Source organism: Monodelphis domestica, chromosome 1 (genome assembly GCF_027887165.1).
Source record: "Monodelphis domestica isolate mMonDom1 chromosome 1, mMonDom1.pri, whole genome shotgun sequence".
Lineage (NCBI taxonomy): Eukaryota > Metazoa > Chordata > Mammalia > Didelphimorphia > Didelphidae > Monodelphis > Monodelphis domestica.
In genome coordinates, this window is record NC_077227.1 from 446,542,296 (window position 1) to 446,829,939 (window position 287,644).

At 41.3% G+C, this 287,644-nt stretch overlaps 1 protein-coding gene across 2 annotated transcripts; it reads left to right on the forward strand.

Annotated features, from left to right (window-relative positions):
* Nucleotides 1-96,471: 96,471 nt before the first annotated feature.
* NKD1 (NKD inhibitor of WNT signaling pathway 1) lies at nt 96,472-221,932 on the forward strand. Of its 2 annotated transcripts, XM_001363477.4 has the most exons (10): nt 96,472-96,697; nt 96,928-96,960; nt 97,654-97,787; nt 182,831-182,888; nt 203,411-203,517; nt 207,692-207,787; nt 214,543-214,690; nt 215,598-215,682; nt 217,109-217,236; nt 218,158-221,932. In XM_001363477.4, the coding sequence occupies exons 1-10, from the start codon at nt 96,673-96,675 to the stop codon at nt 218,730-218,732; spliced, it is 1,389 nt and encodes a 462-aa protein (XP_001363514.1). In that variant the 5' UTR covers nt 96,472-96,672; the 3' UTR covers nt 218,733-221,932. The 2 variants fall into 2 exon arrangements, with proteins under 2 accessions (XP_001363514.1, XP_007474907.1); XM_007474845.3 differs by lacking the exon at nt 96,928-96,960.
* The last annotated feature ends 65,712 nt before the right edge of the window (nt 221,933-287,644 follow it).

Below are 287,644 nucleotides of genomic sequence, written 5' to 3' on the forward strand. Positions count from 1 at the left end.
AAACAAGAGACCTGGGATTCGATCCTTGCTTTTCCATTATTTGACCTCTGGCCCTCCGTTTTTTCCCCTTTAAGAAGTGGAAATGGCTATCTTTCCTTGGATTAGGGGAACGCATGGGGAACTCATGAAGGAAGACTAGCCAAAAGTTTGGAGGTGGCAGTGAGAGGACGGTAAACAGGCAAGTCCCAAACCAGGCTGCTCTCTGCCCAGATGGGAATCCAAGGGCAAGCTAAAATCATAGAATAGTAGATCTGGAAGAGATTTTAGAGATCATCTACTCTACTCTTCCACCCTACCATCTTATAGATGAGGAAACTGAGTCCTAAGAGTGAGTAAGGGACTTGTCCAAGGTCATTCAGCGAGTCGGAGGCAGACCCTTTGCCCCTGGCCCACTGTTCTTTTGACTGTATCATCTGGAAATGGAGAGTCACTTTCTTCAAAGGACAGCATTGTCCCTCCTCCCCCGCTTCCCCCGCCCAGAAAAGATCTCTTTAGGAAGTAGAGATCCATCAAGAATGGCATTTTTCTAGGGCAGGATATCTCTGCTCCTGCTAGTCTGTAAAAATGATCCAAATATCCATGAAAGAGGGGGGGGGACCTGCCCCCCAGGAGAGACATATGAGGCCTGCAAGGGTGTGAATCCCCCTTGGCTCCTAGCAGCTCCAAAGCTGACGTGAGGCTGGAAAGGTTGGAGATTAAGGTCTGTTTTAAAAATACCGTCATTGGCTTAATTTTTTTTAAAAAAACAACAGAAAAAAAAAAGCACTTCAAGGCCATTTCCCCCTCCCCTTGGAAACCTGTGTGTGAAGGGATGAAATGAATAGAGCAGAGAGAAAGGTTTGCCTTCTAATAAAGCATCTGTTGCCTACTTTGAACATGTCGGTCTGCTTTGTGAGCACTGCTATTCAGTTATGGCGACTCCCGACAATGGGGAACAGAGACACAGAGAAAGACAATGGCGGTGAGGTGGCCAATAGTCCTGATTCCAATTCTGCGGCACTTTGAACAGGCTCTTCATTGGACCCCCCGCAGGGGCAAAAAAGGCTGCCTTTGTTGCCCAATCCAAAGATGCCATAAGAGGCTGCTAAAAAGTAAACTGCAGGGATCTATCTGTTAAAAAAAAAATTAAACAGATAAAAAAACAAATCACACCATCCATTCAATGAGCGGCAATTACTTTGAACTCCGGCCTATATTGGCACTGGAGAGGAAATGGGACAGAAACCATGAAGATTTTCCCCTTGGGTGGTGTTGGCTCTCAAGTGGACTGAGGGGTGCGGTGACGGCCCAGGCAGAGCAGAACAGGGAGACAGGGAGGCCAAAATGCCCAGGAAAAAGATGCCAGGATCTGGGAAGGCTCTCGCTCCACCCTGGGAAGGAAGCTGAGGCAGACACCTTCATCCCGATAGGCGAATGGAGATTTTTACTTTTGTAGCTAGGTGATGCTCTTTGGTCCTGTCCCAGTCTTCTTGAATGCATTGCCTTTTTCACTCCTGGCAACCACCTTGGAAAGGAAGGAGGCTATGGATTATTATTCCCATTTTATAGATGGGAAAAATCTCAGATGATCCTCAGAGAGGTGACTAGTAATGGATTGAGCTGAGGTTAGGACCCAGATTGACTCTCTAGAACTCTTTCCACTTGGACACTGACCCAAGGGAAATGAGCCCCTGAGGTCCTGGGTTTGAGTTCTGCCTCAGTGGCTTCCTATGTAAAATAGGGCTAGTGATACCTGCAATCCCTACCTCATAAAATTCTTGTGAAGAAAGCACATAAATGGTATAAGATTAAAATGAAGATTCAATAACTCCAAGTATTATATTTGACAAGATTTAGTAATAATCACTTGAAGTAAAAGACAAAAAGTAAAAGCCTGAGTAAAGAATTTTCCTAGCCATGATTGCATGAAAAGAGAGAAAGGTGGGTTCCCAGAAAATGATGAGAACGAACGTGGGATGCTGGGAATTGGAGCAGATTCTAATTACACAGTGGTTATTTTCTGTTACTGAAATATTGTCATTTCTTCCATCTCTGAGCAAAATTCCACATCCTCACCTGTGCTTGCCAAACTCTTAGAACAGAGAGTCCTGGTCCTACGTCAGTGACACCCTGGATTGTCTTTACTCCTATCGAGGGGTGTCTTCCTCATCATAATCATAATGGCTAATATTGATACAGCACTTGACATGTGCCAGGCTCTTGTGCTAAGCACTTTTTTAAACCCTTACTTTCTGTATTAGAACTGATACTAAGAATGGTTTCTAGGGCAGAAAAGGAATAAGGGCTAGGAAATTGGAGTTAAGTGACTTACCCAGGGTCATGCAGCTAGGACGTATCTAAATCTAGGACCTCTAGTGTCTGTGTTTGGCTCTCTAAGCACTGAACCACCCAGCTGACCCTGACTTTGGGATTCTTTTCTTTTCTTTTCTTTTCTTTTTTTTTAAACCCTTACCTTCCATCTTGGAGTCAATACTGTGTATTGGTTCCAAAGCAGAAGAATGGCCAGGGCTAGGCAATGGGGATCAAGTGACTTGCCCAGGGTCACACAGCTGGGAAGTGTCCAAGACCAGATTTGAACCCAGGACCTCCTGTCTCTAGGTCTGGCTCTCAATCCACTGAGCTACCCAGCTCAGTGGATTATTTTTGACCCTTTCTACTTCTTCAGCTGTCATCTCAAGTCAGGGATGAGCCCCTCTTGGGTCTATCTCCAGGACATCTCAGGAATCCATCCCCTCCTCTCCATTCTTTTGTCCCCCTGTTAGTACAGCTACTTGGCTCTTATAATTTTACCTCCTTGAAGCTCTTCCTACCCTCCCTCTCTCTCCTAATTTCCACAAACAAACATTGTAATGAAAGCTATTAGAATAAAATTTCTGAACTATTAAAAAAAAGAATCTTTATTACACACTGGTAGGGTCATTTCACTTCTGCTTGAAAAATCTTAGTGGCTCCCAAAGCTTAATGAATGACATTCCAAGTCTTTGACAGCATTCAAGGCCCTCAACAATTCCATAGCAGTTTACCTCGATGAATTTATGTCCTATTGTTTTCCCTCCAGGCACGCTTGTACTTCAGCCAAACTGCAACTATTTTCCATCCTGCGTAGTAGTAGTAATAATAATAAGCATTATATGCTGCATTAAGGTTTACAAAGCACTTTGCAAAATATTATATCTTGTTTCATTCTCACATCAGTCTTGGGAGGTAGATGCTCTTATTACCCCTATTTTATGGATTACACAACTGAGGCAGACAGAGGTTAAATGACTTGCCTAAGATCATAAAACTATTAAAGATCTGGGACTGGATTTGAGCTTATGTATTCCTTTACTCCAAGTTCAGTGTCCTGGATGCTGTGCCACCTACCTGTCTTCAGAGTATATGCCTTGAATCCCTCTCTGCCTTTCCTCAGGAGATTCTACCTGGAACTATATGCCTGTCTCTCTTTGCTCATTGAGTTGCTACTAATTGGGGGGCAGCTGGGTGCCTCAGTGGATTGAGAATGCCTGGAGGTCGTAGGTTCAAATCTGGCCCTGGGCAAGTCACTTAACCCCCACTGTCTAGCCCTTATCACTCTTCTGCCTTGGAACCAATATAGAGTATTGATTCCAAGATGGAAGGTAAGAGTTAAAAAAAAAATTGCTACTAATTGCCTAAATTTTGTTGTTGTTGAGTCATGTTAGTTATATCTGACTCTGTGATCTCACTGGGGATTTTCTTGGTAAAGATACTGGAATGGTTTGTCATTTCCTTCTCTAGCTCATTTTATAGATGAGGAAATCGAGGCAAATAGGGTTAAGTGACTTGCCCAGGGTCACATAGCTAGTAATTGTCTGAGGTTAGATTTGATCTCAGGAAGAGGAATCTTCATGGCTCCAGGCCTGGTGCTCTAACCATTGAGATGCCTCCCTGTCCAATTTCCTAAATACTAAATCTAATTCCCCTTCTTTCAGGAAGCTTTCCTTGGCTTTCCTTGTCTACTCCAATTGGTAACAACTTTCCCTCTCAAAATTAACAAAGTATTTTGTTTTCATGGCAGAGGGGAAAGAGTTCTGGAACCAAGATAGGACAATCTGGGTGCAAATCCTAGTTTTGATACTTAATATCTGTATGATCAAGGAGAGGCAAATCAACTCCCCTCTCTGGATCTCAGTTTCATCATCAACAAAATGGGCATAGTCATCTGTATACTACCTATCTCCCAGGGTTTGTGAGGAAAGTGCTTTGTAAATGTTAAAGTTATCTAGACAAATGAGTTATTATTATTGTAATTCTCTAATGCATCCATCTTATAATATTGTGCATGATAGTTATGTATATACATCTATATGTGTATGTATATAACCTACCAATAAGTTCCATGAAGACCAGGATCATGTCATATCTAGATTCTGTATTGCTCCCAGTGCTTAATAAATGTTTGTCCACCTTGTATTGCATCAAAAATTTCTCAAAGCAAAATGATTTTGAATTCTTTTTTATCACAGTACCCTGTAGCACTGTTGAAAGAGAGGTGACTATCACAAAATCTGCAGATCCAGCCTGTCACCAACCAAGACTCCCCCTTCCTCCTAAGGACTAATTTTCCTGAATTGCCTTTTTCTTCCACAGGCCAAGCCCTGTTTGTTCATGAGTTTGTTCATTCATTTTTCCCTCCCTTCCTTCCTCTCTCTCTTTCCTTCTCTCTCTCTTTCCCTTCCTTCCTTCCTTCCTTCCTTCCTTCCTTCCTTCCTTCCTTCCTTCCTTCCTTCCTTCCTTTCTTTCTGAAGTCAGGAAGACCCATCTTCCTGAGTTCAAATCCAACCTCAGAGAAAGGGAGAATCATCATGGGCTACAGGGTGAGGATGATAGGAGACAGCTTGAGTGGTCTGGAGAATAGTTTGTAGGTGAAGTCCACCTTGGCTAGAATAGGGTGCATGGAAGAGGAATCATATAAAAATCAGTCAAAGGGTAAGTTGGAGCCAGCCTGGGGAAGCTCTTTAATTCCAGGCCATTTGAATTTTATCCTAGAGAAAATAGAGAGTCAGTGGGGGTTTGGTTTCTTTTTTTTAACAGAGGAATCACTAGTGCCTTGGGAAGATTCTTTGAACAGTTCTGTGAAGCAGGACCAGAATCAGGGAGAGGCTGGAGATATTGGGACTAATTATGAAGCTATCCCAGTTACTCCAGAAGAATATCTATCAGGAGGGCCTAAACTAGGGTGGGTACCTATGGATGGAGAGAAGGGGACTGGATGCTAGAGATTTGAATCTACAGGATGTATTGACTGATTGAGCACTGGGAGAGGAAAGCATCAAAGATCATTGTTGTTCAGTTGCTTTTCAGTCCTGTCCAACTCTTCGTGACCTCATTTGGGGTTGTCTTGGTAAGGATATTGGAGTGGTTGGCTATTTCCTTCTCCAGCTCATTTGACAAATGGGGAAACCAAGTCAAACAGAGGTTAAGTGAGTGACTTGCCCAGGATCCCAGAGCTAGTAAATGTCTGAGGCCAGATTTAAACTCAGAAAGATGAGTCTTCCTGACTTTAGGCCTGACACTCTATCCACTTCACCATCTAGCTACCCTCAAAAAATAACTGAGAAGTCACACTTCTGAGTGGCCAAGAGGTTGGGATGTCATTAGCAGCTAGGTGGCACAGTGGATAGGGTAGTAAACTTGGAGTTAGGAATAGTTCAATTTAAATCTAGCCTCGGGCTTTTACTAGTTGTGTGGCCCCAGACAGGTCACATAGCTTCTTGTCTGCCTCAGTTTCCTCATATCTCAAACAGGGCCAGTGTTGTAAAGCTCAAAAGAGATAGTATTGTGCTTTGAAAACCTTAAAAGTGCTATATAAATGCTAGCTATTATTATTATGTACAGAAATAGGGGAGTTTAGAGGAAGGAAGAGGATGAGTTGATCATGTTCAGTCTTCTTCCAGTTCTGACATCCTGGCGTTTGATGGGAAGCTGGCTTTTTGTTCTACTTGGATTTATTTTTCCTACTTGTAAAATGAGGAGGTGCTCTAGGTCACTGGGATTATTAACCTCAGGAGGTCTGTGAATAGATTTGGGGGGCCTATGTGCTTAGGTGGGGGGGAATCTTTATTTTAATATATTTGTTTTCCTTTGGGATCCTGTATATTTTATTTTATGAATTTATAAACATGATTCTGACAGCAGGTCCACAGGCTTCCTCAGATTGCCAGAGTCCATGACATTTAAAAAAAAAAAGGCTATGAACCCCTTAGCTAGGTGTTCTCTAAGCCCCTTGTAGCTTCATGGTCCCTGAGAAGACATTGGGATTCGTGACTGCCAGGCTGAGACTTGGGAGCATCAAACTTCTCTCTCTGTGTCCCAGCTTTAAGAAACAGCCCTGCCCCCAATATCCCAAGGACTCCTTCACCTTCCCTGCTGGGCCAGCTGCTGTCCAACAGCCCAAGGATGGGAACCGTCTGGTTTCTCAGTCCCAGTCCCTGTCCAGATGCTGCCCTGTGCCCTCCCCCACCCCAGCCTTGGTCTAGCCCTTCCCCGACGCCGTGGTCTTCCCTGTGGGCTCCTTTTGTGTGCCCGTTCCGGTTCCCTCTCGAAAGTTATCAATACCTTTAACAGAGAGCAGATGGTAGCTCTGCCACTGATTATGGCTCTGGGAAGAGGGACGAGGGAAGCCGTGGCCAACAGGGGTTGGGGTGGGTGAGGGGGAGAGACTCCCCGGATAAAGCATCCCAGTCTGATTAAGGTCTCCAGGTCTCCTCTGAAAGGGAGCTTTGAAGTGAGTCCGATGAAGGTAATTCAGTTATCTGTGTCCTCCGGAGAGTAAGTCCATCCGGGGAGGGAATCCTGTTTATCCAGGTGGTGGGGGGTGGGGGGAGAAGGGAGGCAGATCCTGTTTCCATTATGTCCCATCTGGGACTTCAAAGAGGATTTGAGACTTAATGCTGACACTAAAGGGTCAACGTTTGGAGAGGGGAGGAGGGAGGAGGGAGATAAACTCTTGCTTAAGCTGGCGTTGCCATGTCCATGAGCCCACCCCAGTGGGGAGACGGAGCCAGTTTTTCCGTATTAAAGCACCAGGCTAAAGCTTCCTTGTCACCCACTGAATAAAGGCTAACCTTCTCTGCCTGGCACCCACAGTGCTCCCAGCTCTGGCCTCAGCTTCCCTTTCTAACCAATTCCATCTCCCTCTGCCCCAGCTAGACTTGGCTGCTCGCTCTCGCCCCACATTTGACATCCTCATGCCTGTTTCCAAGCCTTTGTTCAGACGGAAATATGTTCCCTTATTTCTGCTGAGCAAAATCTTCCCCAGCCTTCAAGGCTCAGCTCAAATACTTCTTCCGGAGGCAGCACGGTGTTGCCCAGAGAGCCATCAGTGGAGTCGCAGGATGCGAGTTGGAATCCTCTCTCAGTCACTTAATAGTTTTGGGGTCTTTGGCAAACCACTTAGCAGCTTCTGCTTTCCCACCTGTACAGAGGGGCTAAAGGCACACATCTGACAGGTGCTGTGAGTGAGTTTGAATGAGACAAAATATGTAAAGTGTTTTCCAAACTTTAAAGAGCCATGTAAATGCTAGATAGCATTTTTATTCCAGGATCTGCCCACGTAGAACGGATCCCTCCTTCCTTTGAATTCCTAAGAACTTGGTGTGTCGCTTCATTCTGAACTTGCCACTGCCTGGTATTTTTATGTTATGTCCCAGTTTTTCTCCCCAATTAAGTTATAAGCTTTTGCAGGGACCGTATCTTTCTGAACACACAGCACAAGCCAAGGATTTCCAAGGATTTACTTTAATTTAATTCTAGATGTTTGTTAAGCACCTACTATGTATAAGCTAGAATACAGAGGTAAATAGCAACCCAGGTCCTTGCCTTGTGAAACTTATGACCTAAATCTTAAAAGACCTTAAATCAAAGGGTTTTCCACATTGTAAAGCAATGAAACTGTTTGTAACCTCTGACCCAAAGATCCCACCCCTGGTCATGTGCCACTAAGAGGTCAATGACAGAAAGAAACATCCCATTTGTGTCAAATAGAGCAAAAAACCTGGAAACAAAATGGGGTGCCCATTGACCAGGAATTGGCTGGATGAACTGTGGTGTATGAATGGAATGGAATGTTATTGTATGCTAAGAAATTATGAAAATGGGGAATTCAGAGAAATGTTGATATGAACTGATTCAGAATGAAAAAAGCAGAACCAAGAGAATATTATATGCCTAATAGCCACAATAATGTCAATCATAGGAACACTAAAAGATAGCTGATCACTATTGGGGGAGAAATGATTAAATGCCATGACTAGGTTTGATCCTGGAGGACAGATGATGAAACATATGCTGGTAGAAAAGTGGAGAACCACAGGAAGAGAATGTTGTAGATCCTTTTGGACATGATTACTGTATTGCTTACTTTTGCTCATTTTTTCCTTTATTGCAAGATAGAGTTCCTTATGTATGTTGAGAGGCTTCTTGGGAAACAATTATACATAAAATAAAATAATATATTTTATATATCTAATAACTATATAAATAAATGAAAATAAAGTGCACCAATAGAACTTTGTCAGATATTCTAGAGGATATTCTATGGAAGAGGGATTTGGCTTTTTTTCTTTGGTCTTGAAGGGTAGAAGAGGAGAAATAAGTGAGAGTTTCTTACAAGAGGGCAGATTTTGGATTCATAAAAGGAAAATTTTCCTTCCTACTAGACCTATTCAGAAGTGGAATGGGATGCCTCAGGAGGTAGAGTTCCCCCTCCCTAAAAGTCTTCAAGCAAAGACTAGGTGATCACTTGTCATGTATGTTTACATATGGTGCCCTTATTCAAGTATGAGTTGGACTAAATGATTTCTGAAGTCTCTTCTAGTCCTGAGTTTCTGTATTTTCCTATGCCACTGATTCTATGTCAATTAGAACTAGCATTGTTATTTTTTAAACTTTCTTTTATTTTTTTAATTCCACTAGAAACAATTTTTAACAATTGCTTCCTGACATTTTATGATTCAGATTTTTTCATTCTCTCCCCTTTTCCCACCCTCCCAGAGTAAGTAAATAGTCTGATGTAGGTTATACCAACACTATCATGCCATACATATTTCCATATTCCCCATGCTGCAACTGAAGACACATATCACTCATACATTAAAAAGCTCATGAAGGAAATAGAGTGAAAGATGTCATGCTTTGATCTGCAATCAGATTTTAACAGTTTCTTCTTTGACTATGGATAGCATTTTTTATCATGAGTGCCTTGTGGATATCTTAGACACTTGCTTTACTGATAATAGTTTAGTCCTTCACAGTTGTATAATTAGAAAATTTTGTACCCTTGGACTTCATCTCCCAGCATCCCTTTCCCTTCACCTTCACCTTTACATTTGTTGCTCATGTATATAGTTCAGTAACTTCACCCTAGCTCCCTCCCTTTTCTCTCCCGATCTTGGCTGAGTTAGCTCCCCTTTTACCCTAGCTTTTAATTTTTGTTATTATTAATAAATATTATTAAATATAATACTTGGAGTTATTGTATTTTAATGTTTAAGCTTACACAGTTGATCATCATACAATATTTCTGTTCCTATATACAGTGTTTCCCTGGTTCTGCTCACGTCACTTTGCATTAATTCATATAAGTCTTTCCAGGTTTTTCTGAAAGCATCCTGTTCAGCATTTCTCATGGCCTAACAGTATTCCTTATAAGCATGTCACAACTTGTTCATCCATTCCCCAATTGATGGGCAACCCTCAGTTTCCAGTTCTTTTCCAGGGAACTATTATTATTATTATACCTTATATACAATGGGCACTGCATGTAGTACAGCATTCAACATCAAGAAAATGAATAACTAATCAGCTAATATTATGGGTTCAAGTTGGATGTCTCTTTCATGAGAAAGCCTCAGAACACTCAGGAATGATTGGGATGAGTTGTGTTCTCATTGCATAGATGTGAAAACTGAGTTCCAGATGTGAACTGAAGAGCCACAGCCTCTGGTCTGATGGGGGCAGCCCATTCCTTATCCCTTAATTTGATATAGGACACAAACTATCTCTAATGTTAATGAAACAGATTGCAAGCCCTTCCCTTTGCTTTTTGCCAGTCTAATGGGGAGATATGGACCACAGGACTTAATAATAACACTACTAACATTTACATAGCACTCAGTATGTGCCAGGAACTTGATAAATGATTTACAGGTATTTTCTGTTTCGATCCTCACAACAAACCTGGGAGAGAGGTGCTATAGAATTGGAGCTCACAATTACCTTTCAGGTCATTTAGATGAATCATCTATTTTGTGGACAAGGCTAGATGACTTGACCAAGACCATTCAGTCTCTCCTTAAAACTAACACATTCTCTATTTATTTCCTCCTGGCCCTGAAGGTCAACTCTGTAACCTGTAGTCCATGTCAATATGCTCATGCGAGAAAGCATCTAAATACTAAATACTAAATTGCCATCTTAGTTGAGGTCTTCCTCTGCGTTTTGTTTATCTCCTGACTAGATCATAAGATCCTTGAAGGAAGTGTCCTGGATCTTTTATTTCTTCCTTGTTCCCAGCACATCTATTGTTAGAAAATATAGAAAGAGAAGAAAATACCATTCCATAAAATGCTAGGATTCAAGATTGGGAGGGACATAAAAAAGCCTCTAAACCTTCTTTGATATTTACTATCTGTGTGAGAATCATATTAGACAAATGACTCTCTGGACCTCAGTTTCTGCATCTCTGATATGATTGGATTGGACTAGAGTATTTCTTTCTTTCTTTTTTTTAAACTCTTACCTTCCATCTTGGAGGCAATACTAGCCCCCTTGGACTAGAGTATTTCTAAGGTACATTGCATCTCGAAATCTTCACCCTCCCCAGTAGACTGGGAGTAAGCAACAGGGAGAAACTTGTACTCTCCTCCATTCAGCTGTGAGCTTCTAATCTCTCCCGTCTAACCAAGGGCATGAATCATAGACCTGTAGCTAGAAAGGCCTCAGAGGCCAGCAACTCCAACTCCTTTATTTTACAAATACTACAATGGGGAGATCAAACCTTCACTTTAGGATTATAAATTTTGAGGCCACTGATAACAATCTTAGTCCTTCAACAGCACAGAAATCATAGCACTTATCAAGAATAATTATTAGGGGGCAGCTGGGTGGCTCAGTGGATTGAGAGCCAGGCCTAGAGACGAGAGGTCCTAGGTTCAAATCTGGCCTCAGACACTTCCTAGCTGTGTGACCCTGGGCAAGTCACTTGACCCCCATTGCCTAACCCTTACTGTTCTTCTGCCTTGGAACCAATACACAGTATTGATTCCAAGATGGAAGGTAAGGGTTTTAAAAAAACAAACAAACAAAGAAACTGAGGTCCAGGAAGATACTTGCTCAAGGTCATAAAGGTAAAGAGGATTTGAAACCCAGGTCCTTTGACTCCAGAATAGCTAGGTGGTCCAATGGTGAGAATGCTGAGCCTGGAGACAGAAAAGCCCGAGTTCAAATTTGACCTCAGATACTGACTAGCTGTGTAACCCTAGGGAAATTCCTTAAGTGCTGCATGCCTCAGTTTCCTCATCTATAAAATGGGGATAAAAATATTGCCTCCCAGGGCTGTCATGAGATATTGGTAAAGTACTTAGCATAATCCCTGGCACATAGTAGGCACTTAATAAATACCTGTTTCCTTCTTTCCAGAACCAACGCACTTTTCACTGTATATGTGTTGTTATTGTTAGATCAGGAAATGGTTGAGGGTGACTCTGAGATAAAACCTGAGGTCCTGAGGGATCAGCAAATAAAACTTTGTCTAATTGCTCCCCATCATGTGCTTTTATTTTTCTTCCAGCCCTGGCTTTACCTAGATTTTCCAGGTAATTAAAATGGCTGGAGCCACAATGATAACCGCCACACCTGGCCTCCAGGGGGTTCCCTAATCCTCCTGCTCTTTACCCAGGTGGGGATAGATACTCTTTCCTCTTAGTTCATTAGAGACAAACTTGGGAGTTTCTCCCCAAGAACATGTATTAGGAAACTAAGGGAGAAAGATGGAGAAAACGAAAGTCTAAATGCATAAGTAAGAATTTCTAGAATTCATTTTAAAAATTTCAATTATATTCAACAAACATTTAAGGCTCTTTTATTAGCCCTGAACTGTGTTAGGTACTCTATAAAGACAAAGCAAAAGCCTGTCCTCAGACAACTTCTAGTCTACTGGATGGGGCAGCATCTGGTTCAGCAGGAAGAGTGATGGAATTGTAGTTATGAGACCTAGGTGAGAATCCTAGCTCTGCCTTATCACCCATGTGGCTGGTCAAGTCATTTAACCATTATGGGTTTAAATTTCCTCAGTAGTAAAATGAGAAGGTTGGACTATGTGACCTTTAGGTTCCCTTAGAGCTCTAAATTTATGCTGGTATAGTCTCCATGTAAACTATTGGACAAGTATAAGGTAATTTGAGGAATAGAGAACACTAACAACTTAGTAGAGGGTGGGGACATCTAGATATGAGTTCAAATCTGGATTCAGACACTAGCTGGGTGAACCTGGGCAAATCACTTTACTCTGCCTCAGTTTCCTCATTTGTCTAACGATAAACCTCCATCTGCTACTACATTTACCTCAGGAGCTCAGAAGATGTTGGACCCAGAGAGAGGGGAAGTTGCTATAAGGATCCAGGAGCATCAGCCCCTGGTTTGGAATGCTTTCCTGGTGTCTACCTTGTCATTGGCCTTTCCTGTATATTGGGGACATTAATTCCAACTACCCCAACTGAAGGAAAAAGAAAATTCTCTATGTAAGGATGATTTAGGATTTCCTGATCAACTGTACGCTGCAGAGGTACATGGCATGAATTCTACTTTGCAGATTTTCTAAGGCAAGATGACAGTGAAGAACACTGTGAAAAATCATTATATTCTATTTTATCTCTCTTCCTATTCCACATTGTAAGACTGAGTAAAAGAAGAAAAACTTGTCTTTCTAGGACTGTGGATATTCAGCAACCAGTTCCTAGGAACACCTATTTAGCTAGCAGAATGGTCCCATTCTGACTATCAAAATAATACAGGTGAGAAGTGATGGGCTTAGTGGCAATGTGAGTAGAGAGAAGGAATTGGGGAGATAGATTTTGCAACTATTTTCATCTAGGGGCAAGGGAAAAGTAAAAGTAAAAACTGATATTGAAGTTGTAAGCTAGATAACTGGAAGGGTGGTAGTATCTTCAAAAGAAATGGGGAGTGGGGCAACTAAGTGGCTCAATGGATTGAGAGCCAGACCTAAAGATAGGAGGTCCTGGATTCAAATGTGACCTCAGTCATTTCCTAACTATGTGACCTTGAGCTTAACCCCCATTGCCTAGCTCTTACCATTTTTCTGCCTTGGAATCAACAGCATTGATTCTAAGATGGAAGGTAAGGATTTTTTAAAAAAGAGAAAGAAAAAAAGAAGGAAGAAAAAAGGAAGAAGGAAAGGGAGAAGGAAGGAAAGAAAGAATGAAAGGAAGGAAAGAAAGAATGAAAGGAAGCAAAGAAGGAAGGAAGCAAGGAAGGAAAGAAGGAAGGAAGGAAGGAAGGAAAGAAGGAAGGAAAGAAGGAAGGAAAGAAGGAAGGAAAGAAGGAAGGAAGGAAGGAAGGAAGGAAGGAAGGAAGGAAGGAAGGAAAGAAGGAAGGAAGGAAGGAAGGAAGGAAGGAAGGAAGGAAGGAAGGAAGGAAGGAAGGAAAGAAGGAAGGAAGGAAGGAAGCAGTTTGGAGTTAGGCCAGACCTGGGATGGAGAGCAGAGAAAATCAGATCTCTTTTGTATATTTTGAGTTGGAGACAATCCATTTCTAATAGGCAGATGGACATGTGAGCTTGGGGTCCGGGAGAGAAATTAGTACTAAAAATAAAGATTTTGGGGAGAGAGAGAGAGAGACAGAGAGACAGAGACAGAGACAGAGACAGAGAGACAGAGAGAGACAGAGACAGAGAGAGTATACTTAGGGAGTAGAAGATGCAAGAGGAGCTGACAGAAACTAAGAAGGAACAGTCAGACAGGTAGAAGGAGAACCAGGAGGGGGCAGTGACAGGAAAGGCAAGGAAGATAACCATGTTCAGGAGGACAGAGTGGTTGCCAGTGTCAAACCTGCAACAAGTTCCAAGGATGAAGACTGGGGAAAGGCCATTAGATTTATCAGTTTAAAAGTCATAGGTAATTTTGGAGAGAGCAGTCTCAGGCTGGCAATGGCATCAGTAGCCAGATTGCCGGGTGTATCCCATGGTAATTACAGTCTAGTCATAGGCTAGCCTGGCCAGCTCAGTTTATGAGTCATATAGCTCCAAGTTCTATTCGACTTCTCCATCTTGTCTTAGGGACCATGGCTCCTCCATTAGTCTAGCAGTTCTTCCAGGTCTGGGGCTATAGAGTTTACCTTACAGAGCAGCCCTTCCCAGAAAAAAAAAAAGGACTGTGTCTCCTCTCCTCCACACTGAGAACTCCTCAAAGGTATTTCTTTGAGGAATTTTGAATTGTTAAAATCAGAGAGGGACCTTTGAGATCATCCGGTATAACCAATTCACTTTAAGGCTGGAAGCTTCCCAAGGACAGGAATTTTTTTCTCTTGTCTCATTCCTCATAGGAATTTTCCCACAACTGAGGATCAGTCAATGATGTTGGTCTTCCCAGATTCTAGCTCTGTGGCCCCTGACTACCTCCTTCCATCCCCATCCACATTGTGATAACATGTAGAGTTTGGGACTTGAATCTAGAAGCCAGAGACTCAGTTTATGTAATGTATGCACATATATCCATCCAACCTCCACACACATACATATGTACATACACAAACACATACCTATATGCGTGTGCATTTGTGTATTCACACACATATAGTCAGGAAGCCTATGTGACCAGAAGGTGCCAATCCAGGAAAATCTCTGCCTGTCTTTCATTGATTATAGGGAGTTTTAGTGAGAAAAAGTCTCTCTGCCAGTGCAGATTGACAACTGTTCTGCAATTTATAGTCTTGAAAAACTATCTGGACAGAGAGATTAAAGCAAGGTTGCTTAGTGACCAGGATGACAGAACCAGTATGCGTCTGAGGCAGGACTTGAACCTGTTTCTCTTCTTGACTCTGATTCTGACTCTGCCTACTATGCCACACTTCTTCAAAACACATACAACATACATATAAATTGTTTGCAAAACAATTTTTTGATGAAGATGTCATTTCTCATTGGGGAATCAGGAAAGGCCTCTTATAGAAGGTAGGATTTGAGCTGAGCCTTGAAGGAAGCTGGAAATTTCAAAAGCAGAGTTGAGGAGGGAAGAGCATGCTAGCCATTGGAGACAATCTAAGTGGAAGAGAGAAAAAAAATAAAAGAGAAAAGGTGAAATGGAGAAAAAGTGAAAGAGAGAAGGTAAAAGAGAAAGTGAAAGAGAAAGAAGGTGAAAGAAAGTGAAAGAGAAGGTGAGAGAAAGTGAAAGAGAAAGGGAGAAGGTAAGAGAGAGAAAGGGAGAGATGGGGAGAGACTGAGAGATGAGGAGAAAGGAGAGATGAGGAAAGAGAGGGAGGAGTGGAGAGGAGGGACAGAGAGAGATGGAGAGAAAAAAGAAAGAGAGAGATGGAGAGAGAGGAGAGATTGAGAGAGAGAAATAGATGGAGAGGAGAGAGGGAGAGGAAAAAGAAGAGAGAGAGGGAAAGAGAGAAGGTGAAAGAGAGCGATGGTGATCGAGGGAGGGGAAAAAGAGAGAAAGAAGATAGAATGAGAGAGATATGGAGAGGAGAGGGAGGGAGAGGGAGAGGAAAAGAGAGGGGGAAAGGGAGGGGGGGAGAGGGAGAGATGGGAGGAGTGGATCCTCAATACTGCTATGCATAGAGAGGAAAAACTCTTAGCAATAAGGAAGTCTGACAGTTCATGGGGAAGTTACAACAATGAAGGGTTTGGGAGCATGGCAACCCTGGAACCACAATTGAGACCATTCTTCCAGACCACACCTGGCCTGGATGAGACATGGCATGTAAGGACCCCTGCTTGCTATGGCTGGGTTGAAGGGAGGATTTCAAGAAGGTCTTGGGTGGCTAGGGCAGAAGGGGGTGGGGATGGGTTTTGCAAGAAGGCCGTCCCCCAGATGCTCTCATCTGAATTATGTATGTCTGTCCAACACCAGGCAAACATTTGTCCTTGTCAGTCAACAAGCCAGCTATTCAGCCAGCAGAAACCCTGGTGTGCTCATCACAAAAGTGAGGATGGCGAATGGGGATGTTATTTTTAGTACATTTGACTGACGGCGATTATTAAGCTGTCATTCCTTCTATCCCCCCAACCCTGCTGCACCTTCTGCCCCAGAAAAAAAAAAGTGCATTGTCATTTTATTATTGAGAAGATCCTGGCAGTAAAGTGGTAGAGCCCCTGAGCCCCCTCCTCACTCACTGACATGACAGGTTATTTTTTCCCCTCTATTCCTCATCCAAGGACCCCCTGCCGCTCTTCCCAGCATGCACCACTGCCTGCCCCTTCACATCTGGCAATGATTAATTGTCTCTGTGTCATAACCGATCACCTTGTTTCCTCTGATCCCGGACTCACTTTGTTCTCCCCTTTAAATCCAGTGTTTGGAAGGGGGGGGGGCCTTTTTTCTTCTTCCCCCCCTTTCAAACCAGGGCCCCTGTCTCCTGGATACTTGCGGACCTGCACTCTGATACCGCTTAAAAGTTATTTCGGCACTCAGTTGTCTAGTCCTGGGAGTCTGGTTTGAAATTCACTGCTCATTTGTGGTAGTGGTGCTGGTGATGATTGTGTGTGTGTGTGTGTGTGTGTGTGTGTGTGTGTGTGTTTAGAGAAGCCCCTCTAAGTAGTGTGACACAGATAGCCTTGACCTTCGCCATCCTTGGGGTCAGTGGCTATAGCTGGCAAACTGGAGCCAGACGGGAGTCTGCAATCTCTTGACCAGACAGAGCTGATATTTGATCAGTCATGGAAGGGACCTTCAGAATTGCCTGGCCCAACTTCCCTCATTTTAGAGAGGAGAAAACCGAGGCAAAAGGGGGAATGATGTGTCCCGGGTCCCCAGCTAGTTGATGCCAGAGCCAAAACTTGAACTTAGGTCTTCAGATTCCAAGTTCACTCTTCATTCTATCATACCCCACTTCTTCAAGGCAAGCTGGCAACATAGGTTCTAAAGGCAACAGGGAATGTTAATGGGGTGGGGATTCAGAAAATGTAACCGTATTCTTTTTTTTAAGCCCTTATCTTGTGTCTTAGATTATTAACTACATACACACATAGGTAAGTCATATACATGGAGATTAAACCCATAAAAGCTGAAGTTCCCAAGTTCCCAAGACAGTCTAGAGAGAGAGAAAAGAAGAGGTCCTTGGACATAACTTTGGGGGATACCCAGAGTAGAGCGGGATGATATAGGTAATGAGCCAGAAAAAAAGATACTGAGGAGGGATTGTGGAATTAGAAGGAAAGCCCACCGAGAGCTGTTTTGTGAAAACCCAGAAAGTACAGAGTGCCCCAGAGGAGAGGGTCATTCTCAGCATCAAATGTAGCAGGTAGGTCCAAATGGCTGAGGACTAAGAAAAGACTAGTAGATCTGGTAATTATGAGATCATGGAGTGGCTAGGTGGCTCAGTGTTTCAAGAGCCAGTTCTAGAGATTGAGAGATCCTGGGTTCAATTCTGGGTTCAGATACTTCCTACCTGTGTGGCCCTGGGCAAGTCACTTGATCCCTTATTGTCTAGCCCTTACTGTAAGTTCTTCTGCCTTGGAACCAGTGCACAGTATTGATTCTAAGATGGAAAATGTTTTTTTTTTTAAAGAAATCATGGATAGTTTTGGAGAGAAAGTTTCAGTTCAATGATGAAGTCAGAAGCCAGCTTGCAAAGGGTAGAGAAGCAAGTGAGAAGGAGAGGAAGTTGACACATTGGGCATGGACAATTTTTTCAAGGTGTTTGGCAAAGAAAGGGAGGATTGATAGAGAATGATAATTTGAAGAGTCTAGTGAATGTGTGTGTGTGTTTATGTGTTTTAAAGGATAGGGAAGTCTCTGGCATGTTTGAAGGCTGTTTTTCCTTCTGGGAGTATCCTCTCACTCATCTCTATCTTCCAAATCCATCCATCCTTCAAGGCTCTGGCATGCAAATGTTTCCTGGAGGTAGCATAGAATTCCTGATCCCCTTTTTCCATCTCTGTGTTCCCATAACATTTTATCCCTATTTACTTTCTACCCTATATCATAGGCATTTGGATACATACCTTTCTTACTCCTACTGGTCTCTAAACTTAGGGAGGCAGAGCAGTTGAGCTATGAGGAAAGAAAAATGGAATCTCCTGCGAGGAGCTTCAAGGGGGGCCTTTCTTCCTCTTAGGAGCTGCCAAAGCAGGGAGAGCCAAGCTCTTTAAAGGTATCTCCTAAACTAGTTTTTATATTGTGACCATAAGGCTAATCATATTGGAAAATTCTGGAGAAGGCAAGAGATTTGAATGAGACCTTGCGGCTTCTGGGGCAGAGGAGGAGTCTGGTTACTTGAGTAGCTTTCCCTGAATATCTTTTCTCCTGTCTGGTGTGTGTGTGTGTGTGTGTGTGTGTGTGTGTGTGTGTGTGTGTGTGTGTGTGTGTGTTCTTAGGAAATACCTCATGTACTGGCCTGTGTTGCATGCTGTTTGAGTTTGTAAACACACAATACACCAAAGGGATTGTCAGTTAAGGGTAAGGATAGTGGTAGTAGTGGGAAATGACAGCTATATCCATATCTTTATTTCCATTATCTATCCACATCTATCTATAGATTGATCTATTTAATAATCAGCTGTCTATCTAAACATATGACATAAATAAACTGAGAATGATGAGATCTAAATTCTAGAGTCTGACTCTGTTTCACTGTATGATCTGCAATAACTTATTTAATTTCTCTTGCCTTGCTTTCCTTATCTATACGTGAAGGAGCTATACTATAGATGATCAAGTTCCCTTTCAGATCTTATGTTTTATAATTGCTTTATGATTTTGCAAAATCATCTTCAACACTGGTAAAATTTCCAAAATTATTCTTATTCCTAAAGACCTACCTATTCTTTCAGTATTTCTCTTGAATTGGTTGTAGAAAAGTGATACTTCTGGAAACTACTTCTCTTCTCCCATTCCCCATATCAAAATCTTTAGAATTCTGGAAATTTGCTGTCAACAAGAGAACCTCCCTCTCCCAACCTGGTCACCTCCCTAGTAAGTACCATCTTTGGACCTATAGCTAGCTCAAATCCCAGGCAAATCAAAGAATCAGACTTCTTAGAAATCACTAGCTCCAACCCTCTCATTTTAGAAAGCTTATGAGGGGTTTGTCCTTTTCTGGTTTAAATTCTCCAGACAAAAAGTTTCTGCCGTGTCTTAGTGATGGAGAGGGAAGGAATAACTCCCTGACCAGATTCTTTTCAGGAAGAGTTTCTTTCCCCTTTCATATTTCAGGCACTGACTCAGCTTTCTTGCCAAAAGTAACTTCTAGCATCTTGTATTCCCACTTCTTTTCAATCTTCTCTGTTGCCTATCTGATAGATAATATTATGGATCTCTTTAAGTAGTTCTTCTCACTTTAAAGGGTCATTGGATTTGAGCATCTTCATTCATCCCAGTTCTCAGAGCAGTGCCTCAGATAAGTATCTTATGGATGGGTTTAATGGAACTGAATTCTCTGCTTCACCAACACTTGGTACTTTCAGTTCTTTTAACTAGTCATACATATGGAGAAGGTGAACATGCATCAATGTTCCATCTAAGGAAATCCCTGGTGACATTAAGCTCTCAATCCTTAGTCCTTACTTCAGTACTGCTTTAGGAGAGAACCCAGGTCTCTAGTGGAATGCAGACAAAATGCCAAGGTCATTACTTGATGCTTTCTGAGTCTGGGATCCTGCCACTATTTTCAATATATATATATACACACATACACATATATACCCTGTGGCCAGTGCCCAGAGAATACCTTGAGGTCACACTGCAAGGACCCTCTTGAGTATTTACCTTGAAACTAAAGCTTTAACAAAGCACGAGCCCCCACAACTCCATTCCCAATACCACCCGTAGGTCTGGAAAAAAGGGTAAGGAAAAAGGAGAACTAATCAGTGTTCCTTCCATGCCAAGGCCTCCAATTTTCTGGCCAGAGCAACTCTTAAAAGGCTGGATCATAAAGCCCTGAAAATGGAAGTTTATAATGGAAACGCAGACACACAGTTAATTATAGCGTTACACATGGCGCCACCCTAATTAGGCAGCTCCCCATTCAATGCCAAGATTTAAAGCTCAACTCTTTTATACCACTTGATGTCAAATTTGTTCTCTGTTATTCTCTACTTCCTTCATTACATCTCCTTCGTGCTTTCCTCTCTAGGGACCAGGCAGGTAGAGCAGTTACCTGCTGGGCTGGGTGATGATCAAGGTGGTTGCATTTGGACTGTGTCAGAAGTACCTCCTATTAGGGATGAGTGTGCAAAGCTGGAGAGAAGGGAGAGAAAGGGGGAGGAGGGAAGGTGGGCAGAGAAGGGCAGAGGCAGAAACAGTGACTTTGGCAACTGGGACCCCACCTACTGGGAGATTGTTGGCTGCCCATGTCAGGGCCCAGTCCAGAAAAGTGCACACGGAGAAATGTCAGAAATACTTTGGCTACAGGACTTTCCAGGATATTGGATAAAATTCTGAAGGCAGTCACGGTGGAAAGATAGTACCTTTTAAACTACAGATAATTCTGGATAATCTACTTTTCTATGTGAGTTTTCTGACCTGGCCTCTCCTACTACCCACCACCTTCTTGGCCCACTCTTTAAAGTGTCTTACAGAATGCAAATTTATTTCAACCACCTAAGCCAAATGATGTCAGAATGGCAAATCTGCTGCTCTGATGGATCTCTGGTCTCACTGATAATTGTAGAACCTCCAGTGGTACAGTGACTGCTCATCTGTCTACACCTTATCATGTCAGTGTCCTCCCATGAAGCCCTTCCCGTGAGCTGGGAGGGATCCTGAAGTTTGGCTAGGCCAGTCCCCTCATTTTAACAAAGAGGAAATGAAGCCTCCAGAAGTTAGGTGATTTGCCCAACTTAAGTGATTTTTCTACACAGACAGTAGGTCAAACCCAGATCTTCTGAATCCAAATGCAGTGGTCTTTACCCTGTACATCACTGTCTGCCTCCAGATATCCCCAGATTATTGGAAACCTTGTTCTAGATCTTTTAACAATATGTGGGTAACCCCCACAATCTTCAGACTGTACACATGCTTTTGACTGACGAGGCCCATATCTCAAAGAGATCAAAGAAAAAAGAAATAGACCTTTATGTACAAAAATCTTTGTAGTATCTTTGGTTTTGTTGTTATCATAGTAATGAATTAGAAACTAAAGAGATGCTTATCAATCAGCAATGGCCTGAATAAATTATGGTATGCGAGTGTAATGGAAATATAATTAAGTTATAAAAGTTTGCAAAAAAGGATGGTTTCAGACAGGAGTCCCCAAATTACGGCCCGCAGGCCACTTGCCACCCCCCAAGGCCATTTATCTGGCCCCCACCGCACTTCTGGAAGGGACACCTCTTTCATTGGTGGTCAGTGAGAGGAGCACAGGATGTGGCAGCACTGCAAAGCATGGCGTCGATTACATACAGTACTACTTCTGGTAACATAATCCTTTGCATGGTGCCTTGTTCTGAGAGTAACTGAATGAGAACGAGGCACCGCACAAAGGATTATGTGGCTGCACAATGGAAGACATCAGCATGGTGAGAGGCGGTCTGGGGGAGGGGATTCTGCACTGTATATACTGCTGCCTGGTATAGTGGTGGCAGTGATGGGCCTGTGTAGGGTGTAAAGGCCCATCACAGCCAGCACTGCAGCCTCCCTTACCCCAGACAGCAGTATCCAGTGTCACAGGCCCAGCACCACCTCTAGTACTGTATACAGGCATCAGATAGCGGTGATCTAGCCTGTGACATCAGCAGTGGGTCTCTACTGTGAGAAGCCCACCCACTGGGTGTTTTATAAGACACCCCCTGTTTTTTGGGTCAAATTAATATAAGACAGTGTCTTATTTTCAGGGAAACACAGTAGCACAATGGCCCTCATACTCCTCCAGATGCACAACATAATGCTCCATATTATAGGGGCTGTTATGTTGTCAGTTTGTTGATTTAAATTTACTTTTTCTTTATTTTAAATACTGTATTTGTTCCCATTTTTTTACTTTAAAATAAGATATGTGCAGTGTGCATAGGGATTTGTTCATAGTTCTTGTTTTTTTTTTAATAGTCTGGCTTCCCAACAGTCTGAGGGACAGTGAACTGGCCCCCTGTGTAAAAAGTGTGGGGACCCCTGGTTTCAGAGATACCTGGGAAAAATTGTATGAGTTGACCCAAAGTGAAGTGAGCAGAACCATGGGAACAATTTATACAACAAAGACAACATTGTAAAGAAAAAGGGCTTTGAAAGACTTAAGGATTCTAATCAATAGAATGACCAGCTATGATACCAAAGGACTCTTACCAGAGAAGTGAAATTCAAGGAGCAGGAGACATTTCAGTACAGCCATTGTAGGAACTGGGTTTTGTTTCATTGCATATTTATTATAAGGATTTTTTTTCTTTCTTTCTTTTTTCAATGATAGAAGAAAAAGGGTATGGTGATAGAGTTGTAAAAAAAGAAAGAAAAGAAGGTCATTGGAGTATTTTTTTTTAAATGCATAGAAGAGAACAGGAGAAAGACTACAAAGAGTCATAGAAAAGTAGGAAAGCACTGAAAACTACAGGTTAAATTTATCATATATTTGAAAAGAAGAACAAGCTATACATAAAAGAGACCTACAGTTGTACACACAGGCTTGATTTTATTTTTCATGTATCTTTATAGAAGCACCCATTTTATTTGGTGTTTAAGTTCAGAATAAAAAAATAAAAAATAAATCACAGAAGAGAATAGAAGACCATAAAAAAGATAAGCAGAACAGTTTTGAAAGTTACAAGTTGAATTTATTAATGCTTAAAAAGAAAAATAAGCTTTGATTTGTAGCTTTGTGTATAATCTTTTTTGTTCTGCTTTTTCTATGGAAATGTTCATGATACTTGGTGCTTAAATTTAGAATTAAAAATTTTTTAAACCATTCTGTGGGTATCAGGGCCATCCTTGGGGTATCTATTATCCTTTGCCCTTTCTACATGACCAATTTGTTTCCATTTCTGATCATACAAGGCACTTAACTAGAATCAGAACTGGAGTCAGGAGGATGAGTTCAAATCCATACTCAGACACTTTCTAACGACACGGCCCTGAGCAAGTCACTTAACCTTTGTTTGCCTCAGTTTCCTCATCTGTAAAATAGGGGTAATAATAGCACCTCTCAATGTTGTTGTGAGGATCAAAAGAGATAATTGTAAAGCACATAGCACAGTGTCTGGCACATAGTCAGCACTATATAAATATTAGCTACTATTATCATATATTTATTTCCCTGATGGTGTCATTTATTCAGCTTCTTGCCCGTAAGTCATTATGGATAACATTTTTTTCTTTGATAGGTGGAGATTTTAATTTTTGTCTCTAAATCTGCTGCTATAAAACAAACAAATACAAGGAGGTGGGTTGGTCATTTTTGTCCTCTGACTAAATCTAGTACTCTTTCCATTACGTTAGTCTGGAAGGCTTGGCATCAGGTTGAGAAGCTAAAACTCCACCTGGTTTTGCTAAATGAGTCCCTGGGATCTGAGAAGCTCCTGAAGAAACCCATAGCCAAGTTTCCAAACTAGATTTATGGTGGAGATTGGAAAATGGGAATTTCTGAGGTTTTCATTGAGAGGAAGTTCGTTATAATGCTCAGAGCTGCCATTGGGTCTGCCCCACTCCTCCCCTTCCCCAACAACTATAGCTTCAAAGAAGTCTAAGCCCCACAGGCCCGGTCCCCTCCTGGGAATATAATGGAATTCTTGGGTCTTTGGTGTTAGAAATGATGTTATTGTTGTTCAGTTGTATCCAACTCTTCCTGACCCCATTTGGGGTTTTTCTTAGCAAAGATTCTGGAGTGATTTGCCATTTCCTTTTCTAGCTCATTTGTTAGATGGGGGAAATGAAGCCAACAGGTTTAAGTGACTTGCCCTTGGTAGCATAGCTAGTGTCGGAGGCCTAATTTGAACTTGGGGAGATGAGCCTTCCTGATTCCAGGCCTGACGCTCATCCACTGCACCACCTAGCCACTCAACTTTTGGAAGGAGAGGGAGTGAATTTTCCTCACATCATGAGGCTAGAAGTATGAATTTAGAAAAATGACCAAGATTCAGTGTGATAGAGTGGTACAATTTGGAACAAAATTCTGATTTTGCTACTTATTAGCTGTGTGACCTTGGGCAACTCAATTTCCTTCATCTATAAAATGTGAGTGGGGGAGAGAATAATTGGACTAGATGACTCAAGATCCCTTTCAGCTCTAAATCTATGATTCTGTGGTCCTTTGACAGTTAGGCATCTGCCACTGGGTCAGCCAACCTCAGTTGAGTGGATGGGCACATATATGACTCAAGCTGTCTTTGGATGAGGCCATGGGTGAAAAGACTAAAGTCTCTTGCAGCTATAAATCTTATGATTCATTGAAATTGAATAGTCTATCATCTGTGTTTACTGAGGGACCCAGCATATGTCTAGATGAGTATGCAAGCTGAAAGGGAAAATTTGGAATTTTTGGTGAGGAAGGTGGTCACTTCTTTTTCATTTTTTTGGTTAAATGTTTCATTGATATACTTTTTGGGGGTGAAAGAGAAATAACTTTCCAAAGACATCCTTGTCTTCTACCCCAGTGGTAATATTGTACAGTTAAACAGGACACCTAAGTGGCAAAGTGGATACAAGTGCCAGGTCCCCATCTTTGTGAGTTCAAATCTGATATCAGACACTATATAACTGATATAAAACACTAGCTGTGTGGCTGGGCAAGTCACTTAATCTCTGTTTGCCTCAGTTTCCTTATCTGTCAAATGAGCTGGAAAAGGAAACAGCAAACACTGCAGTATCTTTGCCATTAAAACCCCAAACAGGGTCATGAAGAGGCAGAAACTATTGAAAAATGACTGAACAGCAACAAGATGATTACTTTTTAGGTCCTGGGGAAACCTGATAATATGGGGCACAATTCTACCTGACACTCTTCTTGATCCTATAGAAAAACCTCAGTCATTCCGATGAGAAATGGAGGAGCCATATTGGGAAGGTCAAAGGAAAAGGGAGGAGGGCGAATTGTGCTGCAGTGGCAAGTAATTTACTTTCCTCTCAGCTGGCTTTATTTTCCTTTCTTTGCTAGTCATAGAAGGGGATTTATTGGCTTCTATTTCAGCTCCCACCCCAAGTGAGGTTATTATCCTGGCCCATTTATTGGCAGCATGGATGAGCTGAACTCAGATGTCTATGGGGAAACAGTTGTCTTTCTGCTTCTTTGACTTGCCCTGGAGAAATTTATGGTTTAAGTAAAAAAAAAAAGGTTGCTGCCCATGAAAGGTGGGAGGAAATGAGAGAGAACTGGGCCTACGTGTAGTACAAATGGGAGGAAAGGAAACTTGGGACCCTTTCCTCTGAGGGATCTCTAGGGCAAAGGAGCATGAGATCAAAGAATGAGGATGACAGGGAAGGAAGCAGACAATGAGACTGGTGGGGGATGGGGGAACTGGATGGGTTTGTTATACAGACAGGGCTAAAAATAGGTCAGCATGAGGAGCCCAGGCCCATCCACCCAAAGGACCAGGCAGGCAACCAGCATCATTTCACAGGTCAAATGCTAGTACAAACTTTATAATGCCTTTACCTGATCTTAGCCTCTTCTCATTTCATCTCCCTCTATGCTTTCTTTACTCTTCCTAAACTCATACTTTGTTTACACTGAAATCTCCCATCCTCTCACTCTTCAGTTCTTGACCAGCCTACCCACCCTTGATCTGGCTCTACTCCTCTCCCATCCCAATCTCAACTTCCTAGTGAGCCAACTTAAGTTGATTCCATCCTGGCCTCTCAAATCACTTGCTCCCTTGTCCTATTGCTGCTCACATTTTGCTGAACTCCAGGCCTGGTTGATTCCTGCCATCCACCTCCTCTGCTTCTACTCATCTGCTACTGAATGAGACTGGACAAAATCACCCAAAGATAGTGACAAATCCACTACAAATTTATGTTATCTTATTTCAAATGGACCCTCATTTCTACTCTTCTGCTAACTGACTCTCATTCACACGATTCACATTGCTATTCCAACATCTCTTCAAGTTTCCCATAGCATCCCTTCTTCAGAAGCTGTCAGCTGAAGTCCTTACCTCATTTTTTTCCTTTTAAAACAATTTTCAATTATGTAGAAGCAATTTTTGACAATTGTTTCCTGTTTGCAATTCAGATTCTCTCTCTCCCCTCCCACCCAGGTGGTAAATAGTCTGATATAGGTTATACCAGTGCTTGCATGCAATACTATTTCCTTATTGGTCATACTGTAATAGAAGACACACATCACATATACAATAAAAAAGCTCAAGAAGGAAATAAAATGGAAGATAACATGCTCTGATCTGAAATCAGACTCCAGTAGTTCCTTATTTGGCTGTGAATAACATTTTTTTTATCATGAATCCCTTGTGGATATCTTGGAAAATTTGTTTGCTGATAATAGTTTAGTCCTTCACAGTTGGTTATCATACAATATTTATGTTACAGATACAGTGCTCTGGTTGTGCTCGATTCACTTTGCATCAATTCATATAAGTCTTTCCAGGACTTTCTGAACTCATCCTGCTCTCATTTCTTATGGCACAATAGAATTCCAGTACCACCATATACCATAACCTGTTCAGTCATTCCCCAATGTATGGACACTCCCTCAGTTTCTGCTTCAAAAAGAGCTACTAAAAATATTTTGGTACAGGTAGGTCCTTTTCTTTTATCTTGGATCTTTTTGGGATACAGATCTAGCAGTAGTATTTCTGGGTCAAAATAAATGCATAGTTTTATTGCCCTTTGGGCATGGTTCCAGATTGCTCTCCAGCATGATTGTATTGGTTCCCAGTTCTACCAATGGTTGTATTAGTGTCCCAATTCTCCCACATTTCCTCCAACATTTTCCTTTTTTGTCATATTAGTTAATCTGAAAGATGTGAAGTAGTATCTCAGAGTTATTTTAGTTTTCATTTCTCTGATCAATAGTGATTTGAAGCATTTTTTCATGACCATAGTTTTAATTTCTCCCTCTGAGAAGTGCCTATTCATATACCTCATTCTTTACTGAGAAAATCAAGCTCCCTCTTTTTCTTTTCCCCACAACACTTTGATAGGATTCCTTGTTCTTTTCTTGGCCATCTTTTCTCTCTGTACTCTCTTGGTCAGCAAATATCAACTTAATCTTGTCTCTGATGAAGTGGTAGCCCTTCTAATTGGAAAGGTCAGTTTGTCTGTATCAGGGTTGGCTAAAGTTTTCAAGTACCCATGCCCAAACTGCAATTTCAAGCTGCCTGTGAGTCCCACCCCCCATTACCCCAGAGAATGGAGGGAGGAAATGCTCACTTTGGGCAGTTGTATGGAGAGGTGGGAGAATGCAAAAAATGTTCTCTGGTGCAGGGAAGAGGGGAATGGAGCATCTCCTCTGGACTGGCTGAGCAACTGTGCCAATACTTTGCCAACACTAGTCTATATGTACCTTGGTGTAATCTTTTCATGTCTTCTCTAGCAGATTGCCCCCATTTTCATTTCTTTTATCTTTCCAACTTTCAATTTTTCCTTACCTAGTAGTTCCTTCCTACTAATCTTCAGACACACCTAAGTCTTCTCCATCTTTTAAAAAACCTTTACTAGATCCCACCATTCCTGCTAGCTATCAATTGCTATCTTTCATTCCTTTCTCAGCCAAACTCTTTGAAAAAGCCAGTTAAGTTGTGCCTCCATGTCTTCTCATCTCATTCTCTTCTAAACCCTCTATAACCTTGATTCTTACCTCATTTCCTAACTGAAGCAACTTTTTTCAAAACAAGCAATGATTGCTTCATTGGCAAATCTTAAAGTCCTCACCCTTCTTGTTCTTTCTGGAGTATTTGACATTATCGACCATGCTCTTCTCCTGCATAGTCTCTCCAGTCTGGTCATGACATTGCTCTCTTTCTCAGTTTCATTTATTGATTCATCATTCATGTCATTTTTATTAACTAAGGATATGTCAAAAGGTTTTGTCCTTGGCCCTTTTTTCTCTCTGTACTTTCTTGGTGAGCAAAGATCAACTTCCATAATTTCAATTATCATCTCTATGCAGATGACTCCAAGAACTCTATAGCCAGTCCCGAACTTTGGTCCCATATCACCAACTCTTTTTAACCATTTCCAACAAGATGTCCTAAGTCATTTCCAACTCAACATGTCCCAAATTAAATTAGACATCTCCCGCATAAACCCTCATCACTTCTCACCTGGAATATGGCAAATGTCTACCAATTGGACTTCTGATTTCCAGTGTCTTTATCCTTATTCATTTTTTTACCCAACAAGCAAAATAATATTTTCTGCTCAAAGATCTTGATGGGATCCCTTTTACCTCTAGGTTAAGGTACAGCCTTAGCTTGGCATTTAAAGCCCTTCATAACATACTTCATTTTGTTTCCAGGCTTATTTCATATCATTTCCCTATATTCTGGCCAAAATGGTCCATTTTATATTCTCTGACATTGGCATTCTTCTCACTTTTGAACCTTTGTGCAGGCTGTGTTTCATGTCTAGAATTCATTTCCTTTTCAGTCTACCTCTTCAAATTCTTTATTTCCTTAAGGGCTTAGCTCATGGCCTTTCTTGATCCCCTAAACATTAGTTCTCTTTGAGGACAGGAACTTTTTTTTCTCTGTTTATACAAATTTTGCCATTTCATTACAAGCATCTCTAATAGTGGCTTCTTGGACAAGATTGGATTGGATTGGATCACAATCAGCTATTTGATCAAACACATGTTCCCTGGGCTCAGTTTCTCAAAGTGAGAATGATGATAATAATGAGTAAAATACCCTTGGTGGTATTTGTTGAGCTCTACCTTGGCTTGAACACTAGAAATAATGGATTTCCAATATTTATGGTCCCATTTTTTGTGAGAGCAAAGCATTAGAAAGAAAATAGATACCCAGCGATTAGAAAATAGCTGAAAAAATTAAGGTACATGAATGCAATGGAATATTACTAAATTAAAAGGAATGATGAGTAGGATGAATATAGAAAAGCATGGGAAGACTTATATGAATTGATGCAAAGTAAAATAAGCAGAACCAGGAAACTACATAGTGACTATGATAATGTAAATTGGAAAGAATTCCCCCTCACCCACATATATACATCAAAAGTGAATATTTCAAAATTATAAAAAACAAATATGTCTAAAAAGACACACCCATTCTACTCTTTTGAAAAGGTGGAGGTTCACAAGTATTGTACTTTTATATTTTCATACTTTTCCCATTTTTGATTATTATTTTGACTTTTAACTTTATTTTTGTCTTTAAGAATGCTATTTATTATATTGGATAGCTCTTGGATAGGAAGAAAGATAAGGACACTAGGAGAAACTATAGTGTTGTTAAAAACAAAAGACTCGGGGTCAACTAGGTGGCTCAGTAGATTGAGAGCCAGACCTAGAGATGGGAGATCCTCAATTCAAATCTGGCCTTAGACACTTCCTAGCTGTGTGATCCTTGGGCAAGACACATAACCACCATTGCCTAGCCCTTACCACTTTTCTGGCTTGGAGCCAATACACAGTATTGCTTTTTAAAACAGAAGGTAAGATTTCTTTTTTTTTTTTTAAGACATAAATTAAAACATTAAAAAGAGAGAGAGAAATAATGGACCAAAAATTTGCATGTGTAGGTTTGAGGAAATCCTAGGAGAGAGTTTTCTCATTGGAGGGACTTCAACTGCTACCTAGTCTAACCTGTACTCTAAAAGAATCCTCATTATTACATACTCAATAGTCATCCAATCTATTCTTGAAGACCTCCAATGAAGGGTAACCTACCATCCCCCAAGAATACATTCCCCTTTAGGGTGATTTTCATTGTAAGGACATTTTCCCTAATATTAAGGCTGAATTCCCCTTGCCCCTTCCATTTATTGTTTCTGGTTCCATCATCTGGGAACAAACAGGGTAAGTCCAGTTCTTCTTCCTTATGACTTCATCAAATACTTTGAGGCAGCTAGCATATCTGTACCGTGAGCAGACTTAATGTATTGTTACTCAAAAAGATGAGCATTCTGAGCAACTGACCAGTTTGTCTGAAAAGAAAAATGTTGGTGTTTTAATGGGCTAATCAATGATATGGCAGCCCAAAAGACCCAAGTTGATCTTTAACTCCATTAATATAGGCAGAATACAGAAGGAAGGATGATCTCATTGTACTCTACCTTCCTCAAACCACATTTCTGAAAGAACACCAGGAAATGCTGCAGAGTATCCAAGGAGGGAAGCCAGGATGATGCACCACCTTGAGGTTGTTATATAAGGAGGATTAGCTGAAGGAACTAGAGATGTCTATTCTATAGAAAGGAAGACTCAGCAGGGCCATGATAGCTCTTTGTAAATACCTATAAAGCTGTCATGTGGAAGAAGGATTCAATTTATTCTGCTTAGCCCCAAAGGAAAAACTAGATAGGAACAATGGGTGGAAATTGCAGAGGCAGATTTTATTTCATTATGAGGAAAAACTTAATAGTTTTACTTATTTAAAGTAGAATAAGCTATCTTTGAAGGTAGTGGGTTACTCCTCGTTTGAGGACTTCAACCAAAGTTTGGAAGGCCAGTTGCTGGGATGATGTAGAGGGAATTTTTTCAGATATGGGGTAGACCAGATGGTCTCTGTGGGATCTTCTAACATAAGATTCTTCAATTCTGTGATTAGGGTCAGTCCCCAAGATACCACCATGGGTTGTTGGGTTTTTTTGGTTGCCTTAGCTACAGACTCCAGTCAACTGTTTATTCTTTGGATCTGTGGTTCCAGAGTCAACCACTATGACTAGAAATGACCAGTTCAGCCCCCCACTGTTGAATCACTGTGCTGCAAAGACAGGCTGAGACTGGCTGTCTGCCTTAGACAGCTGGGGCTGAGCAACATCTTTCCAAGGTAGCGATAGCCAACAGTGTCAAGAAAGGAACTCAGGAGTGATTCCAGAAAAGTGTTTCTGAGAAAAATGGGCCAGGATACTGGTAATTCAGGGAGGGTGTTTCTGGGGAAAAGGACAGAACAGGAGGATTTGCAGCAAGAGGGATTTAGAATTGACTTGAAGTATTTCCTGGCTGTCTGAGTTGTTTGCAGCTGAATGAGGTGACTGAAAATAACTATGGAAACTTCAAACCCTGCTATCAATTGAACTGGGCTGGTGTATACATGGAAGGACTATGTGAACAATATAGTTTAGTAGAAAGTGCACTGGATTTGTAGTAAGAGAACTTGGGTTCAGAGAAAGGTTATGTATGCTATGTGAATTATTAGCTATGTAACTTGAAGCAAGTTTCTGCATCTATCTGGACCTCCATTTCCTTATCAGTCAAACAAGAAGTTTGGATTAGAGGGTCTCAAAGGTCTCTTCTAACTCTAGATCCTATTATCCTATGCATAGGCTTCTGTATCAGGCCTAGTCCATGAAGGAATGTACCCACCTAGGGAATTTTATTTATATATATTTAAGGCAAACCCCTATTGAATACTTAGCTATAAAAGATTTTATTTTTATTCATCACATTCAAGAAACTAAAATTTAACTAAACTCAAATCTTGAGGAAATTAACTTAAATTTCACTTTAAAAAGAGACAAAATCTAATTTTTTTTGAGACATTAGTATGTGATTGGGCATACCTGGAACAGCCTATACGCACATCTATGATGCTGTGATTTCCTAGTCTCCTAGAACTATGGGATATAAGGATCAGGTGAAGGAAGGCTCACTAATCATTATGTATTGCATTTTCTAGGTGGATAGTAGCAGGGAGTTCAAGAGGAGTGAACATGATTAGCATGGGCTATAGTCTTCCTACTCAGGAAATATGTCAGTTTTTTTTTTAATTAAAATTTTGAAGTAACAGAAATCCATTTTCTCTCTCCTATCCTACGGCACAGTTAGGGAACAGACAGACACACACAATGAAACAACAAATTTCTTGTTACAAATATACATAGTCAAGCAAAAACAAATTCCCTCATTGGTTATGTTAAAAAATATGTCTCATTCTATACCTGGAATGCTTCATTTTTCTGTGAGAAGGTCGATATGAAGCTTCATCAATAGCCCTCTGGAAGCATGGTTAGTCATCGCATTGATCAAAGTCCTTATCATTTTAAGTTAGCTGTCTTTACAGTGTCCTTATTGTCATGTTTGTTCCCCTACTTCTGATTACTTCATTCTTAATCAGTTAATATGTATCTTCACAATTGTTCATTTTTATAATACTGATGCTATAGCATAAATTATTCTGTTTGCTTCATTCTGCATTAATCCATCTCTCTTTGAAATTGTTTCCTCATTTCTTACAGCACAATTGTATCTCATCACACACATTTACCATAATTTGTTCAGTCCTTTAATGGATTTTGTGATATTGTCATTGTGGGTTCCCATTCCACTCTCTCAGATTGGATCCTATTTTTTATAGTAGCTGTGTGACCCTGAATAAGTCATTTAATCTTTGGCCCTCAGTTTTTTCCTCTGTAAAACTAGGAAGTTAAATCAGATTAACCTCTAAGGTCCTTTTAAATTTCACATCAAGACTCAAGTTAAACACTACCTCTATCATCATTGATTGCCCTATTCTTTCTCTGAACTTCCTTTTCTGAAAATATTTTAAACTCTAGCACATAATCTAGATCCTAATTTAAAAGAAAGTGTTTTGTATTGTCCCCTAATTTTTCCATATGAATTAGTTTAGTTTTCCTAACTAGATTATGATCTCCTTACGGGCAAAGAATGTGTTGGGTAACATGCTAGAAATATATAGTGAGTATTAGAGCTCTGAAACAATGCCCATTGCTAATACTTCTAATGCCACCCTTGACACAGATCTCTTTGCCCCAACCTCAGGCTACTTAGTTAGCCCCAACACCTGCACTGAAGGCTTGAGATCAACTGACTCTTCTACATACTCTTTATCACCACTAGTTGGCCCGATCATGCCTGTCCTCTGATCTATTGGTCAAGTTCTAGAGCTCAGATTGTGGTGGCTACCACTGGAAAGAACTGGGTAAAGTTTTTCCTGCCTCTATTAGACCAATCTTTCATTACACAGTTCTCAGAGTAGATACAAAAAATTGTCATTTTTTGAAATAAGAAATAATAAGATAATATATTATTATAAGATAATAAGATAAAATATATAAAATAAAATAATAAGATCTGCCTTTGGATGAAACTAGACATAAGAGTTATGACTTTTTTCCTCCTTGCAGTTTATGCATTGCAACATTACATTGGGCATCAGTTTGGGCCACTTTAATCTTTCTCTTCCTCTCTCCTCTTGTCTGTCTCTGTCTTTTACTCTGTCTGCCCATCTAATAAACTGTGGATCTGCCGGGCATAACTGGAAAAAACTGGACTTTTTCTGCTTTTTATGTTTGACTCTGCCTTCACCAATTCTTTTAGGCATAGAGGTACTGGAAGTCGGAGGATCAAGGAACCCCCCCCCCCCCACTACCCCACTGAAAGGTTGGTCTGGGAAGGGGCTGTCCTGGCCTTACAGAATTCCTCTGATGTTTTCAAATTCCAGTCAGGACCTTTTTTTCCTTTTCCATTCCAAATAAGGAAATGGGTTCCTCAAGGATCTGGGGAGTGGATTTGAAGCAAGTATAAACACCGCTGTGCCAGCAAGTCCCGTTCTTTGGGAATTCCAACTGATCTGAGAAATCTCACAGTCCTGGACCTATTCCCCCACCCCCATGGGGTTGTTTGGTTCAGCTAAACAGACAGATACTTTTAGCTGGGAACATATTTGTATAGAAGCTGGAAGCCTAGACTTTGAAGATTCCAAGTTATTTGACAAAAGCCTCTACATATAGGACTTGCCCACATTTATGTTGTGGCTCCTTGTGGTAGTCTTTATAAGTGATATTTATTGAACAACTACTGTATAGAGAGCATTGTGCTAGGTACTGAGGGAAGATATCTAGCTTAAAAAGATCCTCGTCCCTGCCATCATGTAATTGACAGTTTAGTATGGGATATAACATATTTATCTCTAACCATACCTATTTCAGTGTTTCACGTACATCATGGGGGGAATGCATAAGGTCAAACAAATTATTATAACTCTTGCACTTCAGGGCCATGATGTTCTTTCCTTTCTTCATCCTTCTCCTCTTACATATAGGTTTCTATTGGGATGGGCTTATTCCTCTCCTTACCTCAAATCAATGAGGCTGGCTTTTTTCTTGACTCACAGATGTGACTCAGTGCCTGTGATTGACTTGGACTGCTCTCTTCATAGTGGATTGTTTCTTGATGAGTAAGTAGCTCTACTACAAGACACCAGCGCCAATAGGGAAGAGGAAGAGAAAGAAATCCCTTCTACTCCCCAAAGAAATGAGGAAATATTTCCTTCCAATGTCTGGATTCTTCTCAGAATTTTCTCCTGCCTTAACTAACTCCTTATACGGTATATCTCTTTTTAAAAGTTTGGCTGGATCTTTAGCTAACCAATACTAGTTACCCACTAATTCCATCTCTTAGTGTGCTTCATTGCATCTTATAAAAAGGTAATAGAATGTAGACTGTCTTTGTGTTTCATCAAATATCTTAACACCTATTTTTGTTACCTTCCCTTTATCATCTGTGATTTTGTCAAGTAGTCAGGGATTGGTGAGAGTTGGGGGTAGGAGTGGTGCAATCAATTGATCACACTCCCTCTTCCAGTCAAACTGGATAAATGTGCTTGCTTTTGTCCTATGTCTGTGATGTATACCATCTTCATCTTTTCACCTATTAGAATTCCTAGCTTCTCAGTACAGCTCAGGTAACATGACCTAACAGAGGCCTTTCTGATCTCCCCACTTATCCAGTGTCTCTCTTCTCTTGAAATCACTTTAGGTTACTTTGTATATACTTGGTATTTATCTATATGTATACATGTTATATCCCCCTACTAAAATAGAAATTTCTTGAAGGTAGGGATTATTTTGGGTTTGGGGGGGCTCTCCAAGAGGTGTGTGTGTGTGTGTGTGTGGTCACTGTATTCCTAGTATCCAGGAGGTACCTTGCTCACAGTGGGTAAAATCTGTATTGAATTGAATTGAATTGAATTAGGAGAATAAAAAGTGGAAGGATTGGCTAGGAGAGGACCAAAATTTTGGTCAAAAGAGGCATGACAAAAGAAGTTGAAGACTGTGCAGCTTAAGAGAAGTTAGATCTTGGGAAATTGATACCTGGAAAGAGAGGGAACAAATATGAAATTTGTCCTTTATCACATATTGCTCGTAATATTAGCAAGGCTCCACTCCTAGAGAGACCATTAGCAGCCAAGCCTGCTCTGAAAAAGGGGGTTAGGCCATGAACATGAACAATTTCTGCCATTCTATAAGTGTGATCTTGAAGAAGTGATTTTCCCTCAGGGGATGGTGGTGGAGAGGAACTGTCTCTTCATGCATATATTGAAAGGTTGGACTTAATAATGTCTAAAGACTCTTCCAGCTCTAACTTTTGTGGTTCTTTGATTCAATGTTGCCCATCCACTAGCTTCATTCTCCTACACTCTGAGAAAATGTTAATCAACTATATAATGCAAACACGAATTTATAAAACACTTCAGCCCTCTGTTAGGCATTACCAGGGAAAGAAGTGAAGCCATTCCGGCCTCCAAAAAACATCACACCAGAACCACAGCGGTGTGAGATCAAGGAAAGGAGACCCAGTGGGTTCCTAGACCTTGGATCTGCTACTAGCAGACTTAGGACCTCAAGTAGATCATCAGATCATCAATTTTCTCAGCTGTCAAGTAGAGATACTAACTAATACTTGCCCAGTAGATGCTCAGAATTTCAGAGCTTAGAGGGACATTAAAAGTTTATTCTTCCTAAACTCATACCTAAGCAAGCCTACCTCCTACGATTTCCATTCAAATCCTCCTGGGTTACTTTATGAAGGTGTGGTGGTGGCCTGGTTTCTCAAAGGCTATGCTAGCCTACCACTAATTCTGGCAAGTTTTATCAACTGGAAAGGTCTTGTCTGAGGAATAGCTCAGTTTGGAGGAGCTCATTTATCAGAAGGTTAACCTCAAAGACATGTGGCTATAGCAATGAATGCATGGGACTAGCTACTAAGTTGTTGAGGGGTCATAGTTATTGTTAATGGAAGGGGGCAGACCCTCACTGATGAAATTATGAATTTATTAATATCATTACTATAATTACCAACCCCGATAGATAGATAGACAGACAGGATAGATAGATAGATGGATGGATGGATGGACAGATGGATAGAACATTTAAGTACTTATATTTCAGGCATTATGGTAAGCAAAGAGAATAAAACTATAACCAAATAAAACAATCATGGCTACCAAATTCTACTGGAGGAAAACAACATTAAGGAGAGCAGGTGAAATGGAAATAGGATTGGTAGCAGGAGGTAAGGCTCACCTTATAGAATCCAAGATGGTTCCACAGACAGAATCAAAGGTTCCAGTGGGGAGGAGGTGTGAATGGTTAGGAAATGGCCAGGAAACTCCTTTGATGTTTTACAGGAGGCCACAGGAAATGTAAGAATGATTAGACAAGGTCTTTTAAGAATGAGTGGGTGAATAACTTTAGGGAGATGGTAAGTTAACTTGGTTGGAATAAGGAGATTAGGGCATTCTTCAAACATGTTAAATGCCTATTGAGGTGCAATGCTAGGATCTGAGCATTTAAATAGTGATAAAACACAGACCCTGCTCTTAGAGAGCATACCTATGAAAGGAAAGGCATAGATAAATAAATAAGAAATGAGGGGAAATATCATAATTGCAAAGGAGAAGTCCAGGTAAAGTATTATGGGAAATTTGAGAAGAATCAATAAATTGGCAGGCATTTAATAAGGCCCTACATTATACCAGACATTGTGCTAGGTCCTGAGACTGTTGTTGTTCCATTTCAAAGAGAACCAATGACATTATAGGATGATGTCTTGACTCCTGAATGAATTAGATTTAAGGAGGCAGGATTTCAAAGTCTTCAGCCTCACTCTCTCTTCTAGAGTCATCAAAGTCCAGTGGTAAGACAAAAGTTAAGATAACTAGTGATGGCCCAGGATGTGGTGGATTACCTTGGTGTCTTCCATGTCTGACCAAGCTTTAGAAGGTCTGTCAGCCACCTTCATGATTCTTGGAACAAATTGTTCTCACTCACCCATTCCACCACAGAAAGTCTTCACATGATTGGGTAAGCATTCCCCTAACTCACTGATGGGTTTATGATCTGCTGGTTATCTTCAAGTTGATTTAGCCCATCCGCCAAGATGGTTTTACTGGGGGAAAGGGGGGGCACTGTGAATGCTACAGCTTCTTGGAGCCACAGGAGAGAGCTGAGTAGCAAGTGGACACCAACAGAGGATGAGAAGCCTTGAAAAAGGTTTGTCATGCCCTCATACCAGAGGTGCCCTGAATTCCCTGTACACCTTGAGACTATACAAACAAAAGCAACACAAAAACAGATACAAGATAGTTGCCAAGGAGAAGATATTACCTTCTGTAGTGGACAGGAATGGTTTCCTTTAAAAGCTGAGTGTTTGAGCTAAGCCTAGAAGGAAGTTAGGTATGCTAGGAGGCAAAAGTAAGAAAAATGCACACCAAGATTGGAGGACAGCCAGTGCAGAGAAAGGAGAAGAGAGATAGAATACATGTATGGAGGTCATTACAGGAAGATTTTGTAGAGGAGGGAATAATTGAGTTGGGCCTTGAAAAAATTAAAACCAACTCAGATAGTCAACAAATGTTTATAAGTGCTTACTATATGCCAGACACTGTACTTAACTCTGAGGTTACAAAGAAAGGCAAATAATAAGAAGCTCAGAGTCTCATTAGGAAGGAAAGATAGATTTATAGGATTTTAGGTGATACATAGAGCACTGGGCCTGGAGTCAGGAAGACCTGTATGGAAATGTAACTTCAGACACTAGCTGTGAGACCCCAGGAAGTCACTTCACGTTGTTTGCCTCAGTTTCTTCATTTGTAAAATAAGTTGGAGAAGGAGATGGCAAGCCACTTCAGTATTGCCAAGAAAACCCCAAAAGGGGTCATGAAGAATCAGATATGACCCCAAATGGCTAAACAATAAGAGCTGGAAAAGACCTTAGAGCTTCCCTAATCCATCCCACTAATTTTACACATAAAGAAACTGAGGACTAACAGTGATTAAGTTTTTGCATAAAGTCATCCAGACAGTTAATGGCAGTGTTAGGATTTCAACCTATGGCAGAGGAAGAAGAAGAAGAGGAAATAGAGGAAGGGGGACAGGTTCCATGGCTCAATTTGGAAAGTTGCTCATAGTAGAGAGTTTAGTTTCATCAGGGGAATCTGGGAGTTAATAGCTAAAGTGTGATTCTTGGTAGTGCAGTAATCTGGTATTCAAGTAACTTTTTCTCTAGGTGTGTCTCCAGCCTTGAGGCATGGAAGACCAGCATTTTCAGACACCAGATGGCTGGCTGGCCATTGGCTGCAACTCATGTATCTTGCTATGGTCTGGAGCTGAGAATAGGATGGGTGATATCTTTTAGACTAAACGAATGCCTTTAAATGATTGATTCCTCCAGCCTGATGTCCATGTCCTCTGGTTGGGGAGGAATTGATCAAGGAAAACATGGCAAGATTCTAAAGGAAAAAAATTCCTTGGTTCTAAATAACAATTTAAAAATTTCCAAGTTGTTTTTTATGCTCCATTATACTTGCAGTGTGACTTAGTGGAAAGGACAATGGAATTAGAGTTAGAAGGTCTGGTTTCATATCACAGCATTTGTATTAGCTGTAAGCAAGTAATTTCACTTCCTATGTATGCCTCGGTTCCCCTGGGGATAGTAAACAATGGAATTGGTCATAATGACCTCCAATTCTGGAAACTAGGGTCCTAAGTTAGTTTTGCATACCACAGTATTCCATGTCTTTCAGATACTGAGAGAGCTTCATATTGGCTTTTGACTAGAAAAGGACCCCGATTAGTGTCTCTGTGTGGGTCATTCTGAAGAGTCTGAGGCCCTCCCATGGTGCTCAAACAATGCCTACCAACAGACTCTTGTCTATTTGTGGAGCACCATAGACAGTCTGTCTCCTTTTTCATTTAAATGTGTCAGTATTTCAGTCGCTGTGGACTTCAGGGCTTCAGTTTTGTTGACAATAATGAGATCATCTGGATAATTTTCATTTGATTTCTCACTTTACCAGAGAGGGAAAGATTAGAGAAAAGGTAAGGAGTCTTGGTTGTTTTCTGTTACCCATTTCTTTGGGGAAAGCAATGGGAGAATGTGAAGGAGAGAGAGAAAACATTTAACTATTCCACTTGTCTAAAATGAGATTTTCAAGCCCCAGGCTAAGTGGTATGATTTTAGTCAGAAATACAAGAACTCATGGAAGTAATCTAGTCCACTGATACATTTTACAGAAAAAGAAACTGAGGACTATTTGCAGCAGGAAAATGGCTTGCCCAAGGTTACTGATAGTTTGTGGTAGAGTTGGCTTTAGAAGTGAACTTCTACTCTAAAATCTTTTCTCCAACCCAAGGCCAAGATAAGCTTTACCTTTTTGCTCTTCTTCCAAGATGACCCAGTGTACTCCCTATTTCTTAAGCAGGGTCAGATAAGGCTCTGCTTTTCTCAGATGATTAGACTGAAACCTACTCTAACAAGCCTAACCCATCCATCCCAAACCCAAGACATCTGATCTGGGGCAGGCCTAAACTTCCTACATTGTCCATTCTTTTGGGTTAAGACATTAAAAGCCTTTGCTAACATGAAAACATTCTCAGGGAAAGGGAATACTTTCATCCACCGTAAGCCATCCATCTTAGTTTTGTTGTCTTTTTCTGACAAGAACCTTGTGAAGGAGGTGGTGGTACAGGTATTGCCATTATATTTTACCCATGAAGAAACTGAATTTCAGAGGGTTAAGTGATTGGCCCAAAGTCATAGAACTCATTAGTTTCAGTGCAGGTTTCAAAAAAAAAAAAAAAACCAATCACCTGGGGGGGGGGGGGGGGAGACAGCTGGGTAGTTCAATGGATTGAGAGCCAGGCCTAGAGATGGGAGGTCCTAGCTTCAAATCTGGCCTTAGACACTTCCCAGTGGTGTGATCCTGGGCAAGTCACTTAACCCCCATTGTCCAGCCCTTACCACTCTTCTGCCTTGGAACACAGTATTGATTCCAAGATGGAAGGTAAGGGTTTAAAAAAAAATCACCTGGGACAAACAGAGGTTCTTGCCATTGTTCTTAAAATCTATTTAAGCATCATCTTGCTGAGGTTAGAGATTTTCGGTGATTCTGACCATAATGATATGAATTCTCCGGGATGGTTGTTCCTATATAAAGTTGGCAGTGTCTAGAGGAAAATCCATAATATATGGAATTATTTGAAGGGTTCTGCTTCTGCCACTAAATTTCCCATTAACCTGAGATAATCTTGAAATTCTCACATTTTTCAATCTTTCAATCTTTTTAGTAGAAAGAGGTCAAGGCCTCTCAAAAATGGAAATGCCATTGGGAAGGGAAAACACATACACCTATTATTAGCCATTAATACTTTGGCTTGTATAACCAGTCTTATAGCAGATTCCTAGAGTAAATTTTAATATAAGTCAAATCAAGGAGCAGTTATTAAACCGAGAAGCGTTTATTAGGTTTCTACTATGTACCAGGCCTTGTACTCAGTGCTAGAGATACAAAGAAAGGCAGGAAATAATCCTTGCTCTCAAAGGATTCACAGTCTAAAGGGGGAGACAACATGGAAACAACTATGTGACAAAAATATATATATGCATATGTATACACACATATATAGTTCTGTTGATAATAATGATATTATCTAGATAATAATTATCATTTGGTTTTTCAAATGATATATCATACACAGTTGTGTATGTACACATATATATGAGAGCAAGATATGTTTTATATATATATATATACACACACATATATGAGAAAATGGTAAAACTGTCTTGGCAGATTGGCTAAACCATTTGGAAAGGAACCAACAGGCCTCAAATCTGTTGGTGATTTAGGGGATATTTATTCCAACCAGGTGTAGATTGCCTCTTGTAGAATGGAAGGATCAGAACAATTTGCTCCAATGGCCATTAAAGTGACTAAAAAAGGCACCAAGGAATGCTTAGAGCTTAATCAAACAACAAATATGCCAAGGTTATCCACTGCATCCTGAGCCATCACGGGTCCTCTTGACTGTCCTCTTGGGACTGGACTTGGATTGACTCTGGAAGAAAGAATGAGGCTAATGACCTTGTGCAACTCTGCCTCACTTAAATTCAATTCACTCTTGAGTCAAGAAATCACCCTGTAATGACACTGGTCCTCTTCAAAAACAAAGGGTGAACAATATGCACATATGCAATCAATAGAAGGAAGGCACTAGCATTTATAGGGAACAGCAAAAAATCTCTTGTAGAAATTAGGATTTTAGCTGGGACCTGAAGGAAGTCAGAGAAGCCAAGATGAGGGAGGAGGGAATTCCAAGCATAGTGAACATACATGGAGTTGGGCAATGACATGTCTTCTATAAGGAATAGTGAGGAGGCAAATGTCACTGGATTAAAAAGTATACAGAAAGGAATAAAGTTTAAAAAGATTAGAAATGGAGGCTAAGGCCATTATAAAGGGCTTTAAAAAGCAAAAGCAAAAGAATTTTATATTTGGAGGTAATGGGGAATCCCTAGAATTTGTTGAATGGGGTGGCATAATGACATGGCCAGACATGTTTTAGGAAGATCGTTTTGAGAGCTTGGAATAGGATAGCTTGGAATAGGAAGGGACTTGAGGTAGGAAGACTAACAAGAAGGTGACTGCAAAAATCTAGGCATGAGATGATGTTGTCGTTTGTCCTTCATTCTTCATTTTCAGAGAGAACCAATGACATCACCTGGGTGGCACAATGAATGGAGTGCTAGGCCTAGAGTCAGGAAGACCTGAATTCAAATCTGGTTTCAGTTCCTTACCAGCTATGTGACCCTCAGCTAGTTGTTTGACCCTATTTGCCTCAGTTTCTTCATCTGTAAAATGAGATGGAGAAGGAAATGGCAAATCACTCCAGTATCGTTGCCAAGGAAATCCTAAATGGAGTCTTGAAGAGTCAGACATAACTGAAGTGACTAAACAGCAAAAAAAAAAAAAAGACTTGATATAGATACTGAGAGCCTGTACTTGGGTGCAGATGGCACAGGCAAGTATGTAGGGAAGAAGCAATAGAACTTTTGATTGAAAGAAGACAATTGATTAAAAACATAAGATGAGAATGTGAGAATCCAAGGATAATACCTAGTTACAAGCAAGGGTGCCTAGGAGGATACAGTGCCATCAAGAGCAATATAAAAGTTGGAGAAAAAAGTTTTGAAAGGAAAGATAATGTATTCTATTTTGGATATATAGTATTTAAGTTGTCTGTGGGAAATCTAGTTTGAGGTGTTTAGTAGACAATTGAAGATGGCAGAGTGGAGGTGAGGAGAGAGGTTAGGGTTGGATAAACATATCTGAGAATTATCTGCATAGAAATGATAATTGAATCTATGGGATCTGATGAGATCTCAAGATAAATACTGTAGGGGAAGAAGAGAAGAGCATCCAGGACAGAGCATTGGGAGATGGGGGGACATCCATAATTAATGGGTGAGACCTGGATGAAAATACAGAAAAGAGGCTGAGTGGTCCTCAGATAGGAGGAGGACTAGAAAGAGTCCAGTGTCATAAAAATACAGAGAAGAGAGTATCAAGTAGAAAATTATGAGGATGAAGACTGAAAAGAGACCATTTGATTGGGCAATTAACAGATCACTGGTAACTTTGGAGAGAAGAACATTTCTAGGCACCCTAGGGAAGTTGGTCCTGGATAAATACTGAAAGGGAAGAGGATTCAGAAAACATGGGGGTAGGATGTAGGAGGATATGTAGGTAGGTAGAGGAAGGAAAGTACCAAGCAATTATAATTCTCATCTGTATAGCACTTTGAGATTATCAAAGTGCTTTCCTTCTAATACTCTTGTGAGGTAAGTAGTATAAATGAGAATTATTAACCCCATTTAACAAGTAAGGAAACTGAGGCTCCAAGAGAAAAGCTACTCCAATACTCCAATGAATCTCTGATCTCATCAATTTGTATATTCCCTTCAACAACGTAGCTTGCAATCCATCCACACTTGACTGTTGTCTAACACTTTTATCCCTGACCTCCCATAAGCTCACCACAAAAGTCTATACAATATTCTGAGTGTCTTTCTTGCTTTCTCTTAAACATCTCAGATACCAATGGTACATATGGGCTGGTGAAGTGGTTAGATCACTCTTTAACCAGTCCATCTTTTGAGATCATATGTTTCCTTGATGACATCTTTTACACCACTTTCCTCAAATAATTCCATGTTTGTAATGTGTTGTGGTCTTCTTAAGACTATCATGACTTCTCCATTGCTCTTTGTATAATCATTGGCTTTATCCTTTAGACACTGTGGTCTTCCATGACTGGAAGACATTCAAAATCAAGAGGAATATTTTTCTTTTAAAAAAATGACCCTCAATTTCAGGAAATTAGTGATCAGAGGGCCATTCAATAAAAGCATTTTTTTCTGATATATATTTCAAAAAATTTGTATAATTTTGACAGATACATGGGAAATACCTTGTTGGAGCAGAGCTCATAAAGCAATATTTTACTCTATTAAATAAAATGCTTTTGTTTTTAAAAACTCTTACATTCCATCTTAGAATCAATACTGTGTATTTGTTCCAAAGGCAGAAGAGCAGTAAGGGCTAGGCAATGGAGGATAAGTGACTAGCCCAGGGTCACACATCTAGGAAGTGTCTGAGGCCAAATTTGAACCCAAAAATCTCTTGTCTCTAGGCCTGACTTTCAACATACTGAGCCACCTAGCTGCCCCTGATCAAATGCTTTTTCATGGTCAATAAGCAATAATCATGGTGCAACCTTTTATTTTCTACATCTTTCAGTCAATTGTGTGATAGCAAACACACAGTCTACCATAGGATATTGTTTGTGAAAGCCTGCCTGTTCCAGTTGATACTTCATCAATGATATCCATGTATAGGTTATTCTCACAAAAATGTGATATAGATCAAAAAGTGGGCATATGGTCCAGTACTTATTGATATAATTATCTCAGTTGCCCCTCTCCCTTGGTAATAATAAAGTTCAAGATTCTTCTCCCATGCCTTTGTCATCTTCCTTTTTTGAAGTTCTCTTTTGAAACTCTTTGAAACTGTCTTACCTCCAGCATGGACTGACTCTGTATTTATTTGATTTAATCCAGCTGTTTTTCCCATCTTTGTTTTCTTCAGTGATATTTCTACCTCCTCAAAAGTAAAAAACTTGTAAGTATTAAATCCAGAATTTGAATCAAAGTCTCATGATACCAAGTGTAATATTTGGTCCTCTCTACCACACACTACAATGTTGTACCAGATACAAATTTGGGATACTTTACAGTTTTGTTAAGGACCTAGTGAATGGATGAAATAAACAGGGAGGAAAACTCAATTAAAAGTTGGATCATACTATTTTAGTGTTGGAAAGGAGCTCAAGGGTCATCTGGTTCCATCTCAGGCAAAGTGGTGTAATGGGGAGAGTGCTAGAATTAGCACTGAAAAGATCTGGGTTTGAATTATGCATACATTCACTAGTCACATAGCTAAGGAATCTAATCTGCAGAATGGGGGTCTTTCAGGGCTTCATTGGAGTCTTGATCTCATCAATGTTGGTACTCCTTCCAGTGGTATAGATCTTAGCCCATCCTATCTGTTTAATTCTTGTCCATAATCTTCTATAAATTCTCCAGAGAAGATCTACCTAGAAGCTTTCTTCCAAGTAAGGGATGCCAAACTCAAATAGAAATGGGGGTCATTAAATCACATGTAGGGATCCCTTTCGGATGCATCTTGACTTAGTTTAAAATGGAATATTTTCTATGTCTTTAACTATTTTCCAATTACATTTTCATCTGGTTTGGGCCACAGTTCTCAGACAACTGAGAATGTATTAATAACTACTGGACCATATGCCCACTTTTTGGTCTATATAACATTTTTGTGAGAATAACCTTTACATGGATATCATTGATAAAGTATCAAGTGGAACAGGCAGGCTTTCACAAACAATATTCTATGGTAGACTGTGTGGGCCTCATGTGACCCTCGGGCTACATGACTGACACTTCTGTTATATGTCAAGGGCTCCTAACCTTTTTGATGTCAGAGACTCCTTTGGCAGTCTGGTTAAAGCCCATGGATCCCTTTTCCAAAAAAATGTCTTTAGATACATAAAATTATGGCCTTGGAAAGTTGGTAGGTCTTCAACCCCAAGGGGCGATATACAAAGGAAAATAATCTTATTGAAATACGGTTATCAAAATATTAAGTCAAAGTTCAGATTCCAGGTTAAGAATTCCTGTTCTAAGTCTTTTCCCTGCAACATGCCATGGATAAAAGTATAGCACTGAGGGGTACATTTTGTATAATAGATGACATTGATATTACACTTAACATTTGTAGAATGACTTACATGCCTTATCTTATTTGAACCTCATAACTTTGTGAAGAAAGTGCTATTATTTGTCACCATTTAACAGAGGAGGAAATTGAGGTCCAGAAAAGCTAAATGACAAAGTTATCCAACCAATAAGCATCTGCGGTGGAACTGAAACTGAGGTCTTCTGACTCTACGAGCATTCTACAAATCACATCACCTCTTGCTCTGCTCTTCTTTGCCCCTATTTTATTATTGAATCATCTTCATTTCTGGTCACACACATACACACACACACACACAGAGCTCTTTTTGTACACAATTGATTGTTGACAATATGTGGCTATATTTCTCTTATGCCTACCATATTTCCTCACTTTCCTTGGGTTATCTACAATTTGGATTCTTTGGAGATTGCAGTGTTCCAAGATTTATATCCAAAGCGCATCAATAGAAGCATCTTTTTTTTTTCTTTTAATATTTTACTTGATCATTTCCAAGCATTATTCATTAAAGACATAGATCATTTTCTTTTCCTCCCCCCACCCCCATAGCTGACGCGTAAATCCACTGGGTATTACATGTTTTCTTGATTTGAACCCACTGCTATGTTGATAATATTTGCATTAGAATGTTCATTTAGAGTCTCTCCTCTGTCATGTGCCCTCAACCGCTGTATTCAGGCAGTTGCTTTTCCTCGGTGTTTCTACTCCCACAGTTTATCCTCTGCTTATGAATGGTGTTTTTTTCTCCTAGATCCCTGCAAATTGTTCAGGGACATTACACCGCCACTAATGGAGAAGTCCATTACATTCGATTATACCACAGTGTATTAATCTCTGTGTACAATGTTCTCCTGGTTCTGCTCCTCTCGCTCTGCATCACTTCCTGGAGGTTGTTCCAGTCTCCATGGAATTCCTCCACTTTATTATTCCTTTTAGCACAATAGTATTCCATTACCAACATATACCACAATTTGCTCAGCCATTCCCCAATTGATGGGCATCCCCTCGTTTTCCAATTTTTGGCCACCACAAAGAGCGCAGCTATGAATATTTTTGTACAAGTCTTTTTGTCCATTATCTCTTTGGGGTACAGACCCAGCAGTGCTATGGCTGGATCAAAGGGTAGATATTCTTTTGTCTCCCTTTGGGCATAGTTCCAAATTGTCCTCCAGAATGGTTGGATCAGTTCACAACTCCACCAGCAATGAATTAATGTCCCTACTTCGCCACATCCCCTCCAGCATTCATTACTTTCCTTTGCGATCATGTTAGCCAATCTGCTTGGTGTGAGGTGATACCTCAGAGTTGTTTTTATTTGCATCTCTCTGATTATAAGAGATTTAGAACACTTCTTCATGTGCTTATTAATAGTTTTGATTTCTTTATCTGAGAACTGCCTATCCATGTCCCCTGCCCATTTATCAATTGGAAAATGGCTTGATTTTTTGTACAGTTGATTTAGCTCTTTATAAATTTGAGTAATTAAACCTTTGTCAGAGGTTTCTATGAAGATTTTTTCCCAGTTTGTTGTTTCCCTTCTGATTTTAGTTACATTGGTTTTGTTTGTGCAAAAGCTTTTTAATTTGATGTATTCCAGATTATTTATTTTACATTTTGTGATTCTTTCTATGTCTTGCTTGGTTTTAAAGCCTTTCCCCTCCCAAAGGTCTGACATGTATACTATTCTGTGTTTACCCAATTTACTTATGGTTTCCTTCTTTATGTTTAAGCCACTCACCCATTTTGAAGTTATCATGGTGTAGGGTGTGAGGTGTTGATCTATTCCTAATCTCTCCCACACTGTCTTCCAATTTTCCCAACAGTTTTTATCGAATAGTGGATTTTTGTCCCAAAAGCTGGGATCTTTGGGTTTATCGTATACTGTCTTGCTGAGGTCACTTTCCCCCAGTCTATTCCAACGATCTTCCTTTCTGTTTCTTAGCCAGTACCAAATTGTTTTTATGACTGCTGCTTTGTAATATAGTTTTAGGTCAGGGACTGCAAGGCCCCCGTCATATGTGTTTTTTTTTTCCATGATTTCCCTGGATATCCTTGATCTTTTGTTCTTCCAAATGAACTTTGTTATGGTTTTTTCTAAATCAGTGAAGAAGTATTTTGGTAGTTCAATGGGTATGGCACTAAATAGATAAATAAGTTTGTGTAGGATGGTCATTTTTATTATATTGGCTCGTCCTATCCATGAGCAGTTAATGTTTTTCCAATTGCTCAAGTCTAGTTTTAGTTGTGTGTAGAGTGTTTTGTAGTTGTGTTCATATAATTCCTGTGTTTGTCTTGGGAGGTAGATTCCTAGGTATTTTATTTTGTCTAAGGTGATTTTGAATGGGATTTCTCTTTCTAGTTTTTGCTGCTGAGCTGTGTTGGAGATATATAGAAAAGCTGATGATTTATGTGGGTTTATTTTGTATCCTGCAACTTTGCTAAAGTTGTTGATTATTTCAATTAGCTTTTTGGTTGAATCTCTAGGATTCTTTAAGTAGACCATCATGTCATCTGCAAAGAGTGATAACTTGGTCTCCTCCTTGCCTATTTTGATGCCTCCAATTTCTTTTTCTTCTCTAATTGCTACTGCTAGTGTTTCTAGTACAATGTCAAATAGTAGAGGTGATAATGGGCATTCTTGTTTCACTCCTGATCTTATTGGGAATGCATCTAGTTTATCCCCATTGCAGATGATATTAGCTGATGGTTTTAGATATATACTATTTATTATTTTTAGGAACAACCTTTCTATTCCTATACTTTCTAGTGTTTTTAATAGGAATGGGTGTTGTATTTTATCAAAGTCTTTTTCTGCATCTATTGAGATAATCATGTGGTTCTTGTTGGTTTGCTTGTTGATGTGGTCAGTTATGTGGATGGTTTTCCTAATATTGAACCAGCCCTGCATCCCTGGTATAAATCCTACTTGATCATGGTGGATGACCCTTCTGATCACTTGCAGGAGTCTTTTTGCTAGTATCCTATTTAAGATTTTTGTATCTATATTCATTAGGGAGATTGGTTTATAGTTTTCTTTCTCTGTTTTTGACCTGCCTGGTTTTGGAATCAGTACCATGTTTGTGTCGTAAAAGGAGTTTAGTAGAACTCCCTCTTTGCTTATTATGTCAAATAGTTTGTATAGTATTGGGATTAACTGTTCTCTGAATGTTTGATAGAATTCACTGGTGAATCCATCAGGCCCTGGGGATTTTTTCTTAGGAAGTTCTTTGATGGCTTGTTGGATTTCATTTTCTGATATGGGATTATTTAAGAATTCTATTTCTTCTTCTGTTAGTCTAGGCAGTTTGTATTTTTGTATATATTCATCCATTTCTCCTAAATTGGTGTATTTATTGCCATATAATTGGGCAAAGTAATTTCTAATGATTGCCTTAATTTCCTCTTCATTGGAGTTGCTGTCCCCCTTTTCATCTTTGATGCTGTTAATTTGCTTTTCTTCCTTCCTTTTTTTAATTAGGTTGACCAGTACTTTGTCTATTTTGTTTGTTTTTTCAAAGTACCAGCTTCTTGTCTTATTTATTAAATCAATAGTTCTATCACTTTCGATTTTATTAATTTCTCCCTTAATTTTTAGGATTTCTAGTTTGGTTTTCTGCTGGGCGTTTTTAATTTGATCGCTTTCGAGTTTTTTCATTTGCATTTCCAATTGATTGATCTCTGCTCTCCCTAGTTTGTTAATATAAGCATTTAGGGATATGAATTTACCTCTGATTACCGCTTTGGCTGCATCCCAAAAGGTTTGAAAGGATGTCTCGCCATTGTCGTTTTCCTCGATGAAATTATTAATTGTTTCTATGATTTCTTCTTTAACTAAACTATTTTGGAGTATCATATTGTTTAATTTCCAATTAGTTTTTGATTTGGTTTTCCATGTACCATTACTAATCATTATTTTCATTGCCTTGTGATCTGAGAAGGCTGCATTCATTATTTCTGCTTTTCTGCATTTGTGTGCTATGTTTCTGTGACCTAATGAATGGTCAATTTTTGTGAATGTGCCATGTGGTGCTGAGAAGAAAGTGTATTCCTTTTTATCCCTATTTATTTTTCTCCATATGTCTATTAATTCTAATTTTTCTAAGATTTCATTCACTTCTTTTACCTCTTTCTTATTTATTTTTTGATTTGATTTATCTAAATTTGATAATGGTTGGTTTAAGTCTCCCACTAATATGGTTTTACTGTCTACTTCTTCCTTCAATTCTCCTAGTTTCTCCATTAGAAATTTGGGCACTATATTATTTGGTGCATACATGTTGATTAATGATATTTCCTCATTGTCTAAAGTCCCTTTTAACAAAATATAATTACCTTCCCTGTCCCTTTTGATCAGGTCTATTTTTGCTTTGGCTTTATCAGATATCATGATTACCACTCTTGCCTTCTTTCTATCAGTTGAGGCCCAGAAGGTCTTACTCCATCCTTTAATTCTGACCTTGTGGGTGTCAACCCGCCTCATGTGTGTTTCTTGAAGACAATATATGGTAGGGTTTTGGATTCTAATCCATTCTGCTATTCATCTACATTTTATGGGTGAGTTCATCCCATTCACGTTCAAAGTTATGATTGTCATTTGTGGACTCCCTGGTATTTTGATATCCTTCCCTAATTCTAACCTTTTCTTCTTCGGCTCTACCTTTTAGTCCAGTGATTTACTTTGAGTCAGTCCCCCTTGTCCCCTCCCTTGATGTTTCCCTTTTTAGTCCCTCCCTTTTTGTTCCCTCCCCCTCCCCCTTCTCTTTCCCTCCCTTTTTGTTTTCCCTCTTCCCCTCCCCACCTTGGTTTTCCCTTCTCCCTACCCTTGTTGGGTAAGATAGAATTCAAGATCCCAATGGATCTGGATGTTTTTCCCTCTCAGAGTTGATTTCCCTGAGATTAAGGTTTAAGTAAAAAACCCCTCTCTTCCTCTCCTTCTTATAGGAGTTTTCTTCCCCTCCCCTTCCTGTGTGAATCTTTGTGTGAGAAAGATTATTCTATTTGGTCTTTCTTTACCCCCTATTTATACATTACATTTTCCCCACATGTTAGTATACATAGATTGATAGAAATGTAGTCCTTATAGAAGAGAGTTTGAGTAAAAGAAGAAGATAACATTTTTCTCCTTTCCCCTTTCCTTAATATTTACCTTTTCAGGTATTCCTTGCTCTTTGTTTTTCGGTATCAAACTTTCCACAGAGCTCTGGTCTTTTCTTTGCAAAAAGTTGGAAATCTTCTATTTTGTTGAATGCCCATACTTTTCCTTGGAAGTATATAGTCAGTTTTTCTGGGTAGCTGATTCTTGGTTGAAGACCCAGCTCTCTTGCCTTTCTGAAGATCATGTTCCATGCCTTACGATCATTCAGAGTGGAACTTGCAAGGTCTTGTGTGACCCTGATTGGCATTCCTTTATATCTAAATTGTCTTTTTCTGGCTTCCTGTAGGATTTTTTCTTTTGTTTGAGAGCTTTGGAATTTGGCAATTACATTCCTGGGAGTTGTCTTTTGGGGGTTTAGTGTAGAAGGTGTTCTGTGAGCTCTGTCAGTGGCTGTATTACCCCCTTGTTCTAGAATCTCTGGGCAATTTTCTTTGATTATATCTTGTATCACGATGTCGAGTTTGGTGTTTATTTCTGGCTTTTCTGGAAGTCCAATTATTCTTAAATTATCTCTTCTCCCTCTATTTTCCAGATCTGTCACCTTGTCAGTGAGATATTTTATGTTCTCTTCTAATTTCTTGGTATTTTGGCTTTGCTTTATTAATTCTTGCTCTTTTACACGATCGTTGTCTTCCAGTTGCCTGATTCTGACCTTTAAAGCCTGGTTTTTCCTTTCAGTTTGGTCACACAGGTTTTGTAGATGCGTGAATTTCTTTTGCATTATTTCCCACTTTTCCTCCCAGAAGGCTTCCATCTTTTTGGTCATTTCTGATTCAAATTCTTCATGGGTTTGTGGAGAGTTTCCCTTTCCTTTGGAAGGTTTCGGAGCATTTTCTTGTGTATTGTCTTCTATCTCCTCTGTACTTTGTATTTTTGCTCCATAGAATGTGTCCAAAGTTGCCCCTTTCTTCTTATTTTTCTTGGGATTTTGGGGCTTCTGTGCTTCTGTGGAGTTTGCCATCTCTGAATGGGGAGGATTAGCTTTTCTTATCTCTGTCTCGTGTTCAGAGGTTTTAGTCCTGGGCAGATTGTCCGTTCTATGAGCTTTCCCTGGGTTGAACTGAGTATGCCTTAAGGCAGTGACTTTCATTGGAACTGGAATGGAAGGATCCGGCCAGGGGGTTACACTCTCCCCTGGCTCTCTCTGTTTCCCTGTTGTTTGGGTGCCCCCTCGACTGGGTCGGGTTGCTTTCCGGAAGTTGCCTTCAGAATAGCTGGCTGTGAGGCTGTCTTGTTGGCCCTGAGGGTTACTGTCGTTTCAGATGACCCTGCTCTCTGAGGGGGGAGGGGCCTCGGCTTCCTGGAACTCCGAGGGCAGTGACTTTCGCTGGAACTCGGATGGAAGGATCCGGCCAGGGGGTTACAATCTCAGGTCTATGTTTCCCCCTGTAGCCTTGGACTCGGCGCTCCTACCCCTTAGGTCCAAGTGATCTCGGGTTCTGGCTTTTGAGGGGGGCCATACCTTTTGATCCAGGTCCAGGTCCAGGAGGAGGATTCCCAGGGTTTATGCTGTTGATTGTTTTGAATTTCGGCGCCCTAGGAGCATATAGTTTGAGATTGGTAGGGAAGGGTTTCCGGAGATTTGAACTTTAGCTTTCTCTAAGCAACCATCTTGACCAGAAGTCAACAGAAGAATCTTGGTATTAAAAAGATGGCCTTTGGTTAAGGAGTGTTTTGGGACCCTTGAAACTGCATGATTTTCCAAATCAGGATAACAATACTTAAGACACTAAATGGGACTGTTAAAAAAAAAGAAAGTACTCTGTAAACCTTAAGGCACTAAAGACTATGCTTTATGATTGTGGTTAAGAAACATTTCTCTTAATGGTCCTGCCCATATGTCTTCTCTGCTCATCTTCCTATTTGAACCCCAGCAAGACTGAATAATATAGTCTTCTCTCCTCACCCACAACATTTTAGGGAGAACAGTTAGCAGTGGGATGTCTGTGGTGGGGGAGGGAGAGCCAGAAAATTTCCTGGGGCTCTTCCAACTGGCTTCTTGGGGACTCTGTGGTGGGCTAGGGCTCCTCTTGTGGAGTTGTCTTGCCTTAGATACTTGGAACTATATGGGCTAATAGGGGAATGAAGATCACCTGAACTCTTATTTAGTCATAGCTTCTGAGCCCTTGTGCTTGCTTCATCTTTGCTCTTCTCCCACTGATCTAAGGGTTCCTGCTGGCTGATGGCCCTAGAAAATTGGCAGGAGGTCTTCATACCCCAAGGAGTGACATACTCACTGCCCTGTTGCTTTCCTTGGCAGAGATTGCTACTTGGATGCACCTTCCAGCTTGAAATGCTGTAGATTCTGTTAGAGTTCTGGAGGGTGGGGAAGCTAGATGCAGTGGGGTTAACCTTTTCCTTTCCTTTCCCTGTATCTCTTTGGCTATTGCAGTTTCTTTCTCCTTCTCTCAATCCCTTTTCTTTTCACTGCTTCTATCTTTTTCTCTCTTTTACTCAGATACTTCTCCTTTTCTTTGTCTTTCTTCCTCTCCATTTTTGTCTCTATTTCTTTATCTCTATCTATCCACGTATGTTTCTTATCTTTTCCTCTTCTGGCTTTTCCTTTTCTTGCCTATTTCTATGTTTCTCCCCTTTCTAATTTATTGCCTGACTCCCTGTCTCTGTCTCTCTGCTTCTCTCCCTCCTCTTCTCTGCCTCTAGTTGCTCATCTTTATGAGCTTCTTTTCTTGTCTCTTCCTTTCCATTTCTACTCTGACTTTCTGGGTCTCTGCATGTCTTGCTCTCTGTTTTTCTCTCTCTGTCTCTGTCTCTGTCTCTCCTCTCTGTCTCTGTCTTTCTCTGACTTTGTCTGTCTCTGTCCCTCTGTCTCTGTCCCTCTGTCTCTGTCCCTCTGTCTGTCTCTCTGTCTCTATCTGTCTGTCTCTGTCTGTCTGTCTCTGTCTCTGTCTCTATCTGTCTCTCTCTCTCTGTCTCTGTCTGTCTGTCTGTCTGTCTGTCTGTCTGTCTCTGTCTCTCTCTCTCTCTCTGTCTCTCTGTCTCTCTCTGTCTCTCTCTGTCTCTCTCTCTCTCTGTCTCTGTCTCTGTCTCTCTGGCATCCCTTCAGTACACCATCTTTTCTCAGTGTCCGAAGGGGCTCTACCCACTCCCCACCCCCAAACCAAGCCTTGGTGTCTGCATTCTCCTCATGTATACGAGAGAGACTCAGATTTCCTAACAAGCCATTTAAACACATATTTAGGTTTGCTTCCTGACAGACCCTCAGCCTGGGCCAAGGAGCCCAAAGAAATAGGCTCCCCAGAGAGCCATTTCCTACTGTTTCTCCTGTCCATCTGGTGTAGCACACTAGCTCCTCCCTCTCCAAAATGTTTGCTTTGGATGACCACTCTCTTGGCACAGATCTGTCCGGGGCCCTTCTTGCTGATTTCACCCATGTCTTGACAAAGTCTCCCTGAACCACTCTCCCCAGGTTCTGCAGTGGGAACAGAATATCCCCTTGTTTCTATACAGTTTGATAATGGCAGGAACTGCTCTGTGAACTGTTCTCCCCATAGTTAAAGCTCTTCTGAGAGATGTGTTGTTTTGCCAGCAAAAACTGCTGTGATCCTTAGGGTGTTTGTATGTGGGAGGCGACAGGGTGTCAAGTATAGTACACATATGGACAACGGAGGCAGGGCTCTGGCAGGTAGTATTTTCAGAACTTCTTAGAGCTAGAGGCCATTTCTCCCATCATTAACAATTTATTTCATATATTAAAAAATAAATTTAGTAACAATAACTTGTATGTCTATAGCACTTGAAGGTTTATAAGGCAGAGGAGTTTTAAAAAAATATATATTTTGATAACTTTCAACATAACTGGCTTCCTTTGTTATGCTACATATATCATTTTATGAATTTAAATACATTATTCTAAGAAGAGGTTTATAGGTCTCACTAGACTGCCAAAGGGATCCATGTCACTAAAAGTTTAAGATCACAGTTTTCTTTCCTTCTTTCCTTCCTTCCTTTTTTCTTCCTTCCTTCCTTCCTTCCTTATTTCTTCCTTCCTTCTTCCTTCCTTCCTTCCTTCCTTCCTTCCTTCCTTCCTTCCTTCCTTCCTTCCTTCCTTCCTTCCTTTCTTCCTTCCTTCCTTCCTTCTTTCCTTCCTTCCTTCCTTCCTTCCTTCCTTTCTTTCTTTCTTTCTTTCTTTCTTTCTTTCTTTCTTTCTTTCTTTCTTTCTTTCTTTCTTTCTTTCTTTCTTTCTTTCTTTCTTTCTTTCTTTCTTTCTTTCTTTCTTTCTTTCCTTCCTTCCTTCCTTCCTTCCTTCCTTCCTTCCTTCTTTCTTTCTTTCTTTCTTTCTTTCTTTCTTTCTTTCTTTCTTTCTTTCTTTCTTTCTTTCTTTCTTTCTTTCTTTCTTTCTTTCTTTCTTTCTTTCTTTCTTTCTTTCTTTCTTTCTTTCTTTCTTTCTTTCTTTCTTTCTTTCTTTCTTTCTTTCTTTCTTTCTTTTCCTTCCTTTCTTTCTTCTTCCAAGACCTTCTGTCTTAGAATCGATATTGAATTTATTTCAAGACAGAATAGCTAATAAGGTTATTAGCTAATAATAATAATAATAATAATAATAATAATAATAATAAGGGCTAGGAAATGGGATTTAAGTGACTTTCCCAGGGTCACACAGCTAGAAAGTGAGAGCAGATCTGTACCCAGGACTTCCCATCTTTAGCTCTGGCTCTCAATTCACTGAGTCACCTAACTCCCTTCCCCCAAGATTGCACTTTTCTAACTACAACTGTCCATCAACATTTATTAAGTACCTACTATGCCTCAGGAACTGTGCTAAGCACTGGGATATAAGGAAAGGCAAAAGAAAGATTCTGCTCTTGACTAATGAGAAAGACAACAGTCAAACAGCTATGAAATAACAAGATACATATAGGATAAACTGAAGGGAATGAATAGAGGGGAGGCACTAGAATTACAAGGAATTGGGGAAGACTTCTCATAGAAAATGAGATTTTAGCTTGGACTAGAAGGAAGCCAGTAGGCAAAGATGTCTTGGAGGGTCCAGGCCAGTTCTATGAGAGAGCAATATTATCCCTAATTGACAAATGAGAAAACTGAGGCACAGAGAGATTAAGTGATTTTTCCAAAATCACACAGCTGGTAAGAAAAGGAACTGGCCTTCATACTCAAATCTTTCAGGTTTTCTGGTCTACTATCCACAACACAACAGTGTTCATTTCCTCAGCTTTAATCATTTCTTAGGGGTTTTGGCAGGTGAGATGGGTCAAGCCTAGGATGACTGTCACTGAGAAATGGGTGGAAGAGAGGGGGCTGGTGTTGGGTGTTGCTGAACATATGTGTGCATACATTTTATGCATGTGTGATGTTACTTAGCAATGCCCTGTCTCCCTAGCTAGAGCCGAAACCTCTCCTCGGATTGTTCCCCCCTTGCCTGCCTTACCCACAGCCCTCTATATCCCCCTCAGCATCCTCCGTGAGCCTGGGCACCTCAGAGGCTCTTATTAAAGACTTGTTCGAGAAAGCCTACATTGAATTGAATTTGCCAGGGTGACAGCCAAGGCCAGAGGCTGGCTTCTTGTTTGAAACGCTTTCCTTGCCTTAGCAAATCGTTTCTCCACGACATTCAGCTCCAGGTTCTCAAGCAAGAACCCTTGGAAGGGAAAGTTAAAGTGGGATTCAGTAATATCTGCCGACTGTATTAGGAGTTGCTCAATGCGGGCCCTGGGGAGGTGGGGAGGGGAAAGGCACCTCCTCTGGTTTCCATTCTGAGCTGTCACCTTTGTAATCCTGCAAAGCCCAGGGAGGTGAGAAAGGGTTTATATTTCCAACTGCTTGGCCAAAGCACTCCTTAGAGGCTATTTGGTCTATTATGCAAAAGGAAGCAAAGACTGTAGGGATATAGTGGAAAGAGCCCTAGAAGACTTCCGGTCAAGATGTCTGAGCAACAAGAAAGCCAGGAAAATCAGCTCCTCCCCAGACCTCTTTGCCAAACCAAATACTCTCCTCATCCTCCCCAAAATAATGAGGGGGAAGGCAAGAGTACAAAAAACAATGGGGGAAACAATATTGACTTAATCAGCATGTTTAGGATGAGGGTTCTCAAATCTAATTTTCCATTTCTACCTCAGGTCCCACAACTCTAACTGCCTTTCAGACATCCTGAATTGAATGTCCATTATTGTTGTTGCAGAATCATTTCAGTCATGACCTCTTTGGGGATTTTCTTGGCAAAAATACGGAAGTGGTTTGTCATTTCCTTCTCCAGTTCATTTGACAGATGAGGAAACTGAGACAAAAAGGGTAAAGGGACTTGCTCAGAGTCATACAGTTATTGAGGGGCTGAGGCCAGATTTGAACTCAGAAAGTTGAGTCTTTCTCACTCTAGGACCTCCATTTTATCTACTATACCATCTAGGTATCCATTGGACATCTTAAATTCAATATGTCTAAAACCGAATTCATTATGTTTTCTTCCTAACTTCTCCCATCCCTCTTTCCCTGTTACTATAGAGGGTAACACTCTCTTCATAGTCCCCCAGGCTCACAACCTAGTAGTCTTCCTAAATTCCTCACTATCTCTCACCCCCAGATCCAATCTGTTTTGCCAAGGTCTATTGATTTCACCTTTGTTACTTCTCTCATTACTCCTCCCTGAGCACCCCATACACCCTCTGACCCTCACCTGACACCCAGCTCTCACTTGTGGCTCCTAGTAGCTGCTAGCATGCAGCAGCGGCCACACCCCGGGCAATGGCTTCGACAGGCCGGCTAAACCTTGTGAGGGTAGCCATCGGGTCGTCGACCCCTGGTGAACCAGGGCTTTGCTCACTCAGCATGTGAAGACTGCTTCGGCGGAACAGGCGGAAGAAATCAATAAGAAGGTTCAACAGCTGAGATGGCGACGCAGCAAAGCACTGTGGAGTGCTTAGGGCGTGTTGGAGCACAAAGGACAACACGGCCATCCATTGCAGCTGAGGAAGTCTCCAGGTGTAACGACTTTTCGTGCCACTGGACCCAGGCTTCCAACGCCGAGAGAGTGGGACTGTCTCTGTGCATCGACTCTTCCACTTAAATCTTCATGCACAAGTGTCTTTGTGCACAAAAACACACAAAGACAATCGTCATCCTCTGTTACCGAGAGACTACTACTATCTCATATATGTCCCCTTCTCTCCTCGAACACTGCTAGGCTCTCACCATCTCCTTCCTGGGTCATTGCAACCTCAGGTCTCTCCCCACTGTTGAACCTACTCCATTCAGCCACAAAAATATTTACTTTGGAAGACTAATGTACTGTTGGTGGAGTTGTGAACTGATCCAACCATTCTGGAGGACAGTTTGAAACTATGCCCAAAGGACTGTTTGATCCAGCAATACCACTGCTAGGTCTACATCCCAAAGAGATCAAAAAGAAATGGGAAAAGGACCTATTTGTACAAAAGTGTTTATAGCAATTCTTTTTGTGGTGGCAAAGAATGGAAGTTGAGGGGAAGTTTCTCAATTGGGGAATGGCTGAACAAGTTATATTATATGACTGTAATGGAATATTATTGTGCTATGAGAAATGACAAGCAGGACAATTACAGAAAAACCTAGAAAGGCCTACATGAACTGATGCGAAGTGAGGTGAGCAGAACCAGAAAAATATAAATAATAGCAAAATAATATATTATAAAGAATATCTACTATGAATGACCTAGCTATTCTCAGCAATACAAAGATCCAAGACAATTCCAAAGGACTCATGGCAAAAAATGTTATCTATCTTCTGAAAAAGAAGTGATGGGGTCTGAATGCAGATTGAAGCTAGTGTTTTTCACTTTGTTTTTTTCCTTCATATGTATTTTTAATGACTTTTCTACAACATGACCAATGTGGAAATATGTTTTACATGATTAAACATATATAACCTAAGTCAAATTGTTTGCCATCTTATGGAAAGGAGGAGGAAAAGGAGGGAGAGGGAGGATTTGGAACTCAGAATTTTAGGAAACAAATATTAAAAATTATTTTTACATGTAATTGTGAAAAATAAAATATTTCTTTTTTCTTTTTTTTATATTTCTTTTAAAAAAGAAAAAATAGAGGGATTTTCTAAAGCTACTAATGCCTTCCTCCAAAACTGTATTTAGCTACATATTTGCATTCTCTTTATATTTATTCTGTATGTACTTACATATGTACTTGACTCTTCCTGTTGGAGTAGGAGCTCCTTGAGGGTAAAGGTTGCCTTATTCTTTTTTTAAACCCTTATTTTCTATCTTAATATTAATTCTAAGGGTGACAAGGGCTAGCCAAGTGACTTGCCTGGAGCCACACAACTAGACAATGCCTCAGACCAGATTTGAACCCAAAACTTTCTGACTCCAGGCTTGGCACTCTATTTTCTGTGCCAAATGTTGCTTTATTCTTTGTATTTGTTCCTCCAGTGTTTGTCACAGTGTGTGCCTAAGAGTGTGCCTAAGAGGTGCTCAATAAATATGTATCAATTGATTGCTGGCAGTGGGTTCTAGGGATACAGATATGGATGTGGCACAGACTCTGATTTCAAGAAACTTATAATCCAATGGAGAAAAAGAGATGCCCAAATAACTCTGATACAAGGAAGAGAAAGTGTGATACAATGAGGAGAGGACTGGTTCTGGAGGCAATGCATTGGGTTCAAGTCTAGCCTCTCACCCTTGTTCTCACACAATTCACCTTTATTAAGTACATATTCAGGAATATGCTGCCTCATCCTTGCTAGAATGTAGGATCCTTGAGGAGCAGAGGTTGTTTTATTTTTTATTCTGCACCTCGACCACCTAGTGCATTGTAAAGAATGCATTGGACCCATGATTTCATTAGTTTTCATTTGGTCAATCAATAAACAAGTGATGGGGATATAATGAAAGGCAAAAGGCAGCGCCAGCCCTCAAAGATCTCATAGTCTAATGTGAGTGACAACATTCAGGAAATTAGGCATAAACAAGATATATGCAGGATAAATTGGAGATAATCAACAGAGGGAAGGCAACAACAGAGATTAGGGCAACTAGGTGGCACTGTGGATAGAGTATTGGTCCTGAAGTCAAGAAGATTCATCTTTCTGAGTTCCAATCTGACTTCAGATACTTACTAGCTATGACTCTGGCCAAGTCACTTAACCCTGTTTGCCCTCAGTTCCTCCTCTATCAAGTGGGCTGGAGAAAGAAATAGCAAAGCACGATCTTTACCAAGAAAACCCCAAATGGGATCATGAAGGATTGGACACAACTGAACAATAAAAAGGGGGATCAAGGAACTCTTCCTGTAGGTGGATTTTACTTGGGTCTTGAAGGAAGCCAGAAAAGCTAGAAAGTAAAAATAAGAGGAGAGAGGGTTCTAGGTATAGGAGTAGCCAGTGAAATTGCCCAGTCTGGAGATGGAGTGTCTTGTACAAGGAGCAGCAAGAAAACCATTGTTGCTGGATCCCAGAGTCTGTGGGGATAAGGAACTCTAGGAAGAGGAAAAGCTCACTCCCCATGCAAATCTGCATCTTCTCTGTAACTCATCTTTGAGAGGTGAACACTTTTGTGCTCTGCCCACAGCACATAAGCAGTATGTGTCAAAGGTAAGACTCCAACTCTGGTCTTTGGGTCCAAGGCCCCTCAAACACACAGTAAGCCCTTCATAAGTTTTTTTAAGCCTTTACTTTTTGTCCTAGTAACAACTCTAAGACAGAAGGGCTAGGGGTAGGCATTTGGGGATGAATAACTTGCCCAAGGTCACATAACTAGGAGGTATTTGAGGTTAGATTTGAACCCAGATCCCCCCTGACCCAGACCTGGCTCTCTATTCACTCTGCCCCCTAGCTGCCCATCATAAATGTTTTTTGATTGATCATTTATCAGTAAGGGAAGGAAGACAAAGTTAGGAGTGAGGAGACTCTTGCCTTGATTCACTATGAGAACATGAACAAGTCAATTCTTTTCTCTAGGCCTCAATCTCTCCATTTGTAAAATGGGAATGTGAAGGTACCTTCAAAAAAGGTGTTATGTTATTTAAATGATTTAATTCGATCACTCTGGTAGGTTCACTTCAGTCCAATAATCATTTATTAAGGATTGTTTGCTAGGTACTCTACCAGGTTTGTTAATACTGGAGTACTAAAACAAAATAGGAAAGAGTCCCTGGCCTCAAGGAGCCAATTCTTTTATTGGAAGAAACAATGTAGAAACAGGTAAATAAATGCAAAATTTACACAAAATAAATACCAAATTATTTTAATAAAGGGGTTTGGAAATCACCAACTGGTGGGCTGGGAGAAGAGCTCTTATATAGAAGGAAGAGCTTGATCTTTGTCTTGAGAGGAGCCAGGGATTTTAAGTAAGGATCTTATATCTCTGTATCCAGATTTTTTAAATCTAACTCCTCTCTCCTTGTTCCCCCTTTCCTCCAAACCCCATCTTCCACCTCCTGGCAGAATGTTATTTCCTTAAAGGTAGGAACTATTTGGGGGAGTTGTCTCTGTGTTCTCTCTAAGGCCATTTTCTACCTTGACACATCTTCATTTTGGGGGCTGGGGGTGACCAGAGATTCTGCCTGGACTTAGGAAAACTAAAACGACAAGACGGAAACCCTCTTCCCCATCCTGTGCCAAGGATGACTTCAGCCTTAACAAACAGGACTTCTGTTCAAAAGCCACAGAGAAGGCTCATCCTCAGTCATAAACAAACAAACAAACAAGATGGCTTTGATCTGGAAGGAAGCAAAGACAGCAGCTTCAATTAGGAGATTACCCTGGAACTGAGCTGAAAGAATGTTTGTAATAAAATAAAAGATCTAAGGGGCTGTAATGAAGGGTAATAGAAAAATTGTGTCATTGGGCATGCTTTTAGATCGCTGTTTCATTTGAAGTGGATTAACCGTCTGAAGAAGGCATCCCTTCCCAGGAGGAGGAAGCACGAGGGGATTCAAGGGTGGGTCAGCAAAGGATTCTCTCATGAGAGGAGAGAAAGGTGGTTTTTCTGGACACATCAAAGGTATGAGCCCTCACTATCTTCAGTATCTAATCCGAGACACTAAAAGGCACAAGAGATGGCATTGGCATCTTCTGGGTCAGGGATGTAATGTTTGTGTTTATTTTTATGGTGAGGATTGGGGGGGGGGCAGGGTTCCTGTTTTGCTTTCTAAAACATCCTCACCTGCAAATCCTTGATTTTTGCTGCATGACTGATCCCCTCCCCTCAACCCCCCAGCCCTCAGAGACTCAAATTGTAGAATCTCTGAATTGGAAGGGACCTTAGAGAGCATTAGTCCAACTCCCTCATTTTACAAATGAGGAAACTGAGGCCCTGAGAAATTAAGTGATTTGTCCAAGATCATACATGTATAATATAATTAGTACAGGTGAGATTTAAACCCAGGTTCTTTGATTTCCAAATTAGAACTTTTCCCCTCTGTATTACATTGCCTCTCTACCATAGGATCATTGAATTAGAGCTGGATGGGACCATGGGGCCATCTAGTCCAACTCCCTCATTTTAGAGAGATGGAAACTAAATCCCATAGATATTAAATGCTTTGTCCAAGGCCACACAATGGTAAGGCTGAGATTTGAATCAAGCACTTCTGACTCCAGCTCCAGTGTCCTTGCCACTGTAGCACACTTCCTTCCCGGGACTATGGAACACATAGGGCTTGAAGCATATTGACATAACCCAGCAATACATATCTTTGGGCCTGGAGGGATATGGAATACATTCAGGATAAATATCAGTTAGGGAACTATTAGAGGAAAATGGAAGAATTCAGAAAGTCTATTTTCATCCCTTCAAATTCTCCAAGTGATGCATGCATGGTTTCCCATTCATTTAATATGTCCCAGGGGAAAATGCTGTTAGCATCAACATTTTTTGGCATATCTATTCACACTGGACCCAACACCAGGGATCCATGGAATGAAGTTAGAGAATTAATGATATAATCACCTGACCCCATTTTCAGATAAAGTAAATACCTAACCCATGTTGCCACAACTAGTTAATGATACACCCCCCTTTCCATTACAGGACCTTCTAGCCACTCCCTACCACCAAACCCAAAATTCTCAGCCAGCCTTTCAAAGCTTTTTATCAACCACTTCCCCCTAATTGAGCCACTTCTGGGCTTGTATTCAGTAATAAAAACAGCTCTCTTTGCATTATTCCAATTTCACTTTATTTTTTAAATTATGAAAGAAATGTGTCCTCATCCCCCAAAGCCACCTATATGTTAACTTTACTGTATAGTATGGTGCTTTCTCTCTTTCCCCTCCTGCCCTTAGGCATTGCTCTCAGTCAATCCCCACTAAAAACAAACAAACAAAAACAACCCAGACCTCCAAGGCAGATGGTGAGACCACCACCATCACTGCAACTGAATGGGGGCTTGACTTGAGACCTTCTGGCCAAAGGAGGAAAGCTCTACCCACTTGCTGTGCATGTCTGTGTCTCTATCTTCTGTCTGTCAGTATATGGGTACCATGTCTGTCCCAGGACCTTGTGTGTCACTCTTTTTTTTTTTAACCCTTACCTTCCACCTTAGAATTAGTACTAAGTATTGGTTCTAAGGCAGAAGAGTGGTAAGGGTTAGGCAATGGGGTTAAGTGACTTGCCCAGGGTCACACACCTAGAAAATGTCTGAGGCCAGATTGGAACCTAGGCTCCCCCCATCTCTAGGCCTGGCTCTCAGTTCACTGAGTTACCCTGCTACTCCCTGTCACCAACTCATTTTCTACTGTCTGTGTTTGTGTCTGTTTTCAGCCTCAACACATCTGCTCCCTACTCCCTTCTTCTTCTTGGTTCTTCTGGTTGGCTCCCCAAGTGTTCCTCTTGCTTCTCTATTCCTGGCTCCCACATGACCTTGAGCCATGTGCTAGCCCTCTTCTTCCACAGTACATGGTCCTCCTTCCTGTCTAACCCTCCCCTTCCTTTCCTTTCCTTTCCTACTTTATCAGGCAAATTTGCAACATATAAAAATTGTTTTAAGTAGAGGTGTGAAGAACAGTCTAGTTATATAGAGTGAGAACTGTCTGTACTCCTATTTCATTTTCTATAAAACAACCTAGGAATAAAGTAGCATTATCTTCCTATATAGCTAGGGAAACTGAGGTAAAGGGAGATAAGTAGGCTTTTCCAAGGTTAGACCAGTATCTTATATATCTTATAATAAGCTGCTTATTATTTCTAGTTCTACTTATTCTAAATCTAGCTCTTTTTCTACCACACCACCATATCCTAAATTTTACCAGCTTCTTGTGACCCCATTTAGGGTTTTCTTGGCAAAGATACTAGACTGATTTGCCATTTCCTTCTCCGCTGATTTTCCAGGTGAGGAAACTGAGGCAAACAAAGTGAAGTGACTTGCCCAGGATCACACTCTGTATGTACTTGAGGCCAGTTTTGAACTTAGGAAGAGTCCTCCTGACTGGAGGTCCTGCGCTCTATTCACTATGATACCTAACTTCCCTCTACAATCATGCAGGATCTTCGAAGTACCTTTGATACCATTTCTTTTTAGTTCATCATTTTTGATATGTTGTAGCTTGCTTGTGTCCACAATCCACTTTCTATGGCCTTTGGCTTTGTGACTGTCTGTAACTCTTTCTACACAACAGACTCTCAAAAGATGGGTGAATTAGTGACACTGAATGGTGCTGTCTTGGAATTATCCTACAATGGTTGTGTCTCCCCAAAGAGACTGTAATCTCCTGATAGACAAAGAAAAGGGGCCTCTTCTCCCTTTCTCCTCGTCTCCACAGAGCCTTGCCTATGCTAACAACAAATGCATGGGAAATAAATAACTGAGTATATATGGAGAAAATGAATGAGTAAATTAGTGCATGCATAGGTGGATGAGTGAATGAATGCTAGAAATTAAGAGGGAATACTTCAGAACTTTGGAAACTTCAGCTTATTTTCTCTGAGTCCAAAGAAGCCTGAGAGAAAGTCAGAAGGGCTCAGTATATCCCAGCTCCCTTTGAAATATAATGAACTTGTGGAAAAAAAGACGATTTGAAAACAGGTCATGCAGAGTTCAAGGGTGAAATGAAGGTGACCAAGTGACTGGGAGCTAGGACTCCAGGGTTTTCCTCCTGTGCAGGCTACTGTTGGTTCCCATCATCCATAGGGTAAGCATCAGAAAGTGCTGTTCAGACATGTATGGCCAGTCTCAACATTTCACCCTGGGCTCACAAACTACTGAGTACATGTTTCCATAGACTTCTCAAACCTAATGTGTCCAAACCAGAAGTCATTGTCTTCCCCCCAAACTCACTTCTTTCCTCACATTTTCTGTTCCTTTTAAGGGTACCACCATCTTTCCTGGAAAGGAGACAAGTATTTATTAAGTATCTACTATGTGTCAGGCACTGGGCTAAGTATTATCTCATTTGAACTTCCTAACAACCATGGGAGGTAGGTGCTATTACTATTCCCATTTTAAAGATTAGGAAACTGAGGTGGCCAGAGGTTAAGTCCCTTGTCCAGGGTCACATGGCTAATAAGTGTTTGAGGTCAGATTTGAACTCAGATTTTCCTGACTAGGGGCTCCTTAGATGTGTTCATTGTGATTGTGCCACCTACCTGCCAATTAGGTTTGCAACTTGGTAGTTATCTTCATCAATCTCCTTTACCTGTCTTAGTCAGTGGTTGATTTGACCTTCATGACTTCTTTCAAATTCATCTTCTCTCTATTCACTTATTTATTCACCTCCCCATAGTTCAGATCCTTATCATTTCTTGCCAAAACAATTGCAATAAATACCTAGTTAGGTCGATTCCTTTCCTGATTCACCCTCCACACTACTGCCAAAGGGATAGTCCTAAGGTGCAGTTCTGACTCCCTGTGCCCTAAAACTCCATTGACTTCCTATTTCCTCTTGAATCAAATATAAATTCTTCTTCTCCATATTTCCCTTCACAAATTGACTCCATCCTACCATTCCAAGTTTACTGTCTATTATTGGTCTCCTTCATGAGCTCTATGATCCAGCAAAACTGACCATCTTTCTGGTACTCAGACATGACTCTCCATCTCCCATGACCCTGGGATTTTGCCTCCTAGGGCTGGAATTCTTGCCTCTGGTTCTTAGAATTTGTAGTTTCCTTCAAAGTTCAGCTTGATATCACCTTCTACCAATTGCCCTTGCTGCTCATGCCCCCTCCCCCATTGGTCTATATTTATTTTGCATTTACTTACATTCTGTGTGCCCACATTATATCCCTCTCTAGAAATTAAGCTTTTTTGAAGTCAAGAACAGTTTTGTTCTATCTTGGTAGCCCCAGTGTGCTTGTCAAGCATTTGCTTCACTGTTTGAGGAACCTCACCTGGAATTAGGACCAGGGTAGCCAGTGAGATTGAGTCTTTGGGTCATAGATTGAGATCTGGAAGGACACTTAGAGGTCACCTAGTCCATCTCCCTCATTTTACAGAAGAGCAAATGGGAGAAGCCTTGGTGCCAGGTGACTTCTCCAAGATCATGAAGATATTTTTGCAAGTGACAGAGCCATATTTGAACTCGGGTCTTCTGGCTACAAATCCAGTCAGAACAATCTTTTCTTGTTCTTTGATGTCTACCTTTATATTCTAGATACTGGGTATTCTGGAACCTTTGTACATACTGTGTCTAGTTCACAGCCCCAGCTTCAGCTTGTTTATAACTAAGTTTTGGACTATCCAGTTGGCCATTGATTAGATCAGATACAATTCCATTCCATATGTATTTATTAAAGCCTTTCATGATGTCCTCTTCTAGGTGCTAGGGGAACCAAAGGTTTAATTAAGATATTTCCCCCCCTCCATGCCCTAAGGGTGTTTATAGTCCAGTGGAGAAAGAAGTTGTAAAAAATAATTATAATGTATGCTATTATTTAGATAAGTGAAAGCTAAATACCCTGTTTGGTGTTGGGTGGGATGGAGAAGGGAAAGGCCAGTCAGGGTCAATTAGATAAGGAATGCTTCCTGGAGGAGATGGGATTCAAATTGAATTTTAATTAATTTCTAAGCAGTGGCTCTTTGGACAGAGTGCTGGACCTAGAACCAGAAAGATTCATCTTCTTGAATTCAAATTTGGCCTCAGACACTTATTGACCATGTGACCCTGGGCAAGTTACTTAACCCAATTTGCCTCAGTTTCCTTACCTATAAAATGATCTAGAGAAGAAAATGACAAACCACTCCAATATCATTGCCAAGAAAACCCCAAAGGGGTCACAGAGAGTCAAATGCAACTGAAACAACTGAACAATAAAGAATTCTACAGAAAGAGGGTAAAGGAGCATATTTCAGGCACAGAGAATCTTTTGCAAAGGCTTTTTGCCAGATGAGAGCAAAAAGGAGAAAGAGCTAGAGCATTTTCTATTCATTCAGTAATGTAAGGAAAGGTGCCTGGGAGCCAAGCTCAGTCATACCCAAAGGGTCAAGATTGTTGGTGGCTTTTCTCTTTTAGATGCTGTTCCCTCCCTTGGTGAGGGAGATCAACTTTCCTCCCTGCTGGTACATCCCTTTCTAAGAAGCAAGACCAACAGGTGGCTGCTTTTTCCTCCTTTCCTTCCCCTTACCCCCCATTCTTTTGATTCTTTAGAAAGTTGTAGAAATGGTATAATGCCAAAAGTTCTGGATGTGGAGTCAGAAGATCTGGGCTTCAGAACCATCTGCCCACTACTGACTGTATGACCTTAGGCAACTATCCTTACCTTCTTGGGTTCTATAAAATGAGGCAGTTGGACCGAAAATCTCTTGGGTTCTTTCCAGCTCTTGATATATTGTGATCAATGCAGCAGGTTCTCTCTCTCCAACTCTCCAGATCAGAGACAGCATTCTGACCTCTGAAGGGCGCTTAGAGATCCCTGAATCCACTCCTCCTCATTTTATAGATGGGGCAGCTGCACCACAAGTGAATTGAAAACTTGCCCAAGATCACATAGGTACTGAGTGGAAGCAGAGGGATTTGAACCCCGATTTTGAGATTCCAAACTCATGTTCTTCCCTCCGGGTAAATTTCTAAATGCTCTCGGGGGAAGTGTTTTCCCAGATTATTCCCACCCACCTCCTCCAGGAGAAAAGAACATACCGAAATGAACACTCGGGTAACAGGAATAGCTTTTTAATTGTGAATCGAGGAAGAAAGACCTGTATTTAGCCTGTGTGACACTGTTTTGTTCTGCTCTCTACATCAAATAGAGGCAGACGTTCGCGGGTCTCCCAGATCTCCGGGTGACCTTGAGAGAATTTCAGGAGACTCTCTTAGCACCCCCCACCCCCCGCCCCATTTCCCTGCTCCATTTCCACCCCTCCCCCGGGTTTCTGTGGAGAATTCCGGACTCAAATAATGTCGGACCTGAAAGGGACTTTAGACTCATCTCTTCATTTTAGAAAGATAGTGAGACCCAGAAAGGGGGAAGTGAGTGGCCCAAAGTCAAAACAAGCGTTAGTAGTTGAGCCAATCTTTTGGCTTTCATGAAGAACGAACACTTCTTGGAAATAATTGTGGGGAAAAGGAACTCGGCTGCCCACAGAGTTTCCGGGGTGTCTCAGAGGTGGCGGGGTTATTGGATAGTGCAATAAAGATGGGTTATTCCATTCTGTAAGGATATGCAATGTGTGAGTATTTGTGTGTGAGAGTGTGTGTATGTGTGTGTGTGCGCGCGCCGAAGAAAGATGACTAGGAGAAAGGCGCTGCTGGAAGAGCAGGAAGGGTTTGTCAACTGCTCCCTCCCTTTAATTTGCACGGTTAGTGCTGGGAGGTTTAGGGCAGGCGGTGCTCAGGGGAGGGGCCGGGAAACCCTTTGAAGTCCTTTGTGGTACTTGTCTAATCTGGAGAAGAGGATTACTTTCTTTCTGCCAGGAGCACATGACAGTTTGGTAATTAATGAGCATCATAAAATTCTCTTTTTCTATTAGATCCCCATTAGTAAACCGAGGACGGTTGTCATTTTGGACAAAACCTTGCACATTTTCATTTCATCCCAACATCAAAGGGGATCTCCAACTGTCTTAGCCTGAATGCTCTAATTGTGTTTGCGCTCCGCAGAGCTAGTGCAGAGATGCATTGGAAACGGGCCCAGGCGGAAGCACAGGAGGAAGGGAAGGAGGGAGGGGAGCTCCAGCCCAGACCCTGTGCCCTGGCCAGAGGCTACAGGGACAGGTCACCGCTTCTTTCCCATGGGGGCTCTGAGTGTGTGTGTGTGTGTGTGTGTGTGTGTGTGTGTGTGTGTGTGTGTGTGTGTGTGGTGTGTACATGTGCGTGCGTAATGTGGAGGAGGGCTTGGAGGGCTGGGGAAGCGGCGACGGCTTGAGCCTAGTCCCCGGAAAGTGGATGGCTCAGTGCCTTGTATGGGGACATTTTTGGATTTAGAGCTGAAAAGGACCTTAAAGTTTATCTAATCTCCCCTCCCGATTTTTTTGGATTCAGCCGAATCTCCTGAATATAGTAAAGAGACATCATAGGGCTTAGAGCTGAAAGGGTCCTTAAAAGTCATCCAGTTCCCTCCTTTCCTGTTTTACTCCTGAAGAAACTAAAGTCTGGAGGGGGGCGGGGACAGTGGTGGAATGACTTGCCCAAGGCCATATGCAGAGATGTGCTCCTACAGTTCATAGTAGTCTTTGTAGGATTTAGAACTAGAGACCATCTATTCCAATTATTTTCTCATTTTATGAGCAAACAGGGCCAGTCTTCCCCCTACCCCATTAAAATTTCAGAGTGAGCATTTAGACTTAGGCTTGATTTACTGTTTCCTTAGTTGTCTAGACTTGAGAAAATGTGAATTATGCAGATTAAACTTAAAACGATTTAAAAAATATAAAATATACGTTTTAAGTGTAAAATATATTTTCAAAATATAAAATATATGTTTTAGGTATAAAAATATATATTTCAAATATTTAAAAAAATTTCCAGAAAGCAGGTTGTTAAACACTTACCAGCACACCATTGGCATGAGTTCTTCTTTGTTTGGAGCAGGCATATCTCCTCTTGTGCCCATTATCCCATTTGTGCCACTGAGGAGACTGAATTAGCTGATCATTAGGGTTCTTTTCAGCCTTGACCTAGGATCCTGTGCCTTCCATGACTTTCTAAATTCTTCCCTTAAATTCCAGGGTAATTTGGTTACTTGTGCCAAACCAGGTAAAAAGGACTCTTAGAGTTTTGTGCAATTGGAGTAGAGGTTGAACTCTTACATGGATTTTGAGGAAAGAGCCACTCTCTCCATCTTTCCTACCACTTCTTGAATGTACACAGTAGAAAGAGGTCCTGCAATTTAGGGCCCTGGGATAAGTGATGGGAAATATATGCATTTGATCCCTTGGACATGTTTCATGGAAGCTGATGCCCCAGAGAGAAAAGATCTTCCTGTGGAGAGTGGTTAATGCATTTCCTCATTCTGCAACCTAATCAAGACTTATTTAACTCAAAGAAGAGAAAGTTAGGAGTATTCTAATAATAGTATTTAAGCAGATTACAGTTCATAGTAGTCTTTGTAGTATTTAGAACTAGAGACCATCTATTCCAATTTCTTTCTCATTTGATAGATGAGCAAACAGGGCCAGGTCCCTCAGATAGTAAACAGAACTGAGACTTAAATTGAAATCTTTCAACTCCAAATTTGGTATTCTTTCCATTGTCGCACTGCCCTTTCTTGGTGGTTGTTGTAGAGACTTTTTCCATTTTGACTGAAGTGAAGACCAAAGGGCCCATTTGGTAGATATAAATATAACAAGCTATGGAGTTTGAGGTGAGATATTAGGAAACATCTTCTAACCCAAAGAATAGAGAGATAGTGAGGGAGCCAAGAGGATTCTTATATTCTCCTGCCTTAGAGACAGTGAAAAACAAGAGGACAGATATTGCTTGTCCTTCCTCAGTGTGGCCATTGTTTTGACCTAAAAGCAAGAGGATGGACTCAATTACTTTTGATTCTATGATTCTTGTCCTTTTCTTAAACTAATCTTTTTATATTTGTATCTTGTTATGTTTCATTGTTTTTGTTTTAAAACCCTTACCTTCTATAGAAGTATTAATTCTAAGACAGAAGAGCAGAAAGGGCTAGGCATTTGTGATTAAGTGACTTGCTCAGGGTCACACAGCTAGGAAGTCTAAGATCAAATTTGAACCCAAATCCTCCTGACTCCAGGCTTGATCCTCTATCTACTGAGTCTATCTATACTCTGTCCACTGTGTCACTAGTGGGTCATTATCTTCTGCTTGATCTCTCTCTGTGTTCTGGCTTGTCTCTATCTCTATTTGTCCATTCTTTCTTTAAAAAAAAAATCCTACAAATTGCTACTCATTCTGCATAGGGCCTGATTTTTCAATCAATCAAGGTTGGTTTTTTTCTCCTCTGACTCCATTGGATCTCCCTGAGCACAAGCCATGCTGATTAAGAAACCTACCTCATATAATTAATTTGTAGTTTTGAGCTTAAATGTTCTCAGCCCCTGTCTCTCTCTTCTGTATCCCATGGATCATAGTTATTGTCTATGTTTTATTTTGCCATAGACTATAAGCTTCATGAGGGCAAAGACTGTGTTTTATCTAAACCTAATATTTTCTCAAATAATATATTAATCATTAACAAGCATTTATTAAGGGACAACTAGGAAGCTTAATAGATAGAGTGCCAGGTGTGGAGATGGGAGTTTCGGGGCTCAAATCTAGCTGTAGAAGCTTTTTAGCTGTGTGACTTTGGGTATGTCATTTAACCCCAATTGCCTATCCCTTACCACTCTTCTGTCTTGGAACCAATATTTTGCATTGATTCTAAGACAGAAGATAAGGATTAACAAACAAACAAACAAGCATTTATTACGTTTTTCCTATATGTCAGATACTACAATAGTAGATATCAAAAAAAAAAATATGTGCATCAAGTTGAGTTGCATTACAAGGAATTGGATTGCAACTTAAACAGATAATACTACATTACAGAGGTCTGTCTCTCTTCCTTATCTGCTCTCTGCTTTGGCATCTCTGTGGATTCTGTCCCTGCCTTTTACCCCTGTATCTCCTTGACTTTGCCTCTGCTCCCTGTCCTTCTGCACTGTTTGGCCTATTTCTGTCTACCTGTCCCTGTCTCTCCCTATCTTTGTCTCTCCATTTCCCTAGGTCCCCTTCTGCCCCCCAACTTAGTCTCTATTTCTCTGCTTGCTGTACCCATACTTGATCAGGGTGATAGGATGGAGAGCCTGGCTGCTGCTGCTGCAACTTCTATGTGTCCTAGTCTCAGAGTCATCAAGGGCTGCATCAATGAACCCAGAGGACTGTCAGAACCTCATTTCTGTCACTGCCCATGAGCTGAAAATGACACAATGGCCCCTCCTCTCCCCTAACTTGGTGAATCCTTAGGCCTTCTGGGGATTAGAACTGTTGGACCACCTGACCCCAAACTGTCTTATCTTCCAAAAACACTGAAATACTTTAAGCCAGAAAGAAGCCTACAAAGGACATTTCTTTTTTTTTCTTTTAAAGGAAGTCCTGGAAATTGCTAAAGGAAAGTATTCTAGGGCAAACATTTATCTCCACTCAAACCACTATTGCCCAGCACTGAGCTTCCCCTCCCCTTAGTGGCTAGTTTAATTATTCATGCTTGTTTAATTGATTAATTATATTTACTTTATACAGCCATCTGTTATTAACCTTTGGGCATTTATAGGCTTGATAATTACCAAATCTGCGATTGTTTAGAAATAAGACCAATTCTCCCCCAGTTTTTTGTCTATAGTTTGAGTATCTCTCTTTCTCTTCTATGTGAGTCTCTCTCTCTCTTTCTCTCTCTCTCTCTCTTTCTCTCTCTCTCTCTCTCTCTCTCTCTCTCTCTCTCGCTTTCTCTACATATGTGACTCTGTCTTTCTTTCTTCTTCACTCAAGGGCATTAAACAGTTTTTAATATTTTTTTAATTAAAAATCTGTCATTATAGGAGTGTAAGACAGTATGATCTCTGCAACACTTTGAGAGTGGGATTCCCTCCTCTCCTCCACTGTTCTCCATCTCCTTCACTCTCCACCTCCCTTCTCCATCCCTTACCCCACCCCCTTCTCTGATGCTCATTTACTGGACATTTCCAAAGATCCTAGAAACTGAATCTTTACATGGTCTTTTCTGAAACCCAGGATGCTTATTCCAAACCCCAAACAAGAGAATAAGGGATTCCTGTCTGGATGACTTTTAAACGCAAGCATTTCATAGAGAGACCCAAAGTGTGGAATAAGTTATATGTTCTTTAAACTGCCTCTAAGTTCACAGTTCTTATAACTCTTGGAGAACAATATTCAAGGAGTTTTCTGGTTGCCTCTGGAACTCCTGATTTGAGGTGTTTAGCAGCTTTATTCATGATGTAGCTTGTATTGAATGGCAATTAATTGGCAGTTAATAATAATAAAATCTAGCACATCAGAGTTGGAAAGTTCTTAGAGGCCATTTAGTTCACCAGCTATCCTGTTGTATAGATATAGAAACTTAGGCTCAAAGAGGTTAATTGACTTGCCCAAGATCAAATGACTAATACACTAGCCAAATTAATCCTCCAATTCAGGTTTTCTGCACATTTCTTCCTTATTTAAAAGTTGGACCTAACATTTTCAGCATTAAAATCTCTTCTTTAATTAAAGCATTAGAAACTTATAACTTAGGACGAAGACGCATGAAACCATCTTCATCTGTGATAATATTAGCAGAGTTTTGAGGGAATGGAGCCTGAGAAGGTTAACTTTTGATGGAGCTAGTAGGGACGAAAGGACCCATCTTACTGGGAGCTGTTGAGGAGGAGGAGGGCAGGAGTTAGGTAGGGGCCATAATGGGGGTGGGGGAGTAAATTTGAAGACCCTGGATGTTCCAGAACTGAGAGAAGGAGTCAGAGCTGGAAGAGACATCATATCATTTAGTCCAGTCCAATTATTCTATGGATAGGAAAACTGAGACCAGTGATTTGGCCAACATCACATCACCTACTAATTAGTAGGTGGTAGGGTAGGGTTTTGAACCAAGGCTACTATCACTCTAAAGCCAGTTTTCTTCCCATTCTTCCATGCCTCTTATTCTGAATTTCGCAGAATCATAAACACCCTGAGTAGCTTAATCAATGAGCCAATGGGCTCTACTGTCCTCAAAGGAAGAAACAGGAAACTCATACCACCTGTTCTCAGTCATGTCTAGTTACAAAGAGCACATCTGCAAAGGATCCTGCCTCTACAGGGGGTGGAGGTGACCATTTAGAGAGAGATAGGAAGAGACAGAGACACAGACAGAGGCAGAAACAGAGAGACAGAAAAGAAACACAGAGACAGAGATCTTTGGAGCCTTGAGAAAGAGGAAGGTGTAGTTTACAAATCTGAAAGAGCTATGCAAATTAATTGTATGGTCTCTCAAGGTAGTTTAGTGTCAGTCCTGCCCAGGGAAGGAGTCCTGAAAAGGTCCCTTGGTTGGTCTCTTTCTCACAAAGTTATAATTGCTTTGAGTTCAGAAGCAGCTTTAAAAAGCATATCATGCCACTCTGTGGGTCTCCCTACAAAAGGCCTGTGTTTCAAAGCTAATCAAACAGGTGGGATCTGTTATTTTTCTGACTGGGACCTGTGTGAGTGGGCAAAGGAGAAGATCTATAAACCACAGGAAAGAAGTTGGACCTAGGAGCCAAGAAGCCTAGGTTCTGAATGACCCCAAGTGCTTTAGTTATGTTCACCTCTTCTCCACTTCTTGGAATCTCTAGCTTCCTTTAGAAGTCAGCTTAAGTATCACTTTCTGTATGCAAATTTATCTGATGTTTCAGCTGCTATTGTTTCCCTCTCACACATTGCCTTATATTGATTTAGTATCTACTTATATGTTGTTGTTCAACCTTTGTTTTCAAAAAGGACCAATAACATCATGGAGTTACATCTTGATTTGGGCCTCAGTTGGATTTAAGTGAGGCAGAGTTGCACAAATTCATCAGCCTAGCTTTCTTCCAGTCATCAAAGACCAGTGGCATGGCAGGACAAAAGTCAGGATGACTGGGGATGGTCTGTGATACGGTGGATGATCTTCACATCTTCAATGTCTGATCAAACTCTAAGTGCTCTACAGTGCCTGCTTCAGTCACCTTCATAACCATTGGAACAAATTATTCTCCTCCGTCCATTCTGCCAGGGACAGTCTTGACATTCTTGGGGTAGACATCTTCCCTGGATTATTTGTGGGTTTGAGATTTGCTTGAGACTTGTTGGTTTATTCTGAATCTGGTTTAGCCCATCTACAGAGACTGTTTTACCAGGGCATGGCCACTGTGAAACTTCTTGGAGCCACAGTAAGAGTTGGATGAAAGATCGGTACCAAAGGTAGATGAGTAGCCTAGAAAAGGCAAGCCCTCACACCAGGAATGCTAGTCTTCCCTGAACACTCCAATCACCTCATACATACATACATACATATATATATATATATATATATGTGTGTGTGTATGTGTGTGTGTGTGTGTGTTCTCTCGTTTAATAAACTCCTTGACCTCAGAAACTCTTTAATTTTTTACTTTGTCCCTCCAAATGTTTGTTGATTGATGACTAATTGATAATAACTATATACGTAAACATATACTTTAAAATAATAATAACATCCATCAAATAGAGAAGGAAATGGTAAACCCCTTCAGTATCTTTGCCTAGAAAATACCAAATGGGGTCATGAAGAGTCATACATGACTGAAAAACAACTGAACAAAACCAACAATATGATATAGAATGGAAGGTATAGTATTATGGTCTTAGGCAAGTTATAGTAAATGGTTCTATGCCTTGAGTTCCTCATCTGGTAAATGGAGACAATAATCAATCCCTATTTTGACTATTATGGTAAAAAAAATAAACAGGATGTGGAGCTGGGGAACATGGGTTTTAATCTTGGTTCAAAGACTCACTGGTCATTTACTAGTAGTCATCTAGCTTTTCTCTGAGACTATACAGTATAGTATGATAATAGTAAAGTAGAGTATGATATATGTATGGTATAGTATATGTATAGTATATATAGTTATATATAATATATGTGGTATAGTATAATATAATATAGTATAGTATGAAATGATATAGAATATTAGAATCTCTAGCTTCCATTAGAAGTCATATTAAGTATCACTTTCTGTATGCAATATAGCATAATATGGTTTGAGTATGATTTAGCGTATCATAGAGTATAATATACTATGTCTGGTATAATATAGTATGATATAACATGGGATATATGGTAAAGGATAGTATGATCTGTTACAATAGGGTATAGAATATAATAGGGTATGGTATTATATAGTATAATATAATATAGTGGGGTATGATATGGTATAGTATAATATGGAATATTATGATATAGTAAGGTATAATATAGTATGGTATGGTATGGGATAATATGGGCAGCTAAGTGGCACAATGGATAGAATGCCAGCTCTGAAGTCAGGAAGACTCATCTTCCCAAGTTTAAATCTAGTCTCAGACACTTACTAGCTATTTGTCCAGTTTCCTTGTTCTTCAAATGAGCTGAAGAAGGAAATGATAAACCACTTCAGTATCTCTATTGCTGTCAAGAAAACCCCAAATGGGGTCATAAAGAGTCAGACATGACCAAAAAATAATTGAATAAAATCAACAATATAATATGGTATAGTATAGAATAGTATTACATGGTATATTATAGAATGGTATTATAAAATAGAATAAGATATCATTAAGTCTAATTTAAGGTGGTATGTATGACATGACATGGTATAGTATGGCCTGGTAAGGTATAGTATAGTATGGTATGGAATGGAATGGCATGATATTGCAAAGTATATAGCATGTGGGAGAGTATGGCACAGTGGTATATTATGGTAAGATATAATAGAGTAAGGCAGTGATGGTGAGCCTTTGGGATGGGTGCCAAAGATGGTGCACAAAGTACTCTCTGTAGGCACTTGGCTGCTTCTCTCTTCCCCCAGAGTTTGTTTCTAGAAAGGCAGAGGGCTTCAGGTGGAGCTGCTCCCCTCTTCCTCTCCTGCACCTGATGACATTTTTTCACATGCCCCGCCCCTCTGCCCAGAAGCCAATGGGAGCGCACAGAGGGTAAAGTGGGTGGCTCACAGGTGGCAGAGCTGGAGGGGAGCAGAGCACTTGGGCCACTCCCTTTCCCCTCTTTACACTTGCTGAGGACATTCCTTACTTCCCTTCTGCCCAGCATCCCAATGGGAGCTTCCTCCCTCCCCTGTGTGGGGTAGAGGGGGGTTGGATCATACGCTGCAGGAAGTGGGATGGGCACAACACTCTTTTTCTAAAAGGTTCGCCATCACTGGAGTAAGGTATGGTATTGATATAGTATAATATCATATCATTATATCATATTGTAGGGTAGGGTAGGGTATAATGAGGTGTAGTATACTATGGCATAGTATAGCATAGCATGAAATAGTCTAGTATGGTAGAGTTTGGCATGGCCTGGTATAGTGCAGAATATAGTCTAGCATGGAATGGTATGGTGAGGTAGAGTAAAGTAAGGTATGATATAGTGTGGGATGGTATGACATGGCTGGTAAGTATAACACAGTAAGGCATGGCATGACAAGACATGATATGGCGTGGTACCATTTAGTAGAATAAGGTAGAGTGTGTGGTAGAGTAGGGTGCAGTATGGTGTACTGTGGTAAGAGACAGTAGAGTAAGGGATGGTATAGTGCAGTATAGATAGTGCGGGAGAGTCCAGCAAAGCATCATGTCTTCCAGAATCCGTGTTGGATGAGCGTCTCTGCATTTAGCTAGCCTGGTCTTTGGATAAAACAGCTCCAGTCCATCCCAGCTGCTATCATTTTCCAAAGATAAGCAGCAGAGGAGGTCCCTTCGCTAAGTGAAAAGCACGGTGCATGTGCAGAGGGATTATTATCAAACCTGCTGGCGGCTTTGATATCAGAATTCCTGAATCCAAGAGTTGGAAGAGGCCTCCCGGCCCATTTCGTCCAGCCTGCACCTGAGCCCCCTCGTCCTCGGGGGACCATAGCCCAATTCCGGGCTGTGGCTCTTGGTTCAGATGGAGGTGGCCTCTCCATTTGGTCCCATGAGTTTTCTCAGTGCTTTCCCCAAACCTCGAGGTCTCCTTTTTCCTGTTGGTGGATTCTGTAGGCAAGGATGGAAGCCAAAGCCCAAGCTTGGATTAACATAGTTTATAGAAGAAAGTAAAAATGATTGCCTGTGCCTGTGGGACAGGAAAAGGAGGCCATAATGACTGTGACGGCAAAAAGGGGCTCCATCCCAAACCTCACACCTGTTTGAGAACATAGTTGTGGCTAAGCATTTCTGCTCTCAGCTGGGGCTTGGGCCTGGAGAATGACAGCTTTTTGGCACCCCGCCTGAAGAGGCAGAGCTGGAGAGGTTAGAGTCTCACGGTCTCCACCCTTACCCCCACCCTTCTATACTTTGTAGTAGGGATTAGACGCGGGAACATCACAGAACTCGAAGGGCCATCGACATTTTAGAAGTGGCTACAGAGGGAAGAGTGGAGGTAGGGTTGGATCTGTGTGATCTTGGGTGAGTCATCTAATTCCTACCCAGCTTTGCTTCCTCCTCACTGTCTCCCTCAGGGGGTTGTTGTGAGCAAAGGCCTTTGGAAGCTTTAAAACATTACAGAAATGTTGCTCTCATCATTCTCCTCATTTTGATGATTGGGTGCCTTCCAAGCCAAGAAGGCTGTTACCTTAATGACGTTATGTTCTTGTGAATGAATGGAGGGTGACATTTTTAAGGCCCTTCCCTCCCACCCTTCCCAGTCCTTCATGAAGGCTTGGGGTTGTGTGTAAATAAGAATTCACAAAGCTTTTATTGGGTAATTTCTTCCCTTTAGCCCTCCTTCCTCTGTGTACATTTAAAATCTCTGTCCCATTATTCAGAGGCTTCAACCTCAGGAGTTTTTGTCGTTAAACTCCCAGCTCTACCATGATAGTGATGCTGGTCTTCTTTCTGTTCCAGCCCGTCTCCAGATCCTGTCCCCCATGCCTGGAACTCTCTCCTTCATCTTTAGCTTCTTGCTTCACTGACTTCTTTCAGGTCCTAGTCAAGCTCTGGGCTAAGATACAAAGACAAAAACAGTCCCTGCTCTCAGGGAGCTTATAGTCCGGCAGGGGAGACAGCAGGCAAACTATATAAAAATAAAGTTATATAGGAGAAATTGGGAGTCAGAAGGCAAGCAGGAAAGGCTTCTTTATTTTTTTAAACCCTTATGTTCTATCTTAGTATCAATTCTAGGAAGGGAGAGCAGAAAGGCCTAGGTAATTACAGGGTAATGTGATTAGGAAATGTCTCAGGACATATTTGAACCCAGGTCCTTCTGACCCTAGGCCTGGCTGCTCTATCATTTGTGCTACCTAGTCACCCCTCAGAGAAGGCTTCTTGCCGAAGGTGGGAGTTCAGCTGGGACTTAAAGAAAGCCAGGGAAGCCAGGAAGCAGGGATGAAGAAGCAGACCATTCTAGGCATGGGTCAGTCAGGGTCCAGAGTTCTGGAATTGAGTGTCTTGTACTGGGGACAGCAAGAAGTCAGTGTCATTGCATTGCAGAATATACAGAAGAGAGTAAATTGGAAGAATATTGGGAAGGCAAATCGAGGCTACAAGCATTTATTAAGCCTTTACTATGTGCCAAATGAGCATTGTGCTAAGCTACTACTATAGAATGTGCTAAGAATACAAATATAAACAGATAGAAAAGCAGTCCTTGCCTTCCAGAAGCATACATACATATCTAAAGGGGGAAGACCATTTGTAAAAGAGAGCCAAAAAAAAAATGAGGGTAGCGTGAATAGAGCCACCTGCCAGGAGTGGGAAGACCTGAGTTCAAATCTAGCCTCAGACACTTGCTAGCCCGTTTGCCTCAATTTTGTCTGTAAAATAGGGATAATACTAGCACCTGCCTCCCACAGTTGTTGTCAGGATCAAAGGAGATAATAATCATTGTAAAGTGCTTGGCACATAGTAAGTGGGATAAGCAGCTTAAAAGTTTGTTATTCTTCTTCTTCTTCCTGGTATGGGGACATTATAAAGAGAACGTTCAGGACAGTCCTGAATGAAGACCAGAAAAGAATAAAGACATGACTGGCTGGCCTCCTCTTTAAAATAGGAAGAACTGATGGAAGGAAGGTACTTCCAGTGTGTGAAGTCTGGGGTAAAATAAGGCAACAACATTTCTGAGGCATAGTGGAAAAAGTCTGGGTGATTCAAGAGCGTGTCCTGGAGAGGAATGAAGATAAGCTAGGATGGGGCTAGCCTAGAAAGCAGAGGATTTTATATTGTGTCCTGGAGGTAAAAGGGAGCCATGTTGGGAGGAAGAGGTGTTGGCCAGTGAAGGGGTGGAAGAAGGCAGAGCATAAGAGGCACAAAGGGTCAGGAATGAGCTGGGATCTGGTCCTTCCCTGAGGTCAGCTTGGTGGTTCCCAAGTCTTGCTTCACAAATCCAGTCCTTCCGATGATGCTGGGCTTTCTGGCTTTTTTGTCCGGCCTAATCTGGAGAGTGACCCTACTGAGTCCTTGTTTTCCCTTGATAGGGAATTTTGAAAGCTGTCAGCTGACTGTTCCTTCCATGGGCCCGATTGTATTTTTCCTCTTTTCTATCTGTGTGACCTCAGGCAAATCATTTTATCTCTCTAACATCTAATTTTCTTTATTTCTAAAAGGTAGGGATTGGGCTAAAATTCAGGCTTTCTTAAACTGGGGTCCATGAACACACACACAATTGGGATAACTATATTCCAATATAGATGCTTTCCTTTGTAATTTTTTTGTATTTTATTTTATCCATTTAAAATCATTATTCTGGAAAGGGGTCCATAGGCTTCACCGGACTGCCAAAGGGAGCCAGGACATAAAAAAGGGTAAGAACCCTTGGGCCGTATGATCTCTAAGATTCTTTCAAGCTCCAAGTTCTCTGAACATTTATGAATATGCTGAGAATGATGAGGCTCTTCTGTTTCTCAGGGTCTGTGGCTCTCTCTGATCCTCTTAGCAGGCTAGAGAACCCAGCAGTATTCTGGAGTTTGCTTCTCCATTAGCAGCAGGCATAGTTGGGGCTGGGGTGGGGAGAGGAGATGAGGAAGCCCCCTCTATCAGCAAGCCATTTATTATCAGGAAAGGGCCGGGTAGGGATTCTCTGGCCTGGATTTGAGCAGCAGGGAAACTGCCTGGCTTCCCTCTGACTCCTCCTGGCTCTGTTTGGAGACAGACCCACGCTCACCATCTCTTGGTGGTGCCCCCTTTTAAAGCTCTCAAAGGCATTTAGTCCGGGGCGAGCTCTCGGAGATGGTCCTCGGGGTCTGGATCTGGGATAACTCATTCGGTCTTTGTCATCTCAGCCTCCTCCCCCAGCGTGCCAGGGAGGAGCCTGGGAGCACTGTTTTTGGACACAAATATACACAAGTTATTAGAACCTGAGATCAAAGGAGGTGTCCCACTGTCTCCCTTTCAATGCTCACATTGTGTGTGTGCTGAAGCCTGCTAGAGAGTTAGAACCGGAGGAAAGAGGGAAGGGGGGGGGGGGGGGACCCTTTGTACAAAGATCCTTGTCACTGAGAGAAGTCCGTAAAGGATGATGTGAGGAGACACCAGGTGGAGGATAGAAGCCACCTTATTGTTAAGAAATGCAAATAAAAAATTCTGCGCTGTATTGAAACTTTCCTAACTTGTCATTTCTGAGAGCAAAAGGGAAGCAGCAATGATGGCTGTAGCCTGGAAAGAGCTTTCTTCTCTCTCCTGGCTTCCTTGCACAGGTAGTGTGTGATGTTAGAGAAAGTTTGGTTTCTACCCTTTCAGCAGATTGGCGTGTTGAAGAGTGGGTGAGTCAATCTCTTTTCAGAGATAGACTCAGAGGAAGAAAGATCCTTTTTTTCCCCCCTCCAGAGCAGCTGCAACCTCCTGGTCCAGGGTCAGGTTTGTTCCTTCCTTGCAGCAGGTGGGCTGCTCTCCCCAGGAGGCAGAGCCCCGGGAAAGAGGAAACCTGGACTGAAAGGGGACTTTGCATTCCCCTAGGAAAAGGCTGCCAGGATGAATTCTTCCTCTATTGCCTCCCAGGATCCATCACCTGCCCTGTTGCCTTCTGGGAGAGTCTGGGGTTGCCAACAAGACTGGCAGCTAGATGTGATGGCCAGGCAGTTAGCCTCAGGGGGCTGAGGGACCCAACACTGACCCAAGATGATGCTAAAGTTTTTGTTTTCTTTCTCTCTTTCTTCTACCTACTTCTCTTCTTGTTCGTATTTTCCCTCTCTGAGCTGGCTCAAACCAAGCTATCTCACCCACATAGAACAACTTCTGGGATCATAGGATTTTAAAGTTGGATTTTGTCATATATATTTTTATTTTTCGGAGGATTTTAAATCTGAAAGGGACCTTAGAGATCATCTAGGCCAGGGGTTTTAACGTTTTGGGTCATGAACCCCGTTGGCAGATAGATGAAGATTATAGAGCATTTCTCAGAATAATGTTTTCCAATGCATAAAATAGACAAGATTACAAAAGAGACCAATTATTTTAAAATTCAGTTGAAACAATGTTTTTAAAAAAGAAACAAGTTAAGAACCCCTAATAATCTAATCCATATATTTTAAAGTTGAGGAAATGGAGGTCCAGGCAGGGGAATGGGCTTGCCCAAGGTCACACAGCTAGTATAAACAGCAAGCCAGAATTCAAACCTAGGGCTCCTGACACCAATTCCAGTGCTCTTGGTCAACCTTTTCTTCCTCCTATTCAGTTTTATGGCTTCTCCATCTTTACTGCTATGCTGAGGCTAGATGGTAAGCAAAAAGGAAGGGTGTTTGTTGTTCAATCATCTTTCAGTTGTGTCTGACTCTTCATGACCCCATTTGGGGTTTTCTTACAAGAGATACTAGAGTGGTTTTGTCAATTCCTTCTCCAACTCATTTGACAGATGAGGAAACTGAAGTCAATAGGGTTAAGTGAATTGTCCAGGGTCATACTGCTAATGAATGTCTCAGGCTGGATTTGAACTCAAGAAGATGGTTGTTCCTGACTTCAGGCCTGGCACACTAGCTCCTGTACAACTTGGCTGCCCCCAAAGCAAGGATACATAGGGATAAATTAATAAAAATACATTTACTAAGGGCCTAATAGGCATCCATTTCTGGACTAGGTGATACGGGGAACACAGAAGAAGATGCTAACTCAACTTTAAAGATATTCAGAGGCTAGCTATGGAGTCCAGACTCGAATACTGAACTAGAGGAAAAGAGCCCAAGGAAACATAATTCAATACTAAACTTTGTGGTCTAGACCATAAGAACTGTATATATCTAGTTAATGAGAGAAGAGTCAGGGAAGGCTTGGTAGAGGTACATGAGCCTTGATGAAGGCCTATGATTTAGATAGATAGAGGAGTAGAGAGGCCAATCTAGGAGAAGGAGAATAATATAAGGAAAATTATGGATTAGAATGAGTAGGGTGAATGTAGGGCTCAATGAGAAGCTCAGCCTTTTTGGAATATAGGGATTTGTGTGGGGGTTGAAGGTAGAAATAAGGTCAAATAGGCAGGGTGGATCCCCAAACTGAAGGAAGTCTTCAGACTGGAGATAGGGTTAAAGCCAATTGCCTCAAAAGCAAGGGCAAAGTACTACTAGAAAAATTAAGAAACTTTCCCCTAATCTAGATCTTTTAGGTCTCTTTTCCTTCCTCCCTCCCTCCCTTCCTCCCTCCTTCCCTTCCTTCCTTCCTTCCTTCCTTCCTTCCTTCCTTCCTTCCTTCCTTCCTTCCTTCCTTCCTTCCTTCCTTCCTTCCTTCCTTCCCTTCCTTCTTCTCTTCCTTCTTTCCCTCCTTCCTTCCTTCCTTCCCTTCCTTCCTTCTTCTCTTCCTTCTTTCCCTCCTTTCTTCTTTCATTCCTTCCTAATATTCCTTTCCTCTCTCCCTTTCTGCCCTTCCTCTTTCTTTCTTCTTTCATTTCTTCCTCCCTTTTTTCTCTCAAAGTTATCCACTTCTTTATCCTCTTAATCTTATCTTTTCTGAGTCCTTTGCTCTTTTATCATCATATTTCTTTCCATAAATATGAATATGCTACTATTAATATGATTCTAATAATATGGGTTCTAACATACTTTCAGGCTTGTGACTTCTGATTCTCCACTCCCCCCCTCACCCTATCTTTTTAGTTTGCCAGCTCTCTGTGAATTGAACTCATTGTTATTATCCAGAGATGATGATATCAACATATCTGTGATCTCATCGATGCAATTACTTTTCTTGGAGAGGTTACAGTCCATTTGTGCCTTCTCATCCTCAATCCTTCCTATCCATATCCTTCTATAAATCCTTCTAGAGAGGCCTTTCAGCGTATATTTTTTCACATTTCACATATACCAATTCAAGAGACCAATAAAGAAGAATACTACACATCTCCTGACAGCGAAGTGGTGGATGGACTCAGGGTTAAGATTAAGTCATATATTTGGGGGGCATTTTGGAAACGAAATTATGGATTTGTTGAAATAAATGAAGAGGCAAAGAATGGAAATTTTTTTTGCTTCCCTATGCATATTTGTTATGAAAATTTTGTTTTTCTTTTCTTTTCAATGGGAGAGGTGGTAGGAAGGAAAGAAACTAAATTTGTTTAATTGAAAAAGTGTTTCTCATGAACCATTATAGCCCTTGGTTTGTCCCTCAGTCTCAATATATTACAGAACCAAGTTCTTCTCTGAATATGAGTCATGGTATACCACAGTCTCCAAAGAATTTGAGGTTGAGCATCACTCTATAGAAATGCATGGTAGGGACAGACAAATAAGCTTCAATGCATTTAAATGAGGAATTTTGTGCAGGATACATAGCATAAAGGTCATCATTAGAGCTGTATGACTGGAAAAAATGATCTTGTAATGTGACAAGAGCAAGGGACAAACTATGAACAGTCTATAGACCATATGCTTCATTGGTATCCAGGCAATGTCAATAAGCATGCAGATTGGGTACACCTCTGGGTATATTTACTGGAGGATATGAACAAGAGGCACATGGGATGAGCAGGTATCAATGGGCTGCCATCCATATTTTAGGAGGCATTACGATATTAATGAGAGCACAGAGTCACTGAAGTATTATCAACAACCATTTAGAAAATGCCTACAGTGTAAGGGATTGTTTTAATAACAAATACCTTATATTTATATAGTACTAAATGGTCACAAAATGTATAATAGACATCATCTCTTTTGGCCTACAAAACTATCATATAGGAGAAGTAGGTAGTGAAAGAATTTTACAGGTGGGGAAACTGAGGACCAGGAAAGTTAAATAACTTCCTCTAGGTTGCACAGTGAGTAAATGACAAAGTAGAATATGAATCTGGGACTTCTGACTTTAGGTCTGGTAGCCTTTTTACTAGGCCATGAGGTTCTCAAAATTGTTCCAGGGGTAGGGTCCCAGTCTCATGTTTTCATATTTATTCTCCACACCTACTCCTGGGCTCCACACCAGAGGAGGGGAAGGACACTAAAAACAATGCTACTGATTGTTACTTGAAGAATAACAAAGGCAGCATCTATGCTAAGGGGGGTAGTGTAGACAGACAGGTAGGTAGGTAGATAGATGATGGATATAAAAAGATAGATGTATATTATAAGATAGAAATTTGATAAATAGATAGATGATAGGCATGTAGATAGATATAGATAGATAGACAGACAGATATATTTTAATCAGCACAACAATTGCACATAGCCTCAAGTCTTTTAGGGCTAGCCTGATTTTTTTTCCAGGCCCATGGGCTAGCATTTGAAAAGTTTGACTTTAATTCTTGTCTCTTTCTCATCAGATAGGCAAGTGGGTGGTGCAATGGATAGAGTGTTGGGCCTGGAGTCAGGAAGAACTGAGTTCAAATCCAGAAACTTACTAGCAATATGACCCTAGGCAAGAAACGAAACCTCTGTCTGACTCAGTTCCCTTATCTATAAAATGGAATAATTATAGCACCTATTTCCCACATCTCTGAAGATCAAATGAGATCATATTTGTCAAGCACTTAAAGTTTTTTTTTATACCCTCACCTTCCATTGTAGAAGAGTGATAAGGGCCAGGCAATGGGGGTTAAGTGACTTGCCCAGGGTCACACAGCTAGGAAGTGTCTGAGGCCAGATTTGAACCCAGGACCTCCCATCTCTAGGCCTGACTCTCAATCCCCTAAGCTACCCAGCTGCCCCCTGTAAAGCCCCTTGAACACCTTCAATGGATATATAAATACTATTATTTTTATCAGATAATTTGTGAGAATTTAACAGGCTAGCAAGCTTTTTGAAAGATTGATACACGAAGGATCCTTTGAAGGGGATCTACCTTTTCCCAAGCTGCTGTTTAAGTGAAAAGATGAAGTATTATGATTTTTTTTGGATCCCCGATTATACCCAATGCTTATGACTGAATGGAAGTTTGGCTATATCTTCCCAAAAGGCCACTGGACCTTTTTCTGATCTGGCCACTTTCTGATGCTGCTATTAATATTTTGGGGATCAGAATTGTTCTGGGATCATAAAAACCCTATTTTACCTTAGTATTAAAAAGCCTAGATGGGTCTAGAATCTCAGAAAATGAAATTATATAATTGTTGAGATAAATAATGAGGCTGAGTGGCTCTGGGCAAGTCACTCAACCCTGTTTGCCTCAGTTTCCTCATTTGTAAAATGAACTGGATAAGGAATGTTAAACCACTCCAGTATTTTGGCCAAGAAAACCCCCAATGAAGTCACAGAGTCAGACATGGCAGAAATAACTCAACAACAAAGTCTTCTCTTTTCTAGGCTAAACATCTCTAGTTCCTTTAGCTGATCCTCGTATAGAATGAGTTTGATGCTCTTGATCCCCTGGTTGTCCTCCTTCCAATTCCCTCCAGTTTTTTAGTAACCTTCTTAAACTGTGGTGCCCAGAGCTGAATGCAATACTCCACATGTGGCCTGACCAGGGCAGGCTACAATGGGGCCACCACTTCCTTATTTTGGGAAGTTCTGGCTCCCTTACTTCAATGCAAGATCAAATGATACGATTCATGAGATCATGAGAATGAGAAGAATGACATTATGAATTCTCATGCCTTGTGCATGGGGAAAAGGGCTGGATTTGGAGTTAGGACGTGGCTTCAAATCCTAACTCTTCCACTTAATAGCTGTATCAGTGTGGCTAAGTCATTTGACTTCTCTGGGACTTAGTTTCCTCATCTGTAAAATAAGGGAATTGAGAAGAGGCCCTCTGAGCTCCCTTCCTGCTCTAGATCTGTGATATTATCCCATCCCTCTACTCCACTTTGATTTCTTCCTTTGCAAAAGGGTTATTATGGAAGTTCTCTATGAACTTTAATGCTTCTACAACAGTGAATAACTAGGTTAAAGAAACCTCCAACCCAGGTAGGTGGGAAAGGAGGAGAAAGCTCAGCTGAACAGATAACATTGGTGTGTGGATACAGCAGGTAGGAATAAAAGCCAGCTGAAATCACAATACTAAAGTGGCTTACCATCAACTGTCAAGTTTCACCAATACCAGTCCGGCTACGTCTCAAGCCCTGGGAAACTTAGCTTCTCTGATAAATTTCTCTCTTTTTCTTGCTTCCTTTCTTTCTTCTCTTTTCCCTCACTGAAACAAGAGGAAATCTTCAAAGGAAAAAAATGTCACTTTAAATACACAACACACACACAAAATGGGCCAGATAAATTATTAAAATACATAAAAGAAGAAATTCATGGGGAGAGAGGCGGGTTTGCGGGTGAGCTGGGCAGCCACTGAGGCTGGTGCAGGGCTGCTGGACTCATTGGAGAGAGACTCCACTTTCTACTTTGGGAACAGCTGATACTTTATTAAGAGGTGACTTTGCTCTGACTAATTACCTTCATGGTGGGTGGCTGCCATTTTTTCAAAAGTGGCCCAGTCCCACTAACAGAACTGAGCAGAAAAGTTCTTCCTGACTAATAATGTTCAAACCCAATTTAAAAAAATATTTAGAAATAATCCCTCTGCCTCTTCGGGGGTGGGGTGCTTTTTTATTTTGGGGTTTTGGGGGTTTTTTTGTTTGTGTTGTTTTTTCAGGATTCAGACTAGTAACTATTAAGCTTTACTTCTCCCTTTTATCTCTATCTGAACTGAAAAAAAATTCCCAAGGGAAAAAGGGGATTTTCATAAAAGAAGACAGTAATGACCAGTCCAAGGGAGTAAACAACTTTCTAAGGACTATGAGAATCCTTGGAATTTCCAGTTCTATTTTGAGGTAACTCATTTATAAAAGAAAAATAGCTAACTCCCAGGATAAAAACAAAGCTACTAATAAGGGAAAAAGAAAAAAAATCCCTCTAAGTGCATTTTATTTTTGTTTGAAGAAACTCTTGTTTGAGGGTTTGAAGGTGAAGGCTAGGGAAAGAGAATTCTTTCATCACCTTCCCTGACTCAGATATGGTACAGTGACCCTAAAGCAACTTGGGATCCTCCCCACAAAGGCTGAGGATACCCAGGGCAAGAACTGAGAGTGGTATAAAGCCAACAGTAATGGGAAATGCCATATTCTCTTCCCAAGATGAGGTAGGGAGGCTGAGAAATGAAGTCTCCCTTTTACTCCCTCCCCTAACCTGAGCCCCAGAAGAGGCAGCACTAGGGAAATGACCACCAGAGACTGAGTCACTGAGAGTAAGGGACCCTCAGACAAAGGACAAAGATCTATTTCACAACATGGCCCAGGACCGGTCTTGCTGGGGGGTTATTTTGATATCAAAACCTCCTCAGTTAGAGAGTCCATGTGACAGGTGATGATAAGGATCTTGGGATTTAGAATAGGAAGTGATTTTATACATCATCTAATCTGACAATCTCAGTTTCCAGATGAGGAAGCAGTTCCAGGGAGGATGTGACTTGCCCAAGGTCACACAGCAAAGAACGAGTAAAGCCAAGTCCTGTGACTACAAATCTAGGCCTTTTCCCAAATATGTCATGCCTCTCTGCCCAACTCCCATTCACTTTCTTTCCTCCTTCCTTAGAGAAAATGTTATCTGACAAAGTCATGAGCTACTAACTATTTTTCCTTCCTGGGGAGTTTTGCTTTTGGAGAGAATCCATAGGAAGAGGACAATAGTTAACTTAAAATAATAAATTTTAAAATGGTAGAATTTCAGGTCTTGCTTGCATGTTAAAGTTGGCTCTGGTTGTGTATTTTGGGGGAAGGAATCTTCCTTTTTCAAAGTATTAAAACAAATAAACATGAAATAAAGAGAAATGTTATGACATTTACTACATTTATAGTCAGAGGATTGAATTCAAAGTGTTTGACTCTTCGTGACCCCATTTGGAATTTTCTTGGCAAAGATAGTGGAATGGCTTGTCATTTTCTTCTCCAGCTCATTTGAAATGAGGCAGATGGGGTTAAATCACTTGCACAGGATCACACAGCTAGGAAGTATCTGAGGCCAGATTTGAATTCAGGAAGATGAGCTTTCCTGACCTCTAGGCCTGGAGCTCTATCCATTGTACCTCACACTGCCCATATTACTGTAAGCATTTTACGTTACTTTTCTGGATCTCAGCTTCTTCTGTAAAAAGATGTTAAGCTAGAAGCTTCTAAGATCTCACCTAGCTCTAATTTCTAGAATACTATTGATATACATTTAAAAAATGACCTAGAAACAAGGACATGGACAAGATAGCCCAGGACTTAACAGGAAAAATGGTAGTAGCAATATCAAAGTCTGAAGGCAAGACCTCATCTTGGCAAAACTGTGAAGCACAAATTTGACTTTCTTCTTGAGTGCCCTTTATCTGGTGGTTGTTGCTTTCCTGCCACTCTCCTGGTTGCCAAGGGCATCCTACTGGATCTATTCTCCCTGGACAGTGCTACAAATGTGGCACCTTTTCATTCTCCTAACTCCACATCAAATTAGATTTGTCCTCTCTTTCATCTCTAGAGGCCTTGCCCTTTGCCAGATACAGTATCTTGATAAATCAGAATGTACAACATAGAAAGAATGCTGAGGGGCATCTACGTGGCTCATTAGATAAAGAACCAGGCTTGGAGATGGGAGGTACTGGGTTCAAATTTAGCCCATGTGACCCTGGGGAAGTAATTTAATCCCCATTGCTTAGCTCTTACTGATCTTCTGCCTTGGAACCAATACTTAAGACAGAAGGCAAGGGTTTGAGAGAGAGACAGACAGATAAACTGACATACAGAGACAGAGAGAGACAGAGAGAGAGAGAAGGCAGGAGGGAGAAAGAAAGAAAGAGAGAAAGAAAGAAAGAGAAAGGGAGAGAGGGAGGATGGGAGGGCAGGAGGGAGGGTGGGAGAAAGAGAGAGACAGAGAGGGAGGGAAAGAGGGAGGGAGGGAGGAAGGAAGCAAGGAAGGAAGCAAGGAAGGAAGAACATTGGGCTGCTTTAAGAAATCTGGGTTCTATCTAGCCTTGCTTCTGTCACTAATTCTCTATGTGACCTTGGGGAAGTCACTTTTGGATCTGCATCTCTTTTCATTAAAGGAAAAAAAAAATTCTGAGCTTAAACACCAAATAAAATGAACATTTCCATATACAAAGTCGAGCAGAAACTGCATGAAACTGCACCTATCTGTTATGTTCACCTTCTCATTCTTTTAAAATATAAAATAAATTCAACATGTGACTTTCAAAGCTGGCCTGCTTGCCTGCGATTTGTTCTGGCCTTCCTTTTGTTCTGTTCTGTGCATTTTAAATAAAATCTGCACGTCTTTCCCCCTCATCTATAAAATGAAAGGTTTGGACTGGATGATCCCTACTAGATATGAAAAAAAATACAATAAACATTTCTCAGTTTTTATTATAGGCAGAGCACTGTGTTAGAACCTGGGGGTGATACACAGTTTTGCTATGACAGAGTCTGTGCCTCAAGCAACTTACACTCTAATAGGAAGATATAAACAGAGACCTGCAATTCCACAGTGGGAGAAGTAAAATCAAAGGGGCAAAGTCATTACAAACATGGGGAGATGCAAGATGGCCTCCTAGAGGAGGCATGGAGCCTCTGAAAGAATTCCAAAGAAGAAGAGGTGGAAGAAGGGAGGATGTGCCAAACAGAGGGGAAGAGTTAAAATAAAAAGGCACGGCAGCATCAGAGTTCAGCCTGTGTTCTAGGTACAGAAAGTTTGGCTGGCATATAGAATTCATAGAGGAGAATAGTATGAAATAAGGCTAGAAAGGTAGGATGGTGCTAGATTGTGGACAGCCTTGAATATCAAGCAGAGTAGTTTGAACTTGACTCAAAAAGAAGAGAGATCACTGAAGTATCTTGAACAGAGGAGTAACCTGACTGGATCCATGCATAAGAAAGATGATTTTGGAAGCTGTATAAAGCTAAAGAGTGATCTCTTGATTTTATTCTCTGTGCTGAAGTATAAATAGGTCTTATGGTTTCCTAAGTTATCATCTCTAAGGTAATATTTTTGTATTTTAAGAGTAGCTCTCCCCCCCCCCTTTTAACCGATACCTTCTGTCTGAGAATTGATACTAAATGTCCATTCCAAGGCAGATGAATGATAAGGGCTAAGCAATTGGAGTTAAGTGACTTGCCCAGAGTCACACAGCTAATAAGTATCTGAGGCCAGATTTGAACTTAGAACCTCCTATCTCCTGGTCTGGCTCTATCTTATCCACTGAGCCAACGGAGTTGTGGCAATAATTGTTTTCAGTGTAGCTCCAGGAGACCTTAGATCAATTAGTCAAAGACCTTTTTTAAGCACAACCCTTCCACATCCCCCCACCCCAAATTATGATGTTTGTAAAGAGGGGATAAAGCTTTTATGTATATATGTATGTGTGTATATATACATATCTATTCTATTTAATTGCCTGTGTACTCATGTGTCTCCTAACAGTATGTTAAGCTCCTTAAGGGCAGAGCATTCTGTTGCTTTCTTTATACAACACATAGTAGGCACTTAGGAAAAGTTCTTTGTTGTTGCTATTTTGTACAGAGCTCTGTGCCTTAACCCAAAGTAGTGATGAAGCTGGTGGGTATTTCAGATGTTTTGGTCAGTTTGCCTCAAGATAAGGAAGTAAATTAGAGTACTTAGAAACAAAAATGGTGGAGGTGGCTTTGGTCTCTATTAGGAAGGTTTCTTCTTACAAAGATAGCACCAAAATTAATAGTGACAGATACAGCCATAGAGTTAAAAAAAAAAGTTTTTGCTGTTGCTATTATCATCAACTCCTTGGAGGCACCTAAGTGGCTCAGTGGATAGGGAGACAGGCTTAGAGTCACATCTGGCTGCAGACACCTCCTATGTATGACTCTGGGCAAGTCACTGAACTCCCATTGCCCAGCCCTTACCTCTCTTCTGCCTTGGAACCAATACACAGTGTTGATTCCAAGATGGAAGGTAAGGGCTTAAAAAAATCTCCTCTTTCCTTGGAGTGCCACCTCCTCTGTCTCCCTGACTCCATTGTATAGTGTAATAGATGCTAAATAAATATATGTCAAATGAATGAATCCAGGTGATGCAGGGTAAGGTGAAGAGTGATTGCGTCTTACAATGATGATCGCAAACATGTAATCAAGGAAACCTTAATGGAGGCAGAAGAAAGATGGTGACTAACATAACCCTTAAATGTCATCACCTGTTAGACTGCTTTAGAAGCTGTGAATTATTCCTACAGACACAATTATGTTTCCAGGAGGAAACACACTTGGCTCTTCCCTGCTCTGCACATCTCTGCTCAGGCTGTTCCCTGCAATTCCTCCCTCAGCATGTTGGTCTATCAAGATCCTACCCATCCTTCAAGGCCCAGCTGAGATTTCCATGATGTTTTTCCTTGATCCCTATAATATTATAACATTTCTTCCTACTCTGAACTCCCAATTTAATTCAGTTAAAAAAGAATTCAAGAGCATGCTGTGTGTAAAGTGCTCTGCTCGGTGAGTCAAAGCATATAGTCCCTGTCTTCCACGAGCTTATATTCTGTTGGGGAAGGAGCAAGACCCAAGAAAATACAACACATTCAAATACAACATACGAATGCAACATATTCAAAGATAGCAAACTAAATCAAAGTTTACATATAAAGTAATTCCAAGGGGAAAAAAGAACATTAATAACTGAGAGGATCAAGAAAGGTTTCATGAGGGTAGCTAGGTGGCTTAGTGAATAGAAAGCCCCAGGTCTGGAGATAAGAGGTCCTGGTTTCAAATGCATCTTCAGATACGTCCCTAGCTATGTGACTCTGGGTAAGTCACTTACCTCCAAATGCCCAGTCCTTACCACTATTCTGCCTTGGAACTGATACCTAGTATGTATTCTAAGACAGGAGGTCAGGATTAGAAAGAAAGAGAGAGAGAGAGAGAGAGAGAGAGAGAGAGAGAGAGAGAGAGAGAGAGAGAGAGAGAGAGAGACAGAGAGAGAGAGAGAGAGAGAGACAGAGAGAGAGAGACAGAGAGAGAGAGAGAGAGAGAGAGAGGTGGCACTTGAGCTGTGGTTTAAAGGAAGCTAGAGATTTTTTTAAACCCTTACTTTTTGTCTTAATAACAACTCTATGACAGAAGGGCAAGGGCTAGGCAAACAGGATTAAGTGACTTGCCCTGTCACACACATAGGTCATATTTGAACACAGATCCTCCTCACTCCAGGCCTGGCACTCTATCAACTGCCCCAGAAAGCTGGATATCTTAAGAGGTGAGGGTGAGGAGGAAAAGGATACTGCATCCAGGAAAGTAAGTTAATTTCACTGAGACAAAAAATGTCCAAAGGGAAATCATAAGAAATATGACTGGAAAGGCAGTTGGGAAACCAGATAGTGAAGGACTTTAAAAGTCAGGATGAGAGTTTTGCATTTTATCCCAAATGCAAAGTGGAGGCACTGAAGATTTTGAATAGGCAAGTGAGATGGTCAGATTTGTGTTTTAGTATACCCATTTGGATGGATTGGAGAAAAAGGAGACTACAGTCAGGGAATCCAGAACAGATGTAAGGCAAGAAGTATAGTAAAAGTCAGTGTTTTAAGTGGTTAGGAGGAGACTAATGTGAGAAATATTGTGGAAGTAGAATCAACAAGATTTGGCAACTGAGTGTATGTGGTGAATAAGTTCCAGGGCTGTTGGGAAGGAGAGGGATGTATTGGAATTGAAGTCAATGTTGTTAACATGGGTGATTAGAAGAAGGGTAGAGCTAGTTAACTTCAATAAAAGAATTTGGAGGAAAGATGCCTGGCAGGGGAAATATGACTTTTGTTTTGGACATATTGACTTTGAGACACTGATAGGTCCTGATCCAGATGGAGAGGCCCATAGAAAGCAGGTAATAAAGGACTGGGATTCATGAGAAAAAGTATGATTGGTTCCATGAATTTGGAAGACATCTGCATAGAGCTTATAGTGGGAATCTGGGAGCTAATGAGATTACCAAGGAAGAAAGTTTGAGAAGAGAAGAGTCAATGACAGAGTCTTGAGGGGTGGAGGAGTGGTGGTGCAGTGGCATGCACAGTTAGTTACTTGGAGGAAGAAGAATGCTGATTTAGCAAAGGAAACCAAGAAAAAGCAATCAGATAGTCAGGAGAAGATTCAAGATAGATTGGTGTCATGGAAGTAAAAGGAGGAGAGATGATCAAGGAAGAAGTAATGATCAACAGTGTCAAAGGCTGCAGAAGAGTTAAAAAGGATGAGACTAGCACTTTTGTTTGAATCTGTCTTTGATCATAACATATTTTTATAGTAATTTTGAGTTTATATAACTCTTTCTTCATATGACCCTGTAATGAAAATGCATCTATGTCCATTTAACAGATAATAAAACAGACTTAAAATGAGTTGATGTATCAGAGCCAAGACTTGAACTCCCATTCTCCGGTCTTGGAGTCCAATGCTCTTTCCAGGATACCATGGCTGTCTCAAATCATATTCTAACTTAGATAGGTATTTTCTTTTTAACCTATCAGTCAAAAAGTTCCCCTAGGACAGGGAAGGCATCTCATTTGTGATGTATCCCAAACACCTAGGTACTCAATAAATATTTATTGAATTAATCCAAATCAGCCCACAACTGAGGGCAGATTAAGTTAACATGGCATAAGAAATAAGAATGTAAGATTATATTAGAAAATAAGTGCAATAAGATGTATTGGGATAGAGTTCTGTCAATAGACTGCCAAGTAGGCTTATTTTGCTTGGCCGCAGATAGTCAGAGTGGGACCAAGAGATAGAAGTTGGAGGTAGATTTTAGCTCAGTAAAAGGAAGTATTTCTAATAATTTGAGCTGTCTAAAAATGGAATGAACTCCCTTTTGAGGTAGCAAGTTCCCTGTTACCACAAGCAAAGGCTAGATGCCTATTCTTAAGGATTTCTGCTTCAGTTAGGGGTGGTATTGAATGACCTCTGAGGTCCTTTCCAACTCTCAGATTCTAGCCTGTCCAGCAGAACAGACATTTTTCCCTTTGATAAAACAAATGTGGTGCTTATTGCTGAAGCTGCCTAACTCAGAGGAAACATCATAAAATTTTATTCAGACAAAATAAACAGTTGTGTGGCTCTGGAAACTGAGGAAGATCAAAGTAAAAAAGAGACATTGCTTTTGTGACTACAATGCTAACTGTACATTAGTAGACTTCTGATGGAAAAGGGAATTTCTTTTAATAGCAGGGGGAAGGCAAGACTTCCAGACATCTGCCATGTCACCCAGAGACTTCTAGCCAAGGCATGGACTATTGTAATATATTCAGCCTATAGTTCCTATTCTGGCACCAGAGAAATTACATCAGTTTGTGAACTAATGATTTCAACAAGGTTAGGGAACTCATAGCAGGGAAACTACCTTCACCAATGCAGCTGAGTGACAGCAAATTAATATTATGTCCTAGGAACGGTAACTTTTGGTAACAATAACAAGATGCTTCGCTTCATCTGGGAGGCAGTGTGTCCCAGTAGAAAGAACAGCGAATTGGGGATTAAATTTGGATCTACTGTTTTTTCTCTACAATATATCCTGTCACTTTGGACAAGACGCACTTCTCAGACTCGGTTTCCTAACCTTTAAAATGGGGGGAAATGATTTCATTCTTGCCTAGTTGGAGGTGGTGAAGATCAGTTGAGATACTTTGGTAACTTAAAAAAAAAAGTACTATACAAATGTGCGGTAATGATTTATGAGATCAACACACGCACGTTCCTCTTTCGCCTTCTACTTGGCCCAAAGAGAGGGAAAGGTCTGACCAGTGAAGCCACGTCCCCCATCCCTCCCAGTAAGGTGTGGTGTGGTGTAGTGGGGTGTGTGAGTGTGTGTGTGTGTGTGTGTGTGTGTGTGTGTGTGTGTGTTATCGCGCGCGCGCGGGTGAATGTTTGGAGAGGACAGTACTAGGGTCTCTGAATGATGGAGGAGGGGGCGAGTAGTGACTCCTCTTTTACAGGACGGAATCTCAGCAGGAGAGGCTAGGTGGGACCCGGCTTAAATCTCCCCAAGTAGGGGGTCAGTCGGTGAAGCGTTAGCAGGGGCCATGGGTCGGGCCAGCGAGGGACTAGGGTGGGGTGGGGTGGAGGGCTGGTGATGAGGATAGCATCTTGCTCCCCCCGCCCCCTCCTACCTCCCGGCCGGCCGCAGCTCGGCTCTCTCCGCCCCGCGGGGAGTTGGCCCCCGCCAGTCTCCGCCCCCTCCCCATTCCGGGCTCCTCTTTGATGCACCGCCGCGGCCCAATGGGCGCGCGGAGGAGGCGTCGGGCTGGGGGCTCCGCGCAAGGAGGCGTCAATCAGGCAGCCGTGGGGCTGGAGGGAGCTCGTCCTGGTACCGCCTCTGTCTTTTGGAGAAAGAGGGAGAGAGGGAGAGAGGGAGAGGGAGAGGAGAGGACAGGAGAGAAGCCGGGCGGGGAGACTGGGCCAGGGGCCGGGGACACATGGATTAATCAGGCGCCCTCTCGGGCCGGTGTCCGCCCTACCGCACCATGGGCAAACTTCACTCCAAACACGGTCAGTGTCTCCCGCAACCCCCGGCCCCGGCCTCGGCCCCAGGGAAGTGGGCTCGGGCTCGGGCTCCCTCTCCTTCTCCTGTTTCTCCTCCTTCTCTTCTTCCTCCTCTTCCTCTTCTCCCTGCCCAGCCCTACCCAGCCCTGCCCAGCCCAGCCCGCCGAGCCGCGATCGCTAACTCTCTCCCTCTCCCTTTCTTTTCTGCTCCCGCTCGCCGCCTCGGATCTGCCCAGCTGCCGTGTGTAAGCGCAGGGAGAGCCCCGAAGGTAGGGATGATGGCTCCCCGCCCCGGGGCAAACTTTCTGACCCTCCTCCTTTCTCTGGGTCTTTCCCCTCCCGCCCCCTTTTCCCTGCTCTTCTCTCAGCCCACCCTCTCTACCTCCTCCTCCTCCTCTACCGCCGCCTCAACCGCCTTCAGCTTTCCGCCCCCGGGGCCAGCTCTGGCCTCTGCCCTTCTCCGCGCTGTCCTCGAACTTGTCCCAGCTCTCGTCCCCGGATCCGGCTTTCTAGCTGTCTGTTCCTAGGTCTTTCCCTGACTTCCATTCTCTCCTTGTTTCTGCTTGTCAACTCTGGTCTTTTCCCCCATCTTTTTCTCTTTCCCTCCTGGTCATCCCTCTGTTCCTCCTCTCCTTCTGAATCTACTCTTTTCTTTCTTCTCATCAGTTTCTTTCTATATCCCTTCATGTCCTGCTTTCTCCCTTTTCTCCTTGCTCTTATTCTCTCTTCTTTCCCGTTCTCCCTTTCTTTCTTACCCTCCTTGTTTTCCCGGTTTCCTACTTCTCTGTTCTTTCCGTCCCCCTTCCTTGCTCTTCCCTTCCTCGTAGTCTAATCCTTTACCTTTCTTCTGCTCCCTGCCTCTCTGATAACTTTAGGGGTGAGGTACTTCAGGGGGGTGGGTTGGGAGAAGGAGGAGATCGATGTTGGGGTTAGGGTCTCAAACAGACTGTGCTGTGTCCTAGGTGACAGCTTCGCAGTGAACGCCTCCTGGGCTAGGAAAGGGATCGAGGACTGGATCGGGAAGCAACGCTACCCCAGCAGCGGCCCAGGATCCCGGCAGCCCCGGGTGGTGGGCGGCTTCTCCGGCGGCACCCGGGTACGGACCCCTTCCCCCACCTCCCTTCAGTGTCTTAGAATCCCTGCTGCTCTGCTGCATCTTTTTTTCTTCTGCTCCTTTCAGTCTACTGAGTGTGATGCCGGTCCCTCGCCCACTCCCTTTCTCTGGCCCTTCCCTTCTCCAAAAGGAGACTGGCTTCAGAAATGTGCCCTAGGTCTATCTCCCTCCCGTCCCCTCCCTCTTTCCCTCCAGGATATATTCCTCTCTCTCTCTCTCTCTCTCTCTCTCTCTCTCTCTCTCTCTCTCTCTCTCTCTCTCTCTCTCTCTCTCTCTCTATTGGAAAGTGGGAGATGGTATCTAGTCTGTACCCTCCAACTCCCGTGAGGAATTAAGTTGGTATGAAGTCTCCTGTCTTGAGGTGGCATAGGGAGGGGGCCCAGGAAAGGCAGGGAGGGCAAGGCATATATCAAGATTTAGGTTATCTGGGGACAGGAATGGCTTCCTATTCCTCTTCTGGAGGCATCTCGGAGGCATCCTCTCTTCCTTGACTTAGAGGAGGAGTCTCAGCTCCGGCTGTGGGTTAGACAGAAGAAACCGAGTAGAGCCAGGGGGCTATTCTTGAAGGGGGCTGGGTCAAGAGTCAGGGGGCCACTTTGGCCTCTGCTTTTGAACATGGTATGCATGGAGAAGGATGGGGGTGGTGGTTGTCTGTTTCACCTGCTATAACATGTATGCATGCAGGAGGGGGAAGAGTTCAGAAATAGGATTGGAGAGGAGTTGGGGCAGTTTCCCAGTGGCAACAGCTGTTGGTGCAGAGGTCAAGGCTGGGCTGGTGGATTCTGGGTCTCCTAGTGAAGAAAGGATTCTAGGGCTGCTAACTGTGGTGGGAGGAGGCTAAGAAAGAAGAAAGATCCATCACAGCTTCAGAGGGGGTTGACTGTCCCAGACTTTTCTGTTTTATAGAGCAGAGTAGCATCAAATTTATGCTCTCTGGTTTTTCTTTTCTTTTTGGACTTGGTTAAAACTGCTATTGGGAACTACTTAGAGATTATAGCTGAAAGTTACTGGTCGTTTTGGACAGCATTTCCCATAGTCTCTTTTTCCCCCAGGGATATTTCTAGTGGGCAAAACTTACTGGAGGGTTTTCTGGTTTCTTGTTTTAAGGATACTAGGGCATGTGCCAGGTCACACATCTAGTTACTTGGAAAATGACTATCTTTTGGGATAGTCTTTCAGGCCCTGGGGACTTTGGACTCCTTCTGTGAGTCCTGCTGTTAAGTCAGTCTTCTACCTTGTGGATGAAGTTCTGAGACTTCTTGGTAGAGGATTATTCCCAGCCAGTCAGTGGTTCTGTGGAGTTGTCTGCTGGGGAGAGACAGTGTAGTTCGGGGTCTGGCAGTGACTGGAGTTCATGGATGTCCTGCAAGTTATATGACTCCACATGTGGGTTTCAAATGATCTGCGTGCAACTCAGGCAGCCCAGAGGATCAAAAGATGAATGAAGTTTTTGATGTGACATTTAATTTTTTTCCCTCTTTCTTAAAGGGGGAACAATCAAACTGGCAGGTTGGATTTGCCATCCTTACCAGCTGGTAGGGAAGCTTGTCCAGGTGGTTTGGGGAGGGGAAGGGAAAAGAGTTATTCTTAGGAAGTGGTGGGGTTTTTTGGGGGGTGGGAGGGTGGTGATAAAGAAGGATTGGTTAGATGTGGCCATGATGGCCAAATAGAACTTCAAGAGAGGAGTCTTAACACGGAAAGAGATTTGTGCACTGACCTTCAGGTCTCCAAGAGGAGCTGCTGCCTTTTCATTAAACTACTGGCACCCATCTGCCCACCAGGGAACCATCCTGTTCTTCTTAGATGTTTTGTTAGCCTGAAGGCTGGCTTGGGATTAGCAGTAGTAACAAAGGAATATGTCCTGTCCCAAACCCTCCCCATTCTAGTTTTAAAGACACTTAAAAAAATGAAAATGATGCAATGTTTCTTTATGAATGAATTCATTTTATAGCTCAAGACAAAGAAGTATACTTGTCATCTAACTGTATTTTCCTATTGAGTTAAAATAAATTAAGCTATTGATTCTGTTTTTAAAAATAAGTATTGCTACTTAATGTCATGTATTTGCAACTTTTAAAAAATGACAGCAAGCAACACTCTCCTAGAGTGGAAATCTTAAATGTAGTAATAGCTTAATTCATTTGGCTTTTATCTTCAAAACCATAGCAAATATTACCCCTCCTCCCCTCCTTTAAAATGTCTGGGTCTCTTTGGTTTCCAGATTGGGGCTGATGCGACAGAGAATGAGACAAAGGAAAAATATCTGTAATTATGAATTAAATAATTTAATTTTCCACAAAGAGATCGTGAGCCTTTAAAAAATGCCATTTGGAGAAGTGGAGAAGAGTGCTGGAGGCCCCTGCTTAACTCCAGCTCTGCCTGTGGCTTTGGCAAGTTCACTTAACCTTTTTGCCTTTTTATCCCTCCCAGATGAAGAATGGGGAAGGATGGTACTTACCTCGCTCTCTTGGGAGCATTGTGAGGAGTAATTAATGTTTGTTCAAAGCACTTTTGAAGATGAAAAGCACTAAGATACCAGTAGCAAATGTTATGAAGCAGGCTGCCCTTGATTCCAGGATGAGGGCTCCTACCATCAAAGGGAGATGATGGGAAGGGAGCAGGCATCTTTCCTAAGGGGTATTTTGCCTCTTCTAGGGGGCAGTACTTAGTGGAGAGAGTCAGAATTGAATTCTAATCTAGGTTTTATTACTCATTTACTAAGTGAGTTTGAATGAATCCACTTCATTCTCTTGGAGTCTCAGTTTCCTCACCTATAAAATGGACTTAATAATGCATACTTCATTTATAGGGTTGCCCTGAGGATCAGTGAGAGAAGAGAGAATGTGAATATCCTCTGGGCAAAGAATATAGAATATATATATATATATATATATATATATATATATATATATATGTGCTTGGCATTGTTTTAAATCAAAATTTACTTTGAATTTCCTACCATCCTGGAAATACTACTTGTTAGGATATTTTTCATTTAATATTTGGAATGCAAATAGATGTGTGGTTCCCAGTGATGGCTTAGCTGATTACTTTTTCCATGGCCGGGGCCAGAGGGAGGGCCTTGCACTTCAGGATTCAAATTGTCTTTGTAGTGAGACTGGGAGTGGGAAGCAAATTGTGGTGAGCTCCTTTCTCTGGGTCTTTCCCCCCACTGCTACCTTTCTTTGGATGCTTGAGAGGGACTGCTGTCTGCTCTTCCTTGGGTAGGGGATGCTTCTTTGGGTAGGACCTTGATGCTCTAAGCCACAATGTGACCCAGCTGTACTTGTGCCAGTTGGTCAGTCAATAAACATTTATTAAGCCCCTCCTATATGCTAGGAACTGTGCCAAATTCTGAGAATATAAAGATAGGAAAAGGACATTCCCTACTTTCAAGAAATTAGCAATGTAAGGAGTCGTCAGTGTGTGAATAACTGTATATAAACATATGTAATATATATGATAAATTGGAAATAATCAACAGAGCAGGTAATAGAATTAAGAAGGATTAATAAAAGTATGGAGGATTCCTCAAATATAGCCTGCTGAGCATGCCACTCCAAAGAGCATTTCTTTGCCTTCTTATAGCTGAAACTAAGGGAAAAGTTTACTAGGAGATAATATGTCATCAAAGAAGCAACCTGGACAGGAGTCAAGAGACCTGGAGTTTTTGTCTGGGCCGTCATTCACTTCTTTTAAGCTAATGACCTTGGATGAGTCCCTTAGCCTTTATGAAATGACTTGTATGAAAATGTATGCTCCTCTAGGTTAGAGGCAATGTATCACCCACCCTTATATCCTTCCCAATGCCTTATACTTAGTAGATATTCAGCAAATGTTTGAAAGAATTTACCTGAATGTTTTCAACTGTGGAAGAAACCTGTCTTGCCTAATTGATAGGATTATGAAGATAATTTTTAAAAAATCTCTTCTGTTCATATAACACTTAGTCATTTACAAAGGACTTTCATGTCTATTAGTTCATTTGGTTCTGGCAACAATCCCACAGACTATCCAGGGCAGGGATTATTATCACTCTCATTTTATAGTTGTAAAAACTGAGGTTTAGAGAAATACTTCAAGTCAGCAAAGGTCACCTGATTAAAAAAAAAAACACTTTTGAATTAAATTAATTAAAAAAAAACTTTATCTTCTGTTTTAGTATCAGTTCTCAGAAGAATGACAAGGGGTAGGGAATAGGGGTTAAGTGACTTGTCCAGGGTCACGCAGCTGGGAAGTGCTTCAGGCCAGATTTGAATGCAGGTCCTTCCAACTTCGGGCCTGGCGCTATGCTACCCATATGCCCCAGGTACATGATTAATAAGTGGTAGAATCAAGGCTAGAAATCAAGTTTTTTGACCTCCCAAGGTAGTATTTTTATTCATTGCCCCAACTTTGATCTTTGAAAGGTTAAAAGTGATAGATATGAAAGTAGATGATGCACTATAAGGCACTACTTTTTATTATGAGTAAAATGGATAAATATTTGCTAAGCATGAAGAAAAAAGTGATTTTTTTTTGGCTTCATAGAATATCAGTTAAGTTGGAGAGGACTTTGAATATATTCACCTTTATGCTTGTTATTGCACGATTTTGAAGGTGTTACTTTCTAGTGCCATTTGGTAATGATGAACTTACAAGGGAGGGTGTACACTGGCTGAAAGTGTAGACAGAGAAAAATGTAAGCAGGGAGTTCAAACTTTGATGCCAGGAAGGCAGGATAATTTAATTAGTGGTGTACCTAGCACATTTTGACAGTTCTGGTTTGGGGAGATTACAATGTGCTCATTCCCAATCAGAGTGTCTATGGAAGTATTAGTGCCATAGTGATGAGATTAGAGAGTTGGCTGGGGCTGCTGCTGAGAGCCAGATTCCTGGGGAATTACGCTTGAATGATACCAGTTGGTACAATTAAAAGCTACAATGTAGTTGCCATATGGAAAGTGTTAGGTGTCCTTATGTGGTTTCAAAGCAGTGTATTGCTGGAGGTGGACTTGACATTTGAAGAAAAGCATAAATTGACTATTTGGTGTCATGAAACAAAAAGTTGGCGTCTGACTTAGGTGTGTTTCCTGCTACTCCCAAGGGACCTAAAGCTGGTTTTCTGACTAAGCCCAGTAACTCATTCCAACACTGGAAATAGTCTGAAGGGTCAGTTTGGAATAGTGGGGGGAGGAAAACCAGGTTTAGAAGGAGAGGACCTGGGTTCAGATATCGACTCTGCTCCTTGTTAGCTGTGTGGTGACGTTGGGTGACTGGTTTCTCTTCTTTGAGCCTCGGTTTCCTCCTCTGTAAAACTTGAGCCCTAGCATTCCCTCAAGGTTTAATATTCCCTTGGCCAGTCTAAAGGGGAGGTGGAGAGATGAGATGCTGAAACAGGAACCGGAGCTGGGGATAAGGGTAGGGGATAGATGACAGGCATGTTATAGAGCTGCTTGTTTTCTTAGGAAGGTAAAATCACTCTGCGTACATGATCTGCTCTTACAGTAGGGGGAGGAGTGGAGGAAGAGGAAGACAGATGCCAAATGTTTTTCTGTTTCCCTTCTGAGATGTGCTGGCCACATGCTATCTAGTGATTTGGGAGTTCAGCCTGAGAGAGAGTGTCTCTTCTAGCCTTTGAAACGTTTCCTTCTCCAAGATGGGAGACTGACTGCTGGTAGATTTTGACGCATGGAATGTTCTTTACACTTGAGTCCATTAACAGGATTCTCCTCTTGTAATTGTTTTGGGTGAGACCTATTATACCCATGAAAGACCTACATAATACCTACAAGGACTAAGAGAACCAAGCAGGTAGATATTTTCAGAAAGAAGCTTCAGCCACCAGCCTCTTACTATCCTGGAAGTGGTGTGGGTAATTTTCTGTTTGCACCAATTAGGAAGGATTCATAATCTAGGATACTGTGAAAATATATAACCTCTCAAGTTTCGAATTTTAGAAGAAATCTTTTCAGGGAAGAAGAGGAAGAGGGGCATTCTCACATTGCATATTTTAAAAGTTGGAACATGAAATCTATTCTCTAGGCTCTACACTGAGGGGCAATGTCTACCTCAGGTTGGAGGAAGTAAAAGACATGGCTAGAGAAGGAAAACTAGATAGTAGATACCAGACCTGATGGGGCTCTGGCTTCTCTTTCTGATTTTTCTTTTAAAATAGTTATTTTTAATGGAAGTGTAATTATCTTTTCTTTCTGAGGGATCACCTTATTTTCAGAAGAGTTTAGGAATGGGCTGAGCTAGCAGTTTATTAGAAAGATGGCTGGTGAAATCTCTTCCCATCAAAAAGTCTGTTCTTTGAACCTGGGTATGAAGAAGAGATTAATGTGGGACATTTAGCTCCTCTCCCAAATTCCTAGATCTTTGTTGGCTCTCAGAGGCCAGAGAAGTTAAATGACTTTGCTAAGATCTCACAGGAAGCAAGTTGAAGAGTTAGAACTTAAAACAGGTCCTCTCACTCAAAACTCAGAGCTCTTCACCATGGTACCATACGACTGCCTCTCTGTATAACCTCTTGCTTAACTGCTATGCTTCCCTCACATTCCTACTCACTCTGTGAGTTATTTATCTCTTAAGATCCATTTATTCATTCTTCAGACATTTATTTATCCAGGCTGGTGCAAGGCATCGGTTGATATTTCCTATTCCTGAAGAATGATGGATAACACAGGGGTTGCTGCTTTCCAGGAGAGGAGGTGAAATTAATAATGAGAATATTGAGTACATTTGGATGACTTTGTAAGGGCATGAGGGAATGATGAGAATAATGTGTGAGTTTTAAAAAGTTTTTCTGAAAAATATTCTGGGCTTCCTTTCTGCCAAGTGTGTGCCTCAAATTTTAAGCTTTAAAAAGAAGAAAACTTTGGTGATGATTGCTTTAACCAAGCTCCCAAAGGCACCTCCATGGTGGGTTATTATGGTTCAATATCCTTTATTTGTGAGTAATTAACCAGAAAACTTCTTTTTTTTTAAAAAATCCTTATCTTCTGTCTGAGAACTGATATCAAGTCTTGGTTCAAATGCAAAAGAGTATTAAAGGTTAGGCAACTGGGGTTAAGTGACTTGCCCAGGATTACACAGCTAGAAAGTGTTTGAGGACACACTTGAACCCAGGACCTCCTACCTCCAGGGCTAGCACTCTATCCATTTAGTCACTTGGCTGCTCCAGTGATTTCTTAAAAAAAAAAAAAAAGAAATTTATTTATTTTCATTGGTATTTATAATCTTGCCCCCTCCAATAGAAGAAAAAAATGAAAAAAAACCCCTCATCCTAAACATGCACAGGCCAATAACAAATCCCCACATTGTCCATCCTTTCCAAAAGTCCATTCTCTCTGTATTTTAAGTTTGTCTTTTTTTCTGACAGGAGGGGAGTGGTATGTTTCATCTCTGTCTTCTGGATTAGTGGTTAATCATTGTACTGACCAGAGTTTTTCCCAAGTCTTTCAATGTTGTTTTTCTCTATAACAGTGTTATTATTGTATAAATTGTTTTCCTGGCCCTGTTTATTTTATTTTGCATCAATTAATAGATTAATTATGAATAGATTCCTGGTTTCATTTGAAACTGTCCGTATCATCATTTTGCATAGCCCACTTCGTTCAGCCATTCCCCAATGGGAGGGCAGCCCTCAGTGCCCAATTTGGGGCTGCTATAAAAAGTACCACTATAAATATTTTTGTGCACATAGGTCCTTTTACTCTTTCCTTGATCTTTCTGCAGCATAGGCCTGATAGTGGTATCACTGGGCCAAGGGATATACACAGTTTAGGAACTTTTAGGGCAAATTGCTTTCTAGGACTTAAAACCAGAGGGTTTCAGAGGATTAACAATGATACAGATCTGTCTGATGTCTCTTTATTCTTCCTGCTATGAGCAAGGGCTGTCAGCTTTTGGGTGCCCATTGCCTACACTGGGCAGTGTGGTAGGAAAGACTGCTGAATGAAGTAACAATTATCCAAGCTATTTAAATTTATTTATTTATATGCTTCTTACATTAAAATATCCGGCTAACTCCCTCCCTCTGCCCCTTCCCCCATTGCTTTCTGGTTTGCTGCTTCTGGTCTCCTGTATATTTGAGAGGTGTGGCAGTGGCAAGTTTGTCCCTTAGGGAGCCACAGACCCACTGGGTAGAGTGGGCCATGGTGCTTTGGCTGATTGGCTGATTTGGCTGATCAATGCCAAAACTCACTGTGGAATATCTTGCTTTTAGATTGATTTTCCATGTTCATCTGGGGGGGTGGGGGTGGCGACGGAGTGGGGGGGTGGTGGAAAGATCTCATGTTCAACAGAATCGGTTCAGCAGTGCCATTAATTTCCATTATATGGGAAGTCTGTGATCCCAGAGCAAATCATCAATATCAAAACATGGTTTTGGCTTTAGCATTTCTATTCCCACTCAGAATTTATTTGTTGGTTTAGACAGTGCTTTTATTTCTGAATTTTGTAAATTACTTGGAATTTGCACACTTTTTGCCCATTTTCCAACATAGGCATATCTTCTGCTCTTCCTTCTCTGTCTCTCCTCCTCCTACCCTCCACTCTTGATCCATCTCTCTCTCAAGAAGGGAAAAGTTCAGAATCTTGCAAACAGAACATCTATCATTCCAGCCGAAGGAGAACTGAGGCAATAACCCCAAAGAACCTGGAATACATTCTAAAAAGCACTGAAGAATCCAGTCGTTTAATCTAGAGGAAGGTCTTTGATGTCATCCTGTTAAGTTTATGCTGGGACCTGGCCTGTTTCTTTATGGTTCGCTTCTGAGTCTCTGTATGAAAAGTGGATCAAGTCATTTCAGAGGTTTGAGGAAAAGTCTGATCACTCCCCAAAGTGCGTGCCTGGGGGCTGTGGCTTCTCGTCCAGGCTTAGGTGGGGTGGAGAGCCTTTTCCAAACAAGCCCTTCTAGAAACATAAATAATTCTTTGATAACTTCCTGGGAAAAGTGGAGGGGGCTGTTTATTCATAGCTCCTTTAATTTTGCTTTGCTAGTAAACTCTGAAGGTTGTCTCTACTTAAGCCATCTTTATTCGCAGAAAGATGGCTTACAAAACTCCTCAACCCTGGATGGGCTGTGTGGGGGTGAAACCCGGCCCAGTGGTGCTTTGGCTAAGCTCTTTGGTAGTTGTTTGTTATTAAGAGAACTTTGGGGGATTGGCCTGGGTTTCATTTGCGTAATTGGAAAAGATTCAAAACTCACAATCTTTTCCTACATGCTTAGCCATGTGGGCCAGGGAGTGTGTGAGGGGCACTGCTGGGGTGGCGCCTCCCTAAGAATCTCCTTTATAAGACCCCCCCCCCATGTCCTGGGAGATTAAAAAAAAATGGCAAGGTCTTACCTCAATCATCTTAAAGCCGCTGGACTTCAGTTTTTCCCATCTGTAAAATGGGGATAATAATCCTCGACCTATTCTCTTAGCCAGAGTTTGTGTTGGAATGAGAAACTTTCTGCCTTTAAAAAAGCCCCTTCATGTCTTATTGTCCTGTCTATAATTTACCTATCAGTTTTTATATAAAATGACATGAAAATACTTTGGAAGAAGAAAAAAATAAAAATGAACCTATTTATATAAATATATGATAATATATATTTAATATGATAATAGAAATATAAAATATATAAAAATTAAGCAAATAACACTAAAAATACAAAAATAATAAATTATATATAAATATGAAATTTAAATTATATATTATGTACTTATCAACAGAGAATGCCACTGTCTGGGTGCCTTAGGGCAAGGCACTTGCTCTCTCTGGTTCCTTCATTTGTACCACGATGGCGTTGCCCTGACTAATCTGGAAGATGCATTCCAGTGCTCAAGTTCTAGGATTCTAGGAATGATTTCAGCTCTAGGTGGGAGTCACACAGATGGGGGCGGCGCCCCCTGCTGGTTCCTCGCTGGTACTGAGCCATCAGGTTACTGATGGAGAGGACCGAGGGCCTGGGTGGGCACCCATTGGTAGGATCTTTCATTTAGAGCTGAAGAGGCCCTCTAGTCGAGCCCCTTCTTTTTACAGGTCCTGACTTTCTGCAGTTAGATGGGATGTGTGCGTGGGAGGGATCAGCACAGTCAGCATTTGGACCAGCTTCCTCAGACTTCTAATCCAGCATCCACTCCACATGCTATTGCTGCTTTGTAATGAAATAAGGATTTTTGAGGGTCATTTTGATCCATTCCAAGGATAATTCATGAAAGAACACATAAGAGAACAGCTTAGAATTTTATCAGGAAGGGGGCAGCTAGGTGGCTTCGGGGATTGAGAGCTGGGTCCAGAGATGGAGGTCCTGGGTTCAATTCTGGCCTTGGACACTTCCTAGCTGTGTGTGATTCTGGGCAAGTCCCTTAACCCCTATTGCTTAGTCCTTACCATTCTTCTGTCCTAGAACAAATCCATGTGCTTTTTGTTTTTTAAACCCTTACCTCCCATCTTGGAATCAATACTGTGTTTTGGTTCCAAGGCAGAAGAGTGGTAAGGGCTAGGCAATGGGGGTCAAGTGACTTGCCCAGGGTCACACAACTGGGAAGTGTCTGAGGCCAGATTTGAACCTAGGACCTCCCATCTCTAGGCCTGGCTCTCAATATACTGAGCTACCCAGCTGTCCCGTGTTATTTTTTTTTTTTTGTATGGGGAAGCACCATGGTACATTGGGAATAATGCTAAATGGAGTCAGAACACCTAGGTTCCAGTCCCATTTGTGACATTTACTACTGTGTGCTCGTGGGCAAGTAATTTAATTACCTTCTGCCTCAGTTTCCTTATCTGTAAAATCAAGAAGTTAGCCTAGATGACTTTTAAGTTCTCTTTAAGCTTTAGCTCCAACCCTGTGATCTACCAGGGTGACATCTGAGAATCTGCCTATGTTGCCTGTTACCCAAGTTGCTAATTAAATTCTAGAGTCATAATAACCACTGCCCTATACAGGAGAGAGAAAAAAAAATTGAATGTTGTTATTTATGATGGAGTTCGCCAAACTCTTCAGAGTCTTTAAAAAAAAAAAAGGAAACTCTGAACCCTCCTGAAAGATCAGAGAACTTAGAGCTTGAAAAGGTCTTAGAAGTGATCTGGTTCAATCTTCTCATTTTATGGATGAGGAAATGGGCCCAGAGAGAGTAAGTGACGTGCCAGTGGTCACACAGTAAATAGCAGCGCGGGGTTTGAAGCCAGGACTCCCACCTCCAAATCCGGTGTTCTTTCTATACTCCATATGGCCTTGTCAGTTTTAACTTCTGAGCTTCTAGTTTCTGAGCTGCGAGGGGAGAAGAAAGTATCCCAGAGCCAGCTTGTCCACTTGCTTTCATGGAACACTGAAACCTCATTCACACAGGGTGATTCTCGGACGTTTCATCGCAGTCGGGATGACTCCTGCTTCTGTACTGCTGTGGCAAAGAAACTACCCCAAACACGAGAAAAGGGTTAGGTAAGCCGTTCCCCTGGCTCCGTTGGGCCAGGAGCTGAGCGTGGGGGAACCCCTCTGGTCCTCTTTCCCCCAGCACCATTCCGGGGATGGAAAAAGAGAATATAAAGGCTCACCTTGTTCGCTGTTCCAGCGGGCCCCCGTCCACCAGCACACCACAGGTGAGTGCAGAGGGAGTGGTGCAGAAAGCATCTCATCCCACAGCCTCACAAATGTGTTCAGACCAGAGGATGTTTTTGTAACTTCAAAGGGCTGCGAGGGCTGGCGAGGTGCCCTGCAGGCTAAGCTCAGGAGCCCTGATGCCTCTCAGCTCGGTGTGTTCAAACCATGTGTGATTTGAGGGGATGTGGCATTTTCTTAAAACAACGCAAGCCTGGTTTCAAATAGGAGCTGGAGCTTTGGCCAGTAAGTACCACGTCTTGTTCTATGGGTGGTCAGGTTTCATTTGACCCTACTGAGGCCCGGTTCCTTCTTTTTCTCAAAATGATCTAGAAGAGACATCAAAAGCAAAGGATGGTTTAAGGAAGAAACCCATCTGCAGCAAATGCACAACAAACAGCCTTTTAGATCCACATTCTCTGATGCTTTCTCCCAGGCTTGTCCCCTCCTGAAGCCTAAACTAAGAGAGAAATTTAGGTTGATGGTTTCACTTGGATTGTCATTGTTCTTTTCATATATATATAATATATTTCTTTTATATATAATCTATATAATATAATACTATATATAATCATAAAGATATATATTTAAAAATGGATCCCCCCATCTCTTCTGGTCCAGAAATGCAGGGGTGATTATTAATGGACCCAATCCCAGGACTGATCACCATGGCAGCTTTCACTTTTCTGTTTCAGACCTGAGCGGATTCACCCTTCTAGAGGCAACTTGGTGGCCCCCTGCTCTTTGGGGGCTCACCATATTCATGCCAGACTTAGTTCATCAACCTGATCAGCCCAGCCCATGGCAGCTCAGAACTCTCAAACTCAAGAGATCTGCCAGCCTCTGCCTTCCTGGAAATTGAGATCATAGGGGTGTGCCCCTCGTCCTGCCCCTGTCAGAGTTGGCGCTGCCCAGTTTGCCATTACTGATTAGTGTGACTTCATTCAGGCAAATCACCTAATCTCTCTGGGCCTTAGTGTTTTCATCTTCAAAATGGAAAGTTGGACAAAATAATTACTAGGGTCCCTCGCAGCAATTCTGAGCAGACTAGGATTTGACTCATTCATTGAATGCCTAGGGTTTTCATAGTAGATAGGTAATTTATGGAATCTAAGGGATTACCTGAGTTAAGCTCCCAGGATACATTTAGGGAAATGTGCTCAAATGTGGACTAGATCACTTTTCACAGGTAGTTCTCCCGCTTTATAAATAAGCTTGTCAATTCCCAGCCCACATTAATTCCTGACCATTTTATTTTTCATTCAGGGGTATCATGGCCAGTTAATTTTTTTTTTTAAGTTAGAAGATGAAGGGAAACAAACCTATCTTTGTTAATTGGCTTTAAGTACTAATAAATGACAGTTGTATTGTGCTTTCAAGTTTACAAAGCAATTTGGCAAGCATTTTTTTAAGGCCTACCATGTGCCAAGAGGCTTGCATCCCACGTGCCTGGCCGGAGAGAGGACAGGACAGGGATGAGGACAGAGTGACAATCTTTGGGTAGACAAGCAAATACAAAGTAATTTTTTGTAAGGAAGAACTTTAGCAAGTGGGGAGATGAGTCAGGGATTGTAAGGTGGCCTGAAGGCTCTTATTTTATGAGGAACCTGAGGGTTAGAGAGGTACATTGATTTGCATGTGGTTGCAATAGCTAATAAATGTCAGCTCCAGGTCTCTTGAGTCCAACCAAGGCTGGTTACAAGGATTTGGACAGGATGTAGAATGTAATTTTAAGGAGAGCTGGTGTGTGATTTCATTGATATGAGGAACTGCAGTATGGAAATCCACCTACATTATTACATATTAGCAATTTACCTATAATTTATTGTTTTACAGAGTTACTTGGGGCATGGAGAGGTTTATGAACCCAGGAATTCCTGACTCCAGGTCCAGTTCTCTACGAGTACCCACTGTCTCTTATGTTTTTAATATGTCTACTAACCCGAAGGAGTCTTAGAGAACCAGATACTTAATATTTACTATATTTTACTAAAGTCAGATTGGGGTAAATTTGATAGAATTTGAAGTTTCCCAGTGAATAGCTTCAGTCTTACCTTCTTCTTGTAGCATGGGCTAGTTCAATGCATGGCCATCAAGACCCTAGCGTACAAGGAACCATCAATTCCTCTCCTTTGCCAGTTTGGATTCCAGGAGCCATTTATTATTAACATAAATAATTGTTTATGCACGCGCGCGCGCGCGCGCGTGTGTGTGTGTGTGTGTGTGTGTGTGTGTGTGTGTGTGTGTGTGTGTGTGTGTGTAGGGGAGTATGGATCAGGTCTAACTAACATTCTAGTTGGAGGCCTTTGACCCTAACTAAATCCAGGTAGGTAACAAGGAGTTAATTCCGCTCAGCAATATAACATGCTATACGTATCGATCCATGCTGTTTTGTAATAGAAGAGGTGGGAGCCACATTTGAATTGAGGCTGGCCAAAGGACCCTGGTTCATATCCTGACTTCTGACTGTGGGCAAATGATAAAAATTATAATAATAAATCAAAATGTATAATTACCTATATATTTCTATTTCTATATAATATGTAATGATGTAAAATATATGATATAATATATAAGGGATATCACGGAAATCTATAATGTATAATAATAAATAACAATTTGTTTTAAAAATCTGACACAACTTCCTCATCAGTAAAGCACAGATAATACTACTTGGGTTGTTGGGAGAAAAGTGCTTTGCATGCATTAAAATGTTATAGAAACAACCTGCACACCACATTTTAGGAGAGACATCTACATATAGTGGGGGGCAGCCAAGATGACGAAGTCCTTTGAGTCCATGTCTTATGAGGATCTGCAAATATTTAGCCTGAATGTCCAGGGGCCATAGACTACAATTTCAAAGCTGTTCTGTTTTTCTATTGTTTCCATGCATGTTGTTGTATTTGTTGTATAGATTGTTTTCTTGGTTCTACTTCTTTTGGTTTGTATCAATTCATATAATCCCTCCTGTGTGTGCTTTGTATTCATCTTGTCTTATAGTTCAGTAATGTTTGGTTCTATTCATAAGCTACTTCTTATTTAGGTGTTCCCTGTTCAATGGTCATCTATTTCCCCCCCCTAGTTCTTCTTTAAAAAGGACTAATAGGGGGCAGCTGGGTGGCTCAGTGGATTGAGAGTCAGGCCTAGAGATGGGAGGTCCTGGGTTCAACTCTGGCCTCAGACACTTCCCAGTTGTGTGACCCTGGGCAAGTCACTTGGCCCCCATTGCCTAGCCCTTACCACTTTTCTGCCTTGGAGCCAATACACAGTATTGACTACAGGATGGAAGGTAAGATTTAAAAAAAAAATAAAAAGGACTAATAAAGGGAAGCTACATAACTTAGTGGTTAGATAGAGAGCCAGGCCTAAAGTGGAAGGTCCTAGGTTCAAATCGCCCCCCCTCCCCCTCCCCCACCACTTCTTAACTGTGAGACTCTGGGCAAGTCACTTCATTTGTATTGCTTAAGCCTTACTGAGCTTGTGCCTTAAAATCCATACTCTGTATCCATTATAAGACAAAAAGTAAGGCTTAAAAAAATTACTAATGATTTGGGTGTACATGGAGCCTTTCATTTTTTCTTTGACTTCCTTGGTATGTATGCCTATGGTATGGACATTTTAGTTATTTTCTTAGCATAATTTCAAATTTCTTTCCAGAATGGTTGAACCAATTCACAACTCCACCAACAAGGCATTAGTGTGCATTTCCCTAATCCTAGAAAAAAGATTCCTATTCAGGTATAAGTTGAACTATACAAGTGCTTTCTCTCTCTGAAATTCTCTTTTTGTAACAGGAGGCATTATTAATGAATTTTAAAATAGAACATAACTTGCTAAAAAGTCAAGATCTTAAAATCACTTAGAAGTTTGATTCATTTTATAGAAGAGGCAACCGATACCATGGATCCCTCTTCCTTTTAGGAGATGGTTGCTCCTGGAGCTCTATCAGCTGAGGGCCCCAAAAGACACTTCATAGATGGGGATGTGGTGGGTCATTCACATCAAATATAAGGGGAGCAGGAGGGAACTGACTCAGCTAAGGGCATATAGTCTTTGGATAGCTTCTCTAATTTTGATCTTTACTGGCTACTGAGGTCTTTAAGATACATTTGGAATTTCAAGTCTTTCTTCTCAGATTAACACCATTTACCTTGAAGAGGAGAATAGTTGAGTCATAACCTAGAAAAGCCATACCAGACTCTGTTTATCTGAATATTTTTATCTTTTCCATGTTCAATGAATAAGTAAATGAATTAGGTGGTCAGTTTCATTGACTTTATTGTTCAGTCATTTCAGTTGTGTCCAACTCTTTGTGACCCCTTTTGGTCACAAAGTTTTGGAGTTTTGGGTTTTAAGAGTTTTTGGAGTTTTCTTGGCAAAGATACTAGAATGGTTTGCCAGTTCCCTTTCCAGCTCATTTTTCAGATGAGGAAACTGAGGCAAACAAGGTGAAGTGATTTACCAAGAGTCACAAAGCTAGTAAATGTCTGAGACCAACTTTGAACTCAGAATGATGAGTCTTCCTTACTCCAGGTCCTGGCACTATATTTACTGTGCCACATAGTTGCCCTATCATTGATTAGGAGCTCCTCAATTGAGTGACCCCATACAGAGATCACCAAAGGGGGTTGATCTAAAGGAAAGATGAGACATTATTCACTTCCCTCTGTGAGCTCTGTCAAATGGAAGAAATGTTTTTGCTTTTTGGGGAATAGGGAGTAGGAAAGAGGAGAGTTTGAGACTACATAATACTTGTTTTGAGCTCCTTTGTGGGGCTTACTAAGTTAGCTGTAGTTAGTTCCTGGAAATTAGGGTGAATTCACACTTTTTCAAGGATGACTTTTTTTAAATGGCCAACTTTCCTTATTGGTATGATTAGCTGTGTTTTTGACCTGAGTCACTGGAATGGAGGGTATGCCTATGACATTCTTTTTTCTTGGCATGTTAAAGGAAGTGGATGGATCTGCTGTATTGAAACCAGCAACAGATGTGAAACAGCTGTGTTGCCATGTAGCTGTTAGTCCAATAACATGGCATATTTGGTCCATGTGGACACAGCCAATAAGATTGATTGCTTTAGAAGAGTTGTTGAAAGCATTCATCTTTGTCTTCTTGGAAAAGATTGACTGAGCTTTAAACTAAGGTATTTGCTAATCCCTGCACCTGTGCTCTTGATCTCATTCCCCTCCTGTCTCCTCTGGGAATTTGCCTTCTTAATCATTCCTTCTCTCTCATTTAGCATCTTCAGTTTTCTCTCTTGGCAGGCTCCTTCCTCTCTAACCTCAAACAATGCACAGGTTCCTTAGCCTGTGAGGATCTTTGCTTAATCCTGCTTTTGCCTGCCAGAAGCTACTGTCCTTTTTCTTCTTTTTCTATAAATTTCATCCTTTTGCTTATACATTCTGCCACATTAATGTTCCTAAAACACTGCCAATATGATGTTAGTTTTCTGTTCAAAGACCTTCAGGGGTTTCCCACTGACCATAGAATAAAGGTCAAACTCCTTAACCTGGTATTCAAGCCCCCCCCCCCTTGCCATTCCCCAACATACCCAGCCAATCTTCTGTTGTTGCTTTCCTTCTCATCCTTCACACTAAGAGTGGCCTTATTTTTTCTTCCTCTGTGCTTTGTCTGTTCTGTTCTCTGCCTAGAATGACTTTTACTTTCCTTTAAAAATTCTTACCTTCTGTCTTAGAATGATTATTATCAGTTCCAAGCCTGAAGTGCAGTAAGGACTAGACAATTGGGGTGAAGTGACTTGCCCAGGGTCACATAGCTAGGAAGTATCTGAGGTATCTGAGGACCCAGGTCCTCCTGACTCTCAAGCTCAGCTCTCTCTATACAGGAAACCACATAACTGCCCCACCTTCCTTTCTACTTATTGAAATTTTACCCATTCTTTGAACTCCAACTCAAGTCTTACCTTCTCTGTGACTCTTTCTCAGACTGTCAGAACTGTGATCTTACTCTTCTTAGTAATGAAATGGTACCCATTTGGCATATATTGTCTAATTTCTAGGTAGCTATTTCATGCATGCACATGCTATGTCCTCAGTTAGGTTGTAGGTTCCCTGAGATTGAAGATGGTTCTCATACTAATCTTATGTTCCCTCGTTGCTTAGCCAAGGATTTGATCACAAAGCACATGCTCAACAGTTCTATGTTAAATTAATCATTTTAGAATCATCCATCCTAGAACCATGGATTGCTAGAGTTTGATTTTGCCAGAGAACTTTGAAGATCGTAGGGCCAAATCCTTTCATTTTTGTTTAGGTAATCTATTTCTTCCTCTGTTAGTCTGGGCAATTTATGTTTTTGTAAATATTCATCCATATCACATAGATTGCCATATTTATTGCCATATAATTGGGCATAATAGTTTTTAATGATTGCCTTAATTTCCTTTTCATTAGAGGTGAGGGCTCCCTTTTCATCTTGGATACTATCAATTTGGTTTTCTTCTTTCCTTTTTAAAATTAGATTGACCAGTACTTTGTCTATAAAAGACTGGAAAGTCTCAGAGATGCTCTTTCCCTCATTGGGCAAATTCTGTTGTCAGAAGCTGCTTATAACTTGGGACTGTGAGGCTTTTCTTTGGAATTTTTTCTCTCAAAGGATGAATTTACGTTTGCAGAAAATCAATTTACATTTTCCTGGTTGTAGAGAATAATCTCTTGGCTACTGGTTGTTCTTACTTATCCTTGCAGGTATAGAATTTCTCATTTATTACATGGTTGTAGTGGAAGCTCTTGGTGACATAGATTTTCCTGTCTTGCTGTGATACTTGGTGGAAGATGAGAGAGAGAGAGAGAGAGAGAGAGAGAGAGAGAGAGAGAGAGAGAGAGAGAGAGAGAGAGAGAGAGAGAGAGAGAGAGAGAGAGAGAGAGAGAGAGAGAGAGAGAGAGAGAGAGAGAGAGAGAGAGAGAGAGAGAGAGAGAGAGAGAAGGAGGGAGGAGAGTGGGAAGGGGATGGAGAAAGATAACCTGAAACTTATTATTGGTTGCCATTCCCTGAAAGGCAACATCTGCTGGAGCAGAAGAGCAGCTGCATTTTGAGGAGGATACTGTGGAAAGAGCGCTGGACCTAGAAGACACTTGGGTTCAAAGCTTGGCAGTCACTTTAATAATGGGGAGACCTTTGGGTTGAGTCAATTAACCTCTTTGAGCCTCCCATTTCCTAATCTGTAAAATGGGCATAATAACATTTGTACTACTGTCCTCACAGAGTTATTGTGAGGAAAGCACTTGGTAAATCTTAAATTGTTATACAGAATATCAACTATTATTATCTTGGGAGAAAGGCATTTAGGAGTTACCAACAATTGAAAGCTTAAACTTTTCACAGTGGAAACAGTCAAAGAAAGTGATCAAGATGACCAATCATCCGGAACACAGATCACTTCCCCAGATAAACCTTGGGCTTCATTGATCTTTAACTCTTCCCTCTCCCTCTTCCTCCATATTCAATCAGTTGCCTCTGGGGTATTTCACACCATCTGTCCCCTTCTCTGGTTATAGAGCCACACTTTTATTCCATCTCCTAGACACCTGGGATAGTCCTCTAATTGATATGCCTGCTTCCACTCTCTTCTTTTCCAATCCATTCTTCACACAGCTGCCAAAAGGATCTCCTTTAAGTGTAGATCTTATCATATCTTCTCTGGACCAACTCATAAACTTTGTTTTTTAGGCCCTTATCTTTTGCCTTAGAATCAGATTGGTCCCAAGGCAGAAGAGTGGTAAGGGCTAGGCAATGGGGGTTAAGTGACTTGCTCACAGTTACACAGCTAGGAAGTATGCGAGGTGAGATTCAACTTCCTATTTTTCATCTTGGCTCTCAATCCACTGAAGCATCTAGTTGCCCTCAACTCATAAACTTTTAGTGGCTCCCTATTACCTCTAGGATAAATTTACTACATACTCCTCAGCCTGGAATTTAAGGATTTCTATAAACTAGCTTCCACCTGCTTTCATATTATTTCCAATATTGTACTCCACATGCTAGCCAAACAAGACTAGTAGCTGTTCTTTAGGCTTGGCATTCCATCTGTTGCCACCACAGATTTGCACGACCTTCCACCCTCCCCCTCCCATACCTGCTAGGCCCTCCCTCGTCATCTCTGCTCTTTGGAACCCTGGTCCTTGTAGTAGGCACAGCTGCTTTATTAAGTTTCCCAGCTGTTTCTGTTCTCAAACTCTTCAGATTTAACAACACTTTGATCTCTCTTGCTGTTGTCATTCTCTGCCTCGTATATACTTATTCTGTATATTTTGTCCCCCACGATAGAATGTAAGCTTCTTGAGGGCAGGGGCTATTGTGGTTGTTTAATTTTTGTATCCCTACTGTTCAAGCAGAACCATACACATAGTGGGTCCTTAATAAATGTCTGTGGAATTGACTTGCCTTGTTGACTACTTAATCTACTCTAAATCCAATTAATGCTTCTTAAGTGTTTACTTCTTACAAGATACCATGCTAAGCATGAGAGATACTTAGCTCTTTTCCCCTCATTAGTACCTTGAAGTCTGGGCTTTTAGGTCTCAGAAACTGGTAGTTTCAGAAATTGGTATTATACATATGTATGTTTTCCCATAATCATTGACAAAGATCAGAAGAGAACTTGGACTGATATAATTAGACTTTAAAGTACTTTAGGTTCTTTCTGCAATTATAAGTTGTTTGATCTTGGTAATATTACACACATATATAAGAAGTTGTTGGTTAGGCAAGTTGGTGTCAGGAATAAAGCGAGACTCCAGTCCACTCATGAACGGTTAAGTACCATTTCTGTATTGTCAGTCAATGAACATTTATTACTATGCCAGGCACTGTGCTGAATGCCAGGATTACATGAAAGGTAAAAGACAGTCCATGCACTCCAAGAGTTTATAATCTAATGGAGGACATAACATGCAAACTATTTGCAAACAAACTATAGACATGATAAACCTGAAATCATCACCAGAGGTAAGGCACTAGAATTAATGAAGGGCGATCAGGAACATAGACTTTTAGCAGGGATTATGGGAACCCACTTCTTAGAGGAAAATTGGGTTTTAGGGGTGGTTTTGTTTCAGGCACTATGTGGTTTTTAGAAACAACCTGGCTGGGTATAGCCATTGCTGTATATAACCCGAAGGTCAGATGGAATTTCTCCTGGGTGGGGTCAGATTAGAGGGTCTCTGTGATGAGAGGGGTTCCAGAACAGTCTGGGCATTTTCAGGTTTTTAAATTTAATTTAATGTTTCTTGTAAATAGTAGTCCTTAAGGCAGGTGTGAATTTTGAAATGGAAGAAATTTGTCCTGAGCTACATGATGGGCAATTATTCTTCTCAGTCACCCCAAATGTCCTCACAGAGTTCTTCTCGATTATGTAGCCTGGAATCTGAACTGCCAATGAAATATCCAGACCTGCATATATTTTTGGTGATAGATTGTTTTTAGAGAAGATCTCTGGGATCCTTTCCCCTTATATCTTTTTTTACTTCAGCTTTTTACTATCTCCCTAGCAACTCATTGATTGAGGATGACTTCTAGGCCAGTTCTAGGAAGGGATGAAACCTTTCTTCTTTTCATGTCCAGTTGTTCCTTGAAGGAAACCCCATTCTAAGGAAATGTTAGGACAAATTAATAAGTGAATCAAAGCTCCTATTTCTTCTCCATCTGAGATCCCCAAATCCACACACTGAAGTAGGAAGGGGAGAATGGGACAGATGAAGTAATAGCAGTCTTGGAAGTAGTAAGCTAGATTCAAGACATCATTGTTTTTAGATATTGGTCTAGTTTCAAGTTGCATTCTCTAAAATTATAATAATACCTCATGGCACTATTCTTCCCAAGTACTCCTGTGCTCTCCCTTCTATGCAGTCCCCATTACTTAGATCATTTAGTTTGTTCCTTATGGTGTGTTTGTGCATGTAATTCCTCTTGTATTGACATTTAACTTGTTATTTATTTATTTTTTAAATCCTTATGTTCTGTCTTAGTAACAACTCTGGTGTGAAGACCTGCTGACTTCACCCCCACCCCACCCCCTTTTTAAACTTTTACTTTCTAGCTTAGAATCAATACATGCATTGGTTCCAAGGCTGAAGAGTGGGAAGGGCTAGGCAACAGAGACTAACTAAGTGACTTGACCAGAGTCACGAAGCTAGGAAGTGTCTGAGGCCAGATTTGAACACTAGTCTTCCCAACTCTAGGCCTAGAGTTCTATCCACTGAGCCATCTCGCTGCCCCTAAATAGTGTTATTTTTTAGATTTTTGTTTATTTATCTCTTCTGCCAATTATGATTATACTCACTGAATATTGGGACATCCAATATAACAATCCAATAAGCATTTAGTTAAGTACCTACTACTACTACTCTGCAAGGCATTATGCTGGGGATATATTACCAAAAAAAAAAAAAGTTATCTTCTACTCTCAAGGAGCTCATGTCCATTGAACTTTCTATTCTTTATATCCTCCAAGGTTTTGTAATGTCCTAGGAGGTTGGTTGGGTAGATAGAATAATTAGATCATCTCTCAGGGTTTCATAAGATAATGTGGGATTAATTCTCCCCATTTTAGAGATGAGTGAACTGAGTCATAAAGTCATTTAGTAGACTCATGAGTTGTTTTTTTTGGGGGGGAGGATTATTCTAAATTTTTTCTTTATATCCCTAGTACCCTATAAAGCAGTGATCATCAAAACAATATGGTATTGGTTAAGAGACAGAAAGGAGGATCAGTGGAATAGACTTGGGGTAAATGACCTTAGCAAGACAGTGTATGATAAACCCAAAGATCCAAACTTTGGGGACAAAAATCCACTATTTGACAAAAACTGCTGGGAAAATTGGAAAATTGTATGGGAGAGATTAGGTTTAGATCAACATCTCATACCCTACACCAAGAATTCAGAATGGGTGAATAACCTGAATATAAAGAAGGAAACTATAAGTAAATTAGGTGAACGCAGAATAGTATACCTGGATATCTTTGGGAAAGGAAAGATGTGAAGACCACACAAGAGTTAGAAAAAATTACAAAATGTAAAATAAATAATTTTGATTACATTAAATTTATTTTGTACAAATAAAACCAATGCAACCAAAATGAGAAGGGAAGCAACAAATTGGGAAAAAATCTTTATAACAAAAATTCTGACAAAGGTTTAGTTACTCAAATTTATAAGGAGCTAAATCAATTATACAAAAAAATCAAGCCAACACAATGACAGTCACAATAAGGACTAGACCTGTGCTTTTATTGCCAGGATGAAATCTATCTCCCAAAGCAGACTGGCTAGAATTTATACCCTTAGTGGGTAGCTTAGAGCCTGAAAGGTTAAGTGATTTGTATGTGGTTAAGGGCTAGTGTGTGTCAGAGGCAGAGGAGAGACTGATACCCAGGTCATTTCTTCTGAGGCTATTCCTTTGGCTACTCTGCCAAGGCTTCCTCTGAGAAACAGTAAATGCTTAATGATGTTTGTGAATAGAATTCAGTCCAATGTGACATAGTTTCTTTTTTGTTATTTTTAGTTTTCTAGGTTCCACATTTTTATCATGCAAAACATATTTCTATATTGTTCATTTTTGTAAGTGAATAATTGTATAAAACCAAAACCCCCACACAAAACCCAGAAAAACATGTGAAATATCATACGCTTTCATCTGCATTCCAACTCCAACAGTTCTCTCTGTGGAGGTGGACAGCATTCTTTGTCCTAAGTCTCTCAGAATGGTCCTGGATCATTGTATTGCTGAGAGTAGCCAAGCCTATCACAGTTGATCGTTTGTGGCATAGTTTCTTAACTGTGGGGTCAGGTCCCTCAGGAATCCCCTCGGCCGCAGCTTTGATACCTTGACACGAGGACCGCTTTTTCATAGACGTTCTTTGCTCTAGACTTAGGGTGGGGATGTGGTTTATTCTGACCAGGGCAGCGGCCAGAACTGGAGCCTGACACTCGCAGAACTAAGTTGGCTCAGTTAGATTCTTTCTGGCTGTGACATTCCGGTGCCCAAGCTAGATGCCGCTTGGCTGCTGCAATGGCCAGATACCAAGTCTGTGGTGGTAAGTATTGTTTTAGTGTAAGCGAGTAGTGGTGGCTTATTTTAAGCTCATTACATGTTAGCCCCCAGTGGGTAACAGTAAATTAATCATAGCATTAAGAGGGGAATGTCTGGGGGAGACATGACTTCATGAGCTTGTCATAAAGTCTGAGCCTGCCATATTTCCCTCTCGAAGGTTTTCGTCTTTGAGAAAGGGGACCGCAGATAGAGTTATTAAGTTTTACAGAAATATTTTTACTGGGCAGAAGGTAGTTTTATGGTGAGGCTAGGAGAGCCAGTGACTTCCAGAGAAGAGCAAAGGACTCTTTAGTCTCATATTTTGTGGGATAAAAATATTATTTTATGGTACCCGCTTCTTATTGAATGGTTTTAGACATTGTGCCCATTTTCTGGAGCTAGAGGTATGGATTACCTTGCTTCAATGGTCACGCCCTCAGGCTCTCTTACCTTCCTAAGGAAATTAGAAACAACAATTTTAACAATCTCTTATGTTTCCAGAATGCTTTGTAGCTACAAATTGCTCTTACATCTATCATGCCACTTTTGACCCTCGGTACTAAGAGAGAGGCAAAGTAGGGATTATTGCCCCCATTTTATAGATGAGGAAATCGATGCTCAGATAAAGTGACTGTTCCCAAGGTCACAATGCCAGTAAGTGACAGAGACAGGATTAGCATCCAAGTCGTACTCTGTTAGCCCATGCAATTACCTCCATCTCTCCATGTTCTTCAGTGTTAAGAGGGATAATGGATGGGCTGCTAAGGCTCAGAGGGAAGATTGCTTTCAGATTCTACTTCTAGGTGTAATTTGAACTCAATACCAGGTACAATCTTGCAGTTTGTAATTCAAATTCAGTGAATAATTATTGATTATGTACTATGTTTAAGGCAATGTACTACATGCTGTAAAGTCCCAGAAATGAGACTCTTTCCTTAAGGAGTGCACTGTATTGCCTGGCTATACTTTTTTTTTTTTACCTCCTACCTTCTGTCTCAGAATCAATACTGTGTATTGGTTCTAAGGCAGAAGAGTGATAAAGACTAGACCATGGGGGTTAAATGACTTACCCAGGGTCACCCAGCAAGGAAGTGTCTGAGGCCATATTTGAACCAGGGACCTCCCATTTCTGGGCCTGGCTCCCAATCCACTGAGCCACCCAGCTGCCTCCCATGCCTGTACTTTTAAAAATGTAACGTGCTAGCCAAATATAATCTGGAAGGTAATATTATCACTTCATGTGGTGTCTAAGGAACTAGACTCTTTTCTCCCCACCCTCACCATTCTTGTTCACTCAGGTCCTACCAGTTGACTCTAGTCTATTTCCAGGCTAGCAAATCCCTGCTGACATTAGCTCACATTCAGGTGTATACCAGTAAATGTTTAACAACCAGCTCTCCAAAAGGGGGGGAGGGGATTGTATGACACTGACACTTTTTAGTTTGATCTCCATCATGAATATTTTCTCCTTCACTTTCTTAAGTCTAGATGATCAAGCAAACAATAAATCAGTCCCTGATTTGCAGGTAGCCTTTGCTGATTTTCAAGGTATAAATGCTCAGCTGCCAATTCCACCTTGACTCAGCTGGTACGAGCTGGCTCCGGTCCAACACTGCCACATTCTGTTAGGAGGTTATGGTTGCACACAGACAAGTAAAAAGATCATTTGAGAAGGGAAGCAGTGTGAACACCTGGGCCCAGCAATGGGGAAAAGCTTCTTGGAGGGCGTCCCGCAACTGCCAAAATTTGTAGGGAGTTCAGGACTCTGAGAGATGGAGGCATGGCTGGAAGGTGTGCCAGGCTGGATGGAATGCTCCGAGGCAAAGAAGTGGGAGATGGAGTGCTACTTTCAGAAGATGGCTAACGGGCCAGTGGGGAGGGAGGGTACATGGTTCTGTAACTCGTTAGCAAGCCATAGAGTTGCTGCCAAGTTCTTAGGTTAGTTTGGAGGCAAATCTAAGAGTTGCAGAGTCTCTCTTTCTCATCCTCCCTCTCTTTCCTCCCTTCTCCCTCATTCTCCCTCTCTGTCTCTCTTCCTCGGCTCCCTTTTTTCCTTTGACAGCTCCTTCGCCTCCCAAGACGTTCTGTTGTCTTCCTTTTAAATTGTTCTTTGAGCTTTGATTTCCAGAGGGGTAGAAACTAGAAGGGCTGAACCGATGGCAGGGAGCCTTTGTTCTTCTGGAAGTCTGTGGAGGGGTGAGTGGGTGGGGAAGGTCTTGTTCATATGCAAGGAAGATTGCTTTGACCCCTTTCTGATTAAGACTGTTCTCTGTTCCCCTCTCTCCTGCCTGGGATGGAGAATGCTTGCCAAAAGTTTTGTTTGTGTCTGTTAGCAGAAATCCGCCTGATAAGGGTAAGTCATTATTGCTGTCTCTTTTTGCTTTGGACCATAAACCCTTTCAAGTTGGGCAGTCGGAGACAGTTGATTTATTTGGTTCTTTTTCTTCCTCCATTATTTAGAATGTGAGTGAGAGTTTATCTTGTTCCTTTGAGATCCATAGCATTAGCTTTGGACTGTGATCCAAGTTTATAGAACAGTCTAGAGCCCAGACCCTTCTGGTAAACACTTTGCAAAGCCGGATTCCTTTGGTCTTCTGGTTGGTGGGTTTGGCATTAAATGCTTTTAATAATGAAGACAGATTGGACTCTTCCAAGAAGACGAGTGCAGATGGACCTTATTTTAAGAAACATAGTATACAAAAACTAGATAGAACTATCTGCAGCAAATAAATTAGAGACTATTTTGCTCATATTACAGAAGGTTCCCTCATTTTTCTCCAGTAGAGAATTGTTTGAGGGGCTCAACGTATATAACTTAAATTCAGTTTCTCATGTCTTCATATAGTGGCATTTATTAGGCACCTACTGTGTGCCCAGCCCTGTGTGATTGTTAGTGCCCAGTAAAACTAGGTTTGCCAGTCAGCCTCTATTGAATGTGGAGTTGGTTTTGTTGTTGTTGTTGTTGTTGTTAACTCCCAGTAAGCTTTGCTGGGTATTAAGGGGAACTTCTGTTCCCTGGGGCCATCTGGAATTTAGCCCCAATCTCCAGGTGGTACCCTGGCCCACTCCCCCCCCCCCCTTTACTACCATCAAAGGAAAGCGAGGTTTGTGTTGGGGGTAAACTTTGGGGGCTTCCTATTTATTGTGACTTAGCCAGATTGAGACAATTGAATTCATGATATCTTTCAGCCCCTTTGAAGTTTTCAAAGTCTTCCACCCTGCCTAGGGACTCCTGACCACTGCCTTCTCATAATAATAGGAAGAAAATTTCCTGTTTGGAAACCATGGCTGGGGAGACTAAGAAATCAAGCTTTCTATCATGGGGAGAAAGGAAGAAGTGGGAGAGGGCAGGGAGCACAAGTGTCCTGGGATTAACCAAAAGAATGGAATCAAAGTGTGTAAATTGGGAAGGAGCACAGAGATGAAGAGGATGAGGATGGTGATGATGCTTCACTTTTCTGCTATTCTTTGGAGTTTATTAGAAAGCACTTCTCAGAATGACCCTATATTGTAGGCAGTACAAATATTAAATTCCCATTTTACAGATGAGGAAATGCAAGTTGAGTGAGATAGAGACTTTTCCATAGCTTTTATTGAGGAGGGGGAGTTAAACTCAGATTTATCATTTAATTGGTTCTGGGAGCTCCTGGTGAGGACCTTCCCTTACTAATTTGGGTCAGTATGCTGTTCTCCTTCAGGAATTTTTCTTGGCACGGATACTAGAGTGGTTTTCCATTTTCTTCTCCAGCTCATTTTACAGAGGAGGAAACTGAGACAGAGTTAAGGGACTTGCCTAGGGTCACACAGCTAGTAAGTATCTGAGGCCAGATTTGAATTTAGGATGATGTGTCTTCCTGACTCCAGGCCCTGCCTGCCCCATTGGGTCAATGTATTTTCTGCAATTTTTAAAGTCTCAAATTGCTGTCTAGAGCACTAAGAGGGTCAAATGAAGTCAACAAGCATATATTGTGTGTCCTAAGTTCCAGGCACTGTGGGAATATAGATATTGTACAAGAAAGACTGTCTCTGCCCTCAAGGAAATTACATTCAAATGAGAGAAAACTTCATAAAAGGAAGCTGGAGAGTATATGTGCTATATCCTCTCTCTCTCTCTCTCTCTCTCTCTCTCTCTCTCTCTCTCTCTCTCTCTCTCTCTCTCTCTCTCTCTCTCTTCTCTCTCTCTCTCCCTCTCCTTTTCCCTCTCCCTCACCCTCTCCCTCCTCCTCCCCCTTCTCTATCTCTTTCTTTGTCTCTCAATATCCTGGAGAGACTAGGGACTAGGGTAGCCTGGGTATCTTTTCTTAAAATAGAAAATACTCATGTAGAAGCAGGAGTCACAGGAGCAGGGGATTCTAATGCACAAAGTTCAGGGGTGGTTAAGTGACTTGCCTAGAGTCACTCAGTCAACAACACATGTTAGAGGTGAGATGAATGAACCCAGGTTTTGCTGACTGAAGCCAGCTCTCTATCTACCAGGTTTGCATGGTAATACAACTAATAAATATGGGAGCTAGGATCTGAGAATATCTATTCCATCTTCCTCAGCTGAGAAAGCAGGCTCAAAGGGAAGTAGATGACTTAGGACCATAGATTTAGAGTGGAAAGGGACTTTAGGAATCATCCTGCCCAAGGCTTTCTCATATTTTTCTATTTTCCTCCTTATTTTATGGGGCCCTGGACTTGGAGTAAAAAAAACAAAACCTGAATTCAGAAATAGTCTCAGACTTACATAGCCTTGGACACTTACTAGCTGTTGTACCCCAGGGCAAGTTACTTAATCTCTGTCTGTTTCAATGTCTTCATCTGTAAAATGGGGATAATAAGAGCACCTACATCCCTGTGTTGGTATGAGGGTCAAATGAAAAAAGTACTTGTAAAGGTTTGTATTAGAAAACTTTAAAAATCTATATTAAGATTATTGTTGTTTTATTGTTATTGTTGTCTTTTTCAGAGTTTCCTTTACTATTCTTTTGGGCTCTAGAGCCAAAGTGAGAAAGAAACCCTGCAACTTAGTTTCCTGATGTGTAAACTCAGATCTACCAATTAGTGTGGAAATCCTTGTTTTATCCAGCCCTGGGAGTTATGAAGAAAAATTATGGCAAAGAGATTATAGATATAGAAAAACCACATTGATGGGATGTTTGAAAATATGTGGTTGACTTGAAATACCAAAAAATAAAATAAAATAAAACAAAATATCCCAAAACTTTCTTGCCACAGGTCCCTAGGTTTGACAGTGCTCCTGGAGAAATCTTTGCCATTCCCTCTTGTGCTCTACTTTTGGCCACCAGAATAATGCCCTAAATGCCTCTCTTTTCTGAATACCCATTGTCTCCAAGAAATGGCTGGGTTTCAGCCGTGCCCCATTCCACTTATTGCCATTATTGCCTTTTTCCTGTCATCTCCCAGCATCTCCAGGTAGCTCTTCTGGCCTACCCTAAACTGTGTAGGTTATCTGGATATCAGCTTACATTAATTCATTCTTCTGAAGGCCTGCTCTTCTGTGTTTCTGGGTGAGGCTGGATCTGTCTAAGTAAGGCCTTCTAAATGGCCTAATTTGGGCTGACTTGACCTAGACTCTTTATCATTAAAATCCCAATGATCAGAGGCTTTAAAATGCTGAAGGAGGATAGTTTTTGTGGTTTGTTGTTATTGTCTTCTTCCCCAGGCCCTTTGATCTGCTTGCCTTTCTGAGTGGGTTGGCTCCCCTCTAATACTTATCTCTTGTTCTTGCAAAAGGCATAAATACCGGATGCCCAGACTATTATGCTTGAATTTGATGTGTCTTGGCTTTGTTTATGGAGAGATAGCTCCAAGGATCACTATTGGCCGCTCCCCAGGCCTCTTCCTCTTCTCTGAGACTGACTGTGTTCATTCTCTCAAGGATGAGGTTTTTCTGAGGTCAAAATGTTGAGGGGTTACTAGGGGGTCCCTGGCCTCTGGTTTGTCTCCCTCAGGGATCTGGTCCTCAAAATGGAGAAAAGTGCAAGATTTTCTTCCAAAGCATTTCAATATGCTATCTCTTTAGAAACCTCCACTTTATAGAGACCTAGAGATTAGAATTGGAAGGAAAGTTAGAGATCGGCAGCCTAAGGGCCTCATTCTACAGATGAGGAAACTAAGTCCCAGAGAGACAAATTACTTGCCAGTAGTAAGTGTTGTTATTCAGTCGTTTCAGTTGTGACTAATTCTTTGTGACACCATTTGGAGTTTTCTTGGCAAAGATACTGGAGTGTTTTGCCATTTCCTTTTCCAGCTCATTTTACACAGGAGGAAACTGAGGCCAACAGAGTTGAGTGTCTTGTCCAGAGGCTTAGATTTGGTAAATGTCTGATATAGTAAGTAGCCTAGTCAAATTTCAAGCCTACGTCTTCTGACTCTGGATCTCCTTAACTATCCCATGTCCCTTAACTGTACTATTATTAGCAGATTCCTTACTTGACCCATTTCTTTTCTTTTTCTTTTTTTTAAATAGCTATTCTTTATTTTTAAGATTATATTCCAGTATTGCTTTTTGCCCTTTTCTTTCTTTTTAAAATTAAGCTTATTTAATTAATTAATTTAGAATATGTTTCTATGGTTATATGACTCGTGTTCTTTCCCTCCCCTCCTTCCATCCCCCTCCCATAGGCAACACACAATTCCACTGGGTTTTACATGTGTCCTTGATCCATACTTATTTCCCTATTATTGATATTTGCTCTAGGATGTTAATTTAGAATCTACAACCCTAATCATATCCCCATCAACCCATGTGGTCAAGCAGTTGTTTTTCTTCTGTGTTTCTGCTCCCACAGTTTTTCCTCTGAATGTGGATAATGTTCTTTCTCATAAGTCCTTCCGAATTGTTCTGAATCATTGCATTACTACTAATAGAGAAGAAGTCTATTACATTCAATTGTGCCACAGTGTATCAGTCTCTGTGTACAATGTTCTCCTGGTTCTGCTCCTTTCTCTCTGCATTACTTCCTGGAGGTTCACATGGAATTCCCCCACTATTTCTTTTATATGCCCTAAAACACCAGCCTGGCTGATATTTACAGGACTGTGTGACATAGAATTGGAAGGGATCTTAGAAATTGTCTACTTCAATCTTTTCCATCTATTGATGAGGAAACTGCTTTTCAGTCATTTCAGTTGTGTCCTGCTCTTTGTGACCCCTTCTGGGGTTTTCTTGGCAAAGATGCTGGAGTAGCTTGTTATTTCCTTCTTGGGCTCATTTTATAGATGAGCCAAATAGGGTGAAGTGACTTGCCCAGTGTCCAATAGCTAGTAAGTGCCTGAGGCCAGATTTGAACTCCAAGCCCTGTACTCTATTCATTTCACCACTAAGCTGCCAAAGAAAAAAGATGTGACTTGCATACATCTGACAGGTGGTAAAAAGAAGAGGTGATTGGTTAACACTTTTGCTTCCACTGGATTTCTGGGACTTCAGGACACATTATGAATGCTCTGTCCCTAAGAGGATTAAGGGAATGACCTCTCTGTCCTTAGTGAATATCTATACATTCATGTCTGAGACCACCTCCCACCTCAGGATGCTCTTCAGATTGAGGTCCCCCTCTTTTATCCCAGGTCTATCAGCTTACCATTTAATCAGATCAGTGTTTTTTTCCCTCTTTCTCAGCTTTATGTGTAAAGTCAGGGAATACTGGGAAGGGTGATCTGCTTTTCTTACAGCATTGGAAGTGGGAATTAAAAATGCACTTATGGGGCAACTTGATGGTTCAATGGATAAAGATTCAGGCCTGAAGGGGGTGGCAGTGTGGGTGGGGAGGATGCTAGGTTAAAAATCTAGCCTCAGACATTTCCTAGCAGTGTGATCCTGGACAAGTCACTTGACCCCAATTGTCTAGCCCTTACTGCCCTTCTGTCTTAGAAACAATATTTAGTATTAATTCTAAGATAGAAGGCGAAGGTTTATAAAAAAAAAACAAAACAAATGAATTTAAGATTCAGATATTGACTTTATAGGGCATAATAAGGATTAAGGTATGAACATTTCAGGATATAAGCACTATTTTGTTGAATTTATCACCTCAAAAAAATTTTAGTGGCTCCACATCACAACAGAATAATTGATAGATTTCTTTGGGGGGACATTTAAGACTTCTTACCTATCTGGATTTTCCTCCCCTATACCCTGATGGTCACTCTTTGATCCAGCCAGACTAGTTTCCTTGCTTTCCTTTATCATGCTTATTCCTGTTTTAGATATTTGTTCTTGCTATTTATTCTTTCTTCCTTAAAATTCAAATCCTGCTCATTTTTTTTTCCCCTAAAGTTCTGGCCCTAGCTGTGAGACATTAGGCAAATCACTTAATTCTCCTGGGCCTCAGTTTCCCTCTATGTAAAGTGATGGGATGGAAGGACTTGGCATGATATGGTCCATGGGGTCACCAAAAATAGGACAACTGAACCATCACCACCACCACCACCACCACCACCACCACCACCACCACAACAACAAAGTAATGGGTTCAGGCTAGATGTTTTGTAAGATTCCTTGGTGCCCAAACCATCTGCCATACTTAAAGCTCTGCCTTTATCTCAAAGTCTTCCCTGATCCCCTTAGGTCAGATGAGTTTTCTCTTCAATAGATTCCTTTGGCATCACCATCTCTAGTACATGTTTTATCCTCAGTTCATGTAGGGCCTCATGGTATTTCATTGTTCATAGGATCAAAGGATACTAGATTTAGAGCTGGAAGGGACCTTAGAGATCATCTAATTCAACTCCTGATTTGTAAGTGAGGAAGCTTGAGACTGGCCCATGATTCCACACATAATGACTTTTTAGAGGGTCTTAGTCTCCTTGGATCTTCTTAACTTCCAGATTTAGCACTGTATCCCTTTAGTCCTTGCTGCCTTCATGTGGGCCCTGTGTTCTAGTCAAAGAACCAAGTCAACAAGTACTTATTAACCATTTAGGCCCTTGGCTAGGGGCTGGAGATATCAGGAAAGGCAAAAACAGTTTCTGCTCTCAAGGAGCTCATATTCCAATGGAGGAGATGGCATACAAATGGCTATTTACATAAAAGATACAGATGGGGTAACTTGGAGGCTGTCAAAGAGGAAAGACAGGGAAGATTTTTTGCAGGAGTTGGGATTTGGGTTGAAATTTGAAGTAAACCAGGAGACAGAGGTGTGGAGTAAGAGCATTCCAGGGATAGTGGGCTGCTATTAAAAGGCATGGAGTCAGGGGATGTTTGAGGAACAATAAGAAGGCATTGTCAATGGATCCCAGAGTCCATGGAGGAGAGTAAAGTACAAGAAGACCGGAAAGGCAGGAATAGGCCAGCTCTGACCCCAGGTAAGTGACTTATCCTCTGGGCTTCAGTTTCCTCATTTCCAAAATGGTGGCAGCTCAGCCAACTTGATGGGTTTGTTATGAACAAATAAGATCATGAATGAAAGTGACCTTTTGAAAGTGAAAGTGTGCTGGACAAGTAGAAAGTGGTAATAATAAAGTGGTCTGAGCCTTTCATTATAGGACATTATTCAGATGTGTCAAAATGGCTTGGGTGGGACCCTTGGGCTCTTGAAGGCTGCCAGTTGAGTGCATACTCTACAAGAAAGATTTAAGTATGAGCTGGTGATAGACTTTACTTTTGACTGAAGACCAGTTGAGGTTGGAAAGGCTCCTAACAAAATTCTGGGTGTTAGGGCAACCCATGAGACCATTTACCAAGGCATATATGGGTTAGAGTTCCCATCTCTGGGGAGACATTGATGAAATGACTGCTCTTCTGAAGCATCCGTGCTTTAATTTACTCTTTCCTTCTCTGCTAGATTGCAAGGGCAGAACAGGCATGGACTTCTTTGCATTCTCCACAACATATTTAACATAGGCACATACTTGTTGAATTTTTATTGAATTTCCCAGCACAACATCTAGCAAAGCCTGGGGAGGTGAAAACTTGGCTATGCTTAATTCAGTGGCTGAGCAAAGCTTGTTCATCTTTCTCCAGGAACAGAATTTATTTTTCCTCTGCTCTTTGGTTGTGGGGTTGTCCCTTTTGGGGGAGGGCAAGCTGGAGGGAAGGGAAGGGAGGGGAGGAAAAAGAAGGCCTTGGTTTCTTCTCTTCCCCACCACTGATGGCAGGAGGCCCAGACACATAGTCAACTGACAGTCCAGTTTAGAGGCTGCTCTGCAGCCCTGGCCTTAATTGATCTTGTCTGAGTTAATTAACTGATGTGTTTGCAGGCCTACTTTGGAAGAGAGCAGACTGGAATGGCTTGTGGTGGTGTGGGCCAGCAATGAGGGCCTCCTCCCTCCCAGCTTGTCCTCCTCAGTGCAGAGCCCTCTACTTTGGAAAGACTGCTGGGTTTTTTTTGGCACTTACTGCGCAAATGGCTTTTTTTTTTTCACTGCCTTTTCTTCTTGGCCCTGTGAAAATAAAGGGAAAAAAAGAGTTAAAAAGCACCAAAGTTTGAACAGCAAGAACATATACATAAAACCAAGCTGTTTCCATGTGGAGAACATGAAATACAATTTAAGAACACCCAAGTTTTAAACTTCCTCTCCTCAGAATTTATGGGTGCTTCGGAAACTTTTTCCCTTTTCCTTTATATATCAGAATGTGTTCAGGGCATTCTTTAAAAGCATAACCCTGGTGCTTTTCACAGCTTGATTTAATGCAGCCTCCATGTGTCTTGAATACAATAGTAACTTCTGAAACCAATATTTCTTCAGAGAGCAGTAAAGTTGTTTCTTCATGACACCAGTAAGTTGGTTTTTTTTTTGCAAGAAGTATATTGTAAGTCTTATTACATTCTCTTGCTGCCCTACCCCCAATAACCCAGATTTTAGCTGGAGGTAAAGGAAGCTTGCTCAGAAAATGCTCTTTAAGTAGGGGTCAGGCAGATGCAAAGAAAAAAAACTCTCTGGGGAAAATATCTGGACGAGGAGATTCATAAGTCCTAGGGGAAGCCTACTTTTTTTTTTCTTTTGAGCCGGCATTTCTTAAGTATTTGTTTCATAAACTTGGAACATGCTTCAGGCTTAACTTTCTGGAGAATTTAAAAATGAACCATGTGGTAAGTTAATTGTACTTTTCAGGGGGTTCAGGGGAGTGGGAAATAAACTTTGCTTTCCTGCAAGAGGACCATTTCCCCCACTCCCCTTTTAATTCCAGCCAAGCTGGCCAAACTCAACTTTCTTTCTCTTGCCTTTGAGCATTTGCACAGGCTGTTTCTCACACCAGGAATTCCCTCCCTCTTCATCTTTTCCTCTTATGAATCCATGGCTTCCTTCTAGGCTCTATCCGAGTTGTATTTCCTCCAACAAGCCTTTCCTAGTCCCCTTTGTTGGTGGTGTTTTTGCCCTCCCCAAAGCAGACTCTATTTCCTTCAGGTTCCAGGTTATATCCCCAGTAGAATCTAAGCCCCTTGGGGCAGGGAATTGTACAACCCCTTTCATGTAGGCTGCATTTGGTAAATGCTTACTTATTACCATTTTTTGTTATTAAATGAAAGGAAGATTCTTGATTCTTTTTTTAAATTTAATTTGATTTTTAAAGTTTTTCCCATGGTTACATGATTCTTGTTGTCTCCCTCCCCTCTTCCCTCCCGGTGTTGACAATGCCTATGACTATTGATGGTGATTTCTCTTGGTTTGGCATCTATGCACCCCTTAGCTGGAAGTTCTAGTTTTTAAAAGGCATTTGACTAAAGATACTCCAGCACTATTCTCCGACTAGAAGGAATATAGGTATCTTGCTGCTGTTTCTTGCTACATGGTAGAAATAAGCAATATGGTGTAGTAGAGAGAATACAGGTTTTGAAGTCAGAAGATTTGAGTTCAAATCTCACCTCTGAAATTTACTACCTGTGTGACCTTTTTGTTGTTCAGTCATTTAAGTCGTGTCCGATGCTTTATAGCCCTGTTTGGGGTTTTGTTGGTAAAGTGCAGGAGTGTTTTGCCATTCCCTTCTCCAGCTCACTTTATAGATGTTTTTAGTTTCCTAATTCTAACCTTTTCTTCTTCGGCTCTACCTTTTAGTCCAGTGATTTACTTTGAATCAGTCCCCCTTGTCCCCTCCCTTGATGTTTCCCTTTTTAGTCCCTCCCTTTTTGTTCCCTCCCCCTCCCCCCTCTCTTTCCCTCCCTTTTTGTTCTCCCTCTCCCCCTCCCCCCCTTGGTTTTCCCTTCTCCTTACCCTTGTTGGGTAAGATAGAATTCAAGATCCCAATGGATCTGGATGTTTTTCCCTCTCAGAGTTGATTTCCCTGAGATTGAGGTTTAAGTAAACCCCCCCCCCCCTCTCTTCCTCTCCTTCTTATAGGAGTTTTCTTCCCCTCCCCTTCCCCTGTGAATCTTTGTGTGAGAACCATTATTCTATTTGGTCTTTCTTTACCCCCTATTTATACATTACATTTTCCCCACATATTAGTATACATAGGTTGATATAAATGTGGTCCTTATAGAAGAGAGTTTGAGTAAAAGAAGATAACATTTTCCCCTTTCCTTAATATTTACCTTTTCAGGTATTCCTTGCTCTTTGATTTTCGGTATCAAACTTTCCACAGAGCTCTGGTCTTTTCTTTGCAAAAAGTTGGAAGTCTTCTATTTTGTTGAATGCCCATACTTTCCCTTGGAAGTATATAGTCAGTTTTGCTGGGTAGCTGATTCTTGGTTGGAGACCCAGCTCTCTTGCCTTTCTGAAGATCATGTTCCATGCCTTATGATCATTCAGAGTAGAACTTGCAAGGTCTTGTGTGACCCTGATTGGCATTCCTTTATATCTAAATTGTCTTTTTCTGGCTTCCTGTAGGATTTTTTCTTTTGTTTGATAGCTTTGGAATTTGGCAATTACATTCCTGGGAGTTGTCTTTTGGGGGTTTAGTGTAGAAGGTGTTCTGTGAGCTCTGTCAGTGGCTGTATTGCCCCCTTGTTCTAGAATCTCTGGGCAATTTTCTTTGATTATATCTTGTATCACCATGTCCAGTTTGGTGTTTATTTCTGGCTTTTCTGGGAGTCCAATTATTCTTAAATTTTCTCTTCTCCCCCTGTTTTCCAGATCTATCACCTTGTCGGTGAGATATTTTATGTTCTCTTCTAATTTCTTGGTGTTTTGGCTTTGCTTTATTAGTTCTTGCTTTAAAGCCTGGTTTTCTTTTACAGTTTGGTCAAACTGGTTTTGTAGATGCGTGAATTTCTTTTGCATCATTTCCCACTTTTCCTCCCAGAGGGCTTCCATCTTTTTGGTCCTTTCTGATTCAAATTCTTCATGTGTTTGTGGAGAGTTTCTATTTCCTTTGGAAGATTTTGGAGAATTTTCTTGTATATCTTCTTCTATCTGCTCTGTATTTTGTATTTTGGCTCCATAGAATGTGTCCAGAGTCGCCCCTTTCTTCTTATTTTTCTTGGTATTTTGGGGCTTCTGTGCTTCTGTGGAGTTTGTCATCTCTGAACGTGGAGGATTGGCTTTTCTTGTCTTTGTCTGGTGATCAGAGGCTTTAGTCCTGGGCAGATGTTGGTTCTATGAGCGTTCCCTGGGTTAAACTGAATATGCCTCACTGGAACTGGAATGGAAGGGTCGGACCACGAGGCCACACTCTCCCCCTGGCTCGATTTCCGGAAGTTGCCTTCAGAATCCCTGGCTGTGAGGCTGTTTCGTCGGCCTGCGGGGGGATGGGCTGCCGCTTCCCCAAGCTCCGAGAGCACAGACTTTCACTGAGACTTGGATAGCAGGATCCAGCCCGTGAGGCTGTCTTGCCCGCCCTGAGGGTTGCTGTTGTTTTGACCAGCTCTCTGCAGCGGAGGCCCCAGGCAGTAACTTTCACCCGGACCAACCGGCTCTCTGCAGCGGAAGCCCCAGGCAGTAACTTTCACCCGGACTGGGACTTGGGTAGAAGACCCTGAGGGTTGTTGTTCCTCAGACCCTGCTCTCTGAGCCCGGCGCGGCTGCCGCTTCCGGGAGCCTTGGACTCTGCGCTCCTACCCCTGAGGTCCGAGGGATCTCGGGTTCTGGCTTTTAAGGGGAGCCGTACCTTTTGAACCGGGTCCAGGTCCAGGAGGAGGGTTCCCAGGGTCTGTGCTGTTGATCGTTTTGAATTTCGGCGCCTTAGGAGCTTCTGGTTTGAGATCGGTCGGGAAGGGTTTTCCGGAGATCTGAACTTCAGCTTTCTCTAAGCCGCCATCTTAACCGGAAGTTGTTTTTAGTTTCCTAACTGAGGCAAACAGGGTTAAGTATCTTGCCCAGAGTCACTCAGTTAGTAAAGTTGAGACCAAATTAGAACAAGGTCTTCCTGACTCTAGGCCCAGTGGCTGTATCAAGTGTCTACACCCAGCAATGTGACCTTAGGGAAGTCATTTATTCTCTTTGGGACTCAATTACCTCATCTGTAAAATGGAAGGTTTGGACTAATTGGTGAAGAGGCATTTATTAAGTGCCTTCTATGTTCCAGGCACAGGGCTACATGACTTCTTTTTTTGTTTGTTTGTTTAAGTTTAATTAATTAATTAAGAATATTTTTCCATAGTTACATGAATCATGTTCTTTAGTTCTTTCCCTCCCCTCCTCCCACCCCCCTCCCATAGCCAACGAGCAATTCCACTAGGTTTTACATGTGTCATGCTCCATGACTTATAAAGCCTTTTCCAGCTCTAGATCTAGTCTCATGGTGTGGATCAAACCAAAAACCTCCTACTATGGCACTAGAATTGGTCTCTGGAGCGTTCAGAACCTCAGAATGCTTGGAGTCCATGTAAGGGTGAGTTTAGTCTTTGGCTGTTCAGATGCACTCCACAACGACGTATGGATTCCCCACCCAGCCACCTTTACCCAAAGCTAGGATGGACTTATGTCCAGAATGTGCCTGTCACCCCTTTTTAGGGACCTCTCCCCTGCAAGGCTAAAACTCGATGACTTACCAGGATTGTTTTCATTTCCTAACAACCTATGGAAGAGCACCCATGGATAAGAGTGACAATGAACGATTTTATCGATGGTTTATACTGAGAAGTGAAATTTCCATTCTCCTTCCCCCATCAAAAATGGGCCCACGTGCTTAAGGAATTACAGTATCTGGCACTATATAACTAAGAAAGATGTCAGGAACAAAATGGGGTTTCTCTCCAGGAGTGTCTTCCCATGTAGTTGGTCTAGAGGCAAAAACACTGCTTTTAGTCATGAGCAAATAGCTTGATATGTGTAGGGAGAGAACTAGTCAGTGTGAAGGGAACTAGACTGGGGACTGGACCCATAAAACAGCTGTCCATTTTTGTGTTCACTCACAACGGGGCTTGGTTTACAAGGGAGCCACTGTCTGGCAAAGGCATCGTGGGTGATCCTCGGATGGGGGGCGATCTCAAGCCCATTTTTCTTGCACTGCTTCATCATCCCTTAGTCTCTAGTTGCTTTTACGTGGAGGTGGAGTGGGAGTAGGGAAGAGATTTGCATTGCCCTTTGGAGGGTTTATTATTGCCCAGGATTCTTTGTTAGAAGTAGTGTGGAATAATGGGTAGGGGACTGTACTAGACTGAGTTTCTAGCAGCTAAGGGGTACAGTGGATAGAGTTGGCTTAGAGTTAGAGACTCATCTTACTGAGTTCGAATTTGACCTCAGACACTTCCTAGCTGTGTGACCCTGGGCAAGTCACTCAATCCCATTTGCCTCAATTTTTCTTATCTGTAAAATGAGCTAGAGAAGAAAATGGCAAACCATCCCAATATCTTTGCCAAGAAAATCCCAAATGGAGGTCATAAAGTGTTAGATACAACTGAAAGGACTAAACAACAAAAAAATTATAACTTCTTCTTACTTTTGCCATCTCTAGCTTCCCTAGAGTGTCGATGAAAGAGCGGGTTCTATTTTTCCATTATGAGGATTGGGCAGGGCCCACTGGAGAGAGGGGAGAAATTCATGTAGTTGTTTTCTACTTTGTTGAGCACTTTCTCTGTCCCAGGGCAGAACTGGGCATGTGTTCTGCGGAATAATAACTCTGCCCTCTGGATTCTAGAAGTCTTGCATCAAATGAATGTATTGATCCCTTTCATGAGTTTGAAAATGCCTGTAAAGCCTCCTGCAGGCCTCAAGTCTGCTAGGATAGCTTTCGAACCAAGTGAGCTTTGGGGATGGCAGATAAATGTGTATTACCAGGCTGACAGAATGGAAACAGATCTTGGTTGTACAATGTGCTTTGGATGCATTACCCATTTAAAACAGGATAGCTTCATGGTAGGTCCCAGGAAGAGATAAATAAAATAAGGGATAAATGGCCTAAGATGGGAACACAGATGGGATAATGGAAAAGGATGCTCTGTGTGTATGTATTAACTAGTTATATTTTTCTCCTGTGCCTCAGTTTCCTCCCATGTAGATTGAAGTTAATACTTGTCTTGCATTTCCTGCTCACAGGCTTCTTATCTAATAAGAGAATAACTCTGAGAGGAAATCACTTTTGAGAGTAGAAAATCTATTTAAAAATGAGGAATTATTGTTTGTGCACCTTCCATAGCTTTTCAATTGCCCATTTCCTTGCCTTGAGTTGTATTCCTTTTGATTGGTTCAAAGATCAAAAAGCCTCAAGATTTTTCAGTCTCACATATGAGGAAACTGAGACCCAGTGAGGGAAAGATACTTCATTGCTCATTGTCTTAAAGCCAATTAGTGGCAAAGCCAGGACTAGAATCCAGGCTTCCATCGGTGAATTCCTTTCTTCTCCCAGGGGTGGTTGTACATCATCTTCTATTTATTCCCCCCCCCCCATCTCTGTCTCTCCCTTTCCCTCTCCCTCTTGGTCTCTGCCTCTCTTCAAATATTTCTTGCTTTCCAGTCATTGCTGAGCCCGGTGTTCGCTGCCGCTCATGGGTGTTCAGGCTTCTGCAGACTCCCGGTTAACAGTTCCCTGGATGCCACGGGGCTCCTGCGGGCCATTATAAAGATGCTTGGAATGAAGCAGTTGGTTAACCAGTGGTAATCGGCCGCTATCAGCTGGGGCTGTGACCATATGTACTTTGTGGGTTTCCACAGAACTGAGAATTTGTTTTCCTGACCAGGATGGTGATCCTGATATTGCAGAACAGATGTGGTCAATAATCTGCGTACGGGCCTTTGGGAACCAAGTGTGGGAAGCCTGGTATTATGTGTGTCAATGTGGGCTTTATAAATATTATCCTTAATGTGCAAACTACACCGGGCTCCAAGGAGCTAAGTGAATGCCGAGGTCCTCCGAGGGTTATTACTGTGTTCTAATTACCTTAATGTGTGGACACCCATTTGAATAAGTTGTTAGAGGCTCACTTTGAGCTGGCTTTGTTGATAACTATAAGCTGTGTTTACAGTAAAGTTTATTTATTGCACAACATAATTAGACACTGAGTAACTTTTATGCCCAGCCTCATTACTGTGACATAATACTGCACATTGACCAGATGATGGCTTTGATCTGAGGAGTTCTATTGGATCCCTCAGAGAAGACCTAAGCTGCCTCTGTGTTGAAGGATGTCTTAGCTAATTAGCCTATTAGAGCTTATGGGCTGCAGATTGTGAATTCAGAGCCATCTGCTAATTAAGTCTTGAATGTGATTTTAGTTAAACTATTAAGGCTTTGTCCCAGGGCTGTCCTTGTTACACAGATCCCCCAGGCCCTTGTGGGCAATTTCAGCCAAGAAAAAGATTGGTCTCAGTCCTGGGGGATTGCTGGTTTTCTGGCACCAGGGTGGGATACGAATGGGGAATTGTGACAACAGGTAAGGATGAACCTTGGACACTGTGATCTGGGACTCTGGGGGCCCAGTAGGTCATATCTTTAGTATGTATGCAGTTCATCACATCTTAACATTTTATATCAGCATCTCTCAAAGTACGGTCCAAGTCTTCTGCTGGTCTACAAGTGTCTTTCCATGCTACCCAAAGGCTGGCCTTTTATATATTTGGGCTTATACCAGGATGGTGTCTCTATTGGTGGTAGTAGTGATGGTGTCATTGCTGGATAATTCAGCTATCTAATAAAAAAGTAAGGATCTCATTGGTGTCTCATTAGAAGCAGCACCATTTATTTCCAGGTTTGTGATAAGTATTTTTTTGTTTAAGTAAAAATGGGCAAGAGAGGGGGAAGCTAGGTGGCTCAATGGAAAAAGAGCCCAACCTGGAGATGGGAGATCCCAGATTCAAATCTAGCCTCAGATACTTCCTAGCTGTGTGACCCTGGGCAAGTCATTTAACTCCCATTTTATAGCCCTTACCACTCTTCTGCCTTGGTACCAATACATATTATTGATTCCAAAACAGGAAGATAAGAGTTTTTTAAAAAGTGGGTAAGATGGTTGGGTTGTAGGGTCTTTTGTTTTACAAGTGGTTTGTGGGCAAAAAAAAAAATCTAGATTGAAAATTACTGATTAATAAAGATTGGATTTGTTGGGAGAGGGAAAACCTTGGTCTCATATCTGACCAGAATACTCTGCAGACATCAGAAAAATTAATCCAGCAAATGTCTGAGTGTTTACTTTTATGTAATTCACTAGGCTGGACACTGTGGGGAATGTAAATATGGGACATGATCACTGCCATCAAGGAGTCTGGAGTTTATCATCATTGCAGTACTTTATATTATGAACTTTTTAGAGACTGTGTGTTGTGTTCTGCCCCCCACCCCCAGAGACCATGTGCCATGCCCCACCAATACCCACTGAGAGCTGGGCATCCCACCCCTCACCCCTTTACCCCACATGGGGGAGGGAGAAAGTGCTCCTATTGGGCTGCTGGGCAAAGGCGTGGGTGATATGAAAAAATGTCATCAGGCATGGTGGAAAGGGGGAAGGGAGTAGCTCTGCTGGAGTCCCTCTACCTTTCTAATAATGAACTCCAAGGTGGGGCAGCACACATGCCCACAGAGAGTCCTCTGCATGCCATCTTTGGCATCCATGCCATAGGTTCACCATCATGGTCCTAGACATTCCTGTTGAGAATGCAGGGGAAGAGGTAGGTAGATGGCTCAGTGGATTAAAAGGCTGACCTCAGACACTTCCTAGCTATACCTGGGTGAGTCACTTAACCCTCATTGCCTAGCTCTTAACCACTCTTTTGGCCTTGGGACCAACACTTAGTACCAATTTTAAGACAAAAGGTAAGGGTTTAAAAAAAGAGAAATGCAAAGGAGGGGATTAGAACCTAGATCTCTTGACTATACAGTGCTCTTTGTAGTATAGGGATACCTTCGAGATATTATGGGTTCAGTTCCAGACCACCCTAATAAGATGAATATTGCAATATTGAGTCTCATGATTTTTTAAATTTCCCAGTGCATATAAAAATTTTGTTCACACTATACTGTGGATAGTACTGTGTCTAAAAAAAAACAGTGTGCACACCTTCATTTTAAAATACTTTATTGCTAAAAAATGCAAACCATCATTTGTGCCTTCAGTGATCCTCCATCTTTTTGCTTGTGAAAGATCTTGCCTCAGTGTTGATGGCTGCTAACTGATTAGTGTAATGTTTGCTGAAGTTTGGGGGGGGGCATGATAATTTTTTCAATAAGACAGCAATGAAGTTTATTACATCAATTGACTCTTCCTTTCACTTGAATACTTAAAGGCCATTGTAGGGTTATCAGTTGGCCCAATTTCAATCATGTTGTGTATCAGGAAAGAAAAACAGGGAACAGCTGGTCACCAGGACACACACAACATTTATTAATTATATGGGCACTGTTTGTGGCACCACAAAACAATTAGAATAGTAATATCAAAGATCACTTATCACAGATCACCATAACAGATATAAGTGAAAAAGTTTGAAGCATTATGGGAATTACCAAAATGTGACACATAGTCATGATGCAAGTACACACTGTTGGAAAAATGGCACCCACAGACTCGCTCAATACAAGGTTAACACAAACCTTCAGCTTGTAAAAAATGCAATATCTGTGAAACAGAATAAAATGAAGCATAATAAAATAAGGCATGTCTGTTCATAACATGGTAGCATTGCCTTGTATCAGGAGTTCTTAGCCTGGGAGCTATGAATTTGTTTCCTTGATATTTTGATAACCATATTTCAATATTATTGTTTTACTTGTCAGCCTTTGCATTTTATTTTATGTATTTAAAAACATTATCCTGAGAAGGAGTCTATAAGCATCACCAGATGTTTAGAGGGGTCCAGGATATAGAAAAGGTTGAGGACTGTCCTACATACTATCTGAAAACTCCTCCAGGAGGTCCAGGGTGTACCCTTGGGCAAGGAATGCTGGAAAGATGATACTTTACTTTGTATTTTTTCTGTGGAGGAGAAACAGTCAGCATTGCTGGAGACTTAGTAGGTTTTCATCCTCAGGGACCAAAGATTGCAGAATGATTTGGTATGAGATATCTATGATATTGGGTAAGGCCTCATACTAGGTCTTTCAGAGGAAGGCTATAAGGCCTTGTTGTTCTGGAAGGACATTTTTTTATGGTTTCTTATTCTGTGTTTCCTACCCACTGAAAGTATTCAGGAAATAAAGTCTTTATTAACTGTGTCATTTCCCTGCAAGTCAGCTAAGTCCACATGGGATTGGAGTTTTAGAAGTGGTCGATGAGACATACTCAGAGTGATTACCCACATTGCATCCTGGAGGGGTTTGCCATTATGGGACATGGGCATTTCCTCCACATTCTGAGAGATGCCATGAACTAGGGGAAGTATTCTCAATTTCTGCTCAGTTACAGTGGGTGAATAGAAGGATCCTGACCTCAAATTCAAAAGGTGATAAGGATGAGACTCCTGTGTAACATCCCAAAGCTACGTTCCTCTTCTGTACAGTCTTTGTTGCTAACCTTTCCCCCAACCTATCTCTATATTATTTTACTGTTATGATGTTGCCTTTCTGTAGTTAAGCCAAGGAACCTGCCATGTTCTCCCCTTTCCCTCAGGTTCTCTGGGCTTAGGTTATGGCCAGAAGAGCTGCCTATAGGATGATCATTTCAGATCAGACTTAGAGGTCATCTAGTCTATCTCCTGCCTCTTTAGACTGAAATGGTGCAATGGAAAGAGTCAGGAAGACCTGAGTCCAATTCCAGTCTTCATACACTTACTAGCAAGTCACTTAACCTCTGTCTGCTTCAGTTTCCTCAGCTATAAAATGGGGATAATAATAGCATCGCAAGGAGTAAATAAGATTTGTAAAGCTCTTCCTACAGTGGCTGGCACATCATAGTAGGCTCTTAGTAAATGCTTGTTTCTTTCCTAATTTTACTGGGGAAGAAATGGAGACCAAAAAAGGGTTGTTTTTTTTTTCATGTCGAATCAATCATGTAGCAGAGCTGGGAAACAGGTGTGTGCAGCTTTAAGAGAAAGCTTATCTACAAAAATAAAGAAAGGATGACCTTAGAAAACAGAAAAGTGAGAGGAGGCTAATCAGTGAACATCAAATACCTTCTGTTGCTTGGGAAGGAACTTTAATGGCCCATCTAGTGTTGCGTCCCTCCAATGTTGCTTTTCCTTTGATGACATCAATAACAGGTGGTTCTCCAGCCTTAGGGCAGTTGCTTCAGTGATGTGGCTTACTAGGTCATGAGATAATCCATTCCATTGGTGACACTTTGCTTAGTAGTTTTAATTTTTCTTATATGAGTAAAAATTGGTTTTCATGTTACCTGCTTAGGAGCATCTAGGTGGCACAGTGGATAGAGGGCTGGGAATGGGGTAAGGAAGACCTGCGTTCAAATCTGGCATGAGACACTTAAAGCTGTGTGACCCTGGGCAAATCTCTATTTGCTTTATTTTCCTCAATTGTAAAATGGGATCATGATAGCACTTACCTTTTGGGGTTGTCTTAAGGATCAAATGAGATAATATCTGTAGATATTTACATAATATTTGTAAAGTGCTTAGCATAGTGTTTGATGGAAGCAAGTGCTATATAAATGTTATCATTATTATTATTATTACTTTTTAGTCATTGGTCCTTGGGAGTCATACAGAATAAGACTGCTCTTCTTCTATATAACAGCTGGCTCCTTGAAGACAGATATCACATCTTATTCTCCTCAACTTTTCCATGGTTCCTTTATTTTATGAAAATATGCCTAATGGGATAAAAAAGATTGATTACTCCTAAAATACAATTTGCTTTCCATGAAATTATACATCTAACTTTTCATGACTGCTTTCTCTCTCGATGTGCCCACATGAAGCAGAGATTGTCTTTATTAATATGGAAGGAAACAAACATTTGTCAAGCACCTGTTATGTGCCAGGCACTGTCCTAAGTACTTGATCAATATTATTTACTAGCTGTGTGACCCTGGGCAAGCCACTTAACCCCCATTGCCTAGCCCTTACTACTCTTCTGCCTTGGAATTGATAGTATTGATTCTAAGTCAGAAGTGTGAGGGTTAAAAAAAAGAAAGGTATCCCAGCTCTAAACTTCATTGCTCATTACCTTCTCAAGAAGGACTAGCTTAAGGATGGGCTAGTTTGAGCTTCAAAAATTTGGGCTCCAAGGCAAAAGGATTCTGTCATATTCTTCAGTGTATAGACTATCAGAGCAAAAGGGATCTTATTATGTAGAAAGATCACAGAACATCAGATCTGGAAGGCACCTTAGAGATCATCTGGTCAAAGCCCTTCATTTCTTAGAGGAGAAAATTGAGCCTCAGAGAAGTCAAGCAATTTGCCTAAGATCACACAGCAGGTCAGTGGCAGATCCAGGACCTGAACTCAGGTATTTTCCAGCACAGTTAGAAGTTCCAAGTTGGAAGGAAAGTGTTTTGCAAACTTTGTGTGACATAAATATGAGTAAAAATTATTTTAATTATTAGTTAATTTTGTTGGGCAAAATATTTAGGAGAGAGACAGAGACACAAGAGACAGGGAGTAGAACTCAGAAAAGAGGACACCCAGGGTAGAAGGAGCAGGACCTAGGAAGCAGGTGGCAGGTTTTAGGGTTTTAGACTTTTAAGAAGTAAATAGACCAGTATAAAGCTGGAAAGGAATCTTGATTTCAGCACCCTCATTTTACAGAGAAGGAAAGAGTAAAGGATTGTGACTTACTCAGGGTCACACAGATAATAAAGGGGCAGATCCATGATTTGAACCTAGGTCTTCTGACTTCATATCCTATACTCTTTAGGACTCTGGATAGGAAAAGTTTACTGAATTGGTAGTGGATCTGCTGGTCCAAGAAACTGGTATTTGGGAAACACTGATGGAAAAAGGACCAAAATATGGATTCTGAATATTTTTGATTCCTCAAGAGAAGGTGTGGCCTCTTTTTGAGGGTTAATAAAGGGGCAGCTAGTTAGCAAAGTGTATAGAGCACCAGGCCTGGAGTTGAGAGAACCCTAGGTCCAAATCTGGTTTCAGACACTTCCTAGCTGTGTGACCATGGACAAGTCACTTAACCCCCATTGCCTATCCCTTGACCTTCTGTTTTACAATTAAAACTAAAACAGAAGGTAGTTTTTTTTTTTTAAGAGTTAATGAAAGCAGGAGGTAGACCCCAAGGAACAATTTCTAAACAAGCTATTTAAACTCTAGTGCCAGCACTTTCCCCCATTAATAAGGACTGTTCTTTCTTTTATGAAATTTAATTTACTCTGTCTATATCCGCCCATACTATATCTGCTTTTGTGTGGTAAGGCTAGAGGAAGTGAGGGAAGAATTGAAGGGGTTCTTTAATATGTTTTTGTCCAGCTGGAGGCCACTAGATTTATTACTGGGATGAAGAGAGGGGCTGGACTTCTTTCAATTAGCTGAACTGGCCTGGGGTACGTGGGGAGAGAGAAGGAAATTTTAGAACTATTTTAGGAGATGCCAGTAGGGCGGATTGACTGAGGAATTGGAAGTGAACCCCTGTAGCTTACCCCTCTACTGATTTCCTCTTTGGAGTGGAGGTTTGGTGAATGAAAGTGGCTAAGGAAGAGCTTCCTGTCTTAGGATGACCTGCTCTGAGTCTGAAAGTTTGAATGCTTTTGTTTATCTTTTCTGTGAAGTCTTTCTCCATTGTTGCAGTGTGCCACAGTGTGCCTGGGTTCAGATGCTGGTGCAGGTAGTGTGGTCCTGGGCTTGAATCTTAGCTTTTCCTCTGTGATTTGGGGCAAATACATCTATAAGATAAAGAATTAGGTGAGATGTCTTCAAAGGTTTCATCTAGTTATAAATCCTATGATCTTATATTTTGATTTTGTTATGATTTCTTAAACCCCTGTGGCACTTAACTGTCTGTACCATTCATTTTGGCATTTGATTCTTTATTGCTTTATTTTTATTTATCTTTTGCCTGTCAATCTAGGCTCTAAAATCTTCAAGACCAAGAGTCTTGACTTTTCTTTTATCTCCCATAGGTCCTTGCACAGGGCTTTGTTTCTAGTAGGTAAAACAGGGCCCACCAGGGTGGAAGCTACCTTCTATATCCCTCTTCTGTACTTTGGATCTAGAGTAATGACCCAGGGAAGTGGAAAGTCATATTGGGATTCCTTTGACTCTCCACACTCATCTCCAACCAATGGTGAAAGAGATTTGGGGTGCCTGCAATCAGGAATACGGCTCTGATTTCCTGAAATCCTACTTACCACAGATTAGGTTTTAGGGAAAATTACACAACCAATGGCTTGGGATGTGTTAATGAGTAGACCAAAGGATTGTGGCATTAAAATTATTAATTGTTAATATTCTTTTTAAATTGTGAATTTCATATTCTCTCCCTCCCTCTTATCCATTGAGAAGGTAAGCAATAGGATATCAATTATGCATGTGAAATCATGCAAAATATTTCTACATTAGCTACCTTTCTCCTCAAAAGAAAGAAAAATATACCTCAGTTTGCACTCAGAGTTCATCAGTTCTCCCTCTGCAGGTGGGTGGCATTTTTTCAGCATGTACCCTTTGGAAGTGTCTTGGATCATTGCGTCAATCAGAGTAGCTAAGTCTTTCACTGCTGAACAGCATTATAAAATTGTTGTTACTGTGCACGGTAATCTCTCGGTTCTTCTTACCTCACTTTGTATTGGTTTTTATAGGTCTTTCCATTTTGATTGTGGCATTTTGAGAGTAGTGTACTTACTGGGAAAGATATTTTTTTGTTTCCAAGTGTTCTTGTGATGCAAGGAAAAAGTAAAGAATGTTCCCCAGCATGACAGGAAAAAAAGGACCAGTGATAAACTTATGGAAGGATGTAAGTTGAGAATGGATGGGCTGCAGCTTGCATTGTTGTGGGTTTGGAGGATTATCCACCTTGATGAGATCCCAGATTGATTCAAGTATTTGAACGTCATATTTGGAATCAGAGGACCTGAGTTTGAATCCTGGTTCTATTTTTACTATCTCCTATGACCTTAGATGGTCTCTTAGCTTCCCAGGACATGAGGATAAGGGAGCCTAGAATTAGCAGCCTCACTGGTGTCAGGGGAATCCCTGATGAGGAAACACCCTCTCCCTATTGCAGATTGGCACCTTCTCTACAATTTACAGTCTTAGAGATGTGATGCTATATCTAGAGCACTTAGAGGCTTTCCCAGGGACACAGCCAGTCAGTCAGAGGTGAGACCTGAAGCCATATTGTGCTGGCCCAATCCTGACTGTCCCTTCTGTTGAGCTGCCTCTGGTCTTAACTAGTGCTTTTTCACTAAAAGGTTTGGATTAATCTCTAGGATTCAGAATTATGTAATTCTATGACTACTACCTCTACTGAAACCCTTGAGAATTCTAGAATATTTAAGCTGAAAGGGCTTTTGGAGGTCCAGCCTTTTTGTCTTACAAATGCTTCTCTCAGAGAGACAAACCATAGTGATGGGAAATCTTGGGTTCTAAGCTTCAGTTGTTCATTATCTTGTATGACCTTGGGTAAATCATCTCACTTAAAAAAAAAAAGTTATCTTCTGTCTTAGAATCAATATTATATATTCATTCCAAGACAGAGGAGCAGTAAGGGCTAGGCAATGCAGATTAAGTGATTTATTTAGTGTCACACAGCTAGGAAGTGTCTGAGACCAGTGTTGAAACTAGGACTTCCTATCTCTAAGCCTGGCTCTCCATCCACTGAGCCACCTAACTGCCCGCTATGTCACTTCTTCAAGACTCAGTTCCTTCTTGATGGGGTATGAACTCCTTGATCTCTAAAGTCCCTTCTTGCTGTGACAGTCTAAGGACTCTCGGTGAGTCCTTGGTACATCCTTAGGAAGCAGCTGGTGACATAGTAGATAGAATGCTAGACTTGGAGTCAGGAAGATCTGAGCTCAAACCCAGTCATTTAATCTCTTATTTGCCTCAATTTCCTCAACTGTAAGTGAGGATAATTATAGCAACTACCTCCCAGTGTTGTTGTGAGGATCAAATGAGATAATAATTATAAAAAGTGCTTAGCATGATGTCTGGCACATAGTAGGTGCTAAATAAATGCTCATCCCCTCCTCTTTCCCCCTTGATGTCATATGGAAATATTAACTTAAAAGTAGGGATTTCTGCAATGGGCTCAACTGTCTACCTCAGCCTTTCTGCTGAATATCTTGCCGCTGGGATCCACAGCTGCCTTTCCCTCTCCCTTCTAGTCGGTGCATCTCCCCTTCCCCCCGTATCAGCCCTGAATGGCCCATTACTAGAGAATGCCATGTGCTTGGGTCATCAGACTGGGGGAAGCTTAGAGAGGGCTGTTAAAAATAGGCCCCCACCATCTGATCTGCCCCTTTGAAGACAGCATGAAACTTTTTGGCCTCATGTTGGCTATATATAGCCAGAGCTGCTTGTCTTCCCACAGTGTTCCTTCCTTTCCCCTAGTCAGTGTGGATCAGGGGAGAGATCTAGGAGCCAAAGATCCTCAACTAGCCAGATCATCCTTGGCATAGGGATGGAGGAGACAGTAGCAAGAATGGAGGATGAGGACAGAGGAAAGGGAAAATCTAATCTAATGGATCCCCTTCTCCTTCTAAAAGCATATCAAAAGATTGGGGAGAGAGAGAGAGAGAGAGAGAGAGAGAGAGAGAGAGAGAGAGAGAGAGAGAGAGAGAGAGAGAGAGAGAGAGAGAGAGAGAGGTTCTACCCTTTCTAGCCACATACTGCCAAAATGAAAATATAAGTAAGCCAAGACAATAAACATTTATTAAGAGCTCACTATATACCAGGCATTGGGTTAAGTGATAAAGATACAAATATAAGCATAAAGATAGGCTCTGCCCTCAAATAGCTTATATTTTGGTGGGGGAAGGCAAACAAAAAGGAACTGAAAATTATGGTGGGAATAGGGTGGGGAAGGAAGGAAGTACCAGTGCCAAGGCATGGTGTTGAAGACTAGAAAGTCAGAAGGAGAGCTGGGAGGGGAATGAAGGTTGGTTGGCCTGGTCCTCTTTCCAAAATGGGGGCTTTGAGGGGAACTCACTAATGGGAGAAGGACGCTAGATTGTTGGAGGAATGTCCAAGAGTAACATGAAGGCAATAGTGGAAAGTGAATGACCCAGAGCAGGAAGGTCCTAGGTACTCAGGGAAGTTCCAGGGTAAGGCATTGTGACAATATACAGAAAGTACAGGGAGAGCTTGGAGGGGAAAGGAGAGAAAGAATTTCATGGACTCTTAGAATGGGAATGGACCTCAGGGATTTAGTCCAACCTGCCAGCATGCAGCCTCTGCTTAAAACACTTCCTGAGATGGTTTTGAATCCCAGTTCTGTTTTTGACACTGGGCAAGTTACTTTATTTCTCTGAGACTTGATTGAATTAGATGACCTTTCAGGTTCCTTCCAGCTATAAACCTAGGAACCTATAGGCTTAGGCACTCCTCATGAATTGGCATGAGCAAAATATTTCCCCACGTAATGGCCAGCCTTCTGACAAGTCTCTAGACTGACCTAGGTGGCTAATGTGCACATAGGCCACTGTCCAGTCCCTACTTTCCAGATTGCTGGGAGTTCCCAGAGCTTGTGACTCTTAGGATGGCGTTGAAGAGCCCCAGAGTCTCTTTCACACCATCGTGAAGCATTATGGTGGCTTACCTACATAAGGTGCTCAGGAAATATTAGTGGATTAATGGAATGGTGGTGTGGTGGAGAGAAGCAACCTAAATACATGTGGGAAGGAATCCTTGTATTGGGGAAGTCTCTTGGGAAGATCAGAAGGGCATTTAAGACTGATGGCTGATGATCAGAAATATCCCTTAAAGGTTTTCAAGCAGTACAGACTGAGAAGCAACTCATTTGTCCAGAGGGCTCTGTTTCCAGTCAGATGTGATGCTATAAGGAAACTGTCTGATGGGTTATTTTGCCCAGCTTTACTCTCTACCTGGGGTTTTACCACTGACACTGCCCCTACTCTATGGGCTTTTAGCCACCTCTTCAAAGCAGGAATGAAACCTTGGAAAGGAATGTTGGCCAAAGATGTTCTGGTTAGGGATGAGGCATTCAAATATCCCATAAATTCATTCCCCTTCTCTGAAGTGTTTTTATCTTTGGAAATATGGTGACCATGGAAAGTCCCCCAAGTCTGCCTGATAGGCTCAGAATGTGGATGCCAGCTGGCTGGAGTGGGAGGAAAATCAGAAGGTAGCTGAAATGGGCCAACTTCTTAGATACTTTCTTCAAGTTAGGAAGCTTCACAGGGAAGGTTTGCTATGGGTCTGGTGGGAACTAGGTGCCTTGTGCAGCATCTTGCCTAGATGGAGTGCTCCATTAATGGCTACCAATTTAATTTGGCTGACCAAAAGTGGCACTATCTACATCTTTGTTCTACAAATTGATTTCACTAGAATCTGATGCAGAGTCTATTTCTAGCAATCTTGAGAAATTCACTTCCATTTTTCTTTCTGCTCATCAGATTAACAACTTTTTACTGGGGCAGCCAGCTAGTTCAGTGAATAGAGACTCAGGCCTGGAAATGGAAGGTCCTGGGTTCAAATGTGATCTCAGACACTTCCTACCTGAGTGACTCTTGAGTGTCACTTCATCCCAGTTGCCTAGCTCTTACATCTGCTGTGCCTCAGGTCTAATACTTAGTATTGATTCTAAAACAGAAGGTAAGGTTTAAAAAACAAAACAAAATAAAACAAAAATCTCCAACTATTTATTGTATCCTTTTTAAAAAAAAATAATTTATAATTTAATTTTTAGTTACATGAACATTTTTTAACAATTGTTCTCTGATATTTTAGGATTTATATTTTCTCTCCCTACCCTTCCCTGCCCCCTCCCTGAGGCAATAAATAGTCTGATATGACAGGTTACAGTACTTTCATTTAGTACATATTTCCATATTGCACATGTCTTATACTGTATCCTTTCCATCTAGTCTACCCCAAAGCAAGATAAGATGGGGAACTAATTTTTATTTAGCACTTTAACATTTGTGAAATACTTTACAAATATTATCTCACTTGAGTCTCACAACCACCCAGGAAGGTTGCGGTTGCTATTATTCCCATTTTACAGGGGAGGGAAATAAGGCCCAGAAAGGGTAAGTGATTAGCCCAGTTCAAAGCTAGTAAGTGTCTGAGAAAGGATTCATTTTTACTTCAAGTGTAGCAAATATTCCATCCATGATACCACTAAGCAATGCCCTGGTGCCTAGGAATAGGCATGTATGGGGGAGAAAAGGGTTAATTTATATAAAAGTTGGACTGGATTTAAGAGTATGGTTGCCAGGCATTTATATTAATTCCAAAGAGATTTATTTACAAAATGTAGAAAGAGTAAAGTAAGGAAAATCAGAGAGAGGATAGGGTAAGATATCTAGCCTAAGCACTAAGTGATTTACTTCTGGCCCCTAGCCCAATCTGGGCAGGGAGAATTGGTTCTTAGGTGGCCCTGGCAAAGCTGAGGACTGGGGGAAAAACTCTCTCAAGAGACTAGTCTCTCCTGAGGCTAGTTTCCTCAGAAAATATCCAGGAAAGGAGTCAGCTCTTTCACTCACCACATGTCAGTCAAACAGTCTCAACATGAACAGGGTCTCAGGTCCAATCAGCAGATTTTCTCCTTCAGCCTCCACTTCAAAGAATGAAGAAGTCCCCCTCACCGGAAGTGACCACTCTTTTTAAAGATGCTTCTTTTGCATCACCTCCTGTGTCTTCCTCTACTTTTTACATGGACAAATCATAGTCTAAAACCTTGCTTAGGACTGCCTAGGAGGCAGTCAGTTGATTTTGATTCGTCACCCACTATTGCACATGTCGGTCACAGACCTCCCACTTAATGACTAAGTGGGATGTTTACACTTTTGGTGATTAAATCTAAAAATAGGCAGCGTTACAATTTTAATCTTCACAATCAGGGGAGAGTTAATTTTAATCTTCACACTTACCTGGAGGAGTTCCCTTCTAGTTGGAGAGTTTAAATGAAAAAAAAATACAAAAACAAAAAACATTTACTAAAAGCACTGGTTCGGTGTTATGTACTATGCGGCAGATGCTGAAAATGCCCAGATTTTTAAAGAAGGGAACACTTCTCACAGAGCTTATTCCAGGAGAAATAATAAGTATAATACACAGTGGGAAGTAATGGACACAAAGGAGAGATTAAATTAAAATGGAAAATTTGAGGAGGAAAAACATTTTTGACCAGTCTTAGGGAGATGTATGTGCAGAAGATTCATGGAAGAAGTGGTCCCTGAGCTGAGTTTTGGATTCTCAAAGGAGGGAAGAAGAAGTTTCTTTCTGGTGTGAGAGCTTGTCCAGGGGTAGGAGATGGCACACTGAGCTTGGGAGAACACCTAATGGTTTGGCTTGTCTAGAATGTAGAGTATGTGAAAAGGGAATAATATGAAATAAGGTTGGAAAAGGAAGGATGGAACAAGACTATGGAGTCCCCTAAATACCAGTCTAAGTAAATTTATTTACATCACTCTGAAGGTAAGTGGGAGTCACAGAAAGTTTTTGAGCAGCAGCAACAGGATCAACAGGACCAGGCTTTTGCTGTAAGAAGATTTTGACACCTAAGTAGATGATTGATTAAAGAGGCAGGTGGCAGGGAGACCAATTAGAAAGCTCTTGTACTTTTGTCTTAGTATCAGTTTTAAGACAGAAGAGTGGCAAGCACTAGGCAAGTGACTTGTCTAGAGTTACACAGTCAGGAACTGTCTAAAGTCAAATTTGAACCCAGGACCTCCTGTCTTCAGGCCTGGTGTTTTATCCATTAAAGCACTAAGCTACTTCTTTCAGCTCTAATTCTACTGTGGGAGTGGGGTTGGGGAGGAGACACATGATATGTTCATAGGTAAGTGAATACAAAATCTATAAAAACAAATTTCAGGTAATCTCTGCCCTCACCAGAATCTGACACAGAGCTAACTGCTGACAGTCTTGAGAAATTCACTTTCATTTTTCTTCTGATTGGATTAATCACTATTTATTGAGTCCTTTCCATTTAATATAACACCAAAGCACTGAGTGGGAGAAAATGATTATGATGTCAATAGCTAATATTTATTTAGCACTTTACAAAAGTGGGGGGTGAGGGTGGGGAACCACTAACTGGAAGAATCAGGGTGGCAGGTTGAAGGAAGTGACATCTGCCTAAGCTTTAATGGAAGCTAGGAATACCAGGAGATGTTACTGTATATCCTTCATACTCCAAGAGGACCAAATGACATCATGAAGTGATATCTTGGCATGTGCGTGAATTGGATTTAAGTTGAGGCAGGGTTGCACAAAATTATCAGTCTTATTCTCTCTTCTAAAATCATTGCGTCCAGTGGCAAAACAAAAGTCAAGATGACTGGTAATGGCCCAGGATGTGGTGGATGACGTTGGCTTCTTTGATGTCTGACCAAGCCCTTAAGTACGCCACAGCCGCCTTCATCACTGTTGGAACAAATTGTTCTCATCCGTCCATTCCATGGGAGAAGTCTTTGCATGCCTGGATTAACATCGATTACCCTCAAACTGGTTTAGCTCACCTGCCATGATGGTTTTACAAGGACTGCTATGAGTGCTACAGCTTCTTGGAGCCATAGATGAAAAGTGAGTGAAAGGTGGACACAAAAGGTGGATGAGCAGCCCTGAAAAGGGCTTGGCAATGAGGGTAGCTAAGTGGATCAGTAGATTGAGAACCAAGCCTAGAGATGGGAGGTCTTGGGTTCAAATTTGACCTCAGACACTTCCTAGTAGTGTGACCCTGGGCAAGTCACCTAACCTCTACTGCCTAGCCCTTACTGCTCTTCTGTGCTGTAGCCAATACATGTATTGATACTCAGCTAAAAGATAAAGGTTTTTAAAAAGAGGGTGCATAGCAAGCCCTCATAACAGAGGTGCTAGTCCTCCCTAGACACTCATATACCCCTATCAGTAGGTAGAGAGAGGTAAAGTAAGGGACTTGTTCGTTGGCATGAGGCAGGAACTGAAATATTGTATACCGAAGCAGGAAGTGGGTTGGTTTTCTGGAATGTAGAGGACATGGGGGAGTACCAGGAAATCAACCTAGAAAGCTAGTTTGGAGCCAGACTGTGAAGGATAATTTATATTTTATCCTTGAAAAAATAGGGAGCCCCTCACTCATTTAGCAAGAGTTGTGACCTGGCCTGGCCCTGTGCTTTAGGAATAACAATATGGCAGCTACATGGAGGATGCCATGGGATTGGGGGTGAAGAGACCAGAGGTAAAGAAGCTACTCTAGCTATTATGGTAGGGCCCGGAAAAGGGCACGTCATGAGAACTATCCAGACCTTTGTTTCCTCACTGAGAAAATGATGGGATTGGACTCAATAGCTCCCTAAGTCCATTCCAGCTTTAGGTTTGTGGTCCTGTAATGAATGCTAGGGTGGCCCTTGTTTGGATGGATCTTTTGACTGGACCTTTGCAGGAAGTGTTCTATCTGAATCAGAGGTGAGTGGGAAGGAAGGCATTCCAGATAGAAGGTATTTCCAGATGTTGGAAAGGAATGAAGAGAAGAGCACCATTTTGCTGTGGGAACTTGAAAAGCAGGGGTCCCTTTCTACTTAATAGACATCTCCCTTATACTGATCTTAATGCCTTGCATATTGTTTGTGGGAGAAAGTCTAGATTTTTTATTTTTATCAGCGTGGAGATCACTCTGGTGGAGAAACTTCTGCTAATCCTGCTGATCAGCAGCACTGTACAGTTTAGCCTTGGAGAACTTCCTAAGGATCTGAGGAGAGAATAAGTGACTTGCTCAGGGGCATACAACCAGTAGAGGTCTGAGATAGGAACTGAACCAAGGGCATCCCAAGGTCCAGGGTGGTTCTCCATTTACTGTCCCATCTGACTGTACAGAAGAGGTACCCAATAAATAATTAATGAAGGAGGCAATGTCTTTTGGTGATGTAAAGCAAATGCAAGAATTATACAGTAGTGCTGCTTCTAATCCAGAACCAGACACAAATCACAATCTTTCCCCATTTCCTCATCTATAAAATAGAAATAATAGTATTTTCATTACTTTTCTTAGAGTTTTTTTTTAACCCTTACCTTCGATCTTAGAATCAAGTATCAGTTCCAAGGCAAAAGAGTGGCAAGGGTAAGGGTTAAAGGACTTGTCCAGGGTCACACAGGAAGTGTCTGACCTCTTATTTCTAGCCCTGGCTCTCAATCTACTGAGCCACTTAGATGCCCATCTCATAGAGTTGTTGTGAAGGATGGGTATCTTTAGCTTTAATGTACCTCAGGAGCAGGAGGATTTTTATTAAGGAGCATATATTGAGGAATGCTAAGAAATTTGTATTTTATTTGATTGGAACTGGGGAGTCATTGTGAGTTCTTGAGCAACAGAATGGAATAAACAGATCAAGGGCGAGATCATTTGGGCAGTTTATAGAGCATGTTAGAATTAGGAAAAAACTGGAGGCAGCTTTCACTACTGACACTTGGTGAGATGGGTCTTCTGCCTGGAATATGGCTCTGAAAGAGTAGAAGTAAGTGTGTGTGTGTGTGTGTGTGTGTGTGTGTGTGTGTGTGTGTGCATGAAAGTCTTAGCCACTGATGTACCCCCTTGCACCTGCTGCATTTGCATATCGGGCCATGGCTTGGCATAAGCCCCATGGGCAGAGTTGGCAGGGGCTAGTGTTTTGAGGTCAAGCCAGAGCTCAAAACTGAAATAGACAGTAGGCTCCCATCCAGTCATTGTTGGCCCTGGATCAATGAAAACTGTCCTTCGTCCAGTAAATCAATGGTATGTGCACTTGGTTCTGAATATTGTCCTGGTGTCACTGTGACTCAAGGAGGAGAACATTATCAACATGTCATCAAGCCTGTTGGGAGTAGACTTGAAAATGACTTGGTCCCCTCTGTCTCCTCCTGCCTCCTCACTCCTCCCCTGCATTCTGAGCCAACTTCTTAAGTTTCCTTCATATCAGATTGGTAAGACAGAACAGAGAGCAGTTTTGTGTTTTTTTTTTTGCTAAGTTATTCAATTAAAAAACTTCTCATTATTCAGCTTGCTTTCTGTGCCCAGCCCCTGCTAGCCACTGTGAGGGAGATGGAGAAAGGAGCTCATCGTCTCTCTGGGAAGAGAAGTTAAAAAGTTATGTCCCAGTTAAATAGCAGCACCAAGCATGATTGTATTTAATTCGGGCAGTTCCTGGTACTCGATAAGTGATTGATAAATGCTTGTTGACTGATTGATTAACCAACTGGCCCTCACAATTTGGGAAGGACATTGATAAAATGGAATACATGTGAAAAGAATGGGAGGGAATTGGAGAAGAACTTGCTGTATGAGTATTGGTTGAAGAGGTATTGCCTTTGTGGCCTAATCCAAAGCAAGATATACATAGTACGTGCTTTTTAAAAGTAGACTGGAGGCAGCTAGGTGGCTCAGTGGATAAAGTACCAGACCTAGAGACAGGAAGTCCTGGGTTCAAATCTGACCTCAGATATTGCTTAGCTGTGTGACCTTGGGCAAGTCATTTAACTCTAATTGCCTAGCTCTTGGAACTGTTATTAAGACAGAAGGTAAGGGTTTAAAAAATAATAAAATAAAGTAGGCTGGCCTGACATAAATAAATACATTTTATGTGAAAAAGATCTAGGGAGTTTTTGTGGACTGCAGGCTGAGTATAAGTCAACTTACATTGTAGTTATTAAAAAAAGAAAGATAAAAAAGTAATATTCTCATAGACTGCATTAAGAGAGACACTATGCTAGAATGAGGACACAGATAGTTTTATACTTTGCCTTTTTTGGACTACATATGAATATCATGCTAAATTTTTAGAACCATTTTTTAAGGATGTTGACAAATGGGAGTACATGCAGGAGGGCTACCAGGGTGATGAGAAAAGTGGAAGGCCCTTTTCATACTAGGATCTGGGGAAGGAACTGGGTTTGTTTAACCTGGAGAAGAGAAGGCTTATAGAAAGGAAGCAAGAAAACTATCTCTAAGTATTTGAAAGGAAGAAGGACTAGATTTGGACTGCTCAGCTCCAGAGCGCTGAACTAGGATTAAGGAGATTATGTGGAATCAGAACCATCCAAAAGCAGAATAGACCCAATTCTGGAGGAAATCAGTTTACCCATACTGGAGGTCTCCAAGCAAAGGCTGGATGATTTCACATCTTGGAGATGCTGTGGAGGAGAATCTTGTTTAGGAGCAGGTTGGACTAGATGGCCTCTGGAAGGTCATTCCATCTTTGAAAGTTTGGTATTCTGTGGAGCTGTCCAAAAGTAGAATGCTTACTTCCTCTGCTGGTAATAGGTTTCCTGTCCTTGGAAGTTTTCAAGTGGAGGCCAGATGATTATTTGTCAGAGGTGTTATGAAGTGAATTCCTGTTCAATTGTACTTTAGTCTAGATGACTTCCAAGGGCTCTTCTAACTCCCAGAGTCTGTGACTTTTGTAATTCTTCCAATAAAATGCCAAAACGAATCTATACAAATAATAAGCTATATTAAGAGGACTGAGAAGAAAATATCAAAGTGGATTAGGATCATTGGAGAAGGCATCACTAAGGGATAAGATTTCTATTGGTCCCTGAAAAGTGTAGTGCTTGGGTAGGTGGAAGGTAAGGAGGAGAGAGGCTAGGTTGGGAAGTAGCTGACTGAGCTATTGACAATTATTAAAGGGAAACATTTGGGTCCTAAATTTCTTGCCAAATATGACTCACCTGGCATCTGGATAGAAAGATAAAGAGATAAAGCATTTATCGAGCATTTGTTATGTGCCAGACACTGTGCAAAGTACCAGGGGGTACAATTGCAAGCAATCAATTCAGCCCTTGCTCTTAAGGGGCTTCTGATTGAATGGGGGTAAACAACTCATAAAGGGAGTTGGAGGTGGTAGTGAGTGGCCCAGCAAGCAGCAGGATGCCTTGTACTGGACAAAAGGGAAGACTCACCTGTGAGAGACCAGGGCAGTTCAGATGGAAGGATGGAGACCCAGGTTCCTTGGAGGAGAAGGTAAAGGATCATCCTTGGAGTGGGACCAACAGAAGTAGTATGGAGATGTTTAGGGAATGGAGAGGATAATCTTTTACTCTATATTTTCAGAGATTGGCTCCAAAATGAAAATTTTCATTGTCAAGCTATTACTCTCCCCCTTGACACCTATGAAACTAAGGGATACAATGAAGAGAGTACTGAGCCTGGAGTCAGGAAGACTCATCTTCCTGAGTTCAAATCCAGCCTCAGATACTTATTAACTGAATGATCCTAGCCAGGTCACATAACCCTGGTTTGCCCCAGTTTCATCTTTTGTAAAATGGGGATGATAATGACCCCTATCTTCCACTGTTGTGAGAATCAAATACGATCATAATTGTATGGCACAGTACTTGACTCATAGTAAGCACTGTATCAGTGTGAGCTATTATTAGCAATAATAAATAGATAAAATCAAGTTAATAATAATGATAAAATAATTAAAAATGATAAAGTAGTTAGACTACTTTTCTTTCTGTGCTCATATTCATTGATTCACCATGGACAAGAAATTCATCACTTCTGCAGCGACTGAGCTCCTCCACACTTATTGAGGCTGGTGTTAGGGAGATCACACATGCAGTGTTTTAGTTTGCTTGAATCTGCTCCAGGCAGATTCATGTTCCAAGGCATAACCTTTCAGAATCAGCTCTTACCTCCATTCCACTCTGGGGAGATCTGTGGCCAGTCGTCTAGTAAGATAGGGGCTAGCAGGTGGAGAGCACCAATGTTGTATCCATGAAAGAGTAAGACCTAGAGGACGGTGGGTAGAATAGCCCCGAGAGCTCACCTAGTCCAAGAGCTCTAACCGGAGGCCAGTGAACTTGTTTTCTTACTAGTTTCACACCTACATTTTAATAGAATTGATTTCCTTAGTAATTCTATGTCTATTATTTTATGTATATAAAAACATTCTGAGAAGGGATCCGTAGGCTTCATTAGACTCTATGATTAAGAAGCCCTGAGCTAGTCCAACTATCTCATTTTATAGCCAAAAAACCGGAAAGCCAGAGGAGCTAGTTGCCTTGTCCAAGATGCTATAGATGATAAATTATGAGCTTTCAGAGTGATGGAGTCAAGTCCTCGGACTCCAAATCCAGTGATTTTCCCATTGCCCTACCAAGAGTCATGAAAGATCACGACTGAGAATTACACAGCTTAAGAAGGTGTGGACAGGTTTGCTATCTGTATTGATGGAGGGAGTGCACACATGGATGAAGTCACCATTCAGTATGTTTTCTTTGGGATGGGGAAGGCATTGAGTCATTTGCTCCTTGTCTGGGGGCAAGCTTTGAGGCAGGGTTTTGGACCATTCAGCACCCATCAGCTCTCATCTGTGTTCCTGTTGGTCCCCCTTCTTCGGACTCCAGCTGGTCCTGTTCCATTGTACGCTCAGTAACTTGATTTAGCAAGCTAACCCACTGACCTGAGAAACTTCATTGATCTTCCCGTTGTACCCACTCAAGCCCAGGGAGGGCCTGGGGGGGTGGCAGTAGTGCCAGCTTTCTTCAGCTGGGCAGGGCCAGTTTCACATGTGCTGTGTATTAGATTTCTATAAAGACTGGTTGGCGCAGCAGGACGGAGAGCCAAGGAACAGGACTGAGACAGGCTCGGTGGGGAGTAGACAGCTGGCTCCGGAGGCCCCCAACAGCCTCTTTGGAGCCTTTTTTTAATCTCGGGTACAAATTCCCAGCCAGTGCTTCGACTATTTGGAAAGAGAGGAGGGGGTGTGTGGCTTGATTGTGTGACTAGTACATCTTCCCTAACTAGAGGTCCATTTCCCTGACGCGGACTTCTTGGGGGGGCGTTTTCGAGACACATGCCTCCCTTGGGGTGCCCTAAGTGACTTCCTTGGTTTGGAGCTCCCTGTGTGCCAGATGCGATTTCTGGAATCAAAGCCATGTCTGAGTTACATGACCACAAAAAAGGGTTCCGCCAACTTTCAGGCTTCCTGTGTGTTTACAGCTAAAAGAAATGAGAAGCAGACCTGACTTTTGGCAGCAGCCAGGAGCAAGCCAGGGATTGTTTCTGCCCTTTCCTGGCCATTGCTATAGGCTTGGTAAAGGAAACAGTTTAGAAGTGCAATGGCCTTCTGGAACCTTTGACTACTTAATCCCCAGATCAGAGAACAATAAAAACAATTCTGGAGACGTTAGTCTGCGTCACATATGCCAGGGGACAACACGAGCATTTCCGTGGTCGCCAGTGCCCCTCTTTCTGTCACACCAAACCGGTTCACCAACATGGTACCCCATTCTCAAAGGGTTGCTAACTCCTGGTGTATACAGTTTCCTTTTAACTTTTCAGGATGCCTTTATCTTTTCAATTTCATCTCTAAATATACTTGAGATCCCCCTTTGAATAGAGAGGGACAATATTATTGTTCCCATGTTACAGATGATGAGGCTGAGTCCCAAGAAAGGGAAGTGACTTCTCCGAGGCTACTAAGTTAGAGCATAGTTATTTCTCGAGGTATAATTCGAACTCTAAAACCTGTGTCTTAACTTATAACTCAGTTAAAAAAACCAAACTGCATCATACTCCCTCTGTCTTAGCCCTCAATTTTTGCTGTGTAAACCCCAATGCTCTTTATACATGTAAAATGTTTATTATCTTAATCCAGATAAAATATCATTTTGGTGAGTCAGGGTACATTCAGGTCTTTGTGAAGTTTTCAAGGAATGTCTCTTGTATGGACAATATCTTCAAGGAATGTGTCTTGTAACTCCCTTTTGGTGGCCTCTTTCCTGTGTTTTTTTTTCCTTTTTGCTTACCCAGAAAACATTCCTGGTCAACTCATTCACACCAAGGTGTTAGTAATAGAATAAGTTTATCCTGAGAATTTGTTTTAAAAGAGAGCTACAGGGTGCAGTGCTCAATCACAAGAAATATATCTCTAATGGTGGAATTTGAGAGATTAGAATGGGTTGATAGGGAAACTATTTGGAGGATGTTATAAGGGTGGGTTTCTTTATAACAACCCTGTGAAGTATTTTATATATATGTATATATATAATTATTATTATATCCATTTTATGGATGAGGAATTATAGTTTCAGAGAGGGAACTGCCCTGAATCACACAGCTGGCAACTAGGAAAGAAACTAGGAGTAGTGGAAAAACTGCTGGGTTTAGGGTCAGAGGAGCTATGTTCAAATACCAGTTCTTCCACTGTGTAACCTTCAGCAAGTCACTTAATCTTAAAGGACCTTAGATTCTTCATCTCTAAAATGGGAGAATGGGTATTCTTTTTTTTTTTACCTTTACCTTCCATCTTAGAATCATTACAGTATATTGGTTCCAAGGCAGAAGAGCAGTAAAGGGATAGGCAATGGGGGTTAAGTGACTTGTGTAGGGTCACACAGCGAGGAAGTATCTGAGGCCACATTTGAACCCAGGACCTTCCATCTCTAGGCCTGGCACTCTTTCTGCTGAGCCACCTAACTGCCTCCAGTGGACAATCTTGTTTCCTAGTCTAGGTCTCTCTCTGTTTGACCACTGGCCTAGCCCCGCTCCTCTCTGCCTTGTTCTACATTTTAAAATTTCCCTTTCATATGATGGAAAGATCATAGATTGAAAGCCTTAGACCTTAGAACCTGATAAGTAAGGTCTTTATGAGACCTCAGAAGTCATCTAATCTAGCCATGTCAAATGCTAGCTGTAAACGCCAGGAGTACGGTCTGAAACAGGTTTAAATGTAATTGGGAAATGTTTAGCAAAATAAATAAAAATACAATACAATGGAGATAATGCTAATTTATGGTTTTCTAAGTCCGTATGTGGCTACCAGGGATCCATTTTTATCTAAGGCTGACCACAGCAATCTAGTATCTTTTTGTAAATGTGGAAAATGAGGTTCAAGGAGATTAAGAGAATTACCCAAGACCACATAAGTCACCAGTGACAGAGATGGAATTTGGTTTAGGATTTCTCACTGAGTCTGGTGTCTTTTCGAGATTATCATGCCATCTCCTGTTTGCTCCTGGGTTGATAGATGGGGAGAAATGTCTCTGAAGGTGAAAGGAGGCTGTGATGAGGGAGGCTGGTGAGTAGGAGTCTGTTCTATCATCCTTTTTGGCGGGCTGGTAAGCATCCACCATCCTCACGAGAGCCTCGGTATCTGAGGAGAGTGGTGGACGTTGGGAGTGGAGGGAGCAATCTTTGGTGAGGCATAGCCAAATCTTTTCAGTCTGGTACATATTGTCTTTGTTAGCATTGTCTGCTATCCCAATATTTCCCTAGGAAAGTGAGAACTCCAAAATAGGAGACCAAAGTTTCCTATTACATCAATTTATTTAAGTTAGAGAAAGGAGCCCAAACCCCAAACTTTTGAAGTTTGAGTTTTATAAATGGATGGAAAAACAGAGTGTAAGTCAAGTATAGCAGGCTTGTGGGAGGCAGCCAGTTAAGCCATCCCTCTGTATCCATGCAGGCCCAAAAGTCATTCTTCCTTCAACTCAGGATAGTATTTTGTCTATAGAGGCTTTTGAGTTGAGCCAGGAGATTCAGGATGGAGCAGAGGAAATGTTTTCCATTGTTATTCTTTTGTTCTGTCGTGTCCAATTCATCATGACCTCACGGATCATAGCACAACAATGCTGCCCATAGGGTTTTCTTGGCAAACATACTGCCTTGGTTTGCCATTTCCTTCTCTAGTGGATTAAGGCAAGCAGAGGTTAAGTGACTTGCCCAGGGTCACACAACTAGTAAGTGTCTGAGGCCAGATTTGAAATTAGGTCTTCCTGACTCCAGATAGCTCTCTATCTACCGAGTCACCTAGTTGTCTCCTATCTCTAGATTGGTTATTCCTTGAATTATGTTCTCTATTCGAGGCTCTTCAGGAATATGTCACTTTCTCTGGACTTCGGGTTTCTCTTTTGTAAAATGATGGGGTAAGAGAGGGCATTTTGGTGGGAAGAACACTGTTTTCTGACTCAGAGGGACTGGGAGTATCCTTAGAGACCATCTAGTCTTAACTCTTCCTCTCAGTCCCTTATATCTTACTGTGAACAAATCACCTTACCTCCCTACGCCTCCATTCTAGAAATCTACAAAATGAGCAGCTAGGTGACACAGTGGATAGAGTGCCTGACCTGGAATCAGGAAGACCAGAGTTCAAGTTTAGCCTCAAACATTTACTTAACTGTATGCCCCTGGCAAGTCATTTAACTGCTGCTGCCTCAGTTTCCTCATCTAGGGGGATGTTAATAGCATCTACCTCCCAGGTTTTGGGGGAGGATAAAACAAGATAATTTGTGAAGCATTTATAAACCTTAAAGTACTATATCATCATCATCATTATTATTCAAGGGAAAGGATACAATGAGGGAGAAGGGGAGAAGAGAAGGAAACAAGCATTTATTAAGTGCCTACTGTGTTCCAGGCACTATGCTGAGTGCTTTACAGATATTATCTCCTGTCATCCTCCCAACAGCCCTGGGAGGTTGGGTCCTATTATTACCCCCATTTTACAGCTGAAGGCACTAAGACAAGCGGAGGCTAGGTGACTTGAATAGGGTCACACGGCTAGTTATGTCTAAGGATCCATGTATGCTCAGATCTTCCTGACTCTTGGTCTGGTCCTCAGTCTACTAGGACAGACACCTCCTTATCCAGGTGATTTCTAAGAACCTTTCCAGCTCTAAGTCTATCTCTGACTTCTAAGGTTCTTTCTGGGCCCAAGTTCTGGAGTCCTGTAACCATGTGACTCTTTTGGGCATTCCTACACCCCTCTTTACTCTTCTTTTGCCCATACCAGCCCTTTTGTGATGCAGAGACAGTGTAAGGGGATTTAATAGCACCGGATGGGGGTGGGGGTGGATGCATATCCTGTTCTTCTGATGGCAGATTTGGGACCTGACCTGAGGCAGCCTCCTCAGTGACAGGGACAGCTGATAGAAGCCTTACTTGCCTCAGTGATCAAAGTCACATAAAAAGCTCTTCTGTCTTCTTGTGTTATCAGGAATTCCCTCTCTAGAGCCTTGTTTCTGGCACAAGGGGAAATAACCCCCCAGGAGAATACCAGGGTTTTGTGTGTGTGTGAGGGGGGGGAGAATCTCCAGGGGGTGCACAGATCAGGCAGCTGGTTGTTGATTGGTTCATTTGAACACTTAATCGGGTTGGTTAGGCTAATATAGTGCAAACAGCAGTGCCCCTCGCCTTTGATCAGTGAAGTGGTCCTGGCCGGAGCCTTGTCTTTGGAGAGGAGTCATCTCTTGCTCCCTTTCATCAGTAGTGGGTGTTTGCTGTGACTGCTGGACTGATGAGAAACACAGATGCTCATCTCAGATGAGGGGTGGGAGAGACAAGTGAGGAGGGGAAAAATGTGAGAGAGAGCAGGAAGGGGAAGGAAAGACTACATGAGAGGAGAGAGAGAAAGGAAAGAATTAATGTAGGAAGAATGGGAGATGATAGGAGAGAATGAGAGAGGAGAGAGTGGTAGGAAAGAGAGAATATGGGAGAGGAGAAAGATGAAGAGAATAAATACAGGAAAAGAGAATGTAAGAGACAAGAGAAGGGGAGAGAATATGCGAGGTAAGAGGTAGGAAGGAAAGGATAAAGAGAGAGGAAGGAGAGAATATAGAAGAGGAGAAAGATGAGAATGAATACAGGAAAAGAGAATCTGAGAGAAAGGGAGAGAGGTAGGAAAGAGAGGATGAATGTAAGAAGAAAGGGAGGAAGGAGAGGATGTGAGAGGAGAAGGAAAGAGGAAGCAGAGAATTTCAGAGAGTAAAGAAGGAGAGAATGCAGGAAAGGAAGGGGGGAAGAAAGATGCCAGGAGTCAGAGAAATATAATGAAAAAAAAAAGAGGCTCTAGAGAATGAAAAAAATCAGAAAGCACCAGTTAACATTTATTATTAAGGGTCTACTGTGTGCCAGATCTTGTAAATAGGTGCTGGGAATACAAAGATAAAAGCAAACATTTCCTCCTCTTACTGGGGAAGACAACATGCATGTAGGTAGGAATATACAAAACAGAAGACAGATAAAGGTAACATTTTGGAGACAGTAAGGGGTGAGGGTGGAGTTAGGGGAAAGAGAGCCTCTGTACCAGATTGATTTTGAAGGAGAACAAAGTATTCTTGTGGTTAGAGGTTGGGGGAGGGGAGACTTCATTCCAGGCACAAGGGACAGCCACTGTAAAGATTTGAAGATAAGAGATGGTGCTTCATGCATGAGGAAGAGCAAGTAAGACAATATGGCTGGACATAAAAAGTGAGAGGGGAGCAATATGTAAGAAGACCTGGAAGGTAGAGGAGGATTTAAGTTGTGAAGAGCTGTAAATGGCAACAAAGGAATTTCTATTGGATCACTGGGGACATACAGAAACAATGGGATTTATTGGGTCGAACCATCTGACCTTAGAACTGGAGAGGACTTCAGAGCCCATCTTGTCTAAGACATACTTTGAACAAGTATCCTTTTTTAACATGGCTGCCAAATGGCCATCCAAATTTTGCTTTAAAACTGATACTGATATGGAATCTGCAACTTCCTGAGGCAGCAACCCATTCCATTTGGGCAACACTTGAATTATTAAGATTTGTCTTTATGTTAAGCCTAAATCTTCCTCTTCACCCATCCCCTCATTTCTTGGAGTGTTGCCTTCTGGGGTGATGGGGAGAAATAGAACAAATCTGATAGATAGGTTTCAACAGAACAGTGTTGCATATGCTAGAAGATAGCTGTCCTATCTATCCTGAGTCTTCTCCTGGATAAATATTCAGTGTTCTTTCAACTGACCCTCATGTAGAATGCTCAAGAACGTTCTTGATGGCCCTTCTCTGGAAACATTTAAGCTTCTCAAGGTCCAGCCTAAATGGTAGCAGTCAGACCTGGACATGGTACTCTGGTTGCTGTCCTTCATACTTGAAGAGGACTAAATAACATCACTATGTTGGGGTCAATGTACAGCATGTCCAACTGTGGCTGATAAGACCAATACAAGCTTTAATGTTCTACTCTAGTAGGAGTCTGATAGAAGACAGTGCGTCTTAGCTGTACTTCAGGAGCTGTCATTTTATGGGAAAGGGAACAGGGCTGATATTTAACTGGGAACTGACTCTCCTGGTACCAATCATTGTCCAGGTTTATTTTATTTTATTTTATTAAAAAATCCTTACCTTCCATCTTTGAATCAATACTGTGTATTGGTTCCAAGGCAGAAGAGTGGTAAGGGCTAGGCAATGGGGGTTAAGTGACTTGCCCAGGGTCACATAGCTAGGAAGTATCTGAGGCCAGATTTGAACCCAGGACCTCCTGTCTCTTGGCCTGGCTTTCAATCCACTGAGCTACCCAGCTGCCCCCACCGGATTGTATTATAGTTGTGTATCTTAAACAAAACTTCTCTTTCCTTCTGGACTGTAAGATTCCCTGAGGGGATAGAACCATAGGAGTTAAAGCCATCTAGTCCAACCCTAATATTTTACCATTGAGGAAAATTAGATTCAGAAAGATAAAAGGATTTGTTAAAGGTCATATAAGGCAGTGAATGGCAGAAGTAAACTTTGTACCCACATCCTTTGACTCTGGGGCCAATTCTCTTTCTAGAGCACCATAATAAATCAAATAAGAAAAGTGAGACTTAGAAAGGCAAAAGGACTTGTTCAAGGTCACACCAGAGCTGTGATTTGAACTTGAGAGGTTTTCATTGAAGCTTTGGTGTTTGTTCAATATTTGTGCATTTCCATAACGTACTTTCTCAGTAATGTACATTTTGATGTTGGTGCCCTTATGGAAGAGAGAAATATCCTCTGGGTGCTATTTGCATTAACAAGGAAACTTGACATACCATATGGGGTCTTTGGAGACAGACTTATTCGCAACAGTGGACATTTCTTCCAGTGTCATCTCAGCTTCTAATAAGCACTTTTTGATGGTGATCTAATATATCTTCTTCACAGCTGCCAGAGAGATTTTTCTTAAGTGTAGTTCAGATCATGCCGCTTCCTTGCTCAATAAGGTCCAGTGGCTCCCCTTTACTTCAAGGCTAAAATGTCAGCTCCTTTTTTTCCTTATAAAGTCCTTTACAACTTCACAAATTGGCCCCAACCTTTTCTTCCCAGCATCACTGTACAATAAATAACCCTTTTTGCATTGCAGCCAAATTGGTCTTCTCTTTGTTCTTCCTTAATGGCACTCCTTTTATTTCTGGGCTTTTCCCCTATCTATGCCTCATGCCTGGAATGCATGCCCTCCTCCCTTCTCCTTCATGGAATCTTGCTCTTCCTTCAAGATGCAGCATAAACCCCAGAGACTATATAAACTTTTCCCGATTCTCCACCCTTCTCATTACTTGGGCTTTCCCTGCTTAGCTACCTTATATTTATTCTGTCTTACTGATAGAATATAAACTCCACAAGAGCAGGGAGTATTCCAATTTTGGGGCCATTGTAACCCAAATGCTTAGCATAGTGTTTGGAATAGAGTTGCTTAATAAATGTATGTTCGTTGATTGGAGTAAGAGAGGGTTTTCAAATGATCATAAACACCAACCTCTAAATTTTTACTACCCTTTCTTCATAGGGCAGCTGGTAGTCCAGTAGATAGAACACTTAAGCTAGAGTCAAGAAGACTCCTCTGGCCTCAGACACTCTTTAGCTGTGTGACCCTAAGCAAGTTTATCTTAGTCTCCTCATCTCTCAAATGAGCTGGAGAAGGGAAATGGCCACTCCAGTATCTTTGCCATGAAAATCCCAAACAGAGTCACAATAAGTTGACTTGCCTGAAGAATAACTGAACTCTTTTCCTCATATGAAGGAAACTGATTCCTGTATGATACTAGATGTCGCATAGACATCTTAAACTCAAGTTTCTGAAATCAGCTCATTATCGTTTCATCCCAAACCCTCCTCTACTCTTCCTAACTTCCCTAAAATTGTTGAGTACCATATTCATATCATCCTCAACTCTTCACTTTCTCTTTTCCCTCTTCCACCCCTACGCCTAACCCCACTTTACCAATCTGTTACCTATTGAGCTTACCTTTGTGGTTTTTTGTTTGCTTGTATGTTTGTTTTTAAGCCCTTACCTACCATCTTAGAATCAATACTGTGTATTGGTTCCAAGGCAGAAGAGTGGTAAGGGCTAGGCAATGGGGGTCAAGTGACTTGCCCAGGGTCATACAGCTGGGAAATGCCTGGGGTCACATTTGAATCCATACCTCCTATCTTAAGGCCTGGCTTTCAATCTACAGAGCTACCTCACTGCCCCCTTGATCTTACCTCTTATACGCTCCCCCTTCTTACCTGTAACACTTCCATCAACCTAATATAGGTCTTCATCACCTTACACCTGAACTATTGAAGGAGCCTGATGACTCCTGAAGTTCAAGTCTGACCATATCGCCCTCCTCTGCAATAAACCTTGCCTCCCTATCACCTCCAGGATCAACTTTTAAAAATCTCTTTGGCATTCAGAGTCCTTCATAATGTGTTCTCCTGCTTCTCATCTTCTTACATCTTACATTCTCCTATGTAATTGTATAATACAGTGACATTGATTTCTTTGCTGATCCTCACACAAGATTCTCCATCTCCCGATGCTGAATTTTCCCTGGATGTCCCCATGCCTGGAATGTTCTCCCTTCTCATCTCTGCTTCCTGGCTTCCTTGGTGCCAACTAGAATCTTGCCTTCTACAGGAATCCTTTCCTTAATTCTAGTCCCTCTGGTGCCCACTGTTGATTAGCTCCAATTTATTGGGTCTGTACCTTGTTTGCATGTTGTCTCCCCCATTTCACATGAGGGTACATCAATAGGTGATAATGCATAAAGACAATAGTCATTCTCGGACACCGAGAGACTACCACTATACCCCCATTTCACTGCAAAATCCTTGAAAGCAAACAAAAAGTGTTTGGCTTCTTGGCATCCCCAGTGCTTAGCACAGTGCCTGGCACATTTAGTAAGCGCCTAATATTTGTTGAATGATGGATTCCAGGCATGGATACTTGGAGGATTTTTCTTCCTGGCTGCATCCAATTTACCATCCATTTTATTTCTGAGCTCTGCCTTAGCCAATTCTGTCCCAGGCACTCTGTGCCTTTCCCTCCATCTTTGCCTTTGTTTTCATTATCCCTTTTCGTAGACAGATCAATCTCTTGATGACTGAGCAGGTGATGCTTTCATTTCTTGTTCTTCTAGCTTTGTACCCCCTTACTTTGACTAACTTTCCAGAGAACTAGCCCAGAAATCAGGATAGCCCATCTAGGACTTGTTTTGAAAACAGGCTCTGCTTTTCTTCTTCTGTAGACTTTGAGATAACTGGATGCCTTTCCAGGAAATGTAAAAGACAGGACTTATATTAGTGGAATATTAGCCTGTGGCTGACAGAGAGAACCCAGCTTTGGGGTTTAGACCCTGTGGGGTCTGAGACCTGAGACCCAGGGTCTGGTGGGGGTGGATTGTTTTGTTTCTTTGATGGGTGGGGAGGAGGCTGTTGGGGTGTGTGTGTGGGGGGGATGTCTTCTATTCCTGGGGACTGACTTTGAAGCTTTTGAGTGAAGTTTCCACCATCAGAGTTCCCTCTCCCTTCCCCCTCCCCCAGATCCCATCCGCCTACCTAATTAACAAATACTTGAGCACCAGAAGGGTAGCTATGGCTGAAGTCTCAGAGACATTGGAAGGAGAGACGGCCGGGGATGTACAGTTAGGAACATGTTGATTATATCTCTGGCAGATAAAAATAGTCGAGTAGAAATCTGAGGAATTTTAATTGCCGCTAAAATGTCTTTGGAAGCTTGAAAGGGGCTGGGCACTGAAGGCCTGCAGTGAGGAGGCCCTTGTGGGCAGAGCATGAAGGAGGAATGGCCAAGACTGAATGGCTTTGTGTCTTGCTTTTCCTTCTCCTTTTATTCTATACAAATCTCAGTGGTAACTAACTTGAATCTGAGCTGGGAGGAGACTTGTGAAGCATCAGACCTGGTGGAGACGGCCTCATACAGAGCACTGGACATAATCTTCTTTTCAGGCCCTGGAGTTCAAATATAATCTCAGATTTAGAGGGTTTGTTTTGGTTTATGGTCTGGGGTAAAACTTCACCATGGCTAGAATTTAATACCCTATCCCCCCTACTCAGAGGAAATGCTGAGGGACTCTTCCCATCCTTACAATTTTTAAAAAACATTTAATTTATGTTTTAAGAATTTTGCTATTTATTTTTAACATTCTTTTTAGAAGAATGTTGAGTTCAAAAATCTCTCCCTCCCTCCAGTCTCTTTTCCACCAATTGAGAAGGCAAGTAATATATCACATGTGAAATCATGCAAAACATATTTCCATTTTATCTATGTTTAAAAAAAGCAAGAATAAAAAATTTAAAAAAAATTTACTTCAACTTGTACTCAGAGTTCATCAATATATCAATTATATATGTGAAATCATGCAAAACATTTCCATTTTATCTATGTTACAAAAAAGCAAGAATAAAAAAGTTAAAAATTATATTTCAACTTGCACTCAGAGTTCATCAATTCTCTCTCTGGAGACATTTTTCATCATGAGTCCTTTGGAAATGGCTTGGATCTTTAAACTGATTAGAGTCTTTCATGGTTGATTGTTATTACACTATTGCTGTTATTATATATAGTGATTCTCTGCTTCTGCTCACTTCACTCTGCATCAATTCATATAAGTCTTCCCAGGTTTTTCTTAAACTATCCTGCTCATTATTTTTAGTAGCAAAATAGTATTTCCATCACAATCATATACTTTCCCCTTTGTTCTTTGAGTTCTTTGGGTAGGAAGAAGTATCTAGAACAAATTCTCTAGTAATACTTTCAGACCATGCTCTAAATATGTTTCCAGAAAGCAAAGACTCTATCTTTTCCTATGTACCTAATTGCAGACTCCCTGGTGTGTCTTTGGTGACAAATGGGCACATACAGATAGACTAAGAAACTTACCAAGTCATCCAGCAGTTGTCAAAGCAATGATTCCTGCTTCCCCCCCCCCCCCCAGTGTTTCCAATTCCAAAATCCTCCTTCCAGTGTAATGCTAAAAACAGGAGTATAATTAAATGGTACCCATCAGAGGGGAAGATGGGAAATGCAGACTGCTCACAAAGTTTGTCCAACAGTTTCCTTGTTTTCCCCCCTCTCTCCATTTATCTTTCTTGGGGAGGATGAGTAGCAGTGTTACTGCTATTCTGCATTTATTCTATCTGATGCGAGTTCACAGAGTCTTAAAGCTGGAAGGGGCCTTTGGGATCATCTAGAACAGAGGCCCTGGCAGTCCAAGGAATATTATGGACCCTTTCTCAGAACAATGCTTTTAAATAAATTATATCAGATTACAAAAGAAACCAAATATATTACAGTGAAGAGATAATTTTTTCATTCAAACCCCTAGACCCTTTGAAATCCATCCATGAACCTCAGATTAAGAACCTTTGATCTAGACAAAATGAACCCCCATGTTTTACAAATGATGATGATAAGGCCTGGAAGAAGTCTTTTGGCTTATGCTAAGCCCAACAGCTTAGACATAATTAAACCTAAGAACCATCACTAGCAAGATATGGTCAAAAGAGATCTGGATTTGGATTGGTTCTTCATCTGAATCCTGAGGAGCTCTTGGGTGACTTTTAGACAAGTCGCCCCCCTCAGTTCCTCTTGAACGATGTGACTTCTAAGTTTCCTTTCAGCTCTAAATCAAATGAAGTCATCAAAAGAAATAGTAGAATAAGCAGAACTGGAATGTTGTACACAGTATCAGCAATATTGTACAGTGATCAACTGTGAAAGATTTAGCTGCTCTCAGCAGTGCAGTGATCTGGGTCAGTTCTCAAGGACTTAGGACAAAGAATGCTCTCCAACTCCAGAGAAAGAACTGTTGGAGTCAGAATGCAGATCAAAACATACTATTTCTCACATTAGTTTATGTTTTTATTTGGGGGAATTTTGGTTTTATATGAGTTTTCTCTTGCAAAAGTGACAATCTATTTTGCATGATAATATATATATAACCCAGATCAAATTGCTTGCCAACTCCTAGAGAAGGGAGGGAAGGAGAAATTTGGATCTTATACTGTTGGAAACTAAATGGTGAAAATTGATATTACTGTATTTGGGAAAATAAAATATCTTTAAAAAAAAGAAATAATAGATTATACTTCTAGGATTTTGCAAGTCTTTTTTTTAACTCTTATCTCCCATCTTAGATTCAATACTAAGTATTGGTTCCAAGGCAGAAACATGATATGGGCTAGGTAATAGAAGGTAAGGCAAGTGCCCAGGGTCATATAGCTAGAAAATGAATAAGACCAGATTTGAACTTGGAACCTCTCATCTTTAGACCTGGCTCTCTAGCCACTGAACCACCTAGTTGCCCATGGTTTTGCAACTCTTAATGTAGTATATAAATAAGGATAGGAATCAGACCTTGGATTTTATTGTTCTAGAGAGCTCCAGTGAGGAAATCCACCAGTTCAGGTTAATACTTTGTCTATAGTTTTTGGTTTTAGAGATGTGCCCAGAGGTGAGAGAAGTGAAGAGATCTGTCTAGGATCACAAAAAGTATGTGCCAGAGGTAGGATAGGAACCTCGGTCTTCATGGCATCAAGGTCAGGACTTTATTCATTATGCCCTGCTGCCTCTATCTTTTTAAGAAAATTTTTTAATTTCATTAAATATTTCCAAAATTACATATAAATTTAAAAAATTTATTTAAAAAAAAACTTGAGTTCTGAATTCTATCCCTTCCTCTTTTCTCTTGCCCCTTGAGAAGACAAACAACATGTGAAAATCATGCAAAACATTTCTGTATTAGCATTGTTACAAAAGAAAACACACACACACACACACACACACACACACACACACACAACCCCCAAGAAAATAAAGAAGTAAAAAAAAGGCTTTCTTCAAACTGCACTCAGAGTTCATCAGTTTTCTCTCAGGAGATGAACAGTATTTTTCCATCCTGGGTCCTTTGGAATTGTCTTGGATCATTGCCTTGATTGGAGTCTCCTGCTTTTCAATATATGTAGAATTCTTTGCAAATCTTAACGCTTATATAAATGTTGATTAGCACCATTACTAATAATAGATTTTATGAGGTATGCCATAGCTTTTAGAGCTTATTCAATGACACCAACCTGCCTGTTGTTAAAACATCAAAACACCCATGAATTGTGTAATTGAAAAGTATGGCTTTAATGACTAGAAGAGGGACAAGTTTGTGGATGATCTAACTCCTATCTTTTATTCCTGTAAGTGAAGACAAACCTGTGAGGTCTGGGTTTGCCTCAATCTACCAGGCACTACAACATGGTTTTGTTTGTTTTAAAGGGAAAAGTTTATAATATCATGAGCTGGAAGAAATCTTAGATGCTGTCTGATCTGACCCTTCCCACCACTACCATCACCATTTTACAGATAAAGAAACTGAGACCCAAAGAGGTGAGGTGGCTTGTTAAAAGTCATACAGGTAGTAAATGGCAAAAGTAGAGTTTGAACCCAGATCCTTTGGCTTCCCCCAGACTCAAGGCTCTTTCCTCTGCCCCATGATAAGTCAATTTAATTCAACAAATATTTATGATGCCCCTCCTATACAGAAGACAAAGACAAAAACACAATTTTCCTGCTTGACTAAGGGATATGGGATTGTAGAATGAGTTAGGTGCCTGATTAGAAACCTGGGAGGTTGGAGAATTAGGTGACTGGCTTCTGTCTAAGTCAAGGTTGTGTGTTTTCCAACAAAAGAGGACCAAATAGTTTTTCTGTGTTCAGTCTAATGCAAGTAGTATTTATAAAGTTTCTGTCATGGACCTAGTCTTATAGAAGGCACTGTGGGAGAGCAAAAGGAATGGTAAGACAGCGGTTGGGCCCAGAAAGCTCCTTGCCTAGATGGACTAATTTTATTCCTACATGGTGTTATTTACTGTTACTTAGTTAGAAGGGGGCTTAGAGATCATCTCTTTCAAAACCTGAGGAGACTGGGGCCCATTTGGAGAGGTTAATACTATGCACAGGGAGTAAATGGCAGAACAAGAATGCACACTCACATTTTCTGTCTCCACTCCAAACTGGAGAAGGAAGAGAGAACAGAAAATATCAGAGCAAGTCTGGAAAGGCTTCAGGGAGGAGAAAGGCCTTGAGGAATGGGTAGCATTGGGTTAGGTTGCCAGGAAGAAGAAAAGATTCTTTGTGGGGTGACAGCAGCATGAATAAGGGCCCAGAGGAGAAATGTGAGCCTGAAGTGTTTAGATGACAATGAAAAGATCTGGTTGAGACTGTGGGGGAGAAGTAAGTAGTAAGGTTGGGTAGAGGATGGGTGTCAGCATTATAGAAGACCTCAAATGCCAAGTGGAGGATTTTAGACATCATCTCATGCGCAGTGAGGAGATATTGAATATTCTTGTTCATGAGAATAATGTGATGGAAATTATCTTAGGAAGATTATTGTGTGTAGCACTCATTTTGGTATTTAAATAACAACCAGCCTTGGACTATTAGAGGAGGGAGGAGACAGAGAGGAAGAAGAGGAAGGAAGGGAGAGAATGGGGGATGGAGAGAGAAGAAGAGGAGGAGGAAGGGAAAGGGGGTAGGAAAGGAATAAAAAGAGAAGACCAGAGAGGAAAGAGAAAAGATGTGAGAGACAGAGAGAGAGAGAGAAATTGTGTGTGTGTGTGTGTGTATGTGTGTGTATACATACACATGCACACTAGCATCTTATAAGGGCCTTGCAGGAAGAGGCCATGCTGTCTTCTCTCCCAACCCCACAGCATGGGACTGAGCACATAGAAGGTACTTAGTAAAGCTTTGTTGACTTGACTTGAATCTGGAAAATGTTTCCAACGGGAAGTCTGACGGCTGAGCATTAAGAGTTGGGTAGAAAAGTACAGAGAATGGTAAATATAAGCTCTTCTGGGGGCAGACTTTTTTGAAGAGAAAAAGCTCACAGACCAGTACTTTTTAGTTACCAAAAACCAGCACCCACGGTTGGATGCTAAATCTATACAGGCAACCTACAGATATGTTTCCTGTGACCCTGAAACCAAGGAATGGCATTATTGTCTAAAAGGGAGGAAGACCGGTAGAAGTGTACAAGCCCATCTTGCCAGGTAGTGGGGACTCCTATGATATTCATTTCATCAGAGTGAGAGGAAGGGAAAGGAAATATAAAGGTCTATGTGCCAGGTTCTGTGCTATTTATTTATTTATTCATTTATTTTTGGTGTAGTGGATAGATTTTTTTTAAACAATTACAAATCTCCACATAAGTTTTCTGTGGACATTGGGACAATGACCCAAATTGTCTTCCTACCTCCTTCCCTCCCCCCTTTCCAGAACTGGTAAGTAATTCATTCTGAGTTATACATGTATCATCACACAAAGCATGTTTCCAAATTATTTTTTTATAAGTGAATAATTTTAGAAAACCAACCCCCCCCCAAACATTTACCCAAATAAACACGTGAAAAATTGCATGCTCTCATCTGCATTCCTATTCCCACAGTTTCTTCTATGGAGGTAGATAGCTTTCTTTTTCATAAGTCCCTCAGAATTGTCCTGGATCATTGTATTGCCAGTAATAGTTAAGTCTATCACATTTGATTGTCCCACAATATGCTGTTATCTCATACTCTGTTTTCCTGGTTCTGTTTATTTCGTTCTGCATCAGTTCATGTAGGTCTTTCCATCTCTTTCTGAAATCATCCTGTTCATCATTCCTTATAGCACAATAGTATTACATCACCATCATATACACATTTTGTTCCGCCATTCCCCAATTGAGGGACATCCTTTTAGTTTCCAATTCTTTGGAAAAGAGCAGCTATAAACATTTTTGTACAAACAGATCCTTTCCCATTTGTTTTGTGCTAGTTTTACAAATATTATCTCATTTCATCCCCACGACTAGGTAGCTGCTAGCAGTATCCCAATTTTATAGTAGAAGAAATTGAAGCAATAAGAGGATGTGACTTACCAAGATCACACAGCTAGCAAGTGAGTGTCTGAGGTCAGATGTAACTCAGGTCTTCCTGCCTTCAGACCCAGCAGTTACCTCATCAGCCCTCCAAAGAGATTCAAGGGTCTTGATGAACTCAGTTCATTTGGGAGGTCTGAGATGAGAGATCTCTTCTGGGTGGATTTTCAAATATTCCTGGGATCATAGGATTTAGAGATAATGCACTACAATTTACTTGTCCTACAGAGGAAGAAACTGAGTTGGAGGGGTGGAACATACTTTGTCCAGGGCCATACAGAGCTGGGCTTCTGAAACCCTCTGATTCCAAACTTAGTGCTCTTTCTTATGTCTTATGTCTTTAATTCTACAGTGTGAGCTCTGAAGTCAAAGGGTCCTCAGAGGCCATCAAGTCCAACCCCTTCATTTGACAGATGAGGAAACTAAAATCCAGAGAAGTCACGAGACTTGTCGAGGATCACCCACATATTAAGTGGCAAAGTGAAGATTCAAACTCTGGAATCCTTTAGACTTTAGATCCATCTCATGATGAATCTTTTGGTACTTTAGCTAAGAAAAAGCCTGGGGGGTGGGGGGGGAATCTAGTCACATTCCATCATTTTACAGTTGGCAGCGAATCTGAAGCCCAGAGAAAGGAAGTCAACTTGCTCAGGGTCACACAGAGTTGTTCCTTAACAGCGGTCGGTAGCAGAACCCAGGCTAGTCCTTCAGATTCCACATCCTGACCTCTTTTCTACATCATGTGTTTGAGGGAGACGGAGCTCCTGCTCCATGGGTCTTGTCAACAATTGTCTTGTTTCCTCTGGGAATGCTTGGCCTGGATGAATTTGCCCAGTATTCTGGGAAGAAAGAGCTCACTGAGGAATTTTCCCCAGGCGGCTCTGGAGTGAAGTATTTGGTTTCTGTCTAAAGGTTACACACAGCGCAGCCACTGGCTCCCTCTTTTCTACCCCCCTCTGTTTTTCACCCTGGCCTGTCCCAAGCCATGAGCATTCTTAGAATCCATTAACTCTAATGTGTTATGTGGGCACCACAAGTTTTCTCTGAAACCCCATGGCACTGACATCTGTTAGCTTTTAGAAAACAGAACGACTGACAGAGCCGGTGGGGTGGGCTGGGGAAAGATATTAAATTCAGGAGGATGAAGTCTCAGAGACAGAAGGAAAAAAAATCCAAACTAACTGTCCTTTCTCCAAACTCTTTCCCAAATTCCTGTGCTTTGATGTGGGCCTGGAGACCTTATAAGGCGGTTTGCTTGGGTAGACTTTTTCCTTCTGCTATTTTCTGCTTTGCTAACTGGCCACAGACAGAGCATCCCTGAGTTATCTTCTTCCCCCAGGTACCAAGCTTGCCTTGCCCTCCTTTGCTTCTAGAGTAGGCATGCTCTGAGGATTCCCCAGGGAAGCAAACCTGCTCCTTCCTTCTCTATTGTGTCTATCCCTCCTCTAAAACTCGCTCAAAGTCTGCCTTCCCCAGGAAGCTCGGGTAGAGTGCTGAAGTCACAGGAATGGAGTTAGAGAACCCGAGTTCGAGCTCCAAATCTCCTACTTACTACCATTATGATCTTGGCAACTTCACTGACCTCTCATGGCTGTTTTCCTCATCTATAAGGTTAGAGGCTAGGATCATAAGATGTAGGACTGAACAATCTCAGATGATAAGGCCATGGCTTTAGGTATGGAAGGGACCTTAGAGGTCATCTAGTCTAGAGCACCCTCATTTTGCACATAAGGAAACAGACCCAGGTAAGTTAAGACTTATGTAGAGTCTCACAGTAAGTTAATGACAGAATTCCAACTAGAACCAAGGTTTTTATAGTACTACTGTCCCTGATTTATATAGTACTACTACCACTACCACCACCACCACTACTACTACTACTACTAACACTACCACCACCACCACTGCTACTACTACTACTACTATTGCCGCTGTTGCTACTGCTACTACTATTAATAATAAATAATTTAAAATAGCTAATATTTATGTGTCTAGCTAAGTGCTTTCCAATTATTAGCTCATTTGTTCCTTGCAACAATCCTAGGAAGTAGGTGCTATTATTATTCCTGTTTTATAAGTGGGAAAACTGAGGCAAGTAGCTTAAGTAATTTTCCTGGGATCACACAGCTAGGGATTGAGGCTGAATTGGAATTTAGGTCTTCCTGACTCCAGGTCCAGTGCTCCATCTATTGTACCACCTCTGTGCATCCCAGAGTATCACAGGTTAGCCAACTTAAAATGAGTTTAGGATTTTAAAAATTGACTTATGAACTAACCAATGTTAGGTCCATACTTCCTCCCTTCATGACATTGGGCAAGTCACTTTCCCCTTTTAGTGAAAGGAGAACATTTAGTCCTACTGTGTGCTCCCTCATTTCCACCGTGTTTCTTCCATTTAAGAATTTATAATGAACACGTGTCCTAAAGTGAAGGAGATGTTTTAAGGGCAGCACAATGGGGCATACTTAACAGAATATTAGATATGGAGTCAGAAGGCTTGGACTAAAATCTCAGCTCTGTTTCTTAATACTTGTGTAACCTTGGGAAAGTCACTTAACCTTTCCTTGTCTGTAAAATGAAAGAATTAGATGGCAGGGCTCTCTTGGCCCATGGGGTAGCTGACATTATGTATCCTCCTTGTGGTGCATGCTATTTTATTAAGTCATTTCAGATAAACCATGGCAAGGAGGAACTGGAAGGAGGGAGAATTTTAGTAGAGAAGTAATGTGCACTTTTCTGACTTATCCTGTTGATTCCCCTTTGCCTGCTGGGAAGTTTCAGATGGCTGACCCGTCTTTCTCCAAGAGCTCCAGAGAAACTCATCTCCTAGTTCCTATGTAGTCCAGAGGGGGTGTATTGGTACAAGTTCTGGATGAAAAGTGACTCCTAGCCCAGCTGCGGTAGGACCTCCTATGATAGATATGAGATTGGTGTGTAAGACAGTGAGAGGTCAAGCGGTAGGGAAGTCCTGATTTCTACCTCTCCAGGAAGATTTTAGAATATCCTAGATTTTTTTTATCCAATTACTTTCTAAAAAAATGAGTGATACATTTTATTCTGACACTACAGATACTTTTCAGATATTTCCAAGAAACATCTTTATGAAGTACATTCCCTGAAAGAAACAGATTATCAGCTGATTGTTAACAGAAAGGGGAAAACTTTGGTAGTCTGATATTAACATTGACGATTACAATTGACCATAGAATTGTTGGGTTTTTACCCTCCCCCCTGTCCATGCTGACTTTAATTTACATTGGTGTGGTCATGGTATATTCTGTTCTTGTGGCTCTCCTTTTGACACTTCATCTCTTCATACAACTCTTCCCCTGCTTCTCTGAATCCTTCAATTTTGTCATCCTTCAGCATGGCAAGATTCCACCAATTCAAATGTCATAAGTTTTTCCTCTCTTATAATGGTTGGGTATACGTTTTGATTCTAGCTTCCTGCTGTTGCAAATAATGCTATGAACATCTTTGTATGCTCCATCTTTCCTTACTGTCGGTAATGTCCTTGGGATACCGTCCTGGGAATGGGGTCAAGCTGTGAACAATTTGGTAGTTTGTCTTGTCTCATTTCATAGACATGGTGGGGTCCAACCTTCTCACTTTACAAATTAGTGAACTGAAGTACGGAATGGGAAGCGCCATGAGCAAGGTCACCAAAGGGGATAAATAGCAGATGTGGGACTGGGAACCAAGCCTTATGACTCCACAGCCAATGTTCTTTCCATGGTATATTTCTTCTTATTTGGGCAAGTTGCCCACACCTGTGGGAAGGAATCACCTGCCTTTCAGAGATAGGTGTCATCATAACCCTTCATGAAAGAGTGACCTTAATTGGCAACTAATGGATTCGAGCTGTCTCACTATGTCACCAGCTTCACTGTCATCAGCCTCCCAGATCTCGTACTGATTCATAACTTAATAATACAAATAACCAGTCCTCAAGCCAGCACAAATGCTGCTGGGAAATGGTTGAGGATCATAATAATTGGGAGTGATAGGGATGAAAATTATTATTGACAAGAAATCAAGGAGAAAATAAATGTCATAATATTGAAGTAATTGGGAACAAAAATGTAAAGCAGCAAAGTAAACCCTGCAAAAACCTTTAAGAAGACACTTATAATGACCGCTTTAGGGATTCTATAAAAGGAAGAAAATCATAAAGAAACATGAGAACTTCCTAAAATGTTTACCATTTGCTTTTAAAAAGGGATAAAAAGGCTTTTTTTTTTAGTTACACCCTATTGGTAACATCAACTGTACAAAACATCTTTAAAAGTCAATATGAGTACTGAATTTTCTTTGGTTGTAGGGACTGGAGAAGGTGAAATTTTTTTTTCTTTTCAAGAAAAAGATTTCCACTTGAGGCAGTTGGCTGCTAATGAATTGAACCTGAAAGACAGCGTCCCCAGCAATTTTGTTGTTTGAGAAATTCAGATTGTAGAGCTCTTTTGGAGGGGGAGTGAGTAGTTACAAGCCTGAGGTCGTATTCTCCCAGAAAGGTCTTGACCCAGATCTTGCCCAGCAGCCTCACAACCAGAGCCGAGGTCAGAGACACTGGATTCTGGCGGGCTGGTGTGACTATTTCAAAGATGACATTATCCGAGTAGTTATTTTTTTAAAACTTGGCCATTTCATGAGAGTATTCACATCAATTGCTCCAACCAGACAAATGAACATATATCCTACTAAGCTGAGAGACGAGTTCAGTTTTGGAGGAGACACTGGCAAGAGACATCACAAAGGGATCTGGAACCCATGCTGATCAGGAAACAGTCAACAGACATTCCCAGCATGCCTACTCTCTATGTAAAAGGTCCTCTGGTAAGCCAGAGGGAGACTGCAGAGCTGATGTGAGAGAGGGGCCTCTTCTAATCTCCCAGAGGAAACAGCCAATACATATGCTGACAAGTTACCCAGGAGATAAGTCAATAGGAGAGCTAGTTTGGGGTAGAGAAGCTCAAAAGAGGGTAGGATCCCTGTAGTATGAGAGATTCTCTAGGGAGGAGGTGAGGCTTAAGCTGGGCCTCCCTGAAGAAGGATGGAAGTTGAAAAGGTGGGGAGAAGGGAATGGTGGTATTATGGGAAGGATGCTGAATTTGTAGTAAGGAGACCCAAGTTTGATCCTCTCTGATTTAGGGCAATTTTCTTCTTCATTCTGACCCTCCTATTCCTAATCTATAGAATGAGGGGGTTGTACTTGATGATCTCTAAAGTCTGTTTCTGAATGCATAAATTGAGAGATTTGGACTAAAGGATTTCCAAGGTCCTTCTTGGCTCTAGGTTTATATCTGATGCTCAATGAAGGGAAAGGGATAAACAAAGGCACAAGAGAGAAACTTGAAAGGTTCATGAGAGAAAAGGAAAAGAAGGGGGAAAGCATTTGTTAAGCACCTACTATGTGCCAGACACTTGATAAGCTATTTAGGAATCTCATTTGGTCCTCCCAACAGCCTTGCGAGGTAGGTGCTATTATTGTCTTCATTTTACAGTAGGGAAAACTGAGACTGACAGAGGTTATGTGACTTGCCCACAGGCACACAGCAAATAGTAGGTTTGAACTTTCTAGACTCCAGAGCCAGAGATCTATGCAATATACCACCTAACTGCCTAAATGGTGGGCAGGGGGGCAGAATAGGGGTGATATATTTGTTTATAGGTTGTTCACTCAGGGTTTTCATATCCCGGAAAATCTTTACATGAGTTGATAGCATTAAGTTTTCCATATTTGAAGTATCCTGATAGAATCCAAAGAAATGCCTAGCTTTGACCATTGAGAAAAGCCCAGGCATTCGTTCATTGGAATGAGCACTTTTTCTTGAATGAGAGGACCTGAGTTCAGATCTTACCTCTGATGCCTACTATCTGTGTGATCTTGGACAAATCTCTTAGCCCCTCTGGGGCTATTTCCTCATTTATAAAACAAGAAGGGTACTAGGTATCATCTATGGCAATGGTGTCCACATCAAATAGAGATGGGCTCTGCTAGAACATATAAGCTTGGCAGGCTGCATATTGATTTAAATTTAAAATACAACATTACCTATGTTTTATTGCATTTTTATTAACTTCATTAAATGGTTCCCAATTCCATTTTAATCTGTTTTGGGGAGCACTAGGGAATGCTGTGGGATGCATGTTTGATACCTCTATTCCATGGTACCTTTTCATGCTAAATCAGTGATTCTCTTCTGCAATGGCACTAAGTAGGAAGGGGAGACACACATAAGTACATTAGAGGGATGCCATCAGTGCTAGGTGAAGTGGTCTTTTTTAGGAAGTGCTAGGGAAAGTTTTCTGGAGGTAGCACCAACCAGTGCAGATGGGCACCTTTGCAATTTATAGAGGTACCTGGTACACGAGGTTAAGTGATGTGCCCAGGGTCACTCAGTCAATATATGGGAAGGGTGGGACTTGAACCCAAGACTTCTTGATCCCAAGCCTTCTCTTTATCTACTACTCTTGGCCTTTTTTGTTTGTTTGTTTGTTTTTAAACCCTTACCTTCTATCTTAGTATTGATACTGTGCATTAGTTCCAAGGCAGAAGAGTGGTAAGGACTAGGTAATGGGGGCCAAGTGACTTGCCCAGGGTCACACAGCTAGGAAGTGTCCGAGGCCAGATTTAAACCCAGGACCTCCCATCTCTGGACCTGGTTCTCAACCCAGAATTTTACAGGGAGGAGGTAGAAGGACTAAAGCAGAGATAAGCTGAGGGGAGCCGTAAGAAATGACTGGAAAGGTATCATTGGAAAGAATTTTTTGGTATTGTCCTTGCACTTCCAGAACTAAGGGTGCGATGATGTGAAGGGAGCAGGCTTCCCCTAAGAATAAGGCTGCTCTGACTGCAGTTATCTGGGTGGATTGGCCTTTTGAGAGGGACAAAAGGAATTTGCAGGTTAAAATGGCACCAGTGCCTGCGTCTCCATGGAATTAAAGGCAGAATGAGTTGGGATCTCTGATTCTTCCTCCCTCTGACCTTCCCTTCCCTCTCCCACTCTGCAAGTGACTAACCAGACGGAGGATCTAGGAACAAAAGTGATTAAGTACTTTCTGGGACACCTTTAACCTTCCAGAGCTCTTTTCATAATTAACTTTGGCAGCTCCATGTGTGTCTCATGAGCATTTCAATATTCTGTAATCACTGCAAGACCCGTGGTTAAGGTGTCTTTGCTTTGTTTCTCTCTAGGATCCAGCTGGGGAAGTTTACCGAGAAACAATCAGCGAGGAACATTTTCGTCTAGAAGGTATTTGAACAAGAATCCTTCCTTAATCAGAGGCTGGGAAGGGACAAGAATGTTTCCTTAATCAAAGACTGGGAAAGGGGAAGCCCTGGCTGGCCAGCCCTGTAGGATTCCCAGAAAGTCTAACAAGTAGTGATTTAACACCATGTTTGCGGACAGGCTTTTCAGGCCATGTCAAACTTGGGGACTAGTCTGTTCACAGTGAAATAATTGGGGGGGGGGGTAGAGGGAGGGAAGAAGAAGGGGAAGTTGCAGGACTCTGGCCAAGGAAGAGATTGGAAAAGTCAAGATTCAGTGGACCCAGATTCTACTGGATTTTGGCATAGAACATTGGACTTGAAGTAAGGAAGCCCTAAATTTGAATCCTACCCCAGAGACTTGCTAATTGTGTGGTCTTGAATGACCTCTGTCTAGTTTCCTCACATCTGTAAAATGAGGATAATAACGGTACCTACCTCCCAGAATTGTTGTGAGAATCAAGACAATGTTGGCAAACTTTAAAGCTCTATATAAATCTCCTATAATCATCATTATTATTAAAACCCTTACCTTCTAGCTTGGAATCAATACTGATTATGACTTCCAAAATAGAAGAGTGGTAAGGGCTAGGCAATTGGGGTTAAGTGACTTGCCCACGGTCATACAGCTAGGAAGTGTCTGTAACACTGAAATTTTTCCAATCTGCAATAAAACAATTGAGGCAGAGCTCTGAGCCAATAACTATTTATTAGAAGGCCCTGACCTCCTCCAAAAAATAGGATCCTAGACTTTCTTCAGTCTGAGACCCCTACCCTATCCAGAGTATAGCTTTTATTCCCTTCAGTGCCCATCTCTGTCCTTTTATGCCTGATCAGTTCAGTCATCAGTGTGTTATCTTATTGGTGGACTTCAGTGACATACTACTTGGTCGTGTTGCTACCAAACAATAAATGGACATGCAGCAACCAGCCCATCAACATCCCATCCTCATGGCCCATGCTTGTACAACTACTATGTGTCTGAATTAGAATTTGAACCTAGGACTTTCTGATTCCAAGTTCAGTGTCCTATCAGGATTCTCAACCTTTTGTTTTTTGATATCAAAGCCAGAAGGAAGTGGCTTGAGGAAACAGAGGATGCAATTAACCCCCTTCACAATCCATTGATTGGGAAACAGGGATCTGGGTGGAGGGTGCATTTTGACCTTTGGTGTCCAGTTCTTCCAAGGCCATGGAGAGAGTGGTGATTTTAGGAGAAAAGGGCAAAATTAATCAAGTCCCATTCAGAAGTTCTGGCTCAGATGTGGCTCTGAAGAACCTTTTGGAGACTAAATGCTGGTTTTTATCCCTGAAGGGTTCATAGGACTTAGAGGTGGCTGGGACCTAAGCAGTCATGTAATCTACCATCTTCCCCATCTCTTTTCTCTACACCCCATTTTATAGATAAAGAAACTTGTGACCCAGGAAAGTTAAGCAACTTGACCATGGTCATATTAAGTACCAGAGCTAGGATTCAGGTTCAGGTCCTCTGAGTTCTATTTTACCATATTGCTTTTTATCTGTAGAGGTCTTAAAGAGTCATGTGTCAACTGGAGCAGCTCTGAACTCTATAGTTTAGACTTCAAGATTGAGTCTTCTAAGATTAAAGGATTCAGGTTGTAGGGAGGGAGCATTTCACTTGGGAGATGAGGTCTCTTTTTCTAGGGTGTGAGCAGAGCTCATATTCTGGAAATAGATGGTGCCTAGAATATAAAAATTAGAACCTCTTGAATGCCCAGTAATGCTCTTATTTTCATTAGAAAAGAGTTAGCTGGAAGAGAGAAGGGTGGGGACAGAGCATAAAGCAGTGTTTGCAAAGTATTGGCATGAGTGCCCAGCTGGGACTTGGGGTGCTGATCTATTCCCCCTCTTCCTAGCACCCAAGGACTCTTTTTGCATGCTTATCCCTCTGTTCAGTCTCCCAAAGCAAGTATTTCCTCCCTCTGCTTTCATGAGACAGCTTGAAACTGCCCCCCAATAAAACGTTAGCCAATGCTGGTGTAGAGCTAGTCAGCTGGGATAATGGAGGACAGAGGGAAATCAATTGGATGATAATCTATACATCTTGATGGGAGGCAGGGAGGCAATAGAGCAGCGGGGACCTGAGCCCCTAGACATTTTCTCTGCCCAGTGGCCTGATTGACTGAGGAGTTTATTCTACCCTGGCAGCTGAGGAGTCCCCAAACCTTTCTTTAAAATAAGGAAACTGAGGCAGAGTGGTGAATTGACTTGCTCAGGGACACAGCCAGCATACATCAACAATGGGGGAATGAGGCTCTATGATCTTGTCAAACTATTTCCCCCATGAACTTACTCTCTAATGTCATTGGCATGGTCTAGACAATTTAGTGAGAGCAAATCACGAACCAGCTAGGGCAGTTTGAGAACAGAAAACTGCATGTCAAGGATGAGAGTTGCTTTTGCCGCTTCTCCACTGCCTATATTTACACAAAGAAATGGAAGCTGCGCCTGGATGAGCAGGGGCTCTGATGGCCATTTCATTTCCTGGGACACCACCCATTTGGTCCACTGCTGTTTCCTTTCTGAATGGGGGCAATGTAGCGTGTACCCAGAGAAAGCCTGATGAGCTGAGTCTGACTGCTGGGGCTGAGAAATGCCAGGACCGTGAATCACTCTGTTCAGGCTGTCAAGCCCTCTCCTGTCAGTGTCAATTAGCTACAGCATTTGGAGATATGAAGTGGGCTTTTCCAGTGGGCAGGGATGGAAACCAAATGGAATCAGTCTGTTCATCACTTTGGGTACAGCTGGCAAAACTCACCTTTATCACTTCATTTTTCACATTCGAAGTCTTGCAGATAGAAAACCAAAGGGAAACCAGGCATGGGTAAAGGAGCTAAGTTCACATTGGAAACTTAATGATAATAATCTTAATGATAATAATAGTGAATAATAAAAATAGCTCACTTTTATATAATAATTTAAGGTTTCTAAAGTGCTTTCCTTTTAATAGTTCCATGAGTTAAGTGCTGGAACAGGTTATGAATATTTTGCAGGTGAAGAATCTGAGGATTACAGAGGGAAGTGACTTATCCAAGGTCACAGTGCCAGTACCAGGACACAATCTCAGGTGTTTCAGTCTCTGGATCTAGTCTGATCTATACTTCATGGCTCTTTGATTTTGTTGATGTTGGTATACTTTCTACTGAAATAGACTGTAGTCCAACTATAATTTATTAGGTAAATGATGCTATTATAGAAGGGACCAAGGTGAAAAAATCAATTACCCCATGGCTGACCTAGTAAAGACTCTGAACTTAGCTCTGCTGGTCCTCAGAGAATACCTGTAAAGTCTATGACTGGACTTATTCTTTCCATGATTTTATCCTCATTAAAAAGGGAGGACTTTCATGCAACAAGCATTTATTAAGCACTTCATATTAATTAGTCAATAAATATTTATTAAGCACCCACTCTGTGCCATTGTATTGTACCAAGTGCTGGAGATACAAAAAGATAAAAAATGACAGTCTCTCCAGGAGCTCACAGTCTGAAGACAGTGTCCTTGGGTCATAAATATAATGGCTTTATTTCTGTTGAACTTCCAACAGAAATAGGTCACTTGATCTGAAATGCATTTTACCCATAGCAAAATAGTTTGGCCAGTGTAAAGCCATACTAGGTGTATCTGAGGGGAAGTTGTTTCATTCATTTTAGGGCTATTCCATTCATCTTCATGACTGCTTAGTTCCTAATATAGGAAACTGTATAGATGGTAACAGTGCGGCTACTAATGAGAATGCTCTTCTCGACAATGCTGTCAGCCCTTCTGGGAATATGAAACTTCAGTGCCTGTAGTGTCTAAAGGGCCCCAAGTTAGATTAGGAATGGCCAGCAAACAGCAGAGGGAAATTAACATTTCCGAAGCTGCCCTGAGACCAACATCACACTGCTGCTGCTTCTGCTTCTTTTGGAAGGACCAAGAGAGAGAGCCTTTAGCCCCTCAGAAGAACTGGCCAAGAAGGGGTAAGGGAATAAACAATTGACTCTTCATTTTGGGTTTTTCTCATGGCCAAGTTCATTGCCTTTTGGAGGGCTTGAGAGGTGTTTAAGGGGGGAAAAAGGCCATCTGAGGCATGAAGATAAAAAGAAGGCTCCTAGCCATCCATAAAGAAGCAGGATTTAACTCCTGTGTTGTTATGGAAAGCTGGATCAAATCCCCTCCTCTTAACAGACTTAACTAGCCCACTGCAAAAGCTCAAAATCCCAAGATTAAGATTGTATTTGGTAAGAGGGCTAGGGCATTAGTGCTTCCTTTTGAACTATAGAAAGAACAAAGTAAACATCAAAAGCATTAGAGCCGTGAGAGCCGGATTGTTGACTTAGTGTTCCTGTGACTAGAGGTTATGCTTGGAGAGTGGCCACTCTTATTTACTCAGTTCCCTGGCCTGGCCGGTCCACAGGACAGGAGAGAAGAGAAGAGAAGACAACCTTACCTGACCTTTTTTTGTCTCTGTCATCTGACTGAGGTCCCACAAACATCCTGCATCTACTGTGATCATCTGGCTTCCTCAGGTGGTCTCTTGGGGTTTACAGAAAACAAAGGGGGTGAAAAAGAGGTGTTGAACCCCTGCTCAAAGCTATTGACTTCTCTTCAGCTCTTTACCCTCTAGGCAGGGGCTAGCAACCTATGACATGCAGGTAGATACTTTTATTGGCATAGGCCCTCAACCATGGCAATCAAAACAATAATAACTTGCATTTGTCTAATAATTTGTGTTGTTAAGAGGGTTCTTTCATCAAAGCAACCCTATGGATTGGTTGCTATGGTTACCCCTCCCTCTACATGCCCAGGAGACAACAGTGTTCAGTGTGGTCCACTTCTGACCAAGATTTGGCTCCAGTCCCCCACCCCCCCCACCTCCGCCTCCCCTTCAAACACTAGAGGGAAAGGGATTAGAAATTTGGTACATTTCCTGTCTGGAAACAGTAAAGGTATGGGACCTGTTTGTAAAAACCTCTGTTCTTTGAAAATCTTATGGTCATAAATTTAGAATTGGAAAGGACCCTGGAGGTCATTACATGGAAACCTCCTTACTTTACAGATAAAGAAACTGGGGCCAAGACAAGTTAAGTGATTTGTTTGGGGTCACACCGCTATTAAGGATATAAGATGTCTTCCTGACTCCCTAGACCAGCACTCCATCTATTGTGCCAGGCTCTCTCCCCTCCTGTTTCTGGCTGCCTCCTTGTTTTTAAGGAGCCTTAAAAGGAGGCCCTGTGTGCTCTTCTCTCCCTAACTCGAGGTCTCTCTGTTCTTGTCTTTTCCTGTCTTATCTGTACCTTTGACTTTGGAGGTAAAAGTTGCAGAGTCAGCTCTGTATGGGTCTCTGACATAGTGCTATCTCTCTGACTCTCCCTTTTCAAGTTTGACAGTCACACCAGTCCACTGAAGTCAAGTTTAAAAGTGAATTCCTCTTTGATCAAGTGACTAATTCCACTCTCCTGTTCTGAAAGGCCCATCTGGGTTCTGTCTCTCTCTCTTTCTCCCTCCCCTAAACATCATCTCCAGGTTTGTGGCCTTGTGCTCAAACGGTTGTTGGAGGAGTTAACTTTGGCAGGCTGTGATGTGTGTAGTTTGGGAGACCTTCAAGGATAAAGAGTTCCCCAATCCCTGTCATCACTGTCTTCCCATTTAGTGGGCTCCTCTTTCAGCAAGCTATGAATTAATGCAATTGAGCAATTGGAAAATACTTGAGAAGGGTACAGAATAAGCATAGCAGCTTCAGGAAGCTGGAGCTGGCCCCAGGACAATTCACATTGCTCATTGTTTTGTGTCAGTTTTCAAAACTTAGAGTGAATTGGACAGTCTGGTCAGTATCAATAGCTAAGTGTCATATGCCAAGTATATTAGAATATATTAGGGGGGCAGCATGGTACAGAGGAAAGAGCACTTGTTCTAGAGAATGAGGTCATGGGTTGAAATTCTTGTTGCCTACTGGTGTGATCTCATCTCACTAATTCTCATTTTCCTCATTTGTGAAAAGGGGGGGATTAGGTGGTCTCAGAGATTCCTTCCAGCTCAAGGTCTGTGGTTGACTACTGTCAACTTTCCCTTTATGGTAGACAGAGAGCTGGCCTTGGAGCCAGGAAGACCTGGGTTTAAGTCCTGCTTCTCATGCTTAATGACTATCTGACCCTCTTAACCTCTCAATGTTTTAGGCATCTCACTCAAGATTAAAGTTGCAGACAAGGTGCTAACCTGTTTTGTAGTGTCTTTCTTGGTCTTCCCTGTACCAATCAAATCCCAAACCCAGTCCTTTTCCTTGTTTTAGCATCACAGGTTTTTAGCATTGGAAGGAAACTCAGAGGTACTACAACTCCCTCATTTTACAGAGGAAGACACTGAGGCACAAAGAGGGGAAGTAACTTGCCTTGAAATATTCAAGCAGTAACAGAGGCTGGATTCAAACTTGGGTCATAAAACTCTTAAGTCCGGGGACAGATGGGTGACTTAGTGAATTGAGAGCCAGGCCTAGAGACAGGAGGTCCTGGGTTCAAATTTGGCCTCAGACACTTCTCAGCTATGTGACTCTGGGCAAGTCACTTGACCCCCATTGCCTAGCCCTTACTGCTCTTCTGCCTTGGAGCCAATACACAGTACTGATTCTAAGACAAAAGGTAAGGGTTTTAAAAAAAAAAAGAAAAAAAACCTCTAAGTCCTGGGCATTTTTCCTGAGATGCCCAGATTCTACCTTTATACTGCTAGAGGTTATTGTCTAGAAGATAATTGACATCCTTGTCTGGTGTTTGTTCTCAATCAATCAGTAAACATTTATTAAGTACCTACTATGCGCTAGCCTAAGCTCTGGGGATAAAAAATAAAGAGAGAGGCAAAAGACAGTCCCTGATCTCAAGTAGCTTATAATCTATTTGGGGAAATAACAAAGCAAATTCTATATGGGGTAATTAGAAAATCTTACCAGAGATTAGATATTGGAATTAACAGGGATTGGGGAAGGCTTCCTGCAGAAGGGGCTCTGTGTCCTATATGCACCTCTTCCATGCTTTTATCATTATTGTGTGCTATACATTTTGCTCCTAGAGGTCTGGAAGATCTTGACTCAATTTGTAAAATGCCAAAAATAATTACCTGGGTGATTTTTATAAGCTTTTGTTTCTATCTTTGTCCTCAACAGAGGGACGGACTTCCCATCTCTCCCTTTCCCCCTTTTACTCTATGGAGGTCTCTAGGGATCTAAGTAAAAGCATAACCACACTGTAGCCAGGAGAAGTAATCCTGAGAAGTTCTGTGTAAATTCAATTCTGTGTTACTTGATCACTTCAGAAATACCCAATCTTCCATTCAGATTGCTCTTCAGTGGTCCAAGACTCCTAACACTTAATAAAGTTTTAAGTCTCTTTTCTTGACTTCTTCTTCCTCTTAATTCCTCCTCCTCTTCCCTCAATCAGCCAACTAGCTAGTGGTCTATCATCAAATAAGTGAGTTTTCTATTTAAAGGAACACTGGCCTCTGGCACTTCCTAGCTGTGAGACCTTGGGCAAGTCACTTAACCTTATTTACCTAGCCCTTGACACTCTTCTGTTTTAGAACTGATAGAAAGATAGAAGGTAAAGATTAAAAGTCATTTAATTAAAAATAAAAGACCACAAGAGTGTGGCTTTCAATAAAGCAGAGTCCTTCTATAATGTTGAACATTACCCTTTTCCTACAATTTTTTTTAAGTTCTGGTTTTCATGTATCAATTTTTTAAAAAATAAAGCCTATCTGAAAATGATGTCAACCATCTTCTCCTCATCTCCCCCAACTCTTACCACTGGTAACCCTGGTTGATGGTGACTTTTTTGCTTTTTTTGAAGCCTCTCCTAGCCATAAAGGAAACAATTCTTGGCCTCTCTAAATTTCTCTAAGATAATAGGCACTGCTAAAGGACCATAAAAAGATCTGGTCCACCTCCCATCATTTACCAAAGAGAAGACAGAAACCTAGAAATATGAAGTAACTTGCCCAAGGTCACACAGTTTAAGAGCTGGAACCACTTTGAGTCTCTTGATTTCCAGTCCAGCATTCAGTAACTCAGTCAGGCTCTTGGTAGGTACTACTTGAGTCTTCATTGATGTGACCATATTACTAGAAGCGCCTTTGGGTAACACTGAAAGATTCTTCAGATAGAAGGAAAATAAGTCTTGTCTTTGGAGCAGAGGAAGGGGAGATTCAGTGGTACCAGCCATCTCAGGACCCCACGAGTGCCGCACAGGGCTGGGCAGGCCAAGCTATGTTGGCATTGTTCTGGCCAGCTTGCTGTCCTCCATTCAGAGAGCTTTTGTAGGCTCTGACTTCACTGTGGCTACAGTAGCTACAGAAACCCAAAGTTTTACCACAACGGAGAGAGAACAAGTGCCCTTTCTCTAAAGTCTGCTGTTCATAAAAGCGCAGCTTGAACAGTGGAAATTCTGACTTGTCTCAGATACTAAGGAGACTTTTATAGTTTCAAGTAGCTCGGGGGTTATATTTTAAAAGTTGGATTTCATCACATGTTTTAAGTTTTGGGGGGAAAAGAGACATGATATTTTTAGCCAAAAAAAGCTTTTTTTTTTGGTCCTTTTTCCTTTTTTTTTCTTTTGCTTCCTCTCCCAACCACCCCCCCCCCTTCCCAAACAGATGTTTCATCTCGATCCTATCCAAACCTCAAAGCAGAGAATGGCCATCAACTCTATACTTTCAAGGAGGGAAAAAAAATGAAATTCATTTGTCTGAAGAGTATTATTTTTTCCTCATCCTTTTTCCCCCCTATACCTGGTCTGGGTGTAAAAGCTGCTGACAGAAAATTGCAGTTGGGTAGGGAAGAAATAGAAGAAGGGAGATAGTTTTATTAAGAGGGAGCCACTAGATTTGAGTGGTTCCTGGAGGGGTGGGCACTTTGATCTTAAACGGAATAAGAGCTTCAGATTTTTTAGAAGGAGCAGGAACATTTTGTTTTTGTATCGGAGGGAAATGATGCCTAGGAGTACCCCCAGAGTCTCTGTCTCTGACTCTTTGTCTTTGTTACTTCTCTCTGTCTCTGTTTCCTTCTCTTACTCCTTCTCTCTCTTCTTCCTCCTTTCATCTCTCTCTTGCTCCCTCTGTTGCTCAGGTTAGAAGTATAGTAGATCATTTGTGGGCTGTAAAACAGGGAAGTTTTGATGTACTCCATTTCTGACCTGGGCTAGTTGACCTATCCTTTGGCAATTTGGTGGTCCACCAAATACAGGAGCACCCCATAACAGAGTTAGACAATGCAGAAGGCAAACTACTTAATTTTACTGCAACTCAGAACAGAGTTTCAAGCTATCCACCAGCCTTAGCCTCCCCAGGACCCAAGATGAGTGCCTTAATTTTCAGTTGGAATTTAGGTAGGATTCTGGATTCAAGTTCTGTGTGAGATTTTATCTGGAGGATAATATTAGTCCTAGGAAGGACATCTAGACAAAAACATCTTTTCTTCTAATGTCTTAAAGTTCACAGTTAGGGGTATATTAGTAACCTTTCCAGCATCCCTTGGAAAAGAAGAGGGAGAGTAAGAAAAGGAGAGACAGAGAATCTGAGAATTTGTTCTCCTGTACAATCATGGAGGTAAAAGGATGTCAAGGTAGAGATCCAAGAAATCCTCTGACTTAAAGCCCTATTTGTTACTGGTTAAATTAAATCACATGGTACAGTCATGCCTTTTCTTCCTAGGATCTAGGCCTTCTTCTTAGTGTTGCCTCCAGGTTTAAGGCAGTATCTCATCTCAGTACCAAGTTCTTTCATCTCTGAAGGTCAATCAAGAGGGTGCCTTTTTTCTTTTTATAGAGTTTTGGATAGAAGTGGCATGCCTTATTAATAAACAGAAAGTTGGTTTCACCATCCAGATAATATGACTTGTTGAGCACCAGTTTTGAAACAAAGAGGTCCTTACCTTATTTTTTAACCCTTACCTTCTGTCTTAGAATCAATATTAAGTATTGATTCCAGGGCAGAGAGCAATAAGGGGTAGGCAGTTGGGGTTAAGGGAATTGTCCAACTAGGGAGGACAGATTTGAACCTAGAATTTCCCATCTCTAGGCTTGTTTCTCAATCCACTGAGCTACCTAGCTGTCCCTTTCTGCTCTATTAATAAACAGAAAACTGGCCCCTCAGTAATAGGTAATTATTCTTTCATGAGACTGTGTTCCAAACTGGTGCTGAGTGAGTGGGGATTGATGTCATTCTCTGTCCTGCCCATTCTAAGTATCCTGAAGGTAACTTAGTTCCAATTGTTAATAGACAGACTGGTAATAGACTACATCCACATCAGAGCTATTTCCCACTAGTACCATGTTGCCTCCCATGACCTTTGCCACAGGGCTGACTCATGTGGCTCCCCCCAGTTATCTTTGCCATCCCAGCAAGGAGGTGCTAATGTCAACTACTTACATGTAGCATCTCTTGCTTTTGGGGTTCAGTTTCTATGGAATTCAGATTCTGCTTTCTCTGGGCCTCAGTTTCCTCCTTTTGAAATGAATTGGACTAAATGATATGACCCTCCTTTCAAGTTCCTCCTAGCTCTGACCTATGATTCACTCTGTATATAGTGAACTCTTTATTATCTAGAAAAGTGGGTTAAAACTAGAGTGAAGCAGTCCAAAGTAGTGCATGATCCAAGAGGCCATTCTGTTCGGCTTGGCATATGTCGTAAGCTTTTAGTCACTGTTGGCAATAGGCTTACCTTCCTAATTATGTTTGGCTCAGGCATAGGTTAAAATTAGTCTTTATTTGCTCTGCCAGCTGATAATGGAAGGTAGTTATTCAGAAGTGTTCTGAATAAAAGTGGTATGTCAACCTAGGACTAAAAAATTTTAGTTGATAATAAGTCACGTGCCCCATACATGTGATGGCTAGCATCCAAACACCAGACCCCCAAATCTAACTCATATGAATCTTACAAAGGGCTTATTGGCTAACTAATTGGGCTGAGAAGAGGCATTGCCCATGCACTGACCTCCCTGACTCCTTTAAATCCCAACTAAGATCTTACCTTCTACAGGAATCCTTCCCCAACTCCTCTTAATTCTAGTACCTTCCTTTTAATAATTATTTCCAATTTTTCCTGCATATGGTTTGTTTTGTATATATTTGTTTGCACGAAATCTCTCCCCTTAAATTGGAAGCTCCTTGAGAGCAGGGACTCTGTTCTGCTTCTTTTACCTACCTAACAATTAACACAGAGCCTGCACAGAGTAGATGCTTAATAAATGATTATTGATTGATGGATGGATATAGTTGAAATATAGTTTTTGTTGTTTGTAAGTGGTGCTAATTTAGCAATGACTGTTTCCAAAATTTAGGCTATTCTTTCTAAAATGATTCATTGGCCAGTCTTTAATGGATATTATTAGGATTAGTTGAATAATGCTGACATTGGCTAATTTTTGGATTTTACACTTAACAAGTAGTTTGTGTTAATTTCAGAATAGACCAATTTCCTCTTCAGCCCCAGAGAATCATAAATTGATTGGCCATCAGAGATGTGCCCAGCACCATGCAATAGGAGATATTTAAGAGAAATGGGAATTTCTCTTAAAGTAGAGGGAATCCCCTCTACTTCAGGGATATATACTCTAGCTGAAGAGATATGACACTCAAGAATTATAAGAAAAAGCATATAATAAAACCAGAATGTGGAAGTTAGATTTTAAGCATTGTTGGAGGTCAAGGAATGGAGAGATGTGTGTCACTTATGATCACCAGAGAAGGTTGGGATCAAGCTAGACCTGAACCTCCAAAAAGTGTGTAGAGGGGGTGTTCCCAGGAGTAATTTTCCCCCTGGGATTTACTTTATTGGATGGTATTCCAAGAGCATAGTGAAGGGGAAGGCCACTGAAGTTGTTTGAGGAGCAATATTCCCTGTTGATGGTAGTAGCCATCTGGAGCAAGGGGGAGTGGGTGGGGGGGTGTAGGAGTCTGTTTTATTTCAACTCACCTCTTTTCCTTCTAGTGCTGTTTGGGTGGCGCCAGCTGTCAACAGCTTGAGGCCTGGGTGGGCTGTGTGCCATCCTAGTCTCAAACTCCCAGGGCAGATAATGCTATTAGACAGGGTGAATGGTCCATGTGAAGGTGACAATTTACACTCAGATTGTGTTCTCTTCAAAATTAAGTGATAATGTCTCTCATAGCATATTGCATCTCAATAACGTGCCTTCTGTTATGTCTGGGGATAGGAGTCGTAGCCCACCACTGCAGGTATTAGCTTCAACTCTCCATAGCTGAAGCTCTGTTATATTTCTTCTTCTTCTCCTCCTTCTTCTTCTCTTATTTCTTCCCCCTTTTCTTTCCTTCCTTCTTCCTTTAAAGAAAGGACTGGGGGAAGGGAGAGGGAAGAGACTGTCTTTGATCTTGCTGAAGGAAAAAAAAAGTCTGTTCTGTTCAGGCTTTTGGCTAACACAACAAACAGTGTTTAAAATTTAACTTTGCTTAATTAATTAGTAATTCTGTTTAATGTCGTCTGATCTTCATCCAAAAGGTATTTTGAAGCATGAGAACTGAACATCAAAGTGATCTGGGTGAAGATGGTCAAGTAATGCGTTTAATCTGGCAGTTGCTGGGGGTGGAATGAAGCCAGATTGGGAGCTAATGGGAAATAGAGCCCGTAATCTGGTCAGTGTGCATGGTACTGCTTTTTTCAAGACTTGAGTGTGAAAAATGATGAAGGGCAGGCTTGTAGAGGGCAGCATGGATGGGGGTAGGATGCCTTACAGAGAGTAAGAATTGTCTCTCTCCTGTAATACCTTTTATGCCCATAATTTGGTTAAACAAACAAACCAACTTGATTATGCTGCCCGTGTGTGTGTGTGTGTGTGTGTGTGTGTGTGTGTGTGTGTGTGTTTTTAAAGAATTAAATCAATAAACACTGCCATGGCATCCACTGTTTATAGTAATTCCCAAATAGCTGCATCAAGATGTGACCTCCTGGGGCTGGGACATGGGAAGGGGAACATGTGGCAGGGGACGCAAGGAACAGGCAGATAATTGGATCTTCCCCTGGCACCAAACTGTGGATCTGAATGTTATTGTTCCTTGGAAATAATTTGACCTTGTTGGCACCACAGTGAGCTCCAATTAGCAATTTCCAACATTCTAATGGATGACTTGTCACTTGGCATTGCTGTCTTATGACTGATGGAGCAAGATTAATTCTGTTTCAGGAGTGGTAGGGTTTTTGTTTTTTTGGTGGGGAGGAGGGTTGTGGTATAGGATTTCTTGGTTTTGTTTGGAATTTATTGGGGGGGGGGCTGAATTCAGCATGAAAACATCCTTTCTATATTTTTTGAAATCTCTGTACCCTTTGAACCAGATCAAAATGTTATCTTAATTAAGAAGCAATCCCTGAGAGGGACCAAAATAAATGTCTGGGATGGTTTCAGGATGTTTTCTGTGCCGTTTCTGTCAGGTTTAATTAAGTAATGTAATTTGCCAAGGGACAGGGTGAGAGTGTGAAGTCTCTTCTGGATTGGGGTCCCTGGAGGAAGGGTAGCAACTTGATCTCTATCTCTACCTCTGTAGTGAGTGGGAGGGACTGGACTCCTTCATTGTCTGTCAATTAGTATTTATTAAGCACTTATTATGTTCCAGGCACTGAAATGAGGGTTGGGAATATCACAAAAGATAGAAACAGCCCCTACCCTCAAGGAGTTTTTTATCCATTGAGGGAAAGAGCATGGAAATAAATAGGCACATACAAGCTAAGTATAGGGTAGGTGGAAGACTCTAGTAATGGGAAGGACCAAGGAGGCTCTCCTTTAGAAGGGAATGTTTAGGGGCAGCTAGATGCCTCAGTGGATAGAGAGACAGGCCTGGAGATGGGAAGTCCCAGGTTCAAATGTAGCCTTAGATATTTCCTAGCTGTGTGACCTTAGGCAAGTCACTTAGTTGTCTCAGTTGCCTAGTGCTTACCATCCTTCGGCCTTGTAACTGATGCTTATTGATTCTAAAGCAGAAGTAAGAGATTAGAAAAGAAGAAGAAGCAAATGTTTGAGCTGTGTCTTGACAATGGGAAGCCAAGGATTCAAAGAAATGGGGGTGAGGAGGGAGAAGATCCCAAGAATCCAGGATAGCAGATGTGTATGACAAAAAGTAAGTAGGCCAGTGTAGGACACCATAGTGAGGGGAGAGGAGTAAACTGTAAGAAGACTGAAGAGGTAGGGGGTGACCAGCTTGTGGAGAATGTCCTCTTTACTAGTACCAAGCCAAGGCTGCTCACCCTCCTGGGGACTGGAGTGGTACCCTAGGGCAGATGGACTGTTTGGGTCAATAGATTCAGATCTGATCAGATCAGGTCTGGTTAGTCATCAATTAAGGCTTGGAAAGAGAGATAGTTAGAAGGGAGTTTTCACGTCTCTAAGGGAAAAGGAAGGGACCAAGTGAACCAGGATTATCTTGTCTCTTGTTTTCTTTCTTTCTTTTTTTTTTAGGGAGTGGGAGGAGAAGAGGAGGGGAGTGGGAGTAAGGAAAGAGCAATGATAGGGGTTTCTTTCTTTAGGCTTTATCAAAGACAAGTTGAAAGGAGATATTGAACCTGAAGGTAGTTTGCTGATAACTTTCTTTTGAACTTTGGGTTTGGTTTAGATAAGCATGGGAGGCTTGCATCTCTAGCCAGGACCTCTTCTGAGTTAAGCTAGGCGGGTGCTTTGAAGACTGAGCCCTCATCTTTTTTTTTTTTAAGGATGGGGATTGTTGAGGGAGGGGACTTTGAAGCTTAAAAAAATTGTTTGCATTTTAACTTGCTGCTTGTCAAGATGGAGCCAGTGTCACTGTGTGATAGTCACTTAAGCAAGATTTTTTTTTTAATACACACACACACACACACACACACACACACACACACACACTGTATTTAGAAGGCAAACTGATGGCTTATTATGAGACCAGCCCCCCTCCCAGCTGCTGGAATAGGCACATGTAAGCACTTTGAACATTTGGAGGGTCGATAATGAATGGTCAGGTTTGTCAGAACTCTCCCCAAGTCTAGAAAAGCTGGGTTTTGAGGAGGATGGAGAGGTCTGGGCAGCCAGCCTGGGCAGGGAGCTTCTACTCATGACTAGTGAAGCCTGGGGAGGTAGCTGTGGCATTAATCATTCAGGGCTGAAGTCACAGCCCTGAGAAACTCTTGGTGGCTTCATCTCAGTAGTTTCAAGATGGTGTAGAGAAGGCAGCCTTATTCAGGCAGATTGGTTTGACTGGTCCTAGGCCATAAGAGAAGTACTCAGTCCTCTTCTCACCTGGGACTTTAGGAACTTGGTCCAGTAACCCCAATTCCTTCCCAGGTATCCTGCATTGCTGAACAAATTCAGTCTTGAGGAGGGTGTTGACTGGAGAGGCTAATAGGGTGAAGTCTGGGAAAGGCTTTTGCAACTCAAGGAAACTGCTAAAAGACAGGTCTGCTGAAAATGAACCATCTTACAAAGTGAAAAGTTCAGTTTCCATGGAAATTGATGAAATTTTTTTTCATATTTTATACTATTTTATATTTCACATTTTGTACGGTACACATTTATGCTATCTTCTCCATTGAGTTATCCCTGACCCTATCCTTACCTCCCCCCACTTAATGAATAGTAATATTCTCTTCCTTCTTTTCTTATTTCTTATTCATTTTTTGGTGTCTGGATCTGTAATTTCATTGAAACAGGAAATTCCCAATAAAGAAATTCTCTCCATCAATGTATTTTGACCTGCTCTGTAACATATTCTTAGAAAAATTGCCTTGGGGACCATGAGAGAGCAAATGACTTGCCCAGGTTCATCTTATCATTTGTGGTCAGTCAACATTTGAACCCATGCCTTCCTAACTCCTCAGCCAGCTCTATCCACCATACCATGCTATGTTGCCCTTTGCTTCTAGCATACATATAGAATCATAGCTATTTGTTAACTATATTGGTTTATTGGAATATAATCTTACTGGGAGCAAGGACTAGATCTTATTTATTTTATCTCCTTACCTAGTGATAGATAATTAGTGTCATCTACCACAGCATCCCAAAGGATCTTTCAACTTCAGGATGATGAAGCTCTATAGGGACACATTTAGTGGTAGAGTGAGATAATTTCTTACCTCAGTTATTTTTAGTCTCATCATTTGCATTGTCCAGTCTGTAAATTTATATCAAGTTTTTTTAAGAAGAGATTGGGTTGGCACTTGGGATCAGGGTCTCCAGCTGAAGCCTTGCTTTGGTCTATTTTAGAGATATGTTGCTTTTGAACACTAAGGAATTAAGGATACCTGCTGCCTCTTCCCCAGGGGGTGAAAAGAAAGTCTGCCCTCCTCCTCCTGCCTTTCCCCTATCCTCCCACCTTATCATGAGACTATTTCTGGGTGTACAGGAATATTTCAATTCAATGATATTATTTTCCTGCTGCAAATATTCTCACATGTGTATCTGTAACCTGCCTTACTCACAGTCAAGAGTCAGGGTCCCAGAACCTGGCTCCAACCCATCTGAACTTGGCCACAGGCTAATATCTGCCTATCCTTTCTGGCATTCTTCCATTCTCCACCCTTTTCCTGACTGTAGGCATACCCAGCTTTAAAGTAATCTAATCTCAAGCTCTAGATTCACACTAATTACAAGGTAAAAAATGTGGATTTACTGAAGGATTTCTATAAATCACAGGAGGAAATCTCTTTTTTTTCCTATGAAAAATTACTGACTTATAGGAAAAAATACCCACTAATGTTGTTGTTGTTCATTCATTTCAGTAGTATCTGACTCTTCATGATCCCATTTGGGATTTTCTTGGTAAAGATATTGGAGTGGTTTGTCATTTTCTTCTCCATCTCACTTTACAGATGAGGAAACTGAAACCAGTAGGGTAAGGTGACATGTTCAGGGTCATGTGTCTAGTATGTGTCTGAATTCAGATTTGAACTCAGGAAGATGAGTCCACCAGGTCCGGCACTATCCACTGTGCCACCGGTAGCCTATGGGTTTTCTACCTTCCTTTAGGATATGATGTGTTCAATGAATGACTGTGTGACATAATGCATCTCTATCCTTATTACTGAAAATTGTCCTGTTTGCCTGTTTGCCATGGCAATCCCTGGAAGGGGTTTGCATCATTCTTCCCATTGCATGGATAGTACCTTTCCTCTGAGTTAGTCCATTTTACTCTGTGTATATCCACTACATGTATATAGTTGTATGCATTTTATTTCTCCAGTTAGAATGTGAGCAACTTGAGGGCAGGCACTATGTTGGACTTTCTTTGTATCCTTAGATTGCTACATAATTCCAAGTGATTCACAAGTGCTTGTTGACAGACAGCATCCCTTCTTATATTTTGTCACGAGAAAGCAGGTGGGTATACCAGTCATCGAGGGGAGCCCTTGGGGTACCAGTTTGTTCCCAGTCTTCGTGGGCACTTCAAGTGTATGATGAAAAGTGTAAGGCTTGGAGACAGGAAACGAGAATAGAAGAAAAAACAGTTTGGTTCCAAGAGGGCAGTGTGGTACAGAAGGGAAGACACTGACCAGAGTCAGAAAGCTTCACTTCTGACTACCCTTGTGATCCTGGGCAAGTTATTTCCCTTTGTAGGCTTCAATTTCCTAATCTATAAAATGAGAGGGTAGGATTAGCTGACACATAAAATCCCTTGAAAGTCTAAAATCCTATTTTATCTTCCTCTCTTTGTGACCATGAGAGTTACTTTACCTTCTGAGTCTGTGCCTTTTTTGGGTTGTTGTGGAGAAAGCAATTTTTTAACTTAGGGTTAAACCTAAGGATTTTAAGGAAAGCAATTTTTAACCTAAAAGTCCTATCTTGATATGAATCGTCGTGATCAGCTTTATGATTATCATGACTAAATTGTATATTGGTGGCTAATCTAGGCAGCCTGCCATTTTCCAGTTCCCCAGAAATATTGATCTTCCCTTAGTAGCCCACATGTGATAGGTCCTGCCTGTGTGACCTTTGGCAAGTCACACAGGTAAGATCAATCCCATGTAACTTCCTAAAGGAACTTATACACTGAACTCCTTGAAGAATATAGTAGGATCTGGGACTGGGGAATCAGAAGACTTGGCTTTTAGTACTGGTATAGCTATTAACTAGTTGTGTGACCTTGGGCAGTTCACTTGCTACTTCTCTGCACTCAGTGTCCTCATCTGTAAAACTGGAATAATGATTGATGCTTGTCTTGTTGAGATTGTGAGAAGGAAAAGAGATGGTGTTTTGGAAAAAAACAAACTTGAGCATTTTTCAAATGTAATGTGACATTGGTTGTAGATGAAACACGTAGTCAATTATTAGATATTATATTATGTATCTTGGGGGCAGCTGGGTAGCTCAGTGGATTGAGAGCCAGGACTAGAGACAAATCTGGCCTCAGACACTTCCTAACTGTGTGACCCTGGGCAAGTCACTTAACCCCCATTGCCTAGCCCTCACCACTCTTCTGCCTTGGAACCAATACACAGTATTGACTCCAATACGGAAGGTAAGAGTTTAAAAATATATTATGTATCTTATCATATAATATAACAATACATGTTATATATTATCATATTGTAATAAGCACTTGTTAAGGATCTCCTAGGTTCCCGGCATTGTTGGGGACACAGGGAAAGGCAAAAGGCAGTCTCTGTTCTCAAGGATCTCACAGTTTAGTGGGAGAGGCAATGTGAAAACAAATATTCTGTGGAGGGAAAGCACTGACACTAAGGAAAATCAGATAACAAGAATCAAAATATCTGGCACATTGTGCTACCATGGACATCATTTTAGACATGCTGGCAACTAAATCCTTATGTGGCTGCTGTGATTTTGGAGTGGAGAAGATAAAAGGATGGGGTGGCATCTGAGACATGTGATTGTGGGAGAAAACTTCAGTGCCACCCTGTGACCTCATTTCGACTGGTCATGTGTACAGTGACATCAATATGAGGTCATCAGGCTCTCCCACCCATCCTCCCATTCTGTCTTAAAAGGAACTATCTACGCACAGAGGGAAAAGGATGGTCTGTAGCCAAAAGGACAGCAAGTGCCCTGGGTGAAGGGTGAGTCAATGGCAAGGCTCTTCTGGCATGGAGTCCTCCAGCTGCTCAAGACATGCATTGTGTGTTGTGTGTGTCTGTGTTCATACGCGCCCACACTTTCCCCTAACACTGTTGAACTCCGTGAGTCCCTGCCCTCTCCCACAACCATGAATTATACATAGATATGTGGAGAGGCTGTGCATTTCGTAAAGCCCTTCTCTTTTGCTGGCCTTAGGCATTTGCAAGTAGGCTATTTCCTGTTGCCTCTGGGCAATCGAGGTTGAAAAGGTCTCTCTCCCCTCTCTCCCTTGACTCTCCTTCTAAGGGTACTAAAGAGGTCCATCTCTGTTGTAGATTCTCTTGTGACTCCAAGTCAAGTCTGTCAAGAAACTCCAAGGGGTGGTTGGGAATACCATGGAGACTGGCTATTAACAGCTTAGTTCTTTCAGTAGGGATGCTGGGAGATAGTGGTTTTCTTAAGCAAAATGGGAATGACCCAAGGCATTTTTACAAGCGCACCTTCACTTAGGTGGAGAGGAGCTTCCTGAAGCTCAGAGAAATCACTGCAAGTTAAATCACAACTCACTTGCTGTCCTTGAGTCCATAGGCATTTATTCAGACACTGGGTGCTAAGCCCTAGGATAGAAAACAAGGTAAAAGACATTCCTTGCCCTTGTGGAGGTTACAATCAAGTGGGGGAGAGAATATATAAATAACAATATACAAATATGCTATTTTTAGGATAAATTGGAAATAATGAGCAAAAGAAGACCCTGGAATTGGGGGTGGGGGGTGGAGAAGTGTCGGGAAAGACTTCATGTAGAAAGTGAGATTTTAGCTGGGAGCTGAAGGAGGCCAGAAGGCAAAGATGAGGAGGGAGAACATTCCAGGCATGGGGGATAACCCAAGAAAATATCCAGAGTTGGAAGACGAATTGTCTTGTTTGAAGAACTGCAAGGAAGCTAGTGTCACTGGATCACAGAGTATATATAACCTTAGATTAGTTAGTTCATTTTTCTGGGACTGGAATTTTTCCTTTGTAAAATGAGTGTTGGACTAGCTGATCTATTTTTTTTTAATCATCTTCTGTTTTTAGAATCAATACTAAGTATTGGTTCCAAGGCAGAAGAGTGGTAAGGGTGAGGCAAGAGGGGTTAAGTGACTTTCCCAGGGTCACACAGCTACAATGTGTCGGAGGTCAGATTTGAATTTAGACCTTCCCATCTCTAGGCCTGGTTCTCTATCCACCAAACCACCTAGCTGCCCCAGATTAGCTGATCTTTAAGGTCTTTACCATCTAAAAATCCTATAATCTTATGAAAATGAGAAATAGAAATATCCAGCAATTGGGCAGGAATCAGTGGACAGTATCTCTGGACTGTGAACTTACAGAATCCAGCTTCCCTCTGTTTTCCAGTCAGTATATGGTTTTCACAGTATATAAAACTCTTCTGAGAGACTCCTTGTCATTTTTTTTCTCTTACCAATACCTTTGCAGTGTCTTTGCCTCCTGAGAAGACAGATGGGCCAGGGAGTGGAGATGAAAAGAAGGCCGAGAAAGACAGTGAATCTTGTCCCAGCTCCAAGAAACAGCTGAAATTTGAAGTAAGTTTCCTGTTCCCTGGGGACTGGTCTGAGGCTTAGGCTTAGGGTCTGGTTCCAGGAAAGAACCTCCTTGTTCATACTTCAACATGCATGTGAAAGAGGGAAACTCTTGCCAATCCAAACCATTAGAGAAACCAGGCTATTACCTCTGCTATTACTTCTTTAAATTGGTTCCTCAATGCTCCCTCTTCTGCCAAGTTATTAGAGACTTTTCATTAGTTTGTGAGAGCTTTCTGAAATGATTTAAACCCTTCAAATTAAAAAAAAAATCAAATTTCCTACACTATATACTCTTGGCCCCAGGCCCCACTGGATACTGATTTTTAACTAAAGTATTTCCTGAGTAGGTAGATACTACAAGGAACACTATTAGACAGAAAGGACAAAATCTCAGCATTGGAAAGGATACCAAAATCCATCTGGTCCAACCTATATCTGAACAAGGATCTCTTTCTGCAACCCATCCACAAATGGTTACTCATCCTTTGCATAAGATGGAGAATCATTAACTATTATTGACTTCATAAGTACTACTCTCAAGTTTCAATGAACAATCCAAATCCCTTTCTGTAATTCCAGTTTTACATTGCCATCTGCTTGCTGGACAGCTCCACCTGAGTACCTCTTAGGCATCTCAAACTTAATTCACCTTCTAATTCCTTCAAATTTCTATCCTTTGAGTCATCCAGGATTTAAACCTTGATATCATTGTTGACTCCTCCTTCCCCTTTATTTCAATCTCACATATCCAATTTGTTGCCAAGTATTTTCCATTTTGAGGCAATATTTCTCTAATGTACCCCCCTGTTCTCCACTTAGAAGGCCCTCTCTTTGATTGAGACCCTTTCTATATCTTCTTTAGTCTCATAATTGTTCTTTTTGCTCCCAGACTTCCTCCTCTCTAGGCCATCTTCTGCACTACTGCCAAATTCATCTTCGAAAAGCCTAGGTCTGATGATGTCACTCCTCTGTTCAAGAACCTTCAATGGTAGTATGGGGCCATGAAAAGAGTGCTGGCGTGTAAGGGCTTGGTCCATTTTGGCTATGCTACTCTCTTACATTGGGAAAATCAGTTCCCCTCTCCAACTCTCAGTTTGTTTCCATCTGGGAAAGGAGCAGATGGAATTTCATAATCTTTGAGATTTCTTTTAGCTTAGAAATTCTGTTATTCTTTGAAATGAATTAAGGAATGATAAGAATAAACAATTCTTGGAAAGTTTGACTTTTCACACAAATACATTTATTTATTACTATAGTGATTTAAATGGAAATGAGTTTTCATCATCTTGACAGCAAGAATAAGAAAGTACATCATCACTCTGTAAAATGAACAGACTTTGCCTTTTCATTGTCATCAGTTCATTTGCTACTAATTCAAATCCTGCTTCTTATAGATCTCCTGATTTAAGCACTATGTAATTTCCTTTGTGTTTGTGTTTGATAAGAGATTTAGGAGAGAACAGCCAAGAGGAGAATTCTTGGTATTTTTTTCTCCCTCCACCCTTCCCCCCCCACTGCCAGAGTGAATGACCCTACTTTGGTTTTTTAGTGGCCATCCAGACAAAGGCTTCATTTTTATCGCTTAGTTGTTTTTTAAATCATGTCTGAGTCTTCATGACCCTTTTTTAGGGTTTTCTTGTAAAAAAGTCCTGGAGTAGTTTGCCGTTTCCTTCTCCAGCTCAATTCAGAGTTGAAAAAACAGAAGCAAATAGGGTCAAATGCTTTGCCCAGGGCTGCAGAGATAGACCAAATTTGAACTCAGATCTTCCTGACTCTAGGTCTTGTACTCTCTCTTCTGTACCTTGATGCCCCTTGAGCCTTGAGTTCTGAGTTGGGGGAAGGGGATGGTGGGACTAAGAATAATGGAGCTAGAGGTAGCTTTAAACTTTTCTCTGTGGCCTACATTCTCAGTTGCTTTGCCTTCCTCACTATCTCCCCTCGCCCCCATGCCCAATCAATTGTCAAGTCTTGTTCACTGACCAAGAATTTTAAGAGTTCCTTTCTGGTACGTGGGGAAGAGAGGTTTCTATTTAATGAAATGAGAGAATATTTGTAAAGCACCTAGCACAGTGCCTGCATAGAGTATGCTTATTCTCTTCCTTTCCTTTCCCCCATTTTAGCTCAGTCTACTTGAAGCTTATTAGATGGTGCCTATTGTCAAGAAACAGTCACCCTCACCCACATTAGCTAGCTGCCTCTGCACACTATCCCCTTATTCACCAGGCACAGCACGCGGTCACTGGGAGAGGGAAGCCTCGTCAGCTGGTTGGGGCATGGGGGTTGTTAACATGTGGTGAGAAATCAAGCGCAGATAAGTAGCTATTCTGTTCCCGTACCCCCTCTTCCTGCTCCCTCACATCAAAGCGTCCTCAACACATAGGCTCAGAGGGGCTGGGAAAACAGGTAAACGGATTCATTTTATGATGCGGGAGAAGGGAAGAAGCAAATGGCAAGTGTGTATATTTGGAGGAGGGGAGGGCGGGATGGGCGGCGTTCTCTCTCTGAGGTGTGTGTATGCACAGAGCGTGTTGTGTAACATGAAACGATGCATCTGGGAGCAGAGCTGGGACACTTGGCAGTTATCAGATGGGCTTGTTACAACTGAGGGAAGGCTGCCTTTGAACTCAGCATGGGATGGGGGGGACCGCTAACTGCTGTAGGGAATTGGTTTCAAGTCAGCAGGAGAAGCCAGGTATTCGAGAGTCTGCTTTCTCTGGTGCGTTCTCTCAGAAGCTGTTTGAAGCTGTTTATTTTCCCCTCTGTTGGGTAGTTTTGCCTGTTGACTCCGCTGTGCTTGGAGAGAGCTGGGGTGACAAAGGTTTGGGAATTTATTTGGGATGGAGGAGGGAAGCCAGTGGGAAGAAGAAGGTAGACATAGAGTAGTTTCCATTCATATCATGGTAGCCACTCATTCATGTTTTTAATCATTCGTTTAACAAACCTATGCATTAGGCATTAGGAGGACACAAATATGAATAAAGAATGGTCCTTGTCCTCAAGAAGCTTTTATGATTGTAGGAAATGTGAGAGCTTTTTTTTTTTCATTTTTATATAATGTGAGTTGGAAGGGACTGTTGGTCATCTGGTCTAACATCCCACCTAGTAGAGGTGCCTCCTGCTACAAGTCCCTAGCAGGATTCAGCTGTTACTTGAAAACTTTTAGGAAGACAAGAGATGACAAGAAAGGAGAGAAGACCATATATATCATATCATATCATGTATATATAGTATCTAACAATGTATATTGTATATGTAATAATATATCATGTGATGTATTATATATAATATAAGACTAAGTAGCCCATTCCATTGTTAGACATTTCTGTAGTATACATCCTGAGCCCAAACTTTCCTCCCTGTAATTTCAGCCCTAGTTCTGCCCAGTTCAAGCCACATAGGATAATGTAATAGATAAAAATAAGGGATGATATTTGATGGGTAATGATAACTAACAGATCAGGCAATTATTCATTCCGCTCTTCCACAAAAATTGTCTGTTTTTCTCTTTTAAAAATTATTTTTTCAAGTTGAAACCGAGGGTTTAGGTCAGGGGTCCCCAAAGTTTTTACACAGTGGACTAGTTCATTGTCCCTCAGACTGTCGGAGGGCTGGACTATAAAAACAAAAACAACTAGGAACAAATATGTATACTGCTGTCTGGGAGAGTGGAGGCTGCAGCACTGGCTGTGATGGGCCTGTCACACCTTGCACAGGCCTATCATCACCACCACTATACTGAGCAGCAGTATACACAGTGCGGAATCCCCTCCCCCAGACCACCTCTCACCATGCTGATGGTGCAGCCACATAGTCCTTTGTGTGGTGCCTCGTTCTCATTCAGTTACTCTCAGAACAAGGCGCCACGCAAAGGATTATGTCACCGGAAGTAGTACTGGATGTGAGTGACATCACACTTTGTGGTGCCGCCACACACAGTGCTCCTCTCACTGGCCACCAATGAAAGAGGTGCCCCTCCCAGAAGTGTGGTGGGGCCAGATAAATGGCCTCGGGGGCGCATGTGGCCTGCGGGCCATAGTTTGTGGAGTCCTGGATTAGGTAATTATGGGCAGAATTCCAATGAAGGACAAGTGATGACATCCTCACTATCCCAGCTTATTTCTCTGCAGCATCACATGGGTCAGGGCTATGTAACCGCTTTCTGTTTTTCCCTCAGGAGTTACAGTGTGATGTTTCAGTAGAGGAAGACAATCGGCAAGAATGGACCTTCACGTTATATGACTTTGATAACAATGGCAAAGTCACTCGAGAGGTAAGAGAAATGTCATGCTCTGAGCTCCCCTAGATTTTTCCTGTCACTTCTGTCTCTCAAGACAAGCTTTACCCCCCCGCCACTCCCCCTTCGAGCAGAAGAACTGTAAGGGCTAGGCAATAAGGGTTAAGTGACTTGCCCAGGGTCACATAACTAGGAAGTATTTGAGACCATGTCAGATCCACTGAGCCACCCAGCTGCCCCCTAAATTTAACTATTATTAGTACCCAGCTTGGGTACTCTTGAGCAGAAGTATCAAACATGTAGTCTATAGTTCATAGCACTTTCATGTGCAGCTTGGATTAGAGTAAAATGCAATTGGAAAATGTTTTTTTTTTTTTAATAAATAAAAATTGGGGCAGCTAGGTGGCTAGGTGGGTTGAGAGCCAAACCTAAAGATGGAGGTCTTGGGTTCAAATCTGCCTCAGAACTTCTGCCTCAAAAACTTCCTAGCTGTGTGATCCTGGGCAAGTCACTTAGCCCTTGTAGCTTAGTCCTTACCTATCTTCTGCTTTGGAACCAATATACAGTATTGATTCTAAGACAGAAGGTAAGGTTTAAAATAAGTAAATAAAAATAAAGTATAGATAATATTACATTTTAAACCTAGGTAAATATGCAGTCCATATAAATCCTTTTCTACAGATTAATTTCCCCCCTTTTCTATTTGAGTTTGATACCACTGGTCTGGGGAACTAAAGAGTTTGCCTGAGTAGAAGTGAGAGCTCAATAAATGTTTATCAAATTGAGGAAAACTAGAGCTGAGAAGTTTTATGACTCATATACATCCTTAGGAAGGGACATATGCATGCACAGAACAGGGGTCTCCTGGTTCAAGACTGGAGATCTTTCTATTGTACTGTATAAATGGAGATTTTGGACCTTTGGCTTCATTCTTCAGAAGTCCTTAGCATTTCCCAAAATTCCCTATAATCTCTCCTGTGTCTCCATGTTAGGGAGATCACATTATTGGTATTAAAGTGGATGTATGCTCCTCCCATGCTTTTTTTTTTTGACCTGCGACCGGACTGAATTCAGGCAGTTCTTTTGCTATTATTAATAAAACTTTACAAAATATAATATTTAGTTATTGTATATTAATTTCAATATTTACAGTACCAGTATAGTAGGGCCCCCTTATCTTTGCTTTTTCCTTCTGAGATCACAATTACCTGTGGTTGACCTGAGAGACAATTGCTAAGTGCTGGAGGTCCACCCAAGGCAGGGGTCTACCCCATCTTTTGCTTTCATTTTTTAAAGTTGGGAAGGAAAGCCACAGAGCTGAGGGGCTGGTACAGGAAGAGAGAGCACATATACGTGGGGTCAACAGATGTTTATTTATATCCCAGGTGTCAGCCATCCACATTAGACCTGAGAATGTATCCTCCGTGGATATGGGGCCCCCACTATCTTACAGATGGAACTGATTACAGTCAAGTAGTGATGGTCACATCTGAATTTCTTAGCAGCTTCCTGTTTTTATCCCTAAAGTACCCAGATATAGAGAACTCCCATGACTTCAAACCTGTTCCTTAGCTTGGAGTTCTTCTAGTCCAACCCCTTCAATTTTCAGAGGAGGAAACAGAGGTACGAGGAGCTTAAGTGATTTGCCTCAGGTAACATAGGTAGCGAGTAAATAGTGGAGATTGTATCTGAAGCCTGGTCTTTGGACTCCAGATCCAGTGCTCTTTCTACATGTGCTGGCAGCTTTGTCCTTTAGAGATGTTGAATGATGGCCAAAATCTCAGAGCTCAAATCATGGGGTGCTTTGAAGAAAGGGGAAGTCCATCTCCAGGAGGGACTAGTGAACTATCCTGAGGATAAGCTGAAACCAGGCTCTTCTCAACTCTTAAGAGCTTCCCCTGAAGCACCACAAAGACCGTATAGTCTCTGTATCCATTTATATATGCACAAATACCAACACAACTATATGTGCACTATTTGGGGCTTTGTGGGTTACCAAGTGTTTCATTTTACTATATTTATAGATGCAAAGTAGCCACATCCTCTCAGGAAAGCTCCATAGTTTAGTGGGATGAGTAAGTCCAACCTTAGGAGTCAGTAGACATGGGTTTGAGTTCAGGCCCAGACAGTTGGTTTGTGACCTTGGAAACTCAATATAGACATTGATTGATTAATTGTGATCTTTTCAAAGGCACTCTGAATGCCGTGCAACTTTATTATTGGTTCCCCTTTGAGCCCATTTTGATTTATTGAGTGGCCATTCACCACTCAACAGCTAAACCTTTGCCCAGGCACTTTGGAGGGTGGGGGTTAATTTATTCTGAAACAAAGGATTCAGCATCTCTAAAATGCCCTTTCGTTCTTATTTTCCTTAGCCTTATGCACCTGAATAAATGGTTCATGCTTAAGTCAGTCAATCAACTAGCATTTTTTAAGTGGCTACTTGAGATCCAAAGAAAGCCAGTTCCTGATCTTAAGGGGCTCACAGTCTAATGGGGGAAGAGAAGGTAGTTTGCTAGAAAGAGTGATCAAGTTGGGAAGCAGAAAGACCTGGGTTCTAAAATCAATTCCACCATTTACTAGTGATGTGACCACCATGAGCAGAAACAGACACAATTGTGATCTGTGTTGCTGGAAGTGGTACCTGATGAAATCCTCTATCGAATGGATTATTAGAATATTCATCAGGGTGCACCCATTGCTAGATTCAGAGAAGGTCTTCACTTAGGTTGCCCACGGGGTGATGAATTTATTCAGCCAAAGCTACTCATGAAATCTAAGAAGATAGGAAGAACAGCCCAGGACTTTCCATCTCAGCCATAGCAAATCATGAATGCTATTGAGTCAGGGAGGGATTTTGACCTACATTGATGGAGGGAAGAGTTCCCACACCAATGAAATCACAGATCCTATAAGCATTCATGTAAATGACCTTGATAAGTCACTTAACCTCTCGGCGACTCCGTTTCCTTCTTCTTTAAAATAGGAATGATAGTCCTTGGCCTGCCTGTCTATCCACAGGGTTGTCATGAGAATCAAATGGGATGATAGATGTAAATACACTTTGAAAATATAAAACACTACTAATATAAAGGATTATTATTTCACAGAAAGAAGGACCCACTTTTTCTGACAGCCTGTTTTGGGAACTGACAGCTGTGCCATAATTATCTTCAGACGGATTTTTTGTCATTGGACTTTGAATTCCAGATAATTGAGCTGATATGTCTTGAGTGTTTGTGCTGAAGGTTTAGAAAGTGACCCTACTTCAGAGAGCATGCTGTCCCCTCTCTGTCCATTTTGACTCAAAGACTGCTGGTCTCTTCTCCTTCTTTGCCCCTGTTGCTGGCTTAGAACATGAAGAGTCCCACTTTTCAACATTTCAGCACTGGAAGATTTTTCTTTTTATTCCTTTTCTGAGCAGACCCTAGGGAAACCTACCATCTGATGTTGCTTTCTGGTTCTAACTATAAGTTCTTCAAAAATATCCTAAGTGATTTTAGAAAATAAAAAAGAAAGGGTTAAAAAAAGGGAGCATCTCTCAGAGTGGACTTTGGAGAAAGGTTGTTTCCTTTTCCTACTGAAGTAAAGGAGGGTGGAGGATTAGTGTCAGGGGAGAACTGGGACTGGCGTTTCCCTTCATCTATTTTTAGTCCTAAATCCACTCCTCAAAATCTGGTTATAAATATACAGTTTCTCTCCATGCTTTTTGGCTGTCCCCACACACATTCCTCTGTGCAGGAAAAGAAGGGCTCACACTTTTCTGTTTGTCAAGTTTCAGGCAAGGCTTCTTCTGGTCAGGGCTGACTCTCCAGGTCAGAAGAGTTCCTGTTGGTCATTCTTGTGGATTTCATTGTCTCGCTGAGATTATAGTCGGAGAGTTATTCTCTATCTCTCGATTTCTGATAAATATGCCTGAATGAACAGAAAATCTCATTTTTTTATCTGTATAATTTTTTAAAATGAGAATAATCTACACTAGTTATTTCAAACTTAAACTTATACGAGAGCCACTAGGGTTCCCTGTGACCACATGGTGTCTTAGAAAACCATACGTTGACAACTATATTCTATTGTGTTTGTATTTGTTTTGGTTACATATTTCCCAACTACATTTTAATCTGGTTTGGATACATTGTGGGTGGCATTAGGCTGTGTTGAACATCTCTTATTTGCATATATACATCAAGACCATGCCAATTGGTGGTGGTAGTTGTTGAGTTGTTTCAGTAGTATCTTATTCTTCATGACTGAAGTAGGGGCTTTCTTGGCAAAGACACTGGGGTAGTTTGTCACGTCCTTCTCCAGCTCAGTTACAGATGAGGAACTGAGGCAAACCGGCTGAGGTGACTTGCCCAGGGACACACAAGTAGGAGGTGTGAAGCCAGATTTGAACTCAGCAAGATGAGTCTTCCCAATTCCAAGCCCACTGTACCCCATAGCTGCCCAAGGGAGTTGGTAGGCTGTTGTAAATGATATTCCACAATACATTATATCTTTATAATCATTCAATTGATGGGAAAGTATAGAGTAAGGGATAGCAAGCTATTGCCAGTAGGCCAAATCTGGGAGCCTGCAAGCTAAGAAAGGTAGTTTGTGGACTGTACAAAAATAGGCATTAGCTGAAGACCATAGATTGCCCATTCCTGGTATAGATAACCCCAATAACACTGGGCTTATTATTTGTTAAATAGAAAAAGCATTTGATTTAATAGCATAAAATGTGACTTAAAAGTTCTCCCAACAAGTAGTGAACATAGAAGATAGATCTTTAAGGAATTTCAGAACCCATCTAGTCCAATTCTCTCATTTCACAGATGAGGAAACACAGATGAAGCTAGCCCAAGATTATACAAGTAGTAAGTATTCAAGGAGAAATTTGAAACCAGTGCTTCTGAGTCTAGAGCCAACCATCTCATTTTACTGAGAAGGAAGATGGGTTTTAGAAAAAGGTCATACAGATAGTAAGTAGGTAGCTCCTACATTTTAGTCCAGGTCTTCAGACATAACTAAATGGGATAAATGACATCAAATGGAAAATCTAGTAAATTCTATATTAAAACACAAAGTATAGTGTTTTTAGAGAAATTAAATTTGATAAGCATCAATAAGCCTCTATGGTGGACAAGACTTTTAAAAGGGGGGGCTAGGAATACAAAGATGTATATTGCACAGACTCTACTCTCAAGATGTTTAGAGTGTAATTGGAGAGGGAAAGAAATGTATTTACAGTATTTAAACAATGTAGGGGCAGCTGGGTAGGACAGGAGAGAGTACCAAGTTTGGAGTTAGGAGGACCTGGGTTCAAATATGACCTCAGATATGTCCTAGCCATGTGACCCTGGGCAAATCACTTAACCCCAAATGCCTAGCCCTTCCATCAAGGTAAGGGTTTAAAAAAAGCATTTAAGTGAAAGAAATCTCTTTGATTTGGATGGAATCAAGAAAGCTTCACAAAGGTGGTGAAATCTGGCCTTTGAAGGAAGAGGGACCTCAACACTTCAGGGCATTATGTTTAGTAGAGATAGTGACAATCAAAGTGTGTCCAGAAGAGGGTAACCAGGATAGTAAAGTGCCTTAAATTCATGCAAGTGAGGATTGTGTTGGTTAAAGGAACTGGGGATGTTTATCCTGGAGAAGAGAAGGCAGGTATAGGACATGATAGTTGTTTACAAGTATTTGAAAGACTGTCATGTAGAAGAGGAATCAGATTTATTTTGTTTGGCCCTGGAATGATAGAACTAGATATAATGGTGGAAGTTAGAAAGAGACAAATTAGGCTCCATACAAGGAAAAACTTCCCAAGCTTTAAAGCTGTGAAAATGGACCAGATTGTCTTGAGAGGTAGTGGGTTCTCCAGCATTTGAGATCTTTAAGCCAAAGCTAGATGATCAGTTGTAGGGAATATCCTTTGGTAAGATATAGGTTGTACTTAATGGTCCCCAATGTACTTACCAACTCTGGGATTTTGTGAAGAGATAAGGGCAGGGGGAGTCTAATTCCAGGCATGAGGTTCAATGTAAACTTCAGCACAGGGATGGGCTAATGGCAAGATGCCTATAAAAATTGCTTGATGTTGTTTAGCATTGCCAACTCTTTCTTTGCACTTGAGCTGAGATCGTTTCTGCAAGAAGAACATTTGTTGCTCAGTCAGGCTCTCAAATCTCAAATCTCAAATCTCCTCTTGACAAGTGGGGTGGCAGGACTAATTTTAGGAGAGAGAAGCAGCCCATCCCAGTGTAGGCTATCTTATTTTCTCTCAGTGAACATCTCTGAGAATGTGAATATTCTGGGGCAGCTGGGTCACTGGTCCAGTATCAGCAACACAGGAAAAGGTGTGATAGAAATGAGCAAAGAACCTTGTTTTTCAAGGTGAAGGGAATGGGAGAGTGGGAGAAGAGACAGAAGAGGCTTACCACGTTGCTACTTAGGTGCCCCACAGTACTTGGCAGTAACTTTGGAGATTATTTAAAAGAACCTGACCATCAGGTAAAGAGATATGCCTGGAGAAGAAGAGATGTAACTAACTAGAGAAGGAATCACATAGGTCTTCTGGTCCAATCCCTGCATTTTCCAGAGGAAGAAGCCAGGGAAGAGAATTGACTTACCTAAAGCATATAGCTAGGAAGCATCAAAAAGGATTTGAACCCAGGTCTTCTGGAAATCTTTCTATTAATCAGTACCAGGCTTTTAATTTTGCCTCTAGATGCTTCTTACCTTTATCTTCCTTAAATATATGGGAATTTTTGGTTAAAGTCTAATGTGGAATTTTTCTTGAATCTTCCATCCAGGATATCACTAGCTTGCTCCATACTATCTATGAGGTAGTTGATTCCTCAGTCAACCATTCCCCAACATCCAGTAAGACTCTTCGGGTGAAACTCACAGTGGCCCCAGATGGAAGTCAGAAGAGGAAAAGTATTTTGCTCAATCACGCTGGTAAGCATTGGTTGGGGAAAATCAATGGAAAACTGTGGAAGAGGAGAGAGCAAGAGTACAAATAATTTAAGCCCCCCCCCCGTTTTTTTAAGAGATTCACCCTTGCAGAAAGAATTGGGATTGGGGGATGTCAGATGAATATCTTCATAGAAGAACTGCAGAAATTAGTTGTCATGTAAAAAAAGGGAGAGAGATTCTTGGCTCTCAGGCTTAAGTAGCAAAGACTTCCTAAAGGTTGGAACTTGAGGTGGGCCCTGAAGAATTTGTATCAAAGGGAAACCTTATTTCAACATGACAAAAACAGAGGCAGGAATGGATGAGACACTTTGGAAGGAGTAGAGGCTTTATCTTGCGAAGGAGGGAGAGTAGATGTTAAAATATTGAACTGGGGCAACAAGGAATAAAAAGAGGAATAAGCAAGGGGAAATAAGAGTGTATACATTTGTTTTGTGTTGAGATCACATTGGATGATGTTCCTGCAGTTTTTTTACCATCCCAACTTTACCTTGCATCCTAAGCTACTCTCTTATTAGTTTTCCATGACCTTATTGCTGGGGAGTTGTGTTTTACAAATTCTTTTATTTTTTTTTAATGCTTTCTGGGACCAAAGACTGGCCCAGACCAGAGATGGCTGACTTTGGATTCTAGAAATACCTAAGAAATGTCTGCAGTGCACAAAACTGTACTGGGAGAAATACAAAGCCAAGAAGTCATATCCTCCTGCCCCTTCAGGGACACTCTCTAGGAGAGAATGATCAGACATATACAAATAGATAAATATAACAGAAAATAAAGCATAAAGGGGCCACAAATGGAATACAAAATGCTATGAGATCAAATGAAGTTGGATGAAAATAAGACACTCATTGGAGAATGTTTTCTGTGCTTCCCTGGGTATGGGGGACAGATCTACCAAGCTTGAGGCGCAGAACAGAGAGCAAGGCCAATGAAGAGCTGAGGAGCTTGGAGAAGAAGCAACGTGCTCCCCTCAGGTAGGGAATTTGTCATTTGGGAGAGACAGACAGACAGATAGACAGACAGTCAGACACAGACAGAGGCTGCTCTTTTGAGCATGGGGAGGGCTCTCCAAAGTCTTCAGCTAATCAGCAAGAGTTTGTGGAATGCCTGTTTCTGGGAGGAGGATTGAAAAGAAAGAAAATTAATTGGTCTCTGCCCTTGAGGAGCCTACAGTCTAGTTATGGAAACAAAACAATACCTGGAAGAGTTACAGGATTATAATATTTGGCAAAAGAAGGAGAAACCTTCTAGGATAGTTCCCTTACTTTTTAAGTAAGGAAACTGAGGCACAAGAGGGTCAAGTCAGCAATCGTTCACTGACCTCTTACTATTTGTTAAAGAGTTGAGAATAACAGAAGACTGCATGTACAGATGCTGGATTGGGTAGTTATGACTACACATGCTATAGTAGTTGAGATGGAAGAGAGATGTGGGCTAGCATGATGAGGGAAGAGGTGGGAAAAGTAGGACCTTGAAGGAGTAGGATTTGAATGGGAAGAGGAAATTAAGGAGAGAGTCAGACAGCTTGAGCAAAGTTATAGGAGCGATTCAGAGGAATGTGAATAGTATCTGGGGGGAGACAACAAAAAGCCTGGCTTGACTAAATTAGAAGGGTGAATGTTGAGGAAGAGCATTAAGACAGCTTTTGGAGTCAAGGCTTGAATTCAAATCTTGGTTCTGTTAGTAATGTGTGTCATTTTGGACACCACTTTGTCTCTTGACCTCAGTTTTCTCATCTGATGAAATGAAGTAGTTTACCAGCTAATCTCAAGGATCCTTTCCATTCATTCCTCTGAGATGAGGTTGGATAGAGTGGAACCAGATCACGGAGGACCTCAAATATCAAGACAGAGGAATCTACATACACTCTAGATAGAATTTCTCTTTCTGTCTTAATTACTTTTATGTCTGCTCTGAAGCTGGTCCAGCAGCTGTTGCTGAGGCTATGATGCACTATTTCGCAGCTGTACTTCAAGAAGTTTAATGGGGGCAGCTGGTTGGTTCAGTGGCTTGAGAGCCAGGCCTAGAGACGGGAGGTGCTGGGTTCTGATTCCAAGAGGGAAAGAAAGGGTTTAAAAAAAAAAAGAAGTGTAATAATTATCCCTCTCTGGTCCATCTCTGGGCACTATTTGATCCTTATATTCATCCTATGAAGTTAGAAGGAGAGGTGCTATTCGTCCTGTTTCACAAACAAGAAAACTGATGCCCAGATTGATAAAGTAACATCGTTAAAGTTACACAGCTTAAGAGTGGCCATGCCAGGGCTACAGGGCAGGTATCCTGGCTCTTAGCCTTGGGTTAAGGTTCTTTCCATTGCATTCTACCCTACTATTCCCTGCTCCACCCCCTCTACTATACCTGTTTGTATAGTTGCCCAAATGCCTCTCTATTCCCTTCCAGGTACCATGGAGATGCCCACTTGGAGCAATCTGGGCGCTATCGCCATTGTGTTGATGAGAACATCGAAAGAAGAAACCACTATTTGGATCTTGCAGGGATAGAAAATTACACATCCAAGTTTGGACCAGGTAAGAGAATCCCCTCAGGGTGGGGCTAATTGGATTGCTGCTTAATGAATTCATCCAAATGAGCATCCCTAGGCTGGTGAAGGAGCCGGCTTCCTGAGTGCCTTCTGTTGGCCCCTGGTACCAGTCAAAATCAGCCAGTTCTTAATGGATTCAAGAAGCATTTAGGAAGAGCTTGCTTTGTTTAGAGTATTTTTCTAGGTGTGAGGGGAAATACAAAGTGTAGAAAGGAAGAGGTCCCTTGCCTTCATGGAGTTCAGAGTCTAATATGGTGATAAGACAACCAGAGAGAGAACTATAACACCATCACATGAGAAGTTGCATAGCAAAGTACTAAGGGATGTCCCGGGAGAAGGTTATTACTCACTAGGAGAATCAAAGAAGGCTGAGGAAGTGACATTTCAGTTGAACTTGAAAGGGTGGATGGGAATTGAAAAATAAAGACATGGGTTGGGGGTAAGAAAAGGCATTCTAGACTTAGAGGATGGGGCAGGTCATGGCTATGTTAGAGGGAAGAACATGCTTAGGAAGCAGAGGCTTGTCCAATTTGGTTGAATGGTATCCTACCTTGTGGATGTCAGTGACATGTGTATTTGGGGGGAGCTGGTAGGCAGCAGGGTGCATGGGAGCTAAGTGTGAGGATAGAAAAGGGATCATCTGGGGGAAAGTTAGCATTAATGCCAGAGAAGTCCTCCAGCTCTTGTCTGAGAGTCCAGAAAGGACAATTGAATGAGATGACATTTCAGGGTGGAAGAGAACCAACTTCTTGATCAAGCAGGGTCTTCTAGCTCTCATATTGCTCCAGAGTTTGGAAGGTATTAAAGAAATGAGAAACTTCTCTTCCTCTGAAGTCTGTTTCTACCCAGGGCTATGAGTCTATGCTCAGAGATATCAGGGGGACTGACTTTGCTTGTTGCTTCCTAGGCTCTCCTTCACAGAAACCTGAGCTGCCCACAAGAGTCCCCATCCAGACTAGATCTCGATCCCATGAACCTGAAACCATCCATGTGCACCACAGGAAGTCCCAGGGGGCAGAACCTGGCCCCTTCCACTTCATGGACATTCCATATGCCAAGATTGCCGAAGTCCAGCAACGCCTCCGGGCTGGTCAGGATCTGAGCAAGCACTTTGTAAAGTCCCCCAAAGCCCAGAGCAAAAATGTGGGGTCAGCCCACCTGGGGAGGGGAGCAAGAAGCAAATCGATCCTGGGACCTGCCATCCCCTTGGCTTCCCCAACAACCCGCCCTGTCCTGACCCCACCCTACCTCCTTGGGCCAGCCCCACCAATGCACAAGAAACACAAGCAGAGAGCCAAGGAGAGTCAGCAAATGTGCAAAAGCCTCCAGCCCCCTGGGAGCACAGTGGTGGAGAAGGAACATGTGCGAGACCTGCCCGCGCTTGTATTATATGAGGGCCAGGTGGGGCAGATGGTCCAGAGACACGAACACCACCATCACCATGAACATCACCACCATTACCACCACTTCTACCAGACATAGGGCATCCCGCCCCCACCCTCACACTAAAGAATCCCCCAACCCCACCACAATATGAAGGAACCCCTCTCCCAAGATGTCCGACTCCCAAGGCATTATTATTCTTATTCATAATTATTCTTATTGTCGTTGTTACTCCACTAATATTCAACTAGTCTCCATTTTAGAAATTATACGGGAAACGCAGAAACTTACCTTAATTTATATATTGTGGAAACTGCATAGCTTACTTAATTAACAACTTGTGAATTTTTGTAGCGGCTTGTGAGGATTGCAGAGGCAGCCCCTGGCTTTCAGAACTGGGCTCTCCTTGCAAATGGTCACTGATACACTTTTGGGACCAGCCCAGGGATGAAGGGGGTGGAGGGCCATCTCCATGACTCCATGGCTCCTCGGCTTCCCCTCTAGACCAGCCTTTCCCAGGGAAACATCGCTGCTTGGTCCTGCTTCCAGAGACCTGTAGAATTGCTGAGAAGACAAACTGTTGCTACCTCTTAGTATTACTTAGATTTTATTTGTCCCTTAATTGATTGTAATGTGCTACGGGGGGATTTTGATGGACTCTGGTTAAGTGGCCTATTTGGTGTCATGTTTTCCTGTCCCTGGGAATGTTAGCCGTATTTGTCAATGGAGTTACCCTTAACACCTACCTACCCGTTTGAATCCCACATTCTTTTCTGAAGGCAGTCCTGACTGTTCTATGATGGAAAAATCAGGAAACACCCTTTTCTCCTCTCCTCTTCCCTCCTAAGGGGAGTACATGTACATACATGTAGCTAAAGTCTGTCTCTGAAACCACACTTGTTTTGGAAAACCACTGGAAAGGGGAGTGACCACAGGAACATGAGTGCGGGGGGTTTTTTTAGTCCTGCCGTCAACAAAATTGGGGCTGTTCCCAGCAGTTGTGTGTTGGCTTTTCCTTTTGAAATTGTTGTTGTGACTGAGAATGTTAAAACCCTTTCCCCTTATAGTGCTGGCAAATATATTGTACATACCTACATAATTCTATAAATATAGCTATTTATAGAGACAGATGCTAGTTTGTCTCTATATATGTTTATATAAATATACACACTCAGGTACATTTTCTTGTGTTGTAGAAATCTGTGATTTGACTCTCTGAAATGTAACTGTTGTACCAGGAAATGGGTTTTCATGTGTAAGTGGCTGTGGTTGGGGATATGTGACTTACTTTTACCCCCTGGTGGGGTCTGCCTCTGTTTCTATTCTTTCCAAGTGAGGGGTTCCTCCTCCCGAGCGCACCAAGCTTTTCTCCTCTCCCGGCTTCTCTCTTTAAGAGGGTTAGGATCAGACAGAGCTGGAGGAGAAACGCGCTGGGGAAACAGGGTCAGAGAGCACTGGTAGGAGCCTTGGGCAGAGTGGAATGTTGGGCCAGGGTGGCCAAGCATGATTGCAGTCTGGCTGAATGGTAAAGGCTGGATTCTGGGCAGAAAGAGAAAAAAGGGCCTCACGGAATCTTTCCTATATATGTTCATGTGAGTTTCATCTTTTACTTTTGATAGTTTCTCTGCAGTGAGAATATTTTTGTTTAGGGGGAGGGGTCAGTTTTGGTTTGCTTATCTTCTTTTTGTAGTGGGTTCCCAGCGCCCTATGAGAATGGAACCTGGATGTGTGGCTCTCCTGGGCCCCTGGAGAACAGAAATGGTTTTCCAAAGAAACATTTTCAGAGATTTGTCAGAGGATTTCCTTTGTGCATCCCTTTCCTTCTCCCCCATCTAAGGAGATAGGAGGCACCTGAGCCCTTTCCCCATATGCTCATTTGGCACAAAATGGTAGCTTTGGGGACTACCCAGGGATAACTCCAAAACTGTATCATCTTACAGTCTTCCTTCCCTTTCTTGTCCCTAGTCCTAAATCTGCATGTCTGTCAGGTTTTCACTATCCCTCTCTAATTGGGGTTTCTTTAAACAAAAAAAAAAGAAAGAAAAGGGAGAAAAAACAATTCACAAACTTGTCGGTTCTTGAGTCTGTTTTAGTTAGGGATTTCTCATCTTCCTCTACAGATGCTTAGATGGGTTTTCCAGTTTCCAAACAACTCCCCCCACCCACCATACACATACCCCAACTGGTATAATTATATGGAAGGCAGAATTCTCTGTGCACAGTGCTTCCAAATTTGGTTTGTTGCCCCCAGAATTGTTCCAGGAGGAGCCTCAGACCCTTCCTTATGTCATGTCTTTTCACTGTGTGTGTACACATAAAATGCCTATTATATATGTACGTACACACGCATACATATATAATTCTGGACTGGAAAGAGAAAAGGCATTTATTTCCATGTTGAGCAGAAGGACTAAGCTGATTTCTATTCTCGTGTTAATGAAGTCGGGTGTGTGTGTTCGAGTGACTTGTGTTCTGCAGCATGCAGACTCCAGAACGTACATTCCAGCTGTCAGCGGCGTCATGCCATTGTTCTCGGAGAGGCGGAGGGAAGCTCCCCCTGCTACAGAGGATTGCCAATTAAGGTTTTTGGCAAAGGGGAGCAGACAGGAGCTGCTGCTGTTACTTTCTTCCTTGTTTCTTTCTCTTCAAATATCCTTTTTAAATCACAAATCATTACAGGGCCAAAGGGATTGGGGAATTTAAAAAATGCCAAGAACATCCCTTGAATGTGTTTCGGGGCGGGGCAGGTGGGGGGCGGGGGGCGGCAGAGGCGCTGCTTGAAGTCCCCCCAAAGAGCAGCTTGTCAGAGACGCTAACAGAGGCAATCACGCCCGCGCTTGCATCTCCTTGCTGACTTCCAACTCCCCTGTCAGCGTTCCCGCTAATGAAAGTGGACTCCTGGAATATGCTCTCTCGCTTGATCGAATCTTTGAAATTCATTTTCCTGCCTTGCCTCGCCTCCCACCAGCCCCCACCCCCATCCCCAGATCCAAAAGACAAGCTCTGTCATGGGGCGATCATGTGAAAGGTCCCATGAATATTAATACTGTCGCAGCCCCACTTGCACACATGGGCAAGGATTTAGCTCCTGTGGCAGGGGGCTTTAGTCTGGAACTTTCTATCCACGCCATCCCCTTCCCTATTTATCCCCTCCCCCACCTATGTTTCCTGATGTTTGCTTTTCAGTATTTTGTATAGTAACTAGAGATGGTTTTGACTAAATGCTTTATTTATTTAATAGCCAAAAAAAATGTGCTAAGAGGAACTCTCCTTAATTAAAAGTTTTACTAGTTCAAAAAGTCTTGCTCCTTCCTTGGTTGTGGTGGGGTTTGTGGGGCCCTACCCCACAAACTTTTCCAGAAATATCCAGTTAAATCTATCCTCTGGATGCCTTGGTTTCCTGCTTTCTTCTTTGGGTTTTGGAATGCTTAATCAGTTAATACCAAGAATTGATGAATCACTTATTAATAGGATGGACACTGCCAGCCAGGGGATACAAACGCAATGAAAAGATCTCTATTCTTGAGTTTTACCTCATCATCCCTGTTTCATGACAGTCCTCCAGCATAAGAAGACAGAGGGTTCACTTACTGGCTCTTGGGGGTAGCTAAACTACTCAGTGGTGAGAGCACTGGGCCCGGAGTCAGGAAAGATGAGATCAAATCTCACCTCAGACACTAGCTGTGTTATTGAGGGCAAGTCACTTACCCCCATTTGCCTCAGTTTCCTCATCTGTGAAATGAGCTAGAGAAAGAAATGGCAAACCACTCCCGTATCTTTGGCAAGAAAACCCCAAGGTTGGTATGATCCCCAGGGAAATGAAGGGTAGGACATGACTGAACAACAAACTGACCCTCGATTTTAGGACTGGCTCACAGTATTCAAGTACAGCCCCCACCTCCACCCATCCCCACGTGCAACTATCAAAAGGGAATATCCCAATCCTGATCTGTAGCAATGACATCTTTTCATCTGAATGATCAGGTAGTGTTATTTTTCCAATTGTATGGATGGAGAAATTGAGGAATAGAGGGTGAAATGACCTCCCTAAAGTCTTTTAGCCAGTAATTGATGGCTCTGGAAAAAGAACATGGGACTTCTGACTTGTGGCATTGTGGGTGGTCTTTTCTGGTTCATATATGCTCAGAATTCAGATTGCCCCTTTGTATCCCTGGGACTGTTCTTGGGGAAAGGGGGGATAGAATGCCAGTATTCTGTTTAAATGAAATATTCAATTCAATAAACATTTATTAATGGCCTACTATGTGCCTGACACTGTGCTAAGTGCTGAGGATACAAAAATGAGGCAAAAGAAAATACCCTCAAGAAGCTTGCAATCTAATGGAGGGCTGGGCTGGAACAATATGCAAAAAAATTTGCAAAGCAAATAGAGAGTACTTAAGAAGGAAAGATGAGGGCAGCCAAGAGGTTGGCTCAGCAGATAGAGAGCCAGGCCTAGAAATGGGAGATCCTAGGTTCAAATCTGACCTCAGACACATCCTAGCTGTGTGACCCTGGGCAAGTCACTTAACCCCCATTGCCTAGCCCTTACTGCTCTTCTGCCTTGGAACCAATACATAGTATTGATTCTAAGAAAGAAGGTAAGGGTTTAAAAAAAATAATAAAGATAGATTAGAACCAGATTATAAAGAACTTTCAGTGACTGAGAAGTTTGTATCTATCCTAGAGTCAATTCGGAACCAGTGAAGCTTCTTAAACAAGGGAATGGGACTCCTTTGCCTTCTTTTTTCCCAGGCAACTGAAACTAAGAATCTGCCCTATAGGAGAATAACAGGAATGCCCATAGACTTGATCCCTTGGGTTACACATGGAGAGACTGAATCTGGGTCAGAAGGTCTTGTATATACACAAATTTGATCTCCATTTCCTCCAAGTCAATTCAAATAGACTTTATATCATTATACAATGAAAGGAATGCTGAATTTAAATAGCAGCTGTGTGACTGTGGACTAGTCATTGAACTTCTCTGGGTTTTAGTTGACTCATTGGCAAAATGTTGAGATTGGACTAGGTGGTATCTAACTCTCCATCTATGTTCTTCATCACCTGAAAAATAGTAGAAAAGACCAAGGTTCCTGTACCATGGGTTGACTCGTCCTTTGCCCCCTCCCTGGGAAGTATGCCACAGGAAGCTATTATAAGGGAAAACCATGGAAATCAGAAGAAAACCTCACATTACCTATGGAGAAATGATGTAAGAGGAGCATGTGAACAGGAACCACAGACCTCCAGTATCAGGAATGAGAGGAAAAGGATAGTAGGGAGGGAGAACTCTCTCCTTCAACTCTAGAGGAAAGTTTCCTAAAGGAACTAAGACTTAAGGAGGTTTACATTGACATGACTTGACTTCCAATTCTTCCGTCCTCTTAGCTATTGCATGCTAGAAATCATGGTACAGTGGGAAGGATAATGAACCTGAAGTGTCTCAGGATTCGGGTTCAAAGCTGGGCTCTTCCCTTATTACCTGTGTAATGTCATTCAATCTTTCCTCCTCTGTAAAATGAGAGTGTTGGGCCCCATGGCCACTAAGGCTTCTTCTAGCTCTAAATCTGGATTTAGGAAATATTTGGGTAGTGTCTGGCTTAGGACTGGAAGTGGCCTTATAGGAACAATTAGTTTAACCTCTTTATTTTACAGAGGAGGAAAATAAGGGCCTAGAGAGGCTAATTGGTTTGGCTAATGGCATACAAGGAGCCAAATTAGAATTCAAACCCAAGACCTCTGATCATCAGGCTGCCTCACTGGGGGAAGTTGAAAATGGAAAGTAAGGGAACATGTTTGGTGTGTTCCCAACTTGCCAATCTCCCTTTGAATGAATAAAAGCCCCAAATGCCCAATGTGATAGTTAGAGGGTTCTGGACAGCTTTCTGAGTCCCAGAGAGCCTCAGTAATCCAGATGGCACAGATATATTTGCATTATAACAGCTACTTGAAAAGGGGAAAGGCTTTTGGTAAGGGGGATAAGGGACGGATTCTCACTAAAAGCCATTTTCATAGGATCAAAGAATGTCCCTCTGGAAGAAACTTTTTAGATTGCTCAGTACAGCCCCTTTACTTTATGGAGGAAGGTTTCTTCTGGCTTTCTGGTGAGAGGTTGGAGTGTAAGGCTCCACTCTCTTATTACCTAAACTGTGTCACTCTTCTCAGAACCAGATCGCTGTAAAGTTCCCAGTTTGCTTTCAGTGTTCCCTCTCCCTTCCCACCTACCTACATTTTCCTCCGTCCCTCTTTCTTCATCATGACCCTTCCCCCTGAACTCTTGACTCAAATACTTAGTGTTTCATGTAGTCTGTTGATGCCCCAGATGTTCCTGTTATACTCATTCCCTAGGTTTCCTTTTCCCTGAGAATTCTGGGTTTGGATACAGGCAGCAATACTTACTAATATAAGCAAATCATTTCACCACTCAGCCTCAGTTATCTCTTCTATAAAATGGGCAAAATAAGTCTGCACTACTTATTTCAAAGAACTAATGAGAGAAAGGCACTTTTAAATCTCTAAAGTCCTTCCAGAAAGGTGCGTTATTATTTACATGAATAGTTTGTGTTGGCATTTATTTGAGCTTCATTCCTTCCCCCTCAGGGCCCTGGAAATCCACTTTTCTGCCTATATTCAGGATTGGTCTGCCCTCATTCTTACCCCCAAATTGGCTCTTCTTGAGCCGGGGAATTATAAAGAAAATATGAAAGAAACACAAAATAAATGGGGGACTTGGGGTGGCAATTTGTGTTTCTCTGCCTGGTGGAGTAGGGCTGCTGCTGAATTGGCACAAGCCAGCGAAGGAAGCTGGCAGCTTGAAGCAGGGAGAGAATAAACTTCTTATGTCCCCTAGCCAAAGAAGGAGAAAAAAGAGAGAGAAACGATATTGACTTAAATGTGGGGAATTTAAAAGGGCCCCTATGTTCCCAGTTTGTGCTTTGTTTCTAATAGACAGGCCGGGATCTTTGAAGTGTGCACATGCCCGGTGGGGCGCAGGCTTCTGGAGAGAAAAGATGCTAACCAGGGGGGTGTGAAGGAGCAGCCGAAACTCTATTAGCCATGCACCAGCAAAAAGAAAGGCAAATCCAATGATAATGTACATCTGTTTCAGGGAATTTATAAGCTTTGAACATTTTTTATGGGCAGATAAGTGGATCCTTTTCTTACCATAACTTAGAACTTCAAAGCAGATTGTGTGGATAATGCAAATTGCTGAAATATGAGATTTTTCCCTACAAAGAGGTTTCCAAAAAAGACGACAATGAAGAAAAAAAAGAGAGAGAGAGAATGAAGGCTAATTGATGCCACAGTCTTTTATGTACAGTGCAAAAATGCAACAGAAATTGATTTTTATGAAATAAGAAATTGATGAAGAGTATGCCAGGCTTCTGGCACAGGTTCTGTCCCTTGCTGCAAATAAATGGACCTCGAGTTAGATGTTTTTTTTGGGGGGGTGGCAGCAGGGAGAAGGGAAGAGGACCAGCAATCTATTGTGTCTGTCCTTAGGCCTGTGCTAGGCATTATGTCCCCAAGGAACTTGCTCTCTAGGTGGTGAGTCAGGTCATATACCTATGAGAGCCCAAACATCACGATATAGTTCATGCCAAATGTCAGTTTAGTGGCTGAGGTGGCTAACATGATAAAAGTTTAGAGAAAGAAAAAATCACTAGGGACCAGGCCAGGATGGGCTGACTGGTCAAGGAAGGCATCCTGGAAGAATTGGAACTTTCATCTGATTCTTGAACTATGGTTAAAATTCAGGTGGGAGAAGAGGAATAGGAAATGACATTTTAGGGTAGGGGGAATGGGGCCAAAGAATATTTGATTTAACAATCATAGCTTGCATATATAAACTTATGTAGAGGGAACTTACAAAGATTTTTACATATGTTATCTCACTTGATCTTCACATCCACCCTGGGAAGTAGATACTATTATTAACCCAATTTTGCGGATGAGGAAACTGAGGCAATCAGAGATTAAATGACTTGCCCAGGGTCATACAGTTAGTTAAGTATCTGAGACAGGATTTAAACTCAAATCTTCCTGGCTCTAACTCTAGCAATCATTCTTTTTACCATTCCTGGTAGGGATCTTGCCAAAATACAATGAACTATGTGTGTGTTAACCGATAATGGCAGGCTATGCCCCCTGGCCTGGACCACATATGCAACCTAATATGTAGGTGAGAGGATAAAGGAAAGGAGAGTTCTCTGAGCCACTTGAGGGACACAGCTGCCCCAGAGAAGGGCTTGGGGGAGTTGGAATGTCTTGTTTTGAGTGGGAGAAAGAGAAGACTATTCACTTAAGACTGATCTTTTTCATTCTCCTTTGTCTGGGGCTGCCCCTATCTATCCTGTGAAAATGTCCCCTGTGACCACTAAAAGTCAATCAAAGTACGATGTTTCCAAAACAACAAACCCACAAAAATAAAAACATGGCAAAGGATGTGCAAATGGGAAAGTTCTGGAACATATCAGAGATTTAAACAATTAGAGGCCAGCTAGTCAAATGCCCCCGATTTACAGATGAGGAAACTAAGACCATTTAAAGTTAAGTGACTTGCCCAATTTTATCTTGCTATATAAAAAGCAGAGTCTCTCATTGGAACTCTGAACCTCTGACTCCAAATCCAACACCCTTTCCAACGAACCATGAAACTTCATTTGACCTCCCAGTGGTTCTTTGCTGATTTGATAGCTGACCTCCAACATTCCTGGAGCAAACTGCTCTCTCTTCCAGGGACCCTTAGCCTTCGCCAGTGACTTGGATGGTATAAAGTATGTGGGGGTAATGGGTATTCTAGAGCCAGCTCATTCCATCCAATTGTTAAATTGTCCTTGTGAGTGTTTATAACTCTGAAGAATCCAGCCACTGATATAAGTCATGGCTTAATTTATTGTTTTGTTGATTGTCTAGACTTAAGAAAGTGATGGAGAAAGTGTTCATAATTCAGATTAAACTAAAAGTATGCCATATGTACATTGTTTCTCCCAAGAAAGCTGGTTGTTAATCATTTACCAGCACACTCCTTGGGTGTGGGTATCTCTAATTCATTCTTCTCTCTGCACTAGGAGGTGACTATTGGGAAGTAGAAAGTCCATGGAACTTCTTCTATTGCATGTTAGTGGAGCTAAAGGAAACTTCCTTGATTTCTAGAGTCCCTTTACAGTTTTCAAAATATGGTGACATATTGTCTCCTTTAACCCTCCTCAGAACAAGGTCCAGAATTTAAGTGACTTACAAAAGTCCTATTGTGAGCTTTTAAAAAAACCTTTCAGTTCTAAGACAGAATAGCAGTAAAAGCTAAGCAATCAGTTAAGTGACTTCCCCAAGGTAACACAGCTAGGAAGTGTCCAAAGTCAGATTTGAACCCTGGTCCTCCCCACTCCAGGCCTGGAGTTCTGGCCACTTTGCCACCTAACTGTCCCCATTTTGTGAGTTAGTTGCAGAGCTGGAACAAGATCTCAGAGGTTCTACCCCCCATCACAGAGCTCTTCTCAGCATACCAAGATGGTAATAGCAACAAAACACATTTATCTAACCCTTTCCAAGTTTTAATATTCCTGATTCACAAATACCCAAGAATTAGTGCTAGTATCATTGGGTTCATTTTCTAAATGAGGGAAAGGAAATTCATGGGGGCTATGACTTGGTCACAAAGTCAGTCCACAGAAGGGTTGGGATTGGAATTCAAGTCTCTTTACTTCCAGTCTTTCCAATATATTATGATGCCTTCTTCCTGTGGAGAAAATAGCATTGGTCAGGACAAAGCTACATCTGGTGGCCATAGCTACAATTCCAAGGCTCTGAGGGGATGAAAAGGGTTCATTCTTTTTGTTTATTCCTCTGCCTTTATCAGGACCACAGTCTAACAGAGGGCAATGAGAACTCCTTGGTGTAATGGAAAAAATCCTGATTTGGGAGTAAAGAGACATGAAATTTCATCCTGGTTCTCCCACTAGCCAGCTATAGGACCTTGATCAAGTCGCTTTCCTTTCCAAATCACAATTTATTCATTTATAAAATTGAGGGAATTTGGCCAGATCTGTGCTTTGCAAAAAGTGTGATGGTACCCAAGTTTTGTTCGGGATCTCATGACATCTTAGATATTGCATTATTGCAGATAAAAGAAAATTCGTGAGTAATTTTGTTTAATATAAAGTATGTACATTTATAATTCTATAAATATGTAATTTATAATCACATAAACACATATAAATAAATATGATTTTGTTTCATATAAATCTTCTTACCCAGCATGCCTAAGTAAGAAATTTGCAAAATAAGCAATATTTACCTTTTACAAATACACACTAACTTCCAAAGACATCAGACCTTGAATTTGAACTCAACCAAAGTGACTGAGCCTGTTGAAAGGAGGTCCCAAGTCTCTCAATCCTTTGAGCATTCAGTCTGGTATGACTTTTCACAGTGAAGAATGCCATATCATGAGGGAAAAAATGGCTTCATTACCACTGGATTAGATGATCTCCAAGTTTTTTTCCCAACTCTAAAATTTCCATGATTTTTGCATGGCCCTGGACTGGCTCCGATAGCCCCAGGAGCACTTAAGCATCTGGAAAGTCTTCCTCTCCCTCCTGCGGCTTGGCCTCCACAATGTCCCTTTTAGGATAGCAGGAAGCTGCTCCTTACTAGGTAGATGTTCTGGTCCTGGCTGGAGGCGGAGGGAGGGCACAGCACTGTCATTTCTCATCCATTCTATGTTGGTAAATCAGTCCAGGCTGAGGCTGGGCAGATCAAAGGCCTCAGCCCAAAGGGGGGCCTGTTATTCCTCTGACTGGAATTATCAAGGGCCAAGGCTAGTTTTCTGGCCCCTGGGTGGCGGTGACAGTCAGGTGGTGCCCTGGAACTCTCCTCAGGGGGTGGAAGAAGAAGAGGTTGGGGGGGGGGGAGAATTGGCCCCAGGCTGCCAGCAGTGCACCAGAGCCAGCTGGTGCCATCTCATAATAATAATCATAATCCCTAACATTTGCATAAGAGCTTTTTACTTCCCTAAGAATTTTCTCATTTGATCCTCACAACAGCTCTGTGAAGTTGTCAGGCCAGATATGATTATCCTTATGTAACAGATAAAGAAACTGAGGTTCAGGGATGGAAAAGGCAAGCCCAAGGTCAGCCCATGAGTTAGAGGCAAACAAAAGATGGGGAGGGGGATGGAAGAGGGGAGAAAAAAAAGGGGAAAGGAGAGGGAGGGAGACAGAGAGAGAGAGAGAAAGAGAGAGAGAGAGAGGGGGGGGGAGAAAAAGAGAGAAGAGAGAGAAGGAGAGGAAGAGAGAAAGAAGGAAAGAGAGAGAGAATGACAGAAACCCAAAGAAACAGAAACACACAACATGACAGTTACAGAGATAAAGAGAAAGGAAGACAGAGATAGAGAGGGATAAAGGGAGGGAGGAAGAAGAAGAGAGAGAGAGAGAAAGTAAAAATGAGCCCTTGTCCATATAAATTATTTTCTGGAGTTAAATTCTGAATCTTCTGATATAATGGAAAGAACTCTGAATTTAGAGCTGGGACACCTGAATTTGAGTGCTTTCTTTGTTCCTTACTACTGTTTGGCCTTGGCTAATAATTTCTTGGCTCTGATTCCCAGTTTCCTGTCTGCAAAATGAATGAGGTTGGGCTAGATGATTTCTAAGACTCATTCCGACTCTAAATCTTATAATCTATGATCAAAGTCTTCTGATTCCCAAAGCAGGGATCTGTCCATAGAGAGTGGAGACTGTGCATATGATTTCTCATCTTCTTGACCATCCAAAACCCTTAATCAATTAATCAATCAATAAGCATTTATTAAGCACCTACTGTATGCCAGTCATTTTGATAATCACTGGGGATACAAAAGAAGGCAAAAGATAGCTCCTGTCCTCAAGGTGAGTAAAATCTAATGGGGGAGGAGAAACAATATGCAAACAAATATAGATAAAACAGGCTATACACAGAATAAATAGGAAATAACAGAGGGAAGATACTAGAATTAAGAGGGGTTGGGAAAGGCAAAGTAAAAGATCTGATTTTAGTTAGAACTTAAAGGAAGCCAGGGAGGACTGTAAGGAGGAGGAATGTTTCTAGGCATGGGGTATAGAGCCAAGAGATAGTGTTTTCTGGTACCTGGAATAACCAGGGAGCCAGTGTCACTGGATTGGAGAGCACATGTTGGAGAGTAACATGTGTAAGAAGACTAGAAAGGTAGGAGAGGATGAATGTCAAACAGAGCATTTTGGATTTTCTCCTTGAGGCACTAGGAATCCACTGGAGTTTATTGAGTAGAGTGGAGTGACACGATGGGATCTGTCTTTTAGGAAAATCACTTTAATGGCTAAATGGAGAATGGACTGGAGTGGAAAGAGATTTGAAGAAGGCAGACCGACCCCTCCCTCCCCAAGCAGTCTATTTCAGTGGCTTGTATTGTATAGCATTAATACTTATAACATTCAGTTTCAACTTTTACTTTACTCTCTTCAGTCTTGTCCTCTTCTAGTTCCATATGCACATGCCTCATTCTGTATAGTGTAGGGCAGGGGCATAGGACCACCCTAAGGGCATTGCATGAGTGTGTGTGGTGGGAGATGGAGGTAGCAGATGGACACACAGCAGTGATAGCTGGACTGTGGAGGAAACAAGGGTGGCACAGGCTTTGCCCCGAATGAGCATATGGACTATTAGGGGGACAAGATGAATTCAACAATTTAAGGGGCAACCTGATACAGGGGTTGTGCTTTTTTGAGCACTAGTCTTGGGATCAGACCTGAGTTTGAATTCTGGATTGAATGCTTTCTAGCTTCATGATCTTGGGCAATCCACTTTAGATCCTGTGAATCTCAATTGTGAGATCTATAAAATGGGGATAATAATATTTGACCATTATATTCTACCTTCCAGGATTGTAGAGTGAAAAGTACCTTCTAAATGAAGTGCTATGGAACCTGCCTTTGTTGAACATCTGGTATAACTATGGTACCATAAGGAATAATGACATGAATGCAGAAGACTTGTTCCCTGTAGGGTATGTGAAAGTGTGTGAATTAACATACCCCCCCCCTTTTCCATTAGAAAACCCCTTACTCATGCACTAATACGTTAAGATAGGATGCCAGCCAGACATATGACTAAAGGGCCACGTGGGTACCTGGAATCCTGGCTTCTGGAAGGGGCCGGCAGAAGACACAGGAAGAGTAACATCATTGATCTTATTTAAAAAAGGAGATGGAACAGTAGAGTAGACTCCATCTACTAGAGTCATGGCTGGAGCCAAGGAATCGAAGGCTGCCTTGGAGGATCTTTTTTTTAGTTAGGGTGACCTGTGCCCTCTATGTCTGTCTGTCTGTCTGCCTGTCTGTCTCTCACCTCCACTAATAAATTATATAAATTAATTTATAGTCTCCAGAAAATTTTAATCATTACAAAAGAATTACAACATCAGATGCCTTCTTCTCAAACACTAGAATTTAGGACACAAATGGTCAGGGTGGTAAGAATTCAGAGACTAGGGAACTCAATGGTGAGCTAAGATGGCTTTTTATTTTTTTCTTTATTTTATTCCAGTAACAAATTTACACATAAGTTTTCCAAGGTTACTTGATTCATGATATCTCTCTGCCCTCTTTCCTTCTCCCTCCCAGAGTTGACAAGCAATTCCCACTGAGTTATACATGTATTATAAAATGACTTCTTAAACAAGTCCTAATCAGGACTGCTTCTCTAGGGGCACCTAGGTGACTTAATGAATAGAACTCCAGGCCTAGAGTCAGGAGGACCTGGGTTCAAATATGACCTCAGACACTTCCTGGCTGGGTGACCCTAGTCAAGTTGCTTAACCCCATTTGTCTAACCCTTACCCTTCTGTCCTAGAGTTATTTCTAAGACAGAAAGCAGGTATTAAAAAAAAAGAGACTGCTATACTGGCATTCAAATCCCTTCACGATCTCCTCCTGCTGTCTTCTCAGCATTCTTATACCTTACTGTCCATTATATAAATGATGCTGGCCTCCATGCTATTCCTTGCCCAAAAGCATCTCCCAACTTCAGGCATTTTTACTGTCTCTCCCCATTTCTTGAATACACTCCCTCCTCATCTCTACCTTTTGGTTTTCCTGATTTCTTTCAAGTCCCAGTTAAAGTTTTATTTTCTATAAGAAGTCTTTCTCAATCTAGCTTAATTCTAGTGCCTTCACTCTGTTGATTATCTCCAATTTATTCTGTATGTATCTTGTCTGTATGTTGTCTCCCCTATTAGATTGTGAGTTCCATAAGGGCAGGGGCTAAGTTTATCTTCCTTTATTTCCCTAGAGCTTAGCATGGTGTCTGGTATATAGTAGGGGCTTAATAAATGCTTTTTTGACTATTGCTTGCTACCTATGGAACCTTGGACTGATCAGTTCCATTCTCTGTAGCTATTTCTTTTGCCAAATGGGAAGGGAAGAGGGTTGGACCAGATAATTCTTTCAAGTTCTAAACCCAGTGATCCAAGTATCAACTTGAGTTGGGTCTTCGAGGACGGGGAGAGTGTGGTCTGGTCTCCAAACCAGCCTCTGCCAAAAAGATGAACCGTTTCAGTGTTGGTGGTCCAGAGGATGGGAAGAGGACATTACAGGCTTTCTGTTTAAGTCTTCTGTAGCAAGAAAACCCTTCTTTCTCTTTGGTAAACATGGCAGAGACATTCCCACCTCTGTGGGCTGAGCTCTGGCATGTGCCTGTGTGTTTTCCCTTTAAGGGAAATAGAGAAAACTGGAAGTTCCCCGGGTCTTGGCAAATCAGGAGGCGTTTTTCATTTTGTAACATCAAAGGCAGCTCCTCGCCTTTGATGTGTGAGCATATGCTGTTTAAGGTAAGGCATGAATGAGGAAATGTCGGTCCCCAAGGTGTCCGTGTAGTTTAGGCTGAACACTGAAGAGGACTTGTAGATAAAAGGCAAACATGAGGCTTGATAATGAATGTCCAACAAGGAGGTGTGCATCGCTAAGGGACGAGCTCAGCTGGAGCTTGCTCTCTCTGCAAACCTTTCCGCTCTGCTTAGCCCAACTTTAGGAGATTAGGCAAAAGTTGAGGGGGAAAAGAGGAAAGAAAGAAGACCTCCCTCCTCCCCTTTCTTTAATGTCCTTGTTATTTTCCTATAAGAAGCTATGATAATTCTTTTTGTGAACAGTGGGGCCGGGGAAAGAATAGACACAGGCAGGAGTTATAGTATCTGAAGCTAGAAAGGACCTTACAGATGATTAAACCCAACATCTCCTCATTTTACAGAAGAGGAAACTGAGGCCTGGATTAGGAAAGTGATTTGTAGAAGGTCACATGGACAGTTAGTAGTGTAGCTGAGAGCAAAGGCCCAAAGATGTGAAAATACCTGGTCAAGGAAGTAGAACTATTTGATTCAAGCCCAGATTTCCTGACTTCAAGCCCCCTATCCTTCATTCTACCATGCTGTGTGTAGCCAGAGTTATTTCCCTAAAGGACCACAATTCATGGCAGGGATGTGGGTTAAAGTTCTTTGCAAAGAAGGTTTTGTTTAGGTGAGAAGATCTTCCAATATGTAGAATAGTAGACTAGAGCTGAGAGAGGTCTTAAAAATCATGGAATCCAATTTCTTCACTTTGTAACATGGAGACTTCAAGCCCATAGAGCTTGAAGGACTTGGCCAATGTCACATCGCCAGCTCATGGTGGATTTAGAACCCAAATCAATCTTGGAACTCTCTTCATTGCACAAGGCTATCAATCCATGTTTCAGAAAACCCTGAGTAGGTGTCTTTAGACGTATCTTCAGGAGGAATTTTATTAGGCCCTTCTGAATCCTTCTTGTATCTCCTAAACTCATCTAAAGACCTTTTTCAATGATAGCACTTTCTTAGCATGGGAATTCACTTAGCCCCAGTACTCCCCTTTCCCTTTAATAGCACATGGAGGAATTTTGATTGGTTCCTGACAGTTAATACACCTGAGCCATACCTTTGGAATGAGTCTTTAAAAAGGTAAGTAGGAAGGACATACAGATATAGGAAGGCAGATGAAAAGAGCCAGAGCTAAAGAGATAGAGGAGAGGCAACCAATTTTTGTTCCTTGGAAGAAGGACATACCTATCTATATAGCCCTTCCAGGGAACCATTTGTTCTAGAGAAGCACGAGGCCCCAGAGAAGATAACAGAGAACACAACAGAGCAATAGGAAGATCCTGGATCTAAGCAGGCACTGGGGGGAAATAGAAGCTAGAAACTGTGGGACCATGAAGGAGCTCATCAACCAAACCTTTTGGGATAAATGAGAGAACTCCTAGAGCCAACATAAGAGTTTCTAGACAAAAGCAAAGCTAGAGACAAAGGGAAGTAAGGAATAAAACCACAAGGTGGAAGAGCAAGCCTGAAGTTACCTTTAATTGATTTTGAGAAATAGGTGAATTGTGTAGACCCAAGGAAAGGTATTGACTCTTTTACAATACTGAGTTCTTTTCGTTAGTAAGGGGAGCTCCACCTTGGGTTCTGTATATCTCTGGAGAAAGTGTATTGCCCAAAGTGTGTATGTGGGAATTATTGGACTCTGATAATCTCAAATGATTGTATCCCCTTCCAGGCTGCTCCCAAATCCAAGGTAGAACTATTTCTCTCAAAGTCTGTAAAAGTCCCAGGAGAATTTGGGGCTTATTGGAGCTGCTTACCCATCTTCAGCAACTTTAAATCCCCTTTCTCTGTTGGAGGATTCAAACAAACAGTTCTCTAATATAGAAGTTAAATTACAATAGGGAGGACTATATGGGTTCCTAGGTAAGATGGGACTCACTGAAGAAGGATGGAGAGTTGTCTTGATTATTTATGGGCTTAGGCATGAGTCTGCTCTGTATGCGTGTTGGGGTGGGTGGTGGTGTTGGTGGTAGTGGTGATGGTAGTATTTTTGGCAACTGAGTTAAAGCCTGTTTTAAATGAGCTGTATTGTTAGCCTGAGTGCTTGCATGGGAGTTGAGGTGAATATTCTTTTTTTGGGGGGGGGGGAAGTCCCAGATATGAATCAAATTCTGATATTCCCAGGGGAAAACCTTGTTGGGAAATGAGACAAGAACAGACAAGAATAAGTTGTACAAACGTGGTGCCATGATTGAGTTTGGCTTATGTAGATCCAGTTAGACCCTCTGCTTCTGGGTTGTTTATCATGTAACTAGCATATGTGGAACACTATATAGAGGACATGGGAAGATAAAAAGTTTAGCTAAGATTCTGGAGTCTATATTCGAGTATAATGAGCCATTTTGTATCCTGACTGATTAGAATGGGGAATTAGAGATGTCATGGGTTAATTCAGGAGGCACAGAAACCACAGAAAGAATTGATTATGATGGGAATTGGGGAGGAGGAATGATAACTTTGTAAGGAAATTGTCCACAGTCAGAAGTCAGTGAGGTATACTTGGAAAAACTGTACTGCAATCCCTGAGCCTTGCTATCTACCTTGCTGCTATTCTGTCATTAGGATCACCACCTTTCTATCCACTTTGTTAATCTTTCCATATATATTGTCTCCCCCTATTAAAATGCGAGGTCTTTGAGAGCAGAAACTATATCATTTCTCCATGGTATATCTTCAGCATTTAGAACAATGCTTGCTAAATAGTAAGAGCTTAATAATTTTTTTATTCATTCATTCATTCATTCATTCATGCACTCATTGATTCTTAGGGTATAATCCCAACTCAACAACTAATGAGCTATATGGCTACAGGAAAGATGCTTCCTCCTTCTGAAATTCTGTTTCCTTATGAAAAGTGAGGGAATCTGATCTAATCCCCAAATTTGGCACCTGAATGAGATGAGCTTTGAAAAGCATTGTTCTTCCTACACATTAAGGATTATTATAGTAAAAGGCTGTCAAACCAGTTCTGTGTTTCAGACAATATCTAACACTTTGGACAGAGGAAGACAAAGGCAATGGTTCCACTAATTACAAGGAAGACAAAGGCAATGATATGTTAGTGTTTTGTGGAGGGAAAGTCTCCTGTTCTAGAATTGCTGTGAGCTTACCATGAAGTTACATAGAATCATGCAACATCAGAGCTGGGAGGGAGCTTAAAACACTACACAGCAGAGATGGAAGGAAACTAGAAGCCAACCAGCCTAACTCTCTTATTTTTATAAAGGAGAAAATGGAGAGCCAGAGAATGGGGTGATCTCCCCAGGGTCATACAGCTAGTTAGTGACAGAGCCAAGACAAGAACCTAGGTCTCTTTGACTTCTAAGACATACTTTTTTCCCAAGCTGCCTTCCTAAAAAGAATAGCGCCTATATATCTCTTGGAAAGATAGTCACCTGGGCAGAGGGCTCATGTGGGATCAGTCTCCACCCAAACCAAAGGTCCCAAAAGGTCCCATTGAACCCAAATTCCAATCATTTAGAACATATGGATATTTGAGGAGGTCTAGCACCTCTGATGTGAGGGCTTGCCTTTCCAGGGCTATTCATTCACCTTTGGTATCCACCTAGGACTCAACTCTTACCACCTATGGCTCCAAGAAGCTGTAGCGTGCACAGTGGACATATCCTGGTAAGCCATCTTGGTAGATGAGGCAACCAGGTTGAGGGTAACTGATGGGCCATAAATCTGTTGGTGAATCAGAGAAATATCTACCTCAAGCATATGAAGGTTTCCCCATGGCAGACGAGAACAATTTGTTCCAATGACCACAAAGGTGGCTGAAGCTTAGAGCTTGGTGAGACATCAAAGATGCCAAGGCCATTCACTGTTGGACCATCCCCAGGCATCCTGACTTTTGCCTTGCCACTGTACTCCAACAACTCTGGGAGAGAGAGTGAGGCTGATGATTTTGTACAACTCTGACTCTCATAAATCCAATTCATGCACAAGTCAAGACATCAATCACTGAAGCCACTGGTCCACTTTGAAAACTAAGGATGACCAACAACAAGTCAATAGGAGTCCAAATCTTATCCCAGAAACTAACTAGCTGTATGACCTTAGGCAAGTCACTGAATCTCTGAGCCTCAGTTTTCTTATCTGTAACAAAGGAATAATAATAGTACCTACATCATGATGATATTGTGAGGCTTAAATGAGACAGTATAAAGTGCTTTGCAAACCTCAAACTGTTATATAAATGCTAATATTATTATTTGAGCTCATGGTATACATACTAGCTGGCTTTTAGGCCAATTCCATCCATTCTTCTGAGCTCTCCCAGAGCATGAGGCAGTATGAAATCCTTGTCCAGAGATCAAGACCCTGTGTGCAGCATAATGAGGTGATGCATAGGCCATCAGAATGCAGGAGAATTTATATCATGGGAAGCTGCCAGAACATACATGCTAGAAAGGATACCCTTAGAAGATGGTCTAGAGGCCCATTTGGGGCTCTATAAAATATCTGGAGGCATCTGGGAAACTCCAAGAGCAGAAGGAAGTAATAGGAGGACCTGTTAAAGCAAAGAATGTGAGTCTAAGCAAATAGCAGATTGGGCAAACAGCAACTGTGAGCAACTGTGGCCAAACCCCCCCCCCCAAAAAAAAAAAACAAGGGCAAGATATGGAAACAATTGTTGGCTGTCCATTGGTTATCAAACTCATCATTACATAATTTGTCAATTGAGAAGCTTTTATTAGGCACCTCTAGTTTGCCCAGTTGGACCCAAGGACAGGGGATGCAAGGAAAATTGGATCCAGTTCCCAGGGTCCCCTATTAGGAAACCCATGGATAAACTGGACCTGCCCAGAGGAGGGCACTGAATGAGGAAGGAGGTGGGGTTGGAAGTCATGATGTAAGAGAAAGCTTTGAAGGAATTTCTTACTTTTTAACCTGGAGAAGAAATGACCTGGAGAGGAGAGATTAGACTTAGTTCCAATGAAGGTAGGTGACTTTCTGTCATTAGAACATAGATCTATCTTAGGAACAAACTTCAGAAGTCAGCTGGTCATTTTACATATAAGGAAACTGAGGACCATAGAGATTAAGTGAATTGTACTAAGCAAGAGGGCTAGAATTTGAACCCAGATCCTAGCGCTGGAGCAAGGAGTAGGTGGAGGAAAATGGCAGAAAGTTAGATTTCAATTCAGTACAAGAAAAAACTTCCTAACAATGAAAAGATGTTAAGAAGTAAAAACAGAGATTTTTTGCTAAGTGGTGAGTTCCCCAAACCTGAAGGTGCTCAAGCAGAGCCTGGATAACTGCTTTTGTCTGAAAGGGGAGATCCCTGTTCAGATTTAAACTGGACTAACTGACCCCTGAGATCTTTTAAGAGATTATATTAGTACTAAACTGTGCGGAGCAGCCAGTAAGTACTGGAAGGCTTCAGAGAAAGAACAGGTCAGCATGTACTGCTGTACATATGGTAGGTTTTATGGAAGAAGTGAAATTCTACCTTTAGGTCATGGTAATATATGTATACATACATTATTATATATATATATTCATATATATATGAACCCTTTCTTCTGTGTTAGAATTGGAGGATAGCACGGAATGGTGGAATGCCATGTGTGAGGAGCGGTAAATTGATCACTTTGGCCAGATGCAATCAACTGTGGGATGGGAGCTCAGCAAAGAGACCAGGGCCAAATACAATCTGTGAGTCATCTGTATCAGGATGATCATTGGATATGTGAGAGCTCATCATAGCAACTGAATGAGCAAAAGGGACCCACAAAGTCTTGTTATGGAAGGGTAAGCTAGGTGGCACTGTAGATAGAGTCAATGTGTGGAGTCAAGACATTTCCTCTTCCTGAGTTCAAATCTGGCCTCAGAAACTTACTAAGTGTGACCTTGGACAAGTCACTTAGCCCTCGGTTTCTTCAACTGTAAAGTGAGTTGGAAAAGGGGATGGCAAACCACTCTAGGATCTTTGCCAAGAAAACCCCAAAATGGGCTCATGAAGAGTGAGACCTGACTGAAAAATGACTGAACAACAATAACAATGACTTTTTGAGTTAGAGGAGTGGTATAGTAAGGCTTGTGTTTCAAGACTGTTCATTTGACAGTTGTAAGGAGGATAGACTGGAGAGACTGGAGAGAGAAGAGCCTGAAGCTATGGGATGCTGTTAGGAGGCTATTGCAATAGTCTAGGTGTGAGGTGATGAGAGCCTGACCCAAGGGGATGTCCATGGGACCATTGAGGAGACAGAGGGAAAAGATGACTTGATGGATGCTTGCAAATGGTGGGATGAGGGTGACGTGCCAAAGCTGACAACTAATTTATGAATTTGTCGGCTGACTGGAAGGATGGTGATGACCTTGATAGAAATAGGGAAATTAGGAAGACGGTATCATTTGGGGAGGAAAGTATGAATTCCATTTTGGACCTGACATGTCTGTGGCACATGCAGGATCATTCAATTGGAGGTGGTTAGAAGACAGTTGATAGTGTAGGACTAGAGATACTAGAGCTGCCTCTATGGAGGTGTGAGTCCTCTGCGTCAAGATGATGACTGAACCCGTGAGAGTGCATCATATCACCTAGAGAACATAACTACATTGTAGAGGGAGAAGAGAAAAGGGTCCAGGTCAGAGCCTCAGGGACACCCCAGCCCCACCCCACAAAGAGGTAGATATGAGTGATAAACCAGCAAAGAGGTCTGAAAAAAAGCTGCCAGACTGGCAGGAGGAGAAAGGAAAAAAGTACAATCACAGAAGCTCTTTGGCAAAGAGAGAGAATATAAGTGGGGAATAAGGCATAGAATGTCAGATACAGCTGGTGTGGTGGTCTTGCTCAATTTTTTTTTATTCTTTAACCTTTGTGACAAAGGGAAGTTCACTGGAGAGCAGAGGGAAGAGGGATATATTATATACTTGGAAATGATGAGATATAAAAAGAAACAGCATCAATACCTTTTTTAAACATTTAACCTTTTTTTCCCCAATTAAATGTAGAAACAATTTTGGACAATTGTTATCTGACATTTTTAAAAATTCTGATTCTCTCCTTCCTTCCCTCCTCTTGGCGGTGGTAAATAGTCTGATATAGGTTATACCAGTCCTATCACTTTTTTTCTTAGCCAAAGGTATTTTATTTTCCCAATTACATGTAATAGCAATTTTTCAACGTATATTTTCTGAAATTATAAGATTCAAGTTGTCTCCCTCCCTTCCTTCCTTCTTGGAGATGGTAAGCCATTTGATCTAGATTGTACATGTATTATCATCATCAATACTTTTTAAAAAACCCTTACCTTCCATTTTAGAATGAATACTATGTGTTGGTTCTAAGTTCTAAGAACAGTAAGGGGCTGGGCAATGGGGGTTAAGTGACTTGCCCAGGGTCACACAGCTGGAAAGTGTCTGAGGCCAGATTTGAACCTACCACCTCCTGTCTCTCAATCCTATGAGCCACCTAGTTGTCCCACATCAATACTTTTTAAAAGAGATCATTGGCAACTGTAGAAGAACAGTTTCAAGTTGAATGATTTGGTGAGAAACCAGATTGCAAAGGATTGAGAGCTGAATGGGAGGAAAATTGGAGGCAGGTTCAAACAAGTTTGTTCTGTTGGATTTTTTTTAGCAACTACCTGTGAAAGGGAGGATATAAGACCATAACTTGAGGGGATGGTAGGGTCAAGAGAGGGTTTGTTAAGTTGGCACATGAAAAAGGCTATCCACCACCACAGAATGAACTGACAGATTGAAATACATCATTTTCCACTTTATTTCCTTCATGATTTTTTTCTTGTATAAGCAACATGTGTCTTCTTTCACAACATGACAAACATGTGCATGATAGCATTTGTATGATCTATATTATATAACCTATTGTCTTGGGGAGGGGAGCAGGGAAGGTAGGAGAGATCATGGAGCACAAAATGTCAGAAAACAGTTATTAAAAATTGTTTCTATAACCCAGTGGAATTGCGCGTCAGCTATGGGAGGGGTGAGGAGAGGGGAGGGAGGAAAATGATTTTTGTAACCAAGGAATAAAGTTTGAAATTGACCAAATAAAAAATAATGTTAAAAAAAGAAAAAAATTATTTCTATATATAATTGGGGAAAATATAACAATAAAAATGTTGGCAGATGCCTGGGCGTCTTTGTCCCCAGCAAGGGAGAAGTCAGTAGATAGAATTTTTGCCCAGCATCTCTGAAAAACAGATTTCTAGCTTCAGCAGGGATGGGGAATGCACAGAGTAGCTCATTCCTCTAGTCAGGAGCCCAAATTGTTAGAAAGCTCTTCCTCATATGGAAGCAGAATGTGCCTCTGTGTAATAATCACTCATTGGACCTCATCTTCCTCCCTGGAGCTATAGACCATGTCTGCTTGCTCATCAGATATTTAAAGCTAGTGACTCTATATTACTTTAGCCTTGAAAGCATACCCCAAGCCTGGCTCGTTTGAGACACTTTGTAATCATCCCGCCATCTCTTTCTGCCATGCAAGGGGGCCTTCTGTCACCGACTGTCAGGCCTGACATGTTTCTTGCCCTTGGCCAGGAGGTTTTGAGTCAGCCTGGCACCCTTGTGCTTTCTTATCATCTTGACGGCCAGGAAGTTACTACTACCTTCAACGCATAGGGGGCCAGGGAGTTGCAGGGCATTCTCACTCCTGAGAGAGTGACTTTTAAAAGCACTGCACCTCTCAGATATTGGTACTATGGAGACAGCTGACAGGTGAGAAGCATAAGAACTCTTATCATCTGACAAGTCGAGATGGAGCCTCCACTGGGGTGAATAGAGGAAACTGACACCAAAGAGAAAATGGCCCCTGCCCTTTGAGAACCTGGAAAAGTAATTCTTGGCTCTGGGGGCAGACTTAGCTTTATGTGTAGACAGAGCAGGTAGTTAGTGACTGGAGCCCATTGGATGGTCCTGTGCCCTCAGATCCTTCACAGGCATGCCAACTGATACCTGAAATCCCTTTTCCAGGGGATAGGAATTTTTCATTGTACAGTAAGAGAAAAGTCTTAGGACATGAATTTTCTGAAGAAAGTGGGAAAGAGAAGAGAAGGACACTGGAATATGGGAAATTCTGCTGAAAGCTTATCTTGGTTAGGGAGTTTACTTAATGATCTATTTTGTCTGAGGGAAGGTTTTAAAGAAGAGAGGTGTGGGCCAAGAGAACATTATACACGGTTATAGGATTAATGCTGGAAGAATAAACTGTGAATGTTACCTCCAGAAAGTGAGCTGAAAGGTGAAAACATGAAAGACTTAATTTATATGAAAATGTCCCTCTCCCGTATGATACCTTCTGTGATGTGGGGAGGGTGGGAAAGGGCTGGGACACTTGTGGATGGAATTTATTATGTAGATATGAAGAAAAGTAAAGATTTGTGATTTCATTTATGTAGTCTTCTTTTTCTTTGGTTATGGAAATACTTTTCTTATGTGCTTTTGTAAAATTGGGGGGGGGGAGAAGGGTACAGAGTAAGGGATTGGAATCTTCTCAGTTGCTTTAGTAGAATATTCTTGATTTCTGGGATCCTCATTTTCAACATTTTCCCCAAAATGTCTGGCCTCCCAGGTCTTTGAAGACTAATTTGGAATTGGGGAAAGGGAGTTTGTCTGAATAAGAAGGGAGAATTAAAGAGACCAAGACTCTGACTTTTGGGATGACCTTACCATTGTCCAGAGGTTAGGGAAGGAGTTTCAGGGATGACTTCATTGACTCCACTTCCTTCCCTTCTGGGTAATGAAAAAGGCATTATTGTAGAATAGTTGTTTTTTAAATATCCTTGAGCCTGAAACAGGTGATAGATTTTTGCTTAGACCAAGGCCAGCTGTGGTTAGACATTGATTTTTCTGGAAGAGTGACAACCAAGAAAAAAAAACAAATAAAGATAGATGCTTCTATAGCTCCTTTAGGGTGTGCAAAGTGCTTTCATACATTTTTACAACTAATCTTCACAAAAACTCTGTGAGTTATATACTACAGTTGGTATTGTCCCCATTTTTATGTTAAGGAAACTGAGACTCTAGAAACAGAAACTCTATTAAATAATTTGTCCTTTGTCACAGAGCTAATTAGTGTCTTAGATAGGATTTGAACTGAGGGCATGAATTTAGTACTTATTCCACACTCAAGTTGTCTCCAGAGAAAGAGAGGAAGGGGCTGACTGAAAAACATCCCATTGATCCCCTGGTTTGGCCTGGACAACTCCCAAGGGAGTCTAGGAACATCTCCCTTTAATCATATTGCTTATCAGCAGGTGCTAGAAAAGAATTGGACCCAGAACAGGAAGTCAGTCCTTTCTAAAGTCCTTTCCACTTTAGATTAGTATCCAGTGCCATCATGTAGCCTTCCCCCTACCTCGAATACATCATGATTTCACAATGTCAGAGCTCACTCAGCAGGGTCTTTTCTCTCTGTCTCTCTGACTCTGTGTCTTTGTCTCTTGGTCTCTGTGTCTGTCTCTCTGTTTCTGTCTCTTTCCTCCTTCCCCTCTCACTCATCACTGTCCCAGTTTTACAAATGAGAAAACTGAGGTGCAAAGGCAGAAAGTTTTCAGTGGAAGGTGATGCATATTCAATTAGCAGCAAAGGCAGGTTTTGAACCCAAGTTTTCTGACTCCCCTTCCTGATTCCTTCTCAATTCAGCCTGGTGCCTCTCCTTTTACTGACTTCTACTTTGAACTGCACAATCTAGAATGTAATTAAACACTGTTATTTATTGCTCTTTCATTGTTTCACGGGTATCATCTTGGCGGTCCCAAAAAGATGGAGGGCAGAGACGGTGACATTCTAGTCTTGTTCTTTCTTAGTGCCTAACACTGTTTCAGGTACTAAATCAATATTTATTGACTTGGCTTGACTTATTGACTGTAAGCCCCAAGAGGACAGAAAGAGACTCAATATTATTTGGTCTGCCCGGCTCCCGGGACAGGACTCCCTATAATTAGGACCTTAGTGGAAGCTTTTGGACGATGACAAAGGCGAGGACAGCTCCTGGGAGCCAACGACTATGCTTTTCCTCCTTATTACCCGGCTTCTTCCCCCCCCCCCCTTCCCCCTTCCCCGTTGGCAGCCAGATCCTGAGCTTAAGTTTGATCAGGCACAATCAGGTGCAGGGCTGCCGATCGGACAGCATCTTCCCCTGGCACTGGTGGCTTGCTAAAACCGCCTGAGTGGAGCGGAGTTCTATTTAAAAACCCGGCAGCCAGCAGTGGCTTGGAATCTGAAGGGGGTACGGAGATGGCTGGCGAGCCTTTATATAAACAGCATGCAAAACATCACACACAGCCTCGGAAATGGCTTTAGATGTAGGGATTATGAAAAGAGTGACTACAATTTTGAGATAAAATAGAAGAGGCGATTAAGTTAATGAAGGATAATTTTGCCAGTTTGAAAACTATAATTAATAGGAATTAATTGTATATTTAGAAGTTTAGTGCCGCGATGCTAAAAGCCCAGCATCAAACATAATGATATTGTAAGCCTGCATAATGAAGAAATGATCCAGATGTTCATAAAAGCTTATAAAGGAAAAATAGAAAAGGGGGCTCTAAGAAGAGGCTCTAATGATAAAAAGATGCCACTTGCTGTTCTGCTCTTCCTTTAACTACATCCTTTCTGAAACGATCATTATCATTTGCACTTTCATCTTAAGTTAAATAGCATATGGCTTTGGCTGATTAAAGCCCCCTCCTGGTATTAATCAGCGTCTCCGGATCGGGTTCCTAATGGCGGCAGCAGTTGCCCTGCTGGTACCGTAAGCTTTTAAACAACATCTAAGTCTGTGGATCGAGGCGGCTGGCGAGAAGCGGGACTTTGAGCTTCCGATGTACAAGTGTAGTTACTTCCAGGTGCATTTTTCTGGGAGCTGGGCTGATGGGAGCAGGCCCAAGTGCCTCTGCTGGAGTGAAAACCGAGGCCAGGGTGGTCTGTTTGCAATTGTGGGTGCGTGTGCCTGTGTGTACGTGCGTGCGTGCTTGTGTGTGTGTGTGTGTGTGTGTGTGTGTGTGTGTGTGTGTGTGTGTGTATTTGTTTGGGGGCGGGGAATCAAAAGGGACCCGGAAGGGACAAGTATATAGATTCGACCGTCTGAGTCATGGGGAGGCTGTCAGAACTGGCCATCCCTGTCGAGGAGAAAGAGATCCCCTAAATCTGCTGGAGAGCAATTAGCCAGTTATTTTCTCCCCCATGCTGCTTTCGTAGCCTCGGAGTTCTCACTCCCTGCTCCTGTTCCCTCCTCCCGCAAGGTGATCAGATAAAATGATGGCAGACCAACTGAGGCAGGGAGTCAGGACGGAGGCAGACATCTCTGACTTCAGTAACTTTTTTTCTCCTCACGGCTGCCTCCTGCTTGCCCCACCCCCCACCCCGCTTGGTTGTCTGTTCAAAGAGACCCAAACCCAAGCCCTTTTTTAAAAATAGTCAGGCTATGTTTTCCAGTCATCCTCGGGAAATGTGCTCCTAGTTATAAAAAATTCTGAGCAATTGATTCTGTCTAAACGTGTGTGTGTGTGGGGGGGGTACCCCCCTCTAATGTTGAGGAAATGCTTGTCTTATGGAACATTTGTATGGGTTAGGCTGGAAGACCAGCTGGGGAACTGGACGTAATCTATCTGGGTTTCTAACCTCCAACGACTTCTTACTGTTTCTCCTCCTATTCCCAGGCTTTCCTGCACCCCCCCAAAAAAAGGGAATTCTAGAAAGAGAGCAAGAATTAGCTCTAGGGCTGAGTCCCAGAATCACTGGACTGGAGATGGAAAAAATAGGGGGAAGAGAGAAGACTTGGTCTTTAAATGCTTGCCTCCTGAACTAAGTATATTCCAATATTCATACCTTTTAGCTCGAATCTGCTTGTACACCTTATTCAGAGATACATTATAGTTGTATGTATTTCTGTCATATGCCCTATAAGATTGGAAATTCCCTGACATCCCCCCATCCATCACTCACATGAGCCCCCCCCCAAAGAAAAACTACCCCAGTTTGGGTGTATCTCATGAGTCTGTATCTATTCAAAACCAATGATCATGAGCCCCCATCAATGTATTATCTTTTACTAGACCAAGTAAAGGACATAGTAGTTCAAAGCAAAGGACATTTATTCACACAAGGTAGCAAAATAATCGATAACAAAGATTCTTCCCTACATAATCACAGGGGATATACTCTCCCACAGGTTACCCTACCAGCAATGGGGAAAGGACTATGTATGACCAAAGAACACACAAAGAGAAGCACACAGAAAAAATGTGTATGCAGGTACAGCATGTGAAGGACACACTTAGGTAACATGTGTGGCCAGGGCATAAGAATGGTGATAATTCACACCTCTGATGCTTCTAAACTGCCAGCATCCTTTGGCAACTTTATCAGATAAGCTGGTCCCTGAACTAAATTGGAGTCCTCTGCCACCTTGCTTGCTCTGCTTTGCTTCTCTTTTCTCAGCTGGGTGCTCCACTGAGCTCCTCTCTGCTGCTATCTCCTGGATTGCAGATGCTATGTGAATTCTTCCCCACTGGGGGAGAACTCTTTGGTTTATAGTCCCAGTGCTATCCTTAGCTCTTTTGTGATGTAGACCCTAGACAGCTATCTTCAGCCAACTAGTTAGAGAAGTCCTTATACATTTTAAAGCATGTCCTTTGAACTCCTTTTCTTCTTTCTGGACTCAGGCTCTCTGATCATAGCCTCCCATCTGACTTGGGATTATAAAATTCCTTTCAACTCCTGTCATATCCTTAGTTTAGTCAGCATCCTTTCAAAACATCTCAGGAAACCCAATTAGCAAAACTGCAAAGGAGCTATGGGGAGCTAGGGTGACAAGGTTCTTTTCAACTCCCATAAGGCCTTTGGTTGCCATGCAAATTAACTTGAGGCAAGACCAAAAGGTCCAAGTTGAATGCATGGAACTGGAGACCTCTACCCTAGTTCCTTTGTCCTGCATCCTTCTCTTTGCCATTCATTCCAACCAGTGACAAAAATTACTGATCAATATATCTAAATGTTATCTGCAAGTGAATTTGAGGGGGTGGGAGAGAGGAGAGAGGCAAGGAAAGGGTCAGAGAGACAGAGACAGAGACAGACTGAGAGCAAGACAGAGTGAGAGAGATAAAGAGACAGGCAGAGGCAGAGAGAGAGCAAGACAGAGGGACAGAGAATGAAAGGAAGAGACAGAGAGATAAAGAGAGAAGCAGAGGCAGAGAGACAGAAATAGAGCAAGACAGAGAGGAGACAAAAAGACAAAAAAGAGAGAGAGAAAGAGAGAGACAGAAAGGCAGAGACAGAGACAGAGAGTGAGAGAAAATAATCAAATTGATGCATGACTGGAATAGTTCTGTCTCTTTATCCTCCCAGGAATTATGCAGACTCATCTACTGTCTCCAGAAAAATCCATCATTTGCAATTCTTACAGTTGTCTAGAATTAAAAGTAAGTTAAACCAACAGGTATTTGCCATTTGCCCATGTGCTAGCACTGTTCTAGGCATTGGGGGAGATAAGTGTAGTATGTGGTAGGACCTCTTCTACTATTAAATATCAGATCGGGTCCTCTTTTGGGGTCTGCTAATCTTTCAGGTCTTCTCTCCAATCTCAATTCTCTTGCTCCACCCTATATTTCAGGGCACAGTGCCAAAGGCCATTGTTTTTTGTCTTTGAATTCCTGATTCGGGCAGTTTTGTTGACCCACAAATGGAGAGGTGAGAGTTCAAAGCAGTAGTGTCATGCCAAAGGGAGGATCATTTTCTCAAAAGTCCAATAAAACACTCCTAGCCAAGCCATTGAGCCCTCCTCTTTTGAGCTGAACCCTTCTGACTTCCCAGCGGATCCCCATGTAATCCAAAACAAATTTTAATCCAAAGCCCTGCTCCCTGCCTGCTGCTGCCAGGGAGGAAAGTTTGACAGCTTGGGTCCAGCTGTCCATCAAATTACCCCAATTTCGCACATAAAAAGAAACCAAATCTGGTGTGACTGGAAGGATAAGGTTGCGAACCCAAAGGCAAACGCACTACAGAAACATAACTCAATCTTACAAAAACAAGTCTTGCTCACCTCCCCACCAGGGCAAATTCCTTGACCCAAGCCCCAAAAGGTTCCTAATTGTTGTTTTTATTAAATGGCACAGAAGGTATCAGGTTTTTGCAGGGCCTGTGCCCCTACTCTTACCCTTTCCTCATCAAACTCCATATCCAAATTTGGCTTGGAGATGGTTAATGACCCAGTGTAGCTCCCTGTTGGTTTGGTTAGCCATGGTTTGGGGTCCCTGCTGTTCAGGGAACCAATGTAGGGAATTATCCTATTATCGTTGGAGATCAAAAGACAATTTTACTGTGGAAAATGCTTTACAGAAATCTGGTTTTCCCAAGGCTCCTTTTGAGTTTGTCCTTTAGTTCTAGTCTTAAACCATCTCATCCTCAGAAAACTTCTCCCCCAATTGGTGGGGAAGGTTTTCAGTACTGGAATATAAGGAGTTTACAATGCCTTAGGAATTAGGGAGTTGGAGGGTACCTTAAATATATCATTCCATTCAATGCCTTGGATTTATAGAAAGAAAAAGTGAGGACATAGCGAGACATAATGAAAAGAGGGCTGGTTCTGGAATCAGAGGACCTTGGTTCAAGCCCCATCTCTGATGCTACCTATGGAATGGATGGCCTTGGGGATGACAGCAAGCAATAAACATTTACTTTGTGTTTACCATATGTCTGGCACTGTACTAAATTCTGAAGATACAAAACAAGCAAAAAGGCTCCTGACTGAAGACTTCTGACATCAAGCAGCTTGTCCCCTACTTGGGATAGATAATACTGAAAAGAGAGCTGAAAAGCAGGAATTGGGGGTAGGGAGTCATGGCAGAAGAGTCTAGAGTGTCAGAAGCATGAATGGGAGAGGACTGAAGGATGGCTAGCCCAAGTCTATTTCTACATCCCTCTCCACCAAATGACAGGTCATCAAACCTCCCTGTGCTCTTTTTCCTCATCTATAAAATAAAGAGGTTGGTCTAGATAGCCAACAAAGTCCCTTCTAGTTCTAGAGCAATGATCCTAGAGAGAAAAAGGAACTTTACACAACCTCAGAGCTAAAAGGTCATCAAATCCTTGAGAAAATTTCTTAAATTATTTCTCAAATTCTATTTGAAGACCTCCAGGGAGCAGGAAACTATTACCTATTAGGACAATTCATTCCATATTGGGCAAGCTGTAAACATCAGTGGGTTTTCTCTTTTATTGAACCCAAACCCATCTGTAACATATGGCCATTTATCCTAGCTCTTCCCTTTCCACCAAAGGTATTGAGATCTAAACTCTCCTCTGAGTGACACCTTCATATATTTAGTCAACTATCACATTCCTTCTTTTCTCAAAGTTAAACTTGCCCAAGGTAGATAGTAAGTGCCAGTCAGGATTTGAACCTAGGTGTTCTGCCCCCAAATGTGTTATTCTGTTCCCTTAACCATATTGCTTCTCTGTTAGCAATAAGCTGTCTACCTCCCTGACTCTATAACCTTCTTGAAGTAGTATGTGGTAGGACCTCTTCTACTATTAAATACTAGATCGGGTTCTCTTTTTGGGTCTGCTAATCTTTCAGGTCTTCTCTCTTAATCAGCGTCTTGTGAACTTTTAAAAATTTTGATTCCTGTATTTGAAGGACTGGTTTCCTTGGTAGTCATATATATTTTATTTTACAAATTAAAAAAAACAAAACACATCCTACTGAGAAAGGCTCCATAGACTCTAATAGACTTCCAAAACAGTTTATGATACAAGAAAGTTTCATGATCCTTATGTCTAACAAGTTAGGTGTCCCCAGCACCTCTATGCAATAGGCTTCAGCTCTATCCTATATTGTAGTATCCTAGTTGTAATAGGTATAAGGAAACTGTTTCATAAGTTGTCTGGCTTGGTACTGAATAAATGTAATTTCTGTGTCCACTCTGCCAATCTCCTAGTACCTAGATTCCTGACCTTGAGATCCAATTTCCCAATGACCAAGCCCCTAACTCTGGATGTTCCAGTTCTCTAGGTTTGGACCCTTAGAAAGTACACTTGGATCTCCCCAAAATCTGTGCATTGACTTATTCAGAAATTATAAAGAAGCAAGGTGCAATAGAATGACCCCTGGATTCCTAATGAAGGGCAGTCTGAACTTGAATCCTGCTTTTGACATTTAATAGCCGCGTCGTAAACTTGGGCAATTCATTTAGTCTTCCTTCACCACAGTTTCTTCATGGGAATCAGAGGATCAAACATTTAGATTTCTTTCTAACTCTAGAAATTGAGAACCTTAGATATCACTTACTCTGATCCTTTCATTTTAGAGATGAGAAAAACAAGACCTAGGAGCACAAATCAAGGGAATAGGAAAAGAGTGGAGCCATTGATGGAGGTGAAGGAATTGGGATTGGGGGATTATTTGCTTTTTGGTCGGGAGGGATGACTTCAGTCTGGGGCATGCCATGTTTTAGGAGATGATAGCAATCCAGTTGGCAATGTCTTATTAAACAACTTGAAACTGAAGACAGGAACTTAGGTAAGAGGTCAGCCCTGGTGGTGTAGCTTTGAGCATTTTCTTCTCCCCTACCTCCCAGTGTCATCTTTAATCGGTCTTTGACCTTCTTTCGTATTTGGTACAGAGAAACCTAAGCACTGCTTGGGTACTCAGAAGACAAAGGTAGGAGATAAAGTGCTGGGATGATTCACAGAATTACCAACTGCCTATCAGTCTCTGAGGGTCGGAATGCCTCTCGGAGTCCTAGCTTTGTCAGAGCTTTAGGTTGGACTCGGTCTCAAAGCTGCTCCCTTGTGAGAAACAAGAGGCCTTGAGCTTCATACCTCCCTTTTTTAGGATGCCTGAGATTTCTGGTGGAGAAGTCACAGGGCAGGTCCTTTGCTTTGCCTTAGTAAACAGTCTCTTGCCCTGAGCATCAATGGATTGTCTAGTGTGTCCATACAGAATAGTTAAACCAGGGAAGGACATGGATTTTAGGCAGTTCCCTAATTTTCTATGAGAGTGGAAGAGATTTTTCTTGAGAGATTTGGAGGGAACAAAATCTTGCCTCATGGAAACTAGCTTAGTTTTTACCTAGAAAGGCAAGGAAATCATCTTGGAGTCTTAACTAGTACAGGGACTAGAACTCAAACCCTTGACATAATGTTACAGGGCCATAAGACATAAAAGGTTCAGTCTATAAGAAGTCTATCCCTTCATCCCCACATTTGATGCACTGCTTATTAAATACACTCTTTTTACCCACTGTCTCCTTGTGGAGATGAGGGGAGCTGGGTTCATCTTTTTTTTTTTTAAACCCTTACCTTCCATCTTGGAGTCAATACTGTGTATTGGCTCCAAGGCAGAAGAGTAGTAAGGGCTAGGCAATGGGGGTCAAGTGACTTGCCCAGGGTCACACAGCTAGGAAGTGTCTGAGGCCAGATTTGAAGAGCTGGGTTCATCTTAACCAACCCTATGTCCTTGACCAGTAATCTTTCAATGCCATTACTAAGTAAACAAAACTTAAAAAAAAATAGTATGTGGTCTTTTGGCATCTCATTTCATTCCATTCCCAAGTTTGAATGACCAGGCTGATCTCAGCTTGTCTTGTCCAGGATAAGAGGTCCAGAAGATGTCAGTTGATATGGTGAAAGAATGTCTTCAATGCATTCCAAGTGAGAACTTGAACACACTTCTGAAAAGCTGCCACAAGATGCTACTCTATCATCATAAGATCATAACTTCACAGCTAGAAAGAACTTAGAGGTCTAGTTCAATCCTCTCAATTTACAGATTATGGAACTGAGGCCCAGATAAATTAAGTAACTTGTCTAAGGTCACAAAGGTAGCATGTAGCAGAGCCTGGATCCAAACATGTCTTGGAGCTCAACTGCACATTGCTTTCACACCAACCAAGTCGTAGTTGGCAATGACACTATTTCTTGACTTTTGTATAGTACTTTCAATTTTGGGGGCACCCTTTCCCATCTGTTCTCTCATCCTGAAAAACTCCTGAAAGATTGTGGATTCCCCCTAATGCCTTTTCACCAAGCAGAAGTCCCAAGGAGGATACACAAGGATGTGACTCCATCTGAGGAACTGGTATCAAAGCAATGTCTGTGGCATGCAAAAGTAAATCCATCTTCTGTCTAGACCATTATGGGGCTCCATGAGTTAAAATCAGTGCTGAGTTTAAGGATAGGTCATCATGTATGGAAAGAATTTAGCGAGGAATCAGATGGTATCTAATTATGAACTATTCATGAGCATCATCAGGAAGTTAGATGGCACAGTAGATAGGATAGTGTGCTGGGCCTGAAGTCAGGGAGACTCATCTCTGTGAGTTCAAATCTAGCCTCAGACACTTATTAGCTGGGTAAATCACTTTACTCGGTTTATTTCAGTTTCTTCATCCATAAAACAAGCTAGAGAAGGACATGGCAAACCACTCCAGTATTTTTGCCAAGAAAACCCCAAATGGGATTCAGACACAACTGAAATGACTGAACAACAACATTTATCATCATCTCTGCATTGCTTAGTGCGGAGGAGAATGGGCCATTCTGGCTAGATAGATCTTACTATAGAAAGATACTGTCTATGAATTATCAGTTTTCAGAACATTAGAATACAACACATTTGACCAAATCAAGACAAACAGATGTAAGTTTGGACCATCATTGTAAACATCAGGTCTTGTTGCTCAGTTGATATGCAAAAGTCCTGGTTGGTAAAGTTCTGGTGGATAGAACGTTATATAAATTCACTTTTAGAATAGTCTGGAAGGTTTTTTCTGATGGAAACCTGTCATATCACCAGTTAATCTCTGTCTTTAGATGAATAACTCTAAGTTACAACTGCTCACACTCTTTCAACACTTTTTAAAAATAGCTTAATTGGTCAAGAAAAATAAAATGTGAATAATATTCATTTTCAGACGTTGCTGTTTTCTTGAACTTCCCTTCATGCCACACCAGCCCTGCCTAAGACTATAATTCATCTTTGCCTCTGAGAGATAGGAGTCAGTGGCTACAGCATGTCTTCATTGTGCTTTCAAAGCAAAGGACATTTACTGTGGTATGATGGAGAGTATCAGATTGGAACCAAAGGTCCTGAGTTCTTGCTACTTATTATTTGTGTGACTTTAGGCAAGTCACTTAAACTCTCTGGGGTCTGATTCTTCATCTGTAAAATGGGGTAGAGGGAGGGTGGGCTATATAATTTTTAAAGGGCTTTCTAACTCTAAATCTATAATCCTATGAAGTAGCTGAGGTCAGTAGTTTCACAATCTGTTCTCAATATTTAATAATTTGTTCTTTTTTAAAAACATTCTAAAAATGTTTTATTTGGCTTAAGGAGCTGAAGACCTTATGGACCCTATTACTCTGGTTGCTCCATAGCCCGGATGTGGGAGTCCCTGGCTGCCTGGACTCATTTCCCAAGAGGACCAGGGCTTTGGAGTGAGAGAGAGCCAGTGTTCTGTGGAAACAAGTGACTATATCCTCAGCTTTGCTCCTCTAAAGAGGCTGGTTTGGCCTTTCTCTAAAGAAAAGTTCCAGAAGAACATCTCCAAGGTATAGGTCAGTTCCTAGTATTATCTCTACCACATCCTTCCACTTGGTATGCCTAGAATAATTCCATTGATGTAAGTCAAAGAATCAGAACTAGAAGGGACCTAGGAGTCAGCCAGGTGGTACAATGGATACAGTGCCAGATCTGGAGTCAGGAGGATGTGAGTTCAGATACGACCTCAGACACTGAATAGCTGTGTGACCATGGGCAAGTCACTTATCCTTGCATGAATTTTCTCTTCTGTAAAATGAACTGGAGAAGGAAATGGCAAACCATTCTAGTCTTTTTCTTTGCCAAGAAAACCCCAAATGGGGTCATGAAGAGTCAGACATGACTGTAATGACTGAAAAACAATGAAACAGGGGTTCCTTCTAAAATCATCTCTGACAAGTAATCACATTGGCTCTTTTTGAAGACTCCCTTCACTACCCATACTACCCTTAAGTGATAAAGTACCCACTACCACCAGAGACAGCAATTCCTCTTTTAGAGAGTCATAAACTTTTGCCTATATCAAGCCTGTCTCTACATCCAATCATTTCCACCTTCATAACATCCCGCTTTCATGTAAGCACCTTTTCTCCTATGCCACTACCTCCCTGGTACAGACCCTCATCACCTCATGCCCAGTCTATTGCCAGATCAATATAGCCACCTTTGATAACTGCTCTTCCTGCTCCAAGTCTCTTGCCATTCCATTCCTTCCTTCACTCTTAGCTGTCAAATTGATCTGTGCTAGGCACCATGCTAAGTACTTTACCATTCTCATCTCATTTGATAAACACCAGTGGTTCCTTATTACCTCCAGGATAAAATCTTCTGTTTGGCTTTCAAAGTTCTTCAAAACCTTGCCCCTTCCTACCTTTGCAGTCTTGGTACAGGCTAAGCACAATCCCTAGGCTACTTTATTAGGTGCTTCCCTTCAAGTCAATATTGGTCCACTGATGATAATTATTATACTTTGCAGTTAGTCACTCAAGCAATACAAACCAACTAGTCACATTAGTCTGTCTCATAGATAACAGAAGGACAACAAGAGATATTTTGTCAAATACTTTGCTAAAATCCAGATATACTTTGTCCAACATATTCCTCTGACCTAGTATCAGCCTAGTAATCCTCCCCCAAAAGAAAATAAATTTAGTCTGGCATGATTTATTTTTGAGGAAAGCATGTTGGCCTTAGTGGTCATGACTTCCTTTTGTAAATGCTCATGTGCCATTCCTTATATTTTAAATTTTTGACAGGAATGAAAGTCAAGTTCGCTGATCTATAGTTTGAAGAATTTTACTTTCTCCTAGTGAGAGAGAGAGAGAAAGAGAGAGAGAGGAAGAGGGAGAGGGAGAGAGAGAGAGAGAGAGAGAGAGAGAGAGAGAGAGAGAGAGAGAGAGAGAGAGAGAGAGAGAGAGAGAGAGAGAGAGAGGGATTTGTTCTTTTCCAGTCCTGCAGCACTTTTCCTATTATCCAAGATTTTTCAAAGATCTCTGACAGTGGTTCAATAAACAGATCTGATGATTCCTTTTGTATCCTGTTATATAATTCATCCTGGCAACTTAAAACTACTGAGAACAGCCAAATGTTCTTGTAACATCTCCTCATTTATCTTTGGTATCAACTTATTAGCCATTTGGTTTTTACTCTTCCCAGTCCAAAGACTTCTGTTGAGTAAACTGAAGGGGAATGAGACATAAGTACTTCTGTTTTTTTCTTCTATTATCATAATCCTACTCATTTCAGGGAGAGTCATATCCTTTCTTTGACTTCCTTTAGTCCCTAATAGGGCTTTTAAAATCTCCTTTGGTATATGTGTTCAGCATTTATCAACAATCTCAATTCATCATGAATGTTAACACTTCTGATACTCTTCTCGCAGAATCATGCCTCTCTTTTGTACCCATTTTTAATCACTTACCTTTTTTAAAATATCTTTAAAATATCCTTTTATTTTTAAACAATCAACATTTTCTAAATTCTCTGAATATCCACATTAGTCCTTTTTAACCTACTCTCTTTTTCTCCTCCATCTGAATCATTTGTGTTTGTATCTTCAGAATTTTACTTCTGAGTATTTCCTAACCCACTATGCTCAATTTTCTAAGTTGAATTTTAGGCTATTAGAACTCTATCTACCCCTTCTCTGACGAACTTGAAATCCACCCTCACAAAGTTTAGGGTGTTTGTCAAACTCTGCTTTTCTTCCTTTCTCTAACATGAATTCCAAAACAAAGTGGTCATTTCCTCTGAAAATTGCCATCAATCCTTCTTTAATTATTAGTTCTTCCTTAATGATCAGAATCACGTCCAGAATAATAATTTCCTTATGAAAAGAGGAAAGTAAGGTCAGAGCAGAGATAATGGAACTACAATATTTCAATTGTTGCTTTCTGGCAGTTTGAAGCATTTTCTTCTTGGCCCAGGAGCTCGGGAATTTGGCTATAATATTCCTGGAAGTTTTTATTTTGGAATCTTGTTCAGGAGGTGGTTGATAGATTCTTTCCATTCCTATTTTTCCTTCTAGATCTACAATATCAGGATAGTTTTCCTTGATAATTTCTTGAAAAATGATTTCTAGGTTCTTTTTTTCTGATCATGTCTTTTAAGTAGTCAAATAATTCTTAAATTATCTTTCCTTGATTTATTTCCCAGGTCAACTGTTTTTCCAAGGAAATAGTTCACATTTTCTTCTATCCCCATCAACCATTATTTTTCTTTTGTCTGATTGTTTTTTGATGTCTCAAGGAATCAACTTCTACTCTCCTGATTCTAGTTTTTAAGAAATGATTTTCTTTAATGAGCTTTTGTATCTCTTTTTCCATTTGACTGATTCCACTTTTTAAGTTCTTTTATTCAGTGAAATTTTGTACATGTTTTCCTAGTTGGCCAGCTTTGCTTTTTAAAAAGTTTTTCTGTTTAGTGGATTTTTGTGCTTCTTTTTTATATATGGTCTATTTTGTTTTGTAAGTGGTTATTTTGTTCCATATTTTTTATGTCTCTTTAACCAAACTGTTAACTCTTTTTCATAATTTTCTTGCATCACTCTTATTCCCTTTCCCATTTCCCCCTACCTCTCTTATTTTGATTTTAAAATCTTTTGAGTTCTTCTAGGAATTCTTTTTGGGCCTGAGACCAATTCAATTTTTTCTTTAAGGCTTTGGATGTAGCAGTTTTGACTGTGTTGTCTTTTTCTGAGTTTGTATTTTGATCTTTTATGTTGTTTCAGGTTATTTTTCTATGTTTGCTTATTTTTCCAGACCTTTTCTTGATGGAAGGCTCATTGTTCCAGAATTCCTGGGTTTTTGTGCATATGTTTTTAGAATTAGCTCTGGAGGGTCTGTAAGTTTTCAGTGTTATGATTTAAGCAGAGGTGTGTTTACTACTCTAATGGTCTGTATTCTGGTCTATGAGTGACCAAAAGCACTTTTTTCCATCTGGAACTGTGACCAGGGTCCCCACTCTCCTGGAAAAAAAACTCTTGTATGCTAATATTCCTCCTCACTCTAAAACTGAGACCTGGAAATATGATCTGGATCTCTGTATAGGTGATACAATAGTCCTATACCTAGTTCAAGCAAAAGGACCTTTGTAATCTCCTGACCACTTATCTGATCCCTTTACCATTTGTGGACTGAGAGCTCCAGAAGTCACTGATACTGATTTAGTTGTCCCCAAGGCTTTCTGCTGCCTTGTCTGCACAACTTTCACCTTACTCTCTACTTTCCTCTCAGTGTGACAGACCTTTCCCGCTGACCTTCTAAGTTATTTAGAGGAGGAAAATTGTTTCATCCTTTTGTGGATTATGCAACTCCAGAATTCATTTTGAGGCCTTCTTTTTAAATTGTTGAAAGGTGCTTTTGGGATAAGAATTCCCTATTTTATATAAACTGCTGGGAAAATTGGAAAACAGCATGGCAAAAATTAATTTTAGATCACTATCTCATACCCTATACCAAGATAAGTTCAAAATGGGTATATGAGTTAAACATAAAGAGTGATATTATAAGTAAATTAGGTGAACATGGAATAACATGCCTTTAAAATCTAAGGGGGAAGGAAAGAATTTAAGACCAAGCAAGAAATAGAGAACATTACAAGATGTAAAATGAATAATTTTGATTATATTAAATTGACAAGTTTTTGTACAAACAAAACCAATGGAACCAAAATTAAAAGGGAAACAGCAACCAAAATTAAAAGGGAAACAACAGACTAGGGGGGAAATTTTATAACAAAATTCTCTGACAAAGGTCTAATTTCTCAAATATACAAAGAACTTAGTCAAATTTATAAGAAATCAAATCATTCCCCCATTGACAAATGGTCAAGAGATATGAATAGGCAGTTTTCAAATGAAGAAATCAAAACTATCAATAATCATATAAAAATGTTCTAAATCTCTCCTGATTAGAGAAATGAAAATGAAAACAACCCCAAGATACCATGTTATACCTAGCAGAGTGGCCAATATGCCAGTAATGGAAAATAATAAATGTTGGAGGGAATGTGGCAAATTTGGGGTACTAATGCATTGCTGGTGGAGTTGTGAATTGATCCAATCATTATGGAAGGAAATTTGGAATTATGCCCAAAATGCTTTAAAAGATTGTATGTCCTTTGATCTAGTAATACCACTATTGGGGTTGTACCCCAAAGAGTTAGAAAAAAATGGGAAAGGTGCTGTGTGTATAAAAATATTTATAGTTGTGCTTTTTGTGGTGGCAAAAAAATTGTAAAATGAGAGGATATCCTCAATTGGGGAATGGCTAAACAAATTGTCGTATATGATAGTGATGGAATGCTATCGTGCTATAAGAAATGATGGACTGATTAGTTTTTATAAGAACTGGAAAGACCTACATGAACTGACATGGAGTGAAATAAATAGAACCAGGAGAACATGATACACAGTAATTAAAACAGTAATTAAAACATTGTGGGATGATCAAATATAATTGATTTTGCTACTAATAGCAATGCAATGATCCAGGACAATCCTGAGGGATTTATGAGAAAGAATGCTATCCACTTCTAGAGAAAGAACTGTGGGAGTAGATATCCAGGAGAAAACATATGATTTATCATTTATTTATATGGGTATGTGATTATTTGGGGTTTGGGCTTTAAAAGATTACTGAATTACAAAAATGAATAATAATGAATAAATAAAATAAATAAATATATAAATAAATATAAATAAATAAATAAAAATGAATAATATGGAAGTAGGATTTGAGTGGTAATTATGTATAACCCAGTGCAATTGCTTGTCAACTCCAGGAGAAGGGAGGGAAGAGGGAAAGGAGACAATAAGAATCATGGAATCATGGGAAAAATTAAAAAATAAAATCTTAAAAAATGCCCAAAAGAATAAAAAATAAAACAAAATAAAATTGTTGAGAGGGGAATTTGGGCGAGATCTATGGTTACTCCCCTTTATCCTCTATCTCAGGTGTTGAACTCTTTGAGAAAAGAAGAAGAACCTCTAAATAAGTAGATTATATCAATAGCCATAGGACAGCATTGGTGAATCTTTTAGAGATCATGTGCCCAAACTGCACCTTCAAGTTGCCTGTGAGCCCCCACATTACTTCAGAGAGACAAGGGAGGAAGTGCATGTACTGGGCTGCTGGGCAGAGGGATGTGGCATGTGAAAATTGTCCTCAAGAACAGTGGAGAGGGAATATATGCCTTCTAGTATGCTGGGGCACACATGCTATGTGTTCACCAACATGGCCATAGGATATTATGACTATGAGCCATCAGTGGCTGATGCATCAGAGGCACATCTCTAATTTCCTCTGTTTCCAGAGCAGACTTCTGCCTACTCTTCCTACTCACAACTTGAATGAATGAATGCATTTATGTTCTAAAGTATTTTCGAATTTGATTTAGACTTAAAATTTGTAAATAGTTGCTTCCCCAAGCAGGTTTGGAGGTCTGAATTCAGGGGGAAAAGTAAAGGTCAGTTGGTTGGTACCCAACACACTTATCTGTCTATTGGAGAGTTTGATGGGCTTAATATGCTCAACAAGCCAGTCCCTCAGCCTGGTTCTTTTTCTGTGTCCAGGGACCAATATTGTTGCTGAGACTATTCCCTGGGTGCCCTTTCTTGCTTCCGCTGCTCTTTGATGCATTCAAGCCTGTCAGGTAGGCTGTGGAAGTATGTAAATGAAACCTCTTCTGAGCCCCCTGCTTTTGGATGGGCCCTAGAGTTTCCTTCTATAATTCTGGCCCATTTGCTGAAATGTTCTTCATTCTATCCTGGCACAATTTATTTTTATTTCTATGTCCTTTTCATGCTGCCAGCAGAGATGCACAAATCCTTTTGTGGATCCTGAGTCAGGAAGACAATGAAGTGAAGTAGAAATGCAAATAAATACTTTCCTCCTCCTGGCAGCTTGGCTCGCAGGCATCTATAATATGGAACGGAGGCACCAGAGCTAAACAACTGCATGTCATAAGTCAGAGAATTCGTAGACTATTCTAATTCCTTCCCCTGTGCCAAAACTAGAGTGGAATTCAGTTAGCCCTGGCAGAGGGAAACTTTCTCAGAGATTGAAGATCCTTCAACTAACTTGACTTATTGCAGAGTAGAGAACTTGTGTCTTTCTCACATTGAGAGAAAAGAGGATCCTATGTGGGGTGGGGATTGCTGGTTCTGAGGTTCTTGAGGGAAGACACAAATAATCAACTGATCAGCAACTATATAATGAAAACTTATTATGTTCCAATTGCTCTTCTAGGCCTGATGCAGGATACAAGATGGTTACTGCCCTCAAGGAGCTTAGAGTCAAACTGGAAATGAAGAGAAGCCCTATATTTTTTGTGCTTGGAGGGATGTTCTATGATATTTTCCCTCCTTCTCCAGTGCCTTTGAGAGCACAAAGTTCTTGGGGGAAACTTCAGGGAGCTATCAAGAAAATGTTTATGCTACTCCTTGGGAGAAATAAGAAAACATTAAAACAGAGCCTTACAGGCTAAACAAAGTCCCCATTTCTGTAATTCTCAGTAATAGCATTTGTACACTCTCAGAAATATAGTGCTTGTCTATACCAGGTATGAGTCAAAGGCAGAATGTGGCCCACATCCTTGTACATGGTCAGTTGGGACCCAGAGCTTTAGTATAGTGATGGCTTAAAAACAAAAATCACCTTCAAGAGTAAGCTAGGTCTGTTTAGACCTCTAGTGTTGGCTGTGAGAATACACAAAGGAAATCAAGGATGATTGTGAAGGGCTAGTCAGAGAACTGGAGAACAAGGGACTGTAATAGCAAGGAGAAGAAAGGCGAGAGGAGAAAGACAGCCAGTATAAAACAGCAAAAAGAAAGGGGAAAGGAGAATGAGATTATTAGAAAAGAGCAGAACCTGGTTTCTAAAAAACCCACTCTTGGTTTCTGCCCACCCAGTTCTTTAGAGAGAGTGCATGGCCTTCTGAGAACAATACAGACAGATGTAGGACATATGAAACAAATCCAAAAATATGAAGAGACAGACAGACAGACAGAGAGGGGGGGAGAGAGAGAGGGGGGAGAGGAGGAGAGAGGAGAGAGAGAGAGAGAGAGAGAGAGAGAGAGAGAGAGAGAGAGAGAGAGAGAGAGAGAAGGAAAAAAGAAAAAGAAAATGAATCTAGCAGAAATGTAGCTTTAGAGAAATGGTGAGAAAAATACAAAAAAAGCACAAGAAAAACAGAAATGAAATTGGAAACATGAGACTAGAAATGGAGAAATTGTGTCCTTCATCACCTTTTACCCCTTAAGCTATATAGTCACCTTCTTCAGGATCTCTCTTTTTAAGAAGGAGAAGGCAAAGAAGAGAAAGGAAGGTCATGTCATGAAGTAATCCTTTAATCACTTGGCCTGAGAGCTTATGATTGAGAACTAGAAGGGACCCTTAGAGATAATCTGGTCTACCCTCCTCATTTTGCAGATGAGAAAACTGAGGTGCAGAGGGGTGAAGAGGTGGCTGAGCCAGTATTTGAAACCAGGTCTTCCTTATAACTCAACCAATAAGTCAGTGAGTATTCAGTAAGCATTTCTCTGTGCTAGGAACTATACTAAGGTCTGCAGATATGAGCAAGGCAAAATGTCACAGTGGATAGAGCACCAAGGCTAGAGTCAGAAAGACCAGAATTCAAATTCAGCTTCAGATATTTACTTGTTACATGACCCCAAGTAAGTCATTAAACCTCTGTTTGCATCTGTTTCTTCATCTGTAAAATGGGGATAATAATAGTACCTACCTCCCAGGGTTGTTGTAAAGATCAAATGAAAAAATAATTGTAAAATGCTTAACACAGTGCCTGGCATGTAGTACTACTATATAGATGTTCACTATTATTATTATTATTAAATATGATTCCTGACCCTAAAGATGTCATATTCTATGGGAAAACATTCATATGGGAAAAACAACATGTAAATAACTAAGTATACATACAAGATAGAGAAGACTAGGTTATCTCGGGCAGAGGAAGAAGGCAGTTTCAGGAAAGATCTCTTAACAAAAGGTGACATTTGAGCTGAGTCTTAAAAGAAATCAGGAAAGTTGAGCGGCAGAGGGAAATAGAGCCTTTCAGGGATGGGGAACAGCCAGTACAAAGGCGTGGAAATGGAAGGTGGCTTATCTTGGGAAAAGCACACTAAGTAGGCTAGTGTAGTAGGGTTATGGGTAACTAGGAGAGGCAGTGGATAGAGTGCGAGGGCTGGAGTCAGAAGGACTCATGCTCTTCAGTTTAGATCTGGCCTCAGACACTTACTAGCTGGGTGACCTTGGGTAGATCACTTAACCCTGTTTACCTCAGTTTCCTCATCTGTAAAATGAGCGGGAGAAGGAAATGGCAAACCACTCCAGTATCTCTGCCAAGAAAACCCCAAATGAAAGCATGAAGAGTGAGATGTGACTAAATAACAAAAAGGATTGTAGCATGTGAAAATGTAAAAGGATTGGAAAGATTGGAAAGGAGCCAGGATGAGAAGGATTAATGTTAAATGTTAAACAAAGGACTTTATATGGGATCCTGCAAGGAAGAGGGAGACAGTGGAGTCTGGTGGGCAGGGAGTGACATGGTCTGACCTGCCCTTTAGGAAAAATCGCTTTGCCAGCAGAATGATGGAGAGCCAGTATTTCTTCCATTACGTTAAATCAGTCGCTTTCTGCAAAGATTCCTTTGATTTAAATGGGAAACTAACTGCCTCCCCTCCGCCCTTTGGGGCTGATTATACTGAAAGATTTGGAGAAATGCATATAAATAGGCATCTTTATACACATAGCAAGTCAGTGCATGTCAGTACTTGTCTCAACAGCATATGGGCTAAGTATGCCCTTAAGAAGAACTGAAATGTTTGTGAATCAGAGGACTTCTGATATTTATATTGTCAAGGCTAATTATTTGTTAGAAATTGGGGTTTCATCTTTGGCTGCAGGTCAGATTGCAGATTGCACTTTATGTCTTAGGAGGCAAGACTTAAGAACCTGCAGTCTTTCCAGGCCCCCATATTACAAGTTTGCTGCTAAAGTCTCATCACCTGCTAAAACAAAAGACTATTCTGACAATGCCCTGCTCTCTACGCAGCTTGGGGTCCAGTCTGGTGTGGGAGAGGAGCTGGTTTGTCCAGCAGGTGGGGCTAGCGAACAGAAGCTTCCTGGGAAGCAGGTGGCATGACCACAGATATGGACGGGTGGAGCCAGGAGTCAGGAATGGGCAGTTGGGGACTTTACTAGATAGAGAACAGAATACAAGAACATTAGAACAAGAAGTGATCTCTTCGTTCTACAGATATTGAAACTGAATTTAATCACTGAGATGATGTTTCCGAGGTCATTAAATGGAAGATGTCCTACTTCCAAAGCCAATGTTCTTTGAAAGAAACTTAAAGGAGGGCAATAGTAATTCCAAGGCTAGTGTAAAGGGGGAGGTGGGATCAATAGGCTGGAGTCAGCTAATAAGCAGGCCTACCTTAGCAAGATCTCTTGCAAGTTACTTGTTTATTTAAATTTTGAACACTCATTTTTAACATTCTTTAAAGAAAAATTTGACTTTCAAATACTCTTCCTCCTTGCTACCCTTCCCCCCAACTACTGAGAAGGAAAGCTATATGATATCAATTAAACATGTGAAATCAAACAAACAACTCATTAGCTATATCACAAAAGAGCAAGAAAACTATGCTTCAATTTGCACTTAGTGTTCATCAATTCTTTCTCTGGAGACAGAGTTTTTCATCATTATCCCTTTGGAATTATCTTGGATCATTGTATTGTTCCAAATAGGTACATCTTTCATTATATAACATTGCTGTTACTATCTACAATGATCGGATTCTACTCACTTTACTTTGCATCAGTTCATTTGGTCTTCCTATGTTTTTCTGAAACTACCCCTGTATAAATGGAGATTTTGAACCTTTTAATTCATTCCCCAGAAGTCTTTAGTATTTCCCCCAAATTCCCTATAATCTCTCCTGTGTCTCCACATTGGCAAGATCACGTTATTGGCATTTAACTGGCGGTAACTCCTCTCACGCCCTCTTTGGCTTGCAGCAGTGATGGTGGTAAGGTGGGGATTTTGAAATGGCTAATCAGCTATGGGCACATGGTTTTTATTTTGAATCCTCTTTATTCCTTGATTTCTAATGATCATTTAATAAACCTCTAAATTATAACATCTTTATTATTGAGATATAATTTTAATTTTTAGACACCCCCTTGTTCTTTCTTATACCACAATAGTACATTATCACAATCATATGCCACATCTTGTCCAGCCATTCCTCAATTGATGGGTATTCCTTCAATTTTCAATTCATTGTGACCACAAGAAAGAGTTGCTATAAATATTTTTATACAAAAAAGTCTTTTTCTTTTTTCTTTAATCTCTATGGGTACAGATCTAGTATTGCTGGGTCAAAGGGTGTGCACAATTTTATAGTCCATTGGCCATAATTCTAGATTATTTGTTCTCTAAAATGATCAGACCAGTTCATAACTCCACCAAGATTTCATTGGTATACCTATTTTCCCTCATCCCTTCCAGCATTTGTCATTTCTGATAGACAGGAAGTGGTGCTTCAGAATTGTTTTAATTTGCATCTCTCTAATCAGTGGGGATTTAGAAAACCTTTCCGTGTGACTAAAGTTTCAATTTCTTCTTCTGAAAACTATTTGTTCATATCCCTTCACAATTTTTCCATTGGGAATGGCTCTTATTTTTATTTTATTTTTTAAAACTTTACCTTCTGTCTTAGTTTTAGTTCTAAGACAGAAGAGCAGCAAGGGTAGACAATCAGGATTAAATGATTTGCCCAGGGTCACACAACTAGGAAGTTTCTTAGGCCTGATTTGAACTCATGTCCTCTCATCATATTTTTATAAATTTGATTCATTTTCCTATATATACTTGGGGAAAGAGGACTTTACTGGAGAAAGTTGCTTTAATTTTTTTTTTTTGGTGTTCTTTCATTATCTTTTATCAAAATGTAGTTTCCCTGATTATCTCTTTTAATTAGATCCGGTCTTGCTTTTGCTTTGTCCAAGATCATATTGCTACCCTGCCTTTTTTTTTTAATTTCAGGTGAAGCATAATATATTCTTCTCCATCTTCCTTTTTTTTTTAAACTCTGTATGTCTTTCTGTTTTAAGTGTATCTCTTGTAAATAAAATATTGTTTGATTCCATTTTCTTTTTTTTTAAACCTTTACCTTCCATCTTGGAATCAATACTGTGTATTGATTCCAAGGCAGAAGAGTGGTAAGGGTCAAGTGACTTGCCCAGGGTCACACAGCTGGGAAGTGTCTGAGGCCAGATTTGAACCTAGGACCTCCCATCTTCATTTTCTAAACCATTCTGCTATTCACTTCTGTTTTACAGGTGACTTTATATACTTCACATTCACAGTTATGATTACAAACTGTGTTTTTTTTCATTCTGTTTTCTTTCAATAATTCTTATCTCTCTTTTAATTATATCCCTCCTCAAAAATCTTTTGCTTCTGACCTTTGTCTCCCTTAATCTGCCCTCCCTTTTATTCCCCTCCCTTTTCCCTTCCCCTCCTATTTACATGTTTTCTACATTCAACAGAGCATATACACACATAAACACATATGTATGTATGTGCATATATGCATATTCTTCCTTTTTTGAACCAATTGTGATGACAAGGAGGTTCAAGCATTGTCTGCCACACCACGTCTCATTTTTCCTTTCACTATAAAAGTTCTTTCTTGCCTCTTTTATGTAAGAAAATTTCCCAATTCTGGATAATTTCCCCTATTCTACCTCCCCCTCCCTTCTTCTCCCAATGCACCACTCTTTCTTATCCTTTTATTTTTTAGAGATCATCCCAATGTGATCAGCTCACCCATACCATCTGTCTATGTAGGTGGTTTCTAATTGATAAAGTTTCTGGGAGTTACATATATCATTTCCCCATGTAGGAATGTAAATAGTTTAAACTTTATTGAGTCTCTTATGTTTTCTTTTTTATGTTTACCTTTCTATGCTTCTCTTGAGACCTGTGTTTGAATGTCAAATTTTCTATTCTGCTCTGATATTGTGATTAGGAATATTTGAAAATCCTTTGTTTCATTAAATACCCATTCCCCAGCCCCAGCCCAAAAGATTATATTCAATTTTGCAGGGTAAATTATTCTTGGTTGTAATCCTACTTGCTTTATCATCTAGAATATCATATTCCACATCCTTCACTATTTTAATGTGAAAGCTGCTAAATATTATGTGGTCTTCACTGTGGCTCTGTTATATTTGGATTATTCTTTTTTTACTATTTGTAATATTTTCTCTTTGATATGGGAGCATCAAAATTTGACTATAATATACCTGGGTGTTTTTATTTGGGGATTTAATTTAGAAGGTGAATGGTAGGTTCTTTCAATTTCCATTTTATCTCTGGTCTGAGATATGGGGGCAATTTCCCTTTATATTTCCTTGAGTTATACTGTTGAGGATCTTTTTTTTAATCATGAATTTTAGATAGTCAAATAATTTTGAAATTATTCTCTCCTAGATTTGTTTTCCATGTCAGCTATTTTTCTGGTAAGACATTTTATTCTTTTGACATTGTTTTGCTATATCTTAATATCACATGGAGTCATTGGCTTCTGTTTGCCTAATTCTAATTTTTAAGGAATTACATCCTTTAGTGAACTTTTGCATCTCTTTTTTTTCTCTTTGGTCAATGCTGCTTTGTTATGGACTATTTTATTCATTAAATTTTTGTACCTCCTTTTCCAGTGGGCCTATTTTGCTCATTTAAGAAGTTCTTTTCTTTAGTGATTTTTTTGTGCTTCCCCCTCCCCCGTCCCCAATTAGAATAGTTCTTTTTTTAAAAATTCTTTTCTAAAAACACTTACCTTCTATCTTAGAATTGATATGAATATTGGTTCCAAGGCAAAAGAGTGGTAAAGTTAAGCAACTGGGGTTGAAAAACTTGCCCTGAGGCACATTGGTAGGTAGTATCTGAGGTCAGATTTGAACCCAGGTCCAAGAATCATGTCTCCAGGCTTGACTCTCAATCCACTGAGCCTCCTAACTGCCAAAAATTCTGTTTTTTCAAGGTATTGTTTTCTTTAGAAGTTTTTGTGTTTCTCTTACCAAGTTGTTAATTCTCTTCATAATTTTCTTGCATCACTGTAATTTCTTTTTCCAACTTTCCCTCTACCACTCTTAAATCATTCTTTAGCTTTCCCAGGAATTCTTGTTGGGCTTGTGTCCTATTAGCAAGATTTCTTTGAGGTTTTGTAGCTGTTTTCACATTGTTGTCTTGTTCTGAGTTTGTTTCTTGGTCTTACTTGATACTATAATAGCTTTTTATAGTCAAATTCTTTTTTTGTTGCTTGCTCATTTTTCCAGCCTTTTTTAAAAAACTCAACTTTATATTAAAACTGGGCTCTACTCATCTGAAGTGGAGAGGCATTGCCCCAACTTTTGTCTTTTTTGTGCTGTTATTTCAGAGCCAATTATGAGGGTCTACAAGTTTTTGGTGATTCCAAGGAAGTATGATCTAGGAAGAGGACTAGCTCTCTGGGTCTGATCATTACACAGGAAGGGCCTCTGTTCCTCTGCAGCTACAAGCCCTAGCATTCCTCTTAACTCTAGAACTCTGAGCAGATCCCTTGCTCTCATGTAGCCACAAGTACGAGAATTCCTCTCGACCTTGGAAATGCAACAGAGTCCATGCTCTCTTGTGGCCTACCACAAGAGTTCCTCTCAGCCCTAGAACTCTGATTCAGGATTGTGTATGGATAGTACAGTTGCCAATACAATACAGTGCCAGCAAAGGATTTTTTGTAATCTCTTTATGACCAGCTGTCTGACTTTTTAAATCATCTCTGGCCTAAAAGCCCCCCAAACTGCAATTGCTACCATTATAGCTGCCTCCAGGGCCCTCCAATGGTGTTGCCATGTACCCTCTAGGTTGGCCCTTACCCTGGTGTCACAGATCTCTTCTGCCAATCTCAAAGTTTTATTAGACTATAAAAATGTCTCATCCTCAACTTTCATTGACTCTGATGCTCCAGAAGACAATTTGAGACTATTATTTTAAAATTATTTGGAGGGAAATGTTGGGAGAATTTGTCTGGATCACTGCTTCTAATCCACCATGTTGGTTCTATCTCAATTGGGGTTTTTAAAAGGTCACTAGAGATAACTACACCCTGAGGGTTGACCTAATCCTCAGAACATCGTTTTTTAACTGGACACAGAAGAAATGGTTTATTTCAAGGTCTTTCAATTCTAAGATAGAAGGTGAAAAAAAAAGAATTGAAGAAAAGAACTGAGGGGGAATCTAGGTAGCTCAGTAGATTGGAAGCCAGATCTAGAGAAGGGAAGTCCTAGGCTCAGATCTGGCTCTAGACACTTCCTAGTTGTGTGACCTTGAGCAAGTCACTTAACCCTCATTGCCTAGCCGTTACTTCTATTCTATCTTAGAACCAATACAGAGTATTCTCTGATTCTAAGACAGAAGGGAAGGGTTCAAGAAAAAAAAAAAAAGAACTGGTCTAATGGAGTGGGGGGAGCACAAAAACTCACTGAATAAAGGAACTTCTTAAAAGGCAAAATAAGTCAGTTGGAAAAGGAGATACAAAAACTATAGGAATGGGGTGGGGGCACAGCTGAGAGCCAGACCTAGACACAGGAGGTCCTAGCTTCAAATCTGGCCTCAAACACTTCCTAGCTGTGTAACTCTAGGCAAGTGACTTAACCCCCATTGCCTAGCCCTTACCACTCTTCTGTCTTGGAACCAATACATAACACCATATATTCAACCAATACATTGATTTCAAGATGGAAGGTAAGGGTTAAAAAAAATAAAGATAGGAATGGAGGATCCCAAGTCTAGATTTTCCTTAATTGGGGAATTTGAGAGGTTGAGTAAGCTTCTTCAGGCTTTAGAGAAGCCTTTTTCATTGGTATTGTCCGAGGAATATAAAGATTCTGATTCCTGGGAAGGGAAGTTGGATTTAGGTTCCTAAGAGGAGGGGAAGTCATTCTGATCACTAACATTTATTTTAGGAGAAAGGAAAGAAGTAAAAGGGTCAGAGACTGCAGCTAGTAGGAGAAGCTCTATGTCCAATAACCCATTTTTACCTTATTGATATCATGGGCCCTTAGACCTTGGTTCACACAAGACCATCTAGGCTCTTCTCAGGGCATCACTATTACCCATCCAGCACAGTTGTCTGCCTCAGTATTGCCCTCCCTTGGTTAGAAATGTGTCCCAGGTATAGAATTATAGTCATATTTCATCCCCTCTTAACAGACATTATTAAGTACCTATTATGTGCCAAGCATAACATTAGATACATAAGAAGACTTAGAAAACATATAGTTCCTGCCCTCAAGGAGCTCATAGTCCATAAGGGTATAAGATACAAAGTAATTACTACAATTTGCAGTTTCATAGGATAAAGTATATTCCTTATTCCTGTTGAAGACAGGATGGTGATGAATCTTTAATTTATCCAAACTCATAACCTTAGAATTCATTCTTGTTTCTTCTTTTACTTTTACTTCCCAAGTAGGGTTGTATAGATCTCTGCACCTGGAGTGAGGAGATCTAAATGGAAATCTGCCCTCAGACATGAGTAACTATGTCCCTAGGTGAGTCACAACTTCTATCTGCCTCAATTTTCTTTAAAATCTGTAAAATAGGGATAATAATAGCAACTACCTCTTAAGGTTGTGAGAATAAAATATTTCTAAAGCATTTTGTAAAGCATAAAGTAGTATATAAATTCTATCAAACTCATCACTGTCATCATCATTATTCTTATTATAGCAATTTCCAAGTCTTGTTGATTCTACTTCTATACTTGTTACCCATGAGGCCACTCAGGAAACTCCTGAGTGTTGCAGAACTTGGCTAAAATGGAGTTGGGAATCATTGCTCCTTAGAATACTTGTCTTCCATCAAATGTGATAGACTTTGCTACTAACAGCAGCTAACAATGATCTAGGAAAATTCTGAAGGACTTATGGAAAAGGAAGCTATCCACCCACAGAGAAAGAACTGTTGGAGTAGAAATGCAAGTGAAAACATATGATTTATCACTTGTTTATTTGGGTACATGATTTGGTGTTTTGGTTTTATAAGATTCACTTACAAAAATGAATAATAAAGAAATATGTTTTGTGCAATATAATACATGTATAACCCAGATTGAATTGCTTGTCATCTCTGGAGGAGGGGGAAAAGAAGAGAGACAATTTGGATTATATAATTTTGGAAAAGTTATGTGAAAATTTGTTATTAAAAATTTTTTTAAAGAATTTAAAAAAAGGAATATTTGTCTTCCTTCAAGAACCAACTCCAATACCTCCTCGTCTGGGAGACTGTCACCTCTCACTTCTCAAGTTCTTAGTGTTCTCTCTCTTCCCAAATTACCTTGTTCCTTTTACTTATATCCAGATACATTGTTTTTCTAATACAATGTAAACTCCTTGAAGGCAAAGGCTGCCTCATTTTGGTTCTTGTATTCCAGCAGTAAACAGTGATTTCATCACAGAAAGGATTTACTAAATGTATGTGTATCCAAGAAGTGTAGAACAAAACATGTGAGATCCAAGAAGGAAGGTCAAAGCTTGGTCAGAGGGGATGGTTTTATAGATTCTGGTTACAGAAAGGGTCTTGGAGATGATCTAGTTTATAGAGTTTCTTTACCTTCTTACTGTCATAGACCACTTCACCAATCTATGAGACCCTTTTCAGAAACATATAAAGTGTTTGATGAGAGATTGAATTGAGTCCTGGCCCAGTGCTCTATCCATTGCACCATCTAGCTACCCCAGGAATAGGAAAATAGATTCAGAAAGGGGTCATGGTTTAGGATCATAGATTTAGGGCTGAAAGGGACCTCATGGATGATTTGTCAACTTTCTCATTTTACAGGTCAAGAAGCTGAGGACTGGATCAGGGAATTAGAATGTTTTGCCCAAGGTCATATAGGCAGTTATCCAACAGTGAATCTGTGCACTAAAGTCTTTCCTGGTGCTTCATCAAGGTATGGCATCATCAAGGTATGGCATGGAGCAAGGGCCATACCAAACTGAAAAAAACTTTGAGATCAAACCTACTATGTAATTAGAAATTTGCTCCCCAGGAACTCTCTTTCCCAGCTTCCCATGGCCCTTCTCACTTTATGTGGTAACAGAGGGAGGATATAAGTTTTGTATATCTCCACCCTCCATCTCTTCTCCCTGAAACACGACTCTGGAGGTGGGGTGAGGTGAGAGGCAGGAGGATTTTATTCAGGTGCTTTTTACTTGGGTTTTACTTTTGTTCTTTTTATTTCTTCTACTTCAAGTGATTATTAATAAACTTTATAAAATGTAATACTTGTAGTTAGTGGATATTAATTTTAATCTTACATTTCTGATAAAATATAATACTTGGAGTTAGTGGATTTTAATTTTAATCTTACATTTATTATAAAGTATAATACTTGGAGTTAGTGGATATTAATTTTAATCATACACTACCAAGGACAAGCCTAAGTGAGTGAAGAAAGCCCTCCCCAGGGAGCTGGCCACCAGATGTTGATTTGGGGGGGGAAGAAGGAGGCAGCTCAGTAACTCAGGTAAAAACCCTTTGCTAAGGGGGCAGTTTTGAAGGGGATGCAATTGGCCAATGTGGAGGGAGTACCCAGATGGATTCAATCATTCATCCTTGAAACTCAGCAGAAAGTATGGCTGTCTCCTTAATCTATGAATACATCTCCCAGTCCCAGAAAGCTGGTCTTTCAAAAAGAGAAAAGAGAACAGGAAACGTTAGCCAGGTTCCACAGAAGCCGACAGACTGGGGTCAGGGCCTTGAAGCATGGAGGGAACTCTGGGTTGGGGGTTATCACCCTTCATCTCCTATCTAGGGCTAATGAGGGGAGACCAGGGGATGGCTCCTGATGACGTCTCTAATTCAGTTGCTTCTGTTTCTCTGTGGGAGCTGGATGACTAACTCCCTGTTTTGTTGCCTTTGTAAAAAGCTGTTTTCCCTCCCGCCCACACTCCCCCTCCTCCCAGATCCCCCTTCCCGGGCCTTTGTGTCTAAGACTCCCCTCCTTGTTTCCTAAAAGGCTAGCAGGTCTCAGGCTACCCTATGATTTTCTTTTCTATAGGGCTGTGTGAAGGGAGCAGAACGCAGCTCTCATTAGTCTCTCTGACACCCTTTGTCACTTATCAGAGGAACAAGCAAACCGAGAGCAATTCCTTTGATCATCGAAAGAGTAGAAAGAGTATTAAAAACCCTATGAAGATTTGCTAAGTAGAAAGTAGAAAAGACAGTCTGTGGCAGTTTTCAAAGCACTAACATGATTTAAAGTTGCCAGATTTGCTTGTATGTATTAAAGAATTGTTAATGATGATACCTTCTACAAGCATCCTTGGATTTTTCACCAGGCTGGAGGGAGTCTTAGGTGGAAGAGGTGGGAGTGAGCAGCTGGGAAACCTCCCCAAAGGTGAGCCCTACCAGGGGGAAGCTGTAATGGAAAGGAACAATCGATTCATTCCACCTTTTGCATTCACAGATGGCACACCATGAGGCCGGCATGTGCTCAGAGGTGTTTGTCAGGATGGCGGGATGGAGCCATCCATCCAGGCTCTCTCCTCCACCCCAGCTTCTTTGTGACATGTACTTACAAGGGGCTGCCTGGGAGCAGTTTAAGGGGTCCCGCCACCTTTGAATCCTCTGATCTTTTGGCCTGTGGCCATGCCAGAGCACCTTGGAGGCTGGGAAGCCTAAGAAGGAAACACCTGGCTCACTTAGGAATGCAACTCATAACCTGGGCAACATCTTGTGATCTGACATTCTTGGATAACATGAGGCTAACTGCAGCCTCTTTTCTAAAGGCTATTGTGTAGGGAAGAGAGTTCTGAATTCTTAGTCACAAGGCCTGGGTTGGAATATGGACTCTGTAAAAGGTAGCTAGATGGAGCAGTGGCTAGAGCACAGAGCCTGGCGTTAGAAAGACTCCTCCTCTTGAATTCACCAGCCTCGGGCACTTACCTGCCATGAGACCCTAGGCAAGTCACTCCTTTGCTTTAGCTCTTGTTAAATGCCTTCTTAAAATGTCTGTGTCATATTCCTGCTTTTATAAATATATATACATATAAAATATAATATATATTATAAATAGTAGCCATCATGGTACCTCTTCCTGATGCCCTTGTGATATCTCTGGGTCCTCACACTCTCCTTCTCCACGAGCTCTTCTGCTCTCTATAAGCATGCCTAAGTCTCCTCTTTTCCTTCAAAAATCTTCACTGTCTTTCCTCTCTTTCAGAGTCAAAAGTCTAGACTAAGCTTTTTGTACTCCTCACCTCTACTCCTTCCCCTTGAATGGGGTCTTTTGACTCTGCCATTCAGCTGTGTGCCTTCTCCAAAGTTCCCAATGGTCTTTTAATTGCCAAATCCAATGTTTAATTCTCAGCCCTCATCCTTCTTGACTCCTCTTCAGGATTTCACATTACTGATTGTGCCTTCTTCTTGGATATTGTCCATTCCCTGGGTTTTGGTGAGCCAACATTATCTTCCTTCCTCAGTTTCCTTGGCAGGATTATCATCCATGTCCTGATACCCTGGGGTTATACCTGAAGACTGTTCTGGTTCCTTTTCTCTTCTTTCTCACCCTTTCTCTTGGTGAGCTCAATAGTCCCATGGGTCCAACTTTCATCCCTTTGCAAGTAACTCCTAAATCTCCATATCTGGTCCTAACCTCTCACTTGACTTTTTTTTTAAACCCTTACCTTCCATCTTAGAATCAACATTCTAATTGGTTCCAAGGCAGAAGAGCAGTAAGGGCTAGATAACTGAGGATAAGTGAATTTCCCAGTGTTACACACCTAGGAAGTATCTGAAGTCAAATTTGAACCCAGGACCTCCCATATCCAGGCCTGGCACTGTATCCATTGAGCCACCTAGCTGCCACTTCTCCCTTGACTTTTAATCCTGTTTCTCCAACTACCTACTGAACTCTGCTATCTGGATATCACAGAAATATCTTAAATTCAATGACTGAACTTTATATATATAAATATATATGTGCATTAATATATGTATGTACATATATATAGTATATTCAAATTCTATCTCAGATATTTATTAACTTTATGAGCCTGAGTAAGTCACTTTCTACCTCATTTTCCTCATCTATAAAATGGGGACAATAATATGTTATACTGTTGTGAGGATCAAATTAAATAATGCATGTAAAGTTCTCTGCAAATCTCAAGGTGCTATATAAGTACCAGTAGCATGTATTTTCCTTTAAACCTATCTTTCCTCTTACTTCCCCTGTTTTTTGGTGCAAAGCATGATAATTCTTACAGGAACAAACCTGGAATCAACTTCAGCTCTTCATTCTAGCTCACTACCGGGATTCTCTCTATCAGTGCAGAGTCTTTTGGATTCTATTCCACAATATCTTATATCCATCCCCTTTTTCTTATGCACGTACCTATTCTAGTGCTAGTTCTCATCATCATTCCCCATTTTGTTTTTCAGTTGTTTCAACTATGCCTGAGTCTTCATGACCCAGTTTGGGGTTTACTTGGCAAAGATACTGGCATGGTTTGTCATTTCCTTCTTCAGCTCATTTTATAGGTGAGGAAACTGAGGCAAATGGGGTCACAATGAGAGTGCCACAAATGTAAAACAACTGAACAATAATAATGGTAGTAATAGATAGTTGTTGAAAGTAAAGGAAATGAGGTGGCTAGGTGGCTCAGTGGATGGCGTGCCTGTTCTGGAAGTGAAGTGGGGGGTAACTGAGTTCAGATACTTAGCTCTGTGACCTATGTGACCCCGGGCAAATCACTTAATCCCAGTTGCCTAACCCTTACTGCTTTTGTTTGTTTGTTTTTAAAAGAAAGTAAAGGAAATGAAGCTGAATGTGATTTGAGAATAGACCCTGAAAGTTGCACTGGAGAGAAAATTCCTGTTTGTTTTCTAGAGATTTGCCTCTCTCCCAAAATCCCAGCAGCACATTCCAGATAATAGGGACAATGGAATAAATAAGTTACCTCTTTGGTGTAATTTCAGAGATACAAAAAGGTCTACACTAATCCTCTCTAAACACTTTTTGCCCTGGCTCATGGAGTCTGAAATTCTATCATTTAGAGATTCATTTCTTTGGCAGAATAATATAATATGTAAAAAATGTAGAAGTAGAATCACAAGATTTGGGTTAAAATCTTGGCTCTGACATTTACTGTGCTGTGATCTAGAGTGAGTCATTTGACTACTTTTAGTAGTTTTCTTACCTTCAAAATGCTATTATTTATTTTCAATATAGAAGACAATATGGAATAAGTATACCTAGTTATGTATGAATAAAATAACACATTCAAATATATTGTTTTAAGATTATGTAAGATATGTGCATATATAATTGATCATTATCTTTTCAAAAAGTCTTCAAATAGTACTACCAAGGAGGAACATAAAAGAGGAAAGTCGTATGCTTGCCAAAGTGATAAATCAGGGTCATGAAGGATATCTTGTGCAGGGTCCAAATGAATAAGGAACACCCTGTAGATGGTCAAGTCCACCAGAGGTTCCTGTTTGCAGAGAACATTACCTTGATTGCAGCAAGTGCCAGAACTTTGTAAGGCCTTCTTAGTGAAGGCCATGAGACAAGTTGAATAAATAAATAATATAAAAAATAATTATTTCTAGTATGACTATAATATATACTCATTAAAATAAGCAATAAGAATAACGACAATAATAAATAAGCTATATACAAAAATAATAAATACTATGGCTGACAATGATGGTGATAGTGATGGTGATGAGGATGAGGATTATAATGTCCCCAGGGAATGGTAGCACATTAAACTCTACCAATCATTAGGAAGTAGCTATGGTGGAGTATAAAGAAGCCCAGATTAGGAGTCAGGAGATCTGTATCTTCCTGTTGACTCTTCCATGAACTTGCTGTACATTCTTGGAAAGTGTTCTCCTCTCTTTGAGCCTCAGTGTTTTCTTCTGAGGGAGTTTGAACAGATGATAGGATGGGTACAGGCCTTGTGTCCCACCTCCCCAAGACTTAATAATCTTTGGGGTTCCATCCAGCTGTGCAGCCAGTATTCAGGAAAGCCCTCCTTTGTCTCTGGGATTGCCCTGCCTTCTTGTCTTCTCTTTGGTCTCTCCCTTGGTAAGGGTGCCCAAGAACCCATCCAAGCTTGCTTAGATAATCACACAGCATAGATGAGATGGAGAGTCACCAACTCTAATCCTTCCAGTAGGATGGAGAACCACCAGCCCTTGCTGTCTGCCCTGCCATTGGTTTCTTAGACTCTCCAGGCTTTATCTATAGACCAGGGCCTGTCCCCTGTTTTTGTACAGTTGGGGGCTTAGAGTGGTTTTTACTTTTTTAAGAAAAGTTTTATTGTATTTAAAAATGTAAAAAAACCGATTCTGAGCTCCCCAGAGATTCGGTCCTCTAGCCTTAGTTTGTTGGCTCCCTGCTCTCCCCAATCTGCCAGATCTGATCAGCTAACGCGACCTAAGGGCCACACCATTCCTCTTGATGGCTACCTAGCTGGTGAATCCTCTGGATTTTGGGGTCTTTCCATTGGGACCTTTGGCTGAACTTTCTTTTATGACTTGTCTCCCACATTTAGGGTGTGAGCTCCCTGAAAGAAGGAATTTTCCCTGTTTTTCTATTTGTATCCCCAGAGTTTAGCCATTCTTAGCACATAGTATACCTGCAATAAATGCTTTTCATTCATTCATCCATTTTGTGATTTTGTAACTTTCACCTCTTTACCAATAAGTTTGGTAAGTCCTTTCTCATTTTGGTAGGGATGTTTAAGGTTGAGAGGCAGGCTCAGAGAGTTAGAGCTAAAAGGGACCTTAGAAACCACTGGGTCCAAACCATCCATTTTACAGATGAGGAAACTGAGATCCAAAGAGTTAATTGCCTTGACCAAGTATTTACTACTCAGGCAGTAAGTGGTAGAAGTGAGATTCAAACCTAGTCCTCTCTTTCCACTATGCTGTGCTTCTAGAGGGAACCATAGTAGGGAAAGGAGGGCAGGAAGAAAAGACAGACTTTGCTGACACAAGTATAAGTATGGCTTGGTCAATATTTGGTCCATTTTGGTCCACATTTAGTCACAAAAACCTGTTGCTTTTCAATAAAGTGTCAATTTATAGCTGGTTTTGAGATTTTTTTTTCCTTGCTTGGATCTTGTTTTGATTTGGGTAATTTTTAGAAGGGCTAGTCTGGGTTCTGTTTAGTTGGATTCTAGTCAATAGAGGTGTTCTATAGATTAATCTCTCCATTACAGGCTTGTCCCTGTCCTAACTGGCCTATGGGAGGGATGCTGTCATGGGTCAGCTATGGAAAGGATTGAGTTTACCCAGGTACTCCCAATGGATACTTTCTGTGTTTCTACTACATACATGAATGTAGCTTTTACTCAGCTCTTTAGGACTCAGCTGCATCTGGCTAAAATTAGCCTGAGTACATTTCCAAAGGGATTATGTCAAGGGTGCAATTAGGGGAATCTAAATGGTCATGCCTGAGTGGCTCTTGGGATACTCACCCAACTAGATGAGAAGGTAAAGCATGAGCCTCTTAATCTCAGGGCCATGAGGTCAAGCTCCATAGTGGGCTCAATTGTGTCTATTTATAGGAGGCTAACTGGTGTTTTGGAAAAAGCACTGGATTTGGAGTCAGAGGATTTGGGTTCAAATCCTTGTTCCTCATGATCTGGGTTAAGCCACTTCACATCTGTGGGCCTCAGTTCCCTCATCTGTAAAAATGGATGGTTAGACTAGATTATCTCTAGTCTTTTCCAACTTGAAATCTATGACTCTAAGTATCATCACATTTCATAGGCTCCAGGATAAAAGGCCAAAAGTAAAGGATAGAAGAGAGTGGGGTCCAAGGCTGAGGTGAACACAGACCTAGGGGGTCCCCAAACCCTGTCAATCCCTTTGCACACTTGACCCCTTGGGAGTGTAAGGATTATTACCTAATCTCAAATGATCTCTCACAGATATTGTCAAGGAGTTTCTTGCTCAGGTATAAGCCAGATTTGATTCAGGGTCTCATTACCTCTTACTTAGATTATTGCAATAGTCTCCTAATTGGTCTTCCTCAAGTCTTGAACCACTCCAGTCCATTCTGCTCACAGCTGTGAAGGTAATTTTCCTTAAAGTTGGACCAGAACAGATGACTCTCCTATTCAATCAACTTCATTGACTCCCATCTATTGTTACAGCTTTTTTGGATATTACTTCCCCTCCTGAACTCTGTGATCCAAGCCAACTGACCTTCTCACTGTTCTTCACATGCCGTACACCATCTCCCATCTCCACACCTTTGGCCCCTATGCATTTCTTCTCTGCCACAGCCTCATAGAGCTACTTCTTCCTTTAAGCCTCAACTCAAGCACCATTTTCTGTAAAGAAACCTTTCCTAATCCTCCTCTCATCTACTAGTACTCTCTCTCTCAAACTGCCTGGGATGTATTTGTATTGATTCATTTAACATTTAGGCTGCATCCATTTTATATCTATCTTCTTCTTATACATATCAAATATTCTGCATTGTTTCTATATTCTTCTGTCCCCCATTATAACACATAGGCTCCTTGTGGGGAGAGATTGTTCCATTCTTTGCTCTCAGATCCTCAGTGCCTACCACAGTACCAGGAATGTAGCAGGTACTTGAGAAATGTTTGCTGTATGGTCAATGAGGTGGCTGCTGTGGTCCCTTCCAAAGCTGAGATTCTGTGATTCTGGGTCATGGTGATTCTTTTATTCTTCACTGATTAAAGTCTTTCTCATCCTTTCTAAAATAGCTATTCCCAGCCTTCTCTTTTCTTCCCAAGCCTTTTACAATGCTCCTCCCCTGCCTTCTCAGCTGAGGAGCTCATCTGCTCTACTGAGAGAAGAGCCCACTTTGGGGGAGTTTCTTCTGCTCCTCTGTTGTACACCTTAAGAACATTCTACATCTTTTCAACTTCTTTGTTCTAGTCCCTGACAAAGTCATCCCTTTTCTATGGCAAGACCAATCCCTCTGCTTGTGCCCTTCTCTCTACTCTGGTAACGTGTCTCTTTTATCATTCCCTCTTTCACCTTCAATCTTTTCTTATCTATTGGCTCCTCTCTGCCTGCTTGCCACGCTCAGATCTCCCTCATTCTATTCCCTCAGGTTATCATTCTTTCCCTCATTTCACAGGCAACACCTAAGAAAAAACTTCAGTATACCTTGTTTCTATTTCTCTACCTCCCATTCATCTCTCAAACTCTTACAAAATCACTTCTGATCCCCCCACTTAACTAAAACCACACTCCCCAAAGTCACCAAATTATCTCATTTCTTTCAAGTCTATTCTTTTCTAAGCCCTTAGTCTTTCTGACCCTCTTTAGGGTTTGACACGACATGCCACCCCCTCCTCTTTCCTCTCTAGGTTTTTCATGCCATTCCTCTCTCCTGAATCACCTCCTTCCTTTGTGACTACCCCATCTCAGACTTTTTTCTTCTTGAGGAAGCCAACTCTCCTACATGTATCCAATATCACTCCCTTTCATCTTCTTCAGAAGATCACTCCCTTCATCATCGTCCTCCTCTCACTAATCTTCATCTTTCCCCTAAAATCCTTTCCATTTGTGTTACTTATAAGCACATTCAGTTTTCTTTCTTCCTTTCTTTCTTTCTTCCTTCCTTTCTTTCTTTCTTCCTTTCTTTCTTTCTTTCTTCCTTCCTTCCTTCCTTCCTTCCTTCCTTCCTTCCTTCCTTCCTTCCTTCCTTCCTTCCTTCCTTCCTTCCTTCCTTCCTTTCTTTCTTTCTTTCTTTCTTTCTTTCTTTCTTTCTTTCTTTCTTTCTTTCTTTCTTTCTTTCTTTCTTTCTTTCTTTCTTTCTTTCTTTCTTTCTTTCTTTCTTTCTTTCTTTCTTTCTTTCTTTCTTTCTTTCTTTCTTTCTTTCTTTCTTTCTTTCTTTCTTTCTTTCTTTCTTTCTTTCTTTCTTTCTTTCTTTCTTTCTTTCTTTCTTTCCTCACCTTTCATCTTGGAATCAATACTAAGTGTCTGTTCAAAGGACTAGGCTTTTGGGGTAAATTGACTTGCCCAAGGTCACACAGCTAGTAAGTGTCTGAGTCTAGATCTAAACTCAGGTCTTCCTGATTCCAGGCCTAGAGCTCTATCCACTGAGCCATCTAGCTGCCCATTCCATGTCACCAACTGCCTATTGGGCTTTTCAAATTGGATGGCATCTCAAATTTACCAGGTTTAAAGCAGAACTCTCTATCTTTCCCCCCAAACCCATCTCCTTTCCAAACTTACCTCTTATTGTCAAGAGCATCACTACCCAGGTTCACAAACTCAGTATCATCTAACTCCTCATTCCTGTCCAGTTACCAAAAAGTGTCATTTATATCAATAACATCTCTGAAATATGTCTTCATTGTAATTCAAAACAATCTTTTCTGGACAGATAGCATCCTCAATGTTCTCCTTACCTCAAGTTTCTTCTCACTTCATTTAATTCTCCACCCAGCTGCTGAACTGATTTTCCTAATGGTCAGGTCTGACCATGTACCTTTCTACCAATAAGGCAAACCAATAAACTCCAGTAGAACTCTAAGTCCTCAAAGACCAAAGATAAACTCCCTGGTTAGGCAATAAAAGTTCTTCACAAACTAGGCCATTTCTCTCTTTTTCAACCTTCTTACATGTGCTCTATGACCCAACCAAAACTGGCCTGCTTGCTGTTCCTCACACAGGCTCTTCCATTTCTGTCTCTGAACGACTGCTCTCCCTATACCTGGAATATTCTTCCTCTGCACCTCTGCCCCTTGAAATTCGTGTTTTCCTTTACGATTCAAATTCAACATAAATAAAACAGACTCTTTCATGTTTCTGTACTGCTCCCAACTAACTCCACCCCACCCCTATGCCCAATTCTATGTCTTCTCCAAACCTCCCTATTCCATTGAGTTTTCAAAGGTCTTCCCATCCTTTCAATCACCTGGTATCCCAACCTTGGAGCCATCCTTGAGTCTTCAGTCTCCTTTATCCTACATATCAAATCAATTTCCAAGTCTTGTCAGTTACACATCCATAGCTTCTGTCTCCCCTTCCCTTCTCTCACAGACCCACTAGATTCAATCCACTGTCACCTCATTCTTAGAGGTAGAGTAATATGGTGGAAGGTGCACTGAATCTGGAGTCAAGGGTCTTGGGCTTAAATCTGTGCTTTAATATATCACTGGAGGAGTGACTTTGGACAAGTCACTTAACTTCTAGGGACTTCATTTCTATAAGATGAATAGCTTTCATGAGATGACCTTTAAGGTCTCTTTTAGCCCCAGATCTATAATCCTATTTTAGTAGCTTCCAAATTTGGCTTCTGCTTCCCATCTCTACCATCTCCAATCCATTCTCTACAGAGCTGTCAAAATCATCTTCCTTAGTCACAAGTCTGACTGTGTCTCTTTCCTGTCCAGATATCTCTTTCCAGGATAAAATCCAAACTCTACACCTTAGCCTTTAAAGTCCTCCACAGGCTGTCTTCAGTATGTTTTTCCAGACATTTCACAATGCTTCCCTTCAGGATCTCTCTGATCTATTTGCTGTTCTCCAAATTTGGCATTTCATTCTCCCCTTTCTTACCTTTACAGAAGCTGTCCCATATACCTGGTTCCTTTTCATTGTTTACCTCAGGGCTCACCTTGTACAATAAGCCTTTCCTGATCCCTTTAGTTGTCAGTGGTTTTCCCCTCAATTTTTTTTTTAAAACAGCTACATAAGTAGCATGTCCTCCCAGCAAACTATAAGTTCCCAGAATCCAAGGACTTTTCTCTCTTTAGCTCCAGGGTCTAGCACAGTACCTTACACATAGTAGATGAGAAAAAAATGCGTGTTGAAATGAGTAACATTTTCTTGTTGGAAGAAATTATAGAGATCCTCTAGCCCAATCCCTTCATTTTACAGATGAGAAGCTTGAATCCATGAGAGAGAAAGTGACCTAGCTAGGGTCACACAAAGAGTTAATGGCAGGCAGATCTCTTGGCTTCCAGTTCAGAGCCCTTTCTGCTGAGCTATAGATGTCTGTTGCTTTTCTCAAAAACTAGAAGGATGACATTAAGAGTTTCTCTACTTCAGTTACTGATGGCACCAGACTGGACTGGTTATCAGGTCTTTGAAACCATGACTCCAATATTTCCAGGGAGCCCATGAATTCACTGGGTATTTCCAACACTAAATGCAATTTGCAACAATGAAGATCTGTATCACTTCATGTCTCCCTATCCTGTGCGATTCTCATCTATGTTCTCCCATGAATTCACCTGTAATCTCTTGAGAGCAGCAAGGCAGCATAGTGGATAGAGTGCTGGGCCTAGAGTCAGGAAGACCAGAGTTCAAATTCAGATACTTGCTATTTGCGTGACCTTAAGCAAATCACTTAACCATTTTCTGATTCAGTTTTCCTCCTAGGGTGGTTATGAGGATCAAATGAGATAATATCTGTAAAGTGCTTGGCACAGTGCCTGACACATAGTTGATTGTTAATAAATGCTTGTTTCCTTCTTTCCCTTCCTTTTTCCCACAGGGTTCCTAGTAGCTCTAATGATAGAGACAGAAGGTGACTTGCCAAAGGTAATGCTGCTAATAAGTGGCATAGTTGGGATTCTAATCCAGATTTTCTAAATCCAAATCATGAACTCTATCCACTACAATATGCTATCCTTAACATTTTCCCAGTATGCTCATTCCATCTGGTAGTTCATCTACTGAATGCTGGGGAATGGGAGAACCCTCCAGGGATGGGTTTGGAAATGGAAAGAGTCATTGTCCAAGTCTTATTCTAAATTCATTTGGTTCAAGGGATGTAGAACTGTATTCAAGAGCATGATTCCAATTAGATTCCAATTTCTAATCCAAACTCCAGCCTAGTGGTTCCCCCAGCTGCCTTTCAATTCACTTTAATGCAGGAAACATCAAGTGGCTCCGGTGTGCAAGGCAGTTGAAGAAGGGCCCTCAAGGAACTTACTTCACCGAGAGATCCTGACATACACACAGACAAGTGGGTCTATAATTTCATTAATGTAAGCTTTCCCTCCAAGAAGGCAGATAACAACCCAGTCCTGCTTGCCTTGACTGGGCAATCTTTGCCCATGCCTTCCCATAAGGTCACATTGTCTATGCAACATTCTGGGAGCCTTCCTTGACTTCTCTTGATATTTTGCAGATATTACTAGTTTCTCTCCATCACCACATGCCCAGGCTATCTTTCCCACTCATCTATTTCTATGATAACTTAGGGGGCACCTATTCCAGGTCTGGGGATAGCTTGGAGGAGGCTGTTCCTCCTACAGAAAGACTAATTTGGAGAATACTATTAAGATAGGCCAGAAAAGAGCTACAAAAGGGTTATACTAGATAGCCTTTAAGATCCTTTCCAGTTCTAAATCCTATGATGAAGGCTTAAGCTAAGGTGGTATCTGCGTGAATAGAAATATGGGCACACGTGTGACAGATGTTCTGTTGGTAAAAATGATAAAACCTCATCTCATTTCCCTGCCTCTCAACCATTCTGAATATCCATCATCCCAGGGTACCTAGAATAGAGTTGACTATCCACTGACAGCTACACAGTGGCTATTTGAAAGTGCAGACTATAGAGCAGTGATGGCTAACCTTTTAGAAACCAAGTGCCCAAACTGCACCCTCAGCCCGTATGTGAGCTGCCCCCTTACCCCAGCCAGGGGAAGGAGGAAGTGCTCCCATTGGGCTGCGGGACAGAGGGGTGGATGAAGTGAGATATGTCCTCAGGCACTATGGAGAAGGGGAGCAGAGCAGCCCCCTCCAGCATGTATGCCATAGGTTCGCTAACACAGCTATAGAGTACTCATCCTCAACCTTTTTGGTGTCATGGACCCTTTGGGCAGTTTGTTGAAGCCTAATGGGACCCCTTCTCAAAAGAATGTTTGTGAACTCATAAAATAAAATACATGGGATTACAAAGGAACTCAGTTACATTTAAACACAGTTATTAAAATATCAAAAGAAAAAAATAAGCTCAGACCCCAGGTCAGCTTTCATCCACAGGCCTCAACCCCTTTCCTGGAAGGCATTTGGGGGGTGGGAATGGAAAGGGGTGGAAAATTCCATTTAAAGTAAATTTTGCTTTCAAAGAACTTGATCAAAACCTCATCCCCTTCTCCCTACTCCTCCTCCCCCAGAACACTGACCTGCTAAAAATGTTCAAACGAGCTAATAGCGCTTCCAGCTCCCCCATCCCTGTTCCAAATGCATTACAGCCTCATTTATTTTTACTGTTTGGCCCATTATTTGATAGTTCTTTTAAGAGTTACCAGTTTTACTTGGGTCCTTTTGATCAGTGGGAAAAGGTACAGGAGGCCGGGAGGTGGTGCAGTGACTGTGCCTTTGAACTCTCCAGGCCTTAAAGGCTGTAAGAATATTTTCTCTCTCAGCTCTCCCGGGCTCCTGGCTGCCTGAGAAAAGGAGATGAGAAATTGCCCAAAGGACAAATGGAAACCAAAGGTGCCACCATCTGAAATTCACAATCCAATCGATTTGGGGGGAGGGAAGGGGATTTTTAAAAGGCATTAAACATTTAAATGTCAGGGCTTCCTAACCAAAATTCTTTATTTCCAATATTATTGTATATCTTTTGTGCTTTTAGCTCCCCCCCCCCCTTTTTTATCCGACACCATTATTTATGGGAGACCATTTGGACACTTTGGTAGCCAGCAGATGCGGCAGCACCATCTAGTGGTATCTGGGTTTATTGCAAAGGCAAAGTGACAGCCTGTGTTTCTGACACTGGGGTCTCCTCTCTAGGTCCTTTCAAAGCACTGCCTTGGACACTCCAGAGGATAGAAAGTGTTTGAATGCAGAAAGTGGACTTCAGGGAGGGTGGGGGCAAGGCTCGGAGATTGTAGGACCGTAGATTTAGAGCTGGAAATGACCTTAGAGGTCAAACTCCCCGGCATCCCCCTAGAATTAAAGTTGTCCAGTGATGGGGAGCTTACTACTTCCTGAAGCAACCCATTGCTTTCTGGGTTAGCTCAAATTGTTGGGAGCCCTAAATAGGAAACTTCCACTCATTCTTCACTTGGGTCTGCTTTTCGGGGACAAGTATAAGGAACCCTGAGGTCTTAAACGAAATCTATCCTTTTCAGAGATTGTTCCCCAGCTGCAGAAACCAGTCTTTCTGCAAAAAAAAAAAATGCCAACAAGGTCTAAACAACTTCAGAGAAAACCCTAGGTGAGAATTCAAAAACAATCATTCTCTGTCCTTCTTCAGTACTCAAAGCAACTTCAAAAGAATAAAGCTAATTTATAAAACGACTTCTATGAGATTATTCTTTTATTCATTCAGCAACTATTTCTTGAGCAGCTATTATGCCTAGCTGATCTGGGATTTAAGGGAACAGAGGTAGAGAAAGATGGCTAAGACAACTCCTGCCTTCTAGATGCTTACAATCAGTGTATCTAAAGAAAAAAACTGGTATGCATTAAAGGTTGAATAAAGATGTGAATTGCTGAAGATTAAATGGTATAAACAGTATGTATACATATACTCTCTCTAGAATATATATGATATACATTCACACATGGTACCATTTATAATTTTGTATATTTTATATATGAATATATTTTATTTATATGTCTCTATATAATTTATATATATAAATATGCATTTATATGTTGTCTTCCTCAATGCACATCAAAGCACATTCCTCATACTGTAACTTTGTTCCTCTCCAAATTCTATCTACCTTTCAAAGCCCTGTTAAATCTTACTGACTCCAGGAAGCCTTCTTGGATGACCCCAACCCACTCTCCAAATACTTAATTCCTGTATTTCATATACATATATATATATATATATATTCCACACAAATCAGTTTGTGTATGTGTGTGAATACATACACACATATGCGTATATAGGAATATGGGTACTTTCTCTGATTTCTCTTTTGCTACTGATTTGAATAAATGGGTTTTCTTGGCTGAGTGCCATGTATGGTTCATTGTGGAAACTGATATTTGGTGGGAAAGGGGTCAAACCATAGATATAAAGCTTGGGGGTTTCCTCTCCCTAGTAATGATATAGTGATCAGAAGTTAGCTTGAGCCCTATCATCTACCTTAGACTAATAACAGTTAAGGGGAGCAAATAGATACCATTCTAGACTTGTTACCTTATCTCCCTGAAGAGAATAGAGGGGGCAAATTTCTAGCCCCACTTCCTGTTTCCCCTTGTATTCTAAAAGTCTGCAAAGCAAGCTTTTCTTCACTCTAAGAGGATATCATAGCATCATAGACTTCAGAATTTGAAGATATCTTAGAGGCTTAGTATTCCAAAACTCTTACATTTTATAGATGAGAAAACTGAGGACCAGAGATATTAAATAGGCTAGTCCTCAGATCATAAGAATATAGACCTAGAGCTAGAAGTGTCCCTGAGGACTATTTAATCCAATCCCATTTTGCAAAAGAGGAAATTAAAACCCAGGGTGGTTAACTATTTTTGCCCAACACAACAGAGCTTAGATTCAACTCCATGTTTTCTGATTCTAAATCTCTGGCTCTTTCCATGGTGCCATGATTCTTTCTATCAGTTCTTGTACAAAGTTCTTATACAAAGTGCAATACACTTCAGCATGTGGGCCATGGATTTTTTCTTACAGTCTGAGTCCATCAATTGGTTTTCCTCTCAGTAAAGTAGGAGGCAAATGAGGTCATCTGCTGAGATTCATGGGTGAGGGGACAGACTTTGGATCTCACAGGAAGAGGTTTGGATTAGTAATTATGTGGGAATGTGCAAAGAAGTCAAAAAAGATAAAAGAACTCTAATGGAAAAATAAGGTCTACAAGTCTATGTGGCATATTTTCATGTGGTCTCATCAATACTTCCATTCAGGAAGCACCATGAGCAATAGTCAGCACAGATAAACTAGACCTCATTTGGAGGGTATCCAGCTTCTAGGCTGTGTTCATGTTTTTATTCCTAGTCTGAAGCCTCTGGTTCCAAGGAAGCATAGACTCCTTTACAAGATTTGCTGCTCAAAAGGACAAGGGACAC

Excerpts from the sequence above, each read along its gene's own strand:
- NKD1 (XM_001363477.4), top strand. The coding sequence starts at position 96,673 with ATGGGCAAACTTCACTCCAAACACG. Across the intron at positions 96,698-96,927 it reads CAAACTTCACTCCAAACACG|CTGCCGTGTGTAAGCGCAGG; the intron begins GTCAGTGTCTCC and ends GGATCTGCCCAG. Across the intron at positions 207,788-214,542 it reads ATGGCAAAGTCACTCGAGAG|GATATCACTAGCTTGCTCCA; the intron begins GTAAGAGAAATG and ends TCTTCCATCCAG.